This window comes from Chelonia mydas, chromosome 7 (genome assembly GCF_015237465.2).
Source record: "Chelonia mydas isolate rCheMyd1 chromosome 7, rCheMyd1.pri.v2, whole genome shotgun sequence".
NCBI classification, from domain to species: Eukaryota; Metazoa; Chordata; order Testudines; family Cheloniidae; genus Chelonia; species Chelonia mydas.
Genome location: NC_057853.1, coordinates 48,533,107 through 48,819,196, shown reverse-complemented (window position 1 = coordinate 48,819,196; position 286,090 = coordinate 48,533,107). Strand labels below are relative to the sequence as shown.

The window sequence follows — 286,090 nt, the reverse complement described above, 5'->3', positions numbered from 1 at the left end:
CAGATCAGCCAGCCCTGCATTCACAAAGCCCATCTGAGAGTAGGGTCATTTCTGGGCTGGAAAGGGCTGAGGCTGGGTCTGTGCAGGGGCTTCACCAACAAGGAGGGTAGAACACTAAGTGCCCCTGAGGTGGAGGGGAGATGTGGGCTGGCCAGTGAGAGGACCCAAAGACAGCAGGAGCTCCCATCTGGGCCATCACCAGAACTGGCACCAAGCTGCAGGTTGGGGCCACAATAGAGCAAAGGGGATGGGACATGAGGGGATGGCTGTGCCTTAGGGTGACCAGATGAAACAGAGAAAATATCGGGACACATGGGGGAAGCAAAAAAAAAAAAAAAAGCTTCCAGGGTTGCCAAAGCAAAAAAAAAAAAAAAAGCCGCAATATCGGGACAAATGGTATCCCGACCGTGCATTGGTTGAGACGCAGAACAAAAACCTAAAAATTGGGACAGTCCCGACGGGACATCTGGTCACTCTACTGTGCCTCCAATGGAGGAGGGGGAGGACGATGGCATGGGACTCCCAGCTGAACCTCTCCAAGGAAAGTGGCACCTTGGCCCTGCCCCCGGGGACCTCAGCGAGTGGCTGCGCCAGCTCCCTCCACCTCCTCAGAAAGCTCAGTGGCTAGTCAGGGCACCCATAGAATATCAGGGTTGGAAGGGACTTCAGAAGGTCATCTAGTCCAACCCCCTGCTCAAAGCAGGACCAACCCCAACAAAGTCATCCCAGCCAGGGCTTTGTCAAGCCTGAACTTAAAAACCTCTAAGGAAGGAGATTCCACCTCTTCCCTTTCTGTAACCCATTCCAGTGCTTCACCACGCTCCTAGTGAAAAAGTTTTTCCTAATATCCAACCTAAACATCCCCCACCGCAACTTGAGACCATTACTCCTCGTTCTGTCATCTGCTACCACTGAGAACAGTCTAGATCCATCCTTTTTGGAACCCCCTTTCAGGTAGTTGAAAGCAGCTATCAAATCCCCCCTCATTCTTCTCTTCTGCAGACTAAACAATCCCAGTTCCCTCAGCCTCTCCTCATAAGTCATGTGTTCCAGTCCCCTAATCATTTTTGTTGCCCTCCGCTGGACTCTTTCCAATTTTTCCACATCTTTCTTGTAGTGTGGGGCCCAAAACTGGACACAGTACTCCAGATGAGGCCTCACCAGTGTCGAATAGAGGGGAATGATCATGTCCCTCGATCTGCTGGTAATGCCCCTACATATACATCCCAAAATGCCATTGGCCTTCTTGGCAACAAGAGTACACTGTTGACTCATATCCAGCTTCTCGTCCACTGTAACCCCTAGGTCTTTTTCTGCAGAACTGCTGCCGAGCTATTCGGTCCCTAGTCTGTAGCAGTGCATGGGATTCTTCTGACCTAAGTGCAGGACTCTGCACTTGTCCTTGTTGAACCTCATCAGATTTCTTATGGCCCAATCCTCTAATTTTGTCTAGGTCCCTCTGTATCCTATCCCTACCCTCCAGCGTATCTACCTCTCTTCCCAGTTTAGTGTCATCTGCAAACTTGCTGAGGGTGCAATCCACACCATCCTCCAGATCATTAATGAAGATATTGAACAAAACCGGCCCCAGGACCGACACTTGATACTGGCTGCCAACTAGACATGCAGCCATTGATCACTACCCGTTGAGCCTGACAATCTAGCCAACTTTCTATCTACCTTATAGTCCATTCATCCAGCCCATACTTCTTTAACTTGCTGACAAGAATACTGTGGGAGACCGTGTCAAAATCTTTGCTAAAGTCAAGGTCCACTGCTTTCCCCTCATCCACAGAGCCAGTTATCTCGTCATAGAAGGCAATTAGATTAGTCAGGCATAACTTGCCCTTGGTGAATCCATGCTGACTGTTCCTGATCACTTCCCTCTCCTCTAAGTGCTTCAGAATTGATTCCTTGAGGACCTGCTCCATGATTTTTCCAGGGACTGAGGTGAGGCTGACTGGCCTGTAGTTGCCCGGATCCTCCTTCTTCCCTTTTTTAAAGATGGGCGCTACATTAGCCTTTTTCCACTCGTCTGGGACTTCCCCCGATCGCCATGAGTTTTCAAAGATAATGCCAAAAAAGACCACAGACCACAGGCTGAAAAGCACTGCGGTAGGCCACTCACCAGGAGGGGGCAAGAGTCAGGTTCCAGTCCCTGCTCCGCGTCTGTCAGAGCGGGGTTTTGAACCCCAGTGAGTGCTCTACCACAGGCCTATAGGTTATAAAGGAGGCACCAATCACCGTCTCCTCCAGCATGTGTGTCTTGTGTGAGACCCGAGCTGGGAGGCGTGCTCAGAACACATCTCCTGGATACGGCCCTGTGGGTCAGATGGGCCAGTCTCATAAGCCCGCTGAGGCTGAGACAGGGCTTAGCTGTCACGTGCCCACCAGTGGAAATGTAGGTTCCTAGGGGACGTTCCCTGCACATAATTTGGGGCCATGGGATTTTAAGTGGCAGTGAAATGGGTGTTTTGAGGATCTATGGTCTGGATTTAGGTACCTCAACCCCTTTGTGGCTCTAGCTCTGTCATAAATATAAAGGAAAGGGTAACCACCTTTCTGTATACAGTGCTGTAAAATCACTTCTGGCCAGAGGCAGAGTCCTTTTACCTGTAAAGGGTTCAGAAGCTCAGGTAACCTGGCTGGCACCTGACCCAAAATGACCAATGAGGGGACAAGATACTTTCAAATCTGGAGGGGGGGAAAAGGCTTTTGTCTGTCTGTGTGATACCTTTGCCGGGAACAGATCAAGGATGCAAGCCCTCCAACTCCTGTAAAGTTAGTAAGTAATCTAGCTAGAAAATGCGTTAGGTTTTCTTTGTTTTGGTTTGTGAAATTCACTGTGCTGGAGGAAATGTTTTTGTGTCTTTTTGTAATTTAAGGTTTTGCCTAGAGGGATTCTCTATGTTTTGAATCTGACTGCCTGTAAGATTATCTTCCATTCTGATTTTACAGAGTTGTTCTCTTATCTTTTTTGTTCTTCTAATAAAGTTCTGTTTTTTTAAGAATCTGATTGGGTTTTTTGGGTCTTAAAATCCAAGGCTGGTTTGTGCTCATCTTTTTTATTCTCAAGCCTTCCCAGGAAAGGGGGTGTAAGGGGTTGGGGGGATATTTTGGGGAAATAGGAACTCCAAGTGGTCCTTTCCCTGTTCTTTGTCTAAATCACTTGGTGGTGGCAGCATACTGTTCAAGGACAAGGCAAAATTTGTGCCTTAGGAAAGTTTTTAACCCAAGCTGGTAAAAATAAGCTTAGGGGGTTTTTCATGCGAGTCCCCACATCTGTATCCTAGAGTTCGGAGTGGGGAGGGAACCCTGACAAGCCCTGAGACAGCCCTTTCTGCGCCTGCATTTCACATTTGACAGGCCCCTTGGCAATATCAGGGGCTCTGGCTACACTCTGACCCAGTCATGTCTGGATTCTGGTTCCCAGTGATTTAGGGTCAACTGGTTCCTGACCCAAAACACAGTCATCCACCTTCCTTTCTGATCTGAGCCCAGTGAGGCTTTGATTCACTCAGTGCTTGGGAAGCAGGTGCCACTGTTGGATCACCTGGCCTCCGCTGAGCTCCCTGGGCTGAGATCTGGGCTCTTTCTTAATCTAAATATTTCAGGGGCACGAATACTTGCTTAATTCCCCAACGTTGTCCCCCTGCCGCCCATCCTGTGTCGCCCATCCTGTCCCGAGCAGCAGCCTGAGTGTGCCATCTCACTGTGAGCAAGGAGGGCTGAATTCGCTTAGCTATGTTACAGGGCCCTCGTGTGGCCTCCATGGGTTGGGGCCTTCAACCTGTGCCATTGCCAGTCCCCACGCTCCCAGCTCTGACTGACTTGCTTTCTCTCTCCAGCCTAGGGGATTGTAGGAAGGCACTGGCAGACGAGAGGCCCTCGATTGTTGCAGTGCAGCACTAGCCTACACCTACACTACAAAGATCTCAAGTTAATGGCTCTCGGGGAATTTCACTCAGGATCTGCACCCCCCCTTTCACCCTTGTTCAACAAGGATTCTCTTGTCCCTAGCCATGGCCTGAGGAGCAGCGTTTGATGCAAGCCAGGTCCAGGCTAGCCCCACATTTGGGTCTGCTCAGCCCCGGAGCCTGGATTGGGTCAAGATCTCCATCCTGAGTGCAGGAAATGTGTCTTCTCAGAGACGTGGGACAGGCCCATCATGGTGTGCTCCATTCAGCGTAGGTGAGAACTAGAGCTGTGTGTCTATTGTGACAAAGCTCTGTCCTTGTCTCCGTGGGTCCCATGCTTCCTGGCAGATTTTGCTAGCGTCAGAGGTTCACTGTGACCCTCCACGTAGCCCTTCTCTCTCTAGAGGCAAGGGTCGCAGCCTACTGAGCCATTTTCATCATAAGCCAGCAAGGGAGGTGAGGAGAAGCAACCCTCCCTCACACAGTCTCTGTTGTCTCCCAGTCTCAGCCCTGGTCTACACTAGGAGTTGAGGTCGAATTTAGCAGCATTAAATCGATTTAACCCTGCACCTGTCCACACGACAAGTCACTTTTTTTCGACTTAAAGGGCTCTTAAAATTGATTTCCTTACTCCACCCCCGACAAGGGGATTAGCGCTGAAATCGGCCTTGCCGGGTTGAATTTGGGGTACTGTGGACGCAATTAGACGGTATTGGCCTCCGGGAGCTATCCCAGAGTGCTCCATTGTGACCGCTCTGGACAGCACTCTCAACTCAGATGCACTGGCCAGGTAGACAGAAAAAGGCCCGCGAACTTTTGAATCTCATTTCCTGTTTGGCCAGCGTAGCAAGCTGCAGGTGACCTTGCAGAGCTCATCAGCAGAGGTGACCATGATGGAGTCCCAGAATCGCAAAAGAGCTCCAACAGGGACCGAACAGGAGGTACGGGATCTGATCGCTGTATGGGGAGAGGAATCCGTGCTATCAGAACTATGTTCCAATTTTTGAAATGCCAAAACATTTGTCAAAATCTCCCAGGGCATGAAGGACAGAGGCCATAACAGGGGCCTGAAGCAGTGCTGCATGAAACTTAAGGAGCGGAGGCAAGCCTACCAGAAAACCAGAGAGGCAAACGGCCACTCCGGGTCAGAACCCCAAACATGCCACTTCTATGATGAGCTGCATGCCATTTTAGGGGGTTCAGCCACCACTACCCCAACTGTGTTGTTTGACTCCTTCAATGAAGATGGAGGCAACACGGAAGCAGGTTTTGGGGATGAGGAAGATGATGATGAGGAGGTTGTAGATAACTCACAGCAAGCAAACAAGCGGAGAAACCGGTTTTCCCGACAGCCAGGAACAGTTTCTCACCCTGGACCTGGAGCCAGTACCCCCCGAACCCACCCAAGGCTGCCTCCCAGACCTGCCAGATGGAGAAGGGACCTCTGGTGAGTGTACCTTTTAAAATACTATACATGGTTCAAAAGCAAGCATGTTTAATGATTAATTTGCCCTGGCATTCACGGCTCTCTTGGATGTACTCCCAAAGCCTTTGCAAAAGGTTTCTGGGGAGGGCAGCCTTATCCCGTCCACCATGGTAGGACACTTTACCACTCCAGGCCAGTAGCACGTACTCGGGAATCATTGTAGAACAAATCATTGCAGTGTGTGGCGTTCAAACAACATCCGTTCTTTATCTCTCTGTGTTATCCTCAGGAGAGTGATATCATTCATGGTCACCTGGTTGAAATAGGGTGCTTTTTCTTAAGGGGACATTCAGAGTTGCCCGTTCCTGCTGGGCTGTTTGCCTATGGCTGAACAGAAATGTTCCCCACTGTTAGCCAAGGGGAGGGGTGAGGGGCTAGCCACATTGTGGGGGGAGGCAAAATGCGACCTTGTAACGAAAGCACATGTGCTATGTATGTAATGTTAACAGCAAGGTTTACCGTGAAAGAGTGTACCCATTGTTCTATAGAATGTGTCTTTTTAAATACCACTGACCCTTTTTTTCTCTTTCCACCAGCTGCATGTGTTTCAAGGATCACAGGATCTTCTCCTTCCCAGAGGCTAGCGAAGATTAGAAGGCAAAAAAAACGCACTCGCGATGAAATGTTTTCTGAGCTCATGCTGTCCTCCCACACTGACAGAGCACAGATGAATGTGTGGAGGCAGACAATGTCAGACTGCAGGAAAGCACAAAATGACCGGGAGGAGAGGTGGTGGGCTGAAGAGAGGGCTGAAGTTGAAAGGTGGCGGCAGCGTGATGAGAGGAGGCAGGATTCAATGCTGAGGCTGCTGGAGGATCAAACTAATATGCTCCAGCATACGGTTGAGCTGCAGGAAAGGCAGCTGGAGCACAGACTGCCACTACAGACCCTGTGTAACCAACCGCCCTCCTCCCCAAGTTCCATAGCCTCCTCACCCAGAAGCCCAAGAACGCAGTGGGGGTCCTCCGGCCACCCAGCCACTCCACCCCAGAGGATTGCCCAAGCAACAGAAGGCTGGCATTCAATAAGTTTTAAAGTTTTAAACTTTTAAAGTGCTGCGTGGCCTTGTCCTTCCCTCCGCCACCATCCCTCCCGGTGCTTCTCTCCTCCATCATGCCTCCCGGGCTACCTTGGCAGTTATCCCCCTGTATGTGTGATGAATGAATAAAGAATGCATGAATGTGAAGCAACAATGATTTTATTGCCTCTGCAAGCTGTGATCGAAGGGAGGAGGGGAGGGTGGTTAGCTTACAGGGAAGTAGAGTGAACCAAGGGGCGGGGGGTTTCATCAAGGAGACACAAACAGAACTTTCACACCGTAGCCTGTCCAGTCATGAAACTGGTTTTCAAAGCTTCTCTGATGCGCACCGCGCCCTCCTGTGCTCCTCTAACTGCTCTGCTGTCTGGCTGTGCAAAACCAGCATCCAGGCGATTTGCCTCAACCTCCCACCCCGCCATAAACGTCTCCCCCTTACTCTCACAGATATTGTAGAGCGCACAGCAAGCAGTAATAACAGTGGGAATATTGGTTTTGCTGAGGTCTAACCGAGTCAGTAAACTGCACCAGTGCACTTTTAAACATCCAAATGCACATTCTACCACCATTCTGCACTTGCTCAGCCTGTTGTTGAACAGCTCATGACTACTGTCCAGGCTGCCTGTGTACGGCTTCATGAGCCATGGCATTAAGGGGCAGGCTGGGTCCCCAAGGATAACTATAGGCATTTCAACATCCCCAACGGTTATTTTCTGGTCTGGGAAGAAAGTCTCTTCCTGCAGCTTTTGAAACAGACCAGAGTTCCTGAAGATGCGAGCGTCATGTACCTTTCCCGGCCATCCCACGTTGATGTTGGTGAAATGTCCCTTGTGATCCACCAGTGCTTGCAGCACTATTGAAAAGTACCCCTTGCGGTTTATGTACTCACTGGCTTGGTGCTCCGGTGCCAAGATAGGGATATGGGTTCCGTCTATGGCCCCACCACAGTTAGGGAATCCCATTGCAGCAAATCCATCCACTATGACCTGCACATTTCTCAGGGTCACTACCCTTGATATCAGCAGATCTTTGATTGCATTGGCTACTTGCATCACAGCAGCCCCCACAGTAAATTTGCCCACTCCAAATTGATTCCCGGCTGACCAGTAGCTGTCTGGAGTTGCAAGCTTCCACAGGGCTATTGCCACTTGCTTGTGAACTGTGAGGGCTGCTCTCATCTTGGTATTCTTGCACCTCAGGGCAGGTGAAAGCAAGTCACAAAGTTCCATGAAAGTGCCCTTATGCATGCGAAAGTTTCGCAGCCATTGGGAATTGTCCCAGACCTGCAACACTATGCAGTCCCACCAGTCTGTGCTTGTTTCCCGAGCCCAGAATCGGCATTCCACCGCATGAACCTGCCCCATTAGCACCATGATGCCCACATTGCCAGGGCCCATGCTTTGAGAGAAGTCTGTGTCCATGTCCTCATCACTCTCGTCACCGCTCTGATGTCACCTACTTGTCCGGTTTCACTTTGCCAGGTTCTGGTGCTGCATATACTGCTGGATAAATGCACATGGTGTTTAATGTGCTCCTAATTGCCAAAGTGATCTGAGCGGGCTCCATGGTTGCCGTGGTATGGCATCTGCACAGAAAAAAGGTGTGGAACGATTGTCTGCCATTGCTCTGATGGAGGGAGGGGCGACTGATGACATGGCTTACAGGGTTGGCTTACAGGGAATTAAAATCAACAAAGGGGGTGGCTTTACATCAAGAAGAAACAAAAACAACTGTCACACAGAATGGTCCCCTCACGGGTTGAACTCAAAACCCCTGGGTTTAGCAGGCCAGTGCTCAACCCACTAAGCTATCCCTCCCTATGGTATTTCAGGCAGGATTGAATCTCCATTAAAGTTTTCAAGGTGCCCCTGACAGACCTCACCAAAATGATTGTTGGCTGTTGATTTCACGGAGGGAGGGACGGGGGAGCAAATGAATACAAAACAAATATTGTGTATTTCTTGTTTTGATCCACTCCATCTATCTTTTACATCTTTGGCTGGCAGCAGACGGTGCAGTAGGACTGCAAGCCAACCACGTCTCCTGGCTGCTTGGCAGAAGATGGTGCAATAGGACTGCTAGCCATCCTCACCTCCTGCCCACTCACCATAAGATGGTACAATAGGACTGCCTGCAGGACTAAAGAGAATGACCTGGTTGAGTCACTCCTAATTTAGTCCCTGCGCCCATGTCTGCCCAGGCGCTCCTGACCGACCTTACTGAGGCAGCCAGGAGCACCTCAGACACGATGACGATGGTTATCAGACCTATTGCACCGTCTGCTGCCACAAGGCAATTGGTTGCTGCTGCTGTGTAGCAATGCAGTACCACGTCTGCCAGCACCCAGGAGACATACTGTGACAGTGAGCTGAGCAGGCTCCATGCTTGCCATGGTATGGCGTCTGCAGAGGTAACTCAGGAAAAAAGTCGCAAAACAATTGTCTGCCGTTGCTTTCATGGAGTGTGAGAGGGAGGGAGGGCCTGACGACATGTACCCAGAACCACCCGTGACAATGTTTTTGCCCCATTAGACATTGGGATCTCAACCCAGAATTCCAATGGGCAGCGGAGACTGGGGGAACTGTGGGATAGCTACCCACAGTGCAATGCTCTGGAAGTCAATGCTAGCCTCGGTACTGTGGAAGCACTCCGCCGAGTTAATGCACTTAGAGCATTTTGTGTGGGGACACACACAATTGACTATATAAAAATGATTTCTAAAAAACCAACTTCTATACATTCGACCTAATTTCGTAGTGTAGACATACCCGCAGTGATTAATCAGGGAGGGGAGGAGGTAGCCTGCGCCCACTCTCTACTCCGGGCTCCAGCATAGGGACCAGTAGCAGCTATAGTAGCTGACTGTTTGGAAATAGGACACGTAGAATTCCCTGGGACACTTCCCCACAGCAGCACCCACTTCCTCAATATCTACTTCACCGTTATCTCAGGGCCTCCTTCCCTAAGCCTGAAATGGTTTGTACTGCTCAATTCCTCCAACAGCACAGCTTCCTCCTACAGCTCCTGACACATGCACCCAACTGACTAACTGGGAGGCTTTTAACTAGTTTCAGCCAGCCCCAATTGGCTTCAGGTGTCCCAATCAACGTAGCTATCTTCCCTGCCTTCTGGAAAGATCTTAATTGGCCCCAGGTGTTTTAATTGACCTGGAACAGCTGCCATTTACTTATCCTGGTAACAGGGATTTGTTTAGCCTGGGGCTACTATCTCTGTCTCCCACTCCTTTCCTATAGCCATCTGGCCTGGAGGGAGGTGGGAAGCTGTTACTCCTGCTGCTGGGTGGGGGAGCCCCCTCACATCACTACAGGGACTGGTCAGTTTTGCTCTGGGTGCTGCTCCCTCCCTCCCTTGGGGACTGCTGCTGGCTGGCTAACTGGTGGGAGCTCCCCACCCTGGAGAACTGCTGCTGCTGCCACTGCCGCTGGTGTGGGGAAGGGGGGGCCTTGCCGGCCTGCCCCCCCATCCCCACCTCCATCCCTCCAGAGGGAAAACTGAGGACCTAAACACCACCACCACCACCACTGCCGTCTTCCTTGCCTGGGTCCTCACCTGGCTGGCTGCTGCCTGCTTGCTGCTGCTGACAGTTGCTCCTGAGCCTGCTGCCTCGTCGAGGAGGCAGAACACCACTGCGAGAAATTGTGGAGGGGGTTGATTGCTGATACTGAACTGAGTGACTCTAACACCTGTGCTCCTGGGGTGGTGGTAGCCTTTGCTGCTGTCGGGGGCATGGAGCCCTTCGCCTAATCCAGATGCCCCCCCTACACACTTTCCACCACTGCCGCTGCCCCCTCCACCAACCCAGCTAATCACCAACACCTGCTGCTCGCCCCTCAACTGGGCCTTTTGCTCCTCCCTGCACCACCATCTGGGACTGTTTCTAGCAGCAAGCAAGGACTGGCTTGAGCTCACAAGCGCTCGTGGGTACACTCCCCCCACCCTTGGACTTGGCCCCCTCTCCCAGTTGCATTGGGCCGGGGGCCTCCCCACTACTCTCCCCTCAGCCCAGTTTTTTCCTCCCTCCCTACCGTAGCCCCTCAGGAGTTTTTTCCCTGTTGCTTTGCCTGCCCCGCCTTGGGTTCCTGAGTTTGTAGCTTTGCCTGCCCCACCCAAAGATACTGAGTTTGTTGCTTTGCCTGCCCCGCCCTTTCCAGCAGTTGGTTTTCTCCTGCTTTACCTGCCCCTTCCACAGCCATTTCTCCACCTGTTCCCAGTCCCCTGTCTCCCGCTGGCCCACCACCTGCTCAGCCTGTAGCATTGTGTGCCCATGTCCTTTCCCTGAGCGCTTGTGTCCCCCCACGCTTTTAAGTTGTATACCCTGATCACTGCACCCCCTCCGATGCCATTGTAGCCCTTCCCCATCCAAGTGCAGCTGGAGGAGCTGGTACCCCACCCTGCACCTGCGATTACGTCCCCCTTTTGCCCCTGTATCCTCCCACTGCTGACGCCCTCCTTCCCTGTCCACAGCCTAGCGGGGAGGAGTGGTTGCTTCTTCCATTTCCCCCAGTCCCCTCTGTAGTCCCCCGCCCACTCTGGTACCCTTCTTCCCTGAGTATAGACTAGCAGGGAGGAGTGGTTAGCCCTGTTCCCTCTCCCCCACTGGACCCTCCTCCCCTGTGTATTGCTTAGTGGAGAGGAGTGGTTGCCCATCTCTCCACCCCCATATTGGGGCCTCCTCCTGCCTCTTGCTACCATGGAGGAGGACCCTGCTCCTGCCCCTACCCCTACCCCTGTTGACCCCATGACCCCACCTTTGCCACTGTCCCTGCCTGCCCTTGCGGCTGACCTCTCGGCCACTAGTGGTCCGGACTCCGCCACCTCCATGGGCCCCCCTTCCATGAGCAAAAAGGGCCAGGGGAACAAGAAGGGCAAGGGCCCCGCCCGGAAAACAAAATCTCCTGCAGGCGGGGCCACCCTCCCTGCCCCGGCCCTGACACCTGCCATGGCCCCTCCTTCCCCTGTTGTTCCTTCCAACAGCTCTGGAAGCGCTCCATCTCAGGCCCCCAGAGCATACGCCCAGGTGGCCGCCGCCGCCCCTCCCCACCTGCCACCGCGCCAGCCACCCCGACCGCTGCCTCCAGTACCATCTCTGACAGCCGGGGTCCCTTCCCCTCGCTGACCAGGAGGCATGGTGTCCGCTGCCTCCTGGCACCCACCTCACCCCATGTCAAAACATACGTGCGGGCATTGGCGTGGGTGGTGGGGCCCACAGCCATTGTGGTGGCCTCCAAAATGTACGGGAAGGTCGTGTTCTTCCTGGCTTCAGAGGCCGCCGCTCAGAAGGTGGTGGAGAAGGGCCTGGTGGTGGGGGCGTGTTCGTCCCCCTAAAACTCCTGGAAGATCTGAGCGTACAGGTGGTGTTGACCTCTGTCCTGCCATTCCTTCCCAATGCTGCCCTGTTATCTGCCCTCCCCACCCTGGGGAAGCCCATTTCACTCATCAGTCCTCTCCCACTGGGCTGTAAGGACCCCCGCCCTCTGTTACATCCTATCCTTCCACCGGCAGGGCCAACTCCAACTGCCGCCGGTGGTGCGTGATGACATGGCGCTCGAGGGGTCCTTCCTGGTGCCTTACCAGGGGGCCCACATCCCAGGTCCACTACGCAATGCGGGAGGCCCAGTGTTTCATCTGCCAGGCAACTGGGCATGTTCGGAGGGACTGCCCCCTGGCCCGGCCCGGCACGAAGGGGTGCCCAGGACTCCCGAGACCTGGGAGGGCACCAGCCCTGTCATCACCAGTGACCCTGGTGGCCCAGCTACTGCTGCCACAGCCCCTCCTCCTCCTGCCATAGCCCCCACTTGGGCCGCAGGGACAGCACCCCTGTTGCGCCCGGAGGAGCGAGCGGGCCTTGCCTTCATCAGCTGCTGTTTGGCGGGGCCCATGGAGGAGAGGGCGGAGAGACCCTCGCCGGCCCAGGGAGAGGGCCCTCCCCAGGAAGAGGTTTTCCTTTCCCCCTCTGTCCCACCCTAGCCACCCCAAGCCCCAGAACCATCGCCCTTGCCCCCTGGCCCTACCCCTGCTGACCAGCCCTCCACCTCGGAGGGCTGGGTGCTCGTCTGGGGGAAGCACGGCGCCCACAAATCACAGGCTTGATCCCTCCCCTCCGACGAGGGGGGAGAGGAGGCCCCCAGAAAGATGCTGCGGGAGGCTGATGCTGCTAAACCTTCCATCACACTCCCTGTCAGGTTTCCCTCCCAACTCTGAACTCTAGGGTACAGATGTAGGGACCCGCATGAAAGATCCCCTTAGCTTATTTCTACCAGCTTAGGTTAAAAACTTACCCAAGGCACAAATCTCTATTTGTCCTTGGACTGAGGTATGCTGCCACCACCAAGTGATTTAGACAAAGAATCAAGGAAAGGACCACTTGGAGTTCCTATTCCCACAAAATATTCCCCCAAGCCTATACACCCCCTTTCCTGGGGAGACTTGAAAAATAAACAAGGTGAGCACAAACCAGACCCTTGGGTTTGTAGGACACTAAAAACCCAGTCAGATTCTTAAAAAACAGAACTTTTATTATAAAGAGAAAAAAATAATAAAAGAAGCCCCTCTGTAAAATCAGGATGGAAGGTAATTTTACAGGACAGTCAGATTCAAAACACAGAGGATTTCCCTCTAGGCAAAACTTAAAAGTTACAAAAACCAGGGATAAACCTCCCTCTAGCACAGGGAAAATTCACAACCAAAACAAAAGACAAACTAATGCATTTACTTGCTTTACTTACAATTTTTGTAATCCAGATGCTTAGTTCAAGTAGGGCTTTGGGAGGTGTATTTTCCCTGTCCTGATTCCTCGCTGACCCGCAGAGAACCAACAAAAAGAACAAAGCAAAAACCTTCCCCTACAGATTTAAAAGTATCTTCTCCCCTCATTGGTCCTTTGGTCAGGTGCCAACCAGGTTACCTGAGCTTCTTAACCCTTTACAGGTAAGGAGGGATTTTATGATACCCTTAGCTCTATGTTTATGACACCCCCGGATGGGGCCATGCAGGAGGCACTGGCCATGGAAGCCATGGCAGCAAACAGGCAATCCCACCCCCCTTGTCGAGTCCCCCTCTGAGGAGGCCTCTGTGGGAGTTCCCCTAGACCCTTTGCCACCTGTGCCCCCCGCCGCCACAGATGCTGGGGCGATTGCTGTCCCGGTTACTGGCGGGGAGGACTTTGGGGCCGTGGGGACTGATTTTACTTCCATCTTTGAGGAGATTGAGGCCCTGCATCTGACCCTGATCACCCAGGGGGAGGACGACCCCCCCTACCAGAGGGCCTCAATCTGGGTGGTGGCTTAGTCCCGCCGCCTCCTCCTCCTGCCTGCCCCTTACCCCCAGCTGTTGCACCTGCTCTAGTCTTTGGCGCACTCCTGGACCTCCCTATTTGCCCGGCCGCAGATGGCACTACATCTGAGACTGCAGAGCCCCTCGGGGCGATGGCCGATGCCGAGTGGCTGGGCGCCTGTGGGTGCACCCTCTACCATCCAGACAGAGGGGGGCCCTATTGATGACTTCACCATGCCTAACGCCGTGGTTGCAGGTGACGCGCCTCTCGTGACTCCCATGCCTGGCTTTGGCAAAGACCCCCCCTCCTGCCCCCGTCCCCTTAGCTCTGAGCCCTGGTCGAGAGGAGCTCCGCTGCTGGGGACCAAAAACCACCTCTGTTCCCACTCCCGCTTCAGTCCCTGCCCCTGATCCCGCTCCCGTTGCTGCCTGTCATAACCATAGGGGTAGCCTAAATTCCTCCTTATCTGTAAGTGGTTAAAGAGCTCAAGTAACCTGGTTGGCACTTGATCAAAGGAACCAATGGGGACAAAAGATACTTTCAAATCTGGTGGCGGGGAGAGGTTTTGTTTTGGGTTCTTTGTTTCTGTGGCTGTTCACTCTTGGGACTAAGAGGGACCGGACAGCAATCCATGTTCTCCAAATCTTTCTAAGCAAGTCTCTCATATTTCAAACTTGTAAGTAACAGCCAGACAAGGCATATTAGTTTATCTTTGTTTTCTCAACTTGTGAATTTTCCCTTTGCTAGAGGGAGGTTTATCCCTGTTTTGTTGTAACTTTAAAACTAAGGCTAGAGGGGCTTCCTCTATGTTCTTCGAATTTTCTGCTACTCTCTAAGGTTAACTACCAGCCTCAGTTTACAGAGGTGATTCTTTTATCTTTTTCTCTTTAAATAAGGTCCTTCTTTTTAAGAACCTGACTGATTTTTCCATTGTTCTAAGACCCAGGGGTTTGGGTCTGTAGTCCCTTTGTAACCAATTGGTGAGGATATATGCTCAAGCCTTCCCCAGGAAAGGGGGTGTATAGGCTTGGGGGAATATTTTTGAGGAACAGGACTCCAGGTGGTCCTTTCCCTGATTGTTTGTTAAATCATTTGGTGGTGGTAGTGATCCCAAGGCAAGAAAGAAATTTGTGCCTTGGGGAAGTTTTAACCTAAGCTGGTAAGAATAAGCTGAGGGGGTCTTTCATGCAGGTCCCCACATCTGTACCCCAGAGTTCAGAGTGGGGAAGGAACCCTGACGCTGCCCCAGCCCCAGCCCCAGCTTCAGTCCCTGCTCCTGTTTCAGTCCCTGTCCCTGATTCCACTTCTGTCCCTGCTCCTGCCCCATATCCCGCTCCTGGTCCCGCTCCTGCCCTCAAAGCACCGCTTGGCCCTCTCCCCTCCACCTCCCATGCTATTGCCACCCCCAAGGTTGTCTCATTTCCGCTGCCTACAGACAACTCTCAGGGGGCGGTTTTCGTTTCTCCATTTTCTGACACCATGGGGGCTGCAATATTCCCTCCGCAGCCCCCTCCCTTGCCTGGGATGGGGACGGGCTGCCCTGCACAGTTGCGCTGGGGCTCGGCCCCCTGTTTGCCCATCTCTGCAGGCAGCGAGGATCTGTAAGGGGCCCCACCGGAGGATGGCAGCGGGTTGGCAGCCACTTCCCCCTCTGCGCTGAAGGATGAGCTGCACTGTTTCCTAACGGAAACCCGTGGCTTGAAGGGCAAGGTGCAGCTTGCCCTCCAGTGCTGGGGGGACTTCCATCATGTCCTCTGGGCCATGAAGGCCCTTTTGGGAGAGGGGAGAGGGACCGGGAGGCAGGACATCACGGCCTACCGGTGGGTCCACAAGTTCCACAACTCCCTATTGAACTTTGGGGTTGAGACCAGGTTGTTGCGGGGCCCGCTGGAGGCTGTCAATCACCCTGCCCGTGAGGATCCACCCCAGCCTTCACTATGACGGTTACCATCTTTGCTACATTAAACACCCCGGGCTGTAGGGTGGGTCTCCACAGGAGCCAGGTACTCTCCTTCCTTCGGGAGGGGGGTACTCTGTGATCTTCCTGCAGGAGACCCACATGACTCCAGCCATCGAGGCTAGCTGGCGACTGGAGTATGGGGACAGGGTTTATTTCAGCCACCTCAGTGCCCATTTGTCTGGGGTGGCCACCCTGTTCTCCGCTGAGCTATGGCCCGAGGTGCTGGGGGTCACCGAGGTCGTGCCGGGCCGCCTGCTACACGTCCAGGCCTGTGTGGAGGGGCTGACCTTAAACCTAGTCAATGTTTACACCCCAAACACAGGCCCAGACCAGATGCGCTTTTACCGGCAGGCATCGGCCTTCCTCAGCACCCTGGATCCTCACAAGTGCGTGGTCTTCGGCCGGGACTTCAACACCACCCTCGAGGATCAGGACCGCTCAGGACTTGAGAGTTCCCAGGCCACCGCTGGTGTCCTCAGGGAGATCGTGGATCATCACTCCCTGGTGGACGTCTGGCGCTACCACCACCCGGACGACGATACCACCTTCACCTATGTCCGGGTGGAGGACAATCAGTCGCGCCACGCCTGGTTGGACAGAATTTACTTCTCACGTTTCCATCTGGCACGGGCCCACGCCTCCGGCATCCGGCCAGCCCCGCTCTCGAATCACCATTTGGTGACTGTGACAGCCTCTCTCAGTTCAGAGAAGCTGGGGCTAGCCTATTGGCATTTTAATAACAGCTTGCTGGAGGATGTGGGCTTCGTGGCATCCTTCTGAGAGATCTGGCTGGCCTGGTGGGGGCAGCGACGTGCCTTAACCTCGGCACAGCGGTGGTGGGATGTGGGGAAGGTACGCATGCCACTCTTCTGCCAAGACTACACCCGGGGCGCCAGCCGGCGGAGGGATGCGGTGATAGGGCAGTTGGAGTGGGAGGTCTTAGAGCTAGAGAGGCGTCTGGCATCCAGCCTCGAGGATCCACCCCTCTGCGCAGCATACCAGGAGAAGTGGGAGGAGCTCCAGGCCCTGGAGGACCATCGGACATGGGGTGCCTTTGTTCGATCCCGCATCCACAGCTGCTGCTTCTTGGAGAAAAAGAGGGGGGCCAAAAAGCATGTCATCTGCCTCCTGGTGGAGGGCGGCACCCACCTCACGGATCTGGAGGAGATGCATGGAAGGGCCAGGGCCTTCTATGCCAGCCTTTTCTCCCCAAATCCTACTGACGCCGAAGCCCGTAGGGTGCTCTTGACCGAACTCCCGACGGTCAGCACAGGCGACCGAGACCAGCTGGAGCTGCCTCTCTCTCTGGCAGAGCTCTCGGAAGCCCTCCATCTCATGCCCACCAACAAATCTCTGGGCATGGACGGGCTGACCATGGAGTTCTACAGCTTGTTCTGGGACATCCGCAGCCCAGACCTTGTCACCATCTGGGCCTAGTCCTTGAAAAGCAGGGTCCTCCCTCTCTTGTGCAGGCGAGCTGTGCTTGCCTTATTGCCGAAGAAGAGGGACCTCCACGACCTACAGAATTGGCTTCCCATCTCGCTCCTCAGCACGGACTACAAGGTCATAGTGAAGGCCATCTCGCTGCGGCTGGGGTCCGTGCTGGCGGATGTGATCCATCCCAACCAGACCTGCACCGTCCTGGGCCGGACCATCTTCGATAGCTTGTACTTGGTCCTGGACCTCTTGGAGCTGGGGTGTAGGGATGGTCTGTCGTTCGCCTTCCTGTCCCTGGACCAGGAGAAGGTGTTCATCAGGATGGACCACGGGTATCTCCTGGGCACTCTGCAGGCATTTGGCTTTGGGTCCCAGTTTGTGGGCTTTCTCCAAGTGCTGTACGCTGAGGTGGAGTGTCTGGTCAGGCTCAACTGGACCCTGACCAAGCTGGTCAGCTTCGGGTGGGGAGTATGGCAGGGGTGTCCCCTCTCAGGCCAGCTGTATGCTCTGGCGATCTAGCCCTTCCTCTGTCTCCTCCGCCGGTGGTTGACAGGTTTGGTACTTTGGGAGATGGAGCTGTGGCTGGTCCTGTTGGTGTACGCCGATGACGTGCTCCTCGTGGTCCAGGACCCGGGTGACCTGGTGTGGGTGGAAGTCTGCCAGGCTGTTTACTTGGCGGCTTCCTCCGCCCTGGTCAACTGTGTCAAGAGCTCTGGCCTGGTGGTCGGGGACGAATGGCAGGTGAGCTCCCTCCCACCCACACTTCAAGCCATCCAGTGGAGCTCGGGTCAGCTGCTCTATCTCGGCGTTTACCTTTCCGCCACATATCCTTATCCACCAGAGAACTGGCAGAATTTGGAGGCTAGGCTGGGTGAGCGGCTTCGGAGATGAACAGGATTGCTCCGGTGTCTCTCCCTGCGAGGGAGGGCGCTGGTGCTGAACCAGCTAGTCCTGTCCATGCCAGGGATCCTGGCCCGGCTCCAGAGGTCATCCCTGGAGTTTTTCTGGCCAGGACTGCACTGTGTCTCTGCAGGGGTCCTGAGTCTTCCCCTGGAGGAAGGAGGACAGGGCCTGGTCTGCCTTCATAGTCAGGTCCATGTCTTCTGCCTCCAGGCCCTGCAGAGGCTCCTTTATGGTGCAGGTAGTCCGGCGTGGAGCACGTTGGCACACACCTTCCTCCATTGCCTCCGAGGGCTCTGATACGACTGGCAGCTTGTTTTTCTTCACCTGAGGGGTCTTCCACAAGACCCGCAAGCTGCCAGTCTTCTACCAGGACCTTCTTCAGACCTGGAAGCTCCTTTCAGTGACCAGGTCCGTTGTGGACACCGAGGGGGTGGACCTCCTCGCAGAGCCCCTGCTACACAACCCCAATCTACGTGTGCAGGTGGCAGTTTCCTCCTTGGTGCACCAGAGGCTGGTCCTGGCAGAAGTTACCAGGATCAGAGACCTCCTGGACTATGACAGGGGGGACTGGGTGACTGCTCTCCACCCTTCCGACCTCCCTGCACATATTCCAGGAGGTGGGCGCCGCTTTGTCGCCCCCTTCTCTCATCTTCCTACGGCGGGCCGTGCGCGAGGGTGCTTTCCACCCACCCCTCACCCCAGGCCCTCCAGACCCTTTTAGCAGGCCCTGTTCTGCGAGCTCTCCCCCTCCCCCCCTCCCCCCCCCAGCTTCCCTGCTCACATACTCCGAGCCGGCTGCGCACCCCGCAGCCCGTTCGCTTCCAAACCGCACCCACAGGCCAACTGTACACGCTCGTGCTCCACACATGGCATTTCCTCACCCTCTCGTCCCGACCTGACACCAAGTGGCAGGACTATTTACCACCTGTGGAGGGTGAGGAGCACCTGTGGGCCAGCCTTTATTCCGCCTTGGTCCCAAGGCTCACTGGGGACATCGGTTGGCGGCTCCTTCATGGAGCTGTGAGCACGGGCGTGTATCTGGCGTGGTTCACCCCCATACCTGAGGCCTGCCCCTTCTGCGGCATGAGGGAGAACCTGGGGCACACTTACCTCGAATGCGCCAGGTTGCAGCCCCTATTCTGGTTCCTCCAGAACCTCTTGTTGAGGTTTTCCCCACACCTGTTCATTTTTGCATACCCTATCCGAGGCCCCACAAAGTCGCGAGACCTCCTTGTCAACCTCCTCCTGGCTCTAGCTAAAGTCACCATCTATAACACCAGGAGGAGGATGTTGGACGAGAGGGTGCTCTGGGACTGTGGGGTCTATTTCCATTCCTCCCTGGTCTCACGTCTCCAGGCAGAGTTCCACTGGGCAGTGTCCATTGGCTCCCTAGGTACCTTTAAGGAGCAGTGGGCACTGTCCTGGGTCCTCTGCACAGTGTCCCCATCCAGTACCCTTGTTTTGAACCTGTGACCATCATTCCGATCCCTATTTTTCATTAGTTGTCCCCCGTATTCATTTGGTTCCTGGGTCTAGTGGCCCCTCCCACTAGGCTGGGGTTCCAATAAGTCCTGCTGGTGCTACTAAGCCCTAGGCTCTCACTGCTGCTTCTCCTGGTCCAGCAACTCCCCTGGCTGGTCCAGACAATCCCCCCCCCACCCGTTCTCTGCTACCTGGCTGCTGCCCCCCCCCCAGTTGTTGCTGCTCCTGCTGCAACCCCTTGGGGGGGCCTGCTGGCCCACTCCCCAGAGGAGGGGAGTGAGGGACCCCAGCCCCAGCTGTTGCTACTGCTGCTGTGGACACCACCACCACCGCCTGTGAAGGGTCCTTCCTGCCTGGCTATCAGAATGCCTGCTGGAGCTGCTAGAGCCTCGAGGAGGAGGAAGAAGGGGACCATCTGGCTGCTGGGGGAGCACACAGAGCCTGTGCAGACCACTGTGGAGGGGGCCTTCCAGGACTGAGTAACTTTAGAACTGTGCTCTTGTGGTGGGGGTCTTGACTGTGTTTGTGGGTACACAGGGGGTGTGGTGTGGAGCCTGCCCCTGGTCCATCTGTGTCCCCCCTGTCCCCCCCCACCATCGCTGCCCTCTCCACCACTCCCAGTGGCTGGTTACCATCTGCCTCAGCTCCTGCCTCTGGGACTCAGCTGCTTCCCTAGCTTGCCATGCCCTTTTGCCACCATTTGGGCCTGAAGCAGCAGCCAGCATAAACTGACTTTCTTTTGCAAGTGCATGTGGGTGCATGTGCCCCCCTCCTTGGACTGGCACCTCCCCTTCCCTGCAGCAGTCTGTCCCTCTCCCCTTACAGCCCTTTACCCACCCCCTTTTTGCCCCAGCCCCTCAGCAGCTTGTTTGTTTGCCTGCCCCGCCCTTTTCCCTCTGCAGTTTGTTTGCCTGTTTGCCCTACCTCAGCCTCTGAAGCTAGCCCCTTGGTTTCCTTGTCCTACCTCCAGCCTGGTTGTTTCCCCCCAACCCCCCAGCGGTTCCCCTGCCCTGATTAGTCCCTTGCTTCGTGCACCCTTGCCCCCCTCCCATGTGCTTGTGTCCCTCCCCTGTTCCATTTGAACCCCTGTGTCACTGCACTCCCCCAATGCTATTGTAACCCTTCTGCCCGTCAGAGTTGGCAACAACAAGGACTGGGTTCAGTATCTAGGGGTTCCATTCCAATAACACAATGCAAAACTGGCTCGAGCCCCCACCCAGTGACCTGGGACAAATATATACCACCCCCGCTGGACACCTCCAAGAGGCAATACTTCCCCTCTCGCAAGCACAGCGTCTGAGTGTAGCAAAAGCCTTTTAATAACAGAAACAATGTGGCATTATGTTGGGAAAACACCATCAAGATTCCTAAGACAACTCATGAGCAAAAAACCCACCCCAAGCAAACTGGGGCATGTCCTTTCCCTTTGGTTCTTGAGTCCAACAACCCAAAGTCCCAAAAGTCCAACAACCCAAAAGTCTCTATCCCTGGTCAGTGCAGCACCAGAGTTCGAAAGTTAATCTGCAGAGTTTTACCTCCTAACCTGTGTGGAGTAGTGGGAGGGGGGGTTAAGGGGTGCCTTACGTGGTCCAAAGCTGATTGCCCTACCTCTCCATGGGGCTCCGCTCCGCTCCACCAGCTGTCCCATGAATCACTCCACTCTGCCAGCCACCCCATGAGCCACTCCAACCATCTCAAGAACTGCTCCGCAATATATCTTCAGGCTCCCCCACTACTTAACACAATACTCAGTGATTTCAGTTCTTAGTAAGTTTAACTCTTTTGTGATTTCAGCTTGTAGTAGGGGAACCTCAGTGCTGGTGCACCATTAGCCCAAAGTGAATTCAGCTCAACAGCCTGTAACTAGACTCCTAACAGAATCAAAATTAGCTCTGATATTCTACAATGGAGAGAGAAGGCAATACAATTAACATGTAGGACCCATACCACCAGATATTAATATCCAACCCCGCCTCTTTCAATTCACTGAGTTTTGGAACCCATGTCCCTTGCCTAGCGAGTGCTACTTAGTTGATGGCAAGTCCCTCCATCATAACAAAAGGCCAAGTACAGTTCCACTGTCCTTGATTCACATAATCAGGATAATAACAATTTATTCTTCCTGCCCCAATAACAGAGAAACTGGGGATCCCACAGCAGCCAAAGTGACCATTTGGGCAGCTATGGGCTCATGCTAGGTGGGGTGGGTGTGCCTATGGAAATGAGATCAGCCCCTGAAGTTCTTTTCCACAACTTGCCACAACTCACCACCAGATGTCAGGGTGGAGCTCATCCTGACTCTGCTCACATTATTATAACCTCCCCCTCCCCTAATGCAGCTAGAGGAGCTGGAATCCCATCCTGTGTTGGTGACTGAACCCCTCCCACCCCCAAGGCCTTGCCTTTACAGGCCTCTCCATCCGGTCCCCTCCCCCTGCTTCTGGCGCCCTCCTCCCCTGCCTACAGCCTAGCGGGGAGGAGTGGTCGCCCTGTTTCCCCTTTCCCTACCCACCCCCCCGGTGTCTGTCCTCCATCCATGCTTGTTATGCCGGGGGACAAGGTGGGTGGGAACCCTCAGGTAGCCCCCACTGCCCCTCCTCCACCTGCCCCCCCCCATCTGCTCCTGTGGCTCCCACCTCAACTGCCGCTGCCAAACCACCTGCTACCACCCCCACTGGGGCACCGGCAGCGGCGGGCACTGGGGTAGACTCCACTGCTGCCAAGTCCCTCGCCAACTCCGACTCTGGGGGGTGGGGTGGGGTGGGGGGCCCAGCCACCAGGAAAGGCCAAGGAAAAAAGAAGGGTAAGGGGCCCACAAAAGGCAAAGCCCTCCATGGTAGGGACTGCCCCCTCTGCCATGGCCCCACCACAGGCTGCGGCGTCCCTCCCTGTTGCTCCCTCCACCAGCACTCTGGGTGCCCCTCTTCCGGCCCCCAGGGTGTAAGCCCAGGTGATGGCTACCCCACCGCTATGTCACCTCCCCTGGCCACCGCCTCCGCTTCCATCTCTGGTGGCCAGGGCCCCTTCCCCACCTTGACACACAGCACAGTGTCCGTTGCCCCCTGGTGCCTGCCTCGCCCCAAGTGGAGTCCTAAGTGCAGGCATTGGCGAGAGTGGTGGTGCCCACTGCCATCATGGCGGCCTCCAAAATGTATGGGAAGGTAGTCTTCTTCCTGGCATCGGAGGCTGCCACCCAGGAGGTGGTAGAAAAGGGCTTGGCAGTGGGGGGCATGTTTGTCGCTCTGGAGCCGCTGGACGTCCGACTGGTCCTGACTGCCATCCCTCCCTTCCTTCCCAATGCTGCCCAGCTACCCACCCTCTCTGCCCTGGGGAAACTCCTCTCTGTTGTGAACCCTCACCCCCTGGGCTGCAAAGACCCCGCCCTCTGTCACATCCTCTCGTTCTGCCAGCAGGTACAACTACTGGGTGCATTATTCTACAGGGGAGGCCCTGTGCTACCTCTGCCAGGCAATGGGGCATGTCCAGAGGGACTGCCCCTTGGCCCGGCACGGAGGAGCGTCCGGGACCCCCGAGCCCCGGCAGGGCGCCGGCCCCATCATTGCCAATGCCCCTGGCTGCCTGGCGCCCAGAGCCACCCCTCCTCCTTCCCAGCCCACCACTGCTCCCGCTCGGGCCCAAGGGGTACCTCCCTCAGCATGCCCAGATGAGTGGGAGAGCCCTGCCTCTGCTGCATGCAGTCCGGTGGGGCCTATGGAGGAGGGTGCAGCAGGATTATCGCCGGGCATGGGAGGGGGCATGCCCCAGGGGGAATCTTCCCTCCCTCAGACCACTTCACCATTACCTCCCCGAGTACCCATGACAGCGCCCCTGCCCCCTGGCCCAAGCCCTGTTAGCCAGCCCGTAGATGAAACCATGAAGGGCTGGGTTCTAGTAAGAGGGAAGCGAGGCAAGCGGAAGGCTCAGGCTCTGCTCCTCCCATCTGAGGTGGAGGATACAGACCAAAAGACCAGGAAGGGGGCCACCAACACCGGGCCTTCTGCCTTGCCCCTGGGTGAATTCCATCCTCCGGAGCCGGCTGGGATAGCACTGCCCCTCCCCAAGGGTCCCTTCTTAAGGGAGCCCTTCCTGCCCCTTTGCCACCTAAGGCCACTGCTAGCCCTGAGGTGAGTGTCACTTAGGGTATGTCTACACTACGAAATTAGGTCGAATTTATAGAAGTCGGTTTTGTAGAAAGCGTTTTTATACAGTTGATTGTGTGTGTCCCCACACAAATGCTCTAAGTGCATGTAGTCGGCGGAGTGTGTCCACAGTACCGAAGCAACCGTCGAATTCCAGAGCGTTGCACTGTGGGTGGCTATCCCACAGTTCCCGCAGTCTCCGCCGCCCATTTGAATTCTGGGTAGAAATCCCAGTGCCTGATGGGGCTAAAACATTGTCGCGGGTGGTTCTGGGTACATATCGTCAAGCCCCCGTTCCCTCCCTCCCTCCATGAAAGCAAGGGCAGACAATCGTTTTGCGCCTTTTTTCTTGAGTTACCTGTGCAGACACCATACCACGGCAAGCATGGAGCCTGCTCAGCTAACCGTCACCGTGTGTCTGCTGGGTGCTGGCAGACGTGGTACTGCATTGCTACACAGCAGCAGTTTATTGCCTTTTGGCAGCAGACAGTGCAGTATGACTGGTAGCCATCGTTGACGTAGTCCTGGGTGCTCTTTTAACCGGGCACCTGGGCAAACATGGGAGTGACTCAGCCAGGTCATTTCCCTTGTTTCATCTCGTGGCGATTGAGTCCTACTGGCAGTGCACTGTCTTTTAACCTCCAGCTAGCAGAAGATGATGGCTAATCATCATACTGCACCGTCTTCTGCCGAGCACCCAGGAGATGATGACGGCTAGCGGTCGTACTGCACAGTCTGCTGCCAGCAAGATGTATAAAGATAGATGAAGTGGCTCAAAACAAGGAATAAACCAGATTTGTTTTGTATTCATTTTCTCCTCCCTTCCTCCGTGAAATCAAAGGCCTACTAAACCCAGTTTTGAGTTCTATCCTTGAGGGGGCCATTCAGTTTCTCGCAAAGCCACCCCCTTTGTTGATTTTAATTCCCTGTAAGCCATGTCGTCAGTTGCCCCTCCGTCCGTCAGGGCAATGGCAGACAATCGTTCCGCGCCATGGAGCCCTCTCAGATCACTTTGGCAATTAGGAGCACATTAAACACCATGTGCATTTATCCAGCAGTATATGCAGCACCAGAACCTGGCAAAGTGATACCGGGCGAGCAGGTGACGTCAGCGCGGTGACGTGAGTGATGAGGACATGGACACAGACTTCTCTCAAAGCACGGGCCCTGGCAATGTGGGCATCATGGTGCTAATGGGGCAGGTACATGTGGTGGAACGCCGATTCTGGGATCGGGAAACAAGCACAGACTGGTGGGACCGCACAGTGTTGCAGGTCTGGGATGATTCCCAGTGGTTGGGAAACTTTCGCATGCATAAGGGCACTTTCATGGAACTTTGTGACTTGCTTTCCCCTGCCCTGAGGTGCAAGACTACCAAGATGAGAGCAGCCCTCACAGTTCACAAGCAAGTAGCAATAGCCCTGTGGAAGCTTGCAACGCCAGACAGCTACCGGCCAGTCGGGAATCAATTTGGAGTGGGCAAATCTACTGTGGGGGCTGCTGTGATGCAAGTAGCCAATGCAATCAAAGATCTGCTGATATCAAGGGTAGTGACCCTGGGAAATGTGCAGGTCATAGTGGATGGCTTTGCTGCAATGGGATTCCCTAACTGTGGTGGGGCCATAGACGGAACCCATATCCCTATCTTGGCACCGGAGCACCAAGCCAGTGAGTACATAAACCGCAAGGGGTACTTTTCAATAGTGCTGCAAGCACTGGTGGATCACAAGGGACATTTCACCAACATCAACGTGGGATGGCCGGGAAAGGTACATGACGCTCGCATCTTCAGGAACTCTGGTCTGTTTCAAAAGCTGCAAGAAGGGACTTTCTTCTCAGACCAGAAAATAACCATTGGGGATGTTGAAATGCCTATAGTTATCCTTGGGGACCCAGCCTACCCCTTAATGCCATGGCTCATGAAGCCATACATAGGCAGCCTGGACAGTAGTCATGAGCTGTTCAACTACAGGCTGAGCAAGTGCAGAATGGTGGTAGAATGTGCATTTGGACATTTAAAAGTGCACTGGTGCAGTTTACTGACTCGGTTAGACCTCAGTGAAACCAATATTCCCACTGTTATTACTGCTTGCTGTGCGCTCTACAATATCTGTGAGAGTAAGGGAGAGACATTTATGGCTGGGTGGGAGGTTGAGGCAAATCGCCTGGATGCTGGTTTTGCACAGCCAGACAGCAGGGCGGTTAGAAGAGCACAGGAGGGCGCGGTGCGCATCAGAGAAGCTTTGAAAACCAGTTTCATGACCGGACAGGCTACGGTGTGAAAGTTCTGTTTGTGTCTCCTTGATGAAACCCCCGGCTCCTTGGTTCACTCTACTTCCCTGTAAGCTAACCACCCTCCGCTCCTCCCTTCGATCACCACTTGCAGAGGCAATAAAGTCATTGTTGCTTCACATTCATGCATTCTTTATTCATTCATCACACAAATAGGGGGATAACTACCAAGGCAGCCCAGGGGGGGTGGAGGGAAGGACAAGGCCACGCAGCACTTTAAAAGTTTAAAACTTTAAAACTTACTGAATGCCAGCCTTCTGTTGCTTGGGCAATCCTCTGGGGTGGAGTGGCTGGGTGGCCGGAGGCCCCCCCACCGCATTCTTGGGCGTCTGGGTGAGGAGGCTACTTGGGGAGGAGGAACTTGGGGAGGAGGGCGATTGGTTACACAGGGCTGTAGCGACGGTCTGTGCTCCTCCTGCCTTTCCTGCAGCTCAGCCATATGCTGGAGCATATTGGTTTGATCCTCCAGCAGCCTCAGCATTGAATCCTGCCTCCTCTCATCACGCTGCCGCCACCTTTCAGCTTCAGCCCTCTCTTCAGCCCGCCACTTACTCTCTTCAGCCCGCCACTTACACTCTTCAGCCCGCCACCTCTCCTCTCGGTCATTTTGTGCTTTTCTGCACTCTGACATTGTCTACCTCCATGCATTCGTCTGTGCTCTGTCAGTGTGGGAGGACAGCATGAGCTCAGAGAACATTTCATCACAAGTGCCTTTTTTTCACCTTCTAATCTTCACTAGCCTCTGGGAAGGAGAAGATCCTGTGATCCTTGAAATACATGCAGCTGGTGGAGAAAAAAAAAGAGACAGTGGTATTTAAAAAGACACATTTTCTAGAACAATTGCTACACTCTTTCACGGTAAACCTTGCAGTGAACATTACATTCACAGCACATGTGCTTTCGTTCCAAGGTCGCATTTTGCGTCCCTCCACCACGTGGCTAGCTCCTCACCCCTCCCCATGGCTAACAGTGGGGAACATTTCTGTTCAGCCACAGGCAAACAGCCCAGCAGGAACGGTCAACTCTGAATGTCCCCTTAAGAAAAGCACCCTATTTCAACCAGGTGACCATGAATGATATCACTCTCCTGAGGATAACACAGAGAGATAAAGAACAGATGTTGTTTGAATGCCAGCAAACATACACTGCAATGCTTTGTTCTACAATGATTCTCGAGTACGTGCTACTGGCCTGGAGTGGTAAAGTGTCCTACCATGGTGGACGGAATAAGGCTGCCCTCCCCAGAAATCTTTTGCAAAGGCTTTGGGAGTACATCCACGAGAGCCGCAAATGCCAGGGCAAATTAATCATTAAATATGCTTGCTTTTAAACCATGTATAGTATTTTAAAAGGTACACTCACCAGAGGTCCCTGCTCCGCCTGGCGGGTCCGGGAGGCAGCCTTGGGTGGGTTCGGGGGGTACTGGCTCCAGGTCCAGGGTGAGAAACTGTTCCTGGCTGTCGGGAACACCGGTTTCTCCGCTTCCTTGCTTGCTGTGAGCTATCTACAACTTCATCATTATCATCTTCCTCGTCCCCAAAACCTGCTTTCGTGTTGCCTCCATTTCCATTGAAGGAGTCAAACAACACAGTTGGGGTAGTGGTGGCTGAACCCCCTAAAATGGCATGCAGCTCATCATAGAAGCGGCATGTTTGGGGCTCTGACCCGGAGCAGCCGTTTGCCTCTCTGGTTTTCTGGTAGGCTTGCCTCAGCTCCTTAAGTTTCATGCGGCATTGCTTCAGGTCCCTGTTATGGCCTCTGTCCTTCATGCCCTGGGAGATTTTGACAAATGTTTTGGCATTTCAAAAACTGGAATGGAGTTCTGATAGCACAGATTCCTCTCCCCATACAGAGATCAGATCCTGTACCTCCCGTTCGGTCCATGCTGGAGCTCTTTTGCAATTCTGGGACTCCATCATGGTCACCTCTGCTGATGAGCTCTGCATGGTCACCTCTGCTGATGAGCTCTGGACAGCGTGGCAAGCTGCAGGTGACCATGCTAACAGGAAATGGAAATTCAAAAGTTTGCAGGCCTTTTCCTGTCTACCTGGCCAGTGCATCTGAGTTGAGAGTGCTGTCCAGAGCGGTCACAATAGAGCACTCTGGGACAGCTCCCGGAGGCCAATACCGTCTAATTGCGTCCACAGTACCCCAAATTCGACCCGGCAAGGCCAATTTATGCGCTAATCCACTTGTCAGGGGTGGAGTAAGGAAATCTATTTTAAGAGCCCTTTAAGTCGAAAAAAAGGGCTTCATCGTGTGGATGGGTGCAGGTTTACATCGATTTAACGCTACTAAATTCGACCTAAACTCCTAGTGTAGACCAGGGCTCAGGGCACAAGGGAGGAGGTCCCTGGGGTGGTGGGTGGTGATTTCCCCTCCATCTTTGTGGAGATCGAGACCCTAGGTCTGACCCCAGTCACTCAGGGGGAGGACGACCCTCTGCCAGCGGGCCTCAATCTGGGTGACCTCACCCCAGCCCCCCTCTTCCCATGCTCCATCCCCCTAACCGCTGCTTCTGCTCCTGCCTCCGAGGAACCCCGGGACTCTTCCACCAGCATGGCCGCAGGTGGCCCCTGGTGAACGGCCACTGAGCCTATTGAGGCGACAGCCAGTGCCATGTGGCCGGGACTTGAATCACCATTGATGTGGGGCAGCTGACCTCCTTCCCGGGTGGGGACTCCATTGCTGCTTCCCCACCTATCAATGCTGTGGCCACAACACCTGCCTTGGAGCACGAGCCTGGTATCATCGAGGGCCCCCTTCCCACTCCACAGACCCCTGAGCCCGGCCAAGAGGTGCCACCCCACAATGACTTGGCTGCTGGGGCCCATGATCCCACTTCCGCCAGGGGCCTGTAATCCCGCCCCCCGATAGGCTGCAAGAGGAGCTGTGGGAGTTTCTCCAGGACCCCTGTGGGTCCCGGAACAAGGTGCAACTTGCTCTCCAGCTCTGAAGGGACTTTTATCAAATCCTCTGGGCTGTAAGGGCCATTCTAGGGGAGGGTAAAGGGACTGGGAGGCAGGCCACTTCGGCCTACCAGTGGGTCCGTGGCTTCTGTGACTCTTTGCTCACCTACAGGGTAGGTCACTGTTTGCTGCGCAGCCCAACAGGGGCCATGAGCGCGCCTGCTGGTGAGGATCCCCCCCAGCATTCCCCATGGCACCCATCATCTTCGCAACATTAAACACCCGGGGCTGAGGGATCGGTCTACGCCGGTGCCAGGTGCTCTCCTTCCTTTGGGCGGGGGGTACTTTGTGATTTTCCTGCAGAAGACCCATACGGATACAGCCGCCAAAGCAAGTTGGCAGCTGGAGTGGGGGGACAGGCTCTATTTTCGCCACCTCACAGTTCATACAGCTGGAATGGCTACCCTGTTCTCCCCCGACCTTCGGCCTGGGGTGCTGGGGGTCGCCAAAGCTGTGCTGGGCTGCCTGCTGCACCTCCTGGTCCGCATGGAGGAGCTAGTCAACCTTGTCAACGTTTACACCCCATTATCGGGCCCAGAACGGTTGCGCTTTTATCAGCAGGCGTCTGCCTTCCTCAGCTCTTTGGATCCTCTCGAGTGCCTGGTCCTGGGCGGGGACTTTAACACCACCTTCAAGCAGCGGGACTGCTCGGGGATCGAGCAGTGCCCTGCCGCCTCGAACGTTCTGCAGGAGATTGTCAACTGTCACTCCCGGGTGGACATCTGGCTTGACCACCACCCAGACGACGTCTCAACGGTCACTTTTGTCCAGGTGGAGGCCCATCAGTTGAGCCACTCCCGGTTGGACTGCATTTACTTATCACACTGTCACCTTTCACAGGCCCCCTCCTCCAGCATCCGGCCGGCCCTGTTCTCCAATCACCACCTAGCAACCATGATGTCCTCTCTATGAAAGGAGAGGCCAGGGCGAGCCTACTGGCACTTTAATAACAGCCATTTGGAGGATGTGGGATTCATGGCGTCCTTCCAAGAGTTCTGACTGGCCTGGTGGTGCTGAGACGTGGGGAAGGTGCGCGTCTGGCTCTTCTGCAACGACTATACATGGGGCGCCAGCCAATGGAGGGATGCGATGATGGAGCAGTTAGAATAGAAGGTGTAAGAGCTGGAGAGGCATCTGGCTGCTAGCCCCGAGGATCCATCCCTCTGCAGAGCGTGCCGGGAGAAGCGGGAGGAGGACTGGGCCCTTGAGGACCATCGGGCCTGGGGTGCCTTTGTTCGATCCCTCATCCACCTCCTTCAGGAGATGGATCGCGGCCCCCGCTTCTTCTACGCCTTGGAGAAAAAGGGGGGGGCCAAGAAGCACATCACCTGCCTCCTAGCAGAGGACAGCACCCCCCTCTCGGATCTGGAGGAGATGCATGGGAGGGCCAGGGCCTTCTACATGGGCCTTTTCTCCCCAGATCCAATCGATTCCAATGCTTACAGAGTGCTCTGGATGGACTCCCAACGGTCAGCATGGGTGACCGGGACTGGCTACAGCTGCCTCTCACTCTGGATGAGCTCTCGGAAGCCCTCCGTTGCATGCCCACCAATAAATCCCCAGGCATGGATGGGCTGACCGTGGAGTTCTACTGCATGTTCTGGGACATCCTCTGCCCAGACCTCATCACTGTCTGTGCTGAGTCCTTGGCAAGTGGGGTTCTCCCCCTGTTGTGCAGGTGAGCTGTGCTTGCCTTGCTCTCAAAGAAAGAGGATACCTGCAACCTTCGGAATTGGTCTCACTCCTCAGCATGGACTACAAAATCGTAGCAAAGGCCATCTCACTGTGGCTGGGGTCCATATCGGTGGATGTGGTCCACCCCGACCAGACCTACATGGTCCCAGGCTGTACCATCTTTGACAATCTGTATCTGGTCCAGGATCTCTTGGAACTTGGGTGTAGAGATGGTCTGTCGTTCGCCCTTCTGTTCTTGGATTAGGAGAAAGCATTCGAGAGGGTGGACCACGGGTATCTCCTGGGCACTCTGCGACTGTTTGGCATCGGACCCCAGTTTGTGGGCTTTCTCCTAGTGCTGTATGCCTCTGCAGAGTGTCTGGTCAGGCTCAACTGGACCCTGACCGAGCCGGTCAGCTTCAGGTGGGGAGTACGGCAGAGGTGCTCCCTCTCAGGCCAGCTGCATGCTCTGGTGATTGAGCCATTCATCTGTCTCCTCCGCTGAAGGTTGACAGCATGGGTTCTGCGAGAGCCAGAGCTGCGGCTGGTCCTGTCGGCGTATGCCGATAATGTGCTCCTCATGGTCCGGGACCCGGGCGACTTGGTGCGGGTGGAGGCTTGCCAGACTGTCTACTTGACAGCCTCTTCCGACTGGGGTCAACTGGGTCAAGAGCTCTGACCTGGTGGTTGGGGGTGGCAGGTGAGCTCCCTCCCACCAGTGCTTCAGGCCATCCGGTGGAGTGCCGGTCCGCTGCTCTATCTTGGTGTTTACCTTTTTGCCATGCATCCGTCTCCGCTGGAGCACTGGCAAGGTTTAGAGGACAGGGTGGCAGAGTGGCTCCTGAGATGGACAGGACTACTCTGGTGCCCCTCCCTCCAAGGGAGGGCACTGGTGGTCAATCAGCTAGTCCTGTCCATGCTCTGGCACTGGCTCAACAATCTGGTCCCAGTCCTGGGCTTCCTGGCCAACTTCCGGACATTGGTTCTGGAGTTCTTCTGGCCAGGACTGCACTGGGTCTCTGCAGGAGTCCTCCACCTGCCCCTGGAGGAGGGAGGACAGGGCCTGAAGTGCCTGCGCACTCAAGTCCACGTCTTCTGCCTCCAGGCCCTGCAGAGGCTCCTTTCTGGTGCAGGTAGTCCTGCATGGAGCGTACTGGCACGTGCCTTCCTGCACCGCTTCTGAGGGCTCCGATACGACCGGCAGCTCATAGAATCATAGAATCATAGAATATCAGAGTTGGAAGGGACCTCAGGAGGTCATCGAGTCCAACCCCCTGCTCCGAGGGCTTGACGAGTCTCGGCAGTCTCTCCGTCACATCGCGAATCTTAGCCCCTGGCAAGCAGCAGACTTCTCTGTTTTCCCGGTCAGGACGGCAGATAGATGACTCAGTCCCCCTGAGGAGAGAGTCCCCGACCACCACCACCCACCTCCTTCTCTTGGGAGTGGTGGTCGTGGAACCCCCAGCCTCAGGACAGCGCATCTCATGCCTTCCAACCAGTGGAGTCTCCTTCTGCTTTCTCCCCCCAGACGTATCATCTGGTCCACTCTCCGCAATGGTACCTGTGGAGAGAACATGAAAACGGTTACTTACCTGTGTCTGCGTTGCTGGTACCCAGACATTCCCTCTTCTTCTTCTGGAGGTCACATGATGCCAAGCTTCTTCACTGGCCTCTTGGCTCCGCTGTGCAACCTGCTCTAAATCTTTAGAGCTTTGTGCCCATAGCTTTGTGCTCCTTTATCTCCAGCCAAGGGGGTCTTCCGCGAGACCGCTCTGGGCTGCCTGTCTTCTACCAGGACCTCCTCTGGACCTGGAAACTGCTACAGAACCCCCAGCACCATGTGCAGGTGGCAGAGTCCCCCTCGGTGAGCCAGAGGTTGATCCTGGCAGAAGTCACCAGAGTGGGAGACCTCCTGGACTACGACCGCGGAGACTGGCTGGATCCCCTGATGCTCCCTCAGGGCATCTGGCTTTCCAGACCTAGTACTTCAGGAAGTGAGGGCACATACTTCAGGAAGTGAGGGCCTCCTTACCACCCACTGCTTGGGTCTTCCTCGACCGGGTCCCATGAGGGGGCACGCCCCACCCACCCTCCACCCCAGGCCCTCCGGACCTTTTCATCAGGCCCCCACCCCATGGATCTTCTAGGCCATCCCATCCCTTTACCACGAGTTGGCTGCACGACTTGCAGCTGGTTCAGTTCCAGACCATGCCAAGAGAGAGTCTGTACACACTCGTGCTCCACACTCTTCATGTCCTCACCCTCGTGTCCCACCCCGACACAAAGTGGCGGGACTTCTTGCCACGTGTGAAGGGTGAGGAGTCCTGGTGGGCCAGCCTATATTCCACCCAGGTCCCGAGGCCCACCAGGGACATCAGCTGGCGGCTCCTTCACGGAGCGATGAGCACAGGCGTGTACTTGGTGTGATTCACTCCCCTCCCGGACACCTGTTCCTTTTGCGGCACGAGGGAGACCCTGGCGCAAGTTTATCTGGAGTGCACCAGGTTGGAACCCCTATTCCGGCTCCTCCTAGATATTTTATGATGTTTTTGGTTGCACTTTTCCCCTCACCCTCTCATTTATGCACTCCCTATCCATGGCTCCACAAAGTCGCGGGACCTCCTTGTCAGCCTCCTCCTAGCCCTGGCCAAAATGGCCATCTACAAAACAAGGGAGAGGAGGTTGGCTGACAGGATTCCTGCGACTGCGGGGCCTATTTCTGCTCCTCAGACCATTCATGAATCGAGGCAGCGTTCCTCTGGGCAGCATCCACTGGCTCCCTTGACGCCTTTGAGGATCAGTGGGCGCTGTCCGGGGTTCTCTGCTCGGTGTCCCAATCAGGTTCCCTTCGTTTAGCCTTGTGACCTCACTCCTGTTCCTGTTATTTCCTTAGTTGTCCTCGCTAATTATTTGGAATCCTGGACCTGTGGATCATCCCCTTAGGCTGGGGGGAGGACCTTCCGCCCGCCCACTTCCTGGATCCCAACAGGACTACTTTTCTATAGCCATCTGGCCTTGCCCTGTCACATATCTCCCCTCCTCCCCGCTCAACACCATAGAGTTGGGCAACTTGGGACGCCAGGCAGTGTGCTCGTGACCGACCATCAGCATTGCCATGGTGGCATCCAGCCCTGTCCCGTATGCGGAACTGGAACGGTTGGAGGGATAAGAACCACCTGGTGATCTTTGCGTTCTTTTCCTTATTCCGCTGCATCCACTGGAGGGGTGCATGGTCCATCACAAGAAAAAATTGCTGGCCTAAGAGGTAATAACACATGTCTCCATAGCCCATTTGACAGCAAGGCATTCTCTGCTCTGAATCTGTGGAGACAGTTTGACAGTTTGACCATGTGCTTCACTGGTAGTTTGAAAAGTGTGAATTGGGAGTGCTTTGTTCCAGGTGAGCCTTGAGTGGGCCTGGCTGTTATAAAGAGCCAGTCAGCTGCGAACCAGCTGAGCGGCGAACAGCAGAGAGGCTAACAGAGGGAGTTTGCCTGGGATCTGTCTGAGAGGAGGTACACTAAGGGCTGCATTAGGGAGGCTGTGTTGGTGAGTATCTGAGTGTCTGTTGTGGGGACAGTTTGACAGTTTGACCGTGTGCTTGATTGGTTGTTTGTTTGAAAAGTGTGAATTCATAGAATCATAGAATATCAGGGTTGGAAGGGACCTCAGAAGGTCATCTAGTCCAACCCCCTGCTCAAAGCAGGACCAATCCCCAAATCAATCATCCCAGCCAGGGCTTTGTCAAGCCTGACCTTAAAAACTTCTAAGGAAGGAGATTCTACCACCTCCCTAGGTAATGCATTCCAGTGTTTCACCACCCTCTTAGTGAAAAAGTTTTTCCTAATATCCAACCGAAACCTCCCCCACCGCAACTTGAGACCATTACTCCTTGTTCTGTCATCAGCTACTGCTGAGAACAGTCTAGATCCATCCTCTTTGGAACCATCTCTCAGGTAGTTGAAAGCAGCTATCAAATCCCCCCTCATTCTTCTCTTCCGCAGACTAAACAATCCCAGTTCCCTCAGCCTCTCCTCATAAGTCATGTGTTCCAGTCCCCTAATCATTTTTGTTGCCCTCCGCTGGACTCTTTCCAATTTTTCCACATCCTTCTTGTAGTGTGGGGCCCAAAACTGGACACAGTACTCCAGATGAGGCCTCACCAATGTCGAATAGAGGGGAATGATCATGTCCCTCGATCTGCTGGTAATGCCCCTACTTCTACATCCCAAAATGCCATTGGCCTTCTTGGCAACAAGGGCACACTGTTGACTCATATCCAGCTTCTCGTCCACTGTAACCCCTAGGTCCTTTTCTGCAGAAGTGCTGCCGAGCCATTCGGTCCCTAGTCTGTAGCGGTGCATGGGATTCTTCCTTCCTAAGTGCAGGACTCTGCACTTGTCCTTGTTGAACCTCATCAGATTTCTTTTGTCCCAATCCTCTAATCTGTCTAGGGCCCTCTGTAGCCTATCCCTACCCTCCAGCATATCTACCTCTCCTCCCAGTTTAGTGTCATCTGCAAACTTGCTGAGGGTGCAATCCACACCATCCTCCAGATCATTTATGAAGATATTGAACAAAACTGGCCTCAGGACTGACCTTTGGGGCACTCCACTTGATACCAGCTGCCAACTAGACATGGAACCATTGATCACTACCCGTTGAGCCTGACAATCTAGCCAATTTTCTATCCACCTTATAGTCCATTCATCCAGCCCATACTTCTTTAACTTGGGAGTGCTTTGTTCCAGGTGAGCCTTGAGTGGGCCTGACTGTTATAAAAAGCCAGTCAGCTGAGAACCAGCTGAGCGGCGAATAGCAGAGAGGCTAACAGAGGGAGTTTGCCTGGGAGTTCACCTGGGTAGAGCCCACTTACATCTTGCTTACATCTTGCCGGCTTCTCTGAGTAGTTACTACAACTCCTGAGGAAGCTCGTAGAAGGAAGGTAATATGGATGGGGAGTGTTCAGCTGTTGTGACCTGCACTGGATGTGCCATATTTGTCTTTCTTCCACAGGACAGAAGCGACTTTGTCTGTACAAAGTGCAAACTGGTCTCCATATTGGAAGAGAAGGTTCAATGTCTGGGGAAACAAGTATCAACCCTGTGTTACATAAGAGAAACTGAAGATTTCCTGGACAGATGTCAGGATATGCTTCTATGGGCACAATGTTCTGAAGATTCAGAGCAGGCTGTGCAGCGGGGACAGGAGGACGGTGAAGAAATTTGGCAGCATGTGACCTCCAGAAGAAGAAAGGGGAGCATCCATGGACTCATCAAGCACTCGGATCACTACCCCTTCCAGCTTCTCCACTTGGGCACTAATGATACTGCCAAGAATGACCTTGAGCGGATCACTGTGGACTACGTGGCTCCGGGAAGAAGGATAAAGGAGTCTGAGGCTCAAGTGGTGTTCTCGTCCATCCTCCCCGTGGAAAGAAAAGGCCTGGGTAGAGACCATTGAATCGTGGAAGTCAATGAATGCCTACACAGGTGGTGTCAGAGAGAAGGCTTTGGATTCTTTGACCATGGGATGGTGTTCCAAAAAGGAGGAGTGCTAGGCAGAGACGGGCTCCACCTAACGAAGAGAGGGAAGAGCATCTTTGCGAGCAGGCTGGCTAACCTAGTGAGGAGGGCTCTAAACTAGGTTCACTGGGGGAAGGAGACCAAAGCCCTGAGGTAAGTGGGGACGTGGGATACTGGGAGGAAGCACGAGCAGGAGAGCGCAAGAGGGGAGGGCTCCTGCCTCATACTAAGAAAGCAGGACAAACAGCAAGTTATCTCAAGTGCCTATACACAAATGCAAGAAGCCTAGGAAACAAGCAGGGAGAACTGGAAGTCCTGGCACAGTCAAGCAATTATGATGTGATTGGAATAACCGAGACTTGGTGGGATAACTCACATGACTGGAGTACTGTCATGGCTGGATATAAACTGTTCAGGAAGGACAGGCAGGGCAGAAAAGGTGGGGGAGTTGCATTGTATGTAAGAGAGCAGTACGACTGCTCAGAGCTCCGGTATGAAACTGCAGAAAAAACTGAGTGTCTCTGGATTAAGTTTAGAAGCGTGAGCAACAAGGGTGATGTAGTGGTGGGAGGCTGCTATAGACCACCGAACTAGGGGGATGAGGTGGAAGAGGCTTTCTTCCAGCAACTAACAGAAGTTACTAGATCACAGGCCCTGGTTCTTATGGGAGACTTCAATCACCCTGATCTCTGCTGGGAGAGCAATACAGCGGTGCACAGAAAATCCAGGAAGTTTTTGGAAAGTTTAGGGGACAATTTCCTGGTGCAAGTGCTGGAGGAACCAACTAGGGGCAGAGCTCTTCTTGACCTGCTGCTCACAAACCTGGAAGAATTAGTAGGGGAAGCAAAAGTGGATGGGAACCTGGGCGGCAGTGACCATGAGATGGTCGAGTTCAGGATCCTGACACAGGGAAGAAAGGAGAGCAGCAGAATACAGACCCTGGACTTCAGAAAAGCAGACTTTGACTCCCTCAGGGAACTGATGGGCAGGATCCCCTGGGAGAATAACATGAGGGGGAAAGGAGTCCAGGAGAGCTGGCTGTATTTTAAAGAATCCTTATTGAGGTTACAGGGACAAACCATCCCAATGTGTAGAAAGAATAGTAAATATGGCAGGTGACCAGTTTGGCTTTACAGTGAAATCCTTGCTGATCTTAAACACAAAAAAGAAGCTTACAAGAAGTGGACAAATGACCAGGGAAGAGTATAAATATATTGCTCGGGCATGCCGGAGTGAAATCAGGAAGGCCAAATCACACCTGGAGGTGCAGCTAGCAAGAGACGTTGAGAGTAACAAGAAGGGTTTCTTCAGGTATGTTAGCAACAAGAAGAAAGTCAAGGAAAGTGTGGGCCCCTTACTGAATGGGGGAGGCAACCTAGTGACAGAGGATGTGGAAAAAGCTAATGTACTCAATGCTTCTTTTGCCTCTGTCTTCACGAACAAGGTCAGCTCCCAGACTACTGCACTGGGCAGCACAGCATGGGGAGGAGGTGACCAGCCCTCTGTGAAGAAAGAAGTGGTTTGGGACTATTTAGAAAAGCTGGACGAGCACAAGTCCATGGGGCCGGATGCACTGCATCCGAGAGTGCTAAAGGAGTTGGCGGATGTGATTGCAGAGCCATTGGCCATTATTTTTGAAAACTCATGGCGATCGGGGGAAGTCCCGGACGACTGGAAAAAGGCTAATGTAGTGCCCATCTTTAAAAAAGGGAAGAAGGAGGATCCTGGGAACTACAGGCCAGTCAGCCTCAGCTCAGTCCCTGGAAAAATCATGGAGCAGGTCCTCAAGGAATCAATTCTGAAGCACTTAGAGGAGAGGAAAGTGATCAGGAACAGTCAGCATGGATTCACCAAGGGCAAGTCATGACTGACTAATCTAATTGCCTTCTATGACGAGATAACTGGTCTGTGCATGAGGGGAAAGCAGTGGACGTGTTGTTCCTTGACTTTAGCAAATCTTTTGACACGATCTTCCACAGTATTCTTGCCAGCAAGTTAAAGAAGTATGGCTGGATGAATGGACTATAAGGTGGGTAGAAAGCTGGCTAGATTGTCAGGCTCAACGGGTCGTGATCAATGGCTCCATGTCTAGTTGGCAGCCGGTATCAAGTGGAGTGCCCCAAGGGTCGGTCCTGGGGCCGGTTTTGTTCAATATCTTCATTAATGATCTGGAGGATGGCATGGACTGCACCCTCAGCAAGTTTGCAGATGACACTAAACTGGGAGGAATGGTAGATATGCTGGAGGGTAGGGATAGGATACAGAGGAACCTAGACAAATTGGAGGATTGGGCCAAAAGAAATCTGAAGAGGTTCAACAACGACAAGTGCAGAGTCCTGCACTTAGGAAGGAAGAATCCCATGCACCACTACAGACTAGGGACCAAATGGCTAGGCAGCAGTTCTGCAGAAAAGGACCTAGGGACAGTGGACGAGAAAAGGACAGTGGACGAGAAGCTGGATATGAATCAACAGTGTGCCCATATTGCCAAGAAGGCTAACGGCATTTTGGGCTGTATAAGTAGCAGCATTGCCAGCAGATCAAGGGACGTGATCATTCCCCTCTATTCGACATTGGTGAGGCCTCATCTAGAGTACTGTGTCCAGTTTTGGGCCCCACACTACAAGAAGGATGTGGAAAAATTCGAAAGAGTCCAGTGGAGGGCAACAAAAATGATTAGGGGGCTGGAACACATGACTTATGAGGAGAGGCTGAGGAAACTGGGATTGTTTAGTCTGCGGAAGAGAAGAATGGGGGGGATTTGATAGCTGCTTTCAACTACCTGAAAGGGGGTTCCAAAGAGGATGGATCTAGACTGTTCTCAGTGGTAGCAGATAACAGAACGAGGAGTAATGTTCTTAAGTTGCAATGGGGGAGGTTTAGGTTGGATATGAGGAAAAACTTTTTCACTAGGAGGGTGGTGAAACACTGGAATGTGTTACCTTGGGTGGTGGTGGAATTTCCTTCCTTTGAAGTCCTTAAGGTCAGGTTTGACAAAGCCCTGGCTGGGATGATTGAGTTGGGGATTGGTCCTGCTTTGAGCAGGGGGTTGGACTAGATGACCTCCTGAGGTCCCTTCCAACTCTGATATTCTATGATTCTATGATTCTCTCAACTACTGTGTAGCTCTGTTCTCTTGGGAGAAGCTTTCTGCTTACGTAGAGGTTTGGGTGTTCCTCTTCTCCCACCATTTGTGACAGAACCGCCACCAACCCCACCTCTGAAGCGTCGGTTTGTAAAATAAATTCCTTTTTAAAGTCCGGGGCTATGAGTACTGGGTCATTACAGAGGGCCGTCCAAAGGTCTGTGAAAGCCCCCTCTGCTACATCAGTCCACTTCGCCATGTCTGGACCTCTGGCCTTTACCAGGTCTTTTAGGGGACTTGTCCTAATGGCGAAGTGGGGAATAAAACAGCTCCTGACACGTGCACCTAACTGACTAACTGGGAGGCTTTTAACTAGTTTCAGCCAGCCCCTAATTGGCTTCAGGTGTCCCAATCAACCTAGCTATCTTCCCTGCCTTTTGGAAAGATCTTAATTAGTCCCAGGTGTCTTAACTGACCTGGAACCGCTGCCATTTACTTATCCTGGTACCAGGGATTTGGTTAGCCTCGGGCTTGTAGCAGTGATGGAATAAACTGCCGGTTCAAATCAAGTCTCTGGAGTACATCCACAGCTGAGATGGGTCATTCAGTCCTTTGTTCAGAGCTTCAGTGTAGCAAAGTTCCTCCACAGGTAAGAAGCGGGATTGAAGACAAGATGGAGGAGCTGCAGCAGCTTTTTATATTCTCTTCCATATGGTCTTTCTTTCTTTGTTCCAAAGACAAGCTGTCCATCACATGGCCTGGAAAAACCTCAGAGTTCTGTCCACAGGCATGTCCCTGCATGCCTTGCCGAGTCACAAGGTGTGTCTGCCTTCTCTCAATGGGTCAGTTGTATAGCTGATGGTCTAAAGGGCCATCAAGCAGGCTAGGCAGAGCTGACACCAACTTTTCTGGAGTGTCACCCAGAAGCATAGCATAAGTTTTAAATACAGACAGTATAGAGCCAATATTCATAACTTTACCTACAAAAATGATACGCACATATAGACAGCATAATCATAACCAGCAAACCATAACCTCTTCATAGACCCCTTACATGACAACCTTTATACAATATTTGCTGCAAATATATAACAGTGGTCACAACAGTGATCTATACAGTTACAGATTATGTCAATAACGTCACACCATCTACCTGTGGATCCCTCCATCTGTGAATCCCTCCACCTGTGATGAAGTAGGGGATTTTCTTGTTTTTTTCCAATGGTTTGCATGCTTAGGAGGTGGGACTCAGTTTCTCTGGGTGTTACTGGTTTAATGAGGTGATGGGAGAAGGAGTTTGTTGTTACCAGCCGGTTCCAGCCAGAGGGGAACAAAGGACAGCTGAGAGGAGAGGCCCAGGTGACCCTTTTCTTGTCCTTGGATGGTATTGCTGCCACCACCAAGTGATTTACAGAAAAATTCAGGGAAGGGTCACTTGGAATCCCTATTCCCCCAAAATATCCCCCCAAGTCCCTTTACCCCCTTTCCTGGAGAGGCTTGAGAATAATATACCAACTAATTGCCTTAGCAGTGTGAGCACAGACCAGACCCTTTGTCTTCAGGACACTGAAATCAACCAGGTTCTTAAAAGAAGAACTTTATTATACTATCCAAGGACAAGGAAAGGAATTTGTGCCTTGGGGAAGTTTTAACCTAAGCTGGTAAATATAAGCTTAGGAGGTCTTTCATGCAGGTCCCCACATCTGTATCCCAGAGTTTAGAGTTGTCCTGACAGAGGCGTTCAGCCAAATGGATGGTATTGAGACAGGGGACTATGACCTGTTTAAACAGGCTTTGCTGCTGAAGTTTGAACTGATCCCCAAGGTGTACAGGAAACAATTCCGGGGTGTACACAAGACACCAGATATCACTTACAAGGAGGTTGCCAACCTGCTGGGAGAATATCTCCACAAGTGTGGGAAGGGCACAGGGGCCACTACCGCAGAGGATGTGTAAAAACTGGTGGGGTTGGAGCAGCTGTATGACATCTGCCCTCCAGATGGTAAGGTGTGGTTAGTGGGCCGGAAGCCTAAAGATCTGTGCAGTGCAGGTGCACTGATGGATGAGTTTGTGGACAGCAGATCTGAGGGGAGGAGGGAGACCCACGTCGGGGACTCAGAAGGGGAGTCACCCAGAGACCGCTCAAAGGTGGGACTCCAGGAAGCCCAACTCAGGGATGCCCGTGAATGCCGGGGCGGGCCAACCCCCCTCGTGGGACTTGAGGGACCTGAAATGTAATTACTGTGGCCAAAAAGGACACAAGGAGGCACAATGCCTGAAGATGAAGGAAATGGCAGCCAAGCAGAACCCGTGGGGTTTAAGCCCACAGAGAGGGGCACCACCAGTCCAGGGGGCTGCAGTTGACAGGGCTGTGCCAGGGGGAGGGGACTGCCAGGTCAGCAGGGGAAGGCGGGGCTCCAGGTCCAGAGCACCAGTACTCAATCCTCTGGGTGAGTGTGGGACAGGCCCCGGGGGACAATTGCCATACCATCCCCATTGAGGTGAGGGGAAGGAGCATCCAGGGGTTCTGGAAAATGGGCGCAGAGGTGACACTAGCATGGTCCGAGGTGGTGAACCCAGACCAGCTAGTGCCCAATGCATACATGACCCTGAGGGGAGTGTTCGGGCCACCCGTCAAGGTGCCTGTAGCAAGGATACACCTGAAATGGGGGGAAGAGGAGGGACCCAAAGAGGTTGGGGTGCATGATCCCCTGCCTACCTAGGTGCTAATGTGTAATGACTTGGAGAACTGGCTGGATGGCTCTCAGAGTGCCCTGGTCCTTACCCAGAGCCAGAGCCAGTGAGGGATGCAGGACCTTCCAAAGCGGGGTACTGAAGCACCGAGGCTAGGGCTTGACAGAGCAGGGCCGGAGCCTCCGTTCCAAGGTGAGGAAACTGAGGCACCATCAACCAGGGCTGTACCCTCAAATCCAGCAGCTGAATTCCAGATGGAGCTGCAGGAGGATCCCTCCTTAGAGAAGCGGAGGGCCCTTCCTGGCCGCAGCAGTGCAGGATTCCAGGGGGAGGACCACTGGGAGAGATTCCTGTGGGAGAAGGGATTCCTGTATCAGGAATGGGCTGGTTTGGGGCAAACTGAACCTTGGAAAGCCAGGAGGCAGTTGGTGGTCCCCAGAGATACCATTGCAGTCTGTTGTACTTGACCCACCATATTCTCCTTTCAGGGCACTAGGGCATCCGGCGCACCAGGCAGAGGCTGCTGCAGAACTTTTACTGGCCCGGGGTCTTTGACTCTGTACAACAGTATTGCCGGTCCTGTGACTCCTGCCAGAGAGTGGGGAAGGTCTGGGATAAGTGTAAAGCAGCTCTGAGACCTTTGCCAATCATAGAGGAGCCTTTCCAGAAGGTTGCTATGGACATAGTGGGGCTCCTCAGCAGGGCGACCAGGTCGGGGAAGAAATACATTCTCGTGGTGATAGAGTTTGCTATTTGCTACCCCAAGGTGGTGGCCTTGTCCTCGATCAAGGCAGACACCATGGCAAACGTGCTGCTGACCATTTTCAGCAGAGTGGAGTTCTCCAAGGAGGTCCTTACAGACCAGGGGTACAACTTCATGTCCACCCTGCTCCAGTGCTTGTGGGAGAAGAATGGGGTCCAACACACCTGGGCCTTGGCATATCACCCTCAGTCCAATGGGCTGGTGGAGAGGTTCAATGGGACCCTAAAGATGATGCTGTAAACATTTATGGACGAGCACCCACAGGACTGGGACAAGTATTTACCTCACCTGCTGTTCACATACAGGGAAATGCCCCAGGAATCCACAGGGTTTTCCCTGTTCGAGTTGCTATATTGGAGGAGAGTGAGAGGACCCCTGGACTTAATGGGGGATGAGTGGGAGGGGCAGGGCTCCCCTGATGGAGAATCAGTGGTGGAGTATGTACTGGCCTTCCAGGAAAACCTCGCTGAGCTCATGGGCTTGGCCAGGGGAAACCTAACCAGGGAACAAAGGAAGCAGAAGATCTGGTACAGCAGCTCCTATGCTATCTGGGTCCAGGTGATGCTTCTCATCCCCGTGAGGAAGAACAAGCTGCAAGCTGCTGGGATGGCCCCTTCAAGGTCATCAGACAGGTAAACGAGGTGAACTATGTAGTGGAACTGTCCAACCGGGCACACAGCCACCAGGGGTACCTTGTCAACATGATGAAGCCGTACTGGGACAGGGAGAAGTTGGTGTTGGCTGTGTGTGGGCAATGGGAGTAGAAGGGAGAGGATCCCCTGGTGGGAGTCCTCACTGAGGTGGGGGCTGACCCCTCATTAGAATCAATTCCCCTCTCAGACCAGCTACCCTGCCCAGCAGGCTGAGATCAGAGAGGTGCTGCATTCATACTGGAAGCTGTTCTCCAACCGATCTGGGCTCACTAACCTGGCTGTTTGCAGAGTGAAGACAGGAGCCAACTTTCCCAACATTCAGCATTTACCATTCAGCGTCACTGGGAAAACAACCCAGGACCTGGAGAGAGAGGTCGGAGACAGGCTGGCTTTAGGGGTGATCCAGCCATCCTCTAGCCCCTTGGCCTCTCCCGTGGTGCTGGTCCCCAGGAAGGATGCAATCACCATGTCCGATGCCTACCCAATGCCTAGGACTGATGAGATCCTAGACAAGTTGTGGGGGATTTGGTACCTCACTACCATGGATCTCACCAAAGGCTATTGGCCGGTGCCTTTGGACGCAGAGGCCAGGGCGAAGTCTGCCTTCATCACCCCAATAGGGGTCTTCAAGTTTCTGGGCCTGCCTTTCAGCCTCAAGGGGGCACCTGCCACCTTCCAGCGCCTGGTGGACAAGTTACTAAGGGGGATGGAGGACTTTGCTAAATATACTAAACCAGTATATTGATGATATCTGTGTCTTTAGCCAGACCTGGGAGGAACATGTGTCCCAGGTAAAGAGGGTGCTGGGTCACCTTGAGGACTGACTATAAAAGCTGGAAAGTTCAAGGTGGGGATGGCAGAGGTGTCATACCTGGGCCACAAGGTGGGGAGTGGACACCTGAAGCCGGAACCGGCCAAAGTGGAGACAATCAAGGATTGGCCCGCTCCCCAGACTAAGAAGGAGGTCCAGGCTTTCATTGAGATGGCAGGGTACTACTGGACTTTTGTGCTACAGTTTAGCTCCCTGGCAGCTCCCCTCACAGAGCTTTGCAGGAAGGGAAAGATGGATAAGGGGGTCTGGACTGAGCAGTGCCAGAGGGCTCTCTCCGAAGCCTGGTGCTGGTAAACCAGAATTTTAATAAACCCTTCCTGGTGTTCACTGACACCTGAGCCCCCTGACTGGGTGCGGTGCTGATGCAAACTGAAACTAAGGGGGAGAGACACCCCATTGTATACCTGAGCAAGAAGTTGCTGCCACAGGAGCAGCACTATGTGGCCATAGAGAAGGAATGCCAGGCCATGGTGTGGGCCCTTAAAAAGCTGCAGCTGTATCTATTTGGGCGGCGCGTCACTGTGTACACTGACCATTTGCCCCAACATGGCTGCACCAAATTAAAGGGGCTAATGCCAAGCTCCTGAGATGGAGCCTGCTCCTCCAGGGTTATGACATGGGGGTGGTCCATGTGAGGGGGAGTGCCAATGTTATAGCCAATGCTTTATCACAGGGCGAGGGCCCTGAACTTCCCCAGGTCACTAGCTAAGTGACCCCATGTAATGATGCTGCCTCTGGCGGGACACAACTGAGAGTACCAATTCAGGACAAATTGATTAGAGCGGGGTAGTCACAGCCCAAAACTGGGGTCTCTTGCACACCAAACCAGCCAAACAGAGGACTTCGGTCTCACCCCACTGGCTAACCATAAGTCATACAAGCAATTCCTTTAGACACTCCAGTTTCCCAGTATCACCACCAGTGCCACTCGTTATGGGGACAAATGGTTATGAAACCCAATACCCCAGTAAAAGAAAAATGGTTCTCCCAGTCCCAAAGGACCAAGCCCCAGACCCAGGTCAATATACAAATCAGATCTTACCCACAAATCACGCTGTTGCCAATCCTTTAGAATCTAAAATCTAAAGGTTTATTCATAAAAAGAAAGAAATATATATGAGAGTTAGAATTTGTCAAATGGAATCAATTTCATACAGTAATGGCAAAGTTTCTGGTTCAGGCTTGTAGCAGTGATGGAATAAATGGCAGGTTTAAATCAAGTCTCTGAAGTAAATCCACAGCTTGGATGGGTCATTCAGTCCTTTGTTCAGAGCTCCAGTTTCAAGCACAGTTTCTCCAGAGGTCAGAAGCAGGATTGAAGACAAAATGGAGATGATGCTGCTGCCTTTTATAGTCCTTTTGCCATGTGGCTTGTGCCTTCTTTGTTCCAACCACAAGCCACTCAGCACATGGCATGGAAAAACCTTAGCGTTCTGTCCATAGGCATGTCCTTGCATGCCTTGCTGAGTCACAAGGTGTATCTGCCTTCTCTCAATGGGCCAGTTGTATAGCTGATGGTCCTTAATGGGCCATCAAGAAGGGTAGGTAGTGCTGACGCCAAATTGTCTGGGGTGTCACCCAGAAGCATAACACAAGTTTGAAATACAGATAGTATACAGACAATACTTATAACTTTAAATACAAAAATGATATGTGCTGGCAGATAGCATAATCATAACCAGCAAATCATAACCTTTTCATGAACACCTTACGTGACCTCCTTTGTACAAGATTTGGTTGCAACAATGATCTCTACGGTCACAGTTCATGTCAATAATGTCACATCCCGCTCAGTTCAGACTCAAAGTGGTGACAGATGTGACAAAGTGGGGGGTTCTCTTGTTTTTTTCTTGGTTTTTTCAATGGTTTGCATGCAGAGGGGGTGGGACTCAGTTTCCCTGGGTGTCACTGGTTTAACGAGGTGATGGGAGAGGGAGTTTGTTGTTACAGAGGACCGATGATGGAACTTGGGACCCCAGCCAATGGCCTGGAGAATGGATACCCCAGCGACTGGTGACCTGGTGATGGGGAAGCCCAGCTCGGGAGTCACAGCTGGTTCTGGCCAATGGGAGGACAATGGGCTGTGGAGAGAGGATCCAGTGACCTGACCAGCTGATTCCAGCCAGAGGGGAACAAAGGATGGCTGAGAGGAGAGGAGGCCCAGGCGACCCTGTTTACTTGGACAGAAGACAATGGACAGAGGCAGAGCTTGGGGGCAGGTGATACCAGATGCCAAGCTGGAAAGTATGGTGGCTTGGGTATGAAGAGAGCGAGCAGGCGGAGCCCACCTGGATGCAGGAGAGACTTAGATGTACTTTGCTTAACGAGGCCAGGAGTGATTGCCCTGAGAGTTTCATATGCTGTGTTCGTACACTCGATAAACCCTTCTGTTTTATGCTGGCTGACATTCTCTCTGGTCTAGAGAACAGGGTTGCATTATTCCCTCTGGGAATGGAGGCCCTGGGGCTCCAGAGCGAGTGGACTCCCTGAGGGGGCCCACAGCAGGCGACAGGCATGCTAAGGCTCAGAGAGGTGCGTTTCCAGGAGGAGGAGGGGCTTAACCCCCAAGAGAGAGTAGACCCCTAGGAAGGACTGTCACACTGAAGGGGGTTCCCCCCAGGGACTGTATGGGAGCAAGAGTGGGCATGATCTGTGAGTCCATGAGACCATCCAATCTGTCTATCCATCCATTCATCCACCCATCCACTTGTGCATCCCTCTATCTGTCCATCCACCCATGCACCTGTGCATCCCTCCATATGTCCAGGTCCAACATCATGGCCATCACCAGGGTCTCTGAGCACATTGCAAAGGGTTTCACTCCTACAGTTTTGCTCTGCAGTGACTTTTCAGCCCCATGCCCAGTGCCGGTGACCTCCCTTTGTGGATGCTGTGTGTCCTCTGGGCAAGGAGCCACTCTGAGCCCATGGCTAGGCTTCCTTGCCCCCTTGGCTCCTCTCACCCGATTTCAAATCATCTCCAGGAAACGACACAGTCACTCGCGTCCTAGTTCTGATTCAGAACTTCCTGAATGTGCGGTGCAAGGGACAGGGACAGGTTGCCACGGCAACCCTAATAGGCCTTGACAGCGTAACCCACTCGGCAGTGACATTGTTCTGTTCCTTGGTGGTGAAGGATGGCTGTGCTCACGGGGGTTGGGGGAAGGAAAACACGTTTCACAAACATCACTGGCTTGTAGGCTCAGCCCAATCCTCGGCGAGCTTCTCTGTCTGCCACGGGGATGGGGGTAAGGCCACCCTTCCTCCCTCCCCCATACCCCCCCCCCACTGCTTAGCACCCAACTCCACGCAGGGGCCTGGGCACCTTGCCACCCTCCATGAGTATATCACACATCCTTGTGGGGCGTGAGCACCCCCTACAGCCCTGGCAGACAGGGAGGTGTTATTATGCCCTATAGAGAGGGGGAACTGAGGCAGGGGACTTGCCCAAGGCCACATGGCCAGTCCACACTAGCCATCAGGTGAGATGACCCCCACAGTGCTGGGAGGTTCCCCAGTAGTTGCATGTGGCCACAGCCCAGGCCTTTCCCACACCTTATGGTCTGGTCCTACCACCCACCCCTCTGATCTGCATGGGGCTGGGGCATGACCCTGGTGGTGACATCAGGCAGCACAGACTGGGAAGCAGAGACCCAGAGACCCACAGGGTCTGTCTGCATCCGCCACCTGGATACCAAATCGCCTTTATCTTCAACCGAGTCCAGTCCCTGCTCTGCCAAGCAGGGTGCTACACAGGGCATAAGCCAGCAGTGACACTACATGGCGAGCCCCACCCTGCTCTGGTTGCTAGTCCCCTCGAGGTCAGTGCCTGACTTCACTCTCTGCCAGCATTCTGCAGCCCTCTGGCCCTCTGTGCACCCCCCACTCCCACCCACTATTCTGACTGTCTTCTCGAGGGTTGGTTTAGTTTGGAAAGTTCAAGCCTGTTCATGGTGTTGGCAAGAGAGACAGAGAAATGCAGCTGCCGTAGGCAGCGACAGAGGCCAGCACTATTCCCAGCCCACCCTGGGATGCTCCCTGTGCCTGGGCTTGGTGGCACAACCAGCCCCATCCTTGGCATAGGGCCCTTCATGCTGGGGTTCTTTTGTGGGAGGCTTATGCCAGCCCTGTGGCTTCTTTTGTGCCAACCCAAGGCCCTTGATGGATTGGGTTCTGGCTCCCTCCCCCCGGACATCACGCTCCCCCCTGCCCCAGAGCTCTCTGCTGGTTTCATTCCCTTTTGGTGGCACTGCCCCACGTTGTATGTAAGTTACTCCTCACCCACTGGCTGCTGGATCCAGTCTCCCTGGGCTCTCTCACCCGCCACCCTGGCATCTACAGCGGGGCACGGATGGTCAGCCATTCAGAGCCAGCTGCCCAAGTTTGCAGTGAGCTGGGAGCAGCAGTGGGCAATGCCAGCTACTTCTTGCAGGGTGAGGGCTAGGCACAAGGTTTGGGGGAAGCTTTCCGGGCTCTGCCTCTTGCTCAGTCTCCAGGCACCATCAATAACCAGCTATCCCTCCTGTGTTAATGTTGCATGGGGCATACAGGGCACTGCCTCCCAACCTACAGGTACAGCTCCTTCACTCACCTGAGTAAGGCCAGCCGGCATCAGAGCCCAGATCAGAGCCAGCGTCAGAGCCCAGATCAGAGCTGGCGTCAGAGCTGGGATCAGAGCCAGCATCAGAGCCTGGATCAGAGCTGGCATCAGAGCCCGGATCAGAGCCAGCGTCAGAGCCCAGATCAGAGCCAGCGTCAGAGCCCATATCCAAGCAGCATCAGAGCCCGGATCAGAGCCGGTGTCAGAGCCCAGATTCAACTGGGATCAGAGCCAGCATCAGAGCCCAGATCAGAGCCAGAATCAGAGCCCGGACTGGAGCTGATGTCGGAGCCTGGATCTAGTCAGTGTCACAGCCGGCATTGGAGCCTGGATCAGACCTAGCATCAGAGCCTGCCTAAGTGGAACAGAGGTTCCCCGAGCTGTGGTCCCTGGCGACCTCTCTGGGGCTCTGCAGACAGCTGGCTGGGCACATGGTGCTGGCTCCTCCTCACTTCCCGCTGGCTCCTCCAGCTGACTGAGCTCTTCCACTTTGAATTGCAGCTGGAATGAGGAGGGGCCAGCCAAGCTGCTGCCACTGGGGGGAGCTCCTACATAAGGGGGAGAAAACAGGCGGTGCCCTTGGGGAGCAGAGCCCCACTGGGACTGGAGCTGCAGGGCACCAGTGGGAGGGGGAGCTGGGCCCGAGCAGCATGGCACTCTACGGGGGCAGGGGAGAGAGGGAAGAGAAGCAGAATGCCGGCTGTTCAGCTGGTGCCCCACACTGTGGGGATCTTAAGGCCTGGTGCTGCTGCTGCCTCTTCCCAGCAGCCCGCCCTGATGCCCCTGGGGGTCGGGATGGTTACCCCTGACTAGACACCCCTGTGTCCTACAGCGTCCAGAGCTCTGCTAGTGGCAGGACCAGGTATAGCTTCTCAGCACACCCCACACTGCAGGATAGGGAGCTCTCTGGAGGGCAGGGAGAAGAGCGGGCTGGGGCAGGGCAGCCTTATGGGACACAGAACCCCACTGGGAACCCTGGCACCTTGCTCCAAAAGACAGGGAAGGGGGCAGCCCCTCCTGGAAGGGGCAGTGACAGCACAGCCCCCCTGGACCCTAACTCTGTGTGCACATCCCCCTCACACAAGAGAATCAGAGCCTACTACTGCTGCCTGCCAGTGGGGCTGCCCCTGTGGCTTGAGCTGTGGCAGCCCATGCTTCAGCCCAGGGGATACGGGTGTCAAACCTGGGGATCCCACCACTGACATTCACAGCCTTGCCCCCCTTCCCAGCCTGTAAGTAGCGGGGCAGGGTAAAGAGTTGGCTCCACCCACCCCAGTGCTGCCAGTGCTGGGGGGCTGCAGTAACTTACTAACCCCTGGAGCAACGGGGAGCTCTCAGTCCTGTAGCTACATGCTGCCTCTTACCCCAGGTTGGAGGTCAGGTCAGGATCTAGCCCAAGCCCTGGTTTCCCCTCTCCCAGACCCTGATTAAACCCCAAACTCTCCCCCCGGCTCTGTGCTGAGGCTCAGCATCTGGGGTGCGGGGTCTGGCAGTGTGGGGTGGGGAGGGAGCAAGGATCACCCTGTTAGGCAGTGCTGTAGAGACTCTGCCCCAGGTGAAGTCCTGCAAGAAGCTGCCCAGTGGATCAGATCAGACCAGATTAAATGACCACTGGGTCCCTCTCCCCTGCTCTAACCACTAGACTGCACTCTCTCCTCAAGAAAATCAAACCCAGGAGTCCGGACTCTTAGCCCTCTGCTCTAACCCACTAGACCCTGCACACCTCCCAGAGCTGGGAATAGAACACAGGTGTCCTGGCCCTTCCCTCCTTCCCACCTACACCCATGCTGGATGTTCCTCCCTTCAGAAGGGCCTAGCTGCCCCTCCAGAGAGCTCCCTCGACTCCATCCCATCAGCCCAGCAAGGAGAGAAGTGGGGCCCAAGTCTGAGCCAGCGCCTGGAATGGACAGAGTAAATCATCAGGAGAGCAGCTGAGCCCTCTCCCCAGCGGAGAATGAGTTGCAGGGACATAACGCTGGGCCTGGAGCTGGCCCAGGTGTGACTGTACATGGTGAGAAGATGGACAGGTTTCTTTACAGGCACCGGAAACGCAGGACTCTGCGTTCCCCCAGGCAGCGAATTTAAGGAGCAGAGGGGTCTTTGGCTGAGCCGGAAACTCCTCTGCAAGCAGCTCCACCAGACCCAACACCCAGTGCAGGGCCTCACCCAGAAGAAAGTGCCCCCAAGCCTCACTCAGCCCCACCTCCACACAGCAGCATGGACCCTTCCCCATATGGGAACCCCCCAGAGTCTGCCTCTTGTCTAGCCAGAACACCCGACCATCCAGCTGGCTCGGATCCAGCCATGACCACACCTACCATAGAGCCGGGACCTGCCCCATCTCACTAGTATTCCCTCTTCCCTCTTGCTGGAACTAGCTGGGATCTCCCTCTCATCTCACTGGGGACACTGCTTCCCTTCAGCCAGGGGAGGGCAGGGCTGTTGTGATGCCCAGGCTAAGAACCCCGTGATAGAGGGACCCTGGACCAGGTGCTCTGAGCAGAGGCCGAGTTGCATGGCCTTAGTTGGTGATGGGCTGCAGCAGCTCCTCTGATCACTGCAGAAATGGCCACTGTGCATCCTTCTGGCTTGGAAAAACAAGTGCCCCCATCCACAGGCGCTGTGCTGCCAGCATCTTTTGCCAGGCTCAAATATCAATCAGTGCTAGGTAGGCGTGATGGGTCACATGGTGTTTCTTTTGTTCCCTGATTGGATGGAGGAAACTCATCAGGCCAGGGCCACAGCGCAATGACATTGATAGAATTATAGAAATGCAGGGCTGCAAGGGGCCTCTCGAGATCTAGTCCAGCCCCCTGTGCTGAGCAGGGCCAAATGACCCTAGACTGGCCCTGAAAGGGGTTTGGCCAACCTGTGCTTAAAGTTCTCCAGAGACGGCATCAAGCTGCCCTGCGGCGGCTCAAGAGCATAAGCAGCAGCCTGCTAGGAAGCAGGGCACAAGCCCCACGCTGGCTGTGAGTTCTATCATGAGATTTCACCAGTTATCAAGGGTGAACTCCTCAGGCACTGTAACAGCCTCAGCCTGGAGTCACAGCCAGTCCCCCTGGGTGCTCCGGTCTGTCTTGCCACCCAGGTGTGCCTGCCTTTGTGACAGAGGGTCCCTCACGCCAAGGATCACAGCAATATTCAGGTTACTCCCAGTCCCCAGGGACCCGTCACTTACCCTAGGTCACTTGCACTTTAGATCTCACCCCATAGACAGTGCTTGTAGCCAACCCTTTAATAAACTATTGTGACGGGGCAAGGCCCAGATAGCTATAGGAAAGTAGTCCTGTTGGGATCCAGGAGGTGAGCGGGCTTCTACCCGCCCACTACTAAAGGGCCTCCCCCCAGCCTAAGGGGAGGACCCACAGGTCCAGGATTCCAAATAAGTATGGCGGACAACTAATGATAAAACAGGAATGGGAGTGAGATCACAGGGCTAAACAAAGGGAACCAGAAGGGGACACCAAGCAGAGAAACCCGGACAGTGCCCACTGATCCTCAAAGGTGTGGAGGTAGCCAGTGGACGCTGCCCAAAGGAACTCTGCCCAGATGCATCAATGGACTGAGGAGCAGAAATAGGCCCCACAGTCGCAGGAAACCCTGTCAGCCAACCTCCTCTCCCTGGTTTTGTAGATGGCCATTTTGGCCAGGGCTAGGAGGAGGTTGACAAGGAGGTGACTTTGTGGGACCATGGATAGGAAGTGCATATATGAACAGGTGAGAGGAAAAGTGCAACCAAAAACATAAGAACAGATCTAAAAGGAGCCAGAATAGGGGCTGCAACCTGGCGCACCACAGGTACACATGCGCCAAGGTCTCCCTCGCACCGCAAAAGGGGCTGGTGTCCAGGAGAGGAGTGAACTGCGCCAAGTACATGCTCGTGCTCATGGCTCCGTGAAGGAGCCGCCAGCTGATGTCCATCTTGGGCCTCGGGACCAGGGTGGAATATAGGCTGGCCCACCAGGGCTCCTCACCCTCCAGAGGTGGCAAGAGGTCCCGCCACTTCATGTCGGGGCGGGACGCGAGGGTAAGGACATGAAGAGTGTGGAGCACGAGCGTGTACAGATGTTTTCTTGGCACGGTCCAGAACCAAACCAGCTGCAAGTCGTGCAACCGGCTCGCGGTAAAGGGGTAGGATGGCTGGGCAGGTCCACGGAGCAGGGTCCCGATGAAAAGGTCTGGAGGGCCTGGGGTGTCAGGTGGGTGGGGCATGCCCCCTCGCGGGACCCAGTCAAGGAAGACCCGAGCAGTGGGCAATAAAGCGGCCCTCACCTTCTGAAGTACGTGCTGGGGAGTAAGAGGCCTGGAGAGCCCCATGTGCTGAGCGAGCATTAGAGGATCCAGCCAGTCTCCCCAGTTGTAGTCCAGGAGGTCTCCGACTCTGGTGACTTCTGCCAGGATCAACCTCTGGTTCACCGAGGGGGACTCTGCCACCTGCACACAGAGCTGTTGGTTGTGTAGCAGGGGATCCGCGAGGAGATCGACCCCCTCCGAGGCCACCACGGACCTGGTGGCTGAAACCAGTTTCCGGGTCTGGAGGAGGTCCTGGTAGAAGACCGGCAGCCTGGAGCAGTCTCGTGGAAGACCCCTCGGATGGAGATAAAGGAGCTGCTGGTCGTATCAGAGCCCTCGGAAGTGGTGCAGGAAGGCCTGCACCAGTACGCTCCATGCCGGACTACCTGCACCATAAAGGAGCATCTGCAGGGATTGGAGGCAGAAGACGTGGACCTGAGTGCGCAGGCACTTCAGGCCCTGTCCTCCCTCCTCCAGGGGCAGGTGGAGGACTCCTGCAGAGACCTAGTGCAGACCTGGCCAGAAGAACTGGGGAGGGAGGGGTAGCTCAGTGGTTGAGCATTGGCCTGCTAAACCCAGGGTTGTGAGTTCAATCCTTGAGGGGGCCATTTAGGGATCTGGGGCAAAAATTGGGGATTGGTCCTTCTTTGAGCAGGGGGTTGGACTAGATGATCTCCTGAGGTCCCTTCCAACCCTGATATTCTATGATTCTATGAACTCCAGAATCGACGTCCGGAGGTCGGCCAGGAAGCCCGGGGCTGGGACCAGGGTGTTGAGCCGGTGCAAGAGCATGGACAGGACTAGCTGATTAAGCACCAGTGCCCTCCCTCGGAGGGAGAGGCACCGGAGTAGTCCTGTCCATCTCCGGAGCCACTCTGCCACCCTGTCCTCTAAACCTTGCCAGTTCTCCGGCAGAGAGGGATGCGTGGCAGAAAGGTAAACACCAAGATAGAGCTGCGGACCTGCACTCCACCTGATGCCCTGAAGACCACCAGGCAAGAGCTCTTGACCCAGTTGACCCAGGCGGAAGAGGCTGTCAAGTAGACAGTCTGGCAACCCTCCACCCGCACCAAGTCGCCCGGGTCCTGGACCATGAGGAGCACGTTGTCGGCATATGCCGACAGGACCAGCCGCAGCTCCGGCTCTCACAGCACCAACCCTGTCAACCTCCGGCAGAGGAGACAGAGGAAGGGCTCAATTGCCAGAGCATACATATGGCCCGAGAGGGGGCACCCCTGCTGTACTCCCCGCCTGAAGCTGACCAGCTAAGTCAGGGCCCAGATGAGTCTGACCAGACACTCCGCAGAGGTGTACAGCACCTGGAGAAAGCCCACAAACTGGGGTCCGAAGCTGAACGCTCTCAGAGTGCCCAGGAGATACCCATGGTCCACCCTGTTGAACGCCTTCTCCTGATCCAAGGATGGAAGGGCGAATGACAGACCATCCCTACACCCAAGTTCCAAGAGATCCCGGACCAGATACAGATTGTTAAAGATGGTACAGCCTGGGGCGGTGTAGGTCTGGTCGGGCTGGACTACATCCACCAGCACGGACCCTAGCCACAGTGAGATGGCCTTCTCTACGATTTTGTAGTCCGTGCTGAGGAGTGAGACGGGACGCCAATTCCAAAGGTCACGGGTGTCCCCTTTCTTTGGGAGCAAGGCAAGCACGGCTCACCTGCTTGACACGGGGAGAATCCCACTTGCCAAGGACTCGGCCCAGACGGTGACGAGGTCTGGGCCCAGGACGTCCCAGAAAATGCGGTAGAACTCCGCGGTCAGCCCTTCCATGCCTGGGGATTTATTGGTGGGCATGCAATGGAGGGCTTCCAAGAGCTCATCCAGAGTGAGAGGCAGCTGAAGCTAGTCCCAGTCACCCACGCTGACCATTGGGAGTCCATCCCAGAGCACTCTGCAAGTGTCGGGATCGGTCGGATCCAGGGAGAAAAGGCCCGTGTAGAAGGCCCTGGCCCTCCCACGCATCTCCTCCAGACCCATGAGGGGGGTGCCGTCCTCTGCTAGGAGGCAGGTGATGTGCTTCTTGGGCCCCCTTTTTTTCTCCAGGGCATAGAAGAAGCGGGAGCCACAATCCATCTCCCGAAGGAGGCACATGTGGGATCGAACAAAGGCACCGCTGGCCGATGGTCCTCGAGGGCCTGGAGCTCCTCCTGCTTCTCCCAGTATGCTCTGCAGAGGGATGGATCCTCGGGGCTGGTGGCCAGACGCCTTTCCAGCTCTAAGACCTCCTGTTCCAACTGCTCTATCACAGCATCCCTCTGTTGGCTGGCGCCCCAGGTGTAGTCACAGCAGAAGAGCCAGGCTCACACCTTCCCCACATCCCACCATTGCCGCACCGAGGGAAAGGCACGCCTCTGCCCTCGCCAGGCCAGCCAGAACACCCAGAAGGACGCCACGAAGCCCACATCCTCCAACAAGCTGTTATTAAAGTGCCAATAGGCCAGCCCCAGCCTCTCCTTGCAGAGAGAGGCTGTCACGGTCGCTAGATGATGATCTGAGAACAGGGCCGGCTGGATGCTGGAGGAGTGGGCCCATGAAAGGTGACAGCATGATAAGTAAATGCGGTCCAACTGGGAGTGACACAACCGATGGGCCTCCACCCGGACAAAAGTGAACGTTGAGACGTCGTCCAGGTTGTGGTTATGCCAGACGTCCACCAGGGAGTGACGGTTGACAATCTCCTGGAGGACATCTGCAGTGGCCGGGCACTGCTTGATCCCCAAACAGTGCCGCTGCTTGAGGGTGGTGTTAAAGTCCCCGCCCAGGACCAGGCACTCGCAAGGTTCCAAAGAGCCAAGGAAGGTGGATGCCTGCTAATAAAAGCGCAACCACTCTGGGCCCGATGTCGGGGCTTTTACTTTGTCGAGAATGACCACTAGCCTTTCCATACGGACCCGGAGGTGCAGCAGGCAGCCCAGCACAGCCTCGGCGACCCCCAGCACCTCGGGCTGAAAGTCGGGGGAGAACAGGGTAGCAACTCCAGCCGTACGAACTGTGAGGTGGCTAAAATAGACCCTGTCCCCCCACTCCAGCAGCCAACTTGCTTTGGTGGCTGGATCAGTATGGGTCTCCTACAGGAAAATCACAGTGTACGCCCCCGAAGGAAGGAGATCACCTGGCACCTGCGTAGACCCATCCTACAGCCCCTGGCATTTAATGTTGCAAAGATGATGGGTGCCATGGGGAGAGCTGGGGGCGATCCTCACTGGCAGGGATGCTCACGGCCCCCGTTGGGCCACGCAGCAAACCATGACCTACCCTGTAGGTGAGCAAAGAGTCACGGAAGCCACAGGCCAGCTGGTAGGCCTTCCGCTTGCCCCTCTTCCCCCTTACTAGAACCCAGCCCTCCATGGTATCATCTGTGGGCTGGCTAACAGGGGTTGGGCTGGGGCAGGAGGGGCAGTGGCACAGTTACTTGGGGAGGTAATGGTGGGGTGGTACGAGGGAGGGAAGATTCCCCCTGGAATGGGTCCTCTCCCATGTCTGCCTCACAGTCCCTTTACCCTCCTTCAGAATGGCCCTTTTGGCCTGGAGGATTCGGTGAAAATCCCCCCATTGCTGGAGAGCAAGCTGCACCTTGTTGTGGGACCCATGGACATCTTCGAGAAACTCCCACAGCTCTTCTCGCAGCGTGTAGCAGGGGGTGGGGTTACAGGCCCCTGGCCATCCTCTAGTGGGGCCCCTGTCGAAGGCCCATGGTCTACCGAGAGGGGCAGGCAGGGGGTGGACCCCCAGTGTGGCACCCGATGTGCCGGCTTAATAGGGCATGGCGGAGGGAAAATAGCAGCCCCTAGGGGGTCGGGAACAGGGGAACCCAAAGGCCGCTCCCTGGGGGTCGTCCTCTGGGAAGGGGAAGGAGACAGCCCCAGGGATGGCAGCAGCAGCACGGGAGGTGGAGGGATGGGGACAGGGTCAGCATCAGGGGCAGGGCAGGGGTCAGGAGCAGGGTCAGGGAGAGGGGCAGAGGTGGGATCATGGGCCCCAGCAGCTGAGCCACTGGGGGGTGGCACCTCTCGGCCAGGCTCAGAGGTCTGTGGAGTGGGAAGGGGGCCCTCCATGATGCCGGGCTCGTGTTCCAAGGCAGGTGTGGCCACGGCATTAGTAGGTGGGGAAGTAGCAGTGGGGCTGCCACCCAGGAAGGAGGTTGGCTGCCCCGCATCAATAAGGGATGCCTCTGGTGACTCAGATCCTGGCCGTGTGGCACTGGCCATCACCTCAATAGGCTCCGCAGCCATTAGCGGGGTTCCATCTGCCGCCGGGCTAGTGGAAGAGTCCAGGGGTTCCTCGATGGCAGGAGCAGAAGCAGCGGTTAGGGGGATGGAGCATGGGGAGATGGGGGCCAGGGTGAGGTGGCCCAGATTGAGGCCTGCTGGCAGAGGGTCATCCTCCCCCTGAGTGACTGGGGTCAAACCCAGGGCCTTGATCTCCTCAAAGATGGAAGGAAAGTCACCACCCCGGGACCTCTTCACCAGCACCCAAAGCGACGCTCGCCTCTGGGCTAGCAGGGGCCTTACGTGACAAGAGGGCGGGAGGGGCTCCATCGGGGGTCACCCCAGGGAAGGACTCTGGGGGAGGGGCAGTGCTACCCTCCATTGCTGCCACGTCATCCCCAGCCGGCTCTGGCAGATGGGATTCCCCCGGGGGCAAGGTAGAAGGCTCGGTATCGGTGGCCCCCTTCCGGGTCTTTTGGGGGGCCTTTGCATCCTCCGCTTCAGATAGGAGGAGCGGAGCTTGAGCCTTCCGCTTGCCCCTCTTCCCCCTTACTAGAACCCAGCCCTCCATGGTATCATCTGTGGGATGGCTAACAGGGGCTGGGCCGGGGCAGGAGGGGCAGTGGCACAGTTACTCGGGGAGGTAATGGTGGGGTGGTACGAGGGAGGGAAGATTCCCCCTGGAACGGGTCCTCTCCCATGCCTGGTGATAATCCTGCTGCATCCTCCTCCATAGGCCCTGCCACACTGCAGGCAGCAGAGGCGGGGCTCTCCTGCTCATCTGGGCACTCTGGGGGAGGTGCCCCTAGGGCCCGAGTGGGAGCAGTGGTGGGCTGGGAAGGAGGGGGCAGCTCCAGGTGCCAGGAAGCCAGGAATGCCGGCAATGACGGGGCTGGCGCCCTGCCAGGGCTCGGGGGTCCCGGACATTCCCCCATGCCGGGCCAAGGGGCAGTCCCTCCAGACATGTCCCATCACCCGGAAGAGGTAGCACCAGGCCTCCCTGGTAGAATAATGCACCCAGTTGCGGGCCCCCTGGTAAGGGACCAGAAAAGACCCCTTGGGCACCTCTCCGCAACGGGCCACTGGCTGCAGTTGAAGCTGCACCTGCCGGCAGAACAAGAGGATGTGACGGAGGTCGGGGTCTTTGCAGCCCAGTGGGAGAGGGCTAACAACAGAGAGGGGTTTCCCCAGGGCAGAGAGGGCAGGTAGCAGGGCAGCTACCTGGAAGGAAGGGAGGGATGGAGGTCAGGACCAGTCGGACACCCAGGTCTTCCAGTGGCTCCAGAAGGACGAACACGCCCTCCACTTCCATACCTTTTTCTACCGCCTCCTGGGTGGCGGCCTCCGATGCCAGGAAGAAGACTACCTTCCCGTACATTTTGGAGGCCGCCACAATGGCCGTGGGCCCCACCACCCTCGCCAATGCCCACATGTAGATCTCAACATGGGGCGAGGCGGGCACCAGGAGGCAATGGACGCCATGCTTCCTGGTCAAGGTGGGGAAGTGGCCCCGGCCACCAGAGATGGAAGCAGAGGCGCTGGCTGGGGGAGGTGACATAGCGGTGGGCGGGGAGGTCACTGCCACATGGGTGTATGCCCTGGGGGCCAGGAGAGGGGTACCCACAGAGCTGGTGGACAGAGCAGCAGGGAGGGACACAGTGGCTGGTGGCGGGGCCATGGCAGAGGGGGCAGTCCCTGCCATGGAGGGCCTAGCCTTCTTTTTGACTTGGCCTTTCCTGCCGGCTGGGGGGGGCCCCCAGAGTAGGAGGGGGCAAGGGACGTGGAAACAGTGGAGTCTACCTCAATGCCTACTGCTGCTGGTGCCCCAGCGGGGAGTTTGGGTGGTTTGCCAGTGGCAGTTGAGGAGGGAGCCACAGGGGACAAAGGGGGGGGGCAGATGGAGGAGAGGCAGTGGAGGCTGCCTGAGGGTTCCCACCCACCTTGTCCCCCGCCATAACAAACACAGATGGAGGACAAACATTGGAGGTGCGGTAGGGAAGGGGGAAACAGGGTGACCACTCCTCCCCAATAGGCTGCAGGCCGGGGAGGAGGGTGCCAGGAGGGGAGGGCTGGATGCGGGACCTATCAAGGACTTGGGGGGTTCAGTCACAGATACAGGATGGGATTCCGGCTCCTCTAGCTGCACTAGGGGAGGGGGAGGTTATAATAGCATTGGGGGAGTGCAGTGACACAGAGGTTCAAACAAAACAGGGGAGGGGCAAAAGTGAAGGTGGCATGGGCGCACAAAGCAAGGGGCTAATCAGGGCAGGGGAACGGGGTTGGGCGCGGGGGGGGGGGGGGGGGGGAGCGACAACCAGGCTAGAGGTAGGACAGGGAAACCAAGGGGCTAGCTTCAGAGGCTGGGGCAGGAGGACACAGATGGACCAGGGGGCAGGCTCCTCACCACACCCCCTGTGTCCCCACAAACACAGTCAAGACACCCACCACAAGAGCACAGTTTGAAAATTACGGTCCTTGAAGGCCCCCTCCACAGTGGTCTTCAGAGGCTCTGTGCGCTCCCCCAGCAGCAGATGATCCCCTTCTTCCGCCTCCTCAAGGCTCTAGCAGCTCCCAGACAGCAACAGCAGCTCCAGCAGGCAGTCTGGTGGCCAGGCAGGAAGGAACCCTCTCAGGTGGTGGTGGTGTCCACAGCAGCAGTAGCAATGGCTGGGGCTGGGGTCCCTCAATCCCCTCCTCTGGGGAGCAAGCCAGCAGGCCCCCCCCTAAGGGGCTGGAGCAGCAACAACTGGGGGGGGAGGAGTCCAGCAGCCAGGTAGCAGAGAAGGGGGGGTTGTCCGGCTGAGCCAGGGGAGTAGCTGGAGCAAGAGCAGCAAGAGCCCAGGGCCTAGCAGCAGCAGCAGGAGCAGCCTCCCACCTCCCTCCAGGCCATAGGGCTATAGGAAAGTAGTGGGAGACAGATATATAAGCCCCAGGCTAAATAAATCCCTATTACCAGGGTAAGCAAATGGCAGTTGCTCCAGGTCAATTAAGACACCTGGGGCCAATTAAGATCCTTCCAGAAAGCAGGTAAGACAGCTAGGTTGATTGGGACACCTGAAGCCAATCAGGGGCTGGCTGAAACTAGTTAAAAGCCTCCCAGTTAGTCAGGCAGGGGTGCATGTGTCAGGAACTGTAGGAGGAAGCCATGCTGCTGGAGAAATAGAGCAGCACAAACCCTATCAGGCACAAGGAAGGAGGCCCTGAGGGAAGGGTGATGTAGATATTGAGGAAGTGGGGGCTGCTGTGGAGAAGTGGCCCAGGGAATTGTACTTGTCCTGTTTCCAAAAAGTCAGCTACCAAGAGCTGCTACTATCAGGATCCTTGGTCTGGAGCCTGGAGTAGAGGGTGGGCCTGGGCTCCCCGCTTCCCTCCCCAAGTAATCACTGAGACTGGGAGACAACAGAGACTGTGCGAGGGAGGATAGGTTCTCCTCACCTCCCTTGCTGGCTTATGATGAAAATGGCTCAGTAGGCTGTAACCCTTGCCTCTAGAGAGAGAAGGGCTACATGGAGGGTCACAGTGAGCCTCTGAGGCTAGCATAACCCACCAGGAAGCATGGGACCCACTGAGACAAGGTTGGAGCTTTGTCACACTATCTACAGATTTATTTAAAAGGAAAGAAGAGCATTATTTATGACATTAAAGTGGGTAAACACAGATACACACAAATGAGCTACAGGCTTAATTTCAAACAGTAACAGAAGCATCTGTCCTTCAGAGCTAACGCAGGCTAAGCACTGGGGATCTCTTGCTTATGCTTAGTAATCCCTGCCTCTCTGAGTCCAAGCAGTATAACAATACCGTTCCTTCTCATTAGGGCTTTTTATTTCTTTCCCCTTCTGCTCTGAGTTGCAAACTTAGCTGATGAGAGGAATTCACTTGCATGTCTCCTCTTCCAGGGATGGGGAGAGCAACCAACAAAGTCTTTTGTCCTCTGATGTTCCACAATGGTTTGTCTGGTATCCATGGGCCTTCTTTGTTGGTCAAGGACAACATCTCCTGGAGACTAGGATTTCACACTGGTTGATGCTTCTCTCCTCCCTGGTGATTTACACAGTTACAGAGATTTGCAATGCAAGTACTCAGAGGTTACCATGTGATATGGAGACAGTCTATGGTATAAATAAGAGTAATGCCAGCAGCTACTCACAAGCATTCAATAAAGACTAAACACCGAGCACATTTTTATGACTGTGATATCTATTTTACCAGTCCTAGCACACAGGTGAGCCAGCCTGACTGCAGCTCTGTGTTTGTCTGTGCCCAAGTGAGGCATGGGGACATTGGAATAAGCTGGCAGCTGGTTTGCCAACAGCACACACAGAGATTCTACAACCTCCAGAGTTTAACTACCCTTATAGTTTTTCCTAATATCTAACCTGAATCGCAGATTAAGCCCATTACTTCTTGTCCTACATTCAATGGGCATGGAGAGCAAATGATCATGTCCCCTAAAGATAGGGCAAGACATAATGACCCCCACTGATAGGCATGGATCAGGAGGAGCCCCAGGGGAAATGGATGGGGCATGTGTGCATGGGGAGAACACCACATGCTTTTTCCTTCTTGTGCCACAGGGGCCTTGCCTAGGGCTCTGCCATGCCAGGTTTAGGTCCAGACACATTTAGTCTTGTCCCTTCACATTCATCCACAGTAGCAGCAGCATGCATATGCAAGGTCCTAGCTTTGATGGTCTTAGCCAGATCCACGCCTGGCTTGTTTCATTGCTTCAGTGCCAGGGATCTGGCCAGGAGCTTGCTGTGTCAGGGAGATTCTCCACACCTATAGAAGAATCCAGTCAAGTCCCTGAGTGGGCAGCCTTCCCGTGGTGAGTGAAACGTGAGTGGTGAGTGAAACGTGAGTGTTCCAGCTGATGAGCAGCGTGGCCGAAGCAAACCCAGCGTGGAGTCCAGAGGAGAGCTAATGGCACAATGTTTGTAGATTTTGCCGTTCTGCTGCTTAGTAGGGGCTAATTCACTGGTGCTGAGCTCACTCTGCCTCTCATAGTCTGCAGCCCTGACTGAGAGTGGGGTACCATGACACTGGGGCTGCACCGACACAGGAAGAGAAAGCCCCTACCCCTGTAAGAGCTTATGTTGGAAACAGGCGTGACAGCCAGAGGAAGGCCTATGGATGGGCAACTGAGACACACGGACTCGGGGGGGAGAGGGATAGCTCAGTGGTTTGAGCATTGGCCTGCTAAACCCAGGGTTGTGAGTTCAATCCTTGAGGTGTCCATTTAGGGATCTGGGGCAAAAATTGGGGATTGGTCCTGCTTTGAGCAGGGGGTTGGACTAGATGACCTCCTGAGGTCCCTTTCAAGCCTGATATTCTATGATTCTATGACTCTATGACTGGCCCAAAAGCAGAGCCCAAAACTGAACCCTGATCTCCTGAGCCCCCAGCCCGTGCCTTAACTACAAGACCATCCTTCCGCTCTCAGGCCCTCCTTAGCCGGGATCCATGTGGAAAATGTATGAAGCGTCACCATCCCCTTTGCTCTTTCCAGGCCAACTAATCAGTCTGGGGCCCCCTGCAGCTCTCTCCAAGCCCTGTACTGACCCTTCCCAACTCCCCTGGTTTATCCACTAATATGCAGCTAGCAGGAGGGCATAGGCAACAGAGGCGGATTAAGGTTTCCTGGGGCCCCGGGCCAGAGCAAGTGGGGGGCCCCTACCCACTCCCTCCACCTGCGATCCCACCCTGCCCCTTCCACTTGAGGGCCCACCCACAGCCCCACCCCTTTCTGCCCCTTCCCCAGAGCTGCCCCTGTTCCACCCAGGGTCCCCCCACTCTGCCCCTCCATTGCAGCCTCACAACCTGTTTGCTCCTTTCTGTCCTTCCCGCCTCACTGTGGCCCCAAGACTGGAGAAGCTCTGTCCCCGCGCCTCGGACCGGGGTCTCAGCAGACAGGGGAGTGAGAGTTCCTCCAGTCTCAGGGCCACAGTGGGGGTCCAGACGCTGGAGCTTCCCCCGCCACCTTCTGTGCTTCTGCGGGGGACCAGGGTAGAAGTGCTGGGGCTTCTCTTGCCCTGCGCGCCCGGCGCTTCTGCCAGAGAGTGGGGTTGGGCACAGCATGGGCTTCCCCTTCTGCCCCTTGGCTTGTGGGCTGAGGGTGGGGGCACATGGGCTTGCCCCGCCCCACGGTTTCTGCCAGGGATGGGGTGAGAGGCCGTTGCGGGGGCTTCCCCCATCCCATGGCTTCTGCCAGGGACAGAATGGGAGGCTGCTGTGTGTGTGTGCTTCCCCTTTCCCTCCCGCCTGGCGCTGCCCAGTGGTGGATTTTTTTCTGGGGGCCCCTAGTTGGCTGGGGCCCCTGGGCCCAGTGGCTAATTCACCACTGCTAGGGAACACCCATTTGCAAGACGGCCCCACACGAGGAGCCTACGGCAAAGCTCGTTTTCCTTTCTCTAAGCCCTGTTCTGGTGTGAGGGCCAGGAACCCAGGGAGCGCGGCAGCAGGTGTCACATGCACCCTGGGCTCATGGATGCTGCTAATTTTGATTCCATTAGGAGTCTAGTTACAGGCTGCTGAGCTGAATTCACTTTGGGCCAATGGTGCATCAGCACTGAGGCTCCCCTGCTACAAGCGGAAATCACTAAGAGCTGAAATCACTGAGTGCTATGTTAAGTCGTGGGGGGGGCCTGAAGATATATTGCTGAGTGGCTCATGGAGCAGCTGGGGGGGCGGAGCGGCGACGCGAGTGGATAGTTTGGTGAATGGAGCCAATAGCAAGGCAGCTGGCGGAGAGGAGCAATGGACGGTGAAGACTACAGCAGAGTCACATGGAGAGGCGTGGCAAATGGCTGTCGATCCGAGCAGTGGAGCACGTGAGATCCCCCCCCATACCGCCCCCCACTTTCACCCAGGCTGGGAGGTAAATTCTGGGAAGGAACTTCTGAACTCTCCACGATCAGAAACCTGTGGGTGAGGTGACTGGGGGGTTGCTGGGCTTAAGACCCTGAGGAGAAAAGGACACTGCCAAACTTACTTGGGGGTGGGTCTTTTGCTCATGGGTTGTGTTATGAATCCTGTTGGTGGTGTTTCCCCAACATAATGCCACATTGTTTCCCTCCTTTATTGAAAGGCTTTTGCTACGCTCAGACTCCGTGCTTGCGAGAGGGGAAGTATTGCCTCTCAGAGGCACCCACGGGAGTGGTATGTAATTGTCCCAGGTCACTGGGTGGGGGCTCAAGCCAGTTTTGCCTTGTGTTATTAAAATGGAACCCCTAGATACTGAACCCGGCCCTTGTTGCTGCCAACTCTGACGGGCAGAAGGGTTACATTTATGGTGTTCCTGGGTATAAATACCTGTCATGTTGTGAAGGCTGGGAGTTGTTCTGAACTTGTCATTAGCAGCTCCGGATGTGGGTTCTGGCTATGACTGTGTCTGTGTAGAACATTGTCATGGTAACTGGGCTGCAACTGCAGCATCACCTCACAACAGAGGAGACACAATCTGAGGCTTCTCCCAGGCCAGTTGTTTCCACATAACTAACTGCAGGCACCCAGCCTTGCACAGCCCAGGAAGACACAATGGTGGACCATTAAATTTAATGGAAAGACACTGAAACAGAGAAGAAAAGAAACCCCCACTCTTGGGAAACTGAGAAAGGAGGGAATTCCCCCCACCATGGATCACCACAGTCTGAGAGAGAGAAAAAAAAAACCCTGCCAGCCCATAACAGAGAAGGGGGTGGCATGAAGGAGATCCAGATGCAGAGGGCCAGCATTCAAGCGGGGTGCTGTCTATGGAACATGGGGTCCCCTCTAGGCCAGAGGCATGCTGGGGACTGTTCAGAGGCATTATGTGACTTGGATTAGAAAGGGGAATTTAGCAAATACAGCCTGCAGTTGTCTCTATGGGGTTCTTTTCCATGTGACTTGACAGCATGGCTTTTCCACACTGGCTCATCCTGGAAGCTGTGATTCTCCTGTGAAATCAACTGTTTGTTCATTTTTACCCTTACAGGTGTCTAGTTTGCCAAAGTGAGCTGATAACTGGGGGGAGGTGGCACACTTCGGGGGTGACAAACCCCGAGGGGAGAGTCTGTGTCCCTGGCTGTTAAAACTCAGGGAGGCGGATCTGGGGGGACTCGGGACTGGAAGAGATTGTTGGGGTCACCTTGCCGAGAGTAACAAGGTGGGTAAGAGCCAGCAGGAGCCCTTTCCATGTGTGGTGTCAGAGCGCTGAGCCATGGCAGCTTGGTGCTAAGGCCCCCAAAATTACAGGAGGTGAGGGAACCCCTGGCTGGTCAGAGTGATCCCCAGAAGGGCACACTGAAACTGACCAGATCCTGTCAATGTCAGTTCTTTGGCTGCTCTCTGGGCAATGGTGCAAGGCAGGGCTGAGGACAGGTGGAGGGGCTGAGGTCGGTGGGTTGAAATACTAAAAGGGAGTGAGATGAGCAAAGTGGGGGAGGGAAGAAAAACAAAGGAGGAAACAGGGAAAGAGAGAATAAAAGCAGAGGGATTGCTGGGCTCATGGCTGACACAGGGCAGGAACAGACAGACACATGTCCGCCCCTGTGGTCTCAGAAACAAAATTCTTTTGTGGCACCTGAAGAAAAACAGTTTGCAGGAGCAGGAGAGAGTCTGTGTGTGATGGGTTTGCCCTAGAGAGATCCAGCCACAACTACACCACACTGCCCTACCGCCAACACCAGCCTTGGCAGCGATGGCTCTGGTATGGTGCCCTCCACAACAGACATGATACTTGGGGCAACATCTGATGTGAATACAGCCCCAGCTTTTCTCCACAGCCAGACAAGGAACAGCAGGGTCACCTGCAGCTGAAACAGCCAGGGAATTCTGGGTGAACTGCTGGATTTGTCACTCTGGGATGCCAGGACTTCCAGGTACTCCTGATTGCCTGTCCGGACACAAGGAGGGATGCTGGGAGTCAGGACTCCTGGGTTCGCTTCTCGCCACTGATTCGTTGTGTGACCTTAAGCAAGTCACTTCCCCACTTTGTGCCTCAGTTTCCCCAATATCACTGCCTCAACAGGGAGAGTGAGGCCTAATTAATGGCTTACATGTTTTCATTTGGAATCTGTGGTGAATGGGAAAAGAATTATTCATTATTTTCATTCCCAGCTGGCAGTCCCAATCCATGCCTGGGAATCCCAGTTCTCCCCGCTCAGCAGGACGGACAGGATCAGGCAGCACAAGCAGCATCAGGGTGACCAAGTCTCATGCTCTCCAGTGGTGCTAGGAGCTCAGCCACATGTGGGAGGCAGCTCATCTGGCACTGATGGCATAGGGATCACCCCGGTAGGAAGCTTTGCCAGGGCCAGAGCACAAATGAGGTTAAGAAAGGAGCTGCTGGGTGTCAAGCGGGAGTGCAGATGAGCCAGGCTCTGAGCTGTGGCTGCTAATGTACTTACAGCTGGGGGGAAATCAAGCATCAGACGGAGTCTCCCAGGAAGCTTCAGGAGGATAACTTTGCTTCAGCGCTGCACGGCAGCCCAGCATTTGGTTGGTCACAAGCAGATGCTCTTAGGTCTGGTCTACAGTATGCGGTTATTTCGGGATTAGCCAATTTACCTCAAAATAAATCTGGTTCCATCCACACAACAAAACCAGTTTTTCAATTTAAACGGCTCTTTACTCCGATTTCTGTACTCCATCTCGGCAAGTGGAGTAGCACTAAAATCGAGATCGCAGTTGTTACAAGTACTGTGGATGCAATTCGACGATATTGGCCTCCGGGAGCTATCCCAGAATGCTCCCTTGTGACTGCTCTGGACAACACTCTGAACTCCGATGCGCTAGCCAGGTAGGCAGTAAAAGCCCCGGAAACTTTTGAATTTCCTGTTTGGTCATCATCAGCACAGGTGACCATCAGCACAGTCCACCATCACAGGCGACCATGCAGAGTCCACCATCTCAAGAGACCACGCAGTCCCAGATTCACAGACGAGCTCCAGCATGGTCCGAACGGGAGGTACTGGATCTCATTGCATGTTGGGGAGATGAATCTGTTATGGCAGAACTACATTCCAAAAAAAGGAACACAAATATGTACGCTAAAGTCTCCAGGGCCATGATGGAAAGAGGCTACTCCAGGGACACAGAACAGTGTCTTACAAAAATCAAGGAGCTCAGGCAAACGTACCAAAAAGCCACGGAGGTGAACGGGTGCTCTGGGTCACAGCCCCATACATGCTGCTTCTACCGTGAGCTGCATGCAATTATGGGGGGTGATGACACCACTACCCCACCACTGTCCGTGGACACCTGCAAGTGGGGAGTAGCACGGAGCGAGAAGGATGAGTTTTTGGAGGACGAAGAGGAGGAGGAGGACAGTGCACAGGCGGCAAGTGGGGAATCTGTTTTCCCCCCTAGCCAGGAACTGTTCTTAATGCTGGAGCCAATAGCCTCCCCCAACTCCCAAGGCATGCTCCTGGACCATGACCCTGGAGAAGGCACTTCTGATGAGTGAGAGCTTGATCGGAGCCACACAGTGGGGGGTGGGGGGAAACCCAGCCACGCTGGGCTGTTCGCGTTTAGTTTAAAGGGCTCATCCCTGCTCAGAGCCTCATCGGAGCCCTGCGGTGTGTGGGGGGGTGGGGTGGGGGGGAGGATGTCATGTGAAGCGATCGTCCCAGAGAGCCCGCAGGCTGCCTGCAAGCTGAATTCTGTTGCCTGGCCACATATGATTGCTTACTCACACCAAAGTGGCAGGCACTTCAGTATAAGAGGCAAAATGAGACCTTGTACAGAAAGAACATGTGCCATGTACTATGAATTGCCTGTTTCACTGAGTAACAGTGTCCCCTTTGTTCTCTAAAATGTATCTTTTAAAATACTACCCTCCCTTTTTCTCCTCCTGAAGCAGGCACAAATGTTTCAACATGGGCCCCCATCTAGTCCACCCCAGAGGCTGGGCCAGATTAGAAGACGGAAAAAATGAACTCAGGACGACATGTTTGCCGAGCTCATGCAGTCCTCCCGCACTGATGGGGCCCAGTTGAATGCGTGGAGGCAAACAATTGTGGAGTCACATAAAGCGTTAAATGAACACAAAGAGAGGAGGGACATGCACGATGAGAGCAGGCAGGATGCTATGGTCAAGCTCATGGGGGAGCAAACTGACATGCTCTGCTGTATGGTGGATCTAATGCGGGAAAGGCAGCAAGACCACTGACTGCCGCTGCAGCCCCTGAATAACCGCCCTCTCTCCTCCCCAAGTTCCATAGCCTTCTCACCCAGACACCCAAGAACACGAGGGGGATGGGGGGGAGGCTACGGGGACCCACACAGTCAACCCCAGAGGATTGCACAAGCAGCAGAAATCTGGCATATCCTAAATTTTGATTTGGTTTCTGGACTTGTCCTTCTCTCCTCCTCCACCCCCCTAACCCAATACCCCCACCCCCCGTCTAGCTTCTGATTTCTCTCAATGTTTTGTGCAACAAATAAAAAGAACGGTTTTTAAACAATTGTGAATTTATTTCCTTTCATACATACATATATATATATATATGTATATATATATGAGGTGGGTAACTTTAAGAGAAATAAACACAACCCTCACACCGTACCCTGGACAGTCATGAAACTGGCTTACAAAGCTTCTCTGATGTGCAGTGCACCCTGCTGCTCTCTTCTAATTGCCCTGTTGTCTGGCTGTGCAAAACTGGCCGCCACGCGAGTTGCCTCAACCTCCCACCCTGCCATAAACATCTCCCCCTTACTCTCACAGATATTGTGGAGCACACAACAAGCAGCAATTACAATTGGAATATTGGTTGTGCTGAGATCTAACCGAGTCAGTAAACTGCATCAGCGCACTTTCAAATGTCCAAACACACATTCTACCACTATTCTGCACTTGCTCAGCCTACAGTTGAACTGCTTCTTACTACTGTCCAGGGTGCCTGTGTACGGCTTCCTGAACCATGGCGTTAAGGGGTAGGCTGGGTCCCCGAGGATAACTATAGGCATTTCAACATCCCCAACAGTAATTTTCTGGTCTGGGAAGTAAGTTCCTTCCTGCAGCTGTTCAAACAGACCAGAGTTCCTAAAGATGCAAGCGTCATGCACCTTTCCCGGCCATCCCACGTTGATGTCGGTGAAACATCCCTTGTGATCCACCAGTGCTTGCAGCACCATAGAAAATTACCCCTTGTGGTTTATGTACTGGCCGCCCCGGTGTTCCGGGGCCAAGATAGGGATATGCGTTCCGTCTATCGCCTTGCCGCAGTTAGGGAACCCCAGCGCATTAAAGCCATCCACAATGGTCTGCACATTTCCCAAAGTCACTACCCTTGATAGCAGCTGGTCAATGATTGTGTTGGCTACTTGCATCACAGCAGCCCCCACCGTAGATTTCCCCACTCCAAACTGATTTCTGACTGACCGGTAGCTGTCGGGCATTGCAAGCTTCCACAGGGCTATGGCCACTCACTTCTCAACTGTGAGGACTGCTCTATTTTGGTGTCTTTGCACTTCAGGGCAGGGGACAGCAAGTCACAAAGTTCCATGAAAGTGGCCCTATGCATACGAAAGTTTCTCAGCCACTGGGAATCATCCCATACCTGCAATACTATGCGGTCCCACCAATAATCTGTGCTTGTTTCCCAGGCCCAGAATCAGCATTCCACCACACGAACCTGGCCCAACAGCACCATGATCTCCCATTCGCCACATGCCATGCCGTCTGTGTCCATGTCCTCATCAGTATAGTAATCGTGCTGTCGTCGCTTCCTTGCCTGGTTTTGCAGGTACTGCACATACTGCTGGATAATGCGCGAGGTATTTACAATGGTCAAAACTGCAGCGGAGATCTGATCGGGCTCCATGGCTTTGGTGCCTGCATGGTAGTCCTGGAAAAAGGGCGCGAAACATAGGAGAGCAGAGTGGCAGCAGAAGCTGTGCTGTTTGGTTCACGGTAGCCAAACAAAGGATGAAAATTGTTGTCTTCTGAGGCTTTCACGGAGGTGGGAGCCCAGGACAGACAACACAGAGAAGCTCGGAAGCGTGGCAAAAGCGGGAGAGAGGAGAGTTGGTGGCGGAAGCTGTACTGCTTGACTCACATGGCCGAGCAGAGTTGAGTTGGAGAGGTGGATTCATAGGAGCAGGAGAGCAACGGCGCACTGTCTGCATGCCAAAAAAAGGCACAAAACGATTGTCTGCCATAGCTTTCTGACAACACACACCCAGAAACACCCGCGAGAATGTTTTTGCCCCATCATGCACTGGGAGCTTAACCCAGAATTCCAATGGGCGGTGGGGACTGCGGGAACTGTGGGATAGCTACCCACAGTGCACCGCTCCGACATTCGATGCTAGCCTTGGTACTGTGGATGCAATCCGCTGAATTCCGTGCTTTAGTGGGGACACAGAAGACCGAATGTATAAAATAGCTTCCGAAAATTTGAATAGAATAATTTTGAAATAATTTTGTACTGTAGACGTACCCTTAGTACCTGTGTCACATGAGGCAGGGAAGACTCCTGACTGCTCTCCTGGGACAATACCTCAGGGACTTGGCTTGAGATCCACCTGGCTTGTGGGCTTCACATTGTAAGCCTCCAGATCAAGGAATTGGGTTCTGATCAGACGGAGTCCCAGCACCAACCTGTGTGTGCTGGGTTCTGTTCCAACTGCACCTCCGCATTCCGAGTATGAGTGCCGACCTGTGTGTGCTGGATTCTGATGCGACCACCCCTCCGGGCACCGAGTCCCAATGCCGACCCATATGTACGAGGTTCTGATCCACACACCCCTCTGCACACCGAGTCCCAGTGCCGACCCATTTGTGCCGGGTTCACATCCAGTCACCAATCTATGCACTGAGTCCCAGCACAAACCAGTGTGTGTTGGGTTCTGATCCAACTATCCCTCCGCACACTGAATCCCAATGCCAACTCGTGTGTTCCAGGTTCTAATCAAACCAACCCTCTGCACACCGAGTCCCAGCACCAGTCCGTGTATCCAGGGCTATGCTCCAACCACTGAGTGCCAGTGCCAACCCATGTGTGCCAGGTTCTGATCCAACCACCCAACAGCATAGCGAGTCCCAGTACCAACCTGTGTGTGCCGGGTTCTGATCAAACTACCCCTCCGCACACTAAGCCCCAGTGCCAACCCATGTGCTAGGTTCTGCTCCAGCCACCTCAGAAAAGGTGGGGGAGTTGCATTGTATGTAAGAGAGCAGTATGACTGCTCAGAGCTCCAGTATGAAACTGTAGAAAAACCTGAGAGTCTCTGGATTAAGTTTAGAAGTGTGAGCAACAAGGATGATTTTGTGGTGGGAGTCTGCTATAGACCACCAGGCCAGGGGGATGAGGTGGACGAAGCTTTCTTCAGGCAACTAATGGAAGCTACAAGATCACAGGCCCTGGTTCTCATGCGGGACTTCAATCATCCCTATATGTGCTGGGAGAGCAATACAGCGGTGCACAGACAATCCAGGAAGTTTTTGGAAAGTGTAGGGGACAATTTCCTGGTGCAAATGCTGGAGGAACCAACTAGGGGCAGAGCTCTTCTTGACCTGCTGCTCACAAACCGGGAAGAATTAGTAGTGGAAGCAAAAGTGGATGGGAACATGGGAGGCAGTGACCATGAGATGGTCAAGTTCAGGATCCTGACACAAGGAAGAAAGGAGAGCAGCAGAATACGGAACCTGGACTTCAGAAAAGCAGACTTTGACTCCCTCGGGGAACTGATGGGCAGGATCCCCTGGGAGAATAACATGAAGGGGAAAGGAGTGCAGGAGAGCTGGCTGTATTTTAAAGAATCCTTATTGAGGTTGCAGGAACAAACCATCCCAATGTGTCGAAAGAATAGTAAATATGGCAGGCAACCAGCTTGGCTTAACAGTGAAATCGTTGCTGATCTTAAACACAAAAAAGAAGCTTACAAGAAGTGGAAGCTTGAAAAAATGACCAGGGAGGAGTATAAAAATATTGCTCAGGCATGCAGGAGTGAAATCAGGAAGGCCAAATCACACTTGAAGTTGCAGCTAGCAAGAGATGTTAAGAGTAACAAGAAGGGTTTCTTCAGGTATGTTAGCAACAAGAAGAAAGTCAAGGAAAGTGTGGGCCCCTTACTGAATGGGGGAGGCAACCTAGTGACAGAGGATGTGGAAAAAGCTAATGTACTCAATGCTTTTTTTGCCTCTGTCTTCATGAACAAGGTCAGCTCCCAGACTACTGCACTGGGCAGCACAGCATGGGGAGGAGGTGACCAGCCCTCTGTGGAGAAAGAAGGTGTTTGGGACTATTTAGAAAAGCTGGATGAGCACAAGTCCATGGGGCCAGATACACTGCCTCCGAGGGTGCTAAAGATGTGGGCGGATGTAATTGCAGAGCCATTGGCCATGATCTTTGAAAACTCATGGTGATCGCAGGAGGTCCTGGATGACTGTAGAAAGGCTAATGTTGCGTCCATCTTTAAAAAAGGGAAGAAGGAGGATCCGGGGAACTACAGGCCAGTCAGCCTCACCTCAGTCCCTGCAAAAATCATGGAGCAGGTCCTCAAGGAATCAATTCTGAAGCACTTAGAGGAGAGGAAAGTGATCAGGAACAGTCAGCATGGATTCACCAAGGGCAAGTCATGCCTGACTAACCTAATTGCCTTCTATGACGAGATAACTGGCTCTCTAGATGAGGAGAAAGCAGTGGATGTGTTATTCCTTGACTTTAGCAAATCTAAAGGGGTGGTAGATACACTGGAGGGTAGGGATAGGATACAGAGGGACCTAGACAAATTAGAGGATTGGGCCAAAAGAAATCTGATGAGGTTCAGCAAGGACAAGTGCAGAGTCCTGCACATAGGAAGGAAGAATCCCATGCACTGCTACAGACTAGGGACTGAATGGCTCGGCAGCAGTTCTGTAGAAAAGGACCTGGGGGTTACAGTAGATGAGAAGCTGGATATGAGTCAACAGTGTGCCCTTGTTGCCAAGAAGGCTAATGGCATTTTGAGCTGTATAAGTAGGGGCATTGCCAGCAGATCAAGGGACGTGATTGTTCCCCTCTATTCGACATTGGTGAGGCCTCATCCGGATCGGTGGGTAGTGATCGATCTATCGGGGATCGATTTGTCACGTCTCGTCTAGATGCAATAAATCGATCCCTGATCGCACTCCCTGTGGACTCCAGAACTCCAGCTCGCGAGAGGTAGAAGCGGAGTTGACAGGGGAACTGTAGGATTCTTGCAGGGTTCATGCACTCGGCAACATTCAGGGCACACCCGGAGTGTTGTGTAGGAGCAGTGCACACACAGCTCCTCTCAAGGGCATGAACCTTGGAATCTCACCCAGATGACATGAACCGTGGGAAGCCTCCCAGGACTGGGCTCAAGGCCTGAGAGCAAGGAATGCGGTAGATAGATATTGGTAAATAAGAATATTAAACAAAGCCAGTGTATTCCTTTTATCTGTTGGAGTATGTAATGCGCAGGAGGAGGGAGAGAAATAAAAGGGAGGGTGGAAAGCTGACAGGCAGACCAGCCCGTCAGCAGACCAGCCTGCTTGCTTGCTTAAAGCCTTGTTCTGTCTTGTATTTGAACCGCAACAACTGGCGCCCAAACGTGGGGCCCTCAGCACTCACCTCGCCCGGCAAGGGTTTCAGATGCGTCACTCATCCGCTTTGCGGATCCCGGTGAGTATTTTTCGTTGTGGTAAGTATGGGAAGCTCCCTCTCTGCTTTGCAAGTGCAACACCGCAATGAGCTACAGTATTTGCTGCGTAAGGCTCAGCATGATTGCCCCACTCGAGAACCCACTCTCCTGCTACAGGAGGTGAGTGCCCAATGCCCGTGGTACCCTGAAGCCGGAACCCTTAAGCTAGCGGACTGGGAGTGGTTGGGCCAGACATTGCACAAAGAGCCTCGGGCGCCTGTGCAGGCTTTACATGCCTGGCACCTCTGCCACGATGCGATACAGCGTGTCGCCTCGGAAAGGCCCTCCCTTGCGCCAATAGAGAGGCTGGTGATCTCGCCACTCCCGTCCGCTCCTGCAGCCATCCCTCCCCCTGCTTCGCTCCCAGTGCCTCAATTACTGCCGCCTCCTTTGTCTTCCCCTCTGGAGCCGGTGAGTGGTCACCGTCCCCCCATGGGGCCCCATGCTCCGGGGCCCCCCGGGGGTCATCCGCGTCTGCTCAGGGGCTTTCGCTGGTGCAACAAATGGTTCATGCAGCGAAGACTCGCCCAGATCTTACAGCAGAGGAATTAGCTGATCTGGTCTCAATTTGCCCGGTGACCTGGCAGGATGATGGCCAGGGCAACCAGGTTGCAAACTGGGTCAGTTTGCCTTACTAGGTGATCAGAGAGGTAAAGAAAGCGATTCGCGAGTTCGGCCTGACTAGCACGTATGTATGTGGTCTCCTTGAAGGGCTAGGTACTGGGTACACCCTGGTCCCTGAAGACTGTAAGGCGCTGTTGCGCATGATGCTGATGCCCAGTCAGTATGTTATTTGGCTTAGTGAGTATTGGCAGATGGCGGAACGTCAAGCCCAGGTACATATAGCGCAAGGTGTCACTTATGAACAGTTAGCGGGGAGGGCCCGTTTGCTACCATTCAGATGCAGTCTCAACTCCAGCAGGCTGTCTTCCCCATTATTTCTGCCTGCGCCCAGCATGCTTTCCGGAAGGTCCCGGATTCAGGCAAGCCTACCAAAAGCTTTGCCAGTATCCGTCAGGGTGCATCAGAGTCCTTTATGGATTTTACCAACAGATTGCAGGAGGCTATCCTCCGACAGGTGGATAACCTTGCGGCAGCTCAGGAGATTCTGTTAAAAATGGCGGTTGAAAATGCGAACGAGGATTGCTGCCGTGCTCTCCAGGCGGCACAAGCCGCTGGCGTTCTAGAGCTGTCGGACATGCTGCAGGCGTGCCAAAACATCAGCACACAAGCACATAAAGCTGGGGTTCTGGCTGCCGCCCTGTGGAAAAGCGGGAAGGAGGGGAGGCGTTGTTATCGCTGTGGTAAGGAGGGTCACTTTCAGCGGGAGTGCCGCTCATTGACGGCGCCCGCCTGTCCCTCAAAGAAGTGCCCCAAGTGTCGGAAGGGCTATCACTGGGCTAATCAGTGTCGTAGCGGGTCGGGAAACCGCACGACGGGTCCCCCCCAAACCCAAGGCCAAAAGGGGGTGTTCCCCACTCAGACAACTGTTCCTCTGCCTTAAAATCCATAGACTCCATGAGGGCAGCGACTGCCGGAAGTGCAGGGCTTGATTTGATTATGCAGGAGGACGCTGATTTTCAGTTGCCGGGGGAGGTTTGCGCCATACCTACACAGGTGACGGGACCTCTCCCTGCCGGATTTGTGGGTCTGGTTCTCCCTCGCTCACACGCTGGGAAACAGAGTTTTTTTTGTCATCCCAGGGATCATTGATGCTGATTACACCGGCGTTATTAAGGTTCAGGTGTGGACCCATCTTCCGCAGTTGCTCCCGCGTGGACGGTCAATTGCACAATTGATTTTAGTCCCCTATCAGGTGCCAGCCGCAGAGGATCGAGCCTGGGGCGGAGGCGGCTTTGGATCGACGCTGTCTCAGTCGCCGCCTCACGACACGTCCTCTCAACTTGTTGCTCTAACAATGTCACTCCGCCCCTCGAAACCTCAGTTAACATTTCTTTTAAATAATTTTCCTTTTACAGGGCTGGTGTACACTGGAGCTGACGTTACGGTGATTCGTGATCAGGACTGGCTGGTCAGTTGGCCAACAGTTCCTTCTAAAGAGTTTTGGGGGATCGGGGGTAGCAAACCCGGGTGCCAAAGTTTGTCTTGGGTCACGGTCTCTAAACCAGGAGGCCGTGCCCTTGCTACAATCCGCCCTTTTGTGCTCCCTGTCCACCTCAATATTTGGGGCCGTGACTTACTTGTAAAGCTGGACACCACCCTCGATATTAATATATAATGGCCCAAAACCCTCCCCCACCCACCTTGCCCTCTGCATTACCATTGGTATGGCAATCCTTAGAACCCGTATGGATTGACCAGTGGCCCCTCCCCCTAGAAAAGCTGAAAGCGCTTCATTCACTTGTGCAACAACATTTGCGTGCACAGCGCTTGGAGAGCTTCACTAGTCCTTGGAACTAGCTGCTGTTATTTTGGCCTTTTAATTTTTTGCTGATTGTCCCTTTAATTTGATTCTGGACACCCATTATGTTTATCAGGTAATTGATCATTTACCCCTTGCCCTCATTACCCCTCAGGTCGATGCGGACCTTCTTCGCCTGTTTTTGTCCTTACAGTATCTCATCACCACTCGTAATTTCCCTCATTTTGTTGCTCATATTCGCAGTCATACCCCTCTGCCTGGGCTACTTACTGAAGGCAATGCGTGTGCTGATTGCGCGTTACGTGGTCAGGTAAATTCCCTTTTTTCTGACCCCATTGAAAGCCATTCCTTTTTTCATCAGTCTGCCTCTGTTTTGGCCCGACAGTTTCACATTCCTGCTGATCATACACGTTCTATTGTTCGTTCCTGCCCCCACTGTGCCGCTGCTGCCCCTACTTTTTCTTATGCCGTTAACCCCAGAGGTACCGCAGCAAATCAGCTGTGGCAAATGGATGTCACTCACGTGCCACAATTCCACCCCTATTCGTTTTTACATGTTTCCATTGATACCTATTCGGGATTCCTCTGGGCGATCCCACAGGGTGGGGAAGCCACTCCCAAAGTTATTCACCATTTGCTAGCCTGTTTTGCTGTTATGGGTCGCCCGAGCCAGATAAAAACGGATAATGCCCCAGCCTATTGCTCCACAGCCCTCTCCACCTTTTGTGTCCAATGGGACGTCCGTCTCAAACACTGGATCCCTTATAATTCCACTGGCCAAGCTATTGTTGAACGTGCAAATCGCAAGCTAAAAACCTTGCTTGACAAACAATTAAAACAAGGGGAGCTGCGTCTCCGAACCTTAGGAGACATTCAGCAACAATTGCATGTCCTTTTGTTTACTTTAAATAATTTAACACTGAATACAGATCAGCAGACCCCCGCGGATTGGCATTTTCATAAGTCCGAGGTACTGGAAAGACCGTGTGTCTATTACTGTCAGCTGCCTGATCCGCAATGGTTGGGCCCAGTACCTTTAATTACTTGGGGTCGGGGATATGCTGCTGTGTCTCTCCCTGCAGGACCATTGTGGGTTCCGGCCCGGTGTGTGCGACCGGCACTGAAACAGCATGGCGTGGCACCAGGGGCTGTCGAACCCCATACCGGAGTTTCAGCTGACCTTGGAGGAGAACACGGTGCCTCCCGGGTCGACAATGGCGGGACGGAGACGGAGGAGACGTAGCATCCCAAGCCAGCCGGTGACATGGGGAGCAGTGAAAGCACTGGTCGCCGTGGCTCAACGAAGACTGGCAGCAAACCAACAGCCAGAGACTCCTGAGACTCTGTTTGTGGCCATTCTTGCCCAAATCACTGCTAATTCTGTATTGATTGTGTCCCTTATGTGCCTGCTATTTCCTGTAGGGGTTGACTCAGGAGCGCCTGCTCCGTTATGGGCCCGAATGACATATAACCTATGGGAAAGATTGGCTTCAATAGTAAATGTTACCCACTTTTGTTTATCTGATTTTGTAGCAGCTGAAGAATTGTTAGGTACGTGCCTTATTCCAGTATGTCATCACCCTGAGGAAATAGGGAATGAGATGATGCTCACTGCTTACGCAAACCTCTCTTCCCAGTACTCTAGCATGGCTAATTGGGGCCCGGTCAACTACACTTTACCTTCTTGGGCTTATTTTTTGCTGTTGCTGTGTGCAATGTATTTCCTTTTTGTTAAGGCTTTGTCGAGACCCGCCCTGGCAGGCTCCACGAGTTATGACCTTGTCTGTCCGGGAGTTAATGGCTTGCAAAAGCAAATTGATGGCTACCATGAGATGGCCAAGCACAAATAAACAAAAAAGGAGGGGATGTAGGATTCTTGCAGGGTTCATGCACTTGGCAACATTCAGGGCACACCCGGAGTGTTGTGTAGGAGCAGTGCACACACGGCTCCTCTCAAGGACATGAACCTTGGAATCTTGCCCAGATGACATGAACCATGGGAAGCCTCCCAGGACTGGGCTCAAGGCCCGAGAGCAAGGAATGCGGTAGATAGATATTGGTAAATAAGAATATTAAACAAAGCCAGTGTATTCCTTTTATCTGTTGGAGTATGTAATGCGCAGGAGGAGGGAGAGAAATAAAAGAGAGGGTGGAAAGCTGACAGGCAGACCAGCCCGTCGGCAGACCAGCCTGCTTGCTTGCTTAAAGCCTTATTCTGTCTTGTATTTGAACCACAACAGGGGAGCAGCAGCGGTCGACTCGCCACCGTCCTCATGGCCAGGTAATTCGACCTAAGATATGCCGACTTCAGCTACTCTATTCACGTAGCTGAAGTAGTGCATCTTAGGTCAACCCCCCCCAGCCTCCAGTGTAGACCAGGGCTAGGATTGTTTAGTCTGCAGAAGAGAAGAATGAGGGAGGATTTGATATATGCTTTCAGCTATCTGAAGGGGGGTTCCAAAGAGGATGGATCTAGACTGTACTCAGTGGTAGTAGATGATAGAACAAGGAGTAATGGTCTCAAGTTGCAATGGGGGAGGTTTAGGTTAGGAGAAAAAACTTTTTCACTAGGAAGGTGGTGAAGCACTGGAACCGGTTACCTAGGGAGGTGGTGGAATCTCCTTCCTTAGAGGTTTTCAAGGGCAGGCTTGACAAAGCCCTGGCTGGGATGATTTAGTTGGGGATTGGTCCTGCTTTGAGCACGGGGTTGGACTAGATGACCTCCTGAGGTCCCTTCCAACCCTGATATTCTATGATTCTATGATTCCAGACACCAAGTCCCAGCACTGACCCATATGTGCCGATCTGATCCAACCACAAGTCTGGAAACTGAGTAGCAGTGCCGAACCATGTGTGCCGGGTTCTGTTCCAACCATCCCTCCTCACACCGAGTCCCAACACCAACCAGTGTGTGCCAGGTTCTGCTCCAACCACCCTTCTGCACACTGTGTCCCAGCATCGACCCATATGTGCCTAGTTCTGAACCAACCACCAATCCAGACACCGAGTATGAGCGCTGACCCATATGTGCCAGGTTCTAATCCAACCACAAGTCCGGAAACTGAGTCCCAGCACCGAACTGTGTGTGCCGGGTTCTGTTCCACCCACAACTCAGCACAAGTACCTGCGCCAACCCGTGTGTGCTGGGTTTTGATACAACTGCCCCTCCAGACACCGACTCCCAATGCTGACCACTGTGTGACGGGTTGTGTTCCAACTACCACCTCCGCACACTGAGCCCTATCACCGACCCATGTCTGCCGGGTTCTGCTCCCACCGCCTCTCCAGACACCGAGTACAAGCTCTGACCCATATGTGCCAGGTTCTGATCCAACCACAAGTCCAGAAACTGAGTACCAGCATCCACCCGTGTGTGCTGGATTCTGATCCGACCACAGCTCCAGATGCCAAGTCCCAGCACCAACCCATGTGTGCCGGGTTTTGATCCAACCACCCCTCGGCACACTGAGCCCCAGCACCAACCTGTGTGTGCTGGGTTCTGCTCCAACCACTTCTCCAGACCCCAAGTCCCAGCGCCGACCTATATGCACTGGGTTTCTGAACCAACCACCAATCCAGACACCGAGTACGAGCGCTGACCCATATGTGCCAGGTTCTGATCCAACCACAAGTCTGTGGACTGAGTACCAGCACCGACCCATGTGTGCTGGATTCTGATCTGACCACCCATTCAGGCACCGAGTCCCAGCACTGACCGATGTGTACCGGGATCTGTTCCAACTGCCCCTCCAGACACCGAGTCCAAATGCCAATCAGTGTATGCTGGGTTGTGCTTCAACCACCCCTCAGTACACTGAGTCCCAGCGCCAACCTGTGTGTGCCGGGTTCTGCTTCATCCGCCTCTCTGGACCCCAAGTCCCAGCGCCGACCCATATGTGGCGGGTTCTGAACCAACCGCCAATCTGGACACCTAGTACGAGTGCTGATCCTTATGTTCCAGGTTCTGATCCAACCACAAGTCCACGGACTGAGTACCAGCGCCGACCCGGGTGTGCTGGATTCTGATCCAACCACCCCTCCAGACACTGAGTCCCAGCACCGATCCATGTGTGCTGGGTTCTGTTCCACCCTCACCTCCACACACCGAGTCCCAGCGCCAACCCATGTGTGCCAGGTTCTGAACCAACCACCAATCCAGACACTGAGTACGAACCAGGTTATGATCCAACCACAAGTCCGGAAACTGAGTACCAGCGCTGACCCATGTGTGCTGGATTCTGATCAGACCACCCTTCCAGACACTGAGTCCCAGCACCAACCCATGTATAAATCATTGTTGCAACCACTGTTCTATATTTGCAGCAAATATTGTACAAAGGTTGTCTTGTAAGGTGTCTATGGAAAGGTTATGATTTGCTAATTATGATTATGCTATCTCTGTGTGTTTATCATTTTTGTAGTTGAAGTTATGAATATTGGCTATGTACTTGTACATCAATGAGTTTTGATTCTGAAGTAGCCTTAGTAAAGCATTTGGTCAGCTTCTTGAGAAAGGAATTTGCAAATTAAGTGTCCAATCAAGAAACACTGAACTGACAGTTTTCAAAGTAGCAGCCGTGTTAGTCTGTATTCGCAAAGGAAAAGGAGTACTTGTGGCACCTTAGAGACTAACAAATTTATTTGAGCATAAGCTTTCATGAGCTACAGCTCATTTCATCGGACAATGGATCTTAGAAGACTCCAATCGACATAAGAAGTCTTCCTGGGGACGTTCAAGATAGCAAGTGAGCAATGGCTGCTGCCTGTAAAGAACTGAGTCATGCATGCACATGTGACTTGCCCATGTGACTCCAAACTCCATTTTGCTGTAATTTTCCACAGTAAGAACAGAGAGGTGTTCTTACACCTGGAAGAGACTATAAAAGGCTGATGCCTCATTTCCATCTGGTCTTCAATCCTGCTTCTTGCCTCTGGAGGGACTTTGCTACAAACTGAAGCTCTTAACAAAGGACTGAATGATCCATCCAAGCTGTGGATGTACTTCAGAGACTTGATTTGTGCCTGCAGCTTATTCCATCACTGCTACAAGTCTGAACCAAGAAATTCGCCATTACTGTATGTAATTGATTCCATTTAACCAATTCTAGCTCTCCTCTATATTTCTTTCCTTTTATGAATAAACCTTTAGATTTTAGATTTTAAAGGATTGGCAACAGCATGATTTGTGGGTAAGATCTGATTTATATATTTACCTGGATCTGGGGCTTTGTTCTTTGGGATCAGAAGAACCTTTTTTCTTTTACTGGGGCATTGGTTTTCATAACCATTCATACCCATAACGAGTGGCACTGGTGCTGACACTGGGAAACTGGAGTGTCTAAGGGAATTTCTTGTGTGACTTATGGTTGGCCAGGGGGGAAAACCGAAGTCTTCTCTGTTTGGCTGGTTTGGTTTGCCTTGGTGTGAAAAGGAACCCCAGTCTTGGGCTGTAACTGCCCTACTTTAAGCAATTTGTCTTGAATTGGTACTTCCCACCAAAGCCAGCATCATTACAGGCGGGTTCTGATCCATCCACCCGTATGGAGACCGAGTCCCAGCGCCAACCCGTGTGTGCTGGGTTTTGATCCAACTGCTCCTCCAGACACCAAGTCCCAAGGAACCCCAGCTTTGGCTATAACTGCCCTGCTTTAAGCAATCTGTCCTGAATTGGTACTCTCAGTTGGGTCCCACCAAAGTCAGCATGGTTATAGGCGGGTTCTGATCCAACCACCTGTATGGAGACCGAGTCCCAGCGCCGACCCGTGTGTGCCAGATTGTGCTCCAACCATCCCTCTGCACACTGAGCCCCAGCGCCCACCCATTTGTGCCGCGTTCTGCGCCAACCGTTTCTCCAGACACCGAGTACGAGCACTGACACATATGTGCCAGGTTCTGATCCAACCACAAGTATTGAAACTGAGTCCCAGCACCAAGCCATGTGTGCTGGGTTCTGCTCCAATCTCCCATCCACACACCACGTCATAGTGCCGACCCGTGTATGCTGGGTTCTGATCCAACCCCCCATGTGTCGAAGTGGGGGGTCCTCTTTGTTTTTTCCTGCTTTTTTCAATGGTTTGCATGCAGAGGGATGGGACTCAGTTTCCGTGGGTGTTACTGGTTTAATGAGGTAATGGGAGAGGGAGTCTGTTGTTATAGAAGACCAGCGATGGAACTTGGGACCCCGGCCAAAGGCCGGGAGAATGGATACCCCAGTGACTCGTGACCTGGTGACCGGGAGGCCCAGCTTGGGAGTCACAGCTGGTTCTGGCCAGTGGGAGGACAATGGGCTACGAAGAGAGGACTCCAGTGACCTGACCAGCCAGTTTCAGCCAGAGGGGGACAGAGGACGGCTGAGAGGAGAGGCGGCTCAGGTGACCCTGTTTACCGGGATAGAAGACAATGGACAGAGGCGGGACTTGGGGCCAGTGATATCGGATGCCTAGCTGGAAAAGCACTGGGGTTTGGGAATGGAGAGAGAGAGCAGGCAGAGCCCACCTGGATGAAGGAGAGACTTAGATGTGCTGTGCTGGGGGAGACCAGGCCTGAGGGCCCTGAGAATTTCCTATGCTGTGTTCATATGCTCAATAAACCCTCCTGTTTTACGCTGGCTAAGAGACGCTCCAGTCTAGGGAACAGGGTTGCATTATTCCCTCTCGGAGTGGAGGCCCTGGGGCTCCAGAGCAATTGGACTCCTTGATGGGGCCCATGGCAAGAGTCAGGTGTGCTAAGGCTCAGAGAGGTGGTTCCAGGAGGCAGAGGGGCTTAACCCCCATGAGAGAGTGAACCCCCAAGAAGGGCTGTCACACTGAAGGGGTTCCCCCCCTCCCCTCCCCGAGATTGCACAGGCCAAGAGTGGGCACAACCTGTAAGTCTGTGAGAATGTGGTGGCAGAGGACTGTTTGTGGATGCACCCTGTAGGCAGTTGGCTGCAAGCTCAGGCGCTTTGCACTGAGTGGCTGCCTGCGATAAAACAAGGGAATTGAAGGAACCAACATGGAAATGGCCTATAACCAGCTCCGTAAGAGAGAACTGGCACATCTGGGGAGGGAGAGAGGGCTGAGAGTGGGGAGGCTCTCTAAGAAGCAGCTGATGGCTCAGCTTGTAGAGAATGACCAGTCCGAGGAACAGGCTCCAGATTCCAGGGGGGGCTCCCGGGATGCCCTGAGAACCAGGGAGTAGCCATGGGGGCAGTCCTTGTAGCATCTGGGAATCTATCAGATCCAATTCCCCAATCAGCACAGAGGGGCCCCAGCCAGGTTTCTCCCTGGAGGAGCTGTGGATACTGGAGCTGGAGCTGAAAGTGAAGGAGCTAGAGGAGCGGAGGCTGATTGACTGTGCAGAACAGCGAAATCACGAGTTGGAGTTGGAGGAGAGGTGGGCCAAGACAGCCTGCCTCACAACTTTAAGTGAGGAAGGGCCCTGAGATGCCAGTTTTGTGGGGAATCTAGACACCAAACTGCTGCCCCAGTTTAATGGGGTGTGTGTGTGGGGGGGGGGGATATTGATTCCTACCTCACAGCCTTTGAGAAGGCTTGTTATCTGATCCAGATTGACCTCACAGACAGGCTTTGCTGTCTAACCCCGCTGCTGGGTCCCAAGTCCATAGAGGCATTCAGCCAAATGGATGGTACTGAGACAGGGGACTATTTGAACTGACCCCCGAGGCGTACAGGAAATGATTCCAGGGTGTACGTAAGACCCCAGGTGTCACTTACAAGAAGGTCGCCAACGTGCTGGGGAAATATCTCCTTAAGTGGGGGAAGGACACAGGGGCCACTACGGCAGAGGACGTGTATAACCTGGTGGGGTTGGAGCAGCTGTATGACATCTGCCCTCCAGACCTTAAGATGTGGTTAGTCGACCGGAAGCCTGAAGATCTGTGCAGTGCAGATGCACTGGAAGATGAGTTTATGGACAGCAGATAGGGGACAGGAGGGAGACCCACATTGGGGACTCAGAAGGGGAGTCACCCAGAGACCACTCAAAGGTGGGACTCCAGGAAGCCCAACTCAGGAGTGCCCATGAATGCTGGGGCGAGCCGACCCCCCTTGTGGGACATGCGGAACCTGAAATGTAATTACTGTGGCTAAAAAGGACACAAGGTGGTGCAATGCCTGAAGATGAAGGAAATGGCAGCCAAGCAGAACCCGCGGGGTGTCAACTGGGTGGAAGCCCACCCAGAGGGGGCACCGCCAGTCTAGGGATCCACAGTAGAGAGGGCTATGCCAGGGGGAGGGGACCGCCAGGCCAGACCAGCAGGGGAAGGCGGGGCTCCAGGTCCAGAGTGCCCATACTCAATCTGCCGGATGAGTGTGGGACAGGCCCTGGGGGACAATTGCTACATCATCCCCATTGAGGTGGGGGGAAGGAGTGTCCAGGGATTCTCAGACATGGGCGCAGAGGTGACACTGGCACAGCCCTAGGTGGTGGACCCAGACCAGCTAGTGACTAATGCATACAAAACCCTGAGGGGAGTGTTTGGGCCCCCCGTCAAGGTGCCTGTAGCGAGGATACACCTGAAATGGGGAGCTAAGGAGGGACCCAAAGAGGTTGGGGTGCACAATCACTTGCCTACCAAGGTGCTAATGGGTAATGACTTGGAGAACCGGTTGGATGGCACTCAGAGCTCCCTGGTCCTCACCGGAGCCAGGGCCAGCGAAGGACGTGGGACCTCTGGAAGGGGGGACTGAAGCACAGAGGGTAGGGATTGACAGGGCTGGGCCAGATCATCCATCCCAAGGTGGGGAAACTGAGCCACCGCCAACCAGGACTGTACCCTCAAACCCAGCAGCTGAATTCCAGATGGAGCTGCAGGAGGATCCCTCCTTAGAGAAGCTGAGGTCTCTTGCTGGCCACAGCCATGCAGGATCCCAGGGGGAGGACTGCCAGGAGAGATTCCTGTGGGAGAAGGGATTCCTGTACCGGGACTGGGTTGGTTTGGGGCAAACTGAACCTTGGAAAGACAGGAGGCAGTTGGTGGTTCCCCAGAGGTACTGCCACAGACTGTAGTACTTGGCCCACAATATTACCCTTTCGGGGCATCAGGGCATCCGGCGCACCAGGCAGAGGCTGCTGCAGAACTTTACTGGCCCGGGATCTTTGACGCTGTCCTGCTGCTGTGTCTCTCCCTGCAGGACCATTGTGGGTTCCGGCCCGGTGTGTGCGACCGGCACTGAAACAGCATGGCGTGGCACCAGGGGCTGTCCAACCCCATACCGGAGTTTCAGCTGACCTTGGAGGAGAATGCGGTGCCTCCCAGGTCGACAACGGCGGGACGGAAATGCAGGAGGCGTAGCATCCCAAGCCAGCCCATGACATGGGGAGCAGTGAAAGCATTGGTCGCCGCGGCTCAACGAAGACTGGCAGCAAACCAACAGCCAGAGACTCCTGAGACTTTGTTTGTGGCGATTCTCGCCCAAATTACTGCTAATTCTGTATTGATTGTATGCCTTTTGTGCCTGCTATTTCCTGGAGGGGTTAACTCGGGAGCGCCTCCTCCGTTATGGGCCCGAATGACATATAACCTATGGGAAAGATTGGCTTCAATAGCAAATGTTACCCACTTTTGTTTATCTGATTTTGTAGCAGCTGAAGAATTGTTAGGTACGTGCCTTATTCCAGTATGTCATCACCCTGAGGAAATTGGGAATGAGATGATGCTCGCTGCTTACTCGAACCTCTCTTCCCAGTACTTTAGCATGGCTAATTGGGGCCCGGCCAATCACACTTTACCTTTTTAAGCTTATTTTTTGCTGTTGCTGTGTGCAATGTATTTCCTTTTTGTTAAGGCTTTGTCGAGACCCGCCCTGGCAGGCTCCACAAGTTATGACCTTGTCTGTCTGGGAGTTAATTGGCTTGCAAAAGCAAATTGATGGCTACCATGAGATGGCCGAGCACAAATAAACAAAAAAGGAGGGGATGTAGGATTCATACAAGGTTCATGCGCTTGGCAACATTCAGGGCACACCCGGAGTATTGTGCAGGAGCTGCGCACACACAGCTCCTCTCAAGGGCATGAACCTTGGAATCTCGCCCAGATGACATGAACCATGGGAAGCCTCCCAGGACTGGGCTCAAGGCCCGAGAGCAAGGAATGCGGTAGACAGAAATTGGTAAATAAGAATGTTAAACAAAGCCAGTGTATTCCTTTTATCTGTTGGAGAATGTAATGCGCGGGGGGAGAGAAAGAATAAAGGGGGAAGGTGGAAAGCTGACAGGCAGAAGTCGGTTAGCAGACCAGCCGCTTGCTTGCTAAAAGCTGTGTTCCGTCTTGTCATTGAACCGCAACACTGTCCAACAGTATTGCAGGTCCTGTGACTCCTGCCAGAGGGTGGAGAAGGCCCGGAATAAGTGTAACGCAGATCTGAGACCTTTGCCCATCAGAGAGGAGTCTTTCCAGAAGGTTGCTATGGGCATAGTGTGGCCCCTCAGCAGGGTGACCTGGTCGGTGAAGAAATACATCCTGGTGGTGGTAGGTTTCACTATGAGCTACCCCGAGGCAGTGGTCTTGTCCTCTATTGAGGCAGACACCGTGGCAGACGTGCTGCTGACCATTTTCAACAGAGTGCGGTTCCCCAAAGAGGTCCTTGCAGACCAGGGCTCCAACTTCATCTCAACCCTGCTCCAATGCGTGTGGGAGAAGTGTGGTGTCCGACAAACCTGGACTTTGGCGTACCACCCTCAGTTCAATGGGCAGGTGGAGAGGTTCAATGGGACCCCAAAGATGATGCTGAAAAATTTATGGACCAGCACCTGCAGGACTAGGACAAGTATTTACCCCACCTGCTGTTCGCATTCAGGGAAGTGCCCCAGGAATCCACACGGTTTTTCCCATTAGAGTTGCTGTATGTGAGGAGAGTGAGGGGACCCCTCAACTTGATGCAGGACGAGTGGGAGGAGAAGGCATCTCCTGATGGAAAATCAGTGGTGGAGTATGTACAGACTGTAACAAAGCGGCCTCTGGTGGGACACTACTGAGAGGATCAATTCAGGACAAATTGCTTAGAGCAGGGTAGTCACAGCCCAAGGCTGGGTTTCCTTTACTATTAAGGCACACCAAACCAGCCAAACAGAGAAGACTTCACTTTTAAGCCACTGGCTAACCAGAAGTCATACAAGCAATTCCCTCAGACACTCCAGTTTCCCGGTATCACCAGCAGCACCACTCCTTATGGGGATGAATGGTTATGAAAATCAATATCCCAATAAAAGGAAAAAGGTTCTCCGGACCCCAAAGGACTAAACCCCAGACTCAGGTCAATATACAAGTTAGATCTTACCCACAAATCATGCTGTTGGCCATCCTTTAGAATCTAAAATCAAAAGGTTTATTCATAAAAAGAAAGAAATGTAGAGGAGAGTTAGAATTGGTTAAATGGAATCAAATACATACAACAATTGCTAAGTTCTTGGTTCAGGCTTGTAGCAGTGATGGAATAAGCTGCAGGCACAAATCAAGTCTCTGAAGTACATCCACAGCTGGGATAGGTCATTCAGTCCTTTGTTCAGAGCTTCAGTTTGTAGCAAAGTTCCTCCAAAGGTAAGAAGGTAAGAAGCAGGATTGAAGAGAAGATGCAGCGCTATGCAGCCACAGAGAAGGAATGCCTGGCCATGGTGTGGGTGTGACTTTGCACTCCACATGATTTTATGAAAATATGCTAATGAGTTTGACTATAATGTGACTGGAATATGCTTCAGGCAAAAGATATCATTACAAAGTTTACAATCTACTGAGTGTGATCATCCTATTTGTATAAATGTATCATTCTTGTATCAGAAACTAGAAATATGAAATATAGCTCTGAGGTCCCATTGTAGGAAGGAGTCCAGTCTGTGAAAGAAGCTTATTGGAACATCTCTGAGAGTGAGATTTTATGTGTATTCAGTTTTCTACAGTATTAGTCTTAGACACAGTAGCGGAGTCGAGCAGGATGTGTTCATAGCTGATTGCTTTGAGATACTGCTATTGATTTTAAGTGAGTTTTAAGTGTGCTGGCTGGAGAACAGACAAAGTGGTTACTGGTTTGTTATTTTCTATTTGCTTATTTCGGGTAAGGGAATCAGGGACAGAAAAGTAAGCAAAATAAGTAGGAGTGAAGACCAGAAGAAGCTAGAACTCCACAGGTTGCAAATTGCCCAGAAAGGCTGAACACTGGGCACTGGGAAAATCTCTGTTAACCAAGAAGCCCCTGAGCCGAGTGCATCTCAGTTTCAGTGAACTGCAGAGGGGTGTGGCCCAACCTCTGGGTCTGTGCTGAAGCTGACTGAAGTGTCTAACTCAGCAAGACAGGAGTGGAGGGGCGCCTGTTCTGACAGGAGGGGGTTCTCAGTGGTATCCCAGCGCATTGAGTGACAGTCTCAAGGAGAGACAAATGGAAATTGATGCGCTATTTGCCTGGGAAAAGGCTGCCATGGAGGCAGAAGCAGCCAGACAAGGGTCTGCACATCAGCAAACCCTGACAAACCCAGACAAAGAAACTGAGGCCCAGAGACAAGCACAAATTGAGACCCAGAAGCATGAACTGGTTGTAATAGAGTGGAAGAGGTACACAGAGACATATATCCTGGAGGTGGAAGTTGGGGTCCTGGTGATTGCTGCGGTGGGAACAGACCCCAAGGACTCTGTAGCCGGAAGTATGCCCAACCTGAGTGAAGGGGGGGGGGGATTTTGCTGGCAATTAAAGGGTCTGTCATAGCTGGTAGCTGTGAGTCCACAGCTGGATCAGGGTCACCTTCTTTCTGGGGGACACAGGAGTGTCTGCCCCAGAGGGGAGCCCAAAGAGGAATTTTAGGTATACTGCCTCTGCCATGGACAGTGTCGAAGTCTCTGGCAGTAAGTTCAGGAGGAGAGTGTGATGTTGTACTCCATATGATTTTATGAAAATATACTAATGAGTGTGAACATAATGTAACTGGAATATGCTTCATGCAAAAGGTCTCTTGTAAGGTATCATTACAAAGCTTATAATCTTCTGAGTGTGGTCATTCTATTTGTATAAATGTATCATTCTTGTATCTGAAACTAGAAATATGAAATATAACTCTGAAGTCCTATTGTAATTATTCAAAGTGTTGGCCATTAATGGTGGTTTGGAATCTTGATGGCTCCCATTAACCAGGACAATTGAATGTAGATGGCTCTGTTTACTTGCAAGCCTTCCTGTGACTCAGGCCAGGAAGAATGAAGGCTAGGGGTCTCACAGGACATGTGACCATGTCACCTGGTACTGGAATCCATCTTAAACCTAGTACTTTTCCATTTAGAAGAAGGGATGGGGACGCAGAGAGACAAAAGATTCATGCCTTATGCCAAAGCTGTAAAAGGGGGTGGAACAGAACAAAGGGGGCTGCAGTCATGAGAAATCCCTTAGCTACCACCTGAATTGGAACAAGGACTGTACCGGGGAAAGGATTGGGTCCAGACTAGGAAGGAGTTCAGTCTGTAAAGGAAGCTTATTGGACCATCTTTGAGGGTGAGATTTTATGTGTATTCAGTTTCCTACTGTATTAGACTTAGAATTGCGTGTTTTATTTTATTTTGCTTGGTAACTTACTTTGTTCTGTCTATTATTACTTGGAACCACTTAAATCCTGCTTTTTATATTTAATAAAATCACTTTTGCTTATTAATTGACCCAGAGTAAGTAAGTTATTCCTGGGGGAGAAAACAGCTGTGCATATCTCTCTATCAGTGTTATAGAGGGCGGACAATTTATGACTTTACCCTATATAAGCTTTATACAGAGTAAAATGGATTTATTTGGGGGTTTGGATCCCACTGGGAACTTGGTGTCTTGGCACTAGAGACAGGAGCACTTCTTAAGCTGTTTTCAGTTAAAACCTGCCGCTTTGGGGGACGTGGTTCAGACCTGGGCTTGTGTCTGGCTCAACAAGACAGGGTACTGAAGTCCCAAGCTGACAAGGAAAACGGACTCAGAGGTAGTCTCAGCACATCAGGTGGCAGTCCCAAGGGGGTGTCTGTGATCGAAACCATCACAGTGGGCCCTTAAAAAGCTGCAGCCATATCTATTTGGGTGGAGCGTCACTGTGTACACTGACCATTCACCCCTGATGTGGCTGCACCAAATGAAAGGGGCTAATGCCAAGCTGCTGAGATGGAGCCTGCTTCTCCAAGATTATGACATGGAGGTGGTCCATATGAGGGGGAGTGCCAATGTTATAGCTGATGCTTTATCACAGGGTGGGGGCCTTGAACTTCCCCAGGTCACTGGCTAAGTGACCCCGCTCAGTTCAGACTCAAAGGGGGGAGATATCATAGAATCATAGAATATCAGGGTTGGAAGGGACCTCAGGAGGTCATCTAGTCCAACCCCCTGCTCAAAGCAGGACCAATCCCCAAATCAATCATCCCAGCCAGGGCTTTGTCAAGCCTGACCTTAAAAATATCTAAGGAAGGAGATTCCACCACCTCCCTAGGTAACGCATTCCAGTGTTTCACCACCCTCCGAGTGAAAAAGTTTTTCCTCATATCCAACCTAAACCTCCCCCACTGCAACTTGAGACCATTACTCCTTGTTCTATCATCTGGTATCACTGAGAACAGTCTAGAGCCATCCTCTTTGGAACCCCCTTTCAGGTAGTTGAAAGCAGCTATCAAATCCCCCCTCATTCTTCTCTTCTGCAGACTAAATAATCCCAGTTCCCTCAGCCTCTCCTCATAAGTCATGTGTTCCAGCCCCCTAATCATTTTTGTTGCCCTCCTCAGGACTCTTTCCAATTTATCCACATCCTTCTTGTAGTGTGGGGCCCAAAACTGGACACAGTACTCCAGATGAGGCCTCTCCAATGCCAAATAGAGGGGAATGATCACATCCCTTGATCTGCTGGCAATGCTGCTACTTATACAGCTCAAAATGCCATTAGCCTTCTTGGCAACAAGGGCACACTGTTGACTCATATCCAGCTTCTTGTCCACTGTAACCCTTTGTTCCTTTTCTGCAGAACTGCTGCCTAGCCACTCGGTCCCTAGTCTGTAGCAGTGCATGGGATTCTTCCTTCCTAAGTGCAGGACCCTGCACTTGTCCTTGTTGAACCTCTTCAGATTTCTTTTGGCCCAGTCCTCCAATTTGTGTAGGTCCCTCTGTAGCCTATCCCTACACTCCAGCATATCTACCACTCCTGCCAGTTTAGTGTCATCTGCAAACTTGCTGAGGGTGCAATCCACGCCATCCTCCAAATCATTCATGAAGATATTGAACAAAACCAGCCCCAGGATTGACCCTGGGGGCACTCTGCTTGATACCGCCTGCCAACTAGACATGGAGCCATTGATCACTACCTGTTGAGCCCGACGATCTAGCCAGCTTTCTATCCAACTTATAGTCCATTCATCAAGCCCATACTTCTTCAACTTGCTGGCAAGAATACTATGGGAGACTCTATTAAAAACTTTGCTAAAGTCAAGGAATAACATGTCCACTGCTTTCCCTTCATCCACAGAGCCAGTGTGATAGATTTCTGTTAGCAATCTGCCTGAGGCGTCAGGTGATCAGGCTGAGGCCACAGGATCACTGGTGGCGGAGATGACGGAGCACATCAAGCAACTGAGTTTTAAAGCTTTATTGATAAAATAATAAAATAACAGCAAAAAGAAAAGGAGTACTAGTGGCACCTTAGAGACTAACCAATTTATTTGAGCATAAGCTTTTGTGAGCTACAGCTCACTTCATGGGAGTGATAGGTGCTCCCCATGTCACTCAGAGGAAGGAAGAAAGCATTATTGCCCGTAGCCCTAACCCACTTTCATACTCACACACGCACTACCCGAGGCTGGCCAGGCCTGGGTGTAACATCAGAAGAAGAGGGGGAAGGGTGGATGGGAGTTCTGTCCTGTGCACCCAGGTCATCCAGGGTCCGCTGCCAATCTCCAAATTGCTTCAGCTCTTGGGAGAGATTTAAACCTTAGGGTCCTTTGGGGGCATCTCAATCTGGGAATTCTGCCCCCCCTCCTCCCCCCCACCATGCTCTTTGTTCCAGTTCGAGCCTGCCTTTTCTGGCTTCTTTGGTTTTTCCAAAACATCCTGGCTTTAGGGACGCTACATCAGTTGTTTTCCCCCTCGTTGGCCTTTACTGTCTTCCTCGGTTTTGCAGCCGTTGCAGATTTATGCAGTGGAATCTTCTTTTCTCGCAGCTGGTCGGAGTTGGAATCCAGGCTCCCCCCACCCCCCCGTCTTTCTTGGCAGGCCACTGAGCATCGGTTGTGTGCTGTGGCCTTGAGTTGGAGCCAGCGTCTTATTTTCGGACCGAGCTAGCTGAATGTTGAGTTAATTCATTCTCTGCTCTCTTTCTCTTTCCCACTTTGGCCTCTTGCAGCCTGCAAAAGAATCTTCCATTCCCCACTCACACCTTTGACCCTTCCCAAATTGCCCTGTGATGCTTGCAACAGCGTTAGCAATATACAATACACATACAATGCTGATCTGCCTCCCCCAGGGGACCCTCTGGGGGGGGCCCTTGGGGTGTGACAGTCCCCCCCTTGATGCTGAATCAACATTTTGTTGGGAGGGGTCACCACTTAGGTTTTTGTTTTTATTTTTTTGATATGGTGGCAATGGTTATTGTTAGTTTTTTATATAAACAGCAATATAGGATGCACAAAATTGTTAGGACCACAACAATTGCATACACTAGCCAATAATGGCTTTTGGCTTTATTAGTAACATAGCATAACATCTTCCTCTGTTGGCATAGATGCCCCATCCCTGTTGGCATAGATGCCCCATCCGAATCTTTCTCCAGATTAAACGTGTGCTGCAACATGGTAAAGGATGAGTCATTTAAGTTAGTCAGGCATGACTTGCCCTTGGTGAATCCATGTTGACTGTTCCTGATCATTTTCCTCTCCTTGAAGTGCTTTAAAATTGATTCCCTGAGGACCTGCTCCATGATTTTTCCAGGGACTGAGGTGAGGCTGACTGGCCTGTAGTTCCCCGGATCCTCCTTCTTCCCTTTTTTGAAGATGGGCACTGCATTAGCCTTTTTCTAGTCATCCGGGACCTCGCCTGATCACCATGAGTTTTCAAAGATAATGGCCAATGGCTCTGCAATCACATCCGCCAACTCCTTTAGCACTCTCGGATGCAGTGCATCCGGCCCCATGGACTTGTGCTCATCTATCTTTTCTAAATAGTCCTGAACCACTTCTTTCTCCAGAGGGCTGGTCACCTCCTCCCTATACTGTGCTGCCCAGTGCAGTAGTCTGGGAGCTGACCTTGTTCGTGAAGACAGAGGCAAAAAAAGCATTGAGTACATTAGCTTTTCCACATTCTCTGTCACTAGGTTGCCTCCCCCATTCAGTAAGGGGCCCACACTTTCCTTGACTTTCTTCTTGTTGTTAACATACCTGAAGAAACCCTTCTTGTTACTCTTAACATCCCTTGCTAGCTGCAACTCCAAGTGTGATTTGGCCTTCCTGATTTCACTCCTGCATGCCTGAGCAATATTTTTATACTCCTCCCTGGTCATTTTTTCAAGCTTCCACTTCTTGTAAACTTCTTTTTTGTGTTTAAGATCAGCAACGATTTCACTGTTAAGCCAAGCTGGTTGCCTGCCATATTTACTATTCTTTCTACACATTGGGATGGTTTGTTCCTGAAACCTCAATAAGGAGTCTTTAAAATACAGCCAGCTCTCCTGCACTCCTTTCCCCCTCATGTTATTCTCCCAGGGGATCCTGCCCATCTGTTCCCTGAGGGAGTCAAAATCTGCTTTTCTGAAGTCCAGGGTCTGTATTCTGCTGCTCTCCTTTTTTCCTTTTGTCAGGATCCTGAATTCGACTATCTCATGGTCACTGCCTCCCATGTTCCCATCCACTTTTGCTTCCCCTACTAATTCTTCCTGTTTGTGAGCATCACGTCAAGAAAAGCTCTGCCCCTAGTTGGTTCCTGCGGCATTTGCATCAGAAAATTGTTCCCTACACTTTCCAAAAACTTCCTGGATTGTCTGTGCACTGCTGTATTGCTCTCCCAGCAGATATCAGGGTGATTGAAGTTCCGCATGAGAACCAGGGCCTGTGATCTAGTAACTTCTAGTTGCCTGAAGAAAGCATTGTACCTCATCCCCCTGGTCTGGTTGTCTATAGCAGATTCCCACCTCGACATCACTTTTGTTGCTCACACTTCTAAACTTAATCCAGAGACTCTCACGTTTTTCTGCAGTTTCATAGCAGAGCTCTGAGCAGTCATACTGCTCTCTTACATACAATGCAAGACCCCCATCTTTTCTGCCCTGCCTGGCCTTCCTGAACAGTTTATATCCATCCATCCATGACAGAACTCCAGTCATGTGAGTTATCCCACCAAGTCTCAGTTATTCCAATCACATCATAATTCCTTGACTGTGCCAGGACTTCCAGTTCTCCCTGCTTGTTTCCCAGGCTTCTTGCATTTGTGTATAGGCACTTAAGATAACTTGCTGATCATCCTGCTTCCTCAGTATGAGGCAGGAGTCCTCCCCTCTTGCGCTCTCCTGCTCGTGTTTCCTCCTGGTATCCCACTTCCCCACTTATCTCAGGGCTTTGGTCTCCTTCCCCCAGTGAATCTAGTTTAGAACCCTCCTCACTAGGTTAGCCAGCCTGCTTGCAAAGATGCTCTTCCCTCTCTTCGTTAGGTGGAGCCCGTCTCTGCCTAGCAATCCTTCTTCTTGGAACACCATCCTATGGTCAAAGAATCCAAAGCCTTCTCTCCAACACCACCTGCGTAGCCATTCGTTGACTTCCATGATTTGATGGTCTCTACCCGGGCCTTTTCCTTCCACAGGGAGGATGGATGAGAACACCACTTGCACCTCAAACTCCTTTATCCTTCTTCCCAGATCCACGTAGACTGCAACGATCCACTCAAGGTCATTCTTGGCAGTATCATTAGTGCCCACGTGGAGAAGCAGGAAGGGGTAGCTATCCGAGGGCTTGATGAGTCTCAATAAACCCTCCTGTTTTACACTAGCTGAGAGTCTCTCCGGTCTAGAGTACGGGGTTGCATTATTTCCTCGGGGAGGGGGCCCAGGGCGAGAGATAGGTGTGCTAAGGCTCAGAGAGGTGCGGTTCCAGGAGGCAGAGGGGCTTAACCTCAGAGAGAGAGTGGATATCTGAGAAGGGCTGTCACACTGAAGGAGGTTCCCCCCAGAGACTGTACGGGTCAAGAGTGAGCATGACGTGTGAGTCCGTGACACTGGGCACCCATGGATATGTCTCTAAGCACTTAGTGCTCACGGCTCTCTCTGTGGGTATAGGGCACATGCGGGTCTCTTTGTGGGTACTGGGTGACCACGGGTCTGCCTCTGGCTACTGGGTGCCTGTGGGTCTCCCTGTGGGTACTGGGTGCCTGCAGGTCTGTCTGTGGGTACTTGGTGCCCACAAGTAGGTCTGTAGGTACCTGGCACCTATGGGTCTGTCTGTGGATACTGGGTGCTTGCGGGTCTCTCTTGGGGTACTGGGCACCTGTGGGTCTGTCTGTGGGAACTGAGTGCCAAGAGGTCTTTCTGAGGGTACTGGGTGCTGGCTGGTCTCTCTGTAGATACTGGGTGCCTGCGACTCTATCTGTGGCTACTGGGTGCCCAAAGGTAAGTCTGTGGGTACTGGATGCTATGGGTCTCTCTGTGGGTACCAGCCATGCTCGTCTGTCTATGAGTACTGGGTGCCCACGGGTCTGCATGTGGATATTGGGCACCCACGGATCTGTTTGTGGTTACTGGGCTGTAATGAAGCGGCCTCCAGTGGGACACAACTGAGAGTATCAATTCAGGACAAATTGCTTAGAGCAGGGCAGTTACAGCCCAAAGCTGGGTTTCCTTTACTATTAAGGCACGCCAAACCAGCCAAACAGAGAAGACTTTGGTTTTACCCCACTGGCTAACCACAAGTCACACAAGGAATTCCCTTAGACACTCCAGTTTCCGAGTATCACCACCAGCAGCCACCCAATGGCCCAAAACAGAAAACCAATACCCCAGTAAAAGAAAAAACAATTCTCCCAATCCCAAAGGATCAAGCCCCAGACTCAGGTCAATATACAAATCAGATCTTACCCACAAATCACGTTGTTGCCAATCCTTTAGAATCTAAAATCTAAAGGTTTATTCATAAAAAGAAAGAAATATAGATGAGAGCTAAAATTGGTTAAATGGAATCAATTACTTACAGTAATGACAAAATTCTTGGTTCAGGCTTATAGCAGTGATGGAATAAACTGCCGGTTCAAATCAAGTCTTTGGACTACATCCACAGCTTGGATGGGTCATTCAGTCCTTTGTTCAGAGCTTCAGTGTAGCTAAGTTCCTCCAGAGGTAAGAAGCAGGATTGAAGACAAGGTGGAGGAGATGCAGCTGCCTTTTATACTCTCTTGCCATGTGGCCTGTGCATCCTTTGTTCCAAAACAAGCTACCCAGCACATAGCATGGAAAAACCTCCTGTCCATAGGCATGTCCCTGCATGCCTTGCTGAGTCACAAGGTGTATCTGCCTTCTCTCAATGGGTCAGTTGTATAGCTGATGAGCCTTCATGGGCCATCAAGCAGGCTAGGCAGTGCTGATGCCAAATTGTCTGGGGTGTCACTCAGAAGCATAGCATAAGTTTGAAATACAGAAAGTATAGAGCCAATACTTATAACTTTAAATACAAAAATGATATGTGCCAGCAGATAGCAGAATCATAACCAGCAAATCATAACCTTTTCATGAACACCTTACGTGACCTCCTTTGTACAAGATTTGGTGCCACTATAGGACCTTGGTTGCAACAATGATCTATACAGTCACAGTTCCTGTCAATAATGTCACACTCCCAACACAAAATTGCTGCAGGAAGGGATGACACAAACATCACTGACTGCATCCCAAGAGCTCCCCACCCTTGGTTCTGTCTTAGTACAGCTAGTATTGGTGTATAACAGAAATGGTTTATTCAAGTCATGTTCAATAACATGATTGAAGCTCTTTACAAAACTTGGTTAGAACAACAGTGGATTGGATCTGCTCTTGCATCATGGTTCCTGTATGTCTCATGTGATCTTGCCAAGAGCTAAAGAACAAAGCTACTTTATTTCATACAAGCTCTAGCAAATGTTTGGAACCCAATTAACACCAAGTTAATGTAGATATTAATGTTGTCCATACTACAGGAATCTTGGCATTTAGCCATGAAAGCAATATGGTAGTGTGCCTTAGTTTCCCTTTTCATACAGCACATTAGGTTTGGAATGTCTTTTCCTCTGTGAAAATTTCCAAGACTGTTTACAGGCACTAACTGTGCACATCAGCATTATAAGGCCATTTAACATAAAGTGTGTTCTTATGTATCACTCTTACCATGTTCAAGGGATTTTCCAAAAGATTAGGCACATTGTGCATTTTTACAATTCTTGGTAACAGCAACACATTAGTTACAAAAATTACCATTAGCAATAACAACAAATTCATTGCAAGTGTCCATTCACAATCATGTTTGTCATGCCACGCCTTTGGCTCAATACCATTGGGTTTTTGGCATTTTAGGGTTAACCTGTGGCTTCCTTTTGCAAAATTAAGTTATCTCTTTCCTCCTTGTTTCAAACCCTGATTTCTCTTGCTCAACAGAATCCATTGGCTGACTGTGTGTGCTCTCTTTGCTAACAACTATAAGCAAAGTTTCAGAGTAGCAGCCATGTTAGTCTGTATCCGCAAAAAGAACAGGAGTACTTGTGGCACCTTAGAAACTAACAAATTTATTTCAGCATAAGCTTTTGTGGGCTACAGCCCACTTCAACGGAAGCACAGAATGGAACTGTTATAAATATAAAGGGAAGGGTAACCACCTTTCTGTATACAGAACTATAAAATCCCTCCTGGCCAGAGGCAAAACCCTTTCACCTATAAAGGGTTAAGAAGCTAAGATAACCGCACTGGCACCTGACCAAAATGACCAATGAGGAGACAAGTTACTTTCAAAGCTGGGGGGGGCGGGGAACAAAGGGTCTGTCTGTCTCTGTGATGCTTTTGTCAGGAACAGAACAGGAATGGAGTATTAGAACTTGTTAGTAAGTAATCTAGCTAGAAATGTGTTAGATTTCCTTTTGTTTAAATGGCTGGTAAACAAGCTGTGCTGAATGGAATGTATATTCCTGGTTTTGTATCTTTTTGTAACTTAAGGTTTTGTCTAGAGGGATTCTCTGTGTTTTGAATCTGATTACTCTGTAAGGTATTTACCATCCTGATTTTACAGAGGTGATTCTTTTACTTTTTCTTTAATTAAAATTCTTCTTTTAAGAACCTGATTGCTTTTTCATTGTTCTTAAGATTCAAGGGTTTGGGTCTGTGTTCACCTGTACAAATTGGTGAGGATTCTTATCAAGCCTTCCCCAGGAAAGGGGGTGTAGGGCTTGGGGGGATATTTGGGGGGAAGATGTCTCCAAGTGGTCTCTTTCCCTGTTCTTTGTTTAAAACGCTTGGCGGTGGCAGCATAGGGTTCAAGGACAAGGCAAAGTTTGTACCTTGAGGAAGTTTTTAACCTAAGCTGGTAAGAATAAGCTTAGGGGGTCTTTCATGCAGGTCCCCACATCTGTACCCTAGAGTTCACAGTGGGGAAGGAACCTTGACAAGGTCCTACGATGGTGTCATTTGAATAAATATGTGGACAGAGTTGGCATCGGGCTTTGTTGCAAGGATAGGTTCCTGGGTTAGTGTTTTTGTTGTGTGGTGTGTGGTTGCAGGAGAGTATTTGCTTCAGGTTGGGGGCCTGTCTGTAAGCGAGGACTGGTTTGTCTCCCAAGATCTGTGAGATTGAGGGATCATTTTTCAGGATAGGTTGTAGATCTTTGATGATGTGCTGGAGAGGTTTTAGTTGGGGGCTGAAGGTGACAGCTTGTGGCCTTCTGTTGTTTTCTTTGTTGGGCCTGTCCTGTAGTAGGTGACTTCTGGGTACTCTTCTGGCTCTGTCAATCTGTTTTTTCACTTCAGCAGGTGGGTATTGTAGTTGTAAGAATGCTTGATAGAGATCTTGTAGGTGTTTGTCTCTGTCTGAGGGATTGGAGCAAATGCGGTTGTATCTTAGAGCTTGGCTGTAGACAATGGATCATGTGGTGTGTCCTGCATGGAAGCTGGAGGCATATAGCAGTCAGTAGGCTTCCGGTATAGGGTGGTGGTCATGTGACCATCGCTTCTTAGCACAGTAGTGTCCAGGAAATGGACTGCTTGTGTGAATTGGTCTAGGCTGAGGTTGATGGTGGGATGGAAATTGTTGAAATCATGGTGGAATTCCTCAAGGGCTTCTTTTCCATGGGTCCAGATGATGAAGATGTCATCAATGTAGTGCAAGTAGAGTAGGGGCATTAGGGGACGAGAGCTAAGGAAGCATTGTTGTAAGTCAGCCATAAAAATGTTGGCATACTGTGGGGCCATGTGGGTACCCATAGCAGTGCCGCTGACTTGAAGGTATATATTGTCCCCAAATGTGAAACGGTCGTGGGTAAGGACAAAGTCACAAAGGTCAGCCACCAGGTTTGCTGTGACATTATTGGGGATACTGTTCCTGATAGCTTGTAGTCCATCTTTGTGTGGAATGTTGGTGTAGAGGGCTTCTACATCCATAGTGGCCAGGATGGTGTTTTCTGGAAGATCACTGATGGATTATAGTTTCCTAAGGAAGTCAGTGATGTCTCGAAGATAGCTGGGAGTGCTGGTCTTTCTTCTCCCTGTCAGCCAGGTAATTTGCAACAACACAGACAGAAGCCTGTTCACTGGTTTTTAGATCCTTAACTGCTACCAATTCCAAGGCTGGACTCTGTCTTAAAGAGGTACCACAAAAATCCAAAGAGTCTGAGGGTGAGAGTTTGCTTGCTCTCCCCTGCATTCTTAAGCATTTAGCCATAAAACTGTTCTGTTCTGAAACCAGTAACCAAATTTGTACTCAGACCCTGAAGCACAGACTGCTCACTTAAAGAATCAGCATGGAGACATTCCTTTCTCAACAACCTTGTCTCCCAAACAAAATGGTCAAAAACAGCCACTTGGTTATAGGGCTGTTTAACTTTCTTAACAGCTTTTACTCCATCTGAGACCTTAAAGCTATCCATACTGGATCTTTCAAAAGGAAAGTCAGTGGATCCATTCACAACATAAAATTTCTGGCTGTTAGGAACTGAAACTTCCTTGATTAAATCACTACCACACCCTTCAGTTGCAGCAAACTGCAAAAATTTTTTCTTCAGGAATCTTTCTAAGCACCAGTTCCTCTTTACCTTGCTCCACAGAAGCATTGCTCTGCTAAGCCACTACCAACTCCTGAGTTTCACTTACATCCAGAATCACCTCTGGCTTATCAGGAAGATTCCTACACAATCCCCTTTCAGGCAAACTGCTAGATTTCATAGTCAAAAGCTCAGAAACATTCTCCTTCTCTTTGCCACACACAAGCTCAGGAATCTTTTCCTTCTTGCTACAAGTTTTCAAACTGTCAGTAGGTAACACAATCAAATCACCTTTATACTTTTCTTGTGCCATGGCTAGGGTATCACCCTGATCAGACAGAGTTGCTACACCCTTTCCCAGCAACACACTAACAATGGACAAAATACAAGCACCAGAATTGTCTGGTCTCTGGGATTTTGCTAGGACACTAACTGGACGCAACCTAGTTATAGTGCCATTCTCCCTAGCAGACACAAACTTAGGACCATTCCCTTCCTGGGCTTTAGTTGAATCCAGAACCAACTCTGAGACAACTGCACTACCCTCAACCATCACAGGCTAAAAGGCACCTTCTGTCTGCTCCACTGACAAAGGACTGGAGACACATTCTCCTTTACCAGACACAGAGCTTGGGATCTTATTTCCCTTGTCCCAGCACACAGCGCTGTTCACAGACAACTGCTTGGAGACTGGGGTAGCTCCCTCCATGGGCAAGTCATTACCCCAACTGACACAGGCACGTTTCCTTCACTGTCACAATTCTCCACACAGGTAACAGGTAAGGTGTAGGGACACTTGTCTTCCACTATCCTTGCCTTCCCAAACTGCTGACTAGCAGGACCGGATTAACTTTTTGTGAGCCCGGCGCCAAACATATTTGTGGGCCCCCTGGGGAATGATTGTAAAAGGGTCTGGGGGCAAAAGCACAGTGGGGCGGGAGCTAGGGTTGGTCCCTGGAGCAAGGAGGGTAGAAAGCTGCACTATAAGGTGGGTAGAAAGCTGGCTAGATTGTCGGGCTCAACGGGTAGTGATCAATGGCTCCATGTCTAGTTGGCAGCCGGTGTCAAGTGGAGTGCCCCAGGGGTCGGTCCTGGGGCTGGTTTTGTTCAATATCTTCATAAATGATCTGGAGGATGGTGTGGATTGCACTCTCAGCAAACTTGCGGATGATACTAAACTGGGAGGAGTGGTAGATATGCTGGAGGGGAGGGATAGGATACAGAAGGACCTAGACAAATTGGAGGATTGGGCCAAAAGAAATCTGATGAGGTTCAATAAGGATAAGTGCAGGGTCCTGCACTTAGGATGGAAGAATCCAATGCACCGCTACAGACTAGGGACCGAATGGCTAGGCAGCAGTTCTGCGGAAAAGGACCTAGGGGTGACAGTGGACGAGAAGCTGGATATGAGTCAGCAGTGTGCCCTTGTTGCCAAGAAGGCCAATGGCATTTTGGGATGTATAAGTAGGGGCATAGCGAGCAGATCGAGGGACGTGATCGTTCCCCTCTATTCGACACTGGTGTGGCCTCATCTGGAGTACTGTGTCCAGTTTTGGGCCCCACACTACAAGAAGGATGTGGATAAATTGGAGAGAGTCCAGCGAAGGGCAACAAAAATGATTAGGGGTCTAGAGCACATGACTTATGAGGAGAGGCTGAGGGAGCTGGGATTGTTTAGTCTGCAGAAGAGAAGAATGAAGGGGGATTTGATAGCTGCTTTCAACTACCTGAAAGGGGGTTCCAAAGAGGATGGCTCTAGACTGTTCTCAATGGTAGCAGATGACAGAACGAGGAGTAATGGTCTCAAGTTGCAATGGGGGAGGTTTAGATTGGATATTAGGAAAAACTTTTTCACTAAGAGGGTGGTGAAACACTGGAATGCGTTACCTAGGGAGGTGGTAGAATCTCCTTCCTTAGAGGTTTTTAAGGTCAGGCTTGACAAAGCCCTGGCTGGGATGATTTAACTGGGAATTGGTCCTGCTTCGAGCAGGGGGTTGGACTAGATGACCTTCTGGGGTCCCTTCCAACCCTGATATTCTATGATTCTATGATTCTAGGGGTAAACTGCAAGTGCAGCAGGGCTGGGGAGGGGATAAACAGAATCACCCCACCCCACTCCTGCCCACATAGAGTGGGTACCTACCTGGTTCTAGCCCATTCTCTTAGTCTCACTCTGCACTGAGCTGCCCCTCCTCCCGCAGGGCCATGTCTGCTATACTGCCCAGGTAGCTTGGAGACTGTGGGGATCAGCTGACACAGTATCCCCAGCCCAGGTGACGTGACAGCCGGTGGTGGATTTAGAGTTAGTGGGGCCCGCTGGCCCTGTCCTCAGTTTCATTTTTGGGGCCCCTCCTTGGGACCCAGCCAAGAAAAAGAACATTCTCTCTTATCTCTCCCCACCCCCGTTTTTCATTCTTTTTTTCTTTAGCCTCCTCCTATAAGTAATAGCAAGTAAATGAAAATAAAGTGAGGTACCTTGATTGTTCTTGTAGTCTAACTTATTTTTCCACAGACCACTTGAAAATCGCGGAGGGTCTCTATGGACCACTTAATGATCTTTCCAAATATTGTAAAAAAAACATTGGAGTGCAGGGTCTGGCCAGGAGCCAGGGTAAGGGAGGGGGCTCAGGAGGTTGGGGTGTGGAGTGCTTACTTGGGGCAGCTCCTGTTTGGTGCAAGGTGTGCAAGTGGGAATGGGGGGGGGGGCGCGGTGCAGGAGCTCTGTTTGGTGCTCAGAATGGGGGTAGGGATGTGGGGGGGTGCAGGATTCAGGTCATCAGGTGTGGGGGGCTGGGTATGTGGGGGGGGTGCAGGAGTCAGGGCAGGGGGCTGGCAGTGTGTGAGGGGGAGCAGGGGTCAGGGTGGGCAGAGGGCTGGGGGTGTGACCTGGGTCGTGGGGGTGCTCACAGCAGGGGGCTGAATATGGTATGCCCCAATTCCAGCCCCTTCCCCAAGGTCCCGCCCCCGCCTCTTCTCCTCCTCCCCGGAGCCGCGAGTGTGCTGAGGCTCTGCTCTTCTCCCTCCTTCCTGCCGGCAAACACCTGATTGGCGGCAGGGAGGGGGGAGGGGTGGGAAAGAAGCACGCTGGGGGAAGAGGCGGGGGAGGAGCTCGGCTGCCGGCGGAGCCTGCCCTGCTGCGGCAGGAGCCCCAGGAGCTGGCAGCATCAAGCTTCTGTCCCCCACAGGAGAGAGCGGGGGGCGGAGAAGAGTGGGCTGGGCCCCCTTAGGACCCTGGGCCCAGTGCCATGGTAAATCCAGTACTGCTGACTAGACAAAGCCATCAGCTCAAAAGGCTGCCTAGGCTCATCCAAACTTTCCCTGCCTTCCTCTCCCTTGTCCCAGAACACAGGGCTGGTTACAGACAAGTACTGGGAGAGTGGGCAGCTTCCTTACCAGGTAAACTGCTGTTCTCCACACTACACTGAGCTACTTCCAGCAAATCACAGTTATCTTTTTCAGGTTCACTTTTACAAGCTGTACTAGCCAACAATCCATCACACATCAAAAATCTACCCTTTCCTTCCTCGGTTAGGGCTTTAACCTGACCATCCACTTTAATCTGCTCCCAAGAAACATTTTCCTGATCAAGGAGATCTTTCTGTGCTTGATCTAATTCCAGCTTCACTTCTGAGACATTAGACAGACATTCCAAAACTTCATTCCCAGACAAACTGCTTTTTTGCTCAGACAAACATCTATTTCCCACCAGGCTAGAGTCCCCCTCCCCCTGGTCATAGCATAATGGGTTAAACACAGAAAACTGCTTACAGTCATACAACATACCAACATTGTTATAAACAGGACTTCCAAGAGGATACAATTTCAGCTGTTCTTCCCTTGCTTTTTTGACTTGGAGCCTAAGTCTGGCAACCGTCTCCTCAGCAGCTATACACTCCATCTGCCTTTTATGAGCCATTTCCTCTATTTCAGCAGCTTCCTTCTGCGTTTCAACAGCTTCTTTTTCCAATTCAGCCATTCTTTCTTTACGTTTCAGAGTAGCAGCCGCGTTAGTCTGTATTCGCAAAAAGAAAAGGAGGACTTGTGGCACCTTAGAGACTAACCAATTTATTTGAGCATAAGCTTTCATGAGCTACAACTCACTTATGCTCAAAACGAACGGGGGAAGTCCCGGATGACTGGAAAAAGGCTAATGTAGTGCCAATCTTTAAAAAAGGGAAGAAGGAGGATCCTAGGAACTACAGGCCAGTCAGCCTCACCTCAGTCCCTGGAAAAATCATGGAGCAGGTCCTCAAAGAATCAATCCTGAAGCACTTACATGAGAGGAAAGTGATCAGGAACAGTCAGCATGGATTCACCAAGGGAAGGTCATGCCTGACTAATCTAATCGCCTTTTATGATGAGATTACTGGTTCTGTGGATGAAGGGAAAGCAGTGGATGTATTGTTTCTTGACTTTAGCAAAGCTTTTGACACGGTCTCCCACAGTATTCTTGTCAGCAAGTTAAGGAAGTATGGGCTGGATGAATGCACTATAAGGTGGGTAGAAAGCTGGCTAGATTGTCGGGCTCAACGGGTAGTGATCAATGGCTCCATGTCTAGTTGGCAGCCGGTGTCAAGTGGAGTGCCCCAGGGGTCGGTCCTGGGGCCAGTTTTGTTCAATATCTTCATAAATGATCTGGAGGATGGTGTGGATTGCACTCTCAGCAAACTTGCGGATGATACTAAACTGGGAGGAGTGGTAGATACGCTGGAGGGGAGGGATAGGATACAGAAGGACCTAGACAAATTGGAGGATTGGGCCAAAAGAAATCTGATGAGGTTCAATAAGGATAAGTGCAGGGTCCTGCACTTAGGATGGAAGAATCCAATGCACCGCTACAGACTAGGGACCGAATGGCTAGGCAGCAGTTCTGCGGAAAAGGACCTAGGGGTGACAGTGGACGAGAAGCTGGATATGAGTCAGCAGTGTGCCCTTGTTGCCAAGAAGGCCAATGGCATTTTGGGATGTATAAGTAGGGGCATAGCGAGCAGATCGAGGGACGTGATCGTTCCCCTCTATTCGACACTGGTGAGGCCTCATCTGGAGTACTGTGTCCAGTTTTGGGCCCCACACTACAAGAAGGATGTGGATAAATTGGAGAGAGTCCAGCGAAGGGCAACAAAAATGATTAGGGGTCTAGAGCACATGACTTATGAGGAGAGGCTGAGGGAGCTGGGATTGTTTAGTCTGCAGAAGAGAAGAATGAGGGGGGATTTGATAGCTGCTTTCAACTACCTGAAAGGGGGTTCCAAAGAGGATGGCTCTAGACTGTTCTCAATGGTAGCAGATGACAGAACGAGGAGTAATGGTCTCAAGTTGCAATGGGGGAGGTTTAGATTGGATATTAGGAAAAACTTTTTCACTAAGAGGGTGGTGAAACACTGGAATGCGTTACCTAGGGAGGTGGTAGAATCTCCTTCCTTAGAGGTTTTTAAGGTCAGGCTTGACAAAGCCCTGGCTGGGATGATTTAACTGGGACTTGGTCCTGCTTCGAGCAGGGGGTTGGACTAGATGACCTTCTGGGGTCCCTTCCAACCCTGATATTCTATGATTCTATGATTCTATGAAAAGCTTATGTTCAAATAAATTGGTTAGTCTCTGAGGTGCCACGAGTACTCCTATTCTTTCTTTAGCTTCTCTCTAATTTTCAGCAGCTTCTCTTTCTAATTCAGCATTCTTTCCTTAGCTTCTTTTTTCAGCTGGGCCAAGGCTTGCTTCTCTCTCATTCAAATCTCTGCCAGTTTTTGATTATGCTCAAATAGCAGGCTGTCTCTCAGGGCTTGCAGTTTCATTGTTTCTGATGATGCTTTCTGGCTCATGGCCACTGATCTTTAACCCAACAAAACTCTCAATCCCAAAATTCAAATTTGGATAGCGAGGGGTTCTGACCCAAAGCTTAATTGACCTGGTTCTGTGGATCCTACGCCTCTGTAACGATGCTGCCTTTGGTGGGACACTACTGAAGGTATCAATTCAGGACAAATTGCTTAGAGCAGGGCAGTCACAGCCCAAGGCTGGGGATTCTTTGCACACCAAGGCAAACCAAACCAACCAAACAGAGAAGACTTTGCTTTCAACCCACTGGACAACCAGAAGTCATACAGGCAATTCCCTCAGACACTCTAGTTCCCAGTATCACCACCAGCAGTCACTTCTTATGGGGATTAATGGTTATGAAAACCAATACCCCTGTAAAAGAAAAAACAATTCTCCCAATCCCAAAAGACCGAGCCCCAGACACAGGTCAATATACAAGTCAGATTTTACCCACAAATCATGCTGTTGCCAATCCTTTAGAATCTAAAATCTAAAGGTTTATTCATAAAAAGAAAGAACTATAAATGAGAGCTAAATTTGGTTAAATGGAATCAATTATATACAGTAATGGCAAAGTTCTTTGTTCAGAGCTTCAGTGTAGCAAAGTTCTTCCAGAGGTAAGAAGCAGGATTAAAGACAAGATGGAGGAGATGCAACTGCCTTTTATACTCTCTTGCCATGCGGCCTGTGCTTCCTTTGTTCCAAAAACAAGTGACCCAGCACATAGCATGGAAAAACCTTCTGTCCATGGGCATGTCCCTGCATGCCTTGCTGAGTCACAAGGTGTATCTGCCTTCTCTCAATGGGTCAATTGTATAGCTAATGGTCCTTAATGGGCCATCAAGCAGGCTAGGTATTGCTGACACCAAATTGTCTGGGTTGTTACTCAGAAGCACAGCGTAAGTTTGAAATACAGACAGTATAGAGCCAATACTTATAACTTTAAATACAAAAATGATACATGCGTACAGTGCCCCAAGGGTTGGTCCTGGGGCCGGTTTTGTTCAATATCTTCATTAATGATTTGGAGGATGGCGTGGATTGCACGCTGCAGGGCAGGGGTAGGATACAGAGGGACCTAGACAAATTGGAGGATTGGGCCAAAAGAAATCTGATGAGGTTCAACAAGGACAAGTGCAGAGTCTGCACTTAGGAAGGAAGAATCCTGTGCACTGCTACAGACTAGGGACCGGGTGGCTAGGCAGCAGTTCTGCAGAAAAGGACCTAGGGGTTACAGCGGAAAAGAAGCTGGATATGAGTCAACAGTGTGCCCTTGTTGCCAAGAAGGCCAATGGCATTTTGGGATGTATAAGTAGGGGCATAGCCAGCAGATCGAGGGACTTGATCGTTCCCCTCTATTTGGCATTGGTGAGGCCTCATCTGGAGTACTGTGTCCAGTTTTGGGCCCCACACTACAAGAAGGATGTGGAAAAATTGGAAAGAGTCCTGAGGAGGGCAACAAAAATGATTAGGGGGCTGGAGCGGCTGTGATTGCAGAGCCATTGGCCATTATCTTTGAAAACTCGTGGCGAACGGGGGAAGTTCCAGCTGACTGGAAAAAGGCTGATGTAGTGCCAATCTTTAAAAAAGGGAAGAAGGAGGATCCTGGGAACTACAGGCCAGTCAGCCTCACCACAGTCCCCGGAAAAATCATGGAGCAGGTCCTCAAGGAATCAATTCTGAAGCACTTAGAGGAGAGGAAAGTGATCAGGAACAGTCAGCATGGATTCACCAAGGGTAGGTCATGCCTGACTAATCTAATCGCTTTCTATGATGAGATTACTGGTTCTGTGGATGAAGGGAAAGCAGTGGATGTATTGTTTCTTGACGTTAGCAAAGCTTTTGACACGGTCTCCCACAGTATTCTTGTCAGCAAGTTAAAGAAGTATAGGCTGGATGAATGCACTATAAGGTGGGTAGAAAGTTGGCTAGAGTGTCGGGCTCAACGGGTAGTGATCAATGGCTCCATGTCTATTTGGCAGCCGATGTCAAGTGGAGTGCCCCAGGGGTCGGTCCTGGGGCCGGTTTTGTTCAATATCTTCATAAATGATCTGGAGGATGGTGTGGATTGCACCCTCAGCAAATTTGAGGATGATACTAAACTGGGAGGAGTGGTAGATACACTGGAGGGCAGGGGTAGGATACAGAGGGACCTAGACAAATTGGAGGATTGGGCCAAAAGAAATCTGATGAGGTTCAATAAGGATAAGTGCCGGGTCCTGCACTTAGGACGGAAGAACCCAATGCACAGCTACAGACTAGGGACCGAATGGCTAGGCAGCAGTTCTGCGGAAAAGGACCTAGGGGTGACAGTGGACAAGAAGCTGGATATGAGTCAGCAGTGTGCCCTTGTTGCCAAGAAGGCCAATGGCATTTTGGGATGTATAAGTAGGGGCATAGCGAGCAGATCGAGGGACGTGATCGTTCCCCTCTATTCGACATTGGTGAGGCCTCATCTGGAGTACTGTGTCCAGTTTTGGGCCTCACACTACAAGAAGGATGTGGATAAATTGGAGAGAGTCCAGCGAAGGGCAACAAAAATGATTAGGGGTCTGGAACACATGACTTATGAGGAGAGGCTGAGGGAACTGGGGTTGTTTAGTCTGCAGAAGAGAAGAATGAGGGGGGATTTGATAGCTGCTTTCAACTACCTGAGAGGTGGTTCCAGAGAGGATGGTTCTAGACTATTCTCAGTGGTAGAAGAGGACAGGACAAGGAGTAATGGTCTCAAGTTGCGGTGGGGGAGGTTTAGGTTGGATATTAGGAAAAACTTTTTCACTAGGAGGGTGGTGAAACACTGGAATGCGTTACCTAGGGAGGTGGTAGAATCTCCTTCCTTAGAAGTTTTTAAGGTCAGGCTTGACAAAGCCTTGGCTGGGATGATTTAATTGGGGATTGGTCCTGCTTTGAGCAGGGGGTTGGACTAGATGACCTCCTGAGGTCCCTTCCAACCCTGATATTCTATGATTCTATGATTTATGAGGAGAGGCTGAGGGAATTGGGATTGTTTAGTCTGCGGAAGAGAAGAATGAGGGGGGATTTGATAGCTGCTTTCAACTACCTGAAAGGGGGTTCCAAAGAGGATGGATCTAGACTGTTCTCAGTGATACCAGATGATAGAACAAGGAGTAATGGTCTCAAGTTGCAGTGGGGGAGGTTTAGGTTGGATATTAGGAAAAACTTTTTCACTAGGAGGGTGGTGAAGCACTGGGACCGGTTACCTAGATGATATAGATGAGAGCTAGAATTGGTTAAATGGAATCAATTACATACAGTAATGGCAAAGTTCTTGGTTCAGGCTTGTAGCAGGGGTGGAATAAACTGCAGGTTCAAATCAAATCTCTAGAGTACATCCACAGCTGGGATGGATCATTCAGTCCTTTGTTCAAAGCTTCAGTTTGTAGCAAAGTCCCTCCAGAGGTAAGAAGCAGGATTAAAGACAAGATGGAGATGAGGCAGCTGCCTTTTATCGTCTCTTCCAGGTGTAAGAACACCTCTTTGTTCTTACTGTGGAAAATTACCAAAAAATGGAGTTTGGTGTCACATGAGCAAGTCACATGTCCATGCATGACTTAGTTCAGGGGTGGCCAACTTGTGGCTCCGGTATAGGCACCGGGGCTGGAGCTACAGGTGCCAGCTTTCCAATGTTCTGAGGGGTGCTCACCGCTCAACCCCCGGCTCTGCACCCACTTCACCCCTTCCTGCCCCCTCCCCTGAGCCTGCTATGCCCTCACTCCTCTCCCTTCCCCTCCAAGCCTCCTGCACGCCATGAAACAGCTGATCAGGAGATGCTGATCAGCAGGGCTGCCGGAGGGTGGAAAGCTCTGGGAGCGGGGGGAGATGATGGGGGGCCTACTGACATATTACTGTAGCTCTTTGGCAATGTACATTGGTAAATTCTGGCTCCTTCTGAGGCTCAGCTTGGCACTTAATTTGCACATTTCTCTCTCAAGAATCTGACTAAATGCTTTACTAAGTCTACGTCAGAATCAAAACACATTTTGATATTCATAACTTCAACTACAAAAACTATACACAGACAGATAGCATAATCATAATTAGCAAATCATAACCTTTCCATAGACACCTTACATGACAACCTTTGTACAATATTTGCTGCAAATATATAACAGTGGTTGCAACAATGATCTATACGGTCACAGGTTATGTCAGTAATGTCACACCATTACAGACTGCAGTCTGCCCCAGGGAAAGGGGACTGGATGATGATTGGCAGTAGCCACTGAGGCAAGGTGGGTTTAGAGGGTTGGGGGTTCCCCAGGGAGGGGAAACCCAGAGTAAGGGGGTACTGCTGGGGGCAGAACCCAGAGGTAAACGGGCATCGTGGTCCGGGAGGGACACAGGGGGCCTAAGGCAGGTGAGACACCAGCCTACAGAGAGTGCTCCAGGCTGTACAAGAGCTAATTCCCAAGAGACCAGCAGGAGGCACAGTGCCTGTGAGTCTTTACTTCGCTACAGTTGGTCTGTGGGTACAAGGTGCCAGAAGGTCGGTCTGTGGGTACTGGGCACCCTGGGATCTGTAGGTGGATACAGGGCACCGGCAGGTCTGACTGTGCATGCTGGGTCTCTCAGGTCTGTCTGCAGATACAGGGCACCCACCAGTCTGTCAGTGGATACAGGGCACCCTCGGATGTGTCCGTGGGTACTGGGTTCCCGCGGGTCTCTCTGTGGGTACTGAGTTCCCGCGGGTCTCTCTGTGAGTACTGGGTTCCTGTCGATCTCTCTGTAGGTACTGCTTGCCTGCGGGTGTTTCTGTGGGTATTGGGTTCCTGTGGGTCTGTCTCTGTGTACTAAGTGCCCACAGGACTGTCTGTAGGTTCTGGGCACCCATGGGTCGGTCTGTGGGTACTGGGCTCCCGCGGGTCAGTCTGTGGGTTCTGGAAGCCTGCAGGTTGGTCTGTGGGTAGTAGGTGCTTGTGAGTCTGTCTGTGGCTACTGGGAGCCCACAGGTAAGTCTATGTGTAGTGGATGCTCATGGGTTTCTCTCTGGGTACTGTGTGCCCGCGGGTCTCTCTGTGGGTTCTGGGCACTCACAGGTCTCTCTGTGGGTAGTAGGTGCCTGCGAGTCTGTCTATGGGTACAAGGCACCCACGGGTCTCTCTGTGGGTAATGGGTGTCCACAGGTCTGTCCATGGATACAGGGCACCCTCGGGTCTGTCTGTGGGTTCTGGGTGTCCCGGTCTCTCTGTGGGTACTGGGTTCCCACGAGTCTCTCTGTGTGTACTGCATGCCTGTGGGTCTCTCTGTGTATACTGTGTGCCTGCAGGTATGTCTGTGGGTATGGGGCACCCGTGGGTCGGTCTGTGGGTACTGGGTGCCGTCGGGTCTCTCTGCAGGTACTGGGTGCCCATGGGTCTGTCTGGCTACAGGGCTCCCACCTGTCTGTCTGTGGGTACTGGGTGCCCATCAGTCTGTTGGTGAGTCCTGGGTGTCCACAGGTCTGTCTGTGGGTAAAGGGCAGCTGCAGTTCTGTCTGTGTGTACTGAGTGCCCGTTGGTCTGTCTGTGGATACTGAACACTCACGAGTCTGTCTGTGAGTACTGGGTGCCCATGGGTCTGTCTGGCTACAGGGCTCCCACGTGTCTGTTTGTGGGTACTCGGTGCCCATGTGTCTGTCTGCGGGTACAGGGTGCCTGCAGGTCTGTTGGTGGGTACTGGGTGCCTGCAATTCTGTTGGTTGGCACTGGGTGCCCATGGTTCTGTCTGTGGATACTGGGCACTCATGGGTCTGTCTATGGTTACTGGCTTCCCTCCGGTCAGTCTGTGGGTAATAGGTATTCTCGGGTCTGTCTGCTGGTACTGGGAGCCCACGGGTCTGTCTGTGGATACTGGGTGCTCGTGGGTCTGTCTCTGGGTACCATAGAATCATAGAATATTAGGGTTGGAAGAGACCTCAGGAGGTCATCTAGTCCAATCCCCTGCTCAAAGCAGGACCAATCCCAACTAAATCATCCCAGCCAAGGCTTTCTCAAGCCGGGCTTTAAAAACCTCTGAGGATGGAGATTCCACCACTTCCCTAGGTAACCCATTTCAGTGCTTCTGTGACGTTATGAGTGTAATATAATATGTCATTGAAAGGGGACACAGGGCCAGAAAGAGTTAATTAACTCACAGACTGACATGACCCATGGCCGAATTTTAAAGACTTGTTAGGAAGATATGTAAATAAATAGAGCTTTGAAATCCAAGCCTGCATTGTTAGAGATAGAAGGGTAGATGTTTTCTCAGGTCTTGTGACCTAAGCAAACAAGTCTTGTCTATTTGTTTGTGGTTTTCTGTTTGCAGTTCACCCTAACTGAGTGACCTCAGCTGACTCCCACGGGCAGTGTTACAGCTTCACCTCCTCCTAGTGAAATAGTGTTTCCTAATATCCAACCTAGATCCCGCCCCCCCCCCCCCACTGCAACTTGAGACCATTACTCCTTGTTCAGTCATCTGCCACCACTGAGAACAGCCTAGCTCCATCCTCTTTGGAACCCCCCTTCAGGTAGTTGAAGGCTGCTATCAAATCCCTTTCTCTTCTCTTCCACAGACTAAATAACCCCAGTTCCCTCAGCCTTTCCTCGTAAGTCATGTGCCCCAGCCCCATGATCATTTTCGTTGCCCTCCGCTGGACTCTCTCCAATTTGTCCATAACCCTTCTGTAGTGGGGGGACCAAAACCTGCTCACAATACTCCAGGTGTGGCCTCACCAGTGCCAAATAGAGGGGAATAATCACTTCCCTCGATCTGCTGGCAATGCTCCGACTAATACAGCCCAATACGCCTTGGTCTTCTTGGCAACAAGGGCACACTGCTGACTTATATCCAGCTTCTCGTCCACTGTAATCCCCGGGTCCTTTTCTGCAGAACTGCTGTTTAGCCAGTCGGTCCCCAGCCTATAGCGGAGCATGGGATTCCTCCTTCCTAAGTGAAGGACTCTTGAACCTCATCAGATTTCTTTTGGCCCAATCCTCCAATTTGTCTAGGTCACTCTGGACCCTATCCCTACCGTCCAGCATATCTACCTCTCGCCACAGCTTAGTGTCATCTGCGAACTTGCTGAGGGTACAATTCATCCCATCATCCAGATCATTAATAAAGATGTTGAACAAAACCGGCCCCAGGACCAACACCTGGGGCCCTCTGCTTGATATTGGCTGCCAACTAGACATTGAGCCATTGATCACTTCCCGTTGAGCCCGACAATCTAGCCAGCTTTCTATCCACCTCATAGTTCATTCATCCAATCCATACTTCTTTAACTTGCTGGCAAGAATACTGTGGGAGACCACATCCATCAAAGCTTTGCTAAAGTCAAGATATATCACATCTACCACTTTCCCCATATCCACAGAGACAGTTATCTCATCATAGAAGGCAATCAGGTTGGTCAGGCATGACTTGCCCTTGGTGTATCCATGTTGACTGTTCCTGATCACCTTCCTCTCCTCCAAGTGCTTCAAAATGGTTTCCTTGAGGACCTGCTCCATGATTTTGCCGGTGACTGAAGTGATGCTGACTGGTCTGTTGTTCCCCAGGTTCTGTTTCTTCCCTTTTTTAAATGTGGGCACTATATTTGCCTTTTTCCAATTGTCCGGGACCTCCCCTGATCACCACAAATTTTCAAAGATAATGGCCAATGGCTCTGCAATCACACTATCCATCTCCTTCAGCACCTTTCGATGCATTAGATCTGGACCCATGGACTTGTGCCCAAGGACTAAACAGTCCTTAACCTGTTCTTTCACCACTGAGGGCTGCTCATCTCCTCCCCATACTGTGGTGCCCAATGCAGCAGTCTCGGAGTTGACCTTGTCTGTGAAGACTGAGGCAAAAAAAGCATTGAGTACTTCAGCTTTTTCCACATCATCTGTCACAAGGTTGCCTCCCCTATTCAGTGAGGGTCCCACACTTTCCCTGACCTTCTTCTTGTTGCTAACATACCTGTAGCAAACCTTCTTGTTACCCTTCACATCCCTTGCTAGCTGCAAGTCCAATTGTGCCTTGGCCTTCCTGATTACACCCCTGCATGCTCGAGCAATATATTTATACTCCTCCCTAGTCATCTGTCCAAATTTCCACTTCTTGTAAGCTTCCCTTTTGAGTTAAGACAAGCTGGTCACCTGCCATATTTGCTCTTCTTTCTGCACATCAGGATGACTTGTTCCTGCACCCTTAATAAGACTTCTTTAAAATACAGCCAGCTCTCCTGGACTCCTTTTCCCCTCATATTAGCCTCCCAGGGATCCTGCCCATCAGTTCCCTAAGGGAGTCTAAGTCTGCTTTTCTGAAATCCAGGGTCCATATTTTGCTACTATCCTTTCTTCCTTTTGTCAGGATCCTGAACTCAACAATCTCATGGTCACTGCTGCCTAGGTTGCAACCCACTTCTACTTCCCCTACCAATTCTTCTCTGTTTGTAAGCCGCAGGTCAAGAGGAGAACTGCCCCTGGTTGGTTCCTCCAATAGTTGCACCAGGAAGTTGTCCCCAACACTCTCCAAAAACTTCCTGGACTCTCTGTGCACTGCTTTATTGCTCTCCCAGCAGATGTCAGGGTGATTGAAGTCCCACATTAGACCAGGGCCTGTGATCTGGAAACTTCAGTTAGTTGTCCAAAGAAAGCCTCATCTACTTCATCCTTCTGATCCGGTGGTCTATAGCACACGCCCACCATGACATCACCCTTGTTGTTCTTACCTCTAAACTTAACCCAAAGACTCTCAACAGGCTTTTCTTCAGTTTCATACTGGAGTTCTGAGCAATCATACTGCTCTCTTATATACAATGCAACTCCTCCTGTGCCTGTCCTTCCTGAACAGTTTATAGCCAATCATGACACTGCTCCAGTCATGTGAACTGCCCCACCAAGTTTCTGTTATTCCAATCACATGATAGTTCCTTGACTGTGCCAAGACTTCCAATTCTTTCTGCGTGTTTCCCAGGCTTCTTGCATTAGTGTACATATACCTAAGATAACTAGCCAATTTCCCTACTTACTCAGTATGAATGAGGAGGCTTCCCATTTTGTACCTTCCTCCTTGTGCTTCCTCCCAGTATCCCACTTCCCCACTTACCTCTGGGCTTAGGTCACCATCCCCCAGCGAACCTAGTTTAAAGCCCTCCTCACTAGGTTAGCAAGCCTGCCTGCGAAGATGCTCTTTCTTCTCTTCGTTAGGTTGATCCCATATCTTCCTAGCAATACCGGGTGCCCGCAGGTCTGTTTGTGGGTACTGGGTGCCTACAGGTCTGTCTGTGGGTACTGGGTAGTCATGGGTCTGTCTGTACGTACTTGGAACCCACAGGTCTGTATATGGGTATTGGGTGCCTGCTGGTCTGTCTGTGGATACTGGGCACTCGCGGGTCTGTCTGTGGATACAGGGCACCTGCAGGTGTATCTGTGGGTACTGGGCACCCATGGGTGTGTCTGTGGGTACTTGGCAGCCACGGGTCTGTCTGGGGATACTGGCTTGTGGGTCCGTCTGTCATACTGGGCACCTGAAGGTCTGTCTGTGGGTACTGTGTGCCCATGGGTATGTATGTGGGTACTGGGGGTCCGTGGGTGTGTCTGTGGGTACGGGGTGCCCACGGGTCTCTCTGTGGGTACAGAATATTGTGACGGGGCAAGGCCAGATGGCTATAGACAAGTAGTGGGAGATAGATATATTAGCTCTAGGCTAAACAAGTCCCTGGTACCAGGTTAAGTGAAATGGAAGCTGCTCCAGGTCAATTAAGACACCTGGGGCCAATTAAGAACTTTCCAGAAGGCAGAGAGAATGCTAGGTTGATTGGGACACCTGAAGCCAATCAGGGGCTGGTTGAAACTAGTTAAAAGCCTCCCAGTCAGTCAGGTGCGTGTGCATGTCAGGAGCTGTGGGAGGAAGTTGTGCTGTTGGAGAGGCTGAGTAGTACACACCATAAGGAAGGAGGCCCTGAGGTAAGGGTGAAGTGGAGCTTGAGGAAGTGAGGGCTGCTGTGGTGGAAGTAGCCCAGGGAATTGTACATGTCATGTTTCTAAAAGGTCAGCTACCATAGCTGATACTATTAGGGTCCCTGGGCTGGAGCCCAGAGTAGAGGGTGGGCCTGGGCTTCCCCCCCCACACCCCACCTTTGCCCCCTGATTAATCACTGAGACTGGGAGACACCAGAGACTGTGCAAGGAAGGATAACTTCTCCTCACCTCCCTTGCTGGCTTATGATGAAAATGGCTCAATAGACTGTGACCCTTGTCTCGAGAGAAAGAAGGGTTACGTGGAGGGTCACAGTGAGCCTCTGAGGCTAGTGAAATCCGCCAGGAAACGCGGGACCCACGGAGGCAAGGACAGAGCTTTGTCACAGTATCCATGGGTCTGTCGGTACTTGGTGCCCATGGGTCTGTCTGTGGCTTCTGGGTGTCCACAGTGCTGTCTGTAGGTACTGGGTGCTCACAGGTTTGTCTGTGGTAATGGGTGCCCGGGTGTCTGTCTGTGGGGTACAGGGCACCCGCATGTCTGTCTGTGGGTTCTCGATCCTGAGGGGCCTGGGTCTGTGGATACTGGTTCCCCACGGGTCTGTCTGTGGGTACTGGGTGCCCATGGGTCTGTCTGTGGATACAGGGCCCCCGCGGGTCTGTCTGTAGGTACAGACCTTCAGTGCTCCAGTTTTCTGGCTGTCTTGCTGTTTGCCTGGATCACCTCTTTGCCAGGGCAGCAAGCACCCTGCCTTTCCTCAGCCACATGCTCACTTCTGTTTTCTTGTTAGTCCACTGATAGAGTAAACCTTGCCAACCATGACCCAAGGGTGAATGCTGCCAAGACAGCTGCCTGAGTATGCAGAGAGCTTGGAACAGTCACTGTGAAACAATGCAAACAGCCCCGTTCATAGCCATAGTTTATTAACCCTGGTGCCTAATTCTGGTTAATTGAAAGTCGACATTGCTTTAGCAGAAACATCCTGCTAACCTGCTTCTGCCACAGTTCTCATGCCTGTCTGAGCCCCAAGATCTCTCCATCCGTCCCCTCCCCAGCAACCAGACAGCCAGCTCCCCCCAGGACTTTTGCAATGTAATTACTTGGAGTCAGTATAGAAGTCTGTGGCCCATTGAAAACTTGAGGATGGCACAAAACGGATGGCATTTAGCATGGTAAATGGTGCCAGGGCGCAGCCCCAGTCACAGTCATTCCAGCCAGGTTTAATTGTTCCTGGCTATACAAGGAGCTATCATGGATACTCTGGCAGGAAGCAGAAATGAGGGGAACTTGCTGCAGAGATGGTGGGCCTGGGATTGTGCTACTGGGATACCCATTTGCTGCCCCTCCCAATCCCACTGGGATCCTGACCCTTTGGCCTGCTGGTGCCACTCTGAGTTGTCAGCCACCTCCTGCCACCAGGACAGCTCGCTGATATCCAGCGCGGGACTGGCCAGCTGTTGGGTTGACACAGGACATGCACCAAAGCATTACAGCCTCCCTGAGGGGCTGGTAATGGATTTGCTCAGCGCAGCTACCGGTGGGAGGGAACGTGTTGCTCTAAGTGAAGTGTCCTGTTCGCTGAGAGCGGCCCCGGGCCACGAGGCGCCTGCTTTTCCAAATGAGCCACACAGCCATGCTCCTGGGACAGGCATCCTGGATCCCCTCAACCCGTTCCAGCAAGCAGGTCCTGATCGGCTGCTCGGCCAGAACCCTAGCTGCAGCAGGCAGTCAGTGCCAGTGCTACTGCTGGGGCGAGGGGCACCCATGGGGAAATAGGGCTACATGATGGAGCAAGGCCCCAAGTGTCCTTTTATGTCCTGACCAGCCTCTAATGGTGGCAGCATTCCTCACGTGCAGTAGTCAAAGCATGACAGGCTGGGAACTACAACCCCTCAGGGCTGTGGTTGAGTCAGTGAGTGGGCCAGCTACACCCATGTACACTGCCTGAGGAACAGGCCCACAGTGGGACATCACTAGCCCTTTCTCGTCTTGTTTCTGTGCAGCTAAAAGCCAGCACTATGAGGCAGTGCAGCCTAGTGGATAGAGCACTGGGCCAGCAGACCTGAGTGTTAGTCCCAGCTCTGCCTCTGGGTGACCTTGGGCAGCTCACAGCACAGCCCCGTGCCTCAGTTTCCCCATCAGTAAAGTTGAGTTAACAACACCCGCCACCTTGACATAGTGCCTTGAGCGCTGTGGATGGAAGGCACCAGGCAGTAGTAAGTTGTCCAGCCCTCCATAGAGCTCTCCAGCCAAAGGCGGGAAGCTGAGACTGGATGTTTGCAATGGAAACAGCCAGCAGGATTTCTTCTTACATAGCTCCCCACCCCATCTGCAAGAAAAAATAAAGAGCGCTGCTGTGTGTTTGTTTGCTCCACCGTCTACCTTTAATGACAGTGAGTCTGGCTGCTTTCCTCATTTTGACCCTGCCCTCCCTCAACGGGCAACTGCCTACAGCTCCCCTCCATGCCCAGCTGTCATCCCCAGGCCTCACTGCTGTACTGGCCTAAAATCAAACCCCGCTGGGGACCCAACTGCCCTACGCTCTAGGATCACCCCACTGCAGAGTCCATCTAGCGCTGAGTGAGATGACAGGGGCAGTTCACACTTCCCAGAGCCGTTGCTTCAGACTCTTTGCAGACACAGACAGGTGTTGTTAGAGGCTTTTCATGGATTTGAGGTTCTCTTTCCCACCGTAAGGGCTGGAAATGTAATTTTGTTAAAAAATGAACCCTGAGATTGTGGAGCATGAGTTTACAGTGTTGAATGAAATTCTGGGACAAATTACACACCAGGGGCCCTGATTCTAATCAGCCCTCTTGTATTGCATGAGTTCCTGATAGCAGAATCTACCCACCTGCCGCAGAACTATTCTCCAAAAGCTAAACTTTCATCTTGCTGGGTTATTTTTTTTTTTTTAATTCTGTTTCTTATTTGCAAAGAAACCCTTCCATACAGGAGCTTAATCTAAAGTGATGATGCGGTGACATCTGTCGGCATCTGCCACCAGCCTGAAACAACAGCTATGAGAGGCAGAAGCTGCTCCTGTTAACTCAATGAAATGATGACTCCGAAACCTAATAATGAACACTGAAATGTCCACACTTCACTATTTCACCACTGATTGTTTTAGTGGCGACATCCAACGACCCTGCTAGCATCCGATGATGTTGTGGAGAACTGAGGCTGGGGCCGCAGGAGAGTGGGGTATGTTCCAAGTGGGGTTGGGTTTAAGACCCACCCCTGCTTACACTTCCTGGGAGGGAGCTCAAACACTTAAAGGGACAGGACACCACACCAATGCCAAAACCCTACGCTGCTGCCTCGATGCCCACTAGGTGCCAGATACCTCTGCCCTGCTAGCCAAAGCTGCCCCACCCCCCAAGACATTCTGCAGCACATTGAAGCAACATCAAACCCCTCAGTGTATGAACCCCACAACAGCAGGATTCCCATCTGTGGTTAATTTGAGAAAAGCTCCATTGGTGAGCTGTCCAAGCTCTGTCGCAGAAGGTCTGTTTGCCAACCCAGACTGCAACAGGAACAGAGCATGGGGATTGGAACCTTAGTGGTTCTAACAGTCCTGGAGCTACAAGTTCTGCCAGCAAAGCCGAGTGCAGCAACGCAGGAGGATCCCCGAGGGCTCATAGCAGGAGCCGCACAGAGCATTTGTTTGGGGCAGCAGTTGCCAGGAGCTGAGCCCTGATTTCTATGAAAGGATCTCTCTGAACTTTTCTACTTGGAGAAATTGACCCACATAGCAGGCTGGCTTCATGAGTGAACGAATGACTCAGGGATCGAGTGTCCATGTGGGGAGTGTGGGCTGGATCCCCTCTCATCTGCCACCCTCACCAGCCTGACCTCCCCAGCCCAGGATCCCCTCCCCCCACCCCCTTCCAGGAGTTTCAGCCCTCGAGGGAGCCCCCCTAGTGTTCCCTGATCCTGATCCTGCCTTGCTGGCAAGCCTTGGGTCTTTCCTTCCAGCTCCCCAGTCCCCAGTGGTGAGAAGAACAGGAGGCTCAGAGTGGATTGCACTATGCCAGGCTTTGTTTGTTTCCTACTGTAACTTACAAATAACTTAGAAGTATTGTTTGCACGTTGCCAAGATGAGCTCTGGGGAGCTCCAAAACATGTCTCTTTCATCAGCAGAGGTTGGTCCAGTAAAAGACCCCCACATACACACCTTGTCTCCTGTAACTTATAAATGTCTTGTAAGTTACAAGGGGTGGAGGCACATTGCAACTGACAGCTGGCAAACCAGCAGAAAAACTGGCCAGGCCAATAAAAACTGGCCAAGTGGCAACCCGATGCCTGCACCTGGGACTGAAGCTATAGGAGAACATTCTCCTTGCCCTCTCCTGATCCCAGGCTCTCTCATGGAGCCTGAGCCTTCATCTGCATGCCGTAGCTGCTCCTCATCAGACCAAGTCGCAGCATGACTCAGGCCCCCAAATCATGAGATTTGTAAGATTACATTGTGGTTTGGAAAAAAGAAAGAGTACTTGTGGCACCTTAGAGACTAACAAATTTTTTGCTAATACAGACTAACACGGCTGCTACTCTGAAACCTGTCATTGTGGTTTGGGTCTGTCGTTTGATTGTTGAACGCCTTCTCCCTCCCCCAGGCATGGAGGTGACAATTAGTGTCACCCACTCTCCCAACTGTATGGGGGAGGGGACTTTGGCCCCTGCTGCAGGAGCTCTCACCCCCACATCTGCACAGCAATGAATTCTAGTCCCCAGCCTCCAAATCCATCCTTTCCTCCCAGTCCCTGCATCAGGTCTGCCTCCACACAGCTTCCCTTCAGTTCAGCCCCTACCAGTTCATCCCTACAGCCTCTCCTCGACTCCTCCTGGGGCTCTTCACTCTCCTTCCCAGGCTGGGAGTAGGGGGGGAGGCTGCAGGGGCTCTTTACCGCCTCCTCTTTCCCAGGCCAGGTGTTGCGGACACAAATTACACTGATCTCACTTACATGGGAAATGCCATCTCCAGAGGCTGATATATTTCCTGTAAGGTGTCTCTGAGTTACAAGTGCTTTGGCAAGCAGAGCCAGTCCCCTAAAGGGAGAAAACTCAACAGGTGTACCATTACCATCACTCTCAAATGGCTCAGCCATGTAACTTTGAGCTCTCATGAGCTGATTGTGAGCTGATTGTAATATTGGGGGGGTGGGGTTGGAATTTTTATGCCAGTTTCACAATTTTGGGAGCCAGTCACATGATTCTTGAATTCTCAGGTTGGCCATACCACAAGACATTTAAAGAAAAATTCCTGTGTGGGCTGGAGCTGCACATGAACCGTTACAGGTAAAGAGAAGCTCATTCAGCAAGCAAGAATGGATCAAACCCAGTTTCAGAGTGGGCTTGGTCTCCCAGATGAAGTGACAATCATTTTCCTCTTCTGCGAGGCTGCAGATGGAAGCTGCAACAGTCACATAGACTCTCGTGTACCTCCCAGGCGATCAGGAGCTTCAAGAACTAAAGGCTTTTGTCTCCCTCCTCGGTAAAAATAGCCCTGTGTGCTAGTTCTCACTGGCAGCTGGTGACTAAAGCAAGTGTGACGCTCCACAGGCAGGCTGGGCTGCAACAATGAATAGGCAGAAGGATGTAAGGGCAATCTTCACAAATGCCAAGATTTTCTTGTCTCAGAACTACAAAGCAGCTTGCCTGGATCAACTCAAATGGGGCAAAAATAACCTCCTTGGATAAAGATTTGTGCATGGAAAAATTTGGCCAAAGGGACTTTATTTAAGATCTAAATTGTGGCCTGGGCAGAAAAGTGCCCTTTCCCAGGGATCTCAACACAACACTAGTGCCCGTGGATTGACTCTTCCTCAAGAATTAACTGAACAGAACCCAGTGCAGAGCAAACTTCCTCGCTGCTTCTTCTCCCCAGAGCTTTGTATAGCCCAAGTGACAACAAACATGTCTTCCCAAGCCTGAACATTTGCTCGCACACTACAAAAAAAAGAGCTTGGAAGATTCTGTAAGAGCACGATCACCTGGTGATGTCTTCCATAACAATTCTGGGCTGAAATAAAGAGGGTCAGAAAACAAAGAGTAGGAATAAACAGCCAGGTCTCAACATGGCAAAAGTTTACAGCAGGTGTCTTGAGGAAGGTCCCATCCCAGGACCAGTGCTATTTAATATTATCGAGGCCCTGGAGATTACTCCAGAGTTGGGCTTAAAGCAGGATTAAAATCCCTCCAATTTACACTTTAACTCATGAATTTTGCTTCCAAATTTGGCTGATTAATTACATTTTCTAGGTCATCTTCTGGATGAAATATGTCCTTACTTTAACAGAATAAACATTTTAAAAATCATCATTTTTTAAAACTTCAGCACTTAATGCATCACTTTTTTTTTTTTTTTTGGTCCTGTGTGATCTTAATAATAGAGTATTGCAGACTCTGCAAACTCCCCAGAGAGTCACAACTCAGTGAAATAGCATGCGTAGGCTACATTTGAAGCAATTAGATTGTAATTAAGTGACGCTATTAACAATTGTTGGGCTGGCCCCTCAAGTGCAATAAATACCTAGTGAAATCAGTGGAGCTCTGGTGCTTGAGGACCCAGCGTTGGCATGGTCAGAGCCAGGTCAGCAGCTTAAGTCATTGTGAAGTTTGGGGTTCACTCAGGCCAGTAAGGAGTTTGGTCACCATCTGCCTTGTAACCCTGGCTGTCTTGGAGCTGTGCAGCTTTGGGCCAGGGCTCTTTGTTCAAGATGGTTTCTCTCACCCCAATCTCCTTTCCGACTTTTTGCTGGCCGGCCTGGCCAGGGCCCATCGCAGAGATCAAATTGCTTGGTTTCTTTGTCTCTCTCAAGGTGAAGGACAAAGACTGGATCTCTCTGTTCCTTATACCCCAAAGGGATGTCTTGGTCTTACAAGTCAAGAAGGACTCCCAGGGACTCAGCCTCCTGTGTCTCTCTGGGGTGCAGGAGCCCCATTAATTCTTTGTCTCTCGAGGTGAAGCTCAGGATAACCCAGGAGTAACTCAATAGCTTTGTTTACAGCTAATATAGAAATTGAGGCAAAGCCCCCTTCCTTTGTCTAAGCCAGACCCATTGATCAACTTCCCCTAGGCTAGGCTGTCTGGTCTCCAGCATGTTCTGGTAACATCATACAGAGAATTCAGTCCCCCACATGTAATACTAACCCCTGCGTTTGGCAATGACATGATCAGCCAGTGGGTGCTTACCCCAAGTTTTTTCATAGATTCATAGATATTTAGGTCAGAAGGGACCATTATGATCATCTAGTCTGACCTCCTGCACAACGCAGGCAACAGAATTTCACCCACCACTCCTGCAAAAAACCTCACACCTATATCTGTGCTATTGAAGTCCTCAAATCGTAGTTTAAAGACTTCAAGGAGCAGAGAATCCTCCAGCAAGTGACACGTGCCCCATGCTACAGAGGAAGGCGAAAAACCTCCAGGGCCTCTTCCAATCTGCCCTGGAGGAAAATTCCTTCCCGACCCCAAATATGGCGATCAGCTAAACCCTGAGCATATGGGCAAGATTCATCAGCCAGATACTACAGAAAATTCTTTCCTGGGTAACTCGGATCCCACCCCATCTAATATCCCATCACAGGCCATTGGGCCTATTTACCATGAATATTTAATTACCAAAACCATGTTATCCCATCATACCATCTCCTCCATAAACTTATCGAGTTTAATCTTAAAGCCGGATAGATCTTTTGCCCCCACTGCTTCCCTTGGAAGGCTATTCCAAAACTTCACTCCTCTGATGGTTAGAAACCTTCGTCTAATTTCTAGTCTAAATTTCCTGGTGGCCAGTTTATATCCATTTGTTCTTGTGTCCACATTGGTACTGAGCTTAAATAATTCCTCTCCCTCTCTGGTATTTATCCCTCTGATATATTTATAGAGAGCAATCATATCTCCCCTCAACCTTCTTTTGGTTAGGCTAAACAAGCCAAGCTCCTTGAGTCTCCTTTCATAAGACGAGTTTTCCATTCCTCAGATCATCCTAGTAGCCCTTCTCTGTACCTGTTCCAGTTTGAATTCATCCTTCTTAAACATGGGAGACCAGAACTGCACACAGTATTCCAGGTGAGGTCTCACCAGTGCCTTGTATAACGGTACTAAAACCTCCTTATCCCTACTGGAAATACCTCTCCTGATGCATCCCAAGACCGCATTAGCTTTTTTCCTGGCCATATCACATTGGCAGCTCATACTCATCCTATGATCAACCAATACTCCAAGGTCCTTCTCCTCCTCCATTACTTCTAATTGATGCATCCCTAGCTTATAACTAAAATTCTTGTTATTAATCCCTAAATGCATGACCTTACACTTCTCACTATTAAATTTCATCCTATTACTATTACTCCAGTTTACAAGGTCATCCAGATCCTCCTATATGATATCCTGGTCCTTCTCTAAATTGGCAATACCTCCCAGCTTTGTATCATCCGCAAACTTTATTAGCACACTCCCACTTTTTGTGCCGAGGTCAGTAATAAAAAGATTAAATAAGATTGGTCCCAAAACCAATCCTTGAGGAACTCCACTGGTAACCTCCCTCCAGCCTGACAGTTCGCTTTTCAGTAGGACCCGTTGTAGTCTCCCCTTTAACCAATTCCTTATCCACCTTTCAATTTTCCTATTGATCCCCATCTTATCCAATTTAACTAATAATTCCCCAAGTGGAACGGTATCAAATGCCTTACTAAAATCTAGGTAAATTAGATCCACTGCGTTTCCTTTGTCTAAAAAATCTGTTACTTTCTCAAAGAAGGAGATCAGGTTGGTTTGCCACGATCTACCTTTTGTAAAACCATGTTGTATTTTGTCCCATTTACCATTGACTTCAATGTCCTTAACTACCTTCTCCTTCAAAATTTTTTCCAAGACCTTGCATACTACAGATGTCAAACTAACAGGCCTATAATTACCCGGATCACTTTTTTTCCCTTTCTTAAAAATAGGAACTATGTTAACAATTCTCCAATCATACGGTACAACCCCTGAGTTTACAGATTCATTAAAAATTCTTGCTAATGGGCTTGCAATTTCATGTGCCAATTCCTTTAATATTCTTGGATGAAGATTATCTGGGCCCCCCGATTTAGTCCCATTAAGCTGTTTGAGTTTCGCTTCTACCTCAAATATGGTAATGTCTACCTCCATATCCTCATTCCCATTTGTCATGCTACCATTATCCCTAAGATCCTCTTTAGTCTTATTAAAGACTGAGGCAAAGTATTTGTTTAGATATTGGGCAATGCCTAGATTATCCTTGACCTCCACTCCATCCTCAGTGTTTAGCTGTCCCACTTCTTCTTTCTTTGTTTTCTTCTTATTTAGTTGGCTATAGAACCTTTTACTATTGGTTTTAATTCCCTTTGCAAGGTCCAATTCTACTTGACTTTTAGCCTGTCTCACTTTATGCCTACATGTTCTGACCTCAATAAGGTAGCTTTCCTTGCTGATCCCTCCTTCTTCCACTCCCTGTTTGCTTTCTGCTTTTTCTTAATCACCTCTTTGAGATGCCTGCTCATCCAGCTTGGTCTACAACTCCTGCCTATGAATTTTTTCCCCTTTCTTGGGATGCAGGCTTCCGATAGCTTCTGCAGCTTTGATTTAAAATAATCCCAGGGCTCCTCTACCTTTAGATCCATAAATTCTTCAGTCCAATCCACTTCCCTAACTAATTTCCTTAATTTTTGAAGGTCAGCCCTTTTGAAATCAAAAACCCTAGTTGCAGATTTATTTTTGTTAATCCTTCCGTTCAGTTTGAACTGAATTAGCTCATGATCACTTGAGCCAAGACTATCCCCTACAACCATTTCTTCTATGAGGTCCTCACTACTCACCAAAACCAAATCTAAAATGGCATCCCCTCTAGTCGGTTCAGCAACTACTTGGTGAAGGAATCCATCAGCTAACGCATCTAGGAAAATCTGAGCCCTATTATTATTACTAGCACTCGTCCTCCAGTCTATATCTGGGAAGTTAAAGTCTCCCATGATCACACAGTTTCCATTAGTATTTACTTTATTAAAAACATTAAAGAGGGCGTTACCTAGGGAGGTGGTAGAATCTCCTTCCTTAGAAGTTTTTAAGGTCAGGCTTGACAAAGCCCTGGCTGGGATGATTTAATTGGGGATTGGTCCTGCTTTGAGCAGGGGGTTGGACTAGATGACCTCCTGAGGTCGCTTCCAACCCTGATATTCTATGATTCTAGGGCTCTATCCATATCCAAATTAGATCCCGGCTGTCTATAGCACACCCCAAGCACTATCCCAGGGAGGCTCTAATAGTTTTCTTCCCCAATGTAATTTTTGCCCAGACGGACTCAGTCATATCCATTTCATTGCTTCTTATTTCTTTACTTTCTACCTCATCATCGATATACAATGCTACTCCACCACCTTTACCTTTATTTCGGTCTTTCCTAAACAGCACATACCCCTCAATACCTGTAGTCCAGTCATGACTACTATTCAACCATGTTTCTGTTATCCCTATAATATCTGGTTTCACTTCCTGCACCAGTGGCTCTAGTTCCTCCATTTTGTTATCTAGGCTCCTCGCATTAGTGTACAAACTTCTTAATTTTTGCTGTTTGGCCTCGCTCACATTCTGTACCCTATTAGGCACGGTCATTCTACAGCCAGTATAACCTATTAGACTGGTATCTACACTGCCCTTCCTCCTACCCATGGCTGTATCCTTTCTTACTTCGTTTTCTTTCCTCTCAATGCTAAAATCTGGCGTGGAGATTACCTGGACATCTCCCAACCATCTCCCCCAAATTCCTAGTTTAAAGCTCTCTTAATCAGTTGTGCCAGCCTCCATCCTAGAAGTTTATTTCCTTCCCTACTCAGATGAAGTCCATCCTGAGAGAACTGTCCTCTGTCCATGAATGCCTCCCAGTGGCCACACATTCCAAAGCCCTCCCTATAGCACCACTGCCTAAGCCATCTGTTGATAGTCATAATCTTGTCACACCTTTGTTGCCCTTCTCTAGGAACAGGCAGAATCCCACTAAAGATCACCTGAGCCTCGATTTCCTTAAGCGTCTTCCCCAGCCTAGCATAGTCTCCCTTAATACTTTCCAGAGAGAATCTAGCCGTATCATTTGTTCCCACATGAAGGATAATTAGGGGATTCTTTCCTGCTCTCTTTAGAATCCTTTTCAACCTCAGGTCTACATCCCGTATCTTAGCACCTGGAAGACAGCACACCCTCCTATTCTCTGGATCAGCTCTGGTTACAGGCCTATCTATTTTTCTCAGTAAAGAGTCCCCAATCACATAGACCTGCCTTTTCCTAGTGACGGTGCTATCCCCTGTTCCCTCTGGCTGCAAGTTCTTTCCATTCCTATTCTCCCTTGTAATCCTCTTTAACCCATCCTGTATTCTCCTGGGGCTCATATTTGGTGTAATCTCCATTAACTCTTCCCCATTTCCTATAGGACTAGCCGTTCTTTTCTTCTTCCTTGCCCTTCCACCTTCAGTGACTACCTGCTGAACCCCTTCTTCATTTTCCAACTCTGCAAACCTATTCTTGAGCTCTTTTTCTCCTTCACTAGCCCGTCTTTTCCTCTGCCTGGTTCTTTTAGTCACATGCTTCCACTGACCACTTTCCTAACCCAGTCTCCCCTCAGAATTCCCCAGCCCTGATTCCATCTGCAAGTCTGAGCTTTTCCCTTCAGATACCTCATGTCTTTGCTCCATAATCTGCTCAAACCCCTTCCTAAACTCTACCAGACTTTCCACCTGCATCTCCAAACCTCGGATCTTTTCCTCCATCAGCTCTATCAGACGGCATTTCATACAGACAAAACTCATACCAGGTGCCCCCTCCAGGATCATGTACATACCACAGCTTCCACATCCAGTCATCCTCATTGTGTCTTCCGCTACATGGGTCACTCCCACTGCTGCCTCTGTATCTGTCATAGCCTTCCCACCTAAATCCTGTTAATCTGGGAAACACAAACCACACCCAAAACACCACCACCCACAGCAAAAAAAAAAAAAACCAAACAAACACCACAAGACAAACTCCCCTTACAAACTCCCACACAAACTCCCCTGTTTACAGCTCTGTTTGCTATCTCCTGTGCCGCTGCAGCTGTCGTGCCGCTTTGTGTGCATGGTGTGAATACAGGGGCTCACAGTCATCCTCAAGGAGCATCATTGTGACATGACTCAGTCAATCATCCCTCTTCCTCTCCAGCTAATTTGCATACTGCAGTTTGGATGATTGGAAAAAGGGTGTGGCAAGAGTTCTCATTGGCTGTGTGACCCTTCCCAGGAGTGCCTGGGGTTGTCACTTGCCCTTAGCATGAGGACGGCCTGTCTTTGCCCACTGCGGATCAGACGACTGGAAAAAGGCTAATGTAGTGCCCATCTTTAAAAAAGGGAAGAAGAAGGATCCTGGGAACTACAGGCCAGTCAGCCTCACCTCAGTCCCTGCAAAAATCATGGAGCAGGTCCTCAAGGAATCAATTCTGAAGCACTTAGAGGAGAGGAAAGTGATCAGGAACACTCAGCATGGATTCACCAAGGGCAAGTCATGCCTGACTAATCTAGTTGCCTTCTATGACGAGATAACTGGTTCTGTGGATGAAGGGAAAGCAGTGGACGTGTTGTTCCTTGACTTTAGCAAAGCTTTTGACACTGTCTCCCACAATATTCTTGCCAGCAAGTTAAAGAAGTACGGGCTGGATGAATGGACTATAAGGTGGATAGAAAGTTGGCTAGATTGTCGGGCTCAACAGGTAGTGATCAATGGCTCCATGTCTAGTTGGCAGCCGGTATCAAGTGGAGTGCCCCAAGGGTCGGTCCTGGGGCCGGTTTTGTTCAATATCTTCATAAATGATCTGGAGGATGGTGTGGATTGCACCCTCAGCAAGTTTGCAGATGACATTAAACTGGGAGGAGAGGTAGATATGCTGGAGGGTAGGGAGAGGATACAGAGGGCCCTAGACAAATTGGACCTAGACTTGGGCCAAAAGAAATCTGATGAGGTTCAACAAGGACAAGTGCAGAGTCCTGCACTTAGGATGGAAGAATCCAATGCACCGCTACAGACTAGGGACCGAATGGCTAAGCAGCAGTTCTGCAGAAAAAGACCTAGGGGTTACAGTGGACGAGAAGCTGGATATGAGTCAACAGTGTGCCCTTGTTGCCAAGAAGGCCAATGGCATTTTGGGATGTATAAGTAGGGGCATTGCCAGCAGATTGAGGGACATGATCATTCCCCTCTATTCGACACTGGTGAGGCCTCACCTGGAGTACTGTGTCCAGTTTTGGGCCCCACACTACAAGAAGGATGTGGAAAAATTGGAAAACGTCCAGCGGAGGGCAACAAAAATGATTAGGGGACTGGAACACATGACTTATGAGGAGAGGCTGAGGGAACTGGGGATGTCTTAGTCTACGGAAGAGAAGAAAGAGGGGGGATTTGATAGCTGCTTTCAACTACCTGAAAGGGGGTTCCAAAGAGGATGGATCTAGACTGTTCTCAGTGGTAGCTGATGACAGAACAAGGAGTAATGGTCTCAGCTTGCAGTGGGGGAGATTTAGGTTGGATATTAGGAAAAACTTTTTCACTAGGAGGGTGGTGAAACACTGGAATGTGTTACCTAGGGAGGTGGTGGAATCTCCTTCCTTAGATGTTTTTAAGGTCATGCTTGACAAAGCCCTGGCTGGGATGATTTAATTGGGGATTGGTCCTGCTTTGAGCAGGGGGTTGGACTAGATGACCTCCTGAGGTCCCTTCCAACCCTGATATTCTATAATTCTATGATTCCAATAGCCCCTGGTAGCGCCAGCACGGTCTCCTAGGCCTCACGCCCTCAGTACAGGTTAGCAGTAGGCATACACCAACCCCCAAGTGTCCCCTGGAGGGCCCAGCCCTTGGTCCACTGAACAGCCCCAGATCACTCAGATTCACCACTCCCAAAGGCGTAGCAAACTTCAGCTAGTGTTAACTCAGGGTCCCCACTCTACTCACTACCCAGCTACGTTTACAATGCAAACCAGAATACATTTATTATCAAGACCAGAGAGTGGAGGATAGTGAGAAAGACGACTGGAAACAAATTGTTCCCTATCAAACACAGTTGTAACACGCTTATTAAAGCCTAAACTCATTCCCCCGCCTGCTACAGGAAAGCTTCCATCAATTCTTTGTCCCAGCGTTTTCAATCCAGACGTCTGAGATCCCCCTTTCATAAGATCAAGGTGGCTGGCGGCTTGGCCTAACAGACTGAAAAAGGCCAGGGTGTCTCTCTGCACCCCAAAATATACCAGACCAGACCTTTGAACTTCATCAGAAAGCAGGGGGCCCCCAACCTGCCCGCTGCTGTTTACCTCTTCCTGTTATTTTCCTTCTGATGCCCCTACAAGCACCTTGTTAGCCTTTGACTCAGGATGCTAATAGACCTGTCTGTGCTGTGAGACACACAACACACAATGGACCACCAGGAAGATGTGTCCAGGAGCAGCAAGTTATATGGGTCCATGGTGCAGAACCTCCAGCAAATTCAGAGCCTGGGAGGCCCGGCTCCACCAATGTTTGGGGCCGGGTCTCTCCCCCGGCCCTGCCTGCCACCCCCACACGCCTCCCCCGGAGCGTCCCATGGCCCTGACTGCTGCCCCTGTATGCCTCCCCCATGCTGCACTCCCTCCCCGGCCTGCACCAGAGGAGGAAGGCAGGGAGGAGGTGCATGGCAACTTCCCCCCCAGCAAGTGACTCTGAGTCAATTCCGGGGGGGGAGGCTTTTCCTGGCTCGACCTCCTGAGCAGCAGCCTGGGGGGGCTTGGGTGAGTGTTGTGCCAGGGTGGGGGCAGGGAGGGCCCTCTCCCCCGGAGCTCGCTGCTGCCAGTGGGGAGAGGGCTGGGGGGAGTCCTCCTCTCTGGTCTCCCCCCCCCACAGCCCCAAGGCAGCCATCCGGCTGCACCCCAAACTCCTCATCCCCAGCCCAGCCCCACACCCTCCCCCCCTTCCACACAGAAACCCTCTGTCCCAGCCCAGAGCCCGCACCCAGCACCCAAACTCCATCCCAGAGCCTGCACCCAGCACCCAAATCCCCTCCCGCTTCCCCTCCTGCACCCCAACCCCTGTCCCACCCCAGAGCCCGCACCCAGCACCCAAACTCCCTCCCAGAGCCTGCACCCCGCACTCCCTCCAGCACCCCAACCCACTGCCTCAGCCCAGAGCCCACACCCAGCACCCAAATTCCGCCCCAGAGTCCACATCCCTCCCGCACCCAAACTTCTTCCCAGAATCTTAAGTAGGTGAGGGGAGGGAGGGCGGGACTTGGACCCATTCTGGGCACCACCAAAAATTATACAAACCTGCCACTCCTGGATGTGTCTCTCCCAACTCCTGGCTGGAGGAGTTTGTCTTCCAGCCCACTGCCTGGGCGTGACCTGCCTATAACTACAGGACCTGGAGAAGGTAATGGTCAGTGTTGAGCCATAACGCTGTGTGATGAAGTGAGGATTTTCCCTTGTTATGTTGTATGTGAGCCTATTTGAGTCTTACTCTTTTGCATGAATACTCTGTGTGTCTCAGTTTCCCTGTGTATTGCGCCAATGTCTAGGTGGTGGGAATAAGGGTGTGTGACTTTTTTGGGGGTTGCTCCAGCTGTTTGCATGGATGCTATGGCCGCCCCTTCGTAACCTGAGACCCAGGAGGGGGATGTGACCAGGTGACTCTTGGCCCGGAAGCGAGGCAAAGGCTGGAGGAGGAGCAACAGGCAAGGCAGGGGCCAGGCAGCTGGAAGCGAATCAGCCTCGGCTGGCTTGGGGCACAGGGGGAGGATCAGAGCCCTGGCTCTGGGCTCCCCTCCCCCCAAGATGGATGTGGCTGAAAGTCACTGATTTCTGTGCTAACACATTCTGTTCTATGCTGTGTTCCTGTTGACTAATAAACCTTCTGTTTTACCGGCTGGTTGAGAGTCACATCTGACTGCAGAGCTGGGGTGCAGGGCTCTCTGGCTTCCCCAGGAGCCCCACCCAGGCAGACTCACTGCAGGAAGTGCCCAGTGTGGAAGGGGAGGCTGAATGCTCCCAGGTCACACCCAGGAAGAAGCTGGGTAAGCTTCTTGCCCTGGAGACAGTTTGCTCAGAGAGAGGAGGCTTCCCCGGAGTCCTGAGTGGCTTCGTAGGGAGTAGTTCCAGAGCATCGCCCCGGTGACTCCGTGACTCACTGCGCATGTTTTCCACACACACATCTTGCAATGATTACTCTGAGCAGTGGGATGTAGACTTTCATTAGAGACCTGCCCCAAGCCCTTTGCCAGTTGGCATAAGAGGTCTTTCGGGCCCAGGCCAATGACCTGCTCGGCTGTGCACAGCAGGCACACCAGATTGACTCTAGGATCCTGGGATGGAGGTTCCCAGGCCTTCACGTTCTCCCAGACACAGCCTGGCTCAGTGGTGCCCCCTCCGGGGTCACTGATGCTGCTGCAACTCTCCTGGAAGGGGGCGGTGTGGGGGCGAAGCTCCAATATCCTGCATGGGGGAGGCAAACAGCAGTGGAACTTCCCACCTTCACTAGGTGGCATCAAGCTCCCAGGTTCAGCGAGGACCCGAGCCAAGTGGGGTGTTGTGGGAGGAGGTCCTACCTGGCTGGGCGGGCAGGCTGCTGTGCTCTGAGCCAGCCGGAGTCCTGCATTTGGAAAAGCTGGACATGACACCCCATGGCCAGGTCTGAATCCAATGGGACTCCATGCGACAGCCAGGGGCTGCAGAATGGACAGCCAGACACCCAGACAGCCCTTTGGGGGTCCATCTTGGGGCAGGACAAGCTGACCAGCCAGAAGGGGGCAAATGGCCAGCCTGTGGAGAGGAGGACAGCTCCTGGGCACCTGTCATAACCATACAGCTAAGGGTAGCCTAGAATTCCTCCTTACCTATAAGGGGTTAAGAAGCTCAAATAATCTGGTTGGCACCTGACCAAAAGAACCAATGGAGAAAGAAGATACTTTCAAATCTTCAAAAAGAAAAGGAGTTCTTGTGGCACCTTAGAGACTAACAAATTTATTTGAGCATAAGCTTTAATGAACTACAGCTCATTTCATTGGATGCGGGGAAGGCTTTGTTTTGTGTGTTCTCTTGGGAAGCAGAGAAGCATCAGGTCAGAAACCTCCTTCTCCTATAAACCATCCTAAAAGTCTTTCATATTACAAAAATTGTAAGTAAAAGCCAGGCAAGGCGTGTTAGATTATCTTTTGTTTTGCTTGTGAATTTTTCCTTTGCTGGAGGGAGATTTATTCCTGTTTTTTGTAACTTTGAAACTAAGCCTAGAGGAAGTTCTGCTGTGTTTTTGAATTTTTTGTTACCCTGTAAAGTTATTTTCCATTCTGATTTTACAGAGGTGATTTTTACCTTTTTTAAAAATAAAATCCTTCTTTTAAGAACATGACTGATTTCTCTATTGTCCTAAGACCCAGGGGTTTGGGTCTGTGATCACTTTGTAACCAATTGGTTAGGATATTATTCTCAAGCCTCCCCAGGAAAGGGGGTGTAAGGGCTTGGGGGGATATTTTGGGGGAATAGGAACTCCAAGTGGTCCTTTCCCTGATTCTTTGTTAAATCACTTGATGGTGGCAGCGTACCGTCCAAGGGCAAAGAATTTGTGCCTTGGGAAAGTTTTAACCTAAGCTGGTAGAAATAAGCTTAGGGGGTCTTTCATGTGGGTCCCCACATCTGTACCCTAGAGTTCAGAGTGGGTAGGGAACCCTGACAGCACCGGCAGAAGAGGCTAGGCTGAGGGCTATTTTCGAATGAGCTTGTCAATTAGCTGGCTTAGACCCGGGAGGCTGGGACCTGGAGGGAGTCGGTGTGGCTCCTGGCACTAAGTGAAGGTTCCTTCCAGGTTGGACAGACTAACGGACTAACAGAGGGTCCATGGCACAGGGTAGGGCTCCTCTCGCACAGCCAGCACTGTACCCAGCTCAGGAGAGTGAGCATTACCTCAGCGTGGCGCTCTGGGAGGAGAAGAAGCTGTGAGCCCCATGACAAAGCCCTCAGGCTGGCGATCCTGCAGGAGGGCACTGTGGCACCTTGGGCCGCAGATGCTCTGAGCGGCTTTAGGAGGGGGCAAGCAGCAGGACCTGGGGCCCCTGTTTTGTGTTCAGTCAGTCACTGTGTCCCCAGGAAAAGGGTCTGCAACACTGACCCTGGGGAGAGCTGCACTGAGGGCGAATTGGCCCGTTGGCTTATACCAGAGTGGGGAAGCTGAGGCAGAGTCCAGGATTTGCCCTGAAGGAAGCAGCAAGCAGTTACTCATCAACCTTCAGCCCAGCACTGAGGCCTCAGCCTGCCTTCTGCCCTGCTGGCAGCTCTCCCCATACGCCCCATGCCCCCTGACTCCCTGTGCCCCTCATTGCTCTCCCCTGCACTCCCAGGCTCCTGCCCCTTCCTTTCCTTGGCAGAGGACAGAATCCCTATTGGACAGAGCATGCATCTGGTCCCTGCGCCATTCAGCGACCCAAGGGGTGCACGCAGGCGTAGCCCAGTTCGGCTCTGCACTCCACAATGCCCCCTTCCTGCCAACTGTTCTCCCCCCCAGCACTATCTGTTGCATTACCAGAAAGAGGACTTGAAAGGACTCACTCACTGTCTTCCTCGCTCCCCACCGCACCCACAGAATCTCGCCCCCACCCTGTCCCTGCCTCCCAAGTCCCTGGCAGGCCCCCTCCTCGAGAGGCAATGGGGCCAATTAGCCGGCAGAGCACCGAGCGCACATTCAGCCAATGTGAGTCAGGACCCCGCTGCCAGCATGTATAATAGATGGTGCAGCTGTCTGAAAGCACAGCTCCCTGCCTCAATAATTGATGCACGGCAGCTCCTCCCTTCGAAGGCTCCTGGGTGCCAGCCGCAGCTGCACCACACTCACCGGTTCAGAGGGACTGATTCGACAAGTGGAGTTAGGAGGGGGAAAACACACTGGGCAATAAATCCAGCTCACTAAAGAGAGCACTGAGAGTTCAGGCCAAAATGCTCCCACAGCCTGGTCCCTGTGCTCTTTGCTGCAGCCGCTCTCTGGCCAGCCCGGGAAGCAGAGTCTGGAGGGATGTGGCCCAGTGCTTTGCTGGGTGGTTGGCGCAAACGTAGCCAGGCGAGGGTTCGGGGGAACGACTCCGGGGACAAGTGACTCTTGATTGGAATAGGCAGGGCCGGTGTAACCACTAGGCGAACTAGGCAGCCGCCTAGGGCGCCAAGATTTGGGGGCGCCAAAAAGGGCTCCAGGGGGATCAGCGATGACGAGCTGGCAGGTGGGAGGTGGCCAGGCGGACACGGGGCAGGCTTGGGGTCACCCTCCATGCTGATCGCTGTCCCCCCGCCTCTCCCCTTGCAGGTGCCAGCCCCATGCCCAGTCCCAGCTCCCCCAGACCCGAGGAGGTGAGGTGGGCGGTGGGGAGGGAGTGCTGGGTGCCCGGGCTGTGGGGGCGGGGTGAGGGGGAAGGCTCGGGCTGCCAGGGAGGGGGCTCCATGTGCTTCCCGGGGGGCTCTGCCCCATGGGGGGAGTGTGACGTTATTGACATAATCTGGGACTGTATAGATCATCGTTGCAACCAAGGTCCTGTAGTGGCACCAAATCTTATATAAAGGGGGTCAAATGAGGTGTCTAAGACAAGGTTATGGTTTGCTTATTATGATTATGCTATCTGTATATGTGAGTATCATTTCTGGAGTTGAAGTTATGCATATTGGCTCTATACTGTCTGTAGTTCAAACTTGTGCTATGCTTCTGGGTGACACCCCAGACAAGGTGGTGTCAGCTCTGCCTAGCCTGCTTGATGGCCCATTATGGACCATCAGCTATACAACTGACCCATTGAGAGAAGGCAGATACACCTTGTGACTCAGCAAGGTATGCAGGGACATGCCTATGGACAGAACTCTGAGGTTTTTCCAGGCCATGTGATGGACAACTTGTCTTTGGGACACAGAAAGAAAGACCACCTGGTGAGAGAATATAAAAAGCTGCTGCAGCTCCTCCATCTTGTCTTCAATCCTGCTTCTTACCTGTGGAGGAACTTTGCTACACTGAAGCTCTGAACAAAGGACTGAATGACCCATCCCAGCTGTGGATGTACTCCAGAGACTTGATTTGAACCTGCAGCTTATTCCATCACTGCTACAAGCCTGAACCAAGAACTTTGCCATTACTGTATGTAATTGATTCCATTTAACCAATTTTAACTCTCATCTATATTTCTTTCCTTTTACGAATGAACCTTTAGATTTTAGATTCTAAAGGATTGGCAACAGCGTGATTTGTGGGTAAGATCTGATTTGTATATTGACCTGGGTCTGGGGCTTGATCCTTTGGGATCGGGAGAACCTTTTTTCTTGTACTGGGGTATTGGGTTTCATAACCATTCGTGTCCATAACGAGTGGCACTGGTGGTGATACTGGGAAACTGGGGTGTCTAAAGGAATTGCTTGTGTGACTTGTGGTTAGCCAGTGGGGTAAAACCAGTCTTCTCTGTTGGCTAGTTTGCTTTGCTTTGGTGTGCATAGAAACCCCAGCCTTAGGCTGTAACTTCCCTGCTTGAAGCCAGAACCAGCATTGTAACAGGGAGGCAGGGGCCTGCTGGTGCTGGGAGCTCGGGGGGGGACCCTGTGTGCCAGGCTCTGGGGGGAGGGGCAGCGTGGCATGGCTGGCAGGGCTGGGGGTGGGGAAGAAGCAGCAGGGGGGAGGTTGTATGCCAAGCTCTGGAGCAGGGGGCAGGGTCCCGTGGGCTGGCCAGGCTGAGGCGAGGGCGAGCTGGGCTGGAGGGGGCTGTGTGCCATGCTCTGGAGACGGGAGCAGGACTCAGCCATGTGTCAGGCAGAGCTGGGGGGGTGGGCATGCTGTGTGCCAGGGGGGTGCTGTGTGCCGAGCAGGACTTGTAGGGGAGAAGGTGGAGGGGGGGGTGCTGTGTGCCAGGGGGGAGAAGGCAGAGGGGAGTCGAGGGGGACTGCATGTCTGGCTGGGTGCTGTGAAGGGGGGGCTGTGTGCCTGGCTGGGGGGGCTATTTGTGTGCTGGGCTAGGCTTTGGGGGGGAGGTGGGGGTCCAGCGGCCGGGGAGGGGGCTGTGGAGAGAGGCGGAGTGCGCTGGTCCGGGTTTTAGGGGGAGGTGGGGGGGACACTGAGTGCCTTGCCAGGCTCCAGGGGGAGGCAGGGGGGTTGTGTGCCAGGGGGCTCTGGGGAGGGCTGTGTTCCTGGGAGAGTGTCGGGGGTGGGTGGGACAAGCGTACTGCTTCATTACGGTACAAAGTGGCAATGATGTCATTTTCCTCGTCGCGCGCAGCCGGTACCCATTCTGACAGGCTGGTTATAGTGCTACATTTACTAGTTTTGGGAGGTTGTCGACTGAGGCTAACTATTTTTGTTGAGTTGTTTCAGATCTAAGACTCTAGCAATTGCTACTGTATCATTTTGCTAATACTTTGTGTCAATTGTGTGTGAGTCTGGGAGGAGAGAAGGGGGAGGGGGGCGCAAGGTGGAAGTTTCGCCTAGGGTGCAAAATATCCTTGCACCGGCCCTGGGAATAGGGGTGATGCTCAGGTAGGTTTCTGGAGCTTGCAGAGCCCAGTGAGAGTCCCAGTGGGCCTGCACTAAATTACCAAGCTGCAGGGGTCAGGCCAGGCCTGGGAGCCCTGATACCCAGCTCCTGCTCTCAAATGACCCCCTTGGAAAGTCACTTGGGCTGTGTCCACACTAGCAAATGTGGAGCCATCTCCATCACTGACCAGCTCAGGGCAGCTCTGCAGATGATAGCAATGCAGGACAGGGCCCTGACGCATCCACTCCCCAGTTGATGGGCTGGGCTGATGTGGGGAGACAATTGTACTGGGGCCCTAAGCTCGGGGTTCTCCCCAAAAGTCTTTAATTGTGGTTAAATAGGAGGGGGTGAGCATGATGTACCAGGGCCCTAATGGCTATTGACAGGCCTGCTTGTGGGGAACACATGCTGGCGCACTGTCTACACTAGGGCACCCACAGTGCGACCACTGGTGGTGCTGACCCAGGGCTAGCACAGTGCTGGAAGACAGATATAAACTCACCAGCCAATGGGTCTGTCAGGGTTCCTTCCCCACTCTGAACTCTAGGGCACAGATGTGGGGACCCGCATGAAAGACCCCCTAAGCTTATTCTTACCAGCTTAGGTTAAAAACTTCCCCAAGGTACAAACTTTGTGTTGTCCTTGAACAGTATGCTGCCACCACCAAGCGTTTTAAACAAAGAACAGGGAAAGAGACCACTTGGAGACGTCTTCCCCCCAAATATCCCCCCAAGCCCTACACCCCCTTTCCTGGGGAAGGCTTGATAAGAATCCTCACCAATTTGCACAGGTGAACACGACCCAAACCCTTGGATCTTAAGAACAATGAAAAAGCAATCAGGTGCTTAAAAGAAGAATTTTAATTAAAGAAAAGGTAAAAGAATCACCTCTGTAAAATCAGGATGGAAAATACCTTATAGGGTATTCAGATTCAAAACACAAAGAATCCCCCTCTGGGCAAAACCTTAAAGTTACAGAAAACAGGACTAAACCTCCCTCTTAACACAGGGAAAATTCACAGAAAACAAAAGATAAACTAATCTGCCTTGCCTGGTTTACCTATACTGGTTGCAATACTGGAGACTTGGATTAGGATGGGTTGGAGAAGATGGATTTCTGTCTGGCCTCTCTCAGTCCCAAGAGAGATCAATCGCGTAAACAAAGAGCACAAACAAAATCCTTTCCCCCCCCAAGATTTGAAAGTATCTTGTTCCCTTATTGGTCCTTTGGGTCAGGTGCCAGCCAGGTTAGCTGAGCTTCTTAACCCTTTACAGGTAACAGGATGTTGCCTCTGGCCAGGAGGGATTTTATAGCACTGTATACAGAAAGGTTTATATTTATGACAGGGTCACATACTGAAAGGGCCCTGTAAGTCTGAATCCCTCCTGTTTCCGATGCCCATCGTTAGACCCTTGCTGGGGGTCTGACTGCTGAAGCTCCCAGAGCAACCCAGTTTAGCGCATTGGAACATGTGGGCCTCCCGCTTCTGTGCCTCAGTTCCCCGTCCTGTACAATGGGGTTAAAGACCCCTACCTAACTCATATGGCAGAGGCAGCTCTGTAACTATAAGGCCAGGGTAAGTGTATAGCCCCTTTAAGAGAAAAACGTAGTCCTGGGTGCACATTCAAGATCGCAGCTGCTGACATGAGTCACACACACTGCGCTCTCCCTCTGGAGATGCTTGATTGGTTCTTTCTTTGCTGTTTCCATGAATCCAGATTAAAAGTCTGCCCTACGAAAAGCAGAGTCTTGCTCTTTGCAGATAAACACTCCACCTCATGGGGCTTGGATTAATTAGCCAATATTCGTACATGGCTCGGTCAGTGGGAAGTGGTATTGTTATTCTCCTTCCTGATGCCTGTGCCTTAACAGTCAAAAAGCTAGGTAGGGAAGCCCTCAGGGGTGACAGTTGGCTGGCATGAATCAGTGTAGCTGCATTGCCTGTGATTTACACTGGCTCCAGCACTGGCCTGAATGTGCTAGAATTCATCCTGCTCATTGCATGCCTGTTCTGCGTGTGTGTCTGGTTCTAGAACCCATGCAGCTGCAAGTTGAAGTTCTGAGTTCTAGAGCCCAAGTGGTGTTCTAGATTCCGAAACCCCCAGGGTGCGCCCGAGGTGGGGAATAGGGAGAGTTGCTCCCTGGCAGTGGGGAGTGCATGCCAATGGGATGGACAGCAGGGGGCTTGGCCTTGAGGCTCATGTGGATATGGGGCAGGGGCAGTGCACTCGGAACAGCCCTGCAGGGTGAAGCTGTTCGCTGACAATGTGCTCATCCACACCCAGCACCCCTAGATCAGGAGCCTCTCACCTCCCAGTTCCCATTCGGCCTGGGCTCAGCAGCGACTGGCCCCATGGGAAAGGGAGTGGGGGAGCTCAGCCAGGTTCCCAGGGGCACATCACATAACTGCCAGCCAAGCCCCTGAGCCTGTTGATACTGACCACTGCCCCACCTCCCCACTACTCCCTAGAGGTGGGGCCTCTGGGTAGGGTGAGGCATGTGGGTAGGCCACTGCCCGCTGGGTGTGGGGGTTGTTCTTTCCACTCTACACACAGTGCAGATATTGGTGCTGTCTTCAGAGACCTTGCCTCCACTTTCTGTTCCCGCTTTCCACGGGGGAGCCAGCAGCGCCCCAAGCACCCAAGCAGCACCCCAAGCACCCCAGCAGTGCCCTAGCAGCACCCCAAGGAGCCTCAGACATTTCTTTGCCAAGCTTTCCCACCTGGAGCCCGCACCCAAACCCCCTCCCACATCCAACCTCCTGCCCCAGCCTGGAGCCCCCTCCCAAACCCTGAACTCCTCATTTCTGGACCCACCCCAGAGCCCACACCCCCGACAGAGTCTTCACCCCCTTCTGCACCCCAACCGCCTGCCCCAGCTGTGATGCTCTTACCTTGGGGGAACACCCTACACCCCCATGTTCATCTTTATAAAATGATTGTGTGGTATCCAATGCAAAGTTTGTCATGTTGGGTGTCTTCCGAAGGCTCAGGATGCACTGAGCATGGTTGTTATAGTAATGTTATAGTAATTGTTACAGTCAGGTTATAGGTTATAATTTCATGTATGTCGTTATGAGGCTGAAAATGTATCCTCATGGCTTAAAGCAAGTCCAGGCAAAAACTCTCCAAGAGCAGAGAGGTAGTTCACACCTCATCAGGGCAGGTATGGGATAAACCCAGCCCAGACTCACAGGAACAAAGGACAATGACCTAGGCAGCAACAAAAGAACCTGTTAGACTCTTGAGTGAGTCACTCCCCTTCCTTTGGTCAGTTTGGAACGGCAATGAGATAATGCTCACCTGACTCTGAAAGCGGGGGGCAAAGCCAAGAGGGAAGAAAGGACATAGAATCATAGAATCATAGAATATCAGGGTTGGAAGGGACCCCAGAAGGTCATCCAGTCCAACCCCCTGCTCGAAGCAGGACCAATTCCCAGTTAAATCATCCCAGCCAGGGCTTTGTCAAGCCTGACCTTAAAAACCTCTAAGGAAGGAGATTCTACTACCTCCCTAGGTAACGCATTCCAGTGTTTCACCACCCTCTTAGTGAAAAAGTTTTTCCTAATATCCAATCTAAACCTCCCCCATTGCAACTTGAGACCATTACTCCTCGTTCTGTCATCTTCTACCATTGAGAACAGTCTAGAGCCATCCTCTTTGGAACCCCCTTTCAGGTAGTTGAAAGCAGCTATCAAATCCCCCCTCATTCTTCTCTTCTGCAGACTAAACAATCCCAGCTCCCTCAGCCTCTCCTCATAAGTCATGTGCTCTAGACCCCTAATCATTTTTGTTGCCCTTCGCTGGACTCTCTCCAATTTATCCACATCCTTCTTGTAGTGTGGGGCCCAAAACTGGACACAGTACTCCAGATGAGGTCTCACCAGTGTCGAATAGAGGGGAACGATCACGTCCCTCGATCTGCTCGCTATGCCCCTACTTATACATCCCAAAATGCCATTGGCCTTCTTGGCAACAAGGGCACACTGCTGACTCATATCCAGCTTCTCATCCACTGTCACCCCTAGGTCCTTTTCCGCAGAACTGCTGCCTAGCCATTCGGTCCCTAGTCTGTAGCGGTGCATTGGATTCTTCCATCCTAAGTGCAGGACCCTGCACTTATCCTTATTGAACCTCATCAGATTTCTTTTGGCCCAATCCTCCAATTTGTCTAGGTCCTTCTGTATCCTATCCCTCCCCTCCAGCGTATCTACCACTCCTCCCAGTTTAGTATCATCCGCAAGTTTGCTGAGAGTGCAATCCACACCATCCTCCAGATCATTTATGAAGATATTGAACAAAACCGGCCCCAGGACCGACCCCTGGGGCACTCCACTTGACACCGGCTGCCAACTAGACATGGAGCCATTGATCACTACCCGTTGAGCCCGACAATCTAGCCAGCTTTCTACCCACCTTATAGTGCATTCATCCAGCCCATACTTCCTTAACTTGCTGACAAGAATACTGTGGGAGACCGTGTCAAAAGCTTTGCTAAAGTCAAGAAACAATACATCCACTGCTTTCCCTTCATCCACAGAACCAGTAATCTCATCATAAAAGGCGATTAGATTAGTCAGGCATGACCTTCCCTTGGTGAATCCATGCTGACTGTTCCTGATCACTTTCCTCTCATGTAAGTGCTTCAGGATTGATTCTTTGAGGACCTGCTCCATGATTTTTCCAGGGACTGAGGTGAGGCTGACTGGCCTGTAGTTCCCAGGATCCTCCTTCTTCCCTTTTTTAAAGATTGGCACTACATTAGCCTTTTTCCAGTCATCCGGGACTTCCCCCGTTCGCCACGAGTTTTCAAAGATAATGGCCAATGGCTCTGCAATCACAGCCGCCAATTCCTTCAGCACTCTCGGATGCAACTCGTCCGGCCCCATGGACTTGTGCACGTCCAGCTTTTCTAAATAGTCCCTAACCACCTCTATCTCCACAGAGGGCTGGCCATCTCTTCCCCATTTTGTGATGCCCAGCGCAGCAGTCTGGGAGCTGACCTTGTTAGTGAAGACAGAGGCAAAAAAAGCATTGAGTACATTAGCTTTTTCCACATCCTCTGTCACTAGGTTGCCTCCCTCATTCAGTAAGGGGCCCACACTTTCCTTGGCTTTCTTCTTGTTGCCAACATACCTGAAGAAACCCTTCTTGTTACTCTTGACATCTCTTGCTAGCTGCAGCTCCAGGTGCGATTTGGCCCTCCTGATATCTTTCCTACATGCCTGAGCAATATTTTTATACTCTTCCCTGGTCATACGTCCAACCTTCCACTTCTTGTAAGCTTCTTTTTTATGTTTAAGATCCGCTAGGATTTCACCATTAATCCAAGCTGGTCGCCTGCCATATTTACTATTCTTTCGACTCATCGGGATGGTTTGTCCCTGTAACCTCAACAGGGATTCCTTGAAATACAGCCAGCTCTCCTGGACTCCCTTCCCCTTCATGTTAGTCCCCCAGGGGATCCTGGCCATCTGTTCCCTGAGGGAGTCGAAGTCTGCTTTCCTGAAGTCCAGGGTCCGTATCCTGCTGCTTACCTTTCTTCCCTGCGTCAGGATCCTGAACTCAACCAACTCATGGTCACTGCCTCCCAGATTCCCATCCACTTTTGCTTCCCCCACTAATTCTACCCGGTTTGTGAGCAGCAGGTCAAGAAAAGCGCCCCCCCTAGTTGGCTCCCCTAGCACTTGCACCAGGAAATTGTCCCCTACGCTTTCCAAAAACTTCCTGGATTGTCTATGCACCGCTGTATTGCTCTCCCAGCAGATATCAGGAAAATTAAAGTCACCCATGAGAATCAGGGCATGCGATCTAGTAGCTTCCGTGAGTTGCCAGAAGAAAGCTTCATCCACCTCATCCCCCTGGTCCGGTGGTCTATAGCAGACTCCCACCACTACATCACTCTTGTTGCACACACTTCTAACCTTAATCCAGAGACACTCAGGTTTTTCCACAGTTTCGTACCGGAGCTCTGAGCAGTCATACTGCTCCCTTACATACAGTGCTACTCCCCCACCTTTTCTGCCCTGCCTGTCCTTCCTGAACAGTTTATAACCATCCATGACTGTACTCCAGTCATGTGAGTTATCCCACCAAGTCTCTGTTATTCCAATCACGTCATAGTTCCTTGACATGACCAGGACCTCCAGTTCTCCCTGCTTGTTTCCAAGGCTTTGTGCATTTGTATATAAGCACTTGAGATAACCTGTTGATCGCGCCTCATTCCCAGTATGAGGCAGGAGCCCTCCCCTCACAGACATTCCTGCCTGTGCATCCTCCCGGTATCCCGCTTTCCCACTTACCTCAGGGCTTTGGTCTCCTTCCCCCGGTGAACCTAGTTTAAAGCCCTCCTCACTAGGTTAGCCAGCCTGCTGGCAAAGATGCTCTGATAAAAGGGAGAGACATTTGCCATGCTCTCTCTCTCTTTCACTTACATCTACAGACACCACTCCAAGCGACTGAAGTGCTGATCAAAGGGGAGAGCCTGGCTGAAGAGCAAGGAGCCAGCCTGTGGTGAGAAGCATCTAAATTTGTAAGGACACTGAAAATGTTAAGATCAGCTTAGAATGCATTTTGCTTTTATTTCATTTGACCAAATCTGACTTGTTATGATTTGACTTATAATCACTTACAATCTATCTTTTATAGTTAATAAATTTGTTTGTTTATTCTACCTGAAGCAGTGTGTTTGGTGCATGTCAGAGGCTCCCCTTGGGATAACAAGCCTGGTACATATCAATTTCTTTGTTAAATTGACAAACTCATATAAGCTTGCAGCATTCAGTGGGCATAACTGGACACTGCAAGATGGAGGTTCCTAAGGTTGTGTCTGGGACCAGAGATATTGGCTAGTGTCATTCGGTTGCACAATCCTAGGAGCAGCTTACATGCCAGAGGCTGTGCATGAACAGCCCAGGAGTGGGGGTTTTCACAGCAGAGCAGGATAAGTCTGGCTCCCAGAGTCAAGGATTGGGGTGACCTAGCAGATCACCGGTCCAGATAACACCAGAGGGGAACATCACACCAGCCAAGTGAAAGTGAGTGAACATGTGGGAGAGCAAGCGACAGAGGGAGTGGGGATGGAGTGAACAGAGGGCAGGGCCTCGGAGAAGGGGGAAAGGCGGGGTGGGCCAAGGGTGTTCAGTTTTGTGAGATTAGAAAGTTGGCAACCCTAATTTTAGGAGATCTGGGTTTGATTCTTGGCTCTGCCACTGCTTTGCTGGGTGACTTTGGGCCAGTCATTTCCCCAGTGTCTCAGTTTCCCTATCTATAAAATGAGTATAACGAGGCTTTAAGCTCTTCTGCTGACAAGTGCTAGGTATTATTAAGTTCTCCAGACCTCCATGAACCTCTCTAGCTTGGTGTCATTACCAGTCTGGGTTTGTGCTGTGCTTCCCATACATCCCGGGCAGTGATCTTAGCCCCGTGCGGTAAGAATGCCCAGGCCTCTCCGTCCAGTCGGCATGCAAAGCAGCTACTTTTGTCATTGCCCCAGGTTTGCTCAGCTGGGGCAGAACGTGTCAGTGCCTTGAGCTGCAGGACAGTTGGGCGTGTCTTCCCCAGGCTGCTCAGCCCCTGGGCTGAGACAGCGGATTCCTGGAGACCTTTATTTGTTCCTTTTTCACACTCACGCCATGTTACAAGACCTCCTGCAGGGTCGGTGCCAGGAAACCGGCCCAGCTCTCAGACAGGCGCCCTGTCCCTGAGGAGCTCTCCTATTGCCCTGCACAAGGACAGGCTGGTACAGCGACTGCTGTCCCATGGGTGGGGAAACTGAGGCACAGGGGTGACTCACTCACTATCACTGAGCCAGTGCTGAGCTGGGAATGGAACCCAGGTCTTGGGCCTTCCTGAGGGGCACATCCCCCAGGGAGAGCACAAGGAGCCCTTTATTTGCCTAATGCCAGCATGGAGCCAGTATGCCCACCCCAAGGGGCCCAACCTTCATGGGATCCCAACCTCCAGCCCCAGGGTCCCTGATCCCCACCAGATCCCAACCCACCCAGCCCTTGAGGCTCTCACCTCACCAGATCCCAACCCTCTCAGCCCTCTTGGGATCTCGGCTTGTCAGCCACTCCCCAGCCTTGACCCCCCACCCCCAGCAACTCCCAAGGGAGCAGAGCTGGGAGCTCCAACCTCCTGCCACCACCCACCCTCCCGCCTGGCACCTCGCTCTTAGCACAGCCATGACAGGGGTGGCACGAGAGCCTTGCATGCGCCTGGGGGACATTACAGTTTCTGTGTATCCCACCCTTTTGCAGTCAATAATCTCACAGCATTCCTCCCTACCCCCACCATATCTCAGGACAGGGCATGCTGGAGGAGCCTGAGAGCCCCACCAAGCCCTGGCTCCAGCTGGGGAGTCTCACTTCTGTGGGGTCCACCAGCCCTGCTAAAAGACCCTCATCGACTCCAGCGAGCTTTGACTCAGGCTCCTTGTGAGTAGCCAGGATCTTCCCCCCGCATGCAGACGTTCTAGAGAACCTGGGTGCTGGAGGCAGCGGGGAAGCAGCCGCAGCTCAGCCCAGGGTAAGGACTGAAACGCAGCATGGTGCCCTTGAGAGCTACGATGATCAGGTGGCTGGTGGTGGCCAGGGTGCAATGAGCTGGTGGGACTCAGCCCAGCTCCTGGGGTGGGAGGCAGGCCCCAGCAGGGAGCCATGGAGGGACACAGCTTGGTCTCCCTAGGCCAGAGCCAAGGCCCATTGGTACCTGATGCACCCCGCCCGACATGCCGGGGGCTCCAGAATGGTGCCCCTCTTCCATGCCAGCCCGGCACTCTGCACCATGCCCGGGTGGGTGGTGGCAGGAGGTTGGAGCGCCCAGCTCTGCTCCCTTGGGAGTTGGTGGGGGTGGGGTCACGGCTGGGGAGTGGCTGAGACTTTGAGATCCCCCCCAAGTAGGAGCAGGAAGCAACTGAGAAAGGCAGGTATGTGGGAGAGGAACAGCTGCCCCATGGCTGCTCTGCACCCCTTGCAAGCCACCACGTTGCACAGCTGGCCCAGGGAGGATGAACTGGGGGGCTGGCGGCACTGACAGCTCTGCTCTCACTCCATGATTACCCTAATGGGAGCCTTCCCTGCCGGGAGATGTCTCTGACTCTGGTGCGCTCTCTCCCATCCCTAGGGGTCTGGCTGCATTCCTGGGTGCCTCGTGCAGCCACACCACGGAATCCAGCATACCAGGATGCACACGTCAGCCTCTCCCGCTCATCTCACTGGGCATGGCGCTCATAGGGGGCCTGCACAAAAGGGCAGCCTGTCGCAGGGTATCAACCTCCACTGTCCTGCCTGCTCTCATCTCGGGCTGCCAGGATAGCCCCAGCCACTCTGTGCTGACTCACCAGCACCAGAGCCAGTAGGGCCTGCCTCCCACCCCAGGAGTGTGATTATGGCTGCACAGGGCAGCAGATCCATCACAGCAGACAGGCCTGGGGGACTGGGGGCCCTTGATCATATGCAGCCTCCTTAGCTCTCCTTGCTTAGAGCCCTCTGCAACCGTTAAGTGCCAGCCCTGGCTGGCTCATGTACCCGGCTTTACAGAGGGGCAGGGAAAAACAGGCATGACACCGGCGTCACTATCCCCCATTATAGGTGGAGAAACTGAGGCAGGTTGCGGGCTAGTGACCTGCCCCAGGAGTGAGTCAGTGGCAGATCTGGGAATGGCGCCCTCCCTGCTCCCAGCCCCGGGCTCCTGCCCCCAGGCTGGCAGCCTCCCCTCAGTATTCACAGTGTCTGCCTGCCTGCTGCTCCGCTCACTGTGGGTGGCCTACCTGACTCTCTGTGCTGACAGGGTGCTGGGGAGCTTCTATGACCCTGCTCTCGCTGGCACAGAGCACTTGCCTTGCTCAGAATTGGAGCGATAAAGCTGAAGGCTTGCTTGGGGCCTTAACAACACTGTACAAACCAGCAGCCCTTGAGGTGTCCATGCCACTGCTAAAAGGCCCATCATCACAATGGCTGGGCAAGAAGAGAATGACAAGCAAACACCTGGGCTGCCCAGAGCAGGGAGTCAACGCAGGTGGCATCGGAGGAGGTGAGGAGAGGGGCAAAGGAGCGTGCCTGACCAACCAGCCCTACAACAGTGCTGCCGATCCCATCCATTCAGAAATCACAGCTCGGGCCTGAAAACTGTAAGAGCTCACTTAACTGTAAGCAACTGTAAGAGCTGCAAGTGCCGGTTGTGCCACTGCCCCTCTGGGGACCAGTAGCAGCCCGGCTCCAAGGCCAGAACTTCTGAAGTGCCCAACTGGGTGCAGTGCTGACAGCAGGGCATGGCCATGTGTGTGGCCAGCAATCACGGCACTAACACACACTCCTCTGCCAATGCAGCTGAGGTCCTGTGGGGATTCTCTCCCCATCCTGGGAAGCCTTTTAGACCAATGGTTTTCGACCTGTGCTCCGTGGGGCCCTGGGTGTCCGCAGACTACGGCTCAGATCTCCAAAGGGTCTGCACCTCCCTTCAAAATTGTTTAGGGCCCACCCCTGAAAAAAGGTTGAAACCCACTGGTTTAGCTCATTTTTACCAGAGCTGTTCATCCCATGGGACATGCCAACGTATCCCCCTGGTCCCAGGACAAAAAACAAGTTGAATGAAGAGTACAAAAAACCAAATGTCTGTTTGAAAATGTCAAAGCAGAGGGCTCAGACAGGTTTGAGTTCTTAGATTGGAAGTAACATGGGGCAGGGACCCACCTTTTGGTTCTGTTTGTACAACGCCTGGCACAATGGGGGCCCTTGCTGGAAACGGGGCTCCATGGTGCCAGGACACTCATTACTAACAAAATGAACAAATAATAAAACAAAGTGGTTGGACCTTCAGAAATGACTGTTTCCACGGCGATGACCCCACTGCCATTCAGCGCGACGTTCTGTGTCGACCTGGCCATTTGAATAGAAACTTTTTGGCAGAACTGTCTCAACAAAACACCAACAATTTTCACCCAGCACGTTTTCAGCCAGGAACATTTGTCACTCGAAGGATTTTGCCTCGCTCTGATTCTTAGGAATTCTGTGTGTTGTGCTGGCATCTAGAGGCCCTTGGCCACATGACACTCAGCCAGCCCCCACCACACAGCAATGGCTAGCCAGTGTTTCCAAGCAGTCACGCCTGTGATGAATCACTCTGAATTAAGTACTAGTACTGACCCCTAGTTCTTACCCCCCGCTGATCACAAAGCGCTTTACGGAGGAGGTCAGCATCATTATCCCCGTTTTACAGATGGAGAAACTGGGCAGAGCAGTGGCACAGGAGCCTGCGGCTCTGCAACATAAGGCTGGCTGTTTGTAACCCAGCTAATCAGCTGGGGAAGGGAGGGACTGAGATGGCAGGGGCTAACGGGGGTGCATTGCAAAAACACACACAGCTTTGGAGTTGAATTGGCAATGTTCAATTCAAGCCACTTCTTTACTCGGTGCAACAAATGTGGAAATTTTGGGGATTTTTTTTCAATCTAGATGCACGTCTCAGTTTCCCTCTGTGCTTTGTACTGTGATGCACTGAATGTAAAGGGAAGGGATGAGATGCTTGGCTCCAGTCTGCCTGACTGGAGACCAGAATTATTAACAAGCCCAACAGAGCCTCCGAATCTGAACAGAGGATCCGTAAGAGAAACTGGAAACCCCATTGACTGACAATTCACACCTGGCTGCAGAGGCAACTGAAACACACCGGACAGAGCTCCCGGCGGAGGACGGCTGGAGCCCAGAGGCTCAGTCTCAGAGGCTTTGAGGCCGCATGGCCTACCCTGAATGAAGAGGGGGATCCCTGGGGATCTGGTGCACTGACAGGCCCTCCCAAGGGTCTGGTTACAGGCCGGGGCATAGCACAGATCCGGTCATCGGTGACCATGCTATTTCTGCAGGAATTCAAGTGGCTGACTCAGCCCTCTAGCCCTGCCGATGCTTCTTGCAGATGCCATTTGCTGCTGCAGCTTGAATGTCGACACACAATTTTGGAAGCACAGAGGAACAAAAAGCAGCGAACCCCACGGGCTGGGTAGCTGGAGACAGTTCTTGCCAGCCGCGGCATGCCAACACACAATCCCTGGCAGGCTCTCTGCGTTCGACGGCCGGCATGTCTGCAAATTGGCAGCACCAGCCCCGTTTGCAGACTGGGAGCCAAAGGCAACATATCAGGGCTCCCCTAGTGCAGGAGTGCCCACTGCTGGCATAGCTCTCCCCCACTGCAGACCTGTAGGACACAGGGAAGGATGTGACCAGAGCCCCCTGCAATCCAATTCCCAGGCTGCTGAATCTGCTGTGAATTAGAGCCATGCCTGGGCCATGCCCGGCTCTGGATCAGCCCACAATGTGGGGGGCACAAAGGTGGCATAGGGCCCCCTGGACTGCACTGCTCAGAATTGGAGCGATAAAGCTGAAGGCTTGCTTGGGGCCTTAACAACACTGTACAAACCAGCAGCCCTTGAGGTGTCCATGCCACTGCTAAAAGGCCCATCATCACAATGGCTGGGCAAGAAGAGAATGACAAGCAAACACCTGGGCTGCCCAGAGCAGGGAGTCAACGCAGGTGGCATCGGAGGAGGTGAGGAGAGGGGCAAAGGAGCGTGCCTGACCAACCAGCCCTACAACAGTGCTGCCGATCCCATCCATTCAGAAATCACAGCTCAGGCCTGAAAACTGTAAGAGCTGCTTAAAAGTAGCTAACGACGTATGCTAAATGATCTGTTCTGCCTTGCATTTTTCTGGGACGCTGGGAGGGCCTTTCTGTGGCCAGCTCTGTGTAAGCTCATCTCTCTCACCAACAAATGTTGAGCCAATAAGAGCTATTACAGTACCCACCTGGTTTCTCGAAAAATCACATGAGGGTTTATTAAGTGTTGGGGTCTGCTATTTGCTGCCTGGCTCTTGAGCCTGTTTTCCAGCTTTCTTCTGCAGCCAGAAGGGTAGAAATGTACTTTGTGTGAAAGGAAAGGTGAGGCTCTCAGGCAACCACGGGACTCCAGGAGCTGAAAACTCACCAACTATCACAAGGCTCCTACTAAAATCACACTAGTTGGCTCCGGGACTGTGGAAGCCATTCCTGGGTCAGCTGTAAAGCCGTTCATTTCTAGAGTGAAGGCTGGGAGCTTTCTGCTTTTCTGTTCAGGGCGGGTGTGACACACTGTACCTCAAAGTAGTCCCCTGTAACCGGCATATTCATTGTTCATATGTGGTTGTGATATTTCATACAAATTATGCCATGTAAGGTATCATATGAAAGCTCATGATCTCCTGAAACCCACTGTTCTGTCAAAATATGTATATTGTTAGTGTGTGTGACATTATTAGATTTTGCTGTGTGGTTGTTATTGAAATGTTGTGAGTTTAGGAGTCTCCCATTGCTTGTAACAACAAAGGAGGTGATCCACACCCAGGCAGGCTTTAAACGACCACTAATCAGCAGGGGAATTATAAACAAAGGATTTACAGTTCTGTAAGAAAGTTGCCCAAGCACCACACAATGGGGATTGCTCATCTCTGTGAATCAGCAAGGCCCACCAGGACACATCTGGGTTAGTATTTCCCAGGCACATGAACAGAGGGTATAACAGAAAAGACAGTGACATCATGCTTTTACTTTTCTCCTCCCCCACCTATGCTGAAGGCAACAAGGATGCTGGGAAGATAAAGACTTGAACTGAGGGTACTGGTCCCAGGCTTAAATGGAAAGTCTGTGTATTAAGGACTGTAACCTACCCACAACATCCAGTGGGGTGAGAAAAACTGCTTGATCCAAATACTTCTTGGTCTAATAAAGTTTAAGTTTTAGACTGGGCACTTACTTTTTATTTATTTATATTTTTTGATAACTTTCTTTTATGCTTATCACTTATAATCACTTAAAATCTATCTTTCTGTAGTTAATAAACTTATTTTAATGCTTTATCTTAACCAGTGAGTTTGTCTGAAGTGCTTGGGGGAATCTGCTCAGGTTACAAAGGATGGTGTATGTCCACTATGCTTTGATGAAGTGGTGAACTAGTTAATAAACTTGCACTGCTGAAGAGAAGGGCTTGAGCAGTGCAAGATGGTATATTCCTGGGATGCAAGGTTGGGGACTTGGGAGATTTGCTGGTGTTTCCCTGTGTATTCATGCAGCTTAGCTGGGTTTGCCTCTGCATTCTGGTGACTGAGTGATAACAGCACCTGGAGGGGTTGGCTGCTTGTCACTGGCAAAGCCTTGTGAGAAACAGCCAAGGCTGGTGAGTTAAGGGGGCACAGCAGTACTCCAGTTCCAGGTTGTACCCCAAGGATCCCGTCATAGTGCACAGACCCTGACATTGTGGCAACAAGCTGATTTCTCTACAGACTAAAAACTCTGCCACCTTCCTCCCCCTGCGCTGACATGCACCAGCAATTGCCTGGTTGTCACTCCCTGTCAGTGCTTTGTCTAGGGGTCCCGTTTCTGAGCAGTGACCCCCCACTACACCCACAGCTCCATGGAGCCGGCAGATGGCCCAGGGCCAACTCATGGCAGATGATCTGATCTCACTGGACAGGGGACGCCAGCCCTGTGGGGACGCCAGCCTTTCCCCCAAACAATGGGGCTTTCTGGACTCCCCCTAATTGTGAACTCTGGATTCTTGGGGATGCTCTAGTGGTGTGGGGGAGGGAGAGGCTCTGAACTGGACACGTGGCTCAGCAAAATTGGGGGGGCGGGCGCCTAGGAGCTCTTCTTTAGCCACTTCACCAAGATGTTCATCTCGAGGACTCTGGCCCAGCAGGGCTGAGCAGCCAGCATGGGATGTCCCAAGCAGAGCCGGCGTCCTGCTCTGCTCCCCAGAGAGGCAGCCTGTTGGGGGCATTCTCCAGCTTCTACTGCCAGCTTGCTACCTAGCTCCATGGCCTGTCCCGACCTTCCCAAAGACATGGCTTACTCTTTCTGGGAGTTTCCACTGCCTAGAGCAGAAGAGCTTCTGGGGAGAGCCTCTTCCATCCCCCCTGTTCAGCAAGGAAGAGGCTGATAGGAATGGGAGGCCATTTCCTGCTCAGCAGCTTCAGCACACCATGGCTGCCCAATTCAGGACCACGCTGAGCCCTGAGCGTGCATGACCGTGTGGGAAACAGCAGCTCGTCACACCCTGTAACCACCAAATATTTCCTCACACAAATACATTTCCCAGAATTCCTTTATCCGCAGACCAGGGCTCCCAGGGATAAAAGTCCAAGCTCTGGGTATGTCCCAGCCCAGACAGCACCTACTCTTCCAGCTTCCCAGGGCGCTATGAAGAGGATCCTTCCATCACATGAGCCACACAGCATGAGCTTCCCCATCTCCTCTTTGTAGCTAAGTTCCTTTAAAGCCGTGCGACCATGCAGCACCTATTAAGCATCACGCCGGCACTCAGGCTGCGATGGGGAGAGAAGCCTCTCCCTCAGCCCCAGACCTGCTGCATCTCCCCGCTGGCCCCAGCCCAGCCCAGCCCAGCTGGGAGAGAGGCGCCCCTTCCCCGGCTCCAACCCAGCCCCGGCCCGAACCTGCCACAGCTGGGGGAGAGACGCCCATCCTACAGCCCCTGCCCAGGTGCTGCTGCGGGGAGAGAGAGCTGGGGGGGAGGTCCTCTCTCCCCGCCATAGCCCCAGGACAGCTTGAACATCAGACCCCTCACTCCCCCACACCCCAACCCTTTGCCCAGCCCTGAGCCCCTCATCCCTGGCCCCACCCCAGAGCCTGCACCCCCAGCCAGAACCCTCACCACCCCCTGCATCCCAACCCTCTGCTCCAGCCTTGAGGCCACTCCCACACTCCGAACCCCTCAGCCCCACCCCACCACATGAATTTTGTTATGTGCACCTGTCAAGGTTCCTTCCCCACTATGAACTCTAGGGTACAAATGTGGGGACCTGCAGGAAAGACCCCCAAAGCTTATTTCTACCAGCTTAGGTTAAAACTTCCACAAGGCACAAATTCTTTGCCCTTGGATTAGGTAAAACGCTGCCACCACCAAGTGTTTTAGCAAAACAGAGAAAGGACCACTTGGAGTTCCTATTTCCCCAAAATAGCCCCCCAAGCCCTTACACCCCCTTTCCTAGGGAGGCTTGAGAATAAACAAGATGAGCACAAACCCCTTGGATTTTTAAAACCCAAAAAACCCAATCAGATTCTTAAAAATCAGAACTTTATTAGAAGAACAAAAAAAGATAAGAGAACAACTCTGTAAGATCAGAATGGAAGATAATCTAACAGGCAGTCAGATTCAAAACATAGAGAATCCCTCTAGGCAAAACCTTAAGTTACAAAAAGACACAAAAACAGGAATAAATATTTCCTCCAGCACAGCAAATTTACAAGCCAAAAAACAAAGAAAACCTAACACATTTTCTAGCTAGATAACTTACTAACTCTACAGGAGTTGGAGGGCTTGCATCCTTGACCTGTTCCCGGCAAAGGTATCACACAGACAGACAGACAAAAGCCTTTTTCCCCCCCTCCAGATTTGAAAGTATCTTGTCCCCTCATTAATCATTTTGGGTCAGGTGCCAGCGAGGTTACCTTAGCTTCTTAACCCTTTACAGGTGAAAGGATTTTGCCTCTGGCCAGGAGGGATTTTATAGCACTGTATACAGAAAGGTGGTTACCCTTCCCTTTATGTTTATGACATGCCACCCAAATCACAGATAGGGTGAAACACTGCCTGTGATTTCTTCCTGGAGCTCTAGGAGAAAAGAGAGTTAATAAGACACATGCATCTCTAAATATACTACTAACTGTATAAAGACTAACAATATTTTCCACACCTCAAGGACGATTTTAATCAGTTGATTCTGGGAAACTTTCATGGGAGAGTGCATCAGCCACTTCGTTAGAAGCTCCTGAAATGTGTTGTATGTTGAAATCAAAATCTTGGAGAGCTAAACTTCACCAAAGAAGTTTTTTGTTATTTCCCTTGGCGGTATGAAGCCACTGTAGCGCAGCATGGTCGGTTTGCAGGTGGAAATGCCGTCCCCAAATGTACGGGCGTAGCTTTTCCAAAGCGTAGAAACATTCCTTTTCACTGATTGACCAGTGGCTTTCCCTCTCAGACAGCTTCTTGCTGAGAAACACGACAGGATGGAATTCTTGATTTGGTCCTTCCTGCATTAAGACTACTCCCACACCACGCTCGGATGGGTCTTTGGTTACTAGGAACGGTTTGGGGCCCTTAGCACAGGGTCAGACATGAGTGTCGCTTTAAGCTGGTTAAAGGCCTTCTGACACTCTTCAGTCCACTGAACTGCATTTGGCTGTTTCTTTTTGGTTAGGTCCGTCAGTATGGCGGCCATTTGGCTGTATTGAGGTACAAATCGCCTGTAATATCCGGCCAAGCCTAAGAAGGATTGGACCTGTTTCTTTGACTTTGGGACAGGCCACTTTTTGGATAGCATCCACTTTGGCCTGTAGGGGGTTGATAATTCCTTGACCCACCTGGTGTCCAAGGTAAGTCACTCTGTTTAGGCCTATTTGACACTTCTTAGCCGTAACAGTTAGTCCTGCCTCCCTTATGCGCTTGAAGACTTTTCGTAGATGTTCCAGGTGTTCTGCCCATGAGTCAGAAAATATGGCCACATCGTCAAGGTAGGCAACTGCATATTCTCCCAATCCCACTAGGAGATCATCTACAAGTTTTTGGAAGGTAGTGAGTGCATTCCGCAGCCTGAAAGGGAGCACATTAAATTCATACAGCCTGACATGTGTGATGAAGGTTGACCTTTCCTTGGCGGATTCATCTAGCGGTACCTGCCAGCACTCCTTGGTTAACTCCAAGGTAGAGATGAACTGGGCCCGTCCCAGTTTCTCCAATTATTACTCTGTGAGTGGCACTGGATAGTTGTCTGGGCGAGTTACAGCATTCAGCTTACAGTAGTCCATGCAAAAACATATCTCCCCATCTGGTTTGGGGACTGGAGATGCCCATGCACTGCCAGAGGGGCGGATTACACCCACCTGTAGCATATCCTGGATCTCCCGTTCTATAGCAGTTTTAGCTTGAGGAGAAACCCGGTAAGGTTGGGCTCTAATTGGGTGAGCATTACCTGTGTCAATGGAGTGGTATGCCCGTTCAGTCAGTCCTGGGGTGGCCGAGAACATCAGCGCGTAGCTAGTGCACAGCTCCTTGATCTGCTGTTGCTGCATATGCCCAAGGGTCATGGAGAGGTTCACCTCTTTCACGCCACCATCACCTTTCCCTTCGTAGCAGACACCTTCAGGCCACTCCACGTCATCTCCTCCCTGGGCTGTAAACTGACAAACCTTTAATTCTCTGGAATAAAAGGGCTTTAGAGAATTAATATGGTACACCTTAGGCTTTTAGGTTTGAGGTGGGGAATGCTATCAGATAATTAACAGCTCCCAGGCGCTCTTGGACTGTGAATGGCCCTTTCCATCACACTTCCATTTTGTGGGCCTGGAGCACCTTTAAGACCATGACCTGGTCCCCTACTTTGAAGGAAAGCTCTCTGGCATGTTTATCATACCAGGCTTTTTGCTCTTTTTAAGCATCTTTTAGGTTTTCTTTAGCAACGGCTAAAGAGGTTCAGAGGGAGAACAATTAAAGAGTTTACCCTGAATAAGCTTTATACAGGGTAAAACAGATTTATCTGGGGTTTGGATCCCATTGGGAGCTGGACATCTGAGTGTTAGAGACAGGAACACTTCTTAAGCTGTTTTCAGTTTAGCCTGCAGCTGTTGGGGGATGTGGTTCAGACCTGGGTCTGGGTTTGTAACAGACTAGCGTGTCTGGCTCAAACTGGCAAGGTTCTGGAGTCCCAAGCCAGCAGGGAAAATGGGTTAGAAGTACTCTCAGCACATCCGTTGGCAGTTCCCAAGGGGTTTTCTGTGACCCAAACCGTCACAGAGGTGACCAGCCCTCTGTGGAGAAAGAAGTGGTTCAGGACTATTTAGAAAAGCTGGATGAGCACAAGTCCATGGGGCTGGATGCGCTGCATCCGAGGGTGTTAAAGGAGTTGGCGGATGTGATTGTAGAGCCATTGGCTATTATCTTTGAAAACTCATGATGATTGGGGGAGGTTCCAGATGACTGGAAAAAGGCTAATGTAGTGTCCATCTTTAAAAAAGGGAAGAAGGTTGATCCAGGAAACTACAGGCCAGTCAGCCTTACCTCAGTCCCTGGAAAAATCATGGAGCAGGTCCTCAGAGAATCAATTTTTAAGCACTTCGAGGAGAGGAAAGTGATCAGGAACAGTCAGCATGGATTCACCAAGGGAAAGTCATGCCTGACTAACCTAATTGCCTTCTATGATGAGATAACTGGCTCTGTGGATGAGGGGAAAGCAGTGGACGTGTTGTTCCTTGACTTTAGCAAAGCTTTTGATATGGTCTCCCACAGTATTCTTGCCAGCAAGTTAAAGAAGTATGGGCTGGATGAATGGATTACAAGGTGGAGAGAAAGCTGTCTAGATCATCGGGCTCAACGGGTAGTGATCAATGGCTCCATGTCTAGTTGGCAGCTGGTATCAAGCGGAGTGCCCCAAGGGTCAGTCCTGGGGCCAGTTTTGTTCAATTTCTTCATTAATGATCTGGAGGATGGCGTGGATTGCACCCTCAGCACATTTGCAGATGACACTAAATTGGCAGGAGTGGTAGATATGCTGGAGGGTAGGGATAGGATACAGAGGGCCTTAGACAAATTAGAGGATTGGGCCAAAAGAAATCTGATGAGGTTCGACATATTTGGGGTCGGGAGGAAATTTTCCTCCAGGGCAGATTGGAAGAGGCCCTGGAGGTTTTTCACCTTCCTCTGTAGCATGGGGCACAGGTCACTTGCTGGAGGATTCTCGGCTCCTTGAAGACTTTAAACCACGATTTGAGGACTTCAATAGCTCAGACATAGGTGAGAGGTTTTTCGCAGGAGTGGGTGGGTGAGATTCTGTGGCCTGCGTTGTGCAGGAGGTCAGATTAGATGATCATAATGGTCCCTTCTGACTGTAATATCTATGAATCTATGAAGGACAAGTGCAGAGTCCTGCACTTAGGATGGAAGAATCCCATTCGCTGCTACAGAGTAGGGACCGAGTGGTTAGGCAGCAGTTCTACAGAAAAGGACCTAGGGGTTACAGTGGACAAGAAGCTGGATATGAGTCAACAGTGTGCCCTTGTTGCCAAGAAGGTTAACAGCATTTTGGCATTGCCAGCAGGTCGAGGGACGTGATCATTCCCCTCTATTCGGCATTGGTGAGGCCTCATCTGGAGTACCGTGTCCAGTTTTGGGCCCCACACTATAAGAAGGATGTCGAAAAATTGGAAAGAGTCCTGCAGAAGGGAACAAAAATGATTAGGGGGCTGGAGCACATGACTTATGAGGAGAGGCTGAGGGGACTGGTATTGTTTAGTCTGCAGAAGAGAAGAATGATGGGGGATTTGATAGCTGCTTTCAACTACCTGAAAGGGGGTTCCAAAGAGGATGGCTCTAGACTGTTCTCAGTGGTAGCAGATAACAGAACAAGGAGTAATGGTCTCAAGTTGCACTGTGGGAGATTTAGGTTGGATATTAGGAAAAACTTGTTCTCTAGGAGGGTGGTGAAGCAGTGGAATGGGTTACCTAGGGAGGTGGTGGAACCTCCTTCCTTAGTGGTTTTTAAGGTCAGGCTTGACAAAGCCCTGGCTGGGATGATTTAGTTGGGGATTGGTCCTGCTTTGAGCAGGGGGTTGGACTTGATGACCTCCTGAGGTTCCTTCCAACCCTGACATTCTATGATTCTAAGCCATAACTGATTGGTTGGGGAGCTGCCCATCTGGGGCAGCTAAGAGGGCTATTCGTCACAGCTGAGAGCCACATGTGCACCTTCTCCCCCTTGTGATACATGTGCAGTTGCTTCTAGGAGGAAGTGCTGGATGGGGCAGCCTTCAGGCAGGTCCAGCTTGGGGGGCCGTCGCTGCTGGGTGCCAACTTCCAGGGGGCACGTGTCACTGCACTGCTTTCCTTTTTTTTTCCCCCTCTGCTGACTGGCCAGCAGGAGGGCTGGATTTGGTTTGCTTGGGTGGCTCTTTGCTCGGAGAAGGGTGGGGGCACTGAAAACATTTTTCCACCTGGGCATCGAAACAGCTAGGGCCACTACTGCCATCAGCCCCTCCATAAGCTTCAGGGCTCGTTACATTAATGAGGTTGTTTGTGCTTCCTGTCCTGAGTACATTGCATTAGGCTGATGCACTGGCGAAGGAAGCCGGTTACAACCCTGTCCCTAGCAGATAGAGTATTGTTCACAGGGCTGGAGGGTTTTAGCAGCCCAGAGATCATTAAATCCCAGCAATGTAGAACTGACTGGTCAGGGGTTCCCACATGCCATCTGACTGTAGAGCTCGCCCTGCACCCCCCTCCCCACTCAACCCTCAAGCCCTTGCGGTAATGACAAACGGGGATGAGGGGTGAAGCAACCAAGTAGGGGAGTTAGCATCTTCAGCCGCACCCTGCTGTGATGTTACTGATATAAGTTGTGACCGTATAGATCATTGTTGCAACCACTGTTATATATTTGCAGCAAATATTGTACAAAAGTTGTCGTGTGAGGTGTCTATGAAAAGGTTATGATTTGCTGGTTATGAGTATGCTATTGGTATTCATGTATCATTTTTGTATTTAAAGTTATAAGTATTGGCTCTATCCTGTCTGTATTTCAAACTAGTGCTATGCTTCTCGGTGACACCCCAGACAATGTGGCGTCAGCACTGCCTAGGCTGCTTGATGGCCCATTAAGGACCATCAGCTATACAACTGACCCATTGAGAGAAGGCAGATACACCTTGTGACTCAGCAAGGCATTCAGCCGTACTCTGCTCTAACCATGGAGGTGGGTAGGTTCCCATCGAACCAACCCTGCAGCCTGAGCTTCCTGCCTGGCTGGTAGAGCAGCTAGTGAGAGTCCTGCCACTCAGCAGCACTGGGAGAGGAACCAGACCTGGATTCCCGAGCCCCAGGAATGGGCTCTGGATTCAGGCCCAGGGAGGGAAAGGACCGGCCTGGATTCTCAGGAGGTAGGTGCCAGGCTGCTGCCCGTGCCCTGCCCCCAAAGTGCCACGCCCAGCTGTGTTGTTCCAATCCCTCTCCCCACGCCAGCAGTGACCTTGGTGCCCCTCGCTGGAGTGAGCTCTTGTGTGCAGCCAGCTCTGCCAAGCACAGCTCACTTCAGAGCCTCCACGTAGCACTAGCGAGGAGCAGCACAGGATTGCAGGCCTCCCTTTTCACACCAGGCCTGTCTGACTCCTGTGCACCAGACAGAAGAGTCCCCGCATCACATTGTTTGTCCTTATTTCCTGTCGCAACACCAGTGCTCAGAATAAAACCCGTTAGCAGGACAAAGCAGGCTCCAGGCCCCTGCATGCTCTCGCCTCGCAGCCGTCCTCCAAGCAAACCATCAGCGCCTCCCTTCGCTTACAAGATGATTCCAGTAGCCTCAGCTTGCTGTGAGCAGCATCCGCAGGGCTCCTGTAGCATGAACAAGCTTCACAGCCTTAGCCTAACAGCGCATTCAGAAGCCTACCTGTTCCTGTGTCCGTGCACCAGATGCTCACCCTCTAGCCCTGTCTCTCCCTCATAGAATCATAGACTATTAGGGTTGGAAGAGACCTCAGGAGGTCATCTAGTCCAACCCCCTGCTCAAAGCAGGACCAACCCCAACTAAATCATCCCAGCCAGAGCTTTGTCAAGCCGGGCCTTAAAAACCTCTAAGGAAGGAGATTCCACTACCTCCCTAGGTAACACATTCCAGTGTTTCACCACCCTCAGTTTGCTCCCCCCCCGCCCCCCGGCTTAGCACTTCCCACCAATGTTCAGCACCTCTGCAGGGAACTGCCCACTGCGGATCGGCCCAAGCGGCTCAGTGAGCCCTTAGGAAATGGGTGCGGCAGGGAGCAGCCAATGCAGGAGAGACAAGCAGCAGCTCAGGGGCCTGAACTACAGGAGAGCTCCTTCTGCTGGTAGCAGTGGAATAGCTCTGAGCATCAGTGTAGGGCTGGCCAGTAGGTGGTGCCATCCAATACACAAGGCCAGTATGGTAGAGTGCAGCACAGAGACTCTAGCTCCCAGAGTGCCCTGCCAAGCCAGGCTCTGCAGGGACGGCTGTGAGCATTGACTGCTCTGCTGCAATCTGTGCCCTTCTAATACCCAGGCAGCCCATCTGCTCCCTGCCCAGTCAGGGGCTGCCTTCCCTTGCCCCTGCAGACTCACTCACCTGCCCCTCTTTCAATGGCACAATCCAGTATTGGGGAGCCCTGCCAGCTGCTCCTGATTCCCCACCCCACTGCACTGTCACACTGGGCCCTTCCACCCCAGCTCACCCCTGCCCATGCTGATCATACCCCAGCCCATGTAGTGCTCTGGGCGCCTGCTCCAGCCTTCAGCCACACAATGTGCCCCCTTGTAACACCACCTGTCTGGACACTTTAGAGTTTATGTAGGCCAGGACCCCCAGACAGACCCCTGGCCTCCCCACTCAGGCCAGACTCCCCCCAGCCACACCCCTGACCTCCCCACTCCAGCCAGATCCCCCCCTCCCCAGCTGGGCCCCTGGCCTCCCCACTCAGGCCAGAGACCCCACCGGATGTGTCCCTGGCCTCCCCACTCCGGCCAGACCCCGCACTGGCCGGGCCTCTGGCCTCCCCACTCTAGCCAGACCCTCTGTGACGTTATTGACATAAACTGTGACCATATAGATCATTGTTGCAACCACTGTTATATAATTGCAGCAAATATTGTACAAAGGTGGTCGTGTGAGGTGTCCATGAAAAGGTTATGATTTGCTGGTTATGATTATGCTATCTGAATGTATGTACCATTTTTGTAGTTGAAGTTATGAATATTGGCTATGTACTTGTATCTCAATGTGTTTTGATTCTAAGTAGCCTCAATAAAGCATTTGGTCAGCTTCTTGAGAAAGAACCATTCTCAGTAAGTGCCCAATCAAGAAACACTTAACTGACAATGAACATTGGGAGATGCCAATCCACATCTAAGTTTTCCTGGGAACATGTAAACAATGGAGTCAGCCTGTAAAGAACTGAGTCATGCATGGACATGGGAGTTGCCCATGTGACTCCAGGCTCCATCTTGCTGCTGTAATTTCCACACTAAGAACTGAGGGGTGTCCTTCCGCATGGAGAGGATATAAAAGGCCCTGGAAACCCCTCCATTTGGTCTTCAATCCTGCTTCTTGCCTCTGGACGAACTTTGATACAAACTGAAGCTCTGAACCAAAGACTGAATGACCGATCCCAGCAGTGGATGTGCTCCAGAGACTTGATTTGAACCTGCAGTTTATTCTATCACTGCTACAAGCCTGAACCAAGAACTTTGCCATTACTGTATGTAATTGATTCCATTTAACCAGTTCTAGCTCTCATCTATATCTTTTTCCTTTTATGAATAAACCTTTAGATTTTAGATTCTAAAGGATTGGCAACAGTGTAATTTGTGGGTAAGATCTGATTTGTATATTGACCTGGGTCTGGGGCTTGGTCCTTTGGGATCGAGAGAACCTTTTTTCTTTTACTAGGGTATTGGTTTTCATTACCATTCGTCCCCATGAGTGGCACTGGTGGTGATACTGGGAAATTGGAGTGTCCAAGGGAATTGCTTGTGTGACTTATGGTTAGCCAGTGGGGTAAACCAAAGTCCTCTCTGTCTGGTTGGTTTGGTGTGCCTTAAAGGTGGAGAAACCCCAGCCTTGAGCTGTAACTGCCCTGCTATAAGCAATTTGTTCTGAATAGGTACTCTCATTTGTGTCCCACCAAGGGCAGCATCGTTACAGTGGTGTAGTCGTGCTTGGATCCACAGATCCAGGTCAATTAAGCTATGGATCAAAACCCCACACTATCCAAATTTTGAATTTTGGTATTGAGAGTTTGGTTGGTTAAAAAGCAGTTACAATGGGTGAGCAAAGAGCATATGAGGAGGGCCTTGACAAAAAAGCCCTGGAAGATTTGTGTTCAGAAAAGGCGATAAGCTTTAAAAAGAAAGCTACAAATCAAGAACTGAGAGATCTGTAAATGGCCAGTAATCAGAAGGCAGGAGCACAGCCCTTACCTGATATGAATTTACTGTTGTCACCGACTCACACGTCTTGCCTACTCTTGGCCCCATGCGGTCCCTGGGGGGAACCCCCTTCAGTGTGACAGACCTTCTCGGGGGTCCACTCTCTCTCAGGGGTTAAGCCCCTCCGCCTCTTGGAACCGCACCTCTCAGAGCCTTTAGCATGCCTGTCTCTCGCGGTGGGCCCCCTCAGGGAGTCCACTCCCTCTGGACCCCCAGAGCCTCCACTCCCAGAGGGAATAATGCAACCCTGATCTCTAGACCAGAGCAACTCTCAGTCAGCATGAAAGAGGAGGGTTTATTGAGCGTCTGAATGCAGCATCAGAAACTCTCAGGGCCCTCAGGCCTGGCCTCCCTCAGCACAGTATGTCTAAATCTCTCTTGCATCCAGGTGGGCTCTGCTTGCTCTCTCTCTCTCCAGTCCTGAGCCCTCCATGCTTTCCAGCTGGGTATCTGATATCACCTCCCCCAAGTCCCGCCTCTGTCCATGGGCCTCCTCTCCTCTCTTCTGTCCCCCTCTGGCTGGAACTGACTGGTCAGGTCACCGGGATCCTCTCTTCACAGCCCATTGTCCTTGCACTGGCCAGAACCAGCTGTGACTTCCAAGCTGGGCCTCCCAGTCACCAGTTGCTGGGGTATTCATTCTCAAGGCCATTGGCTGGGGTCCCAAGTCCAATTGCCAGTCCTAACAACAACTCCCTCTCCCATCACCTCGTTAAACCAGTAACACCCACGGACACTGAGTCCCACCCCTTCTGCATGCAAATCATTGAAAAGAACAAGGAAAAACCAAGGAAACCCTCACTTCGTCACAACTGTAAGTATGCTTTTAGCCAGACTCCACCTTGAATGGAATGGTACTAAGCATGATGTAATGGTACATAGCTGGTGTAAGGAAGTTATTGCCTAAGGATCTTTTGATTGGGGAAGATATTAAAGCTTTGTTCAGTCCAGGTAACCAGTCACAGGAAAGGAATGATCTTAAACCTATTATGTCTATTATGGGCAATGATTTGCCCGGGGAGGGTTTCTCCAAATGCTTGTCTGAGGGAAAGAGCTGTTTGTCTGTGAATGAAGTTTCTAAATGTCTCTCTAATGTCTCAGAAGTGAATCTGGAATTAGATCAAGCACAGGAAAAGCTCACGAAAGCTTATGCTCAAATAAATTTGTTAGTTTCTAAGGTGCCACAAGTCCTCCTTTTCTTTTTGCGAATACAGACTAACACGGCTGCTACTCTGAAACTTGATCAGGAAAATGTTTCTCGGGAGCAGATTAAAGTGGATGGTCAGGTTAAAGCCCTAACTGAGGAAGGAAAGGGTAGATTTTTTGATGATGGATTATTGGCAAGTACAGCTTGTAAAAGTGAATCTGAAAAAGGTAATAATGATTTGCTGGAAGTAGCTCAATGTAGTGAGAAGAGCAGCAGTTTGTGTGTTGGGAGTAGAAATGTGCCTGGTAAAAAAGCTGCCCCACTATCCCAGTATTTGTCTGTAACCAGCCCTGCGTGGTGGGACAAGGGAGACAAAGGCAGGGAAAGTTTGGATAAGCTCACAAGGCTGCCTAGGCTGAGGGCTTTATCTAGTCAGCCGTTTGGGAAGGCAAGGATAGTGGAAAATGAGTGTCCTATACCTTACCTGTTACCTGTGTGGAGAACTGTGAAAGTAAAGGAAATGTACCTGTGTCTGTTAGGAGTAATGACTTGCCCATGGAGGGAGTTACCCCGGTCTCCAAGCAGTTGTCTGTGAACAGCCGTGTGTGCTGGGACAAGGAAAATGAGATCCCAAGCTGTGTGTCTGTAAAAGGGGAAGGTTTCTCGAGCTCTTCTTTGTCAGTGGAGCAGACAAAAGGTGTCTTTCAGCCTGTGATGGTTGAGGGTAGTGCAGTTGTCTCAGAGTTGGTTCTGGATTCAACTAAAGCCCAGGAAGGGAATGGTCCTACGTCTGTGTCTGCTAGAAAGAATGGTACTGTAACTAGGTTGCATCCAGTTAGTGTCCTAGCAAAATAGCATAAAGGTGATTTGATTGTGTTACTTACGGACGGTGTGGAAACTTGTAGCAAGGAAAAGATTCCTGAATGTATGTGTGGCAAAGGGAAGAAGAATGCTTCTAACCTTTTATCTAGTGAGTCTATAAGTTTGCCTGAAAGGGGATTGTGTAAGAATCCGCCTGATGGGCCAGAGGTGATTCTGGATGTAAGTGAATCTCAGAAGCTGGTAGTGGCTCAGCAGAGCAATGCTTCTGTGGAGCAAGGTAAAGGTACATTGGTGCTTAGAAAGATTCCTGAAGAGAAAAATTTTCAGGGTAGTCTTTGTAAGCAGTTCGCTGTAGCTAAAGGGCGTGGAAGTGATTTAATCAAGGAAGTTTCAGTTCCTGATAGCCAGAAATTTTCTGCTAGGAAGGAATTCATTGACTTTGCTTTGGAAAGATCCAGTGTGGATAGCTCTGAGAAGGCTTCAGATGGCATAAAAATTGTTAGGAAATTTGGACAGCCCTATAATCAAGTGGCTGTGCTTAACCAGTTTGTTGGAAAGACAATGCTGTTGGAACAGGAAGGTCTCCATGCTAATTCTTTAAGTGAGCAGTCTGTGCTTCAGGGTGTGAGGACAGATTTGGTTACTGGTGTTTCAGAGCAGAACCATTTTATGGCTGAATGCTCAAGGAGGCAGGGGAAAGCAAGCAAACTCTCACCCTTAGGTACTTTGAATTGGTGTGGTATCGCTTTAAAACAGAATCCAGTCTCTAAGTTGCTGGGGGTCACAAGCAAGCAGGCAGAAGATCATCTGTGTAGATGTTCAAAGCACAGAGGGTCTGCAGTTGGTAAACACACCTAGTCAGCATGCATCCGATGAAGTGAGCTGTAGCTCATGAAAGCTTATGCTCAAATAAATTTGTTAGTCTCTAAAGGTGCCACAAGTACTCCTTTTCTTCTAGCCAGCAAAGGAATTCCTGTAAGCAGGAAGTTTCAGTTTTCAACCTTCTAGAAAAAAGGTGTGGTGGGGGGGGGGGGGGGGGGGGGGAAGAACCCAATCCTGCTGAAGGGGAAAATGAGCGTCCAGCCTTGAAATTGGTAGCAGCTGAGAATTTAAAAGCTAGTGTTTGCATTGATGCAAATTACCTGACTGACTGGGGGAAGAAAGATTTGCTGATAGCTATTAGCAAAGAGAGCACAGCCAATCAGCCAGTGAATTCTGTTAAGCAAGAAGGATCAAGGTTTGATCCTTCAGGACAAGGAAGGAAAAAAGAACTTGATTTTGCAGAGGGAAGACATACAGTAACCCTAAAATGCCCAAACCCCAATTTTTATTAAGCCAAAGGCGTGGCATGACAAAAATGGACACTTGCAATGAATTTGTTATTGCTAATGGTAATTTTTGTAACTAATGTGTTGCTATTACCAAGAACTGTAAAAATGTACAATGTGCCTAATCTTTGGAAAAAACCCTTGAACATGTTAAAAGGAATACACTTTCTTAAAAGGCCTTGTTATACTGAAGTTTCACAGTTAATACCTGTAAACAGCACTGGAACTTTTCACAGGGGAAAAGACATTCCAGACCGGATATACTGTATGAAAAGGGAAACTAAGGCACACTACCATATTGCTTTCACAGCTAAATGTCAAGATTCCTATACTATGAATAACGTTAATATCTACATTGTCTTGATATTAAATGGGTTCCAAACATTTGCCAGAGCTTGTATGGATAAAGTAGCTATGTACTTTAGCTCTTGGCAAAATCATACAAAACATACAGGAACCATGCTGCAAGAGCAGATCCAATCCACTATTGTTCTAACCAAGTTTTGCCTTGAGTTTGTAAAGAGATTCAGTCATGTTATTGAACAGAACTTGAATAAACCATTTCTGTTATACACGAATACTAGCTGTAGTAAGACAGAACCAAGGATGGGGAACTCTTGGGATGCAGTCAGTGATGTTTGCATCATCCCTTCCTGCATCAATTGTGCATTGGGGGTGTGACGTTATTGACATAAACTGTGACTGTACAGATCATTGTTGCAACCACTGTTGCTCTGCCCTGGGCACAAACCCCTGCAGGTGGGGGCCCTGCTGTCCACCCTTCCCATCTGCCCCAACAGTGCCCTCTGCAGGCCTGAGCCCTGGCCATGGGGGCGAGAGGGGCCATGGGCCAGAGCCGGAGCAGCAGGCAGAGGCAGCTCAAGATAAAGCAGCCTGCCTAGACAGCATGGCCATGGGCTGCCCCTGCGCTGCTCAGATTTGGCCCAGCTGGGCAGATCTGCCACCCTAGGCACTGCATGGCATTCCCAGCGCTAGGGGCTGCTAGCTGTAGGGCTCAGCACTGGAGTGTTGGCTGGGGGCAGCCCCATCGTGCCAGTTCTGAGAGTGGCAACTGCAGGAGAGTCTGAGAAACAACGGACTGCGTGGCACTTGCCGCTTTGCCACAGGCTCCCACCCAGCATGGCCTGGCTCTGAGAGTGGGGCACCACCTATGCTGCAGTGGCTGCGAGTGGACCTGGCACTCAGGGTGGGGGGACAGTGCCCGCCCCCTTCCCTGTGGCCCCAGCTGAGGGCTCCAGAACGTGAATCATAGAATCATAGAATATCAGGGTTGGAAGGGACCTCAGGAGGTCATCTAGTCCAACCCCCTGCTCAAAGCAGGACCAATCCCCAATCAAATCATCCCAGCCAAGGCTTTGTCAAGCCTGACCTTAAAAACTTCCAAGGAAGGAGATTCTACCACCTCCCTAGGTAACGCATTCCAGTGTTTCACCACCCTCTTAGTGAAAAAGTTTTTCCTAATATCCAACCTAAACCTCCCCCACTGCAACTTGAGACCATTACTCCTTGTCCTGTCCTCTTCTACCACTGAGAATAGTCTAGAACCATCCTCTCTGGAACCACCTCTCAGGTAGTTGAAAGCAGCTATCAAATCCCCCCTCATTCTTCTCTTCCGCAGACTAAACAATCCCAGTTCCCTCAGCCTCTCCTCATAAGTCATGTGTTCCAGACCCCCTAATCATTTTTGTTGCCCTTCGCTGGACTCTCTCCAATTTATCCACGTCCTTCTTGTAGTGTGGGGCCCAAAACTGGACACAGTACTCCAGATGAGGCCTCACCAATGTCGAATAGAGGGGAACGATCACGTCCCTCGATCTGCTCGCTATGCCCCTACTTATACATCCCAAAATGCCATTGGCCTTCTTGGCAACAAGGGCACACTGCTGACTCATATCCAGCTTCTCGTCCACTGTAACCCCTAGGTCCTTTTCCGCAGAACTGCTGCCTAGCCATTCGGTCCCTAGTCTGTAGCTGTGCATTGGGTTCTTCCGTCCTAAGTGCAGGACCCTGCACTTAACCTTATTGAACCGCATCAGGTTTCTTTTGGCCCAATCCTCCGATTTGTCTAGGTCCCTCTGTATCCTATCCCTGCCCTCCAGCGTATCTACCACTCCTCCCAGTTTAGTATCATCCACAAATGTGCTGAGAGTGCAATCCACACCATCCTCCAGATCATTTATGAAGATATTAAACAAAACCGGCCCCAGGACCGACCCCTGGGGCACTCCACTTGACACCGGCTGCCAACTAGACATGGAGCCATTGATCACTACCCGTTGAGCCCGACAATCTAGCCAGCTTTCTACCCACCTTATAGTGCATTCATCCAGCCCATACTTCTTTAACTTGCTGACAAGAATACTGTGGGAGACCGTATCAAAAGCTTTGCTAAAGTCAAGAAACAATACATCCACTGCTTTCCCTTCATCCACAGAATCAGTAATCTCATCATAGAAGGCTATTAGATTAGTCAGGCATGACCTACCCTTGGTGAATCCATGCTGACTGTTCCTGATCACTTTCCTCTCCTCTAAGTGCTTCAGGATTGATTCCTTGAGGACCTGCTCCATGATTTTTCCGGGGACTGAGGTGAGGCTGACTGGCCTGTAGTTCCCAGGATCCTCCTTCTTCCCTTTTTTAAAGATTGGCACTACATTAGCCTTTTTCCAGTCATCTGGGACTTCCCCCGTTCGCCATGAGTTTTCAAAGATAATGGCCAATGGCTCTGCAATCACATCCGCCAATTCCTTTAGCACTCTCGGATGCAACTCGTCCGGCCCCATAGACTTGTGCACGTCCAGCTTTTCTAAATAGTCCCTAACCACTTCTTTCTCCACAGAGGGCTGGCCATCTACTCCCCATGTTGTGATGCCCAGCGCAGCAGCCTGGGAGCTGTCCTTGTTAGTGAAGACAGAGGCAAAAAAAGCATTGAGCACATTAGCTTTTTCCACATCCTCTGTCACTAGGTTGCCCCCCTCATTCAGTAAGGGGCCCACACTTTCCTTGGCTTTCTTCTTGTTGCCAACATACCTGAAGAAACCCTTCTTGTTACTCTTGACATCTCTTGCTAGCTGCAACTCCAGGTGCTATTTGGCCCTCCTGATTTCATTCCTACATGCCCGAGCAATATTTTTATACTCTTCCCTGGTCATATGTCCAACCTTCCACTTCTTGTAAGCTTCTTTTTTATGTTTAAGATCCGCTAGGATTTCACCGTTAAGCCAAGCTGGTCGCCTGCCATATTTACTATTCTTTCGACTCATTGGGATGGTTTGTCCCTGTAACCTCAACAGGGATTCCTTGAAATACAGCCAGCTCTCCTGGACTCCTTTCCCCTTCATGTTAGTCCCCCAGGGGATCCTACCCATCCGCTCCCTGAGGGAGTCGAAGTCTGCTTTCCTGAAGTCCAGGGTCCGTATCCTGCTGCTTACCTTTCTTACCGTGAAGATCCAGTCCCTGGCACAGGATTGGGTTGGGCCCCGGGAGAGGGGGAGGAGAATCCAATCTCTGGCACAGCACCGGGTAGGAGCCCAGGGTGGGTGTGTGCATGTGTGTGACTGGTAGAATCCTTGGGCCCTGTCCGGCCAGCCCATCTCCTGCACTGAACAGCTGGCTGCCCCTTCAATCCTTCAGTTACTGCAGGCCAGTTCTCTCTCCCTCACACCCCTAGCAGGCCAATGGAGGGGGGGGAGGGGGCCCTCTGGGACAGGGCAGGGGGCCAGCGCCCCCCGCACTGTGCCAGGGAGGAGGCTGGGTGCTGAGGAGCAACCCTGCTGGGACAGGGGCTGCAGGGCAGAGCATGTGGCCTCACTGTCCACACCCCTGTGCCTGTGGGAATAACAACACCCCACAGCCAGTGCGGTCTCACACTTCTGGAGATAGGGCCCCTCCCTCCTGCCCCACAGGCCAATGCAAACCCAGAGCAGGCTGGGGCTGCCCAAGGGGCTGGGTGCCAGCAGCAGGAGGGCGATGCGTCATTGCCACGACATCACGCTGCTGCCAGGTGTGCAGGTAGAGTCTGGGCTGGCCAGTTCCCTCTCTAGGGCCTGAGCCCTGCCCCCTGCGAAGCCAGCCCTAGCCCAGCGCTGTGGAAAGGTGGGTCCCGTGTAGTGGCTGGTGAGGAGTTGAGCAAGGGGTTGTCCCTGCCTGGCACTCCCTAGGGATGTTACCCCTGCCGGCTTGCCCCGGCTCCAGGAGGAGATCAGGGGCGAGGAACCTCGAGCTCTGGGACATAGTTCCCCTGCCGCAGCCCCTCTCTGGGCACCACAGGGATACCGCTGGCATTTGAGGGACATGCCCTAGAAAGGGGAGGGTGTACGTGGTCCAACAGTGTCCTGGCACCCAGCTTTGCCCAGCATTGTGTTGCCTCTGCCCCTGCCCTCACACTGCCAGCTCGGTGCCATTGCCACGATCTCAGGGAAAGCCCCAGGGCCAGGCCAGGCTGGACAAACTGGCCACGGACACTGAATTCCCCTCTGCTCCGGAGGGTGCCCACCAGGGCAGGGCTGGGGCAGGGGATGAGACAGCGGAAGGGACGTCCAGTCCTTGAGCCGGCAGGGCCATGAACCCAGCTAGGTGCAGACGGGCAGTTCGTGCCAGGATTGTGTGTGAGAGGTCATGCCCTGTGCCCCAGGGCCCTGCCCCACACACGCCTGGCTCCTAGTGGGGGCAGAGAGCTTTCCAGCACCAGGGCGTGCCCCGCTGGTGCCAGCCCCTATCGCCGCACCCCTAGCCACTGGGCCCTCCCCTCAGCCCAGACAGCACCAGTAGCCGTGTGGGGCACCAGGCCTAGAACCAGGACAAACAATTCCAATATCCCCAGACTCAGTCACAGGATGCTCCTAGGCCCTGGCTCCGTGTGGCCTGTGGGTGGCACTGGGAGGGAGGGTTGCCCGCACTTCTGCGCCCTGCTGAGGACGCAGCGTGACAGCCAGGCCTAGCTGCCCCAGCGCCGTGTGGGAGCCGAATTTCCATCCACCCCTTTGGACAAGCCCCCATGGAATCAGGACAAAGAGCCAAAATTCCAAAGCTTCCCCCAAATCAAAACTTTGTGATTCAAGCCCCAGAACTGGTTGGTTTTGACGTTTCCTTTGTATTAAAATAGTCCCTGTATCTCTTCGCTACACAATAAATATCAGGTAGAAAAACAACAGTGGTCAACATCCCCGTTCCAACACCCCAGCCGGGCAGTGCCAATGGGAGCCCAGCCGGGCGCTGGCACCTCTTCCCATCGCGTCGACACAGCCCCCTGACATGCTGCCCAGCCCAGGTCTCCCCAGCCAGCTCTGACTGTGTTCCTGGTGCCCCACAGGGCAGAGAGCGCCCCCTAACATGTGGCGGCTGCTTCACCCTCCTCCCCGCTGGAGGCCAGCTCGTCCTCGGAGTCAGGCACCGGCGGGCTGGATGGGCCGGGCTCCAGGTTGACGTAGGGGGCACTCAGGTTGATGTAGTGCTCGCCCTTCAGGGAGGCCATGATGCACTCCACCTCCCCGATCAGGGTGAAGAAGGTGGGGCGCTCCTCGGGGCTTGGAGCCCAGCAGCTCAGCATCACCGCATACCTGCCCCGACAAGAGAGCCCGTTAGAGTCGGGACAGGCCCAGGGGCAGGGAGCTCAGCCGGACACCAGCACTGGACCACCTCCCGCTCCCCCACCTGATCCCCATGTGCCAAACCCTCCCAAATTCCCCCATGCTGGGCCCCCTGCACCCCACATACCAGGGAAGGGGAGCTCAAAGGGGATGTCCTGCATGAGGGGATGAGGAGGCTCTGGGGGGCGCCAGGCCGGGCACTGCTCACTGGGGGGGCTGGCAGGCAGAAGTTTGGGAGCTGGGATATGTGGGGTTGATGTGGGGGATGCAGGAGGGAGCGGGGTTGTGGGGGGAGAAGGTCCCCAAGGGGCCCTGGGCCACCCCCCGTGAGGAGGAGGAGGGCACGACACTCACAGCGAGTCCGGGCAGTACTCGGGCTGCGGCAGGCGCCGGCCGCTCAGCAGGTAGGACGTTATGTCGTAGGGATCCACCTCAGGGTACGGTGGGGCCCCACGTGTCAGCAGCTCCCACAGGAGGACCCCGAAGGACCACTGTGCCAGAGAGAACGGGGGTCATTCTAGCAGCACCGTGCATGCGGCAGGGCCGGAAATGCTTGGCGTCCTCTAGGCCAGTGGCACACAACCACCCCACACGGTCCCCCAGAGTCTCCCACCGCACATGTGAGCACTGCCTGAGGGGACCCAGCCCAGGGGCCTGGCGTGGGCAGTGCCCGCAGTAGCAGGTGTGGGAGAATCTGCCCTATCAGGTGTCTGGTCTCCACCAGCAAGGGGACAGCTTCATCCCCGCTCCTCTCCCAGCTCTTTAACTCTGGCTACCCAACCTGCCGGAGAGCCATGTTTTGAGGCCCCACGTAGGCCCAGCATGGGCCAGCGAGGACACGGACCTGCCTGGGTCAGCAACATCAGGAGTGGTGTCTGTTGGCACCGGGCTCTGACCCTCAGGCTGCGCTCTCCCCTGCCGGGCTCTGACGCCCGGGCCACGCTCTCCCTGGGCCACACACTGACCCCCGGGCCACACTCTCCCCTGCCGGGCTCTGACCCCTAGGAACGGGCTCTGCCTGGGCTGGGCTCTCCCCTCCCTCACACAGTGGTAGGAGACACCGAGACCCCTGTAGTGCAGCCAAGGAAGCTCAGCTGGAGGCCAAGTGCTCAGCGAGTGCTGCTTTGTGCCAGTCACGCTGGCTGGCAGGGTTCTGCTCACCTGGCACAGCACAGCCAGGGGGCAGGCTGCTGGGAAAGGGAAAGCCACACGTAACGGGTCTAAACTTCCAAAGCCCCATGTGCCAAGGTGGGCATGTAACACCATGTGCGGGCCAGCCACTAACCCTGGTTCCGTCAGCCATGCGCCCGGGGTGCCTGGTGGGGGGTAGGTGGGAGGCAGGGTCCAGCCGGAGGCGGATTACCTAGGGAGGTGGTGGAATCTCCTTCCTTAGAGGTTTTTAAGGTCTGGCTTGACAAAGCCCTGGCTGGGATGATTTAGTTGGGGATTGGTCCTGCTTTGAGCAGGGGGGGTTGGACTAGATGACCTCCTGAGGTCCCTTCCAACCCTGATATTCTATGAAGAGGAGAGCAGAGCTCTTTCCTGGAGTTGGAGCAGCTGGGAGCCAGTTAGGGCCATTCTGCGATCACTTGCCATAGCCACCCTGCTCCTGGGCGCCCCCCAGTGGGCGTGGCATGGGCACAGGCAATGCACTAGCCCCCCACACAGCCAACCCCTTCCCCGCACTCACCACATCCGACTTGGTGGTGAATTTCTGGATCTGCAGGCTCTCGAGCGCCATCCACTTGACGGGCAGCTTGGCCTGACGGTGCTGCCGGATACTGTAATACTCCTTATCAAAGACATCCCGGGCCAGGCCGAAATCCGCCACCTTCACCGTGAACGTCTGGTCCAGCCTGCAAGGCACGAACAAGGAATGCCAGCTGAGCTGGTGGCACAGCTCCAGGAGCCTGGCGTTCAGAGCCACTTATCTCCAGCCCCCAGATATCTGGGCCCAAATCCATGGGGTGGGCACTCAGGGGCCACTGGCACACAGATTGGCAGGTCTCAGAGCAGCCCCCAGGGCAACGCGTCCACCCTCCCAGCTGGCAAAGTGACTGCTCCTGGGCCACAAACCCCATTCTCCTAATAGCAGAGTTCCCTCTGAGGCAGTTTGATTGACACTCGCCCTGCTGCTGCCCAAGCTCAGCCAGCACCGAGCGGGCATGCCAGGTCCCTGTACCCACCAGTCCCGGGCTCAGCTGGCACAGAGGGAGCAGTGCCAGGCTCTGGTACCCACCAGCCCTGGGCTCAGCTGGCACCAAGGGGGCAGTGCCAGGCCCCTGTACCCACCGGCCCAAGGCTCAGCCAGCACAGAGGGGGCAGTGCCTTGAGCTCCCGAGGCCAGTGTGCCTGGGCAGAGCATCCTGTTGGGAAGCATCTTGCGGTGAAGAGGATGCTGAGGAGTGCGCTTGGGAGTGCTCCAGGCTAGCAAGGCAGCCCCAGCACCTCCCAGCCGGGCACGCAGGCCCCGGACACCCGCCCGCCACACTCACATGCAATTCCTGGCGGCCAGGTCCCTGTGCACAAACTTCATGTGGGCCAGATAGTCCATGCCCTGCGCCACCTGCAGCCCGAAACCGATCAGGTCCTTCACCGTCGGGTTCTGGGGAGACAAGAGCAGGGAGACGTACAGCCCATCCCTCGTGCCTGGGCACAGCTCAGCCCTTACCCAGCACTGCCATGGCTGGAGCCCTGCGACCACCAGCTCCCCCAGTCCCCCTGCATCTGGAGCCGGGAGACCAGGGCAGAGCGCTGGGCAGGGCAGCACCCACGGCCAGCTGTCGGGAGACACCGCTAGAACGCTGCTCAGAGCGTCTCCACGGCAACCCCTACAGGACACAGGAGCATGGCCTTCTGCTGAGCCTGCCCCTGGCCATGGCTGGGGGCTGCTCGGGCAGAGATGAGTAGGGGGCGCAGGAAGGGAATAGCTGGGGGCTGCAGGGCAGTGTGGAGGGGCAGTGGCAGAGCCCGGGGCGGGGCAGTGGCAGAGCTGTGGGGGAGGGAAATAGCCGAGGGTGAGGAGACTGGAGTATGGTGTGGATAGGCAGCAGTAGAGCTGCAGGGGAATAGCTGGGGGGCTGGAGGGCAGCATAGAGGGGCAGTGGCAGAACAGGGGGGCTGGAGGGCAGCACAAAGGAGCAGTGGCAGAGCTAGGGGAGGAGAATGCAGGGCACCCTCTGCTAGCCAGGTGAGCCCCTTGCCTTCCCCGTGTGAAGTGGCCCTGCCGGCCAGAGAACCTGGGGAGAACAGCGTGAGGACACGGGCGAGGCTCAACCCTGGTGCCCTCAGGACTCACTGCCCCGGCTCCCGGCCTCCTCGGGGCCGGGGAGACTAGTGGCTGGCTGGCAGGAGGGGCAGCTGGGCTCTCCTGGGTGTCCATTAGCCCCCATCTCACCTTCCTGCCCATTCGACAGGCAGCACAACCCCCCGCCCCAGACCCAGGCACCCCCTATCCCACTGGGGCCCTAGGATCTGGAACGCCCCCTGCCCCTGCAGCAGCTTCAGCCCAGCTGACATGTCTGGCAGCTCCTGGAAACCCAATGGCCATGGTGCTGCCTGGCCCCATCTGCTGGCCCCTGCCCGCTGCGGCCAGGGTAGGGCGCCTGGGCCAGTGCGGAGAGCACAGGCTGGCTAGGCAGGGAGCTGCATGGGGTCTGGCTCTGGGAGCGGGGGTTACCCCTTCTCCTCTAGGCTGCAGGCAGGGAGCCCCAAGCCAGCATGACCCTGCCTTTGCCCAGCCCCTGAGCAGGGAGGGCGGCTGGCCTGCACTTACCCGTTTGTTGGAGCGGATGAAGTGCCGGAGGTCTCCGTGCTTCATGTAGGGCAGCACGACCAGGGGCAATCCCTGGCACGGCAGGCAGACACCCACCAGCGACAGGATGTGGGGGTGATGGAAGCTCTTCATGAGAATCCCCTCCTTCAGGAATTCCTCCACCTCCTCCACATCGGTGATCCCTGGGACGGAGCACAGCCATGGGGCTGGGGCGCTAACCAGCCCAGGAGCCACAATGCTGGGATGGGCCCCAGGGGATGGGGCAACCTGGGCTGTCAGAGCCCAGTGAGGAGCAGCAGAGGTGGAGAGCAGTGGATACATCACAGAGGTGTTACGCCCAGTGATGAGCTGCCAAAATCTTAACAACCGGTTCCCTCCTCACCCCACAAGGGGGTCATGGCCCGCGCCTGCCGCCCAGGACCCCTGCCCCATCCAACCCTCCGCGTTCCTTGACAGCCCCCCCTTGGGACCGCTGTCCCATCCACCCCCTCCTCTGTCCCCTGACTGTCCCCGGAACGAGGCAGGAGGGTCTCGTGGGCCACCGTAGTGGGCGCTCCCCGCCCCGCCCCTAAGAGCCAGAGGGACCTGCCTGGGGGCGAGGTGGGGAGTCCCGGTGGTGCTTACCTGGGGCGGCTCCCAGGAAGCATCCGGCAGGTCCCTCTGGCTCCTAGGGACGGGGTAGCAAAACTGGGGGTGGGGGAGACGCTCCCCCCAATGATCACATCAAAAGTGGTGCCTTAGGCGCCGACTCCCTGGGTGCTCCAGGGCTGGAGCACCCACGGGGAAAATTTGGTGGGTGCAGAGCACCCACTGGCAGCTCCCCGCCCCGCGCCCGGCCCCAGCTCACCTCCGCTCCGCCTCCGCCCCTGAATATGCCGCCCTGCTCTGCTTCTCCGCTCACCCCCCCCCGGCTTCCCACGAATCAGCTGTTCATGCGGGAAGCCTGGGAGGGCTGAGAAGCAGGCAGCGGCTTCACACTCAGACCCAGGGAGGCGGAGGCGAGCTGGGGCGGGGAGCGGTTCCCCTGCCCCACCCCAGGTTACCTGCTGCTGCACGGGCGGCCCTCCTTGCGCCCCCCCTCACCCCCATCCCAGCTCACCTCTGTCTCCCTGGGCCTGAGGGCGAAGCTGCCGCCTGCTTCTCGGCCCTCCCAGGCTTCCCGCGCAAACAGCTGATTGGTGGGAAGTGGGGGGGGGGGGGGGGGCGGAGAAGCAGAGCGGGGCGGAGCGTAACTCAGGGGCGGAAGCGGAGCGGAGGTGAGCTGGGGCCAGGCGCGGGGCGGGGCAGGGAGCTGCCAGTAGCACCCTCAAAATTTTCCCTGTGGGTGCTCCAGGACTCGGCGCTTAAGGCGCCACTTTTGGCTGGTTGTTAAATTTAGAAGCCCTTTTAGAACTGGTTGTCCCTCGGGGGACAACCGGTTCTAAAAGGGCTTCTAAATTTAACAACTGGTTCCAGCGAAGCGGTGCGAACTGGCTCCAGCTCACCACTGGTTATGCCCACTCCATGAGACACCACATCCAGCCACCAGCCAGGCACAGCAGGGGCTGGGCACACACGCTTCCTGGCCCCTGGCATTGGCAGCTGCACAGGAGGAAGGCCTGAAGACACCCAAGAGTCAGGCATAGCCCAGATAGGTGGGGTGCCCGTTCCATTCACCTCCTGCTCCTTGGCCAACAGCCTGGCACGAGTGAAGGGCCAGCGCAGGAAGCAGGCAGGGCTCAGAGGCACCCTAAAGGGGATGGGGATTAGGGACCGCCTAGAGCATGGCAGAAGCAACCCCTGCAGGAGAGCAGGCCAGGAGCCAGAGGGAAGGGCACTCACGGTTCAGGGATTTGACAGCACAGTGGATCTCCCTCTCTGCCAGATCTCTGTACATGCCATGGTACACGCTCCCGAAATGCCCTGGCCGGGAAAACATAGGCACCCTGAACAGAGCCGCCATGCAGCAAGGAATGCCCCGAGCTTCCCTTTGCTCCAGACCCCAGCCGACATGCCGCAGGCAGGGCAAACACCTAGAGTCCAAGGAGATGGGCTGGAAGATGGCAGAGGGGCTGCAGGACAGTCAATGCTGCAGGGCCCGGATGGGCACCAGATACAGCAGGGGGGCTGGGACCGCGTTACTGCTGAGAGGCACCCATAGATACTGGATACAGTCAAGGGGACATGGCCATGTTGGTGCTGCAAGGCCCAGACCGACACCAGATACAGCCAAGGGGACGGAGCCATATTGGTGCCACAGTGCCCAGATGGGTACCAAATACAGCCAATGGGATGGGACCATGTTGGCGCCACAGGGCCCGGACGGACAACAGGTACGGCTAAGGGGATGGGGTCATGTTGGTGTTGCAGGGCCTAGATGGACACTAGATATGGCCAAGTGGACGGGGCCATTTTGGCACTGCAGGGCCCAGACAGGCACCAGATACAGCCCTGACCTATTGTGGGGCCTCCAGGCCGGCCCAACAGGCTCCCCTGCAAGGCTGTTCTGCGCTGGGCCGGGAACCTCATCAGGTTCAGAGAGGCGACCTAGCTGGGCAACAGGCATGCACCTGGCACTAAGGGGAACGGGCTGAGCTTGGTGCTGCCAAACTGCAGTGCTGCTCAGCCCAAACCCTGGGCAGGGACTGGCCCCTCCGACCAGGGGAGCAGCAGGGGCCAGGCAGCGAGGCTGCGGCGGACTCCCCACCCGTGCCCAACCCCGCATGCCATGCCATGGATGAATGCCATCTGTGCTGGATCAGCATCACATGGGGGCTCTCGTTAGTACTGAGCTTCTCTGGGGTGGGACCTCGACACAGAGGGAATGCCAGGCAGGCCCAGTCCAACCCAGCTATGGCTCAGTGCTCACTGTGCCAGGCTGTATGTGCCACGCAGGCCCAGCCAGAGCCATCTATGGCTCAGTGCTCACTGTGCCACGCTGGTGGTGCCATGCAGGCCCAACCCGACCCAGCTAAGGCTCAGCACTCACTGTGCTGGTCTGCATGTTCCATGCAGGCCCAGCCCAGCACTCACTGTGCCAGGCTGCATGTGCTACATGGGCCCAGCCCAACCCAGCTACGGCTCAGCACTCCTTGTGCCAGTCAGTGCATGCCACACAGGTCCAGCCTGACTCAGCTATGGTTTGGCACTCACTGTGCCAGGCTGCGGGTGCCACGCAGGCCCGACACAGCCGCAATTCATAGATACTAAGGTTGGAAGGGACCATTATGATCATCTAGTCTGACCTCCTGCACAACGCAGGCCACTGAATCTCACCCACCCACTCCTGAAAAACCTCACCTATGTCTGAGGTATTGAAGTCCTCAAATCGTGGTTTAAAGACTTCAAGGAGCAGAGAATCCTCCAGCAAGTGACCTGTGTCCCATGCTACAGAGGAAGGCGAAAAACCTCCAGGGCTTCTTCCAATCTGCCCTGGAGAAAAATTCCTTCCCGACCCCAAATATGGTGATCAGCTAAACCCTGAGCACAGGGGCAAGATTCACCAGCCAGATACTACAGAAAATTCTTTCCTGGGTAACTCAGATCCCACCCCATCTAACATCCCATCACAGGCCATTAGGCCTATTTACCATGAATAATTAAAGATCAATTAGTTATCAAAATCATGTTATCCCATCATACCATCTCCTCCATAAACTTATCGAGTTTAATCTTGAAGCCAGATAGATCTTTTGCTCCCACTGCTTCCCTTCGAAGTCTATTCCAAAACTTCACTCCTCTGATGGTTAGAAACCTTCGTCTAATTTCAAATCTAAACTTCCTGGTGGCCAGTTTATATCCATTTGTTCTTGTGTCCACATTGGTACTGAGCTTAAATAATTCCTCTCCCTCTCGGGTATTTATCCCTCTGATATATTTATAGAGAGCAATCATATCTCCCCTCAACCTTCTTTTAGTTAGGCTAAACAAGCCAAGCTCCTTGAGTCTCCTTTCATAAGGCAAAAAGAAAAGGAGTACTTGCGGCACCTTAGAGACTAACCAATTTATTTGAGCATAAGCTTTCGTGAGCTACAGCTCATTTCATCGGATGCATACTGTGGAAAGTGTAGAAGATCTTTTATACATACAAAGCATGAAAAAATACCTCCCCCAACCCCACTCTCCTGCTGGCAATAGCTTATCTAAAGTGATCACTCTCCTTACAATGTGTATGATAATCAAGTTGGGCCATTACCAGCACAAATCCAGGTTTTCTCACCCCCGCCCCCCAAACCCACTCTCCTGCTGGTAATAGCTTATCTAAAGTGACCACTCTCCTTACAATGTGTATGATAATCAAGGTGGGCCATTTCCAGCACAAATCCAGGGTTTAACAAGAACATCGGGGGGGGGGGGGGGGGGGGGGGATATCTACTACCCAAGATCCATAAACCTGGAAATCCTGGGCACCCCATCATCTCAGGCATTGGCACCCTGACAGCAGGATTGTCTGGCTATGTAGACTCCCTCCTCAGGCCCTACCCTACCAGCACTCCCAGCTACCTTCGAGACACCACTGACTTCCTGAGGAAACTACAATCCAGCGGTGATCTTCCTGATAACACCATCCTGGCCACTATGGATGTAGAAGCCCTCTACACCAACATTCCACACAAAGATGGACTACAAGCCGTCAAGAACACTATCCCCGATAATGTCACGGCTAACCTGGTGGCTGAACTTTGTGACTTTGTCCTTACCCATAACTATTTTACATTTGGGGACAATGTATACCTTCAGATCAGCGGCACTGCTATGGGTACCCGCATGGCCCCACAGTATGCCAACATTTTTATGGCTGACTTAGAACAACGCTTCCTCAGCTCTCGTTCCCTAACGCCCCTACTCTACTTGCGCTATATTGATGACATCTTCATCATCTGGACCCATGGAAAAGAAGCCCTTGAGGAATTCCACCATGATTTCAACAATTTCCATCCCACCATCAACCTCAGCCTGGTCCAGTCCACACAAGAGATCCACTTCCTGGACACTACAGTGCTAATAAACAATGGTCACATAAACACCACCCTATACCGGAAACCTACTGACCGCTATTCCTACCTACATGCCTCCAGCTTTCACCCTGACCACACCACACGATCCATCGTCTACAGCCAAGCTCTGCGATACAACCGCATTTGCTCCAACCCCTCAGACAGAGACAAACACCTACAAGATCTCTGTCAAGCATTCTTACAACTACAATACCCACCTGCGGAAGTGAAGAAACAGATTGATAGAGCCAGAAGAGTTCCCAGAAGTCACCTACTACAGGACAGGCCTAACAAAGAAAATAACAGAACGCCACTAGCCGTCACCTTCAGCCCCCAACTAAAACCCCTCCAACGCATTATTAAGGATCTACAACCTATCCTGAAGGATGACCCAACACTCTCACAAATCCTGGGAGACAGGCCAGTCCTTGCCTACAGACAGCCCCCCAACCGGAAGCAAACACTCACCAGCAACCACATACCACACAACAGAACGACGAACCCAGGAACCTATCCTTGCAACAAAGCCTGTTGCCAACTGTGCCCACATATCTATTCAGGGGACACCATCACAGGGCCTAATAACATCAGCCACACTATCAGAGGCTCGTTCACCTGCACATCCACCAATGTGATATATGCCATCATGTGCCAGCAATGCCCCTCTGCCATGTACATTGGTCAAACTGGACAGTCTCTACGTAAAAGAATAAATGGACACAAATCAGATGTCAAGAATTATAACATTCATAAACCAGTCGGAGAACACTTCAATCTCTCTGGTCACGCGATTACAGACATGAAAGTTGCAATTCTTCAACAAAAAAACTTCAAATCCAGACTCCAGCGAGAAACTGTTGAATTGGAATTCATTTGCAAATTGGATACAATTAACTTAGGCTTGAATAGAGACTGGGAGTGGCTAAGTCATTATGCAAGGTAACCTATTTCCCCTTGTTTTTTCCTAACCCCGTCCCCCCCACTTCAGACGTTCTTGTTAAACCCTGGATTTGTGCTGGAAATGGCCCACCTTGATTATCATACACATTGTAAGGAGAGTGGTCACTTTAGATAAGCTATTACCAGCAGGAGAGTGGGTTTGTGGGGGGCGGGGGGTGGGTGAGAAAACCTGGATTTGTGCTGGAAATGGTCCAACTTGATTATCATACACATTGTAAGGAGAGTGATCACTTTAGATAAGCTATTGCCAGCAGGAGAGTGGGGTGGGGGGAGGTATTTTTTCATGCTTTGTGTGTATAAAAGATCTTCTACACTTTCCACAGTATGCATCCGATGAAGTGAGCTGTAGCTCACGAAAGCTTATGCTCAAATAATTTGGTTAGTCTCTAAGGTGCAACAAGTACTCCTTTTCTTTTTGCGAATATAGACTAACACGGCTGTTACTCTGAAACCTTTCATAAGACAAGTTTTCCATTCCTCAGATCATCCTAGAAGCCCTTCTCTGTACCTGTTCCAGTTTGAATTCATCCTTTTTAAACAAGGGAGACCAAAACTGCACACAGTATTCCAGATGAGGTCTCACCAGTGCCTTGTATAAATGGTACTAAAACCTCCTTATCCCTACTGGAAATACCTCTCCTGATGCATCCCAAGACCGCATTAGCTTTTTTCACGGCCCTATCACATTGGCGGCTCATAGTCATCCTATGATCAACCAATACTCCAAGGTCCTTCTCCTCCTCCGTTACTTCTAATTGATGCGTCCCCAGCTTATAACTAAAATTCTTGTTATTAATCCCTAAATGCATGACCTTACACTTCTCACTATTAAATTTCATCCTATTACTATTACTCCAGTTTACAAGGTCATCCAGATCCTCCTGTATGATATCCTGGTCCTTCTCTAAATTGGCAATACCTCCCAGCTTTGTATCATCCGCAAACTTTATTAGCACACTCCCACTTTTTGTGCCGAAGTCAGTAATAAAAAGATTAAATAAGATTGGTCCCAAAACCAATCCTTGAGGAACTCCACTAGTAACCTCCCTCCAGCCTGACAGTTCACCTTTCAGTAGGACCCGTTGTAGTCTCCCCTTTAACCAATTCCTTATCCACCTTTCAATGTTCATATTGATCCCCATCTTTTCCAATTTAACTAATAATTCCCCAGGTGGCACGGTATCAAACGCCTTACTGAAATCTAGGTAAATTAGATCCACTGCGTTTCCTTTGTCTAAAAAAATCTGTTACTTTCTCAAAGAAGGAGATCAGGTTGGTTTGGCATGATCTACCTTTTGTAAAACCATGTTGTATTTTGTCCCATTTACCATTTACTTCAATGTCCTTAACTACTTTCTCCTTCAAAATTTTTTCCAAGACCTTGCATACTACAGAGCTCACTGTACCACGCTTCGGGTGCCAGGTGGGCCCAGCCCAACACTCACCTTTGCCAATGATCCGGTCCCGGTGTGTTAGCAGCCGCTCCTCTGGGATCAGGACATCCTTCACCTCCTCCAGCAGCTCGGGACGGAGGTTTTCGATGCAGCAGGATGGTATCCTCACGAGCGGCATGGCAGAGCCGTCACTACCGCCCATGTAGGAGGCATCTCGGAAGCGCCTGCTGGCAAAGCCACCTCTGGGAGTGGCGGCTGGGGGAAGCACCGCTAGGGACCGGACAGAGAGAGGAAAGTCACAGTGAGACCCTGGCAAAACCCTTCTTCTCTGCCAGATCAGCCTGTGTGCCCTGCCACCTGCTCCCCACTGGGGGAGAGGGATGAACTGCCCCTCGGAACATCCCCAGGGTCTTCCAATCAATGCCCACCAGCCCCGCGAGGGCCCCCAGGCATTGCAGAGCTGGGAGCTTATGGGCGGGGGTCCCACGGCCGGCAAGGGCCAGCGGGCAGGAGCTGCACATAGCCATGGCCAAGACCCGCCCACTGGGGAGGAACAGAAGGGAGCAGACTGATGTGCTGGGGCAGCTCTAACACGGACAGGGCTGCCCTAAGCTGGGCCGGCCTTTCCCGGCCAGGGTTGAGGGGGTCTGCTGCAAGGACGGTGACTCAACCCTGGCCCCACAGGCTGCAGGCACAGTGAGCAGTGCCCCCCGGCATGCCAGTTCCTTACCCTGCACATCCCGGTAGTCCATGGAGGAGGGTAGCAGGGCAAATCTGGGGGTATTCCCATCGGGATTCACCAGCATCTCCAAATTCTCGGTCCCTGCAGGCATGGAAAAGAAAGCCGTTCAGAGCCTCAAGAGCCAATGCTGACCTCATGGCCTGGCCCACGTCTGCTGGGCACCAGCATCACTCAGACCCCTGCCACACTGAGAGGACGGGAGGCCCAGGCCCACTCGGCACCAGCACCCTAAGGACTGGCACAGAATCAGTAACAATGTGGGGCGGGGGGCAGTTTCTTGGTTCCTAGATAGCAGGGTGATGGGCACATTGCCCATAATGCCAGAAGACACCTCCTCCATGGTCGTGGGGCACAGACCCATTCACCCAGGAAAGGCATATGCCACCCAGCTGGGGGCCCAGAACAGGAGTGGACGTTGCCAGAGCAGAGGGCATGTGACACAAAGGTCAGTGCCTGTGGGAATGGGGCCATGGCAGGCTCAGGACTGCGATGCCCTGTGTGAGGGAGGGGAATTACCCATCTTCCTCCTGCGTCTGCATTTCAGCACCAGGAATGCCAGGAGGCAGCCAAACATGAAGGTGGTGATGGTGCCCAAGAGGATGCCAGTCAGGGGGTCCGGGGAGATGGTGGCCACCACCCAGCCCAGGTCCTGACAGGCACCATTCACACAGATCTGGGGAAGAAGAGGGCAGGCAGTCAGTGTCCCGGCAGCCAGCAGGCAGAGAATGGATCCCTGAGCCACCTGCAGGATTGGGGGGACTTGCCCGTACCCCCCTGCGCTGACCACCACCTCAGCTCTTATCTAGTACTTTCACCCAGCAATCTCAGTGTGCTCTGCCAAGGTCAGTGCCGTTAGCCCTGTTTTGCAGATGGGGAAAACGAGGCACAGGGCATGGCCAAGACTTGCCCAGGTCTCCTGAGTCCCAGCCCAGTACTCTATGCACCATGCCACTCTGCCTCCCTGAAGCACTGGCGCTCCTGCCCAGGTTCTCCAGAGGGCTGGGGCTGGCATGAAGGGAGCTCCTCTCCACACAGGTCTCCTGGGTACCAAGGGATGCAGCGCCCAGGGCTGGTGGGACAACAGAGGGCCCAGGAGCAGGCAGCTCATGTGCCACATGACCAGCCCCAACCCACGCTCCCCTGGCAGGGCAGGCACCGTCGCCTGATGGACCAGAGGACATTTCCCATCCCTGGGCCCATGGAGCTACACCCCTCTGTTACGGGGCTGCTCCGAGCATGCATGTCAGGTACCCCAGCCCCTGCGCTCTGCCCCCTCCCGGCCCTGCCCAGCAGCACCCCTGCAAAGCCTGGCACTTACTCATCTTGGCAGTGAGCACTGGGTGGGGCAGGTAGGGCAGGACATGGGCATCAGAGATGCCACCCCAGCACATGCCATGGCGCAGAGACGCCAGGGGAAAGAGACTGACAGGGTCACCACATGTGCTCAGCTGGCAGGAATAACGGCTCCAGCGGGGACCCCCCGGCCACCCCTTTGCACCCAGGGCAGACAACAAGCAGCTGGCACAACCTGTAGCTGCATGCTGGGCTGGACGCTGCTTCCCGTGCTCTCCTCACTGCGTGCCAGGCAGCAGAACCAGGAGTGAAGCCCAGCAGCTGGCTGGCAGAGGGGCAGCCGGTCTCCACAGGCCTGGTGCCCTCCAGAGACCGGGGAAGCCTTCCCCAGGCAGCTGCACTCAGGGCATGTTCAGCCCTGAGCACTGTCCAAAGGAGAAGGGCAGGGAGAGGGGGTGGCAGGCTGCAGGCCAGAGCCTCCAGGGCAGAGGGCCAGTCTAGGCAGTGCTGCCACAGCCCAGAGCCAGGCTGGATCTCCCTGGGCTCTGCACCAGCAGGGGGAAGGGGGGCAAAGCCACTGGGAGCCCAGCTTAGGGCGGGCGCTGCCCTCCCCCAAGCTCGGCTCTACCTGCACAGGGGCTCCGTCCAGGGGGAGGCTCAGGTTCCTGGGGATCCAGCAGGTCACCTCGTTCTTCAGCACACTGTGGTGGCAGTCCCGACCCGCCACTGTCACGGTGATTCTCATGCAGTCCACCAACGCATCCAGCCCGATTTGCTGTGCACACAGCCACCGTCACGGGGATCCCCTGACCCTAGCTAGAGAACTCCCCATCCTGAACCGCCCCACCTCCGCCAGGATCCCCCTGGCCTGAGCTGCCCCACCTCCCCTGGGAACTCCCCGGCCTCTCCCTGGAACCCCTCCCCCCACCTGAGCCGCCCCCCAGCCCCCAGGTTGCCTTCCCGGCCTGAGCTGACCTGCCTCCCCCGGGAACCACACCGCCTGAGCCCCCCCGCCTTCCCCAGGAACCCCCAGGCCCACCCCTCCCGAGGGCATCCCACCATCCCAACCTCAGTTCCAGCTGCCAAGCCTCTTCCCTGGGCTACCATTCCTGGGCTCTCGCCCTAACCAGTGTCCCTGTCCTTCAGGGCCAGGCATTCATCCCCCTGCAGGTCCTCAGCCCACTGACCATGGCCCCAGGCCCTCCTGCACCAGCCATTGCCCGGCCCCAGGCCCTCCCGCACTGGCCATCCCTCCATGACCTGGGCCCTCCCCTATCCCATCCCCACCAGCCATCATCCCATGCCCTGGGCCCTCCCCTATCCCATCCCCACCAGCCATCATCCCATGCCCTGGGCCCTCATCTCTCTGCCTCCCAGTTCTCTCTGGCATTGTTCTGGCCCCCAGCCCACCAATGCAGGGCTGGCCTGGCTCCCTCAGTCCCACCCCTGCCTGGGTTCCCCGCCTCTCCCAGCCCCCTCCGTACATGGATCTCAATCTCGTGGTCACCAGACTTGAGGTGGTAAGTGTGGTCGTCGTGCTCGAAGGGCAGGATCTGGGGCGGGGGGTAGTAACGCACGCGGAAGGCCCTGCGTCCGGGGGAGCCATCTAGCAGCACGGTCAGGTTGCCCTGGGCACTCTCCACCCTGTTAGCGAAGGGGTAGGCTGGGCTCTGGCACACCAGCTGCTCGGGGGAGCGTGGCCCCATGCACACCTGAGGGGACAGGGCGTGTTGGAAGGAGCGTGCCCGGGAGCAGAGTTCACAGCAGCGAGGGGACCCGGTGCTCCTCGGACATGGCCCGGAACTGGCTCCCAAGCACCACGTCAGGCCCAGGCCCGCGCCGCCCTTCGCTCTGCCGGCTGCACGCTACGGACCCAGCCCAGGCCTCTCGCCATCCCCTCAACCCCGCTACATGCACACTACGTCTGCAGGGAGCCCGGGGCTGCCGCACCAAGTTAACGCGCCCACTTGGACAACTGGAGACCAGAGCCACCAGTGACATGAGTGTGTGAGCTCTCAGTCGCCTCCTGGTGAATGCACAACCCCCTGTGACTGGCACAGCCTGGGCCCAAGAGTGGGACAGCAGGGCCTGCGGGCCGGCACTGAGCAAAGCCCAGGGCTGGGCTAGCAGGGGCTGCGGGTCAGGATTGAGGGGCACCAGCAGAGCTGGGGAGGAGCCCAAGGCTGGGCTAGCAGGGCTTGTGGGGTGGGACTGGGGGGCACTGGCAGACTGGGTGGAATCTCCTACAGCGCCTGCCTGCACCAGGCCCGACCAGCATTTCAAGTCCGTTTTTCTCTCCCCCTTCAGCACATCATGCCCAGCTCCCTGACCGTGATTCCCCAGCCTCAGCCGGCCCTGGCCCATGATGCCGGCCCTGCCCCACCCCTCACACTCACCTTGGCCTCCGTCGCCACACTGGCATCCACAAACTGTATTCTGGGGTAATACACGGAGTCCAGGCTGGTGCCGTGGATGGTGAGGGCCGAACCCCTACAGAAGGTCATAGGTCACTGCCACACGGAGCGTGAAGCACAGCCCTGAGCCTGGGGCCGGGGGAGACCCGGCCAAGGCACACTGGGGGCCTACCAGCTGGGGGGAGCCCCTGGCTGGGGCATGCTGGGGACCCCGGGGCCAGCAGAGCCCTGGACGGGATGCGCTGGGGACCCCAGGGCCAGCAGAGCCCTGGACGGGATGCGCTGGGGACCCCAGGGCCGAGCCAACCTCCAGTGTTGGGCACACTGGGGACCATGGGGCTGGCGGAACCCCGTACGGGATGTGCTGGGCACCCATAGGCCGGGGGAACCCCATACGGGATGCGCTGGGGACCCAGGGGCCGGGGGAATCCCAACTGGGGTACACTGGCTAGACACGCTGCCTGGAGCCTCTGGTGCCCACAAGGGGAGCTGTGCCCCCTGTTCCTAACCCCCCATGCTGTGAACTCCCACATGTCATGGGCTTGCAGGAGGAGGCTGAGGCTGCCCCATCCCCAGCCTGGAGGGGAGATGCCTTGGCTCTCAGAAGGGGGCCCCCAGCCTGGTGAAATGGGCCAGGCTGCTGGGCACAGAGTGCTAGGCTCTTCACCGTTCCCTGCAGGGAGGAGGCCATGCAAGCTGGGGGTGGGGGAGGGAGGCTGTGATCCGGGGAGGTTGGAGAGAAGGGTTGGCGGGGGAGGGTGACGTTATTGACATGAACTGTGACCATATAGATCATTGTTGCAACCACTGTTATATATTTGCAGCAAATATTGTACAAGGTTGTTGAGTGAGGTGTCTATGAAAAGGTTATGATTTGCTGGTTACGATTATGCTATCTGTATGCATGTATCATTTTTGTATTTAAAGTTATAAGTATTGACTCTATACTGTCTGTATTTCAAACTTGTGCTATGCTTCTGGGTGACAGAAGTCCTCTCTGTTTGGCTGGTTTGGCGTGCCTTAATAGTAAAGTAACTCCAGCTTTGGGCTATAACTGCCCTGCTCTAAGCAATTTGTCCTGAACTGATACTCAGTTGTGTCCCGCCAGAGACCGCATCGTTACAGGGGGACTGTGACCTGGGGGGTTAGAGGTGGAGGGCTGTGATCCGGAGGGGTTGGAGTGGGGCTGTGATTGGGAAGGGTTGGAGTGGGGATGATGTGACCTGTGGAGTTGGAATGGCTGTGATCGGGAGAAGGGGGGTTGGAGGGAGAGGAGGATGGGGGCTGTGACCAGGGGGTTGGAGTAGCTGTGACCGGAGGGATGGAGTGGGGGACTGTGACCAGGGAAGCGGGGGCTCCAGGGGCCAGGGGACTCACTCATAGGCGCAGGTGGGGGAGATGTCATGGAGGACGGGGTCTGGGCGGTACTGGAATGGCTCCGGGGCAGGGAACTGCTGCCCATCTATCCACACGTCCACGGGGACAGAGTGCAGGTTGCTGGCTGCAGGGCTGATGCAGTGGATCTCAGTGGGGCTGGGGACAGAGGACAGCACAACATGGAGACAAACAGACCCCTGGCTGGGCTGCATGCTGCTCCGCAACCCACCCTGGCCCAACCCCACTCCCTGAAGTGACCCGCCTGGACCAGCACAGCCAACACCCCCACACTGGCCATCCCATGGCTGGGAGCGCGCCCGGCCCCATCCGTGCCCCAACAGGCCTTGGCAGTCCTGGGGCAGGAGCTCCCCCCGAGGGCTCTGCCCCCCAGATGAACCCCAGGCACTGCAGACAGATGTGGGCTCTAACACTCTGCAGAGGGTCCGTGGCACCAGACACCATCCAAAGGACCCCACATGGGTGTTTATGTATAAACATGACCTCCGTGGAGCACACACACCCATACGGAGCTGGCAGCACCCGGCCACACTAACCCAGCTGCTCAGCCACACTGACCCGGCCACTCCACACCCGGCCACGCCAACCCAGCCACGCCCAGACACGCTGGCTCAGCCAGAGCGACCCAGCCACCCCCAGCCAGAGCGACCCAGCCACACCCGGTGACAATGACCCAGCCACACCGATCCAGCTGCATCCAGTCATGCCGACCCAGCCACACCAAGCCAGCCACACCCGGATATGCCGACCTGACGGCGCTGGCCCGGCCACATTCGGCCACGCCAACCCAGCCCATTCAGCCACACCTGGCCATGCTGACCCATGCCGACCAGAGCAACACCAGCTGAGAGTCCAATTCGGGCAAAGTAGCCCCCAGGCCATTCTGACCTAACCCTTCCCAGCTGGGCCACCCACCGTCTGGCTGTCGAACACGAAGGCTTTAGCTCCGCTGATCTAGAGCCAATGGCCCAAGCCCAGCCCCCAAGCCAACGCAGCACTGAGAGCTCCATGCTTGCTGTACCTCTGCTGCCCCGCCACAGGGCACTCCACCCCAGCGAGCGTCACTCTCCAGCTGCTGCCCACGGTCAGGTTTCGGCCCCGGATGGAGAGCTGGGTCCCGCCGGCCAGCGGGCCATATGCAGGGTGGATGGCAGTGATGTTCGGCACCTGTGGAGCCACAGAGGGCACGGGGCCTTTACCAAGGGAAGTGGGGGGCAGGGCATCCCCAGAGGAGAACCTCTCCAGCATGCTGCCCGCCAGCCAGACGCCTCCCTGCCGGACACAAAGCACGGCCCAGGGAGAGGGCGAGCTCCTGGGGAGGGCCCTGCGCCTCTGACACAAAACGGGATGCCAGGGCAGGGCAGCCCATGGCTGCCGCAGCAGAGCTGTCTCCATTGCACATGCTGGGGCTGCCCAGCGGCTGCCGTAGGAGCCCCATCAGGGAGGAAGCTGGCCGGAGGCTCAGCCCGGCCTCCAGTGAGGGAGGGGTGGTGATGAGATGCTGCGATGCCTGGCACCACTGATGCCCCCCCCAGTGCCCAGGGGTGTGCTGTGTACACTGGGGGGGGGGGGGGGTCCCAGCTGGGCACCTGGCCCTGCTTACAGAGGGGCCGGGCCCGACACATGATAAGAATGAGCCACTGGCTGGAGAGCAAGCGGGGCACTCTGCCAACCCTGCTCCGGGGGCTGCCGTCCCCAGGGTCCCAGCTGGAACTGACGGGCAGCTTTCCCAGACAGGCTCCATTGCTGACCCCTGGCTCCGGCTGCTGGGGGCAGCTCTCCTCTGGGGCTGTCCCTGCAGCTGGGTGGCAGGCAGGGGAAAGGACGTACCACGAAGACGAAGCCACTGAGGGATGAGGAGCCACTGACATAGAAGGGCGGGTCCCTCGTCTGCTCCTCGATGGTGAGCTGAACCGTGACGGGCACTGCCACCGCCTGGGTGCTGTTCAGCTCCAGCTCGCATACCAGCACGTCCACAGCGGCCTTGGTGCGGGGCAGCACAGGGGGCCTGCGGGACACAGCAGGGAGCACTGAGACACGGGGGCAGGACCAACCCCCCACCCCAGCCAGAGAGGACAACAGCAGGGCCCAGGTGCCTCTGCTTCTCCTTCCGCACACCTCTCGTCTCCTATCCCCACCTGCAGAGCAGGGGCACCAGCTGGGGAGCCGCGGCTCCGAGAGGGAAAGTCACTGGACTCTGTCACCAAAACCACCCTGGCAATCGGTGAACACCTCTCGTACAAACCCCAGTGGGTGCCACCAGCTGCCCATGCTCTAGGTCTGATGGCAAACCAGCTGGTGCCCCTCACTCCCAACCCACAGGGCCTCCTGCCCATACTACTCCAGCCCCCTGCTAAAAGGCCCAGTTGCTTGGGGCAGTGGCTGCATGGCATGGGGCAGAACTCGCTGGGGTGGCAGCACTGGTGACTCGGGCCGTAGGGAAAGGCCAGTGGCTGCGTGCCTGGAGGAGCTGAGCCCAGCCTGCACTGCCAGCCCATTTCCACTCAAGAAAGCTGCCAGCTTCTGGCACCAGTACGTGGAGGGGCCTCACCTGGGGAGATGCTGTGGTCAAATGCAGACAGAGCAGGGGCCGGGCCATACTACAGAGAGAGGCCCACCGGGGGTGGCGGGCAAGGGGGAGAGGCAGCTGACCCAAGAACCACCCCATTCTGCCTTCTCCCTGCTACCTAAACTGGGGGAGGTAGGGGGGCCAAGCACCCCGCATGCTGAATAGGGAAGGTGCCTCTTCCCCCTCCCCACCCATTTTCTGAGCTGCTGCTGGCCAGGAAGGAAGGCCCCACCCCCAGGCAAGCCAGCAGGAGACACCTCTATCCTCAGGTCAGTGGCAGTCCCAACAGCAGACCCGGAGCCCCTCCGCCGCCCCCTACCTCCTGTCCAGGCTCTTCTCAGGCAGCACGGTGCAGGTCCTCTGCCCCACCGTCACCCAGTAGGTGCTGCCGGCCACGGGGGACCCAACGGCGGTGGCGAAGTGCGGGCGCGACTGGAAGCCCATCCCGCAGAGCGTCACCCGGGTGCGGCCATGCAAGGGGGCGCTTCGGGGGTAGAACTGAGGGGAAACAAGGCAGTGTCACATCCCCGGCCCACCCCAGTCCCCCCGACATCCCGGCTCTTCGCCCTTGGACCCCCAACAGCAGCACAGGGCTCTCCCACCCAGCCCACGGGCAGCAGGTGGGCAGCCCAGGTGGGGAAGAGAGGGTGCAGGCCAGAGGCTGGCCCTGTGACAAAGCCTCTTGGTGAGCCCTGGGCCATGGCAGGAGGCACATCCAATGGCAGGCTGAGGGGACCCCAGCGCACTGACAGGGCATGACTCCCTCATGGGGGCGGGGGGCAGCAGTGGATGGCACTGAGTGCCGTGCCCACCCTCCCCCTTGTCCAAACCCAAGTGATGTCCCTGCGGCCACTGCAGCCAGTGCTGACGTGATGGACCCAGCGTGGCTCACACCCCAGGGACCGAACCACCAGCCTCCAGAGCCCCAGGCAGGAGCTGCAACAGCTCAAGCTGAAGAGCTCCCCAGCACCGAGGGGACTTGTGAAGGCCCCCATGCAGTGGGCTGTCCCTAGGGGGCCTCTAACAGCTCCCTGTCCTGCAGGCCACCCTGAGGGGGCCTGTGACAGCTCCCCGACCGGCAGCACAACCCAAGGGGACCCATGACAGCTCTCTGCCCAGCTGGACGCCCCAAGGAAACTCACGTCAGCTCTCCACCAGCAGGACGCCCTGAGGGGGCCCATGGCAGCTCCCTGGCAGGCAGCAGTCCTGTGGAAGGGCAATGTTGGGAAAACAACCTCTTCCAGTACTGAGGTTTATAACTTCTTCTAATGCAACTTAGCAGCTGGGCATGAGGAGGAGATGTCTGCGAGTGCTGCACGGATTCCGGCCAAGTGAGGAGGGCTTTAAACTAGGTTCACCGGGGGAAGGAGACCAAAGCCCTGAGGTAAGTGGGGAAGTGGGATACCGGGAGGAAGCACGAGCAGAAGCGTGCGAGAGGGGAGGGCTCCTGCCTCATACGGAGAAAGAGGGACGATCAGCAAGTTATCTCAAGTGCCTATACACAAATGCAAGAAGCCTGGGAAACAAGCAGGGAGAACTGGGAGTCCTGGCACAGTCAAGCAATTATGATGTGATTGGAATAACCGAGACTTGGTGGGATAACTCACATGACTGGAGTACTGTCATGGATGGATATAAACTGTTCAGGAAGGACAGGCAGGGCAGAAAAGGGGGGGGAGGGGGGAGTTGCATTGTACGTAAGAGAGCAGTATGGCTGCTCAGAGCTCCGGTATGAAACTGCAGAAAAAACTGAGAGTCTCTGGATTAAGCTTAGAAGTTTAGAAGTGTGAGCAACAAGGGTGATGTCGTGGTGGAAGTCTGCTATAGACCACCAGACCAGGGGGATGAGGCTTTCTTCCGGCAACTAACGGAAGTTACTAGATCGCAGGCTCTGGTTCCTATGGGAGACTTCAATCACCCTGATATCTGCTGGGAGAGCAATACAGCGGTGCACAGACAATCCAGGAAGTTTTTGGAAAGTGTAGGGGTCAATTTCCTGGTGCAAGTGCTGGAGGAACCAACTAGGGGCAGAGCTCTTCTTGACCTGCTGCTCACAAAACGGGAAGAATTAGTAGGGGAAGCAAAAGTGGATGGGAACCTGGGAGGCAGTGACCATGAGATGGTCGAGTTCAGGATCCTGACACAGGGAATAAAGGAGAGCAGCAGAATATGGACCCTGGACTTCAGAAAAGCAGACTTTGACTCCTTCAGGGAACTGACATGCAGGATCCCTTGGGAGAATGACATGAGGGGGAAAGGAGTCCAGGAGAGCTGGCTGTATTTTAAAGAATCCTTATTGAGGTTATAGGGACAAATCATCCCGATGTGTAGAAAGAATAGTAAATATGGCAGGCAACCAGCTTGGCTTAACAGTGAAATCCTTGCTGATCTTAAACACTAAAAGAAGCTTACAAGAAGTGGAAGATTGGACAAATGACCAGGGAAGAGTATAAAAATATTGCTCAGGCAGGCAGGAGTGAAATCAAGAAGGCCAAATCACACCTGGAATTTCAGCTAGCAAGAGATGTTAAGAGTAACAATAAGGGTTTCTTCAGGTATGTTAGCAACAAGAAGTCAGTCAAGGAAAGTGTGGGCCCCTTACTGAATGAGGGAGGCAACCTAGTGACAGAGGAGGTGGAAAAAGCTAATGTACTCCGTGCTTTTTTTGCCTCTGTCTTCATGAACAAGGTCAGCTCCCAGACTACTACACTGGGCAGCACAACATGGGGAGGAGGCGACCAGCCTTCTGTGGAGAAAGAAGTGGTTCGGGACTATTTAGAAAAGCTGGACGAGCACAAGTCCATGGGGCCGGATGCACTGCATCCGAGAGTGCTAAAGGAGTTGGCGGATGTGATTGCAGAGCCATTGGCCATTATCTTTGAAAACTCATGGCGATCGGGGGAAGTCCCGGATGACTGGAAAAAGGCTAATGTAGTGCCCATCTTTAAAAAAGGGAAGGAGGAGGATCCGGGGAACTACAGGCCAGTCAGCCTCACCTCAGTCCCTGCAAAAATCATGGAGCAGGTCCTCAAGGAATCAATTCTGAAGCACTTAGAGGAGAGGAAAGTGATCAGGAACAGTCAGCATGGATTCACCAAGGGCAAGTCATGCCTGACTAACCTAATTGCCTTTTATGACGAGATAACTGGCTGTGTGGATGAGGGGAAAGCAGTGGACGAGTTGTTCCTTGATTTTAGCAAAGCTTTTGACACGGTCTCCCACATTATTCTCGCCAGTAAGTTAAAGAAGTATGGGCTGGATGAATGGACTATAAGGTGGATAGGAAGTTGGCTAGATTGTCAGGCTCAACGGGTAGTGATCAATGGCTCCATGTCTACTTGGCAGCCGGTATCAAGTGGAGTGCCCCAAGGGTTGGTCCTCAGGCCGGTTTTGTTCAATATCTTCATAAATGATCTGAAGGATGGTGTGGATTGCACCCTCAGCAAGTTTGCAGATGACACTAAACTGGGAGGAGAGGTAGATATGCTGGAGGGTAGGGAGAGGATACAGAGGGCCCTAGACAAATTAGAGGATTGGGCCAAAAGAAATCTGATGAGGTTCAACAAGGACAAGTGCAGAGTCCTGCACTTAGGATGGAAGAATCCCATGCACCGCTACAGACTAGGGATCGAATGGCTAGGCAGCACTTATGCAGAAAAGGACCTAGGGGTTACAGTGGACGAGAAGCTGGATATGAGTCAACAGCGTGCCCTTGTTGCCAAGAAGGCCAATGGCATTTTGGGATGTATAAGTAGGGGCATTGCCAGCAGATCGAGGGACGTGATCGTTCCCCTCTATTCGACATTGGTGAGGCCTCATCTGGAGTACTATGTCCAGTTTTGGGCCCCACACTACAAGAAGGATGTGGAAAAATTGGAAAACGTCCAGCGGAGGGCAACAAAAATGATTAGGGGACTGGAACACATGACTTATGAGGAGAGGCTGAGGGAACTGGGGTTGTTTAGTCTGCAGAAGAGAAGAATGAGGGGGGATTTGATAGCTGCTTTCAACTACCTGAAAGGGGGTTCCAAAGACGATGGATCTAGACTGTTCTCAGTGGTAGCAGATGACAGAACAAGGAGTAATGGTCTCAAGTTGCAGTGCAGGAGGTTTAGGTTGGATATTAGGAAAAACTTTTTCACTAGGAGGGTGGTGAAACACTGGAATGTGTTACCTAGGGAGGTGGTGGAATCTCCTTCCTTAGAAGTTTTTAAGGTCAGGCTTGACAAAGCCCTGGCTGGGATGATTAAGTTGGGGATTGGTCCTGCTTTGAGCAGGGGGTTGGACTAGATGACCTCCTGAGGTCCCTTCCAACCCTGATATTCTATGATTCTATGACCAGCCATCCAGGGGCTCAGATGAGGGGGAAAGGAGGCATTTCCCCATGTTAACAGAGAGATGTTTTTAAACCACTTGCTGCCATCCCATGGGTCACTCTGCTGGTGAGTTTGAGGCCTTTCCCCTCCCTGCGTCTCTCTGCTCTGTTTGGACTGTCAGCTGATCAGGACAGCTATCTGTTACCCTGGGTGTGTACAGTGCCAAGCACAATGGAGCCCTTATCCTCACATTCTGCAGCAATACTGAGCCCTCGGTGTAACCAGCCCTTGCCGGGGAGCTGGCCCTTGGCAAGGTTTGAGGGGAAGCTGAACTAACAAGGCTATGGCGATTGGAAAAACAATTCTGACGTATAAGCACGCTCAGAAGCAGCTGCTAACCCGGCCCCTCTGCCCTGTCTGAGTCTCTGCAGGAGGGAGGTGGTGGGAGAGGAAGTTTGTTGTTGCAGAGGACCACGTGTGGCCTCGCCTAGCAGTGGGGACCCCGGAAAACTGCCTGGAGATGGGGGACCATAGCGACCAGTGACCTGGTGACCAGGAGGCCGAGGCCAAGCCCAGCTTGGCAGTCAGCTGGTTCTGGGCAGTGGGAGGACAAAGGGCTGAGGAGAGAGGACCCCGGTGACCTGACCCACCAGTTTAGGCCAGTGGGCAACAAAGGATGGAAGAGAGGAGCCCCAGGCACCTGTTTACCTGGGAGGGAAGACAAAGGACAGGGGAGGAGCTGTTGTGGGAGATGATATAGGATGATCGGCTGGAAGGAGGGGGCTTCTGGACTGGGGAGAGAGAGCAACCAGAGCCCACCTGGATGCAGGAGAGACCTAGATGTACGGTGCTGAGGGTTGCTAGGCCTGAGGGCCTAGAGAGTTTCCTGTGCTGTGTTCAGATGCTCAATAAACCCTCCTGTTTTACACTGGCTGAGAGTCACTCCAGTCTAGAGATCACGGTTGCATCATTCCCTCTGGGGGTGGAGGCCCTGGGGGTCCAGAGCAAGTGGACTCCCTGAGGGGGCCCATGGGAAGAGACAGACATGCTGAAGGGTCAGAGAGGTGCGGTTCCGGGGGGCCTATGGCTTACCCCCCGAGAGAGAGCAGACCCTTGAGAAGGGCTGTTGCACTGAAGCCGGTTCCTCCCAGAGACTGTATGGAGCGGAGAAAGAGCACACGTCCTGAGAGTCTGTGACATAGGTCAGCTACGTTAGACCCGAATGAGAGGGCACATGAGAAATGGCAATAAAATATCGCCTGATCTAGGGAAGGGAGGACGGGGGCATCTGTTCTCCCTGTCTCATAGCACAAGGGCAGAGGACAAACAATGACATTAAAAGATGGGACATTCAAACCAATAAAAGGCAATACTTCTACACACCACATGTGGGCAGACTGTGGAACTCACTGCCACCAGAAGCTGCAAAGGCCAGGAACTCGACACAATGCAAAAAGGGATTGGACGTGGGCACGGACAACGAGAATAGCCAGAGCTGTCATAATTAATAACAAATCTGGCAGGATATTGAACCTTCTGCCTCAGAGCTTAAACCAACCTGTTAGACACCAAGAGGAGACCTGCGTGTGGAGGGCTGACACGTCTGAAACATCAGCGCTGGCCCCTGGGAGGCTGGGCTGGACAGATCTCCACTCTGACCCAGTCTGGCAATGCCCATTTTCCTCTGATAGGCGACAAACCCTGCCCTCTCCCCCCAGCCTGGCACAAAGCCAGTCCCAGCCAAGAGCAGCATGTCCCCTACCAGCCCCCCTGGGGGGAGGGAAATGCCCAGGTTACTGCAGAGCTAGGAAAGTGGATCGGGGGTGAGCACAAAGGAAAGGCTGAATCAGCGCAGCAGCCAGGAGGTACCACTCCCTCCAGGGCAGGGTCGGCAGCAGGTGGGTTTTGGGTCCGGGGCCCTAGGGGCTGCATGTAGCAGGGGGACGTATCAAGCTGCACCAGAGAAAGCGAAGTGCAAAGCGAGGGCCCCATGGCAGGGCACAAGCCAGCACAGCGTCCGAGGAGGAACAGGAGGGACAGAGTGGGGGGTGGTTCAAGGGCCTACATCAGTGAGGACAGGAGGGCAGCTCTTCTCAGTCCATAGTGCCGCGCAGTCCTTCTGCCGAGTGCACGTGCCCCCGCACCAGCCGCACTGCATGAGGCGCTCCGCCCGCAGGCAGCGCTGGCATGTCAGAAAGTGGCGGCAGCCCGGGCCAGTGAGGGCAACTTGAGACACCTTCAGGAGAAAGGGAGAATGTCAGTGCACAGGGCTGAGGCTCGCGGAGATCTCGGGGCAGCCGCAAAGCACCCACTGAACGGGGACCCCCACACACCCCTCAGCGCCAGGAGGGCAGGACACAGCCTTCCTGCAGTTGGTATGCCCTTGGGCACAGCCATTGCTGCCTCTCGGCCACGGGTGAGGGGCAGCAATGAACCCTGCGGCCCACCCAGCACATCTCCCCAAGACAGACCAGCTGGTGGCCCAGGGCTCCGATCCCATTTGGGGCCAGGGCAGAGAGTGGCTTCCCGACCCAGGCAAAGGGGGAGACCCCAGCCCAGCGAGGTTGGGGTAAACACTCGCCTGTCTCACCTTGTTTCCAGTGGCGAAGAACAGAGAGTCCTCCAGCCGACCAACCTCCCGCAGCACCGGCAGCTGCTTGCCCAGGGAGAAATTAGCCAAGGTGACAGTGTAGGAGCTGGATCGCTGAAGCACCACCTGAGGGGGGGCAGTGACCGCATTCAGAGAGCTAGCAACTCCAGGGAAAGCCGGGGGCATGGCCCAGCCGACCCCCGCAGGAGGAGAGCAGCGCTGCCCTTGGTGGGGACCGTGCCCCGGCCCCCTGCAATCCCAGGGAAGTGGGGGTCTACGGTGTCCGCACGGTCCTCCAGTGCTGCCCAGGCCCAGCCAGTGGCCTGACCACACTGCTGGATGGAGGCAGCTGCCTCCTCCAGGCCCAGCCAGTGGCACGGATAGGCTACAGTAGTGGCAGCATGGCAATAGCACCAGGGCAAGGAATGGAGGTGCTTTGGATTGGGCACAGTCCAGTCAGCCTCACGGGTCATTGTAACTGGCGATCAGCCACAGAGCCCCAAGTCCAGGCACGATTCACCCCATTTCGTCTGGCCCGTGTCAGTTCCATGGGATGGACGCCCTGTGTGGGCTTTGGAAACCGTTGGAGCATCCCAGGGCGCGTCGCCCCCTGCTGAAGGGGCTGGCATTGCAGCCCCCCTGGGAATGGAGACAGGGCACAGCTGCGGAGCCAAGTCTACCTGCATGATGCGCCCCTCCGCCGTGCCCAGGTGGGCAACAGTCACATTGCCCTGGGCCTCCACGAAGATGGAGGTGAGCAGAACTCCGACCATGTGCCCATTGAACAGATCCACCTTGTAGGGGGCCGTGGTGACCAGGGTGGGCTTGTTCCAGCAGCTGGTATCCACCACCGGAGACGAGAGGTTCACCTGGGACATCACACAGTATTAGCTCCCTGCAACACCTCCCCCGCCCCCCCCGTCTTCCTCCCCCCACGGCTGCCCGGTGTCACACATGGACCTGCCAGTGCTCCCACTGCATCTGGGGCCGCTGCCCCCGTCCTGCCACTCGCTGCTCCCTCTGCCAGCCACCCATGAGGAGGGAGCAGCTGGGGGGAAAGGGGACAAAGCGGACAGGGAACCCACTGCTAGCCCCAGCCTCTTCCAGCTACCCCCTGCCCGGCTTCCTCCCACCACCACCAGCAGTCAGCTCCACATTCCCACCCATACACCCCAACCCCCAGGTACCACCCAGCCCCCCAGTACCACCTATACACCCCCAACCCCCCAGCACCCACCCATACACCCCCTGAACCCCAGTACCACCCAGCCCCCCAGCACCCACCCATACACCCCAATCCCCCAACATCCTAGTACCACCCATATACCCCCAACTCCCCAGTACCACTCAACCCCTCCATACACTCCCGTGCACCCCCTGCACCACCCAGTCCTCCAGCACCCATCTATACATCCCCCAACTCCACAGCACCCATCCATACACCCCCTAATATCCTTCCCCACCCCCATACATCCCACCTTCCACTACGGGGTGCATTGCCCAGGAGCTGAAGTTGATACAATCGACAAATACAAAATGAACTAAGTAACTGATTGGCCCAGAACATCCCCCATGGAGCTACACAGAACTTGGCAACTGCGGGTATGGGTAGCCTTTGGACTTGGCACTGGCTGGGCGAAGAGCAGGGGATTCCCCTGATCTCCAGCTTCCATTTCTGCAGAAGCCTGGGCCAGCTGGGGATCACCAGCAGCTAGGGAGACCTGGCCACAGGTCCAGCTGTTAAGCTGAGGACAAGAGATCCTGCAAGGGAACAGATACTGCCGGCAGCTGCAGGGGAAGCAGCAGCTGCTGGGCATTTGGAGGAACGTTGCGGCGGCGGCTGCTGGGCAATTTTAGAGCCGTTTCCCCTGCAGGGAAGTCTCTCTTGGGATAACAGGCAAACTCCCTGCCTTGATCCCAGAGTTTCCCAGCCCGGGAAACTTGTGACACACACACTGCTGGATGGAGACCTCCTGCCCTGGGCCCTGCAGCCAGCGAACCGAACCTGAGCTGCCAGCGCCAAGGGCTCCCAAAGGAAGCTGATGATCAGGGCGTAGGACAGACAGGGAGGAGAAGGACAAATGTCCTCAACGTTCCGGGTCACATAGCAGCGCCCTCGGAAACCCATCTCCATCGCCTGGCCCAGAGCCACATCCATGGGCCTGGCACGGATGGCCCCACAGGAAGGCTCCATGGGATCTGATGCAGGCCATACCTGGGGGTGAGGCCACTACTGCTAGGGCCCTGCTAGCTAGTCACCCCAGGGGCAGGTGGGACCACTGGCACCAGCACTACCTCAGCAGGTGGGTCAGAACACACAGGTGAAGATTACAATCGGAGCAGGGTGGCACATTAAGCCTGTGACGGGACATTCAGGACCGGGGTCATAGGAAGCAAAGCCCCCTCTGGTTACAGCCAGAGGTCCCGGAGATGAGGATGCAGTGCTTCTGTCCTGCCTCGCATTGGCTGTGTACCATTTGCTATCCCGCTGTAGAGTCCTCGGACAGCTCCTAACTTAAGTCCTGTTTGCCTCTAGCTTGCGCGACTCAGCTGTCTTGCCCTGGAGTCATAACACCCACCCCTTCCTCCATGCGCATTAGCACCCGACCCGGCGGAAGCAGGCCGCCCAATTTCCCTGCCTTTGGGACTCGCACAGCTCCAGGCAGCTGCTGCGGAAGAGGAGGGCGGCCGACTGTAAGCAGAGCGTGAGCTCATGCCAGGCGCTTTTGGGAAATGGACGAGACATCTGGCAAGAGCTCAGACTCAGTGTCCTCCCACTCCCGAAGCAGGGGCTTGAGGCAAAGGGCTTGGCCTGACCCTGCCATGCACAATAGTGGAAGGAAGGAGACGAAGCTGGACCGAAAGGCCACAGCAGCCTCTGTGTCTGTGGAGGGAGGATTTTCCGTCACACTCCCAGGAAACGTGGGGGGTTCCCATTCCCTCCAGGGCAGAACTCCCAGGAGATGAAACCGGGGAAGGGCAAGGAATCCAGCTGAGATCAGGGCTCGGTACACAGCCTCAGGCAGGGCTACTCTTAAAAATCCGATTGTCCCAGCGACGGCACTTGGCTGGGAAAACGTCACCCCAAGCACTGTAGTTTTGCTGGCCTAACCCCCAGTGCAGACACAGCTAGGCCAACAGAATTCTCCCTTTACCTAGCTACCACCTCTCGGAGAGCTGGATTCACTCCAGCCATGGGAAAACCCCTTAGCTGGCATAGGAAGTGTTTAGGCTGCAGCTCTACCGGGGCACAGCCGCAGCACCGTAGCTGTGCGGCTGCAGACACATTCCAGCCCACCCCTCTCCTCTACCCAGTCACAGGGCAAAGGGCTGCCCTGCTGCGCCCTATCCCAGACAGCCTCCACCTCACCTCATCACCCCCCTCCACACCCCAGCCACCCGCGGCATTTCACAGCCTCCAGGGGCTGAAGTTCACCGCCATTGATTCTTCCGGCACGGGGAGCTTCCCCCTGCACATCTGCACCTGCTTAGACAAAATCCAGCTGTGCTCTGCTACTGGCAGACACAGAGTCCCACTGGGGGGAGCAGTAAGAGCACAGCTGCAGGAGGGGCTCCCGACAGGACTCCAGTCGCCAGCACTTCCCATCTTCACAGCGCAGCACACGACAAACCATGGCACAGGAACACCAGGGAGGTTACACAGCCCGGCCCTCAGACATTAGGAAACAGGACATTAAAAGGCGCCCGTGGACCTTGAATTCGGCCCCTGGGGTGACTGCATTACGGTGCAGTCTTTAATTACAGGACCACCGTCCGGCTTCCCCACGGGTGAGCGTGTCACAGCTGTGCCCTAACGCACGTACACAAGGGGCCAAAGGCTTTCAGATGGGTCACCAGCAGGGTTGGGACTGTTAGACGCACTGCACAGACCTCTGCCCCTGGAGCTACCCACATCAGTAGTAGGTTGTCATCCTCTCTCGGGTCAGGAAGATGAGACGCACGCTTTGCTGGGGGCTCCTAGTTAGCTGCTGGTGGTAGAGGAATGGTGAGATGCAGGGATCTCTGCTTCCATTCCTGGGCTTGGAGAGGAGCCCAGACATTTCTGACATTTTTCCCAAGCTGTCCCATCCGCTCCAACCTGTCCCAGTCCTGTCTCTTCCCCACCCCGGCTCCTTGCCTACCCAGGCTGTCTCCAGTCCTCAGGCTTCTCATCCCAGTCCCTGTCTCCTTGTCCAGCCAGTCCCAGTCCCTCCTCCAGCTACTTGTCCAATCTGTCTCTCTCCTATCCCCAGGGCTGGTGCCCTAGATCCCTTCCCAGGCTCCTCAGCTAACCTGTACCCAGTGAATCCCCTCGCCAGCCCCATGGCCCAGTCTCTTGGCCTAGCCAGTCCCAGTTCTCCTCTTGTACCTAGCTCCTTGTCAGATCTGTCTCTATCCCACCACCCATTCTCCTTGTCCAACCAGCCTCAATCCTCCAGACCCTCATCTGACCCAAATGCCTCCCTCAGTGGCTCTCAGTCCTCATCTCCTTGCCCAAGCAGTCTCAGTCTCCCCACCCCAGCTCCCAGCCCAAGTCTCCCCCACACTCATTCCAGGCCCAGTCTCCCCACGTTAGTCTCAGACTCCTGGTCCCAGGTTACTCCTTCCCCTGCTCCCCAGGACTGGCTCTTGCCTCTTTGCATTCGACTCAGCTTCCTGCTCCCCAGGACCTGGACCTCCCCAGGAGCTGGTTGCCGGCACGGGGGCTCTGAGAGCGCCCGAGAGCCCAGCTCCTGCCCTCGATCCCTCTGCCCGGCTGGGGCCAGGAACAGCTCTGCCCACCCCCTGTAGCCTGGGCTGGAGCATCAGATGCTCAGTAGGAAGGTGGCTGCGCAGACTGGGAGCTCTGGGGCGATGGAGCATGCTCAGTGAGGGAGAATCTCTGGCCACCACTGCGGAAGTCTTCACTGAGCATGTGTGAACTGTAATGTTAAAACTCTTTGAACTTAGCCAAGTGTGGGAGGATTTTCCTGGGGACAACAAAAGGCACCTCCCTGACACAGGGCGACCCCGTGTCACGTCCCTGCTCCAAAGCATGGGGCCACTAGAGCTGGCCATGCAAAAGGTCACATGCAAAACCTCAACCTGACCACACAGAAACAGGGGCTGCTCCAGCTACAAGCAAACTAGCCAGCTGCCTAGGATTTCTGGGAGACACACCGCGGACCCATCTACTGGGGGAGGGAGGGAGGAGGTGAGCTGCAGAGCACTAACAGCCCCGTGGAAACCCTGATGTGTTAATAAACAATTCACAACCCCCACAAACTGCTCCATGGTGGAGTGCAGACAAGCCCTATGGGGGATGGGGCGGGAAGGCCCCTGGCACAATGGCCACAGACAGCGAGGGGAGAGGCCTGGTCCCTCCAGTGGGAGGAGAGGGGAGGCCCTGGAGAGTGCAGTTTCTCCCGTGGGAGGAGAAGGGGGGAGGTCCTGGCCCCCCTCTTTAAATGCCACTCCACCGCCCCTGGGCAACACAGCATGTATTTCCCCAGCCTCGTTCTTGGAAACAGTTTGATCATTTTGGCTGGAAATTCCTAACAAAATTCAGGCTGCGGAAGACACAGGGCATGGAAAATTAAGCCCAAACGGTTAAAATTTGGCAAAGTTATAAGTAACTGACAATGGGGTCTTATAATAGGAAATGCTGGGTAGCCTTCCCAATAGGCCAGACTGCCAGCCCCGGCTCTGAGCACTGGGGTCGCAGAACAACGTCCCTCCCCTGCTGCCAGCCCTGGCTCTGAGCACTCGTTGCAGAGCCACGTCCATCCCATGCTGCCTGCCCCCAGACCAGCTCCCAAGCATGACAAGGATCAGTCCCAGGAACGCACATGGAGACCACAGCAACCCTCCAGATCAGCCACACCACACAACCCCTGGGGCTGCACCATACCAGCTTCCATGGAGACACCGCCCAGCCCTGAGCTAAAGACCAACCAAGACGACCCGTCTCGAGCTGCTTGGAGTGTGGGACCGACAGCACCACACAGCTCCTGACCCGGCAGCTCCAGAGCTTAGAACAGGACCCTGTGTTTTTAAATCTGGCGCAGTCAGCTGTGGAGTGACTTAGGCCTCACCTTTCTTCTCTGGCAAGCCTGAGGAATGTGCACAAACCCCCTGGCAGTGTCCCACACCCACACAGAAGCCTCTCCACTGCCTGGGGCCCTGGAAGCGAATCCATGATGGGGCTTGGCCTGGAATCCAGGAGACTAGCTTGCGCGCACACACACACACACACGCACGCACACGTGCGCACACACACGCACACCCTTCCCAAGCCCAAGGTCACCTGACACCACCAAACATTTCCTCCTGGGGCTCCAAGGAGAACAAAGCCATTCATACTGCCATAGCCCCGTGGCTCTGAAACAGCCTCCCGACACTTAGCACTTGTGCAAGCCGGAGCGCTACTGGATAGACTGATCTCCCCGAGCTGCCCCAGCACCACGCCAGACATGGGTATCAGCTCCGGGTGAGGGAGAAGAGCAGCACACTGCCTAGGGAGGAACCTGAAGAGGGTTAGGAATTCTGCAGGGGAGAGAAAGGGCGCCAAGAAGCACCTGGCACCAGGGAACAGGAAAGGGGGAGCTGGCCTGGATCCTGCCAGAGCAGAGTGTCCGCTGTATGCGCGCACATGAAATCAGAACTGGCCTATGTTGTCTCACTGTCAGCACACAGGTGTCACCCCAGGAGAACCACCGTACTGGACATAGTCAGAGGCGATGCTGGGGCAGCCTCCTCTGGGGGGCACTCATTCCCCAGAACCTGACTCCTTGCGAAAATTTCCCCTCCAGGTGGGTCAGAAATAAGCCATGCCCTGGCTCTGCAGCCGGGAAGTGTCGTGCCAGCTGCTCACCACCAGCCCTGGCGTGTAGTCGAGCGAAGCATGCTAGAAACAGCAGCGTCGTCACAGCAGTGTGAGCATTGGGCCGGGCACCCCAGTACGATCTCATCCAAGACCCTAAGTACATACTCGGGAGGGTGGCCTATCCCACTGTCCATGCTGCAGCAACTACACTGCTGTTTTTAGCCCACTAGCTCAATCAGAGCCAGCATGGGTCTGTCTCCTGGGACTGGAAATCTCACCTCCAGCCCCAGCATAGACACACCCTCAGTGTGAGAATTAATCAGGTTTCAGCAAATGGCACATTCTGTTTCTGTCAGACTGCCAGGAAACTCAGATGGGCTGAAACCCCATTGAATTGGGCCCTGGACTTGTACAAGGCACTTGCTGCCCAGTGCACTCAGACGACAACATGCTGCCCTCCGGAGAAGATCCCAAGGTTTCAAAGGGTTGGGCTCAGCTGCATTTGTGTCACACAAGCTCCACTGTCATAGCTCCATCGCAGCAGCCCCAGGGGTGGTCTCCCCATACAGCAGTGCCATGGGATGGCTAGCGAGAGTTGTCCTGGCCACAGAATGCTGAATGCACATGGCGTGGTCCCGGGCTGAGCTCCAAGTCAAGACCCCTGCACGGCACCATCACTGCAGTCAGGGGATGTGTTCCATGCTCTCGGCCCTTCCCCATCAGCAGCTCCGGGCGCCCCAGATCTGCAGCACAGAGATGGGATTGCTGCGACATGCTAGCCAGTGAGGGTAGCAGCTACTGAGGGAGGAGAACATAGCCACAAGGCACCTTCACCCTGGGGGCCTGCACTCAGCCACTCTCACAAGGAGGGGCCTGCAGGTTCCACGCCACACGCTACTCCCAGCTCCAAAGTCAGGGTCAGTCAGTACTCGGGCACGGGGGCAGCGGGACACAGCCTGCAAACTGACCTCTGCACCATCTCTGAGACAGAGCTGGGAAGGGCCAGAGGCAACAGAGGTAAAGAGGTTGCAATGCTGGCAGACCACAGGGTGGAGCATCCCAGACCCAACACAAAATCTACACCTGCCAACACAACCCAAAACGTGGAAGCTTTTTACTGCCAATGAACAGAACTGAAAATAGCCTCCTAGCCCACCAAGGCAAGCCCAGAGACTTCCCATCCCCAGGCCTCACCCCAATGCGGTGTGGCTTAGGGCATGTTTAATGCTCTGGTGTCACATCCACAGGGACCAGCGCTGGGCAGCTCTCCTATTAAATATTAACATTAACCAGCCCCTGGGGAGTTGTTCCTTCCATTGCTTAGGAGCAGCTGGGCTAGGAATGGAGCATGGGACACACCCACCCAACCTGGAACTCTAGGCAGGGAATGTAAGCAAGCTGCAGCCAGTTAGCTGAATGCTAGAACAGGCCAGATCCCTAACCACAGCTCCAGGAGAGCACTGATGTGGGCTGTCTGAGACACGCCCGCAGGGCTGGGGCACAGCAGAGTGAAACTCAGGGCTCACCCTCCCTGGCTGTATCTCCCTAGAAAAGCTGGCACTAATTCCCCTCGTATTTCTGTACCTACAAACACAATCTCCAGGGTGCTCCCCTCCCCACCCCTCTTTGCAGCCCCAATTCCCCTGCTGCCCAAGACCCCGGGCGCAGACAGAAGGTCTCTGAGGCCCTGATTGCAGAATGTGATTATGCTGCACCCAGCAGCGATATGGCCTTGTGGTGGGCAGGACATGGGGGTATTTGAGCTCTCTGAGGATCCAGAGGAGTGGGTCAGATTACAGGGCAATTAGCAGCCGCAAGCGGAATCCTAAATCAGAAGCACCTCTCGCACCTGTGTGCGCTCAGCCTACAGCTAGGAGAGCCCCAGACCTGGCACTGTTGTCCCTGACTTAACAAGGCCAATGCACCAAACACAAGGTTACAAATCCCCTGTGACTAACTGTGCCAAGTGTCACCCGGTGCACTTGCTGAGAGGCCTGCGGTAGGAACATCCAGATGGGGCAGTTCCCAGGTGCAGCGGTGAGAGCTAATCAGAGACAGCAAACATGCAGCAGGCTACACACCCTGTCTGCGTCTGCACCGGGTGAGTTGCAGGCAACTGGCCTCTCTCCATGCCTGCTCTGTCCCTGCTCCCTGGAGCTCAGCACTGGCTCGATCCTGGGTTTTCATATCCCGCAGCTCACTCTCCGAGTGGCTTAGGACACTGCCACCAGTCTGCAAGGATGGTGCCGATGCCCCCAGTGCTGCAGCAACAGAGCATGGTGATGCCAGGCGGTACCGCCAAGAAGTGCAAGTGCAGTCAGGCCAGAGAGGCATTACATGGGTAGGGAGCCACCTCCCCGTCCTAGCCACTGTGGCAGTGCTGAGGCCCCTGGCCACACGCCAGCACTTGTTACCTTCCCCCATGGTACAGCCTCCCTGGGCATGTCTGGCAGAGCCCTAGCAATTCTTGTTCATCCTGCACTGGACAGGAGACAGCTTCTCTCTCTGAGTCACAGGCCCAGACGCCTCCTTGCACCCCCACTAGGGAATCGATTTTCCCCTCAGGCCATAGCAAAGGCTGAACCGAAGATCCCGGCTGGGAGTGTGAAGATCCAGGCCAAGTCAGAAATGCAGCGAGGGGCCAGCTGGGAACTGACCCTGCTGGAGTCGCTGGGGAGAATTGAGTGTCCTACTCTGGGGAGCTTGCTTTTCCCCTTACTCTGGGCTTGCCTTGGTCGTCAGCCCCTCCATGCAGCCCAGCTCTCTAACGGGCACTCGGGCCGGGCCTTCGGGAGGCCAGGTTCTGCCCTGCCCCCCGGCAGCTGGACGACTCACTGCCTCTCTTCAGTCATCTGCTTGTTTCCGAACAGGGAGAGAGAGGAGATTTAGGGATCAGGACGATGACAAGCTAATGGCGTGAGCCACCTGCCTCCTGCACTCAGCTCTGCTGGCACTGCTCAGTCCTGACCTGCAGCCCCATTGCTGCCCCAGGCAAGGTCAGAGACGGGATAATGCTGATGGTGCCCTGCCCACTCCTCGACCTGGGACAAGGCTTGGGTTCGGTTTGAGACCCAGGCAGCCCACTGAAGCCTGGCTGGATCTGAGAGAGTGCTGGGGCTCCAAAGATCAACCCAAGGGCTGGAGTCACTATTCCATCTGAGGTGGCACTCCCAAGAGAGAAGGGGTAGGAGAGCTGGGTGTAGGTCTGAGATTTGACCAACGTACATGGCAGAGGGGCATTGCTGGCGCATGATGGCATATATCACATTGGTAGATGTGCAGGTGAACAAGCCTCTGATGGTGTGGCTGATGTGATTAGGCCCTATGATGGTGTCCCCTGAATAGATATGTGGACACAGTTGGCAACGGGCTTTGTTGCAAGGATAGGTTCCTGGTTTAGTGGTTCTGTTGTGTATATGCCATCATGTGCCAGCAATGCCCCTCTGCCATATACATTGGTCAAACTGGACAGTCTCTACGTAAAAGAATAAATGGACACAAATCAGACGTCAAGATTTATAACATTCAAAAACCAGTTGGAGAACACTTCAATCTCTCTGGTCACTCGATTATAGACCTAAAAGTGGCAATACTTCAACAAAAAACCTTCAGAAACAGACTCCAACGAGAAACTGCTGAATTGGAATTAATTTGCAAACTGGATACAATTAACTTAGGCTTGAATAGAGACTGGGAGTGGATGGGTCATTACACAAAGTAAAACTATTTCCCCATGTTTGTCCCCCCCCACCCCCCACTGTTCCTCAGACGTTCTTGTCAACTGCTGGAAATAGCCCACCTTGATTATCACTACAAAAGGTCCCACCCACCCCCGCACCCTGCTCTCCTGCTGGTAATAGCTCACTTTAAGTGATCACTCTGGTTACAGTGTGAATGGTAACACCCATTGTTTCTTGTTTTCTATGTATATAAATCTCCCCACTGTATTTTCCATGCAATGCATCTGATGAAGTGAGCTGTAGCTCACGAAAACTTATGCTCAAATAAATTTGTTAGCTCTAAGGTGCCACAAGTACTCCTTTTCTTTTTACAGAAGATCTTAAGTTACAATTTGGGCATCAGACATAAAATATAAAGAGTTGAGCAGGGAGGAGAAAACATAGGTGCCAGTGCATGATTGGTTAAATTTTGTTACCTAGGAGTACTGAGTTAAAGGAGGTAGCTAGTTTTACCTATATAATGTAACAAAAAACAATGCTCTTTGGGAACCATCTCCAGACAGGAATTTAACATCAAATTTTATCTCTCATGCACAAATGCAAGAAGCCTGGGAAACAAGCAGGGAGAAATGGAAGTCCTGGCACAGTCAAGCAATTATGATGTGATTGGAATAACAGAGACTTGGTGGGATAACTCACATGACTGGAGTACTGTCATGGATGGATAGATATAAACTGTTCAGGAAGGACAGGCAGGGCAGAAAAGGTGGGGGAGTTGCACTGTATGTAAGAGAGCAGTATGACTGCTCAGAGCTCCGGTATGAAATTGCAGAAAAACCTCTGGATTAAGTTTAGAAGTGTGAGCAACAAGGGTGATGTCATGGTGGGAGTCTGCTCTAGACCACCAGACCAGGGGGATGGGGTGGAAGAGGCTTTCTTCCGGCAACTAACAGAAGTTACTAGATCACGGGCCCTGGTTCTCATGGGGGACTTCAATCACCCTGATATCTGCTGGGAGAGCAATACAGCAGTGCACAGAAAATCCAGGAAGTTTTTGGAAAGTGTGGGGGACAATTTCCTGGTGCAAGTGCTGGAGGAACCAACTAGGGGCGGAGCTCTTCTTGATCTGCTGCTCACAAACAGGGAAGAATTAGTAGGGGAAGCAAAAGTGGATGGGAACCTGGGAGGCAGTGACCATGAGATGGTCGAGTTCAGGATCCTGACAAAAGGAAGGAAGGAGAGCAGCAGAATATGTACCCTGGACTCCAGACTTTGACTCCCTCGGGGAACTGATGGGCAGGATCCCCTGGGAGAATAAAATGAGGGGGAAAGGAGTCCAGGAGAGCTGGCTATATTTTAAAGAAACCTTATTGAGGTTGCAGGAACAAACCATCCTGATGTGTAGAAAGAATAGTAAATATGGCAGGCGACCAGCTTGGCTTAACAGTGAAATCCTTGCTAATTAAACACAAAAAAGAAGCTTACGAGAAGTGGAAGCTTGGACAAATGACCAGGGAGGAGTATAAAAATATTGCTCAGGCAGGCAGGAGTGAAATCAGGAAGGCCAAATCACACTTGGAGTTGCAGCTAGCAAGGGATGTTAAGAGTAACAAGAAGGGTTTCTACAGGTATATTAGCTACAAGAAGAAGGTCAAGGAAAGTGTGGGCCCCTTACTGAATGGGAGGCAACCTAGTGACAGAGGATGTGGAAAAAGCTAATGTACTCAATGTTCTTATTGCCTCTGTCTTCACGAACAAGGTCAGCTCCCAGACTACTGCACTGGGCAGCACAGCATGGGGAGGAGGTGACCAGCTCTCTGTGGACAAAGAAGTGGTTCAGGACTATTTAGAAAAGCTGGACGAGCACAAGTCCATGGGGCCGGATGCACTGCATCCAATGGTGCTAAAGGAGTTGGCGGATGTGATTGCAGACTCATTGGCCATTATCTTTCAAAACTCATGGCGATCGAGGGACATCCCAGATGACTGGAAAAAGGCTAATGCAGTGCCCATCTTTAAAAACGATCCGGTAAGGAGGATCCAGGGAACTAAAGGCCAGTCAGACTCACCTCAGTCCCTGGAAAAATCATGGAGCAGGTCCTCAAGGAATCAATTTTGAAGCACTTAGAGGAGAGGAAAGTGATCAGGAACAGTCAGCATGGATTCACCAAGGGAAAGTCATGCCTGACTAACCTAATTGCCTTCTATGAGGAGATAACTGGCTCTGTGGATGAGGGTATAACAGGGGACGTTTTATTCCTTGACTTTAGCAAAGCTTTTGATATGGTCTCCCACAGTATTCTTGCCAGCAAGTTAAAGTAGTATGGGCTGGATGAATGGACTATAAGATGGATAGAAAGCTGTCGAGATCGTCAGGCTCAACAGGTAGTGATCAATGGCTTCCATGTCTAGTTGGCAGCTGGTATCGAGCGGATTGCCCCAAGGGTCGGTCCTGGGGCGGGTTTTGTTCAATATCTTAATGAATGATCTGGAGGATGGCGTGGATTGCGCCCTCAGCAAGTTTGCAGATGACACTAAACTGAGAGGAGTCGTAGAAACGCTGGAGGGCAGGGATAGGATACAGAGGGACCTGGACAAATTAGAGGATTGGGCCAAAAGAAATCTGATGAAGTTCAACAAGGACAAGTGCAGAGTCCTGCACTTAGGACAGAAGAATCCCATGCACTACTACAGACCAGGGACCTAGTGGCTAGGCAGCAATTCTGCAGAAAAGGACCTAGGGGTTACAGTGGACGAGAAGCTGGATATGAGTCAACAGTGTGCCCTTGTTGCCAAGAAGGCTAACGGCATTTTGGGCTGTATAAGTAGGAGCATTGCCAGCAGATTGAGGGACGTGATCGTTCCCCTTTATTTGGCATTGGTGAGGCCTCATCTGGAGTACTGGGTCCAGTTTTGGGCCCCACACTACAAGAAGGATGTAGAAAAACTGGAAAGAGTCCAGTGGAGGGCAACAAAAAGGGTTAGGGGGCTGGAGCGCATGACTTATGAGGAGAGGCTGAGGGAACTGGGATTATTTAGTCTGCAAAAGAGAAGAATGAGGGGGGATTTGATATATGCTTTCAAATATCTGAAAGGGGGTTCCAAAGAGGATGGATCTAGACTGTTCTCAGTGGTAGCGGATGACAGAACAAGAAGTAATGGTCTCATGTTGCAGTGGGGAAGGTTTAGGTTGGATATTAGGAAAAACTTGTTCTCTAGGAGGGTGGTGAAGCAGTGGAATGGGTTACCTAGGGAGGTAGTGGAATCTCCTGCCTTAGAGGTTTTCACGGTCAGGCTTGACAAAGCCCTGGCTGGGATGATTAAGTTGGGGATTGGTCCTGCTTTGAGCAGGGGATTGGACTAGATGACCTCCTGAGGTCCCTTCCAACCCTGATATTCTATGATCAAGCTGCTACAACTCTGACCCATCTGCACGACCGTGACGTGCAGAGGCATTGCCGGAACCCCCAGACGAGAGGATCCTGACTGGCCATCGGGTGAATTATGTCTGTATGGTGGGAGTGTTGAGCATAAGAGATTTGCTTGGTATATGTATTCTCTGTGTGTTGCTGAGAAATAGATGTTCAGAGCACAGTTGTATAAGGCTCTCTCACTGGGAAAAAGTCCTGCAGACCCATAGGGCCCTGAGCACCAAGGGAAAGGGCAGGTACTTAAATTGACCAAGTTTCTTCCTGAGCCCCGTGGGTAAGAATAGGTGCCATACACCCTGAGCCCTCGGAAGGGAAAGGATGGGGGTGCCTAAATTGATTGGATATAGGCAAGGTGCCCTGGATTTTTGGTGGGTGACATGGGGGACAGCACCGGGGGCACCCCCTACAGCGCTGTGCTAGGAACAAGCCCTTACCTTGAGCCCAGGGTATAGCACCCCCACCAGGGCTCTGCTGGGTTTGAGCAGGGATGCAGACATAGAGGAGAGACATCACGGCCCACCTTAGCCACAGGATGGGGCTGTTCCCACAGACCCCTGGACATGCAGGTCTTTGGCCAGGCTGCCAGTGCACAGGGGACACAGGTGAGCCCATTTGACCAGAGCCCAGGTGCCCAGGCTGACTCCTTGTTCGAATAACACAGTGCAGATGGGCACCAGCCTCCTCTTTACAGCAGGTGCTGTCCACTGAGGCAGCGCCATCTAGATCCAAGGGCAGCGCGGTGGGGGGGAGGGTGGAAAGCAAAGCTGCTGGAATGGTGAAGGAGGGTCCCATCACAGGGTCAAGGACAGAACTGGCCACCTGCATGCTCTGGGGCGGCATGTTCCCAAGGAACTCCTGTAACACCCTTTGGCTGGCTTCCCCACTGCAGGCGGAGAACTTACACTCTCCAGCCTGATAGAGCAAGCCTAGAGCCAGGCCATGCTGTGCCCACTCCCCCAGCCCAGGCCTGAGTCTCTCCCACCATGTCCCATCCTATTATTTAAGAGTGGATTGGGCTGGGCTTGAATGAGAGATAAACCCAGCCTCTGCGGTGCCCCGCCCCCCACAGCCCCTACTCCTAGGCACAGCATCTGGCTTCAAACGGTAACTAAGTCCACATTCAGAAGTGACAGCCGCTACTTCCCTAGCACTGCCTCAAGGGCTTGACACACGCTCAGGACACAGCCGAGTTCCCACCAGATGGAAGGACAAAACTGGGATCCAGAAACAGAGCTGCTACCAAGGCCTCGCCCTTTACTCTTCCTAACCGCCAGGAATGCATGGGCTGCCTGTGTGCCGGAGTGAGGGGCTTTCCTAGGTGGATTGCTCATCACCCCTTCCTGCCACTGTAGAAATCTTCCCGCAGCCAGAGATCATGTAGCGACAGAGAGGGGGAATGAGTCAGGATTATTACACAATCCGGCAGACGTCGGATTCCAGAGGCAGCAACATCCCTTCAGCTGCCAACACGCTGTTTGTTTTGCTCTGTGCAAACTAACAGGCCGCGCTTATCAGTTCCCAACTGGCCTATGGGCCCATTTCACACCAGAAACCTCCCAAGCTTCCAAACCCCCTCTCTGCAAGGTGCCAGGCTCTCCTGCCGTTTGCCAGCATGGCACAGCCCAGTGTTAAACTGCAAGTTGCCCCGGAACCAAGACCCTGGCCCCCCCACCGCCCCAAGGTGAGCTTGCTCCTCATCTTGCGGGACGCTGCCGAGGAACGTATCCACACGGAGGGGCTGGCCACCTTGGGTGAGCGCTGCCCAGGCTCTGAGCCACGGGGACACCACAGAAGTCAGGTTGCAAACACCTCCCGTCAACACTCTGCAAACAAAACAGGCAGCGGTGTTCCCAATTCCTGGAGCTGGGGGCCCCAAGGAAGGGGGCATCAACTTGTTCTGCTCCAGGAAGAACACAAGGCTGAGAGAAAAGGGGAAAAGCAAACAGCCACACAATGCAAGGAACGGGAAGGACAGCAAACAGCAGCCAATTAGTAAGAATAGGAGAAGGCCAAATCAGACCAGACTTTCACCTTATGCAGAGATTGCTAGCCACATGTTATCACTGTTATTACTCATGCCTATTGTGGCAGGGCCTAAGGACGACCACACAGTGCCAGGCACTGTAAGACACCCCATAGCTATGGCAGTGTGAGGCCGGCCAGGAGCGCGGTACCACCCACTAACACAGCTGGGTGGCACAGGATTAGCTTTGCCCACAGCAGTGCTTGCTGCCCAGAGAAATTTTTGTGGATGGTCATTTTCTACAGTCCTGAGATCACAAGTTTGGAGTCAAGCAGAAGCTCAAAGTGCCAGTGAGTAGCAAAAAGTTGGCATAGCCCTTTTTTCCCCTCTCTGCCTCCCCTGCTGCCAATAACCATGTCTGTCTGTATCCCACCACTCAGAAAACACGGGCTCAAGTGCAGATCACAGGGTTGAGAGTCAGGAAGGCCCAAGTTCTCACGCTGGGTCTGACATGGTTTTTCTGCAGGACTCTGGACCAGCCCCGTCCCCTCCCTCTACCTCACTTTCCCCATCTGGCAAACGCAGGGGAAGCAAATGTTTCCTTGGGACTTTGTGAGGCTCCATTCATATTTGCACAGCACTTTAAGCAGAGGAAGTGCTATTTGCTAAGCCCATGGGCCACACCCTGTTGAAGGAACGGAAGCAGAAGACAGAGCAGGGCACTTGGATCAACTCATGTGCTGCTAAGAAGTAATCAGGCTGCTGATAAATATGTGTCATCGGGGCTTATATATAATTCATGGGGTAGAAAAGCAATTAAACCAAACCTCACTGGCTGGGGGGAGGGGCAGCGGGAAGAGAAGCTTTTAGAGTTTGGGGGACAGAAAACAAGGCCGCTATAACTGATCGTGAACCACAGCCCCACTAGTCCCACCCTCAAGGTGACATGCGACACAACTAGCTCTGCTCGGAAGCAGTGGAATGGGAAGCAAACTGCAAAGAGCCTGGAGCTGCAGCTTGGGCAGCGATCCCCGGCCCTAACCATATAAACATGGATCCTCACCCACCAGGGCACTCCGCAAGGATGGGGCTCCCCTCAGATGGATCTCAGCTACTGCAGCTGCTAAAGGTCATCTCAACACCCCCCAAACCAGGAAGCACAAAGACCCGGCTAGCACAGGTAAGGGTGAGGAACAGGATGATGTTAAACAAACTTTGAGTCTCAATAACTGAGGTTCAATGTGGAATGAGAGGACTGGGGGCAGCTGGGCCGCACTTTCCTTTTATCCCAACCAACTGGCCCACCCCAGAGAAATAGCTATGGACAGAAAGCGCTGCATGCCCCCTGCTCCCCTGGCAAGGGGGAAGGTGGTGCGTGCAGGGGACTCACGTTGTGGGGGCAGTACTCAACGGCCTGGAAGAAGCTGAGCCCTCGCAGCAGCTCACGCTGGGCAACACCACAGCACTTGGACATCCCATCCTCAATGGCCTGGTTGATCTGGTGCACAGGGAAGGCGCACACCGCCGAGTACCAGCGCGGCACGGAACTCTCTGCCTCACTCTCAGCGAACGCACCGAACAGGACCAGGTCAGTGTTGTTGACGCTGATTTCCTGGGCCAGCTTTGGGCCCGGCCTGGCCACATGGGCTGCCTGCAGCACGTTGAAAGCCACATCGCGCTTGTGCTCCCTGTCCAAGCTCTGCCTCCGCCTGCGCTTGGACTCGAAGCGGCAATCCAGGACCAGCTCACGGTACTGATGCATGTCATGCTCCTCGGCACTCAGCCGCGCCAGCCGCGTGTGGTACGATCCGGACATGGGGCTCTCCTTTTGGACAGTCAGGAAGTACACAAAGTCCTGGGCACTGAAGGAATACACGTAGTCAATGGGGTAGGAGTCCTGGAACTCTGACAGCACGTTGAGGGAACGGGAAACATGGGAGAACCCATCCAAGGTAGCCTTCGGTCTCCGGATAGACACCGATTCTGGGCTGTACCTCGCAGCTATACTGCTATTGATGGTAGAGGCAATGTAGAAGTAAGAAACATGGCTGGTTTCAGTCACCAGGACCCTCGTCCCCAGGGGGCTGGCCACGCAGTCTGGGCACTCAGCAGGACTGTTGTCCGCTGAATACAAACAGTAGGTGGTACTAACCACCACCAGGCTGTCTTGGATTTCCAATACGTGCAGGAAACACCGGCCATGCTGGGAAGTGCCACAGCTGTATAGCCACGGCTCAGATGGGTCCAGCACCAGAACCACGTTATCTGTGTCTTCAGGCTTCCGGACAGCTCCCAGCTCCTGGCACTGGGCACAGATCTCGCACTGGGCACTGCCCACGGGGCCGGTCACGATGATGGATGAGTTTGCTAGTGCTTGGGTCACCACATAGATCTTGTTCCGCACCGCCACAAAGAGGGCGGCTGCTCCGCTCGAATCCTTGTAGGTGACAATGTTCTGGATGGGGCCATCCGCGGTGAAGCTGGGCAGCTCGTACTTGACGGTGAAGTCCCTGGTAGAATTATAGGGAATCCGTGGGCACTGCCAAGTGCTGAAAGAAACTCCAGTGAGCATGAACCCCAGGGAGAGGCAAACCAGGAATGAAAGCCCCATGCTAGGGGAGGAAACGCCGCTCCAGTATCCTTGACTCCAAAGGTCACCTGAGCTCCTCAGCTCTGAGCAGGTCTGGGATCCATCGAGTGTGAGCTACCATCCTACTACAGCTGAAATACCAGCAGGAAAGAGCATGTTAGTCTCAGCATTGAAGAGATGTCACACCCCACTCGAGTACCCACCGGGAGCACACCACCTCCCCATCCCCCAGGGCAGGCACCGGGTCTCCCCCCAGAGTGCAGAGGGGATCAGGCCCCCCATGCTGGCTGGATCTCTCCAGCATGTCCACAGCACCTCCCAGCTGGACAGACCCAGAAAAGCGCTGGTCCATCTCATTCACTGGAGGAAAGAAGTGGATTTGTATTGATGGGTCTTGAAGCATACTGCCCTGATGCTGCACTGCCGTGTCAGCCAGTCGCTTGCACAGTCAAGCATCTGGTAACCTCAGTGAGGGCTCACCCAAACCAGGCAAGCCAATACACCCTGCATGCACTGCCCTGGATACACACGGGGGCTGAGGCACATCGGATGTTGTACAGAACGAAGAAGCCTGGCTTGGTTTTAACCAGCTATGACATTTGGATCCCTAAAGACTGGAGGCTGCATGGCTCTGGGGCCCGCTCCAGTTGGGATCTGCAAGTAGACAACACTTCTTTCCCCAGAATCCCCTCACCTCTCATGGGTAGCCCAAGCTGTTTGGAAGAGGTAGCACCTGGCAGCCCCTCCTCCATCTGGCCTCCGCACTGCCATGAGATGGAGACAGGAAGGGCTGGGGAGAGGGGAGATCCCTCTCCCTCACTCAGGCACCTGCTGCAGAGCCAGGGACTGAGCATCGAAGGTGAGCCTGGCTACCATCTCAGCCTACATCTAGCTAGGATGGGAACATGGGCGGCGAGTCCTATGGGCCTGTGGTGCCTGGGCACCAGGAATATTCCTGGCCCAGGGCCCGGCTCCAGCAATGTCTGAGGCTGGGTCTCTCCCTCGGCCCCACCTTCCGCCCTGGGCACCCTTGTGCCATGTGTCCCCTGGGCTGTTTAAAACAGCCCGGGGCCTCCACTCACCACCGGCAGCACAGCGGAGCAGAGCGGCTTCCTGCCTGCTCGCTCCACGTGGCTGCCGACACCTTCCTGCGGCCCCTGGGTGGGGTGGGTCTGTGTCCTGCCCCAAGTGCCCCTGCGGGGGCGGTGCCTGGAGGTAGCAGCACATGGAGACGCCCACCTGCCCTGCCTAGGAGTCCCAGATAAGCACTGCACACACACCCCTCCCAGAGCCTGCACCCCCTCCCAGTGCCTGCGTCCCCACCCCCAGCTCAGAGCCAGCATTCAAACTCTGTCCCAGAGCCTGCACCCCTCACCCCCTCCTGCACACCCACCCCCTGCCCTAGCCTGGAGCCTGCACCCAGCACCCAAACTCCGTCCCAGTGCCTGCATCCCCACCCCCTTCCCACACACCCTCTCCTGTCCCCAAACTCCCTCCCAGAGCCTGCACCCCAGCCCTCCGCACTCCCTCCTAAAGCCTGCAACCAAACTCCTTCCCAGAGCCTGCACCCCAGACCCCCTCCCCCACCCAAACTCCCTTCCAGAGCCCAACCTCTCACCCGTCCTGCACCCCAACCCCCTGCCTCAGCCCAGGGCCTGCACCCCAGACCTCCTCCCCCCACCCAAACTCCCTCCCCGAGCCTTAGGCAGGTGGGGGGCAGAATTGGGGGGGGCAGGTTCTGGGCACCACCAAAATTGCTACAAACCTGCCACGCCTGGATGGGAATGAAGGGCCTTATTGACAGCCTGCCTCCACCGTTCCCAAAACCATCTGGGTAGGAGCCTTTGTCAGGAAGGTTGAAAGGAGCACTGAAGCTCAGAACAGGGCCCCAGTCAGGTTGTCTGCTAACAAGGGAGGCCTCGGGACTGCACTCACTTCCCTACAGAGCAAAAATTGCAACGGATCAAGAGGCAAAACTCCTGGCCCCAAATCATCTCCATCCATAGCGAGCCCAAGTCTGTTCCAGCTTTATAGAACACCTGCCTCGCTGGATCTGCCCATCTCTGGAAATGAGTTCCACTGGATTTCAGATGCTGGGTCCCTGGAGTAAGCGAAGTTGACAAGGTTTGGCTTCTGTTTGGTTTATTATTATACACGGCTAAAGCCTCAGGGGTACATTTTCCTAACCTTCATAAGCGCATGTGGAGGTGCCCTCAAGCGCAGGAAGTGCATCCGCAACTGGCTGGTTATGTTGCTAAACTGCCACTGTTGAGTGGGCACTTAGGCCTTGTCTACATGGGAAAGTTTTACCAGTTAAACCACTATAGTTATATCAGTATAATCCCCCCCTCCCCCCGCATCCACCCTCTGCCATGCACAAGCTTTATTCCGCTATAAGAGACCATTTTTCTGGGTTAGTTTAAACTTCTTCCCAAGCAACATCCGCTAAACCAAACAAGCCACCTTTGTCCTGGCGAGTATCCCCATGGAGCATGGCAGCACCTCTCGATTAGTTTAATTACACACTTCAGCTTACAAATAAGGAAATTTTGCCTTTTAAACAAGGTGGCTTTGGAGTGGGGAACTTCCTCCTCTCATTCTGTCTAGGGCTGCTAGCTGCAGACACACACACCCTGATCACTGCAGTGATTCAGGAAACTCGCCTGCACTGTCTCACACCTCCTCTGCTCCACCACAACATGCCAGAAGAAGGCAGAGGCGGGGAGAATATGGATAAGGAGAGCCAGCCACTCCCTCTACCCCACACCCACCCACCAGCTGGGCATGCTGGGGGAGGGGTGGGGATGAAAGTGGGGAAAGACACCTAGAAGCCAGGAGAACAGTGGGGTTTCCACCAAGGCTGGAAGCATAGTAGGTGGAGATGCCCTCCGCATGCCACAAAAACCATGGGACAGGAACGGTTATGACTGACAAGGGCAGATTTGAAGCAGTGACCTGGCGGTGGCAGGTCCTGCTGTGCCTCATGCCTAGTGCTGCAGGTGATGGGCCCTGCGCCCCACTCCCTATCAGATCAGATGCCCGGGCGGTTCTCCCATGCCAGGTGGCACTCTGTCCTGAGCACCCCCGTTGAGTCTCATTAATACGCTCCCAATGGTTAGAAACTGGCCCTAGGAAACTGTGCCAGGCACAGGCAGAGATCTGTCCCTGGGACCAGCATACAGGCACCCACTGAGAGGCAACCCAATGGTCTCAGAGCCTCTCCCTGCCCCTGCCCTTCCCCCCTGGGCAGGGATCCCAACGGCTGGCCTGGGACCCTCTCTGCACCACCCCCGGGGATCTGCCCTGGGAACAGGGAAACCTGGCACCAGTGAGTATAAAATCGGTATTCACCCCCCACGACCCCCATCTCAGAGACACCCCCTGCCCGGCCCTGCTACCCCAGACACCCCCACCCCAGAGACACCCCTTCCCTGTATCCTCCCTCCCCCCCCAGACGCACCCCCTGCCAGGCCCTGCTGCCCCAGACACCCCCACCCCAGAGACACCCTTTCCCTGTATCCTCCCTCCCGCCCCAGACGCACCCCGTGCCTGGTTCCTGCTGCCCCAGACGCCCCCACCCCAGAGACACGCAGTCTGGCCCCCGCCTCCCCGGAGACCCCACTCTCCCAAGCCGGAACCCACCGCAGACGCCGGCCGCTGAGCCAGGCCGGGCCGGGCCGGGCCGGGCCACCCCGTGTGTGCTCGACCTGGGCGCTCCGCTCACCTGGCCAGGCACCTCCGGGGCGGAGCGAGCTGAGCTGTGGGAAGGACGCGCCTGCTCCCGCCCTGGGCCAGCACGACTGGCGGGCTCCTGCCAGCGGGTCCGCCCGCAGTCTGGTTGGAGCCCCTCGGCAGCGCGGGTTGTGACGTGCGCGAGAGCCCGGGAACTGTGAGTGCCCAGCTAGCCGGGCTGTCATCCCCGGACAGACACACACATTTACACACACCTCGGACAGACACACACCAGACACACATACACAAGCACACCCAGGACACACACACACACACCCTGGACAGACACACACACACACACAGGAGTAATGGTCTCAAGTTGCAGTGGGGGAGGTTTAGGTTGGATATTAGGAAACACTATTTCACTAGGAGGGTGGTGAAACACTGGAATGGGTTACCCAGGGAGGTGGTGGAATCTCCTTCCCTAGAAGTTTTTAAGGTCAGGCTTGACAAAGCCCTGGCTGGGATGATTTAGTTGGGGATCCGTCCTGCTTTGAGCAGGGGGTTTGGACTAGATGACCTCCTGAGGTCCCTTCCAACCCCGATATTCTATGATTCTATGATCCCAGACACACATACACATTCACACACACCCCGGACAGACACACACACCGGACGCACAGACACATACTGGACAGACACAAACATTCACACACACCCCAGACAAACACACGTACACCCCGGACACAAACACACCCCAGACAGACAGACACACACACAAACCCGAGACGGGGACACACGCACTCCAGACAGACAGACATACACCCCGGACGGATGGACACACATACCTGACAGACACACACATACACCCCTCCCCCACACACACATACACACCAGACAGACAGGCACATACACACTGACTGGCCAGACACACACACACGCACTGGACAGACAGACATACACCCCGGACACACACGGACAGACAGGCATACACCATGAACACAAAAACACATTGCACGCACGCACACACACACACCCCGTACAAGTACACACACTCCCATACATACACCCTGTATAAACACACATGCACACTTTGCAGACAAACACATCCTGTACTGACACACACATACACCTGTACACTCGCACACACGTACACTCACACCTGATACAGACACACATACATTCACATCCCAATACAGACAGACACATACATGTACACACACACACAGGTACACTCATACACACACACCCCATACAGACACACATATGTACACTCATACACACACCCTATACAGATACACATACATGTACATTCACACACACACATATACTCACAGCTTGTGCAAAAAGAAAAGGAGTACTTGTGGCCCCTTAGAGACTAACCAATTTATTTGAGCATAAGCTTTCGTGAGCTACAGCTCACTTCATCGGATGCATACATGCAAACCCAGACATGCACACCCATGCACTGACACACACATACCCTGTATATACACACACACCTTCATACACTCACACCCCGTACAGACATATACACACCCATACACTGTCTCACACACTCCCATACCCTCACACACCATACACACACACAACCCCGTACACTCACTCATACACAGTCACACACGCTCCTGTACACTCACACATGCATACATAGATACACACACCCCTGTACACTCACACATAGATACACACAGACACACACTCAAACATGGACACGCACACACATGTACACTCACATGTGCAAACACACAGAGATAGGCACATGCACCCTGTACACTCACATGTGCATACACCCAGAAATACACACATACAGATACATGCACTTTGTGCACTCACGTGCATACACACAGAGATACACACTCATCCCTGTACACTCACACATGCATACACATGTAGATAATTGTGTGCATGCACACACACATATACCTGTACATGTACACACACACATATTCACAGATACATGCGTGAGCACTAATACACCCATATACACACATACATAACTGAATGCAGCTACTCACAAACATACATATACATCAATTAGGCACCTTGGCAATCTTTTTGAAACACAGTCAGTAAACACCCAGAGCTGCCTGTAGCGCCGCAAGGCCTGTGCTAATAATGGAGGCCGGTGGGGCCTGCTTTCATTATGCGGTCAGCGTGGGAAAGTGGCTCATGGCTGTGACATGCTCCAAGCAGGTGTACCATGGAATGGGGATGTGGAAAGGTGCGAACAGGAGACAGATTCAATTAGTCCAAACAAAGAGGCTGTTGATGAGTCAGGGACTCTGTTCAAATCAGGTCTGATAAACCAGAAATGTGGGGACCTGAAAATTAATGGCCCACAACTGGGGTGTAGGAAATGAGGCCTAATTGGCTATCACAATGATGAGGGGCTGGGTGACCCCACCCCTCTGTTTTTGGGGTTCTTAAAAAAAAAGACTTTTGGGGGAAATTAACAACTGCTGGCTGGGAGACAGGCAAAGCAAAGAGGGAAAGCACCTCCAGCCTGATTCCCGCCCCCACCATCTCTAGAGAACCCAGGATCCGCCGGGACACAACTGGGCTTCCATCAGCCTGATAAATGTCCTGAGAAGGCCAGGCCAGAGCAAGGGGACCCCACCAGCTCTGGGTAACTCATAAGCAGCACCTGGGATGTGAGACTTTGTCATACACCCCCCACTTGTGCATCCTGCTACAGGATAAGAGGGAAGGTGCTCTCATGGACTGATAAATGGTTAAAAGATAGGAAATAAAGGGTAGGTATAAATGGTCAGTTTTCAGAATGGAGAGAGGTAAACAGTGGTGTCCCCCAGGGCTCTGTTCTGGGACCAGTCCTGTCATAACCATACCGCTAAGAGTAGCCTAGAATTCCTCCTTAAGAAGGTTAAGAAGCTCAAATAACCTGATTGGCACCTGACCAAAAGGACCAATGGGGAAAGAAGATACTTTCAAATCTGGGGGGAAGGCTTTGTTTGTGCTCTTTGTTTGTGTGTTCTCTTGGGAAGCAGAGAAGCACCAGGTCAGAAAACTCCTTCTCCTATAAACCATCCTAAAGTGAGTCTCAATATTGCAAAAAGAGTAAGTAAATAAGGCAGGGTGCGTTAGATTAACTTTTGTTTTCAACTTGTGAATTTTCCCTGTGCTAAGAGGGAGGTTTATCCCTGTTTTTTGTAACTTTAAAGTTTTGCCTAGAAGGGAATCCTCTGTGTTTTGAATCTGATTACCCTGTAAAGTTACCTTTCATCCTGATTTTACAGAGGTGCTTCTTTTACTTTTTTTTCTTTAAAAGAAAGTTCTGTTTTTTAAGAATCTGGTTTACCTATTTGATTGGTATACTATTCTCAAGCCTTCCCAGGAAGGGGGTGTAGGGTTTGGGGGGTTATTTTGGGGGGAATAGGAATTCCAAGTGGTCCTTTCCCTGATTCCTTGTCTAAATCACTTGGTGGTGGCAGTGTACCGTCCAAGGACAAAGGATTAACCTAAGCTGGTAGAAATAAGTTTAGGGGGCTTTCATGTGGGTCCCCACATCTGTACCCTAGCGTTCAGAGTGGGGAGGGAACCCTGACATGGTGGTAGCGGTGGGATCATTTTGAACCAAAAGCACAGTAGGATTTTAAAAAGACAATTTTTTTTTTCCTTTTGGCTGCTTGGAAAGCAGGGAGGGGTGTTTTGTTTTTTTTTTTAAGGATTTTTTTTAAGTTTTGGAGCACCTGGAGGTTTTTTTTTCTCTGCCTGAGGGCAGGGTAGTTAACTCCTGCAGGGGAATTCACGGTTGTTGTTTTTTTTCTTTCTAACTCTCGGGTATAGCTAGAGTTAAGCACAAGAAAGCAGAAAAATGACTACCAGTGAAGCAGCTAATAAACTAGACCTGGCTAGACTGGAAGTACAAGAGAAAGAAAATGAACATCAGAGACGGATGGAATTAAGACAACTAGAAATAAATGCATAGGAGGTTGCCCACAAGAGAATGATGGAGGCAGAAGAAGCTGCCCACAAGAGAGCCCTGGAGTTAAAAGAAAGAGAGAAGAAGCATGAACTGGAGTTAAAGTTGGCAAGGGCTATGCAAAATATACCAGACAACCCTAGCAATCCTTCTCCAGGTACCGCTTCCCATCCCAGAAAGTTCCCCACCTACAAGGCAGGCGATGATACAGAGGCCTTCTTAGAAAATTTCAAAAGGGTCTGCCTTGGGTACAGCATCCCTACAGACCAGTACATGGTAGAGCTGAGGCCACAACTCAGTGGACCCTTAGCAGAAGTGGCAACTGAAATGCCTAAGGAACACATGAACAGTTATAAACTTTTTAAAGAACAGGCCAGAATCAGAACGGGGCTAACATGCGAGCATGCCCATCAGCGGTTCAAAGCCCTAAAGTGGAAACCGGACGTGGCATTTTACCGACACGCCTACCACATTGTGAAACATTGGGATGCCTGGATATCAGGGGCAAGCATTAAATCTCTGGAAGATCTGTCTCTCCTCATACAAATGGAGCAGTTCTTAGAGGGTGTTCCTGAAGAAATAGAAAGGTACATCCTAGATGGGAAGCCCAAAATGGTAATCGAGGCAGCGGAGATTGGAACCAAATGGGTGGAGGTGGCAGAAAAGAAAAAAATTAGTAGCAGTTGGAGCGACTATCAGAAGGGGCAACCTGAGATGACACCCTATCACCGGGGGCAGCCGAAGGCCCCACCTACATCCCAAGGAAAAACCCAAACACCTTATCGTTCCACCACACCTTTCTCCAACAACCCACCTCGCCCCAGTGACCAGTCAGCAGGGCGATGTTTTAAATGTAATGAGCTGAGGCATGTGAAAGCCAACTGCCCCAAGAACCCCAACAGACTTCAGTTCATTGCACCAGAATCACACCAAAGGTCCTCAGGCCCAGATGCCTCCCGGGTACCCTCAGAGAGAAGGGAAACTGTGAGTGTGGGCAGGAAGAAGGTTACAGCATGGAGGGACACTGGAGCACAGGTGTCAGCTATCCACCAATCCTTAGTGGACTCCTGTCATAAATATAAAGGGAAGGGTAAGCACCTTTCTGTATACAGAACTATAAAATCCCTCCTGGCCAGAGGCAAAACCCCTTCACCTATAAAGGGTTAAGAAGCTAAGATAACCTCGCTGGCACCTGACCAAAATGACCAATGAGGAGACAAGATACTTTCAAAGCTGGAGGGGGGGGAACAAAGGGTCTGTCTGTCTGTGTGATGCTTTTGCCAGGAACAGATCAGGAATGCTCTTCAGAACTCCTGTAAAAAGTTAGTAAGTAATCTAGCTAGGAATGCATTAGATTTTCTTTTGTTTAATGGCTGGTAAAATAGGTTGTGCTGGATGGAATGTATATTCCTGTTTTTGTGTCTTTTTGTAACTTAAGGTTTTGCCTAGAGGGATTCTCTATGTTTTGAATCTGATTACCCTGTAAGGTATTTACCATCCTGATTTTACTGAGGTGATTCTTTTTCTTTAATTAAAATTCTTCTTTTAAGAACCTGATTGCTTTTTCATTGTTCTTAAGATCCAAGGGTTTGGGTCTGTGTTCACCTGTACAAATTGGTGAGGATTCTTATCAAGCCTTCCCCAGGAAAGGGGGTGTAGGGCTTGGGGGGATATTTGGGGGGGAAGACGTCTCCAAGTGGGCTCTTTCCCTGTTCTTTGTTTAACACGCTTGGTGGTGGCAGCATAGGGTTCAAGGACAAGGCAAAATTTGTACCTTGAGGAAGTTTTTAACCTAAGATGGTAAGAATAAGCTTAGGGGCTCTTTCATGCAGGTCCCCACATCTGTACCCTAGAGTTCAGAGTGGGGAAGGAACCTTGACAACCCCAAATTCATCAACCCAGAGGCCCAAGTGATGATTCAACCCTTCATGTCAAAATTTTTAAACTTGCCTACAGCCAAGTTGCCTGTCCAGTACAAGGGCTGGTCAGGAATGTGGACTTTTGCAGTCTGTGATGATTATCCCATTCCCATGCTGCTGGGGGAAGACTTGGCCAACCATGTGAAACTAGCCAAGAGGGTGGGAATGGTCACCCACAGCCAGGCTAAGCAAGCTTTCACACCTATCCCTGTTCCTGAGCCTTCCACCAGGGCCCCGTTGGTATTACCAGAGACCCCGACAGAGGTGATGGAACCGGATCCCCTGCCAACAACTGCAACAGCCATAGTGGATCCAGTCCCAGAGACCCAGCCAAAACCAGTCCCAGATCCAGAACTGGCAAAACAACCAGCACCAGAACCATTGCCAGTACTGAATCCAGCATTTGCAACCCCATCTACAGCTCCAACACCAGAGGGCACCACCAAGCCCGCACGGGCAGCAGCAGCTAAGCCTACACAAAAGGCTCAGCCGGAGCCTGAAATACCCCACAGTGCACCAGCAGAGAGCGGTTCACAGTCAACGGAAACAACCCCATCACCTGCATCGCTTCCAGAGGGACCAAGCCCAAGTCCACAATCCAGTGAGGAACTGATGTCTCCAGCATCAAGGGAACAGTTCCAGGCTGAACAAGAAGCAGAGGAAAGCCTCCAGGGAGCTTGGACGGCAGCACGGAGCAACCCACTGCCTCTCAGCTCTTCTAATTGATCCCGGTTTGTTGTAGAAAGAGGATTTTTATACAAGGAAACTCTTTCTGGTTGGCACCAAGAAGACTGGCATCCGCAGAGGCAGTTGGTAGTTCCAACTAAGTACCAGGTAAAGCTCTTAAGCTTAGCCCACTGTCATCCTAGTTGCCATGCTGGGATGAACAGGACCAAAGACCGTTTGGGGAGGTCATTCCACTGGGAGGGAATGGGCAAGGATGTTTCTACCTATGTCTGGTCTTGTGAGGTGTGCCAAAGAGTGGGAAAACCCCAAGACCAGGTCAAAGCCCCTCTCCAGCCACTCCCCATCATTGAGGTTCCATTTCAGCGAGTAGCTGTGAATATTCTGGGTCCTTTTCTGAAAAATACACCCAGAAGAAAGCAGTACATACTGACTTTCATGGATTTTGCCACACAATGGCTGGAAGCAGTAGCTCTAAGCAACACCAGGGCTAAAAGTGTGTGCCAGGCATTAACAGACATTTTTGCCAGGGTAGGTTGGCCCTCCGACATCCTTACAGATTCGGGAACTAATTTCCTGGCAGGGACCATGAAAAGCCTGTGGGAAGCTCCTGGGGTGAACCACTTGGTTGCCACCCCTTACCACCATCAAACAAATGGCCTGGTGGAGAAGTTTAATGGAACTTTGGGGGCCATGAAACGTAAATTCGTAAATGAGCACTCCAACAATTGGGACCTAGTGTTATAGCAATTGCTCTTTGCCTAGAGGGCTGTACCACATCCCAGTTTAGAGTTTTCACCATTTGAATTTGTGTATGGCCATGAGATTAAGGGGCCATTGCAGTTGGTGAAGCAGCAATGGGAGGGGTTTATGCCTTCTCCAGGAACTAACATTCTGGACTTTGTAAACAACCTACAAAATACCCTCCCAACCTCTTTAGCCCTTGCTAGAGAACCTAAAAGATGCTCAGGAAGATCAAAAGGCCTGGTATGATAAACATGCCAGAGAACGTTCCTTTAAAGTAGGGGACCTGGTCATGGTCTTGAAGGCGCTTCAGGCCCATAAGATGGAAGCATCATGGGAAGGGCCATTTACAGTCCAAGAGCACCTGGGAGCTGTTAGCTATCTCATAGCATTCCCCACCTCAAACCTAAAGCCAAAAGTGTACCATGTTGATTCTCTGAAGCCCTTTTATTCCAGAGAATTATAGGCTTGTCAGTTTACAGCCCAGGGAGGAAATGACGCTGAGTGGCCTGAAGGTGTCTACTACAAAGGAAATAGTGATGGTGGCGTGAAAGAGGTGAACCTCTCCATGACACTTGGGCGTACGCAGCGCCAGCAGATCAAGGAGCTGTGCACTAGATTCGTGCCAATGTTTTCGGCCACCCCAGGACTGACCGAACAGGCATACCACTCCATTGACACAGGTAATGCTCACCCAATTAGAGCCCAACCTTACCGAGTGTCTCCTCAAGCCAAAACTGCTATAGAACGGGAGATCCAGGATATGCTAGAGATGGGTGTGATCTGCCCCTCTAACAGTGCATGGGAATCTCCAGTGGTTCTAGTCCCCAAACCAGATGGGGAAATACACTTTTGCGTGGACTACCGTAAGCTAAATGCTGTGACTTGCCCAGACAGCTATCCAATGCCTCACACAGATGAGCTATTGGAGGAACTGGGACATGCCCAGTTCATCTCTACCTTAGACTTAACCAAGCTTTAGCAAAGCTTTTGACACGGTCTCCCACAGTATTCTTGTCAGCAAGTTAAAGAAGTATGGGCTGGATGAATGCACTATAAGGTGGGTAGAAAGTTGGCTAGATTGTCGGGCTCAACGGGTAGTGATCAATGGCTCCATGTCTAGTTGGCAGCCGGTGTCAAGTGGAGTGCCCCAGGGGTCGGTCCTGGGGCCGGTTTTGTTCAATATCTTCATAAATGATCTGGAGGATGGTGTGGATTGCACTCTCAGCAAATTTGCGGATGATACTAAACTGGGAGGAGTGGTAGATACGCTGGAGGGCAGGGATAGGATACAGAGGGACCTAGACAAATTGGAGGATTGGGCCAAAAGAAATCTGATGAGGTTCAATAAGGAGAAGTGCAGGGTCCTGCACTTAGGACGGAAGAACCCAATGCACAGCTACAGACTAGGGACCAAATGGCTAGGCAGCAGTTCTGCGGAAAAGGACCTAGGGGTGACAGTGGACGAGAAGCTGGATATGAGTCAGCAGTGTGCCCTTGTTGCCAAGAAGGCCAATGGCATTTTGGGATGTATAAGTAGGGGCATAGCGAGCAGATCGAGGGACGTGATCATTCCTCTCTATTCGACATTGGTGAGGCCTCATCTGGAGTACTGTGTCCAGTTTTGGACCCCACACTACAAGAAGGATGTGGATAAATTGGAGAGAGTCCAGCGAAGGGCAACAAAAATGATTAGGGGTCTGGAACGCATGACTTATGAGGAGAGGCTGAGGGAACTGGGATTGTTTAGTCTGCAGAAGAGAAGAATGAGGGGGGATTTGATAGCTGCTTTCAACTACCTGAGAGGTGGTTCCAGAGAGGATGGTTCTAGACTATTCTCAGTGGTAGAAGAGGACAGGACAAGGAGTAATGGTCTCAAGTTGCAGTGGGGGAGGTTTAAGCTGGATATTAGGAAAAACTTTTTCACTAAGAGGGTGGTGAAACACTGGAATGCGTTACCTAGGGAGGTGGTAGAATCTCCTTCCTTAGAAGTTTTTAAGGTCAGGCTTGACAAATCCCTGGCTGGGATGATTTTGACTGGGGATTGGTCCTGCTTTGAGCAGGGGGTTGGACTTGATGACCTCCTGAGGTCCCTTCCAACCCTGATATTCTATGATTCTAAGGGGTACTGGTAAGTACCGCTAGATGAATCCACCAAGGAAAGATCAGCCTTCATCACCCATGTAGGGCTGTATGAATTTAATGTGCTCCCTTTCAGGCTGCAAAATGCACCCGCCACCTTCCAGAAACTTGTAGATAGTCTCCTAGCGGGATTTGGAGAATTTGTAGTTGCCTATCTTGACGATGTGGCCATATTTTCTGACTCATGGGCAGAACACCTGGAGCATCTCCGGAAGGTCTTTGAGCGCATACGAGAGGCAGGACTAACTGTTAAGGCTAAGAAGTGTCAAATAGGCCTAAACAGAGTGACTTACCTTGGACACCAGGTGGGTCAAGGAACTATCAATCCCCTACAGGCCAAAGTGAATGCTATCCAAAAGTGGCCTATCCCAAGGTCAAAGAAACAGGTCCAATCCTTTTTAGGCTTGGCCGGATATTACAGGTGATTTGTACCGCACTACAGCCAAATCGCTGTCCCACTGACCGACCTAACCAGAAAGAACCAGCCAAATGCAGTTCAGTGGACTAATGAGTGTCAGAAGACCTTTAACCAGCTTAAAGCAACACTCATGTCTGACCCTATGCTCAGGGCCCCAGACTTTGACAAACCTTTTCTAGTAAGCACAGATGCATCCAAGCGTGCTGTGGGAGCAGTTTTAATGCAGGAAGGTCCAGATCAAGAATTGCATCCTGTTGTGTTTCTGAGCAAAAAAACTGTCTGTGAGGGAAAGCCACTGGTCAATCAGTGAAAAGGAATGTTACGCCATTGTGTATGCTCTGGAAAAGCTACGCCCATACGTTTGGGGACTGCGTTTCCACCTGCAAACCGACCATGCTGCACTGAAGTGGCTTCATACCGTCAAGGAAAATAACAAAAAACTTCTTCGGTGGAGTTTAGCTCTCCAAGATTTTGATTTTGAAATACAACACATTCCAGGAACGTCTAACAAAGTGGCTGATGCACTCTCCTGTGAAAGTTTCCCAGAATCAATTGGTTAAAATTGTCCTTGAAATGTGGAATATATTGTTAGTTTTTATATAATCAGTAGTATATCTAGAGGTGTATGTGTCTTATTAACTCTCTGTTTTCTCCTTGAGCTCCAGGAAGAAATCACAGTCAGTGTGGTACAGGCTGTCCAGCACCGTCTGTGATTTTGGGGGGGTGTGTCATAACCATACCGCTAAGAGTAGCCTAAAATTCCTCCTTACCTGTAAAGGATTAAGAAGCTCAAATAACCTGGTTGGTGCCTGACCAAAAGGACCAATGGGGAAAGAAGATACTTTCAAATCTGGGGGGAAGGCTTTGTTTGTGCTCTTTGTTTGTGTGTTCTCTTGGGAAGCAGAGAAGCACCAGGTCAGAAAACTCCTTCTCCTATAAACCATCCTAAAGTGAGTCTCAATATTGCAAAAAGAGTAAGTAAATAAGGCAAGGTGCGTTAGATTAACTTTTGTTTTCAACTTGTGAATTTTCCCTGTGCTAAGTGGGAGGTTTATCCCTGTTTTTTGTAACTTTAAAGTTTTGCCTAGAGGGGAATCCTCTGTTTTGAATCTGATTACCCTATAAAGTTACCTTTCATCCTGATTTTACAGAGGTGCTTCTTTTACTTTTTTTTTTTTTTTCTTTAAAAGAAAGTTCTGTTTTTTAAGAATCTGGTTTACCTATTTGGTTGGTATATTATTCTCAAGCCTTCCCAGGAAGGGAGTGTAGGACTTGGGGGGATATTTTGGGGGGAATAGGAATTCCAAGTGGTCCTTTCCCTGATTCTTTGTCTAAATCACTAGGTGGTGGCAGCGTACCATCCAAGAACAAAGGATTTGTACCTTGGGGAAGCTTTTAACCTAAGCTGGTAGAAATAAGCTTAGGGGGCTTTCATGCGGGTCCCCACATCTGTACCCTAGAGTTCAGAGTGGGGAGGGAACCCTGACAAGTCCTATTCAACATATTCATAAATGATCTGGAAAAAGGGGTAAACAGTGAGGTGGAAAAATTTGCAGATGATACAAAATTACTAAAGATAGTTAAGACCCAGGCAGACTGCGAAGAGCTACAAAAAGATCTCTCAAAACTGAGTGACTGGGCAACAAAATGGCAGATGAAATTTAATGTTGATAAATGCAAAGTAATGAACATTGGAAAGCATAATCCCAACTATACATATAAAATGATGGGATCTAAATTAGCTGTTAACCCCTCAATAAAGAGCTCTTGGAGTCATTGTGGATAGTTCTCTGAAAACATCCACTCAATGTGCAGCAGCAGTCAAAAAAGCAAACAGAATGCTAGGAATAATTAAGAAAGGGATAGATAATAGGACAGAAAATATCATGTTGCCTCTATATAAATCCATGGTACGCCCACATCTTGAATACTGTGTGCAGATGTGGTCACTCCATCTCAAAAAAGATATATTGGAATTGGAAAATGTTCAGAAAAAGGCAACAAAAATGGTTAGGGGTACGGAACGGCTCTCTATATGAGGAGAGATTAATAAGACTGGGACTTTTCAGCTTGGAAAAGAGATTAAGGGGAGATATGATTGAGGTTTATAAAATCATGACTGGTGTAGAGAAAGTAGATAAGGAAGTTTTGTTTACTACTTCTCATAACACAAGAACTAGGGATCACCAAATGAAATTAATATGCAGCAGGTTTAAAACAAATAAAAGGAAGTATTTCTTCACACAATGCACAGTCAACCTGTGGAACTCCTTGACAGAGGATGTTGTGAAGCGAAGACCATAACAAGATTCAAAAAAGAACTAGATAAATTCCTGGAGGATAGGTCCATCAATGGGTATTAGCCAGGATGAGCAGGAATGGTGTCCCTAGCCTCTGTTTGCCAGAAGCTGGGAATAAGCAACAGGGGGTGGATCACTTGATGATTACCTGTTCTGTTCATTCCCTCTGGGGCACCTGGCACTGGCCACTGTTGGAAGACAGGATACTGGGCTAGATGGACCTTTGGTCTGACCCAGTAGGGCCATTCGTATGTTCTTATGTTCCTTTTCCTTCCCGACCTTCTTGCTTCTCCTTCCTATTGCTCTCCTTTTCCCTTCTGTCTACTAAGACCTGGCTGAACTGGCCAAGACTGTGTTTTGTAACACTCCTGGGACCCAGGAAGCAGCTAAAAGCAATGTACTAAACCACCCAGCGTGGGTACAGGTTTGCCAGGTCTTGCAGGGGCTGCTCAGAGCATGTGCCAGGCCTGTGTCTCTCCAGCAGTGCCAGAGACAGAAGCGGCATTTTCTTTTTTCCTCTCCCCCGTTTGTGTGCATTTGGCTTGTTTTGTCTGGCAGGAAATGGGATTGGGCTCAAAACAGCTCCAGCCCATCTCAACTCACTGCTTCTCTTTCCCCCAAAAAGGACACTTACTGCAACCTATGACACCATCCAATCAACTGTCAGATGGGGAGTTTAACTGAGCCTTGGTGAGCTGTTCAGCATTGGACAGTGATGGGGTCGTGCTCTCTTGGCCTATTTATTCCATCTAATTTAGCACAACGGCCCCAGTCATGGAGCAGCAGGGCCCATTGTGCTGCACATCTGATCCTTCTTCTCCTCCGAACTCTAGGGTACAGATGTGGGGACCTGCATGAAAACCCCCTAAACTTATTTTTACCAGCTTAGGTTAAAATTTCCCCAAGGTACAAACTATTTTATCTTTTGTCCTTGGACTTTATTTTGCTGCCACCACCAAGCGTCTAACAAATATATAATCGGGAAGGAGCCCGCTTGGAAACGTCTTTCCCCCCAAAATCCTCCCCAAACCCTACACCCCCTTTCCTGGGGAAGGCTTGATAAAAATCCTCACCAATCTGCATAGGTGAATACAGACCCAAACCCTTAGATCTTAAGAACAATGAAAAAGCAATCAGGTTCTTAAAAGAAGAATTTTAATAGAAGAAAAAGTAAAAGAATCATCTCTGTAAAATCAGGATGGAAAATACTTTACAGGGTAATCAGATTCAAAACATAGAGAATCCCTCTAGGCAAAATCTTAAGTTACAAAAAGACACAAAAACAGGAATATACATTCCATTCAGCACAGCTTATTTTCTCAGCCATTTAAACAACATAGAATCTAACGCATATCTAGCTAGATTACTTACTAAGTTTTAAGACTCCATTCCTGTTCCGTCCCTGGCAAAAGCATCACACAGACAGAGAGAGGGAGGCTTTGTTTTTCCCTCACCCTAGCTTTTGAAAGTATCTTGTCTCCTCACTGGTCATTTTGGTCAGGTGCTAGCGAGGTTATCTTAGCTTCTTAACCCTTTACAGGTGAAAGGGTTTTGCCTCTGGCCAGGAGGGATTTTAAAGGTGTTTACCCTTCCCTTTATATTTATGACATCCCTGCTTTGGTGAGGAGGGATGTAGTTAGCAAGGTTGACATGTAAAGTATCCTTGAGTTAGCACTCATTGAAATAAATGGAACCGTCCCCCCACAGCTATTGTCTCAGGCTCTCTGCAGACTCTGGCACAGCTCACTGTATCAGCTTCACTCACTCCAGGCTTTGAAAGGTGGCTTTGAAGCCATAACAGCTAGAAACGCATGGTAAAACCACCAGAGAAAACTCTGAAACCAGAGAACAATGGAGAAGTCTGTCTGTGCCCCCATTAGTCTCAGGGTGAGGCCACACTAGGATACTCAGTGCTTCCCAGCTGCCCCAACCAGCCTAGGGACTGGCCCGGTTTTTCTACAGGGCCCAGCACTGTGGTATATTGGCACCTTACAACATGACTACTATAGCAACATCCCCTACATCCAGTCCTGCTTGTCTGCTTCTCTCCCGTGGTCCAGAGGTGGGTAGGAGCAGTCAGAACTGATTTCCTCTTTCTTGTCCTCTGGTTCTGCTCCACCTGGCCATTCTACAAGCAGGCAGTGCTGTGAGATTGGACTGGGGCTGCATTAGGCTCTGCCGTCAGCCTCTGAGTGTGTGACTTTGGAGCTCATAAATTTCTGATCAGCTGTTGGCAGTGGAAAGTTTTCCACTCAGGGTGCCCCCAAAGGAACCCCTGTCGAGAAGCACTGCTATTATTTATATTGGGATAGCGTCCAATGGCCCCACTCAGATTTGGGGCTCCATTGTTCTAGGCAATGTACAAACATAGAGGAAGATGTGGTCTCCACTTAGGTGTTCTTAGGACAGTAAACTAATGGCTAGATCCCTAATGCTTGCAGGCACCCCCTCTGCAAACCCTGATCAGGGAGGCAGCCCCCCATGTGCAGGCAGGCGGATCATAGGAACAAGATTTAACTTTCTTGGCTAAACATTTCTGATGGTGATCAGCAGGGGGCCACATTAGCATCAACTCTGAGCCTTCGAAAAGCATGAGTCAGGCCCCCCAAAATCATGAGATTGGCTTAAAAATGGTGAGAGCTTAAAAATAATCAGAGTTGAATTCTTTACCTTCACCTTCTGGCTGAGATTCTCGTGAAATAACATAAGTCCAGGAGCTGGAGCTTTAAAAATTAAGTTAATATTGCAAGAGACATGACAAAATCTTGGGAGTTTGCAGCACTGGTTGGTTTTGTTTCTCCACAAGCCTTCTACAGATCTGTGGCAAACAGCATTCTTTATGGGGTTACTTTTCCAAAGAGATCAGCCCCACAATGTGCCGAGGTCTCTTAAAAACTTGATACTAAGTGTTGTAGCTTGAGCAATTGTGGGTATGCTGTGGGGTGGGGGACGGGGGTAGTGGGAGGCAGTAACTGGCAGCCATAACAGTGTGGTATTATACGCCCTTCGCTGTTGTCTGTGAGGAATAGTTAGCAAAGCCAGTGAGTTTGCCAACACCTAGCATGCATGAGTTAAACACTTTACCTGATTTAAAGGACCTTTGTCTTTGGAATTGCATTTCCATCTGAAAATGCTTGTACTAATGATTGTAACAAATCCCCCCTGGGATTGCTAGAGCTGAGAGATAGAGACTTTCCTTTGTGCATTTGAGGGTACTTTGTAACTTACATTGTGCTGCTGATGATGACACAATCCCTGCTCCCATAACCCAGCCAAAGTGTGTTACCAGCTAGAGCAGAACCGAAAGCAGCAGACAGAGAGCTGCACAGTGAATGGAGGGAGGGGCGCATCTGAGGAGGATGGGTGTGGTTTTGCTGCCCGAACTGGCCAAAACAGCTACAGGGAGCCCAGGGACCCACACACATGCTCTTCCAGGAGTTGTCTAGGAGACAAAATCCAGTTGGCAGCATCGCTTTAATAGCACTGCCAACCCTGAGTACTCACAAATCAGACATCCAGCCATTCCCAGCCCTGAGACTGTCTTAAAAATAATGAGATTTTATAAACCAGCAATTCACTGGGGCTCTATGTATTGCCTTCTGGGTTTTGAACCTTGGTTTACATTTTCCAGCTGTTTCTTCACACCCATAAGGGCCAGAAATTTGCTGGATAGTTTTAAAAGCAAACTGCAATTCTCCCACAATCACCTGACTCCAGCAGCTGGGGCTTTCCAAAACACCAAATATCATGAGCCTGGTGATGAAATCACAAGAGTTGGTGACACTGCTTTACATACAGAGATAAGACACGTGGGTAAAATGCAGTTATCGCTCTCTTCTAGGAGTGCTGAGGCCAGACCAGGCTTCTAGCAGGATCTGCCTGGGGACGCTCCACCCAGTGGCCACACTCCTTTCTAATCATCAGAGCTCCTACCCACTTCCTCTCTGCTCATGGTGCCAGGCCAGTTCCGTAACTTTGGGCTCGGTTACTTGCAAACTGGAATAAATCCAAAGAACTCCACCAGTGTGAATTCACGGTTTTCGTTATTTCAGCGCCTGTTTATGAGGGGGCTGTCCTTCAGATTAAAATGTCCTCTTTCAATATAATGGGAGCCAGTTTTTAATCAGTTTAATGTCAGTAGAAACAGAACCCTCTTAATCCCTGTGACAAAGTGGGAGGTTTTCTTGGTCTTTCCTTGTTTTTTCCAATGGTTTGCATGCAGAGGGGTGTTGGGGATACTGGGGCGTGGCCACTAGGTAACTCGAGGGGATGGAAGACCACGAGTGTTGATGAAGCCCCCTCGCACTAGGCCCAGGTGTCCTTGGCCCCCCCCCCCCCCCCCGCCTGGAGGCACTCGCAGCAGCTCTGCGTACTAGGCCCAAGTGTCCTTGGCCCCCCCTCCCGCCTGGAGGCACACACAGCAGTTATGCTGAGAATCTGCAACAATATGCTGCAGAGTCAGACTGCCTGAAACTAAGCAAGGCCACACAGGGCAGATATGGAAGAACAATGCTGAATAAAGCAGCTTTATGTATAGTTTAACAAATGATACAGAGAACCAGGAAACTAGCTGGGAACTGGATTGGCTGGCTATATGGATACTTGGGGCAGCTTGCTATTGGATAAGTATGCTGGGAAAAAGGATGTATAAAAGCCTGTGTAACTTCCTGCTCTGGGTACAGGATTTGAGATTCAAATCTCCCTGTACCTATTTGAAGCTTCAAATAAACTTTTCTGCTTCTCCACCCCGTTGTGATTATTGGGTGTAGCACACCGGGTAACGAACCAACTGAAGCTGTTGTTCAGCCTCTCGGCACTGGGTGCCGGCAACCGGGGGAGGGACTCAGTTTCCCTAGGTGTTACTGGTTTAACGAGGGGATGGGAGAGGGAGTTTGTTATTACAGAGGACCAGCGACGAACTTGAGACCCCAGCCAATGGCCAGGAGAATGGATACCCCATTCCTGACCTGGTGACTGGGAGGCCCAGCTCAGGAGTCACAGCTGGTTCTGGCCAGTGGGAGGACAATGGGCTGTGGAGAGAGGACCCCGGTGACCTGAGCAGCTGGTTCCAGCCAGAGGGGGCCAGAGGATGGAAGAAAGGAGAGGAGGCCCAGGCGATACTGTTTACCTATGTAGAAGACAATGGACAGAGGCAGGACTTGGGGGAGGTGATATCAAATGCCAACCTGGGAAGCAGGGGGGCTCGGGACTGGAGAGAGAGACCAGGCAGAGCCCACCTGGATGCAGGGGAGACTTGAATGTGCTGTGCTGAGGGAGGCCAGGCCTGAGGGCCCAGAGAGTTTCCTATGCTGTGTTCAGACGCTCAATAAACCCTCCTGTTTTAAACTGGCTGAGAGTCACTCCGGTCTAGAGATCAGGGTTGCATTATTCTCTCTGGGAGTGGAGGCCCCGCGCATCCAGAGCGAGTGGACTCCCTGAGGGGGCCCTCGGCAAGAGACAGACATGCTAAGGCTCAGAGAGGTGCAGTTCCAGGAGGTGGAGGGGCTTAACTCCTGAGAGAGAGTGGACCCCTGAGAAGGGCTGTATCACTGAAGGGGGTTCCCCCCAGGGACCATACAGGGCCAAGAGTGGGCACAACCTGTGAGTCTGTGACAATCCCGAATCAGAGTGCACACACACACACACACAGGCATGGAGATGAAAGCCTAAATTCAAACGGACGAAGTTGGCTGGGTTCTAGTTTTCACAGAGACACGTAGCACAAAACCCTGGGTGTTCCAATTACGTCTCTTAACATTTTAGAAGAGTTTAAAGTTTTCCTCCATCAATTGAAATTGCTGTCTTTCACACCAATGTTGAGTTCACAGAAATATTTCAGAGCAAAGGAATTAAACAAACAAGGGAGAGGGGAAGGAAATCTCCCCAAACCTATTTTTTCCTTCCATTCCCCCACCCCCATTTCCCCCCAATCCTTGATGTATGTGACTGGTCACCAAGCCTGATCAATTCTGAAAAGAGCATGGTGAGAAGGAAGACATCCCCAGGGCTGGGGATCTGTTTGCAGACGGTTTGCCAAGAGGAAGTGAATAGCTCAAATGTATTGAATACAGACCTCACAAGGAGTACTGGTTCTCAAAGCCATCAGCTCTTTCCAGTAACGTACCAGACTCTGCCCCCTTCCAACAACACCAGGTCATTTAACCCTATGGTGCAATCGTAGCAGCCACCGTGACTTCCTGTTAATTAAGAGGATCCGCTGTGTTGCACAGTGGCGGTGACTTGTAATGCTGTTACTCAGGGACAGTGTATGCAGAGCAGCAGGGAGGCCTCAGTGCATGGAGCAGATGGAGCTTCTCCCTTGCACAGGCTTTGGTAGTACAGGATGGTGCATGACTGGTGCATGACTGGTGCCCCAGCTGGAGGCAATGCTAGTGCTGCTGAAGCATGCTGTTCTCCAGCGGCTGCAGCCCACACAGGATACAGGGGGAGGTTTGCAGAGGCACAAAGTTGAGCTAGGTTCCTAAGTCCCAGAGAGAGCCAATGGGAGTTGGGCACCTACCCAGGCCTTAAGGCATGCATACTCAAAAAGGGTCCCAACCCCAGCAATACAGTGTCCACAGCTGGAGCTTCCAGGGATCCCCTCCCTCGCAGCAGGCTCATCAGTCAATAAAAGCCCAATACAGCCCCCCGTTACCAAGTGGTGACTCCCAGTGCTCTCCCTGGAGACAGGCTCCCTTCCTGCACCCAGGTTCACCTGCCTTCCCCAACCCCAGGCGTCCTGCGCATCCTCTTCAAGGCCCCCTCACTGACACTTCCTGTTTTCCTCCCTACTCTCTGACTTATGGGCTCACACGCCCCCTGTGACCTCTCCTAGGTGGTACTTAGCTAGCCACAGATGCACTGGGCCTGCTCTGCCCCCTGTGAGCAGCAGTGTCGGCAACAGCAGGAAGCCTCTCCCCACCCCAGCTCTTTTTACAGACCTTTTTTAAGCCCTGTGCCAACTGCCATCTGTGCATTTCACATTTCCCCTGAGCTCTAGTATCACTCATTCTCTTTCCACACCAGTGACCGAGGGCTGTGAAGTCCTAGGCCGTCATGTTCATAGAACGTAAGGCCAGAGGCGACCACGAGCCTATCTAACCTGAGCTGCTGGATAGGGCAGGCCAGAGAATGTCCCGCAGCTACCCCTGCATTGAGCCCAGTGACTTGTGTTTGGCCCAGCTGGATCTGCAGACCCCAATGAACGGAGAATCCAGCACTGCCCAGCAGAGTTTGTGCAGCACTCATTGTCGAAAGTGTGTCCCTCCAATATTTCTAATGTGAACGTGTCTGGCTGTGACTCCAGCCAGTGGTTCTGGTTCTGTCTTTCTCGGTGATTTCAGTACCTGGGATATGTTCCCTGGGGAGATACTTACCTGCTGTGATCCAGTTGAGCTCTCAAAGTCTCTCTCAGGCACTTTCTCCAGCCTTCAAGTCATTGTCATGGCTCCTTTGGGCACTGTCTGCAATTTTTCAACATCCGTTTTCAAATGAGGCCCACAGAACTGGGCCCAGTGTCCAACACCAGTCCAGCCAGGCTGGGGAAGCAGCAAGGACCGTGAGGGCTGGGTGGGCCACAAATCTGGTGGTTGGATCTGAATGTCTGTGGCTAGGGGCAGGCAGAGGTTTTTCGCCCCCTGCCGTTTGCAGAATGACTTTCAGTGGCTATGTAATGGGGTCTATAGACCACATACTGAGCTTAGGCAGGAGGGGGAGGGGAGTCTCTCCTGTCTGCGGGCAAGCAGCCCAGCCACACCCACGCACAGCTGCCTGAGCTGCAAGTCATGGAGGCGGGCACCCAGCTGCGCCCATTGAAGGAAACAAAACCTGCTACAAAGGGGAGAGTGCAGAGATGGAAGGGGAGGCAGAAGGACCTGGGACAGCGGAAGGGCAGCACCCCTGCTCCTGGCTGCTTCCCCGAGAACAACTCAGAGAGTGAGGCACACTTCTGGACTGAGGAAAGTGAAGAGTCAAAGAATTGCTCTGACCAGGGGCAAACTAAGGAGGTCCCAGCGAGGGCAGCTGCGACTTGGAGACAGTGTGGTACCAGAAGTGGGGTCTGTGTGCAGAGGCCCCTCCCTGCAGAGATGGGAAGCCAAAAACAAAACAGAACCTCCTCTCCTTTTTTCCCCCTTCTACCTACACCTGAGAACTATGGAGATGACTCAGCTCCTGCTATAGCTGGCAGACTCCACAGCCCAATAACAGCTGACTGAACAGATGGCAGCTCACCAGCAACAGCTGTTAAAACGGGTGGCTGCTAGTATCAGCTGCTACCCCCCAGCATCCCGCTTCTGTGGGAAACACATTCCCCCCAATACAGGGATCACTCCGGGCCCGAAGCTCCCCATGATGACAGCGGATGATGATCCCAGAGCATTCCTGATTACCTTTGAGAGGATAACCACGCCACCGAACTAGCCCCCAGCCCAGTGGGCAATCCGGCTCACCCCACTCCTCATGGGGGAAGCCCAGGCAGTGTATCGAGGTCAGGATGACACGGCACCCCAAGACTATGAGCAAGTGAAGGCAGCCATATTGGATAGGTTAGGCCTAGATGAAGAGGCCTACTGTCAGCATTCTCACCATCAGTGCTACCACCTCTTCCCCCCATAAGGCATGGCCCCGGGCAGTCGCCCAGAGGCGGAAGGACTCCTAATGGTGATTGTTAAAACCAGAATCTCGAACGGGGCCCCAAGTAGCCGAGCTCATAGTCCTAGAACAGTTCATACTGATTCTTCTGCTCACTGGTCGAGACTGGGTTTGCAGACACCTGCCGCTAACCCTAGCTGAGGCCTCCTCCCTCTTGGAGGGAACGATGGCTCCCGATATACCACAGAAGGAAATGAGCCAGGGACCCAAAAGTGGTGGTCCCTCTTGGGTGAACTCCAGGAAGACGTAGACTGCTATCCAACTGACTGGCAGCTTAAGGGGAAGAAAAATACCTCAGGGTCCATGGGTCAGATTTCCCCACAACAATAGGCCCATGCCTTTAACTTCCCTACCAACTCCTCACCTCATATCTATACAGGAACTGGCTCGCTGCAACTCAGAAAGAAGGTAACACAGCTGCCAGAAGACAAGGGACAGACGTAATGATCTATTACTCCTGCAGACAACAGGGGCACAGATTCTGCAACTGCCACTACATGGAGTATAACTTTGGAGTGATCTGGACCAGAGAAAATAGGGCATGAAGAAAAAGCCCGAGGAAACTCACAATCCCAGTTGAAGTGGAGGGTGAAAAGACACAGGCCCTCGTAGACTCAATGTGTGATCAGACATGTATCTGGGAACGAATAGCCAAGGTGGCAAGGAAACTCAAGAAGGGGAAAATCCCAATCAGATGTATCCATGGAGATATATTACAGTACCTCATCACAACAATAAGACTAACTGTTGATGGGCACCAAGGTCAGATGAGAGAATGTGTGTCTACAGACCTCCGCTACCCAGAGATATTAGGCTGGGACTGGCTGTAGTTCTTCGAGCTCTTACAGAAGCTTCCCCTAGCACCAGAACCCAAAGAAGACACCCCAGAGGAGATGCTGGGGGGGTCTTGTTCCCTTTTAAGGATCCTGACCCAAGGAAAGAAAATCTCAGACAGAGAAATGGATAGTGAGGAGAGAGCAAAGGGAAGTGAGAGAGGCAGTCCCTTCCATAGGTGTAATGGAGGCCACAAATGCTGGAACTGATGCCTGCGAGGCAGATGAGCCTGGAGAAGAAACATCCATGGGCCCCAATACACCACCCCCTCTGCAAGAATCTAACCTGGAGAATCTAACTAGGTTTTCTGATTTCCACATGCAACAAAGAAATTATGAGACCTTGAGTCAAGCCTTCGAACAAGTAGTCACGACAGATGACGAAGACGTGGATCCCCTAAAGGCCCAGCAGTACCCACATTTTGCCCTGAGGGCACACTGGTTATATTGCATTGACCAAGACAAGCAGATACAAGAGATAAGGACACAACTGCTAGTACGACGCATATATCGCTGTGGGTTAGTGCGTTTGGCCCACACAACCATGTGTGGGGGACAACTGGGGAAAAACAAGACACAATCGAGGCTCCTGGCCCAATACTTTTGGCCAGGAATCTTTAAGGAGGTTAAGGATTTATGCACCTCCTGTCCCAGATGTCAATTGACAGCACCTAAGGAAAGCCTGCAAGCCCTACTATTGCCTCTCCCCTTGGTGGATGCCCCCATTGAAAGGATAGGGATTGACTTTATAGGCCCCCTAGAGAAGAACACCTCAGGACACCAGCATATACTTGTCATCAAGGATTATGTCACTGGATACCCAGAAACTATACCACTACGGTCTACGAACGCTAAGATGATAGCCAATGAGTTACTGAAAATCCTCGCGAGGGTCAGGTTTCCCAAAGAAGTCCTAACAGACCAGGGGACAAATTTCACATCCTGACTGATGAGAGAGGTATGGGAACTATTAGAAATCAAACCCTGACGCACATCCGTGTACCACCCCCACAACAGATGGCCTAGGGGAAAGGGTCAATCAGACACTCAAGGGGATTCTCAAGTAGTTCATTGCCCAGGATCCCTGACACTGGGACCAACTACTCCCAGCAGAGAGGTGCCCCAAGCTTCAACGGGGTTTTTGCCATTTGTATTGCTATATGCACAGGTGCCAACTCTTGTCAGCGCCAGTGGGTGCTCGTGCCCTCCCCGGCCCCTGCAAACTGGATACAATTAACTTAGGCTTGAATAGAGACTGGGAGTGGATGGGTCATTAAACTGGATACAATTATCTTAGGCTTGAATAGAGACTGGGAGTGGATGGGTCATTACACAAAGTAAAACTATTTCCCCATGTTTATTCCCCCACCCCCACCCCCCACTGTTCCTCAGACGTTCTTGTCAACTGCTGGAAATGGCCCACCTTGATTATCACTACAAAAGGTTCCCCCCCCGCCACCTCCCCCCCCACCCACCCCCCCGCTATCCTGCTGGTAATAGCTCACCTTAAGTGATCACTCTCCTTACAGTGTGTATGGTAACACCCATTGTTTCATTGTTCATGTATATAAATCTCCCCACTGTATTTTCCACTGAATGCATCCGATGAAGTGAGCTGTAGCTCATGAAAGCTTATACTCAAATAAATTGGTTAGTCTCTAAGGTGCCACAAGCCCTCCCCGGAGTAACTAGCCCCCCTCGCTGAGCCAAGGGGTCTCCTCGCCACATGCTTGCCCTTCATTCCTCTTCTGTCCTGGGCCTCGGGATTATCCCTCCACCCTCGAGATTCCCTTCTCCTGCCCCCCCCGCCCCCCCCCAGGCTTTTGCCCTCTCCTACTTCCCGTCCTCCCTGTATCTCTCAGACCCTCTTCCAGCGGGCTCCTCCTTCCCCAGGAGCTGCTGGCGCTTGCTCCCCTGTTCTAAACCTGCCCCCACCCCAGACAAGTGTGTCTGCCCCCAGGGTGCTGCTGCTGCTCCCTCGGTGCCCTTGACTCAGATCTGCCTCTGCCAGGGCTCCCCTCCCCGCACCCCTGTTATTTCCTCGGGGAGGTCTCACAGCTTCCCCAGGTTAAACGCAGCAAAACTGGGGCCCCTCACCCTCCCTGTTCCCCAAACCTGGCCCGGCTGCTGCCAAACCCCATTGTTCTTCCCGTCCCCTTGGGATCAGCTCTCTCCCACCCTGGGCGCCTCATGCCTCGCCTGAGGCCAGCCTTCTCTTCCTCCCCTCCCCTGTCCAGCCTATTCTGCCCACTGCAGCCAAACTCTCCTCCCTTGGCCCACCATAGGGGTCCTGTCTGCTCCCTGCTCAGATCCACCCACCGGCCTCCAGCCTCCGCCCAGTGATCCCACGCACCTCTTCCTCTTCCTGAAGGCTCTGCCTGGCACTGCCATGTTGTAACCCCCGGCATGCCTATTCCACCGGCTCCATCCACCTCCCCGAGTCCTTCATCTGCTCCGGATCGCATCACTGAGTCTTCTTCCCCAGGGGTCCTCCTGCAGGGCCAGCCTCTCTGACCCAGGGCAATGAACCCCATCCACAGCCTGGTCCTCACACTGCCCTTCTCGCTGCCAGCCGTCCCCTCCTGCTGGCCTCATCCATCCCCTTCTGGCTGCTTCTGAGGAGACACCACCACTCTTGGGATGCTGAGTGCATCGACACACTGGAGCAGTAACACTGTCGGCATTTGAGAGCTGCTACCCTTCTCTGCAAAGGGCCCAGCCCTGCAGACCCACATGCATGGGAGCAGCCCTCGCCCTGTGCTCCAGTGGAACTACTCCCCGAAAGAGGGTCGCCGTGCTGGACCTAGCCCTGGTAGTGCGTCATGCACAGCGGAAGGAAGGGGAAGGTGTCAGAGGTTCAGGAATTGGACTGTAGAGGTTGAGCATGGAGAGGAAGGCTGGGCCTGTGGCTAGGCCCTACCTTGAGAGCCAGATGACCAGGATTCAGTTCCCAGCTTTGGTTTGCTCCCTGAGTGAGCTTTGGTTGGTCGCTGTGCCTCTGTTCCCGTCTGTAGAACAATAATTATACCTCGTAGAGAGCATCAGTGGCTCTCAACACGTGGCATAATCGTTGTGCATTTCCCTTGCACCGCCATGAGGCAGGACAGGACTAGCATCCCCACTGCACAGAGGCTAAGTGACTTGCCCAGGGTCACACCAGAGGCCTGTGACAGCCCAGGAAGTTCACCACGGGCCTCCCATGGCTGAGGCTGCTACCCGAGTACAGCTCTTGTGCATGGGAGGGAGGGGCATGAGGATAAGTCTCTTCTGGATTGAGGGGCTCAGATATGCTGGTCATGGGGGCCAGGTACCCAAGATAGCAACAGAGCCTGGAAAGGCAGAAGGAAGGCTGCCCTTCTCAAACCAGGTCACTGACACCCCAGAACTCAGCCCCCTAGAGACTCACCACGCTGGTTGCGGTGAAGGGGGGCCCAGGTTTGCATGGAATGGGTGCCCTTTACTGCTGAGCTTTGTAGGCCAAGGTTCAGGGCAGATGAGGCAATGACTGGCAGGGTTGTGAAATCTGCCAGGGAGGATGTGGTTTATAGTTGCACTGTGCAGATCCTGGAGTCCAGATTTCCCCACTGGGCAGCAGGCACCGGCTGCTCCCAATGGTCTCCCCACTCCCCAGCCCTGTACGGTGCTTATGGAGAGCTCCCTGTGTTCCCAAAATGCCTTTCACACTCATGGGCCCACAGTGAGCAAGTGAAGGAAAGAGCCTCCAAGCCCCAGACAAATCCTCCTTTTCCACCCTTGGAGCTGGGGGCCTGATTTCCCCCGCCCTGTGGTCTCTTGGGACAGATCAGTGATGGCCACCTGCTAGTCACACTCCTTGTTCCCCAGGGACACATCTCCTCGGAGGCCGAGAGGACAGCCAGGGCTGCTCTATCCTCTCCTCTTGGCCCAGGGTGACTGGCAGTTCAGGGGGGTGAGATCTTACCACTGTAGCTATACCGAGAGGATAGGATCAAGGTGCCTCGTATCGCTATAGCTTATTCCTCTTATCTGTGCTGAGGCAGGGCCCAGGAGCCAGGTGCGGCTGTGGACAAGCACGTGGTGCTGGCTTGGCCTGGGCCCACCACTGGCACCATCCGGGTGCAATTCCAAAGTCTGCTTGGGTCAGTGGCACATTGCAGAGCTGCTGGAGGCCCCTGCCCCTGCTGGGCCATGGCACCCACTTTATTAACTCCACATGGGACATTTGTTCTGGGCTGTAGTATTGCAAATTCCTGAAAATAAGAACAACTGATAATCATTGTAAAGCACCGAAGAACAGCGGGACATCCAGCTGTGCCGAGCACGTGCAGGCTACACCAGAGACAGTTTGGGTTACAATGAACATCGTTTGGCTTTTCAGAGACAGTCAACAGGGGTCCCAATGGGGCTCACAACGGAAACTGACTTTAACCTCAGACTCTGGCCCCAGCCCTTCCCCGCTCTTATCCTCTGCTGCCACCACATGGCCATCTCCCCGCAATAAAACCACCGTTGTTTCTCTGCAGCCTTTATTCAGTGATGTTGGTTTCCTCCTCCAGCCCCATCCCAGGATCTGGTGCCGCTTTGGCCATTAACACAGATCAGCTGCTGAGCTGACTCTGAAAACCCAGCCACAGGGACAGGCAAACTGCCCGCGATCTGGGCTTGGGCAAGATCCAGGGAATACCTGGGGGCGGGAGAGGCCGGCACTGACTAACGGAGACCTGGGGGTGAATCCTTCTGGGCTTGGAGACCCAGCCACCCTGGCCTCCCCAGGGTGACCACACCAACACAAGGCAACGTGGGGGCCTCCTCACTTTGGAACTCAGAGGGTCTGTTCTTCCTGTCCGGGTGCTCCCTGCCCCTAGCCCCCCAACACTGCCAGACTGGTCTGGCCAAGAGACGCTGGTGTGGAGATGCAAGGAGCAGGGGAAAGCTGGAAGGCAGCAGGGAGAGGGACCACACCAAGGGGCCCTTCCTGCTCATGGCAAGTCGCCCTGTGTGCCCCGCCCACCATCGCCCCTGAGAACCTGTCCCTTGGGGAGCCAGGCCGAATGCCCGGGCCTGGCAGATGGCTGGGGTGGAGTTGGAGCCAACAGGTTCTGTGGCTCCCAGACAGTGACCCCTGGCTCAGAGACCTGGACCCCAGGGGTAGGGGGGTGGGGGTGGAGCAGTGGAGATGCCACCTCAGCACTCTGGGAATAGTCTAATGATGGAGAAAAGAGGGAAGGTGCTGCAGGAAGAACCAGGGGTCCTAGGAGCCCAGTGCAGACTGAGCGCCCACCCCTCCCCTGCCCACCAAGGAGGCAGCTAGCAACGGGCAGATCCCCTCCACCCGAGACTGAGGGATATACCCCAGGAATGAAGATGAGTGTCGCAAGAGGGGAGGGAAGCAGGACAGGGTGGAGAGGCTGAGAAGTGGCAGGTAAGGTAAAAGCACTGGCTGGAGGCTGTAGTGGGGAATGCGTGTCCAGGTGGGTTGGCCCCTCAGTAGCAGGGGTCTCCATTGGGTCCTGGTCACAGCACAGGGGAACTCGGGAAGCTTTAGGGTCTCTAAAATCTGCTATTTAACAACCCCATTAATGTGCTTTCCCTGCGTTTGGGGGCAGAGGGCTCTGCTTCCCAAGGGTCTCCCTTTCCCGCCATCCCCCACGCACACCAGGAGGGCGGGGCTTGCCCTGGAGGGTGTCCTGATCAGAGCTGGGAATGCTCTGGGCATGGCTGGCACGGCACAGCACCCATCAGTAGGTCTGTGGTGTCAGGATGAAGAGTCGGTCCTCTTCCCTGCGGATCCACTTCATGAGCTTGTTGACGGCGCTGACAGCGGCTGCCTTGGTCCCCAGGGGGCTGTAGCACACGTAGAGCTCGAAGGCACTGGTCACCTACAGAAGGGATGAGAGCCAATCCCAGTCAGTGCCTGGGCACAGAGCCTACCTCCAGATGCCAGGAGGGGTCCAGGAGGATGGCCCAGCGATGAGGTCACTAACTTAGGAGATGGGGGTTCAATTCCTTGCCCTGTTACAGACCTCGGCCCAGATCATGTAGTCTCTCTGGCCTGTTTCCCCATCTGAGCAATGGGAAGGGCAGCACTGCTGCATGGGTGGGTAATGAAGATACGTACGTTAGAGACTGCAAGTGGACAGGGCTTTCTACCTCCTAACTGGGGAGCAAAGGTTTTTGGCACGTTTCCATAATTAACATTGTCCATTCTGCTTATGAAAGTTTAAACCCTGTGAGGGCCATCCCTTCCCCCCAGGAGCTCCCTGGATTTGTACTAAAAACCAATGGATTTAACCTTTCCATCCCGGGCAGATGCTCAAGTTATGCCCACTCATGCCATAGACCAGCAGCTACTTTTCCTAGAACACAGCAGCCCTCACCTCTAACATGGAGATGAGGCCTGTGGAAAGGCCTTGCTGCACTGCATACTGGAAACTATCTCAGCTCAGTATGGAGCATTGCATGCTGCAATGGGTACATGTTGCAATAGGTGCATCCTGGCACATCAAGGACCCCGACAAGGCTAGGGCTCTCCCACAAAAGCCAGAGCAGGGGGCAACCCCAGGCTTGCAGAACAACACTAGAAGTCTCCTGCCGTGTATTCACATTGTATCACAACGGGGTCCCGCAGCATCATCGTGCTACAACCTAAAGGTCACACAGCTGTTGTGTGAGGATGCACGCTAGAGATGGCCTCTCAGAGGAGCAGCAAAAGAGTACGGCAGCAAAGAAGAACGTTGACAAATTGGAGCGAGTTCGGAGAAGAGCCAGGAGGCTGATTAAAGGATTGGAGAACCTGCCTTATAGTGAGACACACAATGAGCTCAATCAATTTAGCTTAATAACAAGAGGGTGAAGGGGTGACTTGATCACAGTCTGTAAGTACCTGAAAGGGGGACAGATATTTAACAATGGGCTCTTCAGGCCAGCAGGTCTAACGCAGCCCAATGAGTGGAACCTGAAGGTAGGCAAATCTAGACTGGAAATAAGGTGTACATTAATAGTGAGGAGAATTAACCGTGGGAACCACTTACCCAGGGTTATGGTGGGTTCTCCATCACTGACCATTTTTAAATCCAAATGGGATGTTTTTCTATAATATTTGCCCTAGTTCAAACAGGGATAATTGGGGGGCAGTCTCTACAGAGGGGGGCAGACTAGATGGAATCATCTATGAAACCCCTGGTTACCTGGTACATCATGGTTGTCACTGTGTTGCAAAACCATGGCCATTTGGAACTCTGTGGTGGGGCAGGGCTGGAACTCAGATCGGCCTGCCTATGCCAAAAGCCCAGGACTCTGCCACTTGAACTAAAGGAGATTCCCCTGAGCAGCAAACAGTATAGGGCTTATGACACACCTGAGCAGTTCTTATTTTCTCTCTCTCCCCAGGTATTTCCCAGGCACTTATCCTAACAGTGTGTTGGTATCCAGGTTCCATGCAGAGGAAATTCCATGCAGAGGACAGTTGAACATACACGCTAACCAGACCATTCAGTGTACTCTAGCTCTCCTATCTCAGCTTGTTACCCCCATTATGGCATATTGGTCTTTGCCCCCTCTAGTGGCTGGTCCTAATAAGAGGAGAAAAGTCTACTACTGCTGACAGCACTAGTCTTTAGCTCAAATGACAGAGGCTTGGCTGGTCCATTACGACCTCTCTAGATGTGGGGCAGCTGATGGAAGGATGAGTGGTTCTTACCCAAGCCAGGAGATTTTCGCTGGGTCCTGTGAAGTAGATGTTTTTCAGGGGGCGGGAGGAGTTGTGGGCACGGCTGTGCAGGTACTGGTATAGCTCCAGCAGCCTCTGCTTCTCCTCCTCGCTGACATAGGGAGCCTCAATCTCAGGGCTGGAAAAACAAATTGCCCTTTGATTAACCCCCCAGAACGTTAACCTGACCAGGGTAAGCTCCACACAACAGAGCAATGGAACTTCTTGTCCTCTGGGCACCCCCTTGGGTCACAGAAAGCTACTGAGCCCAGGGGTAGCATGTGCCAGCCGAACCGCCACACCTTGCACGGTGATGGAGATCACCGGTAGCCAGCATAAGAACGGTCATAGTGGGTCAGACCAAAGGTCCATCAAGCCCAGTATCCTGTCCTCTGACAGTGGCCAGTGGCAGGTGCCCCAAAGGGAATGAACAGACAGGTTATCATCAAGTGATCCATGCCCTGTCACCCAATCCCAGCTTCTGACAAACAGAGGCTAGGGACACCATTCCTGCCCATCCTGGCTAATAGCCATTGATGGACCTATCTTCTATGAATCTATCCAGCTCCCTTTTGAACCCCATTATAGTACTGGCCTTCACAACACCCTCTGGCAAGGAGTTCCAGAGGTTGACAGTGCGTTGCATGAAAAAAATACTTTCTTGTGTTTGTTTAAACCTGCAACCTATTAATTTCATTTGTGGCCCCTTGTTCTTGTATTATAAGAAGGAGTAAATAACACTTCGCTTATTTACTTTCTCTGTCCACTCAATGATTTTATAGACTTCTATCATATCCCCGCCTTCGTTGCCTCTTTTCCAAGCTGAAAGTCCCAGTCTTATTAATCTCTCCTCATATAGAAGCCGTTCCATACCCCTAATCATTTTTGTTGCCCTTTTCTGAACCTTTTCCAACTCCAATATATCTTTTTTGAGATGGGGCAACCACATCTGCATGCAGTATTCAAGGTGTGGGCGTACCATGGATTTATACAGAGGCGATATGTTATTTCCTCTCTTATTATCTATCCCTTTCTTGATGATTCCCAACATTCTGTTCACTTTTTTGACTGCCACTGCACATTGAGTGGATGATTTCAGAGAACTATCCACAATGACTCCAAGATCTCAGCACTCACCCGTGTCTGCCAGCTGCTTGCAGGTGACTCTGATGGAAATTGCACACTAGCTGGCACCTGCCTGTCACTGCCAGCTCCTCTCAAAGAAACGCTTGGACCCAATGAAGGACCCAGCATGGGGAGCTATGAAGAGCAGCTAGCCTGCAAAGTGAGGAGGAGCATGTCCTTCACCACTCCCTGTCTCTGGTGCAAAGAGGTCTGGGTAATGTAATATGCAAATGAACACACAGGCCTTCCTAGATCACTGCAGTGGAGCTCTTCCCGGTGTTTGCTTTTTGCCAGGATTTGCCATGGACGTCTCTCTATGCCCCCCCAGCCCACACCAGTCTTCAAGCCATGCACAAGGGGACCTTCCAAATGGCACTGCCCTGGAAGCCTGGCAGCTGTTCCTAGACCAGAAACAAAGGTCCCTGCGGATCAGTGCCACTCCTAGTGAGGGACAGTCCAGGCTGCTATCCAAGGAGCACTCTGGGCCCAGCACGGGTCTGGGGGATGGGTGTAAGTGAGCCCTCCAGAGCAATCCATTAGGAAGGCGGCTACAGTTGGAGTCATACACTGCAGCCTGGCTGGATGTTCCCCCTCCCATCATGCCACCAGTGACGCAGCTCCCCGAGCTGGAGCAGTGCTGGGAGCACTAGTGCAGACAGGGTCTAGACCCACTGGCACCAGCTGCCTGGAGCCTGGCCTACCTTGGCCGGCAGCAGGAAGCTGCACTGGTGGGAGCAGCAGTGGGAACATGAGGCATCTAGGCTGGTGCGGTGGGTGTCTTCTCCCGAGCACCAATCACTGTCACGGTGGGGAAGATACTTCATGAGCTCCCTGACTCTGGCTGCTGGGCACCCCCTTGGAGCTGCCACCCTGGAGCCCTGTGCCAGGCCTGCAGGGATCCCCTCTGTACTGAATGCCCCCCACAGCCCACTACTCAGGGCACACCTGGGAGAGATCCACCCTACCCCACAATGACACACCCCAGGGCTTCGTGTGTCCCTGACTTGCCCTTTGGTGCACGAGGTGCCGCGTGTGGCTCTAATATAAGGGCAGCTGTAAGCACAAGTGGTGGCTCTGGGGCACCCCAGGATCTGGCAGGAAGGGAAGCACCCCTGGCTGGCACTGATTGGCATGGCCACAGCTGGGAGCTACCTCTGTGCTCTGATGGCACAGAGCAGCCCCAGGGACTCATCCCAGCCGTGTGCGCTCCCCTCGGCTCCGTGTCTGGCGATGGAGACTATGCCCGCCTCGACTCTCACCTGGTGAAGAGACCTGAGCTCTTGGATTTGTAGATGAAGTGTCGTAGGTCTGGGATCCCCACCTGGGAGACGCTGTAGAAGGGGGTGCGCAGTGCCTCCAGCAAGGCATGGGACACACCACGCTTCCGCAGGCGCTCCTGGAAGCGGCGCTTGCAGTCGGAAATGGTGAAGAAGTCCTCACGGTCGGTGGAGACCAGGAGCAGGCACAGGTCCGTGTCCTGCTCCAAGTATGAGATGTGGACATGGAAGAAGCCACTGGAGTTGAACTTGGGTAGGCAGATGGGAGTCCAGGCCTCACCCTCACGGAAGGAGGAGGAGGAGCTTATGAGGTTGAAGAGTAAATGCAGGTCAATGGGGTGCAGGAACTGGTCCTTTCTCCTCACCAGAGACACCAGCTGGTTCCTGGACAGCAGGATGGAGAACACCAGGCTTTTGGCCTTGGCCTGCTGGAGGCAGGTGCTCACGGTGTCTCTGAGCCCTGCTGCCATCGGCAGGCTGCGCGCGGCACCCATCAGGAAGCTGGGGTCCCGAGCCATCAGGTCCAGCAAGTTGTCGGTGATGCGCTCAGAGCCCGCCAGCAGCCTGCGCAGGTCATAGTTCTGCTTCTGCTGGAAGATGTGGTTGAGCTGGGTCCAGGTGACCAAGCTGAGGATCTGGTAGTAGATGTAGAGGAGCTCATGGGCGATCTCCTGCTCCGACTGCCGCGTCCGGGCCATGGCCACCAGCACCAGGGGGCTCCGGCGCACAAAGACCACCTTGTAGCCATCTGCCCGGCACAGGAGGAAGAGAGAGGGACACATCAGCCCAGGGCAGCACACCGCTGGAAAATACCAGGGAGCTCTCGTGGCTCCGGAGGGTCAGCGAATGAGGCCATGTCTGTGCTACAGGCACTACAGTGTCAGAGCTACGTTGTCATAGCTATGCCGGCACAACCCCGTACAGACACAGCCTACACCAATTGATGGGTGTAGGAACACCACCTCCCTGAGTGATGGTGGGTAGGTCTTCTGTTGGCCTAGCTGCATCTACACCAGGGGTTAGGTTGTCGTAACTATGGGAAGCACCATAGCTATGACGACCTAACCCCTGGTGTAGACGCATCTAGGCCAATGGAAGACTTAGCTACCATCTCTTTGCAGCTAATCAACTTACATTTTCAGTGTCAGTCAGGCCTGAGAAGCAAGGATGGCTGCCTTGCAGTGAGGTGGGACACTGAGGGGTAAGCTCCTCCAGCAACCCAGTGCTCCTGGACCTAGCTAGGGAAGGGAAACCCAACACTTCCCCTGCACTGTGTCAGAGCCACGGGCTTTCGTATGCCCTTTCCAGGGAGACACCAACACACAGGCCCCTGGTCTCCTCATCTGCCTCCCTCTGTAACCATCTCACAATGCCCCCAGTTTGCACGCACATTCAAAGCACTCACCAACAGCAGATGACTGGATTCACACATGCAGCTGTGGTAACTGCACTTGCAAATCAGGCAGCTGTGTGTGCAGCTGGAGGCCGGGCCCAGCGCCTGCCCTGCTTCCAGGACAGCAGTGAGCTCCTGTCCAAGCTGGTGCTCCGGCCGCTCTGTGCAGCGGTCGTCAGCAGAGCATCACATCTAAGATCCAGCTAATAACCCCCGAGGCAGCATGTGCCCTCAAGTGGCCCCTGCCTGCGATGGTACCTGCATGAATAGACCTGATGGCATTCTTCTCTGCCTCCAGGAAGGACACCAGGGCCATCATCACTCCCATGGTGCTGGACAGCGCCTCCTCTGAGCCGTAGCGGGAATACACCGGCTTGCCTGCCTCGCTCAGCACGAACACATGCTTCTGATGCATGCGCCAGGCCTCCATGGTCACGTCCTCATCCTCCTTCTCTGACCGTGCTGAGTCCCTCCGGGCCGTCTGTGGCGAAAGATCCATCTCGTTCTCCTGGCTCATCCTCATCTCCTCCTCCAGGTCTAATGCCATGCCCGTCAGCTGTGTGCTGAGCTCACTGAAGTCCTTGCTGATCTGTTCCATGCTGGTCTGGTCTGCCTGGTCCCCTCGCCCTTCCTCAGGGCTCCTGGACGCAACGTCTCCATCCTCGGGGCTTGTCAGGTCCTCATAGGACCGGGTGTGAACAAACATCGCCCCCTCCTGGCCTGCCCCTGGAAACCAAGACACCGGAGACCTTTAGCCTCTCCTCTCCAGTGCCAAGATGGCTGCTCCAAGACAAGCTAGGACAGCCAGCTGGATGGTGGGGAGAAATAAGCCAGACCCTGCGAGACACCACCACAAATGGAGGGGAACCCCACTCGAGCCCTGCAGGACCAATAACAAAGTCAGGCTCGTGTGTCCCCATCCCCCTGCTAGAGAGAGGCCCCAAGTCTCCGAACCCCACCCTGTGCCAGAGCCCCATCTCTGTAGCAGAGCAGGCCAACTCCTAAAGCAGAGCCAGCACCTCTAATGCCTGCACCCAGGGCCCGGCTGGCTCAGCCATCGGGCTGTCCAGGCACCTGCAAAGAGAAACCAACGTGGCTGACCGAAGAGCCTAGCAGTCCTCTGAGTGCTGCCTGAGAATGGTGCTGCCGGACCTATCTGTGTCCTACTGGGGCTGCGCACACAAAATCCCTGCACCCCTGGTGATGCTGGCAGGCCAGATACTAGCTTTTTCCCGGGCTGCAGGCTTTAGCTAAGAACTGACGAACTCATAGCTGAAGACCAGACCACTTCACCTGTATGGTAGTTTTGCTCAAAAGGGGTATTACATTCTTATAAGACATTGGGTGTTTTGACTCTGTGAAATGCTTGTAAGTTGCTGCCTGCATTAATCTCGCTTGCAATGTCTGTATCCCAGGCTATAAGAAGAGAGGTAAGTTTTATTTTATAACTTTGAAAATGTTTGCTCTGAACTTGTGAACCCAGGCACAGGAATTGTCCCCCCACCCTTCCAGAAGGACTATCAAAATCAGGTGGGCCTTCAAGAAACATCGCAATCCAAAGGATTAGTTAACGGTCCTATCCGCACCTTGGAGATGCTACCTGCAAGGAAGCTTGTCCTGTGGACTTGGAAGCTGAATGAAGAAAATAAAACCAAGTCACAGGAAAGTCTTCCATCTTTTTGGCTGTTTGAAATCTGAAGGGACAGAGACTCTAAGGCCATGTCTACGTGACCACTTTTGTCAGTATAACTTATGTCGCTCAGGGGTGTGAACAAAACACACCCTGAACAACATGTTACACTGACAGAAGCGCCATTGTGGACAGCGCCATGCTAGTGGGAGAGCTTCTCCTGCTGACACAGCTATCACCGCTTGTGGAGGTGGTTTTATTATGTCAACAGGAGAGCTCTCTCCCACCGGCACAGAGCGGCTAAAGAAGCACTCTTACAGCGGCACAGCTGCATTGGGACAGCTGTGCCTCTGTAAGCTCGCTAGTGTAGACATGGCCTAACCTGAAGCCAGAGATCCCCAGGGGCTCCTCTTGAGTCCGCCCTGAAAGAGATTTTGAATTGACAGATCACTGCAACTCAGTCGCTCTTAGGATTAGATGGTAACTCATTGGTGTGGATATATTCCCTTGCTTTAACCTGTAAATAACTCCCTTATACCTTTTTCCTAGTTAATAACCCTTTAGCTTGCTAATTACAGGACTGACCAGAGGCATTGTCTTTGGAGTAAGATCTAGGGGACCAACTGATCTGGGGTAAGTGACTGGTCTCTTGGGACTCGGAGCAACCCAAATGTGTGGTGTGATTTTTGATGTAAGAGACCATTTATCACTAAGTCCAGTTTGTCTGAGTGGCAGGACTCTGTGACTCCATGGTGAGACTGTGACAGTGATCCAGGAGTTCACATTTTTTACTGGCTTGGTGAAATCTGATTATAGACCAGACCACCAGCTTGGGGTGTCTGCCCTGTTTGTGACTGTCTGTCCTGAGGTCGGCACTCACAGTCCTGAGCCTCTCCAGACAGGGTGACCACCACCTCCTCCCCCTCCCATCCCAGCACAAGCCTGGGGCAGGCGCCTTGTTTTATGGCCTCTCTTATCTCTGCTCCGGAGCTGTGGGGAGACTTTAGTCTGGGCTGGGGAGGCAGGCACCCTGCCAAGGCCATGCAGAGCTGTGGTTTAGAGATGCTGCCCAAGGCATAACACAGGGGACTGGGCACAGGGCAAGGGAACCCCCAGCCCCTGCAGCCTTTGCCCGCTGAGCCAGCCCCAGCACTGGGGGTTGGTGGAGGGAGCCTTGTCCAGCCCCTGCAGGGAGCGTGGGGCAGGGGGTGACTGAGCAGAGTAAACCAGCCGCCAAGGGCCCAGATGGCATGCTCCTAGTGGGGTCCCCTCCCAGTGGGCACAACCTTGATGCGGGGACCGCATGACAGCCCTTGTGTTGCTGTGACTCGCACATTTAAAGGGCCAGTGCTGCACCAGGGCAGTAACTTGGTTTTTCCCATAGATCACGCCCAGACTCCATGGCACCATCCCTCACCAGGGAGTGCCCTCTGCAAACCCTGCTATCTAAATCCCCCGGTGGGCTGGGGGCGGGCACAGATTGTTCCTCACCCCTCACTTGACAGCCAGTCCAGCAAACTCCCTGCAGCCCAAGCCTGCATTACCCTTTGCCTGAGGCCCCTCTGTCAGGAGGTTTCCTGGAGCGGCAGTGGGGTGGGTGCGTTAAAAGGGCTGGCAATTCGTCACCACTGGAGCTGCACTGCCAAGGTCCCAGAGGAAGGGTCGGGCATCCCCAGCCAGAATGGAGCTCCTTGCTGCTAGGCCTCCCCCACAGGGGCCTGCTCCCCTCAGTGGAACCTCAGGAACAGTCAACATGGATTCACCAAGGGCAAGTCATGCCTGACCAACCTGATTGCCTTCTATGATGGGATAATTGGCTCTGTGCATATGGGGAAAGCTTGACTTTAGCAAAGCTTTCAATATGGTCTCCCACAGTATTCTTGCCAGCAAGTTAAAGAAGTATGGATTGGATGAATGGACTATAAGGTGGACAAAAAGTTGGCTAGATCATCGGGCTCAACGGGTAGTGAGCAACGGCTCGATGTCTAGTTGGCAGCCGGTATCAAGTGGAGTGCCCCAAGGGTCGGTCCTGGGGCCAGTTTTGTTCAACATCTTCATTAATGATCTGGATGATGGGATGAATTGCACCCTCAGCAAGTTCGCAGATGACACTAAACTGGGGGGAGAGGTAGATATGCTGGAGGGTAGGGATAGGGTCCAGAGTGACCTAGACAAATTGGAGGATTGGGCCAAAAGAAATCTGACGAGGTTCAACAAGGACAAATGCAGAGTCCTGCACTTAGGAAGGAAGAATCCCATGCACTGATAGAGGCTGGGGACCAACTGGCTAAGCGGCAGTTCTGCAGAAAAGGACCTGGGGATTACAGTGGACGAGAAGCTGGATATGAGTCAACAGTGTGCCCTTGTTGCCAAGAAGGCTAACGGCATATTGGGCTGTATTGGTAGAAGCATTGCCAGCAGATCAAAGGAAGTGATTATTCCCCTCTCTTCAGCACTGGTGAGGCCACATCTGGAGTACTGCATCCAGTTTTGGGCCCCCCACTACAGAAAGGATGTGGACAAATTGGAGAGAGTCCAGTATGGGGCAATGAAAATGATCAGGGAGCTGGGGCACATGACTTATGAGGAGAGGCTGAGGGAATTGGACTTGTTTAGTCTGCGGAAGAGAAGAGTGAGGGGGGATTTGATAGCGGCCTTCAACTACCTGAAGCGGAGTTACAAAGAGGATGCAGCTCGGCTGTTCTTAATGGTGGCAGATGACAGAACAAGGCGCAATGGTCTCAAGTTGCAGCGGGGGAGGTCTAGGTTGGATATTAGGAAACACTATTTCACTAGGAGGTTGGTGAAGCACTGGAATGGGTTACTTAGGGAGGTGTTGGAATCTCCACCCTTAGAGGTTTTTAAGGCCCGGCTTGACAAAGCCCTGGCTGGGATGATTTAGTTGGGGTTGGTCCTGCTTTGAGCAGGGGGTTGGACTAGATGACCTCCTTAGGTCTCTTCCAACCCTGATATTCTATGATTGTCTCAGCCCCACCCCCTCCGGCAGGTCACTCCATGGGGAAAGCTGACCTCTCTAGCTCCATTCCACTATGCACATGGTGGTGAGACACCAACCCAGAATCCCGGCCACTGGGGTCACTGCAGGTCCCCTGCCCTTCACAGGCCTGTTAGTGCCATGGTTCTGGACACGTTTCCAACACCCTATGCTCACTTCCGCAATTCCCTGCTTGCTGATTGGCTGGGGCATCTGATCTGCATAACAACTGCACAGTTATTTCTCATTAACTATAGAGGGCTTGTGGGATGCTGTCTCGCCTATAAATCCCTGGGCTGGATGGCTACCCCACATCCCACAGCAAACATGGCAGCCTTGACTTCTGACATGTATCCCCGTTCCATCACAGAGCTGTAACGTTATTGACATAAACTGTATGATCATTGTTGCAATCACTGTTATATATTTGCAGCAAATATTGTACAAAGGTTGTCAAGTGAGATGTCTATGGAACGGTTGTAGTTTGCTGGTTATGATTATCTGTCTGTATGTGCGTATCATTTTTGTATTTGAAGTTATGAATATTGGCTATGTACTTGTATCTCAGTGTGTTTTGATTCTAAGTAGCCTCAGTGAAGCATTTGGTCAGCTTCTTGAGAAAGGACTATTCTCAGTAAGCACCCAATCAAGAAACACTTAAATGACCATGGACTTTGGGAGACGCCAATCCACAGCTGAGCTTTCCTGGGAACGTTCAAACCAACACGTAAACAATGGCATTGGCCTGCAAAAAGCTGAATCATTCATGGACATGTGACGTGCCCAGGTGGCTACAAACTCCATCTTGTTACTGTGATTTTGCACAGGAGAACAAAGGGTTTCTGCCCACAAGAGAAAGAATATAAAAGGCCCTGGAAACCCCTCCATTTTGTCTTCAATCCTGCTTCTTACCTCTGGAGGAACTTTGCTAAAAACTGAAGCTCTGAACAAAGGACTGAATGACCCATCCAAGCTGTGGATGTACTCCAGAGACTTGATTTGAACCTGCAGTTTACTCCATCACTGTTACAATCCTGAACCAAGAACTTTGCCATTACTGTATGTAATTGATTCCATTTAACCAATTTTAGCTCTCATCTATATTTCTTTCTTTTTATGAATAAACCTTTAGATTCTAAAGGATTGGCAAAGCGTGATTTGTGGGTAAGATCTGATTTGTATATTGACCTGGGTCTGGGGCTTGGTCCTTTGGGATCGGGAGAACCTTTTTTCTTGTGCTGGGGTATTGGGGTTTTCATTACCATTCGTCCCCATAACAAGTGGCACTGGTGGTGATACTAGGAAACTGGAGTGTCTAAGGGAATTGCTTGTGTGACTTATGGTTAGCCAGTGGGGTGAGACCCAAGTCCTCTCTGTTTGGCTGGTTTGGTGTGCCTTAATGGCAAAGAAAACCCAGCCTTGGCCTGCAACTGCCCTACTCTAAGCAATTTGTCCTGAATTGATACTCTCAAAGTAATGACAGGTTTCAGAGTAACAGCCGTGTTAGTCTGTATTCGCAAAAAGAAAGGAAGACTTGTGGCACCTTAGAGACTAACCAATTTATCTGAGCATGAGCTTTCGTGAGCTACAGCTCACTTCATCGGATGCATACTGTGGAAATTACCACTATACATACAGACACCATAAACAATAGCTCCTCCCACCCCACTCTCCTGCTGGTAATAGTTTATCTAAAGTGATCATCAAGATGGGCCATTTCCAGCACAAATCCAGGTTTTCTCACTCTCTGCCCCCCCTCAGACAAACTTACTCTCTTGCTATTACCAGCAAGAGAGTAAGTTTGTCTGAGGGGGGGCAGAGAGTGAGAAAACCTGGATTTGTGCTGGAAATGGCCCATCTTGATGATCACTTTAGATAAACTATTACCAGCAGGAGAGTGGGGTGGGAGGAGCTATTGTTTATGGTGTCTGTATGTATAGTGGTAATTTCCACAGTATGCATCCGATGAAGTGAGCTGTAGCTCACGAAAGCTCATGCTCAAATAAATTGGTTAGTCTCTAAGGTGCCACAAGTCTTCCTCTCAAAGTAATGTCCCATCAAAGGCTGCATCATTACACCAGCCAACCCCCATTATTCCACCCAGGATATCTCATGAAGGAATTCACTATGTGGGATCAGGAGAGGACAGGGTAGAAGGTCAGGTGGCCATTTTTGTTGCGGGCATGACTTGGGGTGCCAGTCAGAGTGAGAGAGCTTCCTGGCTGTGGAGTCTGGCCCCTTCTCCTGATCTGTTCCCAGGTGGAGAAAGCGGCTCAGTTATGATGTCTGTTCTAATCCCATAGCAGCTTCAGAGCAAGGATGGCGACTCTTCCCCATGCTGGCTCCAGGGTCACTCCCAATGCTAGCTCTGCCACCATGGGACCAGTGGCACTGGACACTTTTAATAGTGGAGGTGCTGAAAGCCTGACCCCTGTCTGTTTCCCCCTCTCCCCCCAGATCTGGGGCTGGGAGCAGGGGGCCGTGTCTCCGGGAGCAGGGGGCCATATCTCCCGGAAAGGGGAAAGTGGTCAAGGCTGGTGCGACAGCTGGACGCAGGGGCGGGGTTGGCAGTGGAGCCCTGGGTGCAGGGCTGGGAGCCTGCGTGCGGGGCCAGGGGGAGCAGAGCCCCAGAGCAGGGCTGGCAACTGGGAGCCCACATGCAGGGCTGGCAGCTGGGACCCTGGGCGCAGGGTGGCAGGCACCCCCCGCAGCCCTAGTTCCCGCGCCTATGCATGGGACAGCTTAATCCATGGGGATAACGTGACGTGATCAGCCCGGAGACGGGCCCTCACTCACATCATTCCTGCTGGTTGGCCTGTGCGCCTGTCCATCGTCCCAGTCATGGTACCTCAGCTAGGGTGGCCTGCTCCTCCCAGTCTCCTTGCCAAGCTAACCCGGGAAGTGGAAGAGGAAGTTGTTTTCGGCCTCTTCCCCCCCAAGCCCAGCAGAGCAATCACACAGCTGGAGTGAGCATGGCCCCTATGAATCATGCAATAATCCCCTGCCCCTACCTGGTTCCGTGCCCTGAACCAGCCCTGGGGTGGGGCTCTCCGACCTCTCCATGGGTTGCCCATCTGTTGGCACCAAGGACCCGTTGGGGACTTCCCAGCCTTTCTTCTTGTGAACATCAGCAGCCATTCTTCAGAGGCTGGCAGGGACCTGCACACAAAGAAGACTGTCAGCCCTCCACGTCCCGCTGCTCTCTCGCCTGGTCTTGCTGCTCCCCAGCGTGGGCAGACGGAAGCACCACGTCATAGTGAGCATCACATCAGAACGGTGGTGAGGGGGGAAACCTAACCAGGAATGTCTGGGTGGGATGACAGGAGCAATGGGGAATGGGCCAGAGGGTAAGTAGCTCAGTTCTCTTTGATCATGGTCTGGAGCTCATTAGGGGGAGGTAACAGCTGGGCATGTCTCTGGTAGCACATGGAGCAGGAGTGTAAAAGCCATCTCTGCACCACCTATCCATCGCAGGTGGGACACATCTACAGGAGGTACCTCTTCTACGCCCAGGCTGAGATTACATCTGTGTTACTCAGCCATGGGAAGGGCCTGGAGTTCTCTCTTCCGTTGTCAGAGCCATGCCACAAAAGGGACAGTGGTAGATGGGGGCGGGTCCTGGGGAGGGTGACAAGGGAAAGGGCACGTCCTCTGAGAAGCCCTGACAAGCTTTCAATGGGGGCATGTGGAGCAGAAGCCTTGGGACGATCCTTGGAGCGCTACTGGCTGCTTTGGGCCAGAAGGGCCAGTTGGAGGAGCCGAGTGGGGAAGAGTGGTCAGAGGGAACAAGACCCATCCCTCATTAATGGGGCCGGTCGGTCTGAATGAGGGGAAGTGATGGCTCTAGAGATCCTCAGAGCAGTAACATAATGAAAGCGGGTGGGAGCTGGGTGGGAAGGGTGAGAAGCTGGCATATTGAGTTAGTCAAGCATGGCTCATTCAGTCACTTCCCCATGGCTGGCCCCAACCCCGACCAGACTCCTGAACCAGCTGGATGCCAGCACCTCACCGGTCCAGTGGGAGAATGTGGGCAGGAGGAATCGGAGTGGAGCCTGGAGCCATTCTGGTGTGAGAATTCCCCCCCCCGCCCCCCCGCTTCCTCACTCACGCTCCCAAGGGCTTGGCTCTCATGAGGAAGAGCTCCCCACACTGCTAGCTTAAGCAGAATCCATCCCAGCCACTCACTCGCTGGGGAGTGATGGGGGAGCACAGAGGAGGCCAAAGAGATGGGTGTCCTGTCCGTGCCCACCCCTGCCCCCCTTGTTCTTAGGCCTGTCACTAGCACCATCCCACCACTGCTACTGATTGTTTTCTTGGTGTTAAGCAAAGATGTACTGAAATGGCTAGAGACACGGCTCAAACTCTGCCAGGAGCAGGGTGGCCTAGTGAATTGAGCGCTGTAGGGGGGCTCAGAAGAGGCAGGCTCTTGTTCCTGGTTCTGCTGCTGGGTGACCGCCCTTGTGCCTCAGTTTGCCCATCTGTAAAATGGGGATGATGCTGACCTTCTTTGTAACACACTTTGAGAGCTAAAGATAAAAGAGCTCAGCCTCCTTGCCTAGACCTTGAGCAGAGCTGAGATTTTGGTCACATTAGCATTCACCGCCTAATTCTCCTGACTCAGTTGGGGTGAACAAAGCTCCTGGAAAGGCGTCACAAAAGCTGCTCTAATCCCGGCAGGGTTTCTTCTCTTCCACAGTCCCGTTTAATTGATCCCATTGGTTTTCTAGGGGGCCTGAGGCCAACTCACTGGTCCCCTCGTTACTTGTCCTGGGTTTGGGTTGAATTCACCTCTGTGCCATGTGAGTGCCTAGCCACCACTCAAACCACACTGGAGTCCTGTGACACTAGCCCATGCGCTGGCTTCTCTGCCCAGAGAGGGATGGCAGTCTTTCCTTTGCACTGGCACTGCTTCACCACTCCCTGCATTCGGTGTGTGTATTTGAAATGGATAAAGCACAGAAAAGAGGAGTGGCTTAGCCAACCGAACAATAACGATACTTCGCTTTTACCTAGTGCTTTTCATCGATAGATCTCAAAGTGCTTTAAGAAGGAGGTCAGTACCATTATCCCCATTTTACTAATGGGGAAACTGAGGCACGAGGAGGGACTGACTGGCCCAAGATCAACCAGCAAAGCAGTGGCAGAGCCAAATATTAGTCCCAGGCCTCCGGGGTCCCAGTCCACTGAATCACCCTGCAGTAGCCTGTAAAGTTGCTAGCAGTGATAGTCTATCTTATTGGATAGCGGGGGTTTTCCCCCAGAAAACCTGACAAGCCATTTTCACATAAAAAGTTGGATAACACACCAAGTGCAGCCTACAAAATCAATGCCATGTGTGACCCTCAACTTTGTTTTCCCTCATGGTGCAATAAGTTGTTTTTTAGATTAAATATGCTCATGTTTGGCCACCATTTTTCATAACTGATGGTTCATCTGTCAGCAGAACCTGGCCCATGAAATCTTCAGAGAAACCCATGGAGAATTGGCCACTCTCTCCTAGGGCTTCAAAGAGGACTGAGGCCACAGGGTTCCCTCAGCTTAGCTGCCTTTATTCAGAACGGCCACCATCGCCTATTCCTCTTACCATAAGGGAAACCAAGCTGCCTTCAGGGGAAAGGTGGACCTCCCATGCTGAGGAAGAGAAAAGTACTGTGAGGAACAGGTGAATGGAGACATGGGCAGCCTGTGGCCCTCGGAGAACAGTGGGAGATCACAGCTGTTTTGAAAGCGGGCAGATTTTTGTGGAATTCTCTGAATATTATTATTCATCCAGCCTCCTTATCCAGTATGGCCAACCTCAGGAGAGCCAAACTCATGAGTGGACCCCCACATACCATGCGGTTGGCCCCCCAAATCATGGGACTTCAAAAACATCCTCAGACCATGGTTCCCGGCCTGTCTTTTGCCTTTCTAACTCCCCTCCATTCCTGTGGCGTTGCATGTGTGATCCTTTCAGGTTGACAAGGCAACCTCCAGCACACACTGAAATACACACCTCCCCTGGCTGCTCAGAGGCAGCCCCCACTTACCCTCTCCGCACCCCTCAGATGGGGAGCTGCCATCCCGTGCCTATTACTGGTTTGACTCCCCGTCCCGGGCTTTGCTGCCCCCAGGGGCTTTTCTCCTACCTGGATCCCAAGGCAAGGAGAAGTGCTGAGGCAGCGGGAGGCATTGCTGGTGGGTCCAGGGCCTTGGACCCAGCAGCAGCTCTTCCCTGATTACCCCCTCCATTGCCTCTTGCTGCCCTGGACCCCCTGTAGGTGTCAAACCCTGTGACTCCCAATCAGTTCATGAGTGTTGGCTTGGCAACACTGATATTGCCTTCCCTTGGCTGCCGGGAGGGGACTCCCCTCACCCACCTGGTTGGGGGACCTGACAGGCTGTCCCCTCCATCTGCCCCCCATCACTGTCCTCTGCACCCCCCAGCCTGCCTCCTGTCCCCATATCCCCCTAAACCTGCCTCCTGCCCCGACCCCCCATGCCTGCTCCCCATCATGCTCCCCATCCCCCTTTCACAGGGTCTCTGCTGCTCCTCACAGTCTCTTTGGCCCATCCACGCCCCGAGCCATAGACTGGCAGCCATGGGCCTGTGGGCATAGCGTCAATCTAACTGAAAACAGTGGGAGGGAGCAGCCAGCTTTATTCAGGGCAGCTTTCCACTCTCATGCAGATAGCCTGTAGGGAAATGGAGGCCCCACTGCCAGGAATGGGAAAAGGTGGCCATTTTGAATGAGAGAAAATTCATGAGTTGGTGGCACGCCTTTCATCATATTTCCATAAGACACATGTGACAGGTTGAATCACAGAAACCCCCTGGGAGCTGCCACCTGATGTGCCCAGACTACTTCTGCTCCTGCTTTTTTCCTGCCCTGGCAGCTTAGGACTTCAGTGCCCTGCCTGATTTGAGCTAGACCTGCTAGCCTGGTGCAAACCCAGACCCAGGTCTGAACCACGTCCCCTAACAGCTGTAGGCTTAACTGAAAGCAGCTTACAGAAGTGTTCCTGTCTTTGACACTCAGATGCCCAACTCCCAGTGGGGTCCAAACCCTAAATAGATCAGTTTTACTCTGTATAAAGCTTGTACAGGGTAAACTCATAAATTGTTCGCCCTCTATAACACTGATAGAGAGATATGCACAGCTGTTTGCCCCCTCTCCCCCCAGGTATTAATACATACTCTGGGTTAATTAATAAGTAAAAAGTGATTTTATTAAAAACAGAAAGTAGGATTTAAGTGTTTCCAAGCAGTAACAGACAGAACAAAATGAATTACCAAGCAAAGCAAAATAAAATAAAACCCACAAGTCTATGTCTAATAAGACTGAATACAGACAAAACCTCACCATAGAATCATAGAATATCAGGGTTGAAAGGGACTTCAGGAAGTCATCTAGTCCAACCCCCTGCTCAAAGCAGGACCAATCCCCAAATAATCATCCCAGCCAGAGCTTTGTGAAGCCTGACCTTAAAAACCTCAAAGGAAGGAGATTCCACCATCTCCCTAGGTAACGCATTCCAGCACTTCACCACCCTCCGAGTGAAAAAGTTTTTCCTAATATCCAACCTAAACCTCCCCCACCGCAATTACTCCTTGTTCTGTCATCTGCTACCACTGAGAACAGTCTAGATCAGTGGTCCCCAACCTTTCTTGTGGGAAGACTGTGGCGGGCGCCAGACACCCCGCCGCCGAAATGCCGCTGCCGAGAAGCAGCAGTGGCAATAAACGCCGCCGCCGAAATGCCGCCGAGAAATGACAATGCTTCTCAGCAGCATTTCAGCGGCGGGGTGTCCTGTGGGCGCACAAAAATGCCCCGGCGGGTGCCATGGCACCCACGGGCACCGCGTTGGGGACCCCGGTCTAGATCCATCCTCTTTGGAACCCCCTTTCAGTTTTTCCACATCCTCCTTGTAGTGTGGGGCCCAAAACTGGACACAGTACTCCAGAGGAGGCCTCAAGTCCCTGGATCTGCTGGCAGTGCCCCTACTTACACAGCCCAAAATGCCGTTAGCCTTTTTGGCAACAAGGGCACACTGTTGACTCATATCCAGCTTCTGGGGATTACAGTGGACGAGAAGCTGGATATGAGTGTGTGCCCTTGTTGCCAAGAAGGCCAATGGCATTTTTGGATGTATAAGTAGGGGCATTGCCAGCAGATCAAGGGACGTGATCGTTCCCCTCTATTCGACTTTGGTGAAGCCTCATCTGGAGTACTGTGTCCAGTTTTGGGCCCCACACTACAAGGATGTGGAAAAATTGGAAAATGTCCAGCAAGAGGGCAGCAAAAATGTTTAGGGGACTGGAACACATGACTTATGAGGAGAGGCTGAGGGAACTGGGACTGTTTAGTCTGCGGAAGAGAAGAATATGGGGGGATTTGATAGCTGCTTTCAACTACCTGAAAGGGGGTTCCAAAGACGATGGATCTAGACTGTTCAGAGTGGTAGCAGATGACAGAACGAGGAGTAATGGTCTCAAGTTGCAGCGGGGGAGGTTTAGGTTGCATATTAGGAAAAACTTTTTCACTAGGAGGGTGGTGAAACACTGGAATGCGTTACCTAGGGAAGTGGTGGAATCTCCTTCCTTAGAAGTTTTTAAGGTCAGGCTTGACAAAGCCCTGGCTGGGATGATTTAGTTGGGGATAGGTCCTACTTTGAACAAGGGTTGGACTAGATGACCTCTTGAGGTCCCTGCCAACCGTGATATTCTACGATTCTATGATTCTATGAATTGCCGCTTAGCCAGTCAGTCCCCAGCCTGTAACCGTGCATGGGATTCTTCCGTCCTAAGTGCAGGACTCTACACTTGTCCTTGTTGAACCTCATCAGATTTCTTTTGGCCCAATCCTCTAATTCATCTAGGTCCTTCTGTATCCTATCCCTACCCTCAAGAGTTTCTACCACTCCTCCCAGTTTAGTGTCATCTGCAAACTTGCTGAGGGTGCAGTTCACGCCATCCTCAAGATCATTAATGAAGATATTGAAAAAAACCGGCCCCAGGACCGAACCTTGGGGCACTCTGCTTGATACTGGCTGCCAACTAGACATAGAGCCATTGATCACTACCCATTGAGCCCGATGATCTAGCCAGCTTTCTATCCACCTTATAGTCCATTCATCCAGCCCATACTTCTTTAACTTGCTGGCAAGAATACTGTGGGAGCCTGTATCAAAAGCTTTGCTAAAGTCAAGGAATAACACGTCCACTGCTTTCCCCCATCCACAGAGCCAGTTATCTCGTCACAGAAGGCAATTAGATTAGTCAGGCATGACCTGCCCTTGGTGAATCCATGCTGATGGTTCCTGATCACTTTCCTCTCCTCTAAGTGCTTCAGAATTGATTCCTTGAGGATCTGCTCCATGATTTTTCCGGGGACTGAGGTGTGGCTGACTGGCCTGTAGTTCCCAGGATCCTTCTTCTTCCTTTTTTTAAAGATGGGCACTACATTAGCCTTTTTCCAGTCATCCAGGACCTCCCCCAATCGGCATGAGTTTTCAAAAGATCATGGCCAATGGCTCTACAATCACATCCGCCAACTCCTTTAGCACCCTTTGATGCAGTGCATCCAGGCCCATGGACTTGTGTCTGTCCAGCTTTTCTAAATAGTCCCGAACCACTTCTTTCTCCACAGAGGGCTGGTCACCTTCTCCCCATGCTGTGCTGCCCAGTGCAGTAGTCTGGGAGCTGACCTTGTTCATGAAGACAGAGGCAAAAAAGGCATTGAGTACATTAGCTTTTTCCACATCCTCTGTCACTAGGTTGCCTCCCTCATTCAGTAAGGGGCCCACACTTTCCTTGACTTTCTTCTTGTTGCTAAACTTACCTGAAGAAACCCTTCTTGTTACTCTTAACATCTCTTGCTAGCTGCAAATCCAAGTGTGATTTGGCCTTCCTGATTTCACTCCTGCATACCTGAGCAATATCTTTATACTCCTCCCTGGTCATTTGTCCAATCTTCCACTTCTTGTAAGCTTCTTTTTTGTGTTTAAGATCAGCAAGGATTTCACTGTTAAGCCAAGCTGGTTGCCTGCCATATTTACTGTTCTTTCTACACATCAGGATGGTTTGTTCCTGTAACCTCAATAAGGATTCTTTAAAATATAGCCAGCTCTCCTGGACTCCTTTCCCCCTCATGTTATTCTCCCAGGGGATCCTGCCCATCAGTTCCCTGAGGGAGTCAAAGTCTGCTTTTCTGAAGTCCAGGGTCTGTATTCTGCTGCTCTCCTTTCTTCCTTGTGTCAGGATCCTGAACTCGACCATCTCATGGTCACTGCCTCCCAGGTTCCCATCCACTTTTGCTTTCTCAGTTCCAGTAAGCTTCCTTTTACAGACTAATCTCCTTCTAGTCCGGGTCCTGCAATCACTCACGCCCTCTGTAGTTACTGTCTTTTGTTCCAGTTTCTTTCAGATATCCTTGGGGGTGGAGAGGCTCTCTCTTTAGCCAGCTGAAGACAAAATGGAGGGGTCTCCCACGGGCTTAAACAGACTTTCTCTTGTGGGTGGAGATCCCCTCCTCTCGCCTATGCAAAGTCCAGCTCCAAGATGGAGTTCTGGAGTCACCTGGGCAAGTCACATGTCCATGTATGTCTCACAGTTTTTACAGTCAGAAGCCATTGCCCACATGGCAACTCAAATGTCTCCAGGAAGACTTCTTATGTGGATTGGAAGCTTCCAACATCCATTGTTCCTTAAGTGCTTCTTAATTGGGCACTTAACTTTGCGAATTCCTTTCTCCAGGAACTGACCAAATGCTCTACTAAGGTTATTTAGAAATCAAGCCAGTACACGGCCAATATTCATAACTTCGAATACAAAAATGATACATGCATACAAATAGGATTAATAGATTCAGTAGATCATAACCTTTACATCGATATGTTACACGGCATATGTAGCATGGAACATATTCCAGTTATGTCATATATATTCATGAGCATATTTCCATAAAGTCGTCACAACACGTACAAAACCCCACCCCAAACCACTAGACTCATGAGCTAGCAATAATGTCAGTCCCATCGAACAAACAGCTCTTCAGAGTAAAAAAACAACCCATGATCCTGGGACGAAACTCTTCCAGTGTAGGCTTTGCAGAATTCAGTGTTAACGTCTTTCATGACGCAAAACAAAGGTCACTCACAGGGCTCTACATTTTTTAGAGGACCCAATTAAAAATTCCCAGAATGGCTTTCTCATCAGAAAACTCCAGCTCTGTGGTAGCCTGTCAGGTTCCTGACTCCTGGGAAAGATCGGTAGCCAGTTCTGGCTGGCTTCCTGCAATGGTGGGCAGCCGGCGCACTCAGCTCCCCAGGCTATAGGCTGAAAGATCTGGAACAAACTCCTTTTGGAAATTCCACATGGGACAGACATTCTGGTTCTCTCACAGCTCCAGTTTGGCACTTTGGGTCATAGACCAAAGCCCACTGCTGCTTCACAGGTGTTGCAATTGCACCATTTGTGCAAGTCTCCCTCATACAGCCAATGAAATTGTTACATGCAAATTAGCTCTAGAGTAACAGTTGGTGATTGGTTGCGTTACCTCTGATGGGTCTAAATTAGCTGTTACCACTCAAGAAAGAGATCTTGGAGTCATTGTGGATAGTTCTCTGAAAACATTCACTCAATGTGCAGCAGCAGTCAAAAAAGCAAACAGAATGCTGGGAATAATTAAGAAAGGGATAGATAATAGGACAGAAAATATCATGTTGCCTCTATATAAATCCATGGTACGCCCACATCTTGAATACTGTGTGCAGATGTGGTCGCCCCATCTCAAAAAAGATATATTGGCATTGGAAAAGGTTCAGAAAAGGGCAATGAAAGTGGTTAGGAGTATGGAACGGCTTCCGTATGAGGAGAGATTAATAAGACTGGGACTTTTCAGCTTGGAAAAGAGACTAAGGGGAGATATTATTACTATAAAATCATGACTGGTGTAGAGAAAGTAGATAAGGAAGTGTTGTTTAATACTTCTCATAACACAAGAACTAGGGGTCACCAAATGAAATTAATAGGCTGCAGGTTTAAAACAAAGAAAAGGAAGTATTTCTTCACACAACACACAGTCAACCTGTGGAACTCCTTGCCAGAGGATGTTATGAAGGCCAAGACCATAACAGGGTTCAAAAAAGAACTGGATAAATTCATGGAAGATAGGTCCAACAATGGGTATTAGCCAGGATGGGCAGAAATAGTGTCCCTAGCCTCTGTTTGCCAGAAGCTGGGAATGAGCGACAGGGGATGGATCACTTGATGATTACCTGTTCTGTTCATTCCCTCTGGGGCACCAGGCATTGGCCACTGTCGGAAGACAGGATACTGGGCTAGATGGACATTTGGTCTGACCCAGTAGGGCCGTTCTTATGTTCTTATGATACCACAACAGCCTGGGACTCTTGGCATGGCAATTTGTAAAACCATAATGTCTGAAAATGTAATAATTTAGACAGTAACAGACCACGCAGCCCAATGATGACTGAACCTGGGGATATTCTAACAAAATGCTCTGAGCCATGCTTGTAGCTCTTTCATCGCTTCGACCTGATTCAACAGACATTCTAGGCTTTACAGGGAAAATCCTGCAGCCTTATTCTGTACATTCAGATGGAGTCAAGTTTCAGAGTACGTAACAGTAACTTAAGAGGAGTAAAAGCCATTACAGGGCTACTCTAATTATTGGTGAGGTTGGGAGCTCCACTGATTAAACTAGCACAGCAAAGCAAAGACCTACACTAAACTCACAGCACTGCTCTGTTTGTAAAGCAGTAACTCTCAGATAATGCGTTTGATCAATTCCAGAATTTCAGGAAATGTTCCAGGCAAGAACCCTGCTGACTTGGGAGAAAACCAGACCTCCGGAACAGACTCATTGCCACTCAGATCACCTTGGGTCATACAGGGACAAAGGCAATGACCTCAGGGTAGGGGTAGTGGGCTGCCTCATCCCACTCTGGCCAGCTCCCGGACTCCTGTATCCCGAGTGACCAAATGGGGGTGAGTGCTCTGGCTGGGTGGCCATCTTGGCCTATATAAGCCAAGAAGTGTGGGGGTGACCCTTGAGGTAAGGTTTCCTGACGCTTCCCATTATACAGTCCTGTTTTCAGTTGCTCATAACTCAGCCAAACTTTCACCATTCAGCCTGAAATTCTCCGTGCTGGGCATCTGCCTCTGGCTGAACTGAGCTGTAACATTTCAACTAGAACAGTCCAGCAGTTTCTGAGAACAAGGCTAGGTGAAACAGGTTATTGTGCCCGGCTGGGTGGACAGCTCATGGCCTACATACGCTACAAAGTGTGCAACCTCCAGGAAGCTTCCCAGCACCATGATTACATCTTCTAATCCAAGAGACTCAACGGCAGGACCCAGTCTGACCTCTCCACTGTGAAGTGCTGCTGTAAGAGACAACAGTTCCCAGCATGCCCGGCTCCCACACGAGCTGAGCATGAAGCGTTGGATGCTGGGACTTCTAGTCTTCAGGTGCTACAGTTCATAATAAAGATGCATTGGAGTCACCGGCCCCTGCTCTGGGTTGGGTACGCTCTCTTCTTCTGCTGAAGGGAGGCTGTCCCTGCAGGGCTGCTTTCGCTGCACCCCAGATAGAGCACCCCCCTTATCATCATTACTATGGTGAGCGTTGCAGGGACCTGAGTTTCCTGCCTTACCTGGGGTCACCCCTTGGGGTCCAATTGGATTCCCCCCTCCAAAGCAGGATTCTGTCCCACAATGAAGTTGCACATAAGCAAGGTCACTAGCATGTGACAACCCCAGGGAGTCACATCCACAGCTTACACTTGCTAACTCAGCATGTAGTGATGCTTTGCACAGAAGACCCTCCCCCAGCCTTGCTGGAGGGTGGTGACCCATCAGGAATTACCATGCTGCAAGACAGCCTGATTTGTGTTGGGCCACAGCCAGCATGATGTTGGGACATGACTTGGGCAGCCCAGGCCTGTCACATAGCTCTGAAACGTTTCTGCTTAGGCTGGCAAGATGTTGTTGGGCAGCCAGATTTCAGCTGCAAGTGAGGTGAACAGGGCCAATGGTCAGATGCAAATATTTAAGTGAGGCTGACGCCAGGTGAGCCCATGGATCCCACGCGTGGCTGCAGAGATCAAGTAAGAGCATGGGCCACTGAGCGCAGTGGCATGGTTTATGTTTTCACATGCAGGAGTCACAGCACATCAGTGGCACATGAACACATGGCGGGGGGGGGTCTGAGCTCACTGAAGTCATGGGGGCAGGCTCAAGACCTGTGGGGAGAATTGAGCTGCCACCTTTAACACTTTAAATGATTGGGGCCTGCCTTATAGTGCCCCCGTCTGGCTGGACCTAGGCTTGCAATTGCTGGGCCAGTGCCCTCCCTGAGGGAATTCTGCCTTAAACCTTCTCACTGAGCCCAGGGAAGGTGGTTTCTATTTGTTTTATTGCAAGTCTTCTCAACAAACAAGATCAACCTTCCCCACCTCTGTCCCTCACATCTGTAAGTTCATCACCCCAAAAGCTCCTGGCTCTTACCTCAGAGCCTTGTGGTAACAGGACTTCCCACAGTCTGGCGGTGTCCATTTGTATCTTAGAGCAGTTCCACCCAACAGTTGCCACAGCCTCTTGCAGGTATTGCAGCCCCCGCTCCATTTCCTGCTCCTCCTTCTATGAGAATCAGCCAGTTAAGGTGCAGGTCTCTTCCCAAGTGCAGCAGCAGGGCTAATCCGCCAACCAGCTGCTGGCCTCTGATCTCAGTGGGGTGGTAGGTAACCCCTTATAATTTTACAGGGCCCAAATGTTCTGAATGGCAGAATGTAAAGCCCTGGAGGCTGGGTATCAGACTCGTTCATTTTCTGCTCGTGGGCAGAGCAGAGGCTGAAACAGAATCTGGATCAATGAACGTCTATCACAGCGGTGCACAAAGTGGCAGGCCTGCGTTGGCTGGAATTACACTAAGGACAGACATAAGTAGTTAACACATATTGCAAGGGACCATTAGCTACTTGTGCTCAACAACCTTCTCCACCTCATATTTAGCTGTGACGCTGAGTACCTGTTCCAGACTTGCAGAGGAACTCTGTGTAGCTAGAAAGTTTGTCTCTCTCCCCAACAGAAGTTGGTCCAATACAAGATATTACCTCACCCACCTTGGCTCTCTAATATCCTGGGACCGACACGGCTACAACAACACTGCATACTCAGGCAGACAAACAGACTCTTCTCTTCGCTCCGAAACAGGCACGTTTCGGGAACTAGCAAAGGGAACTGAAAGCAAAAGCGGGACCTGAAGGCAGTGCATGAACCTGATCTGGGACTAGCTCTGGTACTTTAGCTTTACTGTCTTTATTTGGGGCATGTATGTGAGGCCAGTTGCCACAGTGCAGACTCTGAGCTCTGTAGTTTGTCTCAACAGTTTGCATCATCTCCTGTCCTTAAACACAGTCTGAAAAGACCAGAGTTCAGGGCTCTGTGCTGCTTCTCCAACAGTGGCTTGCACAATGCTTAGCACAACTCAAGGAACTACATGTGTCCTGCTGCGTTAAGGGTGACAAGGCATCAGCTATTACAGGGGAAGCTCTGACCTCAGATCCTAGCTGGGGCCCCAAAGGATTAACTGATTTTCCACAATTCTGAAATGCAGCCATTTGTACGTGACACATCTCCATGTATAGTCCCCCTTTCAGATCACGTTCCCTTTGATTATTTGAAGGCATCTTACAGCTGTCATTCTGTTTAATGAGTTACAGCTCTAATGAGGGTGGCATTGGCTCTAGGGTAATAAACAGCTAAACAAACAAACTTTTGTCCTCCTCAATTCCTGTGCTGAAATACTCCCTTTCTCCTTCACTCACAGTTCTCTGCAGCAAAACCAAATGCAAGAAGTGAAAGGCAGCACTTGCTGGACAAGTGTGTATCTGTTACTACCAGTATCAGATGCACCCTATCAATCGACTCCCATTTGGAAGGGCTTTCGATTCTGAGATGCCAAGGCCAGAGGGACCCTTGTGATCATAGAATCATTGAATATCAGGGTTAGAAGGGACCTCAGGAGGTCATCTAGTCCAATCCCCTGCTCAAAGCAGGACCAACACCAACTAAATCATCCCAGCCAGGGCTTGAACCTCATCAGATTTCCTTTGGCCCAATCCTCCAATTTGTCTAGGTCACTCTGGACCCTATCCCTACCCTCCAGCATATCTACCTCTCCCCCCCAGCTTAGTGTCATCTGGGAACTTGCTGAGGGTGCAACTGAGCCCATCATCCAGCTCATTAATAAAGATGTTGAACAAAACTGGCCCCAGGACCGACCGTTGGGGCACTCCACTTGATACTGGCTGCCAGCTAGACATTGAGCCGTTGATCACTACCCGCTGAGCCCAATGATCTGACCAGCTTTCTATCCACCTTATAGTCCATTCATCCAGCCCATACTTCTTTAACTTGCTGGCAAGAATACTGCGGGAGACCATATCAAAGGCAGGGCCGTCCCTATCCATACGCAAAGTATGCAGCTGCGTAGAGCACCAGGAAATTTGGGGCACCACATTTCCTGGTGCCCTGCACATCTGCGTGCTGCTCCAGCCCCTGCTCCTCCTCTTCCCCATGGCCCCTGCCCCTGCTCCGCCCCAGCCCCGCCTACACTCCACCCCTACCCCAAATCCCCCACCCTGCTCCATCCCTGCCCTGCCCCTTCCCACACCAGCCTCACCCCCACTCCACTGAGGACTGCAGCAGGGGTTGGAAGTGGCGGGAAGTGCAGCAACCTGGCGCCAGCTGTGCCACCAGTGAGTGCTCAGGGGCGGTTCCCCCCTGCCCTCCAAGCCTGCTCCTGCCCCCCCACGGAGGCCTGGGGCTAGCCCCTTCTCCCCCACATGAGGGGGGCTGCATAGGGCCCCAGAATGGCTAGGGACAGCCCTGATCAAAAGCTTTGTTAAAGTCAAGCTATATCACATCCACCGCTTTCCCCATATCCACAGAGCCAGTTATTTCATCATAGAAGGCAATCAGGTTCGTCAGGCATGACTTGCCCTTGGTGAATCCATGTTGACTGTTCCTGATCACCTTCCTCTCCTCCAAGTGCTTCAAAATGGATTCCTTGAGGACCTGCTCCATGATTTTGCTGGGGACTGAAGTGAGGCTGTAGTTCCCCGGGTTCTGTTTCTTCCCTTTTTAAAATGTGGGCACTATATTTGCCTTTTTTCAATCGTCCGGGACCTTCCCCGATCACCACAAATTTTCAGAGATAATGGCCAATGGCTCTGCAATCACATCAGCCAACTCCCTCAGCACCCTCAGATGCATTAGATCAGGACCCATGGACTTGTGCATGTCCAGCTTTTCTAAATAGTCCTTAACCTGTTCTTTCATCACTGAGGGCTGCTCACCTCCTCCCCATACTGGGTTGCCCAGTGCAGCAGTCTGAGAGCTGCCCTTGTCTGTGAAGACCGAGACTTCCCACATAGGACATGCCCCATGATAATTCCTAGAGCAGATCTTTTAGAAAAGTATCCAATCTTGATTTAAAAATTGTCGGTGATGGAGAATCCACCACGACCCAGGGTAAATGGTTCCGATGGTTAATTGCACTCCCTGTTAAAAATGTACTCCTTATTACCAGTCTGAATTTGTCAAGCTGTATAGTGCAGTCTGCTAGATTGAAGAGCCCATTATTAAATATTTGTTCTCCATGTACTTATAGACAGTGATCACCTTAAACCTTCTCTTTGTTAAGCTAAATGGACAGAGTCTATCACTATAAGGCATAGTTTTTACTCCTTTAATCATTCTCATGGCTCTTCTCCGAAACCTCTCCAGTTTATCAATATCCTGCTTGAGTTGTGGGCACCAGAACTGGACACAGGATTCCAGCAGTGGTCGTAACAATGCCAAGTACAGAGATAAAATAACCTTGACGCCTACTCAAGACTCCTCTGTTTATGCATTACAGACTCACATTCGCTTGTTACACTGGGAGCTCATGTTCAGCTGATTATCCACCTCACTCCCCACATCTTTTTCAGAGTCACTGCTTCCCGTGATAGAGTCCCCCATTCTGTAAGTATGGCCTGCATTCTTTGTTCCTAGATGTGTACCATTACATTTAGCTGTATTAAAACACATATTGTTAGCTTGCAGCCAGTTTACCAAGTAAGCTAAATTACACTGTATCAGTGACCTGTCCTCTTCATTATTTACCACTCCTGCAATTTTTGGGTCATCTGCAAACTTTATCCCTGATTTTGTTTTCTTCCAGGTCATTGATAAAAATGTTAAATAGCATAGGGCCAAGAACTGATCCCCAATGGAAACACACCCGCTCGATGACAATTCCCAGCTTACAGTTACACTGCGACCTGTCAGTTAGCCAGGTTTTAATCCATTTAATGTGGGTCATGTACATTTTATATCATTCTATTTTTTTTAAATCATAGACTCATAGAAGATTAAGGTTGGAAGAGACCTCAGGAAGTCATCTAGTCCAACCCCCTGCTCAGAACAGGACCAACCCCAACTAAATCATCTCAGCCAGGACTTTGTCAAGCTTGGCTTTAAAAACCTCGAAGGATGGAGATTCCACCACCTCCCTAGGTAACCAAAATGTCACGTGGTGCAGGTCAAACACCTTAGAAAAGTCTAATTATATTCCATCAACCTTTATTAACCAAACTTGAAAAGATATCAAGGTAGTTTGATGGGATCTATTTTCCATAAACCCATTGATTTGCATTAATTATCCTCCTTTAATTCCTTATTAACCGAGTCCCATATCATTCTCTTGCTCTATTCTCTTGCCCAGGATCCATGTCAGGCTGACCAGCCTATAATTATCCAGGTCACTTTCAAAAATTGGCACAACATTAGTGGTCTTCCACTCCCCTGGAATTTCCCTAGTGCTCCAAGTTTTATTTAAAAAAATCAATATTAATAGTCCAGCACGCTCCTCAGCCAGCCTTTCTGAAACTCTTGGATGCAAGTTCGACCTGCTGATTTTAAAATGTCTAACATTAGTAGCTGCTGTTCAACATCCACCAGAGATATTAGTGAAATGGAAAGAGTGTAATTACTATGTGATGAGACTATATCATCTGATCCCCCTCCAATACGGAACAGCAATATTTATTGAGCACTTCTGCCATTATTACGGATGATTCCACTGTGTCCATCTAGTAACGGACCAAGACCATTACCAGGACATTTTTTATGCCCAATATATTTTAAAAACTCATTGTCCTTAACTCTGCTGGTCATAGATTTCTCATGTCTCTTGGCTTCCCTATCAGTTTTGTACAATTCTTAACTTCTGATTTATATTCATTACTATCAACTTCCCTTTTCCTCCATTTGTTGTATTTTTTTCATAGCTGTCCTCATTTCCCCTCTAAACCACGTCAGCTTTTTTAACCAGTTCAGCCTTCCCTCCTTGATTGTGGCTTTTCAGGCATCTGCTAACAAATGTTCTGAAATGATTCCCTGTTATCATTCCCATTTTTCTGATTAAATTCATCCTCCTGGCTGATTTGGCTCATAATTATTTTCAGCTTTGTGAATACAGCACTATTAAAACACCAAGGGTACATATCATTGATCTGATCATTACTCTGCATGCACGTTATAAATGCAATCAAGTCATGGTCATGTGTACCTAAGTTACAGTGAATTTTTAGTTCTCTTTAAAAAGTGCAGTGTGCTGGAAGCTTCTCACACAGCCCTGCTCTAGCACACCAGGTACTGTCCGGCACAGCTGCCATTTCCAGCCATGGCAGATCTAACCCTAAGCCCTGTTGCTTCCCCTTCCAATTGCTCCAAACCTCTGTCAAGTAGCCACTTATGGCTTCTCTGGGTGCTGGCAGCAGGGGTTCCCCAGTGCGGAGTTGGCGGGCAGAGGCATCACTTGGCACCACAAGGGCCAGGGGCTGCAGTGGTTTCTCTGACTGGTCCAGCTGGAAAGCAGCTGAAGAGGTCTCTGCTGCACTCAGCTTGAGGGGTCTCATTGGTCACTTCCCAGCAGTGGGATTTCACCAGTGACAGACACAGGGAATGGGATGTGGAGCCTTTGGGCTGCTGGTTTGACTTTGGCCCAAGATGGTTGTGATTGCGGTTCCCAACTGAGGATAGTTAGGTGGGCTGTGGGAAATAGGCTTCATGGGCAGGTGCTGACATCAAGACCACGGTCACTGGAAACCCACCACTGTCACTGGCATGGCCCAGCACCTGGGCATGAGGGCCCTTGGGTGGCAGGGGAGGAGCATGCCCTGGTGCCCCTGGAGGCTGTGATTGTTCTTTAGGCTTCAGGGCTCCCAGCCTGGCAGCTTCCACCAGCACCGATCTGGGCTTGTGTTGTCTGCCCTCATCATCCCCACCCGCTCCCAAATTGAGATGGGGTAAGACCAGACGGAAGCACAGCCAGAGGTGCAGGGATGCTCCTGTCTTCCCCTCACTGTCCTTGCCCCCACTCTGATCCTGCCTTCACTCCCAACGCAGGAGGAGCCCCTCCCCACACAGGAACGCTGGCAGCTCGCTGCCAGAGGGAGATCAGGCACATCTCTCACTTGGGCACCCTTCCTTGAAGACCCCACTCGCTATGCCTAGAAGATGTCTTGGAGGTGGCGGCATCTCGGTGCCCAAGCGCCACGGCCAGAGGGGGCAGGTTCCCCGGGGCAGCTGGACCTTGAAGAGCAGTGCTGGGGACACACAAGGACAGAGAGAGACTCAAAGGGACCAACCTGTGCGGTTCTCCCAGCTGCGCTCAGGAGGCCCTGCTTCGCAGCTCTGGCAGGAACCCAGCGTCAGCGGCTGCTTCTGCAAAGCCTAGACAAAGTGGGACGGAGGGATGCCCGGGGGGGCCCTCGGCCTGCCTGCTGCTGCCTCCTCTGGACACACTGTCATTGTAATCGCAGACACACTGCCCAGGGCGGCTCGCTGAGCTTGCTCCTGCTTCTGCAGAGTCCAGCCAGGAAAGTACTGCACAGCTGCTTCTCTCTAGCTCCGTTTCCAGTGTCACATACCCCAGTGCAGCTTGGGGATTGTAGTCCACAAGGACTCGATGCAGTCTGCTGGGCAGCTATCATAGAATCATAGAATATCAGGGTTGGAAGGGACCTCGGGAGGTCATCTAGTCCAACCCCCTGCTCAAAGCAGGACCAATCCCCAATTTTTGCCCCAGATCCCAAATGGCCCCCTCAAGGATTGAACTGACAACCCTGGGTTTAGCAGGCCAATGCTCAAACCACTGAGCTATCCCTCCCCCCCAGTGAGCTATCCCTCCCCTATGACACTTGCCAGATGAAAAAGGCCTCACGGGTCACCTGGGCCACCCATTCTCCCCCACGCTGGGGACTAGTGCAGCATTGGTCCCCGCAGCGGGCACCAGTGCTTTGTCCAGCACAGTTTGATGCAAGCTGCTGCTGTGAAACCCTTAGCACAGAGCAGCCTGCGTGAATGTTCTCCTCTATTTCCATTGCACTGTGCTCAGCTGTGGTCCTGGCTGCAACCAGACCCAGAGGCTGACCGAAACTCAGGGGCTATGCCTGTCTAATAACATACCTCTGCTTCCAGGGTAGGGTGACCAGATAGCAAGTGTGGAAAATTTAGTATGCTATTTTTCCAGGGGGGAGGGGTATAGTTGCATATATAAGACAAAGCCCCTAATATCGGGACGGTCCCACTTGCACTGGGAGTCTGGTCACCCTGTTTCAGGGAGAGGAACAAGTTCAGTACAAGGAGGCTTTCTGATGCGATAGTGAAGCAGAGCAGCAGCCTGAACTCTGATGAGAGCAGAGAGAAGCCTGCGCCAGTGACTCACAGCCAATTCGCTTCACCAGGGTCTGTACTCCTGAGCTCTGGCATCACTGAGGTGTTTTACCAATGTTTGTTTTCTGTAATTCTTATGGCTCTATAGAGATGATTGGAGAGGCGGGTGAGCAGTAAGGTAGCAAAGTTTGCTGAGGACACAAAGCTATTTAGTTTAGGACCAGAGGGAACTGCGCAGAACTTCAGGGAAACCTAACCAAGCTAAGGGAATAGATAATATGACAGCAAATGCAATTCACTGTTGGCAAATGTTAAGCTACCTGATGTCTTTCAGGGGTCCAATTTAACTGCATCAACACAAGAAAGGGATCTAGGTGTCACTGTACGACAGCTCAGTGGACACTGCTGCTCCATGGGCAGGTGCAGTCAAACAAGCTAATGAGATGTTCAGGTTAGCGCTGTGGAAATAACTGATTCTTCAGTTCATTGGCTGAAATGAAAAAGAAGAAATTTGTCTCAGGTAGAATTAAATGTTTTGTTCTACCTGGAACTAAAATAGTTCCTGTTTCGATTTGCCCCCGCTTTAAAATAAAACAAATAAAATTCTAAACAAAAAGTCATTTTGAATAAAAAATCAAAATATTGTTTTGAAAATGTCCAAATTAAACTTTTTTTTTTACAAATTTTGTCCCCCGCCTGCCGCCAAAACAATTCAGTAGCTTTGACATGCATTTGAAAAATGTTTCAGCTGACCCAAACCTGCATTTTTAGGTGGAAAAAAGTTTCCTGCTGAAAAATTTCACCCAGCTGTAATTTGGCTGCATAGGAAATGGGATGGAGAAGAATATGGAGAATACTCTACTACTTTTATATAAAGCAGTAGTGTGGCCCCATCTATGTGTGGTACTAGACACCCCATCTCACATAGGATATTGCAGAACTGCTGTTCAGAGAATGACAACAGGAATGATCCAAGGTCTGGAGGAATTCCCAGGAAGAGAGATTGGAAGGACTGGGACTGTCACCTTAGAAAGGAGATGAATAAGGGGGGAGATGATAAACACATATAAAATAATGACTGATCTATTCTAGAGAATTGTAGGCAGTGTAGCTGTAGCCAGGTCGGTCCCAGGATATGAGAGAGACAAGGTGGGTGAGGTAATAGCTTTTATTGGACCAGCTTCTGTTGATGAGAGAGACAAGCTTTCAAGCTACACAGAGCTTTCTCAGGTTACTCAAAAGCTTGTCTCTCTCACCAACAGAAGTTGGTCCAATAAAAGTTATTCCGTCACCCACCTGGTCTCGAGAAGGCAGATAAGGAACAGGTGTTCTCCCTGTCTCATAATACAAGGACAAGGGACACAAAGTTAAAAGGTAGGAAATCCGAAACTGTTAAAAGGAATTTCCCCCTCACAGTCTGTAATTAGACTGCAGAAGTCACTGCCACAGGATGTCACTGAGGCAAAGAATTAAGATTTGAAAATGGATTGGTTATTCATATGATATCAAGACTATCCATAGCTGACATAATTAGTGACAACACAAATTTTGGACGGGGTAATTAAACCTCATGCTTCAGGACTTAACCCTGTCTCTATTAGAGGCCAGGAGGAGACCTAATGAGGGGGGCAGGTTATCCCACATCTGCTACTGCACAGGATTCTTATTTTCCTCTGCAGCATCTGGTGGCAGCCCCAGGATACCAGACATGGTGGACCTTGGCTCGGAGACAGCCTAGGAATTCTTATGTTTGCAGACTTTTAGCTATTCCATTATTTTGCCAGACAGTAATTGCCAAGATCACTCTCCTGTCCTTTTTTGGAGCTCAGAATTGCATTCATGTTTCTCTTCCCATCCCGGGGCTTTCCTAGATTTCTCAAAAACATCTTCCTCTGTTTCTTCATGCTCTAGAGGCCAAGCTCATGCCCAGGGTAACTTCACCAAAGTCAGGGGTGTTACAGTAGGGTTGAGTTTGGCACCAGGCATCGTGAAGGGGTTCCACTCACTGCACGTGCACTTCTTTGGGCTAGGTCTGGGAATTAGCTTTTGCTCCCATCTGGCACCCTCTTCCATCAGTTACTCATGCTGTGGCCCCTCTCTCTCGCTTCCCAGGACTCAAGGTGCTCCTTCTTTGTGATTCAGCCCCCTGGCCAGGTCACCATGTAATCTCCCCACCTTCAAGGGTAACCGAGTCCACCTGGACACTGTCCAAAAGCCACCTCAGGTAGTCTTCTGTCCCAACTCTGGGTCCTATGGCAGCAGCTAGTAGAGAAACCCAGGCCCACCAGGTTCCAGCCCAGATGGTCTAGGACTAGCAACATAGGTCTGCTCAGTCTCAGGCCATATTGTTGTTTCCCTGGGTTCCTCCCCACTTCCCCTCTATCTCCTGGTTTACCACTACAGCTTCCTCCTCTTCCCACGGCTGCTTCATCCCTCTGGACCTCTTGTTCAACTCCTAGTCCAGGCAGGACCCCAGGGCCTATTCTCCCTCTACAGCACAGCACCTCCTTGTCCCAAGCCAACTCCCCTTCCCTCTAGGTGTAACCCCCACACCTTCTGGGTGTGATATTCTGTCCCATCCAGTGGCACCAAGACCACTGAGAGATTAATGAGTCTGCTCTACAGCCTTAACTAAGAGCCATATGGCTTTTAGCTCATACAGTAGAGGTTCAGGTACTAAGCTCCAGAAGTCCCAGGTTCAAGGTCACCTGCCAGAATAACATAAGGAACAACTGCAAACCTCATCCCTGTGCTCCCTTCCTGGTTTTAAAATCCTATCCCAGCTCCTTCCCAGCTGGGCTTCATCTGCCATTAGGTGCTATCAATCCCTGGTTCTGCTCCCAGTGCAGTGTCTAAGGTAAATTGGCTCCATGTACAGGTGCCATGTACTCCATACCTTTCTATTTTCTGACTGTTCCTCCTTCTCCATTTCTAGGCTATTGATAACTGTGTTTACAAAGTCTTCCTTACTTTCTGCTAGAGAGTGGTGCACTTCATTGCTCATCATGTAGGTCGAGCTCCCTGTGTTATCCCACTTTGTCAGTGCAAATGGAGGTCTGGTTGGAAGGGCTGGCCAGAGTGAGGGGGGTGTGTGTGAAGGAGCTGTGGGTGTCTGGCTAGAGTATGGGTGGCAAGGGGCCTGGCTCTGGGGGACTAGCCAGAGTGGCAGGAGGTGAGCGGCCTGAGTGTGGGGATCTAGCTGGAGTGTGGGGGGCTGGCCTGAGTGGGGGGAAGGGGGCGGTTACCACCTTTGAAATACAAAAAAACCAGCACCCTTCCCACAAGGCAGGCCTGGCACAACCCCAACCACAAAGCAACTCCACAATCCTTGCCCCCTCCAACAGCCACTTATAGTATCTAGAGAGTTCACACATAGAGATAAGATTTTATCTGGCTGTATTTTAAAGAATCTTTATTGAGGTTACAGGGACAAACCATCCTGACGTGTAGAAAGAATAGTAAATATGGCAGGCGACCAGCTTGGCTTAACAGAGAAATCCTTGCTGATCTTGAACACAAAAAAGAAGCTTACAAGAAGTGGAAGATTGGACAAATGACCAGGGAAGACTATAAAAATATTGCTCAGACATGCAGGAGTGAAATCAGGAAGGCCAAATCACAGCTGGAGTTGCAGCTAGCAAGAGATGTTAAGAGTAACAAGAAGGGTTTCTTCAGGTATGTTAGCAACAAGAAGAAAGTCAAGGGAAGTGTGGGCCCCTTACTGAATGAGGGAGGCAACCTAGTGACAGAGGATGTGGAAAAAGCTAATGTACTCAATGCTTTTTTTCCCTCTGTCTTCACGAACAAGGTCAGCTCCCAGACTACTGCACTGGGCAGCACAGCATGGGGAGGAGGTGACCAGCCCTCTGTGGAGAAAGAAGTGGTTCGGGACTATTTAGAAAAGCTGGACGAGCACAAGTCCATGGGGCCGGATGCGCTACATCCAAGAGTGCTAAAGGAGTTGGCGGATGTGATTGCAGAGCCATTGGCCATTATCTTTGAAAACTCATTGCGATCGGAGGAAGTCCCGGATGATTGGAAAAAGGCTAATGTAGTGCCCATCTTTAAAAAAGGGAAGAAGGAGGATCCTACAGGCCGGTCAGCCTCACCTCAGTCCCTGGTAAAATCATGGAGCAGGTCCTCAAGGAATCAATTCTGAAGCACTTAGAGGAGAGGAAAGTGATCAGGAACAGTCAGCATGGATTCACCAAGAGCAAGTCATGCCTGACTAATCTAATTGCCTTCTGTGATGAGATAACTGGCTGTGTGGATGAGGGGAAAGCGGTGGACATGTTGTTCCTTGACTTTAGCAAAGCTTTTGACAGGGTCTCCCACAGTATTCTTGCCAGCAAGTTAAAGAAGTATGGGCTGGATGAATGGACTATAAGGTGGATAGAAAGTTGGCTAGATTGTCGGGCTCAACGGGTAGTGATCAATGGCTCATGTCTAGTTGGTAGCCGGTATCAAGTGGAGTGCCCGAAGGGTCGGCCCTCGGGCCGGTTTTGTTCAATATCTTCATAAATGATCTGGAAGATGGTGTGGATTGCACCCTCAGCAAGTTTGCAGATGACACTAAACTGGGAGGAGAGGTAGATACGCTGGAGGGTAGGGATAGGATACAGAGAGCCCTAGACAAATTAGTGTGTTGGGCCAAAAGAAATCTGATGAAGTTCAACAAGGACAAGTGCAGAGTCCTGCACTTAGGATGGAAGAATCCCATGCACCGCTACAGACTAGGGACCGAATGGCTTGGCAGCAGTTCTGCAGAAAAGGACCTCGGCGTTACAGTGGACGAGAAGCTGGATATGAGTCAACAGTGTGCCGTTGTTGCCAAGAAGGCCAATGGCATTTTGGGATGTATAAGTAGGGGCATTGCCAGCAGATCGAGGGACGTGATCGTTCCCCTCTATTTGACCCTGGTGAGGCCTCATTTAGAGTACTGTGTCCAGTTTTGGGCCCCACACTACAAGAAGGATGTGGAAAAATTGGAAAACGTCCAGCAGAGGGCAACAAAAATGATTAGGGAACTGGAACACATGACTTATGAGGAGAGGCTGAGGGAACTGGGATTGTTTAGTCTGCGGAAGAGAAGAATGAGGGGGGATTTGATAGCTGCTTTCAACTACCTGAAAGGAGGTTCCAAAGAGGATGGATCTAGACTGTTCTCAGTGGTAGCTGATGACAGAACAAGGAGTAATGGTCTCAAGTTGCAGTGGGGGAGGTTTAGGTTGGATATTAGGAAAAACTTTTTCACGAGGAGCGTGGTGAAACTCTGGAATGCGTTACCTAGGGAGGTGGTGGAATCTCCTTCCTTAGATATTTTTAAGGTCAGGCTTGACAAAGCCCTGGCAGGGATGATTTAGTTGGGGATTGGTCCTGCTTTGAGCAGGGGGTTGAACTAGATGACCTCCTGAGGTCCCTTCCAACCCTGATATTCTATGATTCTATGATTCTATGATAAGATTGATAATGTCTCACATATATGACTCAAACCCTCTCTCACACCCGCGAGGTGTGCTTGCGTGTTGGTGGGCAGGCAGCTGCTATATTTTCAAGAGTTTTGATCTGGTATTGCTTAAATCGAGGAAGTGGGAAAACTGCAGCATTTTTAGCGGGACACAGAACCTTTTAATATTACCTATCCCAGTGTATTGTGATAATAATGCAAACATTTAGACCCATGTGAAAAACCGCAGCAGATTAAATTGTTTTTCTGGCAACTGGCAAATCCATAAAAAAACAGGCCAGGCCGGTCAAATACCAGCCAGGTGGTAACTCTAGTGAGGGGTCTTGCTTGACTTGGTCAATTATCCCAGCCTTTCTTTGTTTTCTTGTTAGGATTACAACCATTTTTGAACACTCATTAATTTCACACACCCTCATTTATTAAATAGATCAACTTTCTGATTAACATAAGAACAGGCATGTGACGGTGCCCCCCCATAAGGCTTTATGGAAATATGCTTATGAATGTATATATGACATAACTAGAATATGTTTTATGCTACACATGCCATGTAACATATCTCTGTAAAGGTTATGATCTACTGAATCTGTTCCTCCTATTTGTATGCATGTATCATTTTTGTATTCAAAGTTATGAATATTGGCTGTATACTTGTCTGATTTTAAATAACCTTAGTAAGGCATTTGGTCAGCTTCTTTAGAAAGGAATTTGCAAAGTTAAGTGCCCAATCAAGAAGCCTTTAATGAACAATGGATGTTGGAAGGCTCTAGTCCACATAAGAAGTCTTCCTGGGGACATTCAAGATACTATGTGGGTAATGGCTGCTGCCTGTAAAAAACTGAGTCATGCATGGACATGTGACTTGCCCAGGTGA

At 52.5% G+C, this 286,090-nt stretch overlaps 2 protein-coding genes and 1 long non-coding RNA gene across 9 annotated transcripts; all 3 read right to left on the bottom strand.

Annotated features, from left to right (window-relative positions):
* Positions 1-136,273: 136,273 nt before the first annotated feature.
* LOC122466606 lies at positions 136,274-151,519 on the bottom strand. Its single transcript, XR_006292249.1, has 3 exons — positions 151,393-151,519; positions 138,821-138,824; positions 136,274-136,284 (listed from the first exon to the last, which is right to left on the bottom strand). It is a non-coding gene; the product is annotated as an uncharacterized LOC122466606 (long non-coding RNA).
* A 19,677-nt stretch (positions 151,520-171,196) lies between these two features.
* Positions 171,197-246,033, bottom strand: MST1R (macrophage stimulating 1 receptor). Of its 6 annotated transcripts, none has more exons than XM_007052683.4 (22): positions 244,266-246,033; positions 218,371-218,544; positions 215,406-216,736; positions 198,817-199,005; positions 198,137-198,262; positions 197,612-197,782; positions 191,550-191,728; positions 190,492-190,669; positions 189,683-189,828; positions 188,644-188,799; positions 187,249-187,342; positions 186,337-186,564; positions 185,481-185,627; positions 184,076-184,232; positions 183,548-183,640; positions 182,869-183,087; positions 177,309-177,389; positions 175,488-175,669; positions 174,208-174,317; positions 173,403-173,568; positions 172,067-172,203; positions 171,197-171,682 (listed from the first exon to the last, which is right to left on the bottom strand). In XM_007052683.4, the coding sequence occupies exons 3-22, from the start codon at positions 216,624-216,626 to the stop codon at positions 171,451-171,453; spliced, it is 4,212 nt and encodes a 1,403-aa protein (XP_007052745.2). In that variant the 5' UTR covers positions 216,627-216,736; positions 218,371-218,544; positions 244,266-246,033; the 3' UTR covers positions 171,197-171,450. The 6 variants fall into 6 exon arrangements, with proteins under 6 accessions (XP_007052745.2, XP_043407315.1, XP_043407314.1 ...); XM_043551380.1 differs by lacking the exon at positions 244,266-246,033 and adding an exon at positions 220,330-220,560; XM_043551379.1 differs by lacking the exon at positions 244,266-246,033 and adding an exon at positions 220,248-220,329.
* Positions 246,034-246,163: 130 nt separating this feature from the next.
* Positions 246,164-279,033, bottom strand: MON1A (MON1 homolog A, secretory trafficking associated). Of its 2 annotated transcripts, XM_043551381.1 has the most exons (7): positions 278,723-278,992; positions 272,532-272,663; positions 261,031-261,178; positions 253,653-254,120; positions 251,984-252,749; positions 249,591-249,738; positions 246,164-247,770 (listed from the first exon to the last, which is right to left on the bottom strand). In XM_043551381.1, exons 3-7 carry the CDS (start codon positions 261,155-261,157, stop codon positions 247,630-247,632), a joined length of 1,650 nt encoding a protein of 549 aa, XP_043407316.1. In that variant the 5' UTR covers positions 261,158-261,178; positions 272,532-272,663; positions 278,723-278,992; the 3' UTR covers positions 246,164-247,629. The 2 variants fall into 2 exon arrangements, with proteins under 2 accessions (XP_043407316.1, XP_007052740.1); XM_007052678.4 differs by lacking the exon at positions 272,532-272,663 and having other exon boundaries at positions 278,723-279,033.
* Positions 279,034-286,090: the final 7,057 nt, after the last annotated feature.

Coding starts and splice junctions, on each gene's coding strand:
- MST1R (XM_007052683.4), bottom strand. CDS start 216,626: ATGGGGCTTTCATTCCTGGTTTGCCTCTCCCTGGGGTTCATGCTCACT. Junction 189,829..190,491: donor TCAGTGGCTTCGTCTTCGTG/GTACGTCCTTTC, acceptor GTGGCTCCACAG/GTGCCGAACATCACTGCCAT. Junction 173,569..174,207: donor CTGGCCGCCAGGAATTGCAT/GTGAGTGTGGCG, acceptor CGTGCCTTGCAG/GCTGGACCAGACGTTCACGG.
- MON1A (XM_007052678.4), bottom strand. CDS start 261,157: ATGGCTGCTGATGTTCACAAGAAGAAAGGCTGGGAAGTCCCCAACGGG. Junction 252,750..253,652: donor CATCAGGTCTATTCATGCAG/GTACCATCGCAG, acceptor TGTGCCGGGCAG/ATGGCTACAAGGTGGTCTTT. Junction 247,771..249,590: donor GCGAAAATCTCCTGGCTTGG/GTAAGAACCACT, acceptor TCCCTTCTGTAG/GTGACCAGTGCCTTCGAGCT.